At 46.4% G+C, this 288,358-nt stretch overlaps 3 protein-coding genes and 1 pseudogene across 5 annotated transcripts; 2 read left to right on the top strand and 2 right to left on the bottom strand.

Moving 5' to 3' along the window:
- Positions 1-84,953: 84,953 nt before the first annotated feature.
- LOC121149718 lies at positions 84,954-85,169 on the bottom strand (annotated as a pseudogene).
- A 60,684-nt stretch (positions 85,170-145,853) lies between these two features.
- TMC3 (transmembrane channel like 3) lies at positions 145,854-178,481 on the top strand. 2 transcript variants are annotated; one of them, XM_040969284.1, is made up of 24 exons: positions 145,854-145,942; positions 147,133-147,279; positions 151,028-151,103; positions 155,340-155,421; positions 156,353-156,459; positions 157,111-157,209; positions 157,302-157,444; positions 158,868-159,015; positions 159,718-159,761; positions 161,837-161,984; positions 163,949-164,058; positions 166,471-166,549; positions 168,088-168,333; positions 168,941-169,069; positions 169,895-169,962; positions 170,505-170,633; positions 171,540-171,650; positions 172,674-172,799; positions 173,463-173,541; positions 174,137-174,183; positions 174,859-174,871; positions 174,992-175,065; positions 176,645-176,884; positions 177,668-178,481. In XM_040969284.1, exons 1-24 carry the CDS (start codon positions 145,854-145,856, stop codon positions 178,479-178,481), a joined length of 3,348 nt encoding a protein of 1,115 aa, XP_040825218.1. The 2 variants fall into 2 exon arrangements, with proteins under 2 accessions (XP_040825218.1, XP_040825219.1); XM_040969285.1 differs by lacking the exons at positions 174,859-174,871; positions 174,992-175,065 and having other exon boundaries at positions 174,137-174,179; positions 176,647-176,884.
- Positions 178,482-186,272: 7,791 nt separating this feature from the next.
- STARD5 (StAR related lipid transfer domain containing 5) lies at positions 186,273-197,526 on the top strand. The gene is made up of 6 exons (XM_040969991.1): positions 186,273-186,427; positions 187,027-187,076; positions 187,626-187,758; positions 190,787-190,904; positions 191,496-191,589; positions 195,373-197,526. Exons 1-6 carry the CDS (start codon positions 186,329-186,331, stop codon positions 195,518-195,520), a joined length of 642 nt encoding a protein of 213 aa, XP_040825925.1. The 5' UTR covers positions 186,273-186,328; the 3' UTR covers positions 195,521-197,526.
- A 942-nt stretch (positions 197,527-198,468) lies between these two features.
- IL16 (interleukin 16) lies at positions 198,469-276,053 on the bottom strand. 2 transcript variants are annotated; one of them, XM_040969990.1, is made up of 18 exons: positions 275,727-276,053; positions 235,985-236,093; positions 229,209-229,354; positions 226,982-227,092; positions 224,595-224,709; positions 222,808-222,881; positions 221,207-221,426; positions 220,117-220,234; positions 218,715-218,847; positions 218,403-218,490; positions 215,031-215,530; positions 210,516-210,687; positions 206,727-207,831; positions 205,162-205,327; positions 202,986-203,087; positions 200,907-201,150; positions 200,656-200,778; positions 198,469-198,929 (listed from the first exon to the last, which is right to left on the bottom strand). In XM_040969990.1, the coding sequence occupies exons 1-18, from the start codon at positions 276,036-276,038 to the stop codon at positions 198,742-198,744; spliced, it is 4,026 nt and encodes a 1,341-aa protein (XP_040825924.1). In that variant the 5' UTR covers positions 276,039-276,053; the 3' UTR covers positions 198,469-198,741. The 2 variants fall into 2 exon arrangements, with proteins under 2 accessions (XP_040825924.1, XP_040825923.1); XM_040969989.1 differs by having other exon boundaries at positions 200,656-200,781; positions 275,727-276,038.
- Between the last annotated feature and the right edge of the window lie 12,305 nt (positions 276,054-288,358).

The raw sequence follows: 288,358 nt of genomic DNA, 5'->3' as shown, positions 1-288,358 counted from the left end.
CTGGTCTGAATATCCGTGGACTTTGATCCCAGGCTTGCAAGCATCAGAGCTCAGCCTGACTCCATAGAAGCCAAAAACCAAGCAGTTGGTTTCACTCCTCAGTTCCGTTTTTGCTTTCTTGTAGCAGTTACGCTCCTGTATGAATCTCCCACTTTTCCAGAGATTGGTTCATCCTTTCTAAGGGTTGTAAAGCTCTACAGCTAGTCAAGCTCAAATCCTGACTCTACTGCCAGCAATACTGTGTGACTGCAAGTCTTGCTTCCATGAGGTGCAAGAGGTGCATGGCAGGGGAACGGAGTGCCCCTTACTCTGCCTCAGCTTCCTAACTGCTGAAATAAAAACAAAGCAGCACCCACATGGAAACTTTGCATGGGTTTAGTAGTATGACAGGTGTCAAGCATTTAAAACAGCGTTTGATATCTGCTTAGTCTTCACGAACTTCAGTTTCTTCATCTATGAGTTGAGCATTCAGGGAAGGGTGATGGTGTAAGATCGTAGGCTAAGCAGCAAGAACACCCACCAGCGGGCCCTGACTCTGAGTTTTTGCAAAGTTGAGGCATAATTTTAGTACAGTCCTATGAGGTCAAACTTTCTTGCTCTCTATCATTTACATTTGACCGTGTTCTGGGCATACACATGTCATCTACTCAGCCAGTTGAGCAGTTAGTCTCCAAGAAGATAAGCAACTTGAAGAAGAGCAAATAATGTGATCTGAGTCAGGAAGACTATGTGTAATTTGGGAGGGAGACAAAATCAAAAATAGGGAGATAAGAGCCTCCTGCTGCTCCACTTCCTGCCCTGCTTCCTGCTAATGTGCATGGGAAGGCACCAGATGATGGTCCGTGTGGGAGATCCAGATGAGGACATAGAGTCCTGGCCCTAGCAGATAGGGCCACTTGGGGGTTGAACCTGAAGATAGAAGATTCTTGCTCTCACTTTCATTCTGCCTTAAAAAAAAAAAGCAACCTTTTTTAGAAAAAAGAAAACCAGTAAATAATATAAAATATAAAACTCAAATGAACAATGTACTCTTGCAACATAATTCAAAGGACTAACTGTAAACGAACTGTTGAGTAAATAAATATACAAGACAGAAGGGGGCAGAGAGAGAGATTCCAGATAATTCAGTAGGTGCTCTCTGGATATACTCCTCTGCAGGAGTGTGATTTTCTTCCACAGGGATGGTATTGGGAAGGAACAGGGAATGGGGAAGTGGAGAAGCCTGCACACATTCAAGTGGCCTGGTGCTTCAGGTCAGCCACTGCAACAATGGATGCTGATGACAGAGCATCCCACTGACATGGTGTGATGGGAATGACACTTTTGCACCCCAACCTCTCTCAAAAAGTTCCTGATTCCAGTCTAACAATACAAAGGCCCAAGAACATTCCGTAAAATGCTGTCTCGAGACTCCTGAAAGCTGCGAAGGTCAGTAGAAGTAAAGAAACACTGAGAGACGATCTCAGCTGGGAGGAACCCAAAAAGACAGGATGATCAAACACAATGTGGTATCCATCCCAGACGAGCTCCTGGGACAGAAAGAGAACAAAAGTGAAGGGAACCCAAAGAACACAATTTAGACAATGATAACGTCATTAGCTTTGGGTCCTGATTTGTTACAAGGGTACATATTAACCTAAGATGTTGATGATAGATGAAACTCAATGAATTGGGAACAAATATAATACCTTCCAGCATAGCCCTGGGATATAATTGGTATTTCCTTTCAAACAGAACTTTATCTACATTACTTTTGGGAGCCATAGTTAGAATAGGGATATAAATCCAAATGCTCACTAAAAGCTCATGCCAAAGCAGTGGAACGTTCTTCATTAAATCCGAGCTAAGATGGAAAATTTCCTGGTGTGGGACAGTCCTGACTTCTCATTCAACTTGGACATTTTTTAAGCAATAGACAAGTGTTTGGCAGTGGTATGTGAGGTTAAGTTCACCAAACAGAATCAAATTTTAGAATTAAAATGACATAATATACTCAACACTCCTTTATCTCTTCCCACATAACTCCCAATTTTTTTTTATATGGAACACATTCTCCATTTTTTGGCAGCAAGTTTTTCTTTATCATTATGCTTGGCTTTGAGTTAAGCTGCAATTCGTTTACAGCAAAAAATAGTGGGAATGCCAAAATACTCCTTCCCACAAAAATACTATAAGGTCACTGAAAAATGAAGCTTTTTTTTTTTTTTTGTAGCAGCGGCAACAAGAGAAATGATCTTACCTTCTGGAAATCTTGGCAGGACTCCCTCTCATAATCCATATAAAGGAGGAAATATCCATAAGTGGATCATCCAGTGGGAAGCAATCCGTCTTCTCCTGTCCTCTTCCTGTCCATCCTGTGCACCTATCAGAACTCATCCCTTCCATACACACGGTCACAAAAAGCATGGACTGAGTGAACTTGGGGTCTGTTGAGTAAGAAGCCACGTCCCTGAGTTTGATTCCCAGTTCTGCTCCCTGACTCCAGCTTCCTGCCAATGCAGACCTAGGAGGCAACAGAGGTCGCTCAAGTTATTGAGTTCCTAGTACTCATGTGGAAGATCGGGCTGTGACTCCAGTCCCCAGGTATTGGCATCCGGAGCCATTGCAGGCATTTGAGGAGTGAACCAGTACGTGTGTGTGTGTTTGTCCGTGAGAGAAGCAGGTGGGGAGAGCACTCTTGTTCTCCCTTCCTCCCCTCTCAAATAAATAGATAAAACTTAAACAAATGAGTATTCTGGGGAAAAAATCTGGTTGAATTCTGATCTCAATTCTCAACCCAGAAGCTATGTGATATTGACATAAAGTCACTTATCTTTCCTGTACTTCATTCTCCAAGTATGGAAAGTGTAATTTTCCAGGAATTAAAACAATGTCAATAGTACGTTTGCTTCCAGCTGCAGAAGAATTTATATGAGATCAAACCTCTCACTGGGAACACACATAAATTTCAGGTATCATGCAGAAATAAATAAACAGCAAAATGAGTGCTAAAGTGACTTAGAAAATTAATAAAGTATACAGAAAGTGAAGAGGACAAAGAGAGAGACATAGAATGCTATTTGTGGGGCCCTTTCGACATTTTATTTGCATTCCTTAAGATCAATTTCATCAAGTAGAGGTAACATACAAGAGAAATTCAACACATTCACGGATAATTGAAAGATACATTCATTTTGCTGGAAAAATTTTTGAAATCCATAGTTACACATACCCCATGAACTTTTTCAAGATACTTACAGCATGAATTTCACTTATGTTTTGCTCCAGAATGTATATTTAATTCCATTTCCATGAATTTTTGGAGTACCCTTGTGCACTCAAAGGCATAGATATTAAATACATGTGGCTAAGCTTGGACAAATATGCACACCTTGCAACAGCCATCACCATCATGCTGGAGATGAAAAACGCTTTGACCATCCAGAAAAGCTCCCTGCACATCAACAGGCATTGTACCCAGGCAACCACCTTGCCTATGTCTACTATTGTAATTTACAGTACCTGTAACAGAGCTACATACACGTGAGGCCATCAGCACAAAAGAGGTTGTGAGTAGCCTCTTTCACTTGATGAGTTCTTTAAGATTCTTCCATATTTAGGAACTTCACAATATTTCATCCTTTGAAAATCTCTAGGAAGGACTACACCAAAAGGATCACAATGTCTTTACAAACTTCTCCTCCTTACCTGACCATATTGTCTTGAAACCCTTGTATCTTTACTAATGCAGCTACATGTGAAGTCTACACTTGAATTTACATGCTATACCTTCTACTGTCCTTTGACTTTCAACTTTAAGTTAATATAAATCTCTTTGTAAACAAGATGAAGTCAGACTTGGTTATTATATGGCCTAAAAATCACTGTGTTTTAATATGAGAGATTAATTCACTTACATTTAATGAGATTACAAATATAGTTGGACTGGAGTTTGTCTTATTGCTTATCTCCTGCTTACTGTATCTGTTGTTTTGTCCTGACTTCACAAATTCCATAAATCATTGGTGTCTCTACTTTGATAGGTTATTTAGCTATTTCTTCCTATAAACTTTCAAATAGTTGCTCTGAAAAAAATACATATCCTTAACTCTTCAAACTTTTTCTTGAATTAATATTAGTACTTTATTCACACTGTAGGAATCCATAGTAATATTTCACTCATGCCATAACTTGTTCTTCATGATATTATCTCAAGTATTGTTTTTTATTTCTGCTTTTCAACATTTAAATAATTCATTATAATTTTTCTAGTATTCACCATTTGCAATGCTATTTGTTCCTTCCTGAATTTCCATACAGTCATATTTCTTTTATGCTGAATTTATCCATAAGCATTTTGTACATTTAAAAAATATTTTTGCCAAATGTGTCTTTTAGAACTTTCAGCTAAGAGTGAAATAGAAGAGCTGTTACTGATATTATTGTTAATAATAAAATTATTATATTCATTTGTTAATTTTAATTTTTATCTGAATAATTTTGGATTTTCTTCATCAGTCTTACGGCCCATGACTAGTAAATTTTATTTGTTCTTCCAAACAATTATGACCTTTGCTCCTTACCTTATCTTATGGCACTGGTACAAGTTACGAGTTATGAAACATTGAGTAAACGTAGTGCTTGTGGCTTTCTGAGTCCACCCTGAGCTTTTTATAGTTGCCCCTTATCTGAGAAACACTCTCTTTCCATTTTTCATTTGCTAAAAATTTTAATTTCTGAGTTAAAATCGTGACTTTCAAATACTGATATTACTTTTCACACTCATATCCTCATTAAACACACTTACAGGAAGAGGTTTGTGTGTGTGAGTGAAGAAAGTGTATGATAACCACTCAAGCTCCAGCAGGAGCAACCCTTTACATTATTGAAGATTATAAACCAGCCTCTCACCTGAACGTGAGTAAAATCACAGCAGATTGAACACACCATCATATCATCAAGCAAGATTCATTCAAAAATACAAAATTGAGTTACTGTTTGAAAACTACCTAATCAAATTCACAACAGAAGGTCAGTCATCATGTCAAAGAGTGCCATAGAAGCATGTGCTTATTTAAGGTGAGGTAAATAAGAAATGCATGCTAAAATCTGCAACGTCCAATTGTTTATAAATTAAAAGAAAAATATATACCATGTCTATTGATTGGAAGGATCAATATAATAAATATTTCAATTTACCCAAAATGGCCTGTGAATTTAACACGATTCTAATCAAAACGCTCTTGCTTTGTGCAGAAATTGAAAATGGATTTTTTAGGGTGTTTGTGAGATTGCAAATGACTAGTAGTTAAAGTAATGTTACAGAAAGGTAGCAAATGCACTCTGCCAGATGTTAGAACTTAGAAAATACAGCTGTAGAGGTGATATGGTATTGGTACAGATATACACAAGCCCACAATGAAATAGGGCGTCAGGAGGTGATCAAACAAATATGTGATCACTTGAATTACGGCAAACAAGACATAGTATTTCTGAGCTGGTGTTCAGTAAGGTGTGTTTTTCTGATTAGACATTCAGACAGAAAATCAGTGAAACTTGACTCTGCCTTCCTTCACAGTAACCAAATCCAGATGAATTGCAGACAAGCCAACAATCCTTTTAATCAGATAGCTCTAATATTTCTTGAGCACTGCACCAGAGAGCGCTTTCCATAAAAGGAAAAATGCAATACATTAGGCTGCACTAAATTTAAGAATTTTGTCATAAAACATCATTAAGAAAAAGACAACCTTGATGGAAACAAGACATTTCCAATACACACGTTTAAAAAGAACTTGCATCCAGGACACCATGGGCACATAAAAATCAACAAGAAAAGGGAAAATAGTACGAAGACGAAGAAAAGGGGGACAGAATGTTTGAACAGATACTGCCCATGGGATGATGCCAGAATGGCCAACAAACACATAAGTAAAGGCTCATCATTCCACATCAGAGAAGTCCAAGTTGAAAATTGCTATGAGACTGTCGCAAATCTGCCAGAGTGGGTACAATGCCAGAACGCCTGTAATGGGAAAGGAAGAAATGCCTTGCTAGTAGGGCTCTTGTGGAGTGACTGAAGTTCTCAGACAACTGGTGGGAATGGAAGCATGACCATTTGGAAAACTGTCTCACGATAGTCATGCAAACTGAGTAATTACATTCTGCATGACCCAGAAATTCCACTCCCAGGATTAAACCCTACAGAAAATCGTATTATGCATAAGCCTTCAGATATGCATTAAAATATTCGTAGATATTTTGTTTCTAAAATCCTCAATTTGAAAGCTATTTGGTGTTACTAGTAGAAAAACGCATAAATAAGATACAATACATTTATTTGGGGACTAATTTTTTTGGTATTCGCAACACTGATTTTACAAACAGAATGAGTGGCGTTGACATCACGATAAAAGTTTGCAAAAACTGATACGATTCATCCACTGTGATGGAAGTTAAAATATGGGTTATCTTGGGCATGAAATAAAAATGAGAGGTAAAAAGAAGCTTCTGGCAGACTGATAATATGATAATATTTTATTGCTTCATGGCTGTGTTCACTTTATTAAAAATCATCAGACTACACATTTCTGATTTTTTTTGCATTTTGATTTCAATTAAACAATTTTCTGAGAAGAATTACAAAATATGTGGAGTTGATGCTTTGCCAGCATGTCACAATATGATAGTAGTGAGATTCTGATAGCTGTGAAATTCTGGTGATGTTGGCATTTTCACATATTACCAGTAGCTGTATAATTTTCCAGGATTTTTGAAATGTGATTTGTGAATGAAGCAAAATCATATTCTAGTCAGGGAATTTAGTACCTTAGTTCCTGGATAGTGTGTCTCCCTATTCAATCACACTTTATCCTCTCCACAAGAGAGGAAGGCAAGAACTGTTAGCAGCACCACACAGGTGAGAAAGCAGGTTCTAAAATCCAACTCTTTGTTCAGGGTCATTGAGCTGCTAAGGAAGTGGGCTTGATTCCCACCCACCCACCCCCGCCCCCGTATTACAATGAGAAATAATTCTGAGACAGGAAAAAGCAAAAACCAGAAAAATGTAGAAGGATGAGGGCATAGACAACTATCATTTTTAAAAAGGGGGCTCGAAAAGAAGACTGTTATTACTTTATTCATAATACAGGAAATTGGAAGACCCTATCATCCTGTAAAAGTGTATGTTTCTATAAATGGTAATTCCCAGCACAGGAATTGGGCATACTAGAAGCCATACGAGTGAAATTATTAGATAGATGAGTCCTATGGCCCCACAGAAAATGCTTGGAGTAACATATTAAGTGAAAGACAATAATATTTTGTGCTCTAACTCTAACTATGTAAAGGTCATGTGTGTATGGACTTGCACCTGGCCTGGTAGGCTAAGTCTCTGACTTTGGAGCCAGGACCCCATAGAGACACTGGTTCTAATTCCAGTTGCCTTGCTTTCAGTCTAGTTCCCTGCTTTAGGGCATGGGAAAGCAGCAGAGGATGGCCCAACTCCTTGAGATCCTACACCCACGTAGGAGACCCAGAAAAAGCCCCTGGCTTCCAGCTTTGGATTGAATCAGCTCCAGCTGTTGCAGCCATTTGGAAAATAAACCAGTAACTAGAAGATTTGTGTGTGTGTGTGTGTGTGTGTGTGTGTGTGTGTGTGTGTGTGTGTTTGTGTTTCTCCTCTGTGTAACTCTACCTTTCAAACAAAAATAATTTTTAGAGTGATGTATGCAGATGTGAAAACAGATGGAGAAATCCCAAGACATACAAAAAAAAGTGAGATATTATGAATTGGAGACTTGGGGAAGTCTTTCTTATTTTCCCCACTTTATTTTATTGTCCTTAATAGTGGCTTTTATGCAATATACTAAAATGTAGAAGTTAGAGAGTTAAAGATGACTGATAAGCAAGAATGAATACGAGGAGTAAGGCAGATCTTTTCATGACATTTAATTTAATAGGAATATGGTGGGGATATCAGAAATACAAATGCTTTTGAGAATCAAAAAGGAGAAAGTAGTTCTTCCTGGATTGCTTAGTGGATCCCTGGGAGTCGGGACTGAAGCAGATTAGTTATTCAAAGAATTCGTAGTCCATGAATTATAACTAAACAAGTTTCATAATTTGGAAGTTGAAATAATAATGATGCTTAAAAAGGTAAACAAAGCATTGTAAGTAGTTAGTGCAGCAGTTAAGAATGCCCAATCCAGCACTTGATTGAGTTGGAGTCCTGGCTCCACTCCGGATGCCAGCTTCCTGCTAATGTACACCCTAGGAGGCCACAGTGAGAGCTCAGGTGCTTGGATTCCTACCACCCATGAGGGAGACCTGGACTGGCTTCCCAGTTCCTGGTGCTGACCTGGTGCAGCCCTGGCAGGAGAGGGCAGCTGAGGTGTGAATCAGCAGGTGCTGTGTGTGTGTGTGTGTGTGTGTGTGTGCGCGTGTGTATAAGTTGGAGGATGAGTTTCTTTCTTTCCATCACAATCTGTAATTCCCAGTCTATGAATTTCTTCATCTCTCAAAAAAAAATGAGCCAAAAAGCAACAGCTTTCAGTAAAAGCAAAACTAGGGCAAGGATAAGTCATAAAATCATTTTTCTTTAAATAATATAGGTAAGATATAGCATATACACCTGCTTTATGACTAGCTGTATGTTATTTACATTAAAAGTCTTCTAGCATTCCTCACATCCTTAATAATTTTCCATTATTTATACATGTTATTTATAGAGATGCTGAAAAAAATAATACCATAATGTACTCAAATAGAGGATTCAATGTCATTTTCAAGTCCAGAAATTGTGAACTCTGTGTACTCCTTTTCCTCATGCTGGTCTTTATAAGTACTGTGCTTGAAATTCAAACACAAGGCATCATTTTATCAGAGTCAACAAGATTTCTTCCACTTGTTTGGTTTCTGAGATGAAAGAAAGAAAGGAAGGAAGTCACCTCCCCCTTGCCTGCAATTATGGTGAATGAGAGCAGAAGCAGCTGCAAAGAAATACGGATCTATTAAAGGCATCGTTTTAATTTATAGTAGCAGTTGCCTTTAGTGACTTTGGGGCAAGCCCTCATTAGAGAAGCAGCATACACATTGGAAAGAAAATTTGGGGGTGTTTGTAAAACAGTGATTCAAAGCTAGGCTTCCATGTTCTGTGCCAGTGGGCATTGAGGGGGGGAGGTGAGCTCAGGGTGCACGGTGGCTAGACAGACCATTAAATTGGTATTAAACACTTTTCCATATGAAGGAAGTGTTCTCCTGCCAAAAGCCAGGAGCTGCGAGATCAATTTCCATGCGAAGGCGGCCCCGAGAGCTCTGGGTAAACTTGGAAAGATTAAGAGGTCACTAGGGTGAAGACCCAGGACGCTGAGCATGTCTGGCTTCACTTCCTTGCAGACTTGGGGAACTTGGCACTAAGCAGCAAGATGAAGGGGCTATATAAACACACCATCCCACTGACTCCTTTTTTCCATAGAATTAACTCAAGCAGAAATATATTACAAAAATAGAACAGAGCTGGCTTCCATCAGTGCTCACCGCACCGGCCCATAAAGGATTTCTTGTCCCTCGTCCAAAGCAAAGTGGGGGGAATGACAACAGCTCAGGGCTCAGCCTGCTCAGCGGTGGTTTCCTCTGTTGACCACCGCCTGACCTCTTTTCCAGCACTGGGCTGCAACAAAGACCCCATTGAGTGAAAAATGCAGCCCATATGGAGCAGAAAAATCTCTCAGACTGGTTCCCCCCACTGACATCCTCAAAGTGACTCATTTGCCAGTTCTTTCTAATAAGTACCACGTGGATTCCTGGATACCCCAGGGACTTCCTAGCTGGGGGAGGGAGAAGCATGAGGTGTACCCTGGTCTGTCTTAACAAACCCTAGTTATGAAGTAGTATGGTATTGGCTTTAGAAAACAACCTTGGGCTCTCCTGAAATGTGGAACATTATAAGCATTTAGAAGTCTTTGAGAAGCTGGCCTCCCAACTCCCCTTCAACATGTACAGTTCTGGCAAATGCATTATGCTGAGTGTGAAAAGCACACGTTTTGGAATGAGACACACTTGCACAGTTCCAGCAGTTATTGCATGGTGACCTTGGATGAGTTATATGAACTCCTCTGGTCTCAGTTTCTTTATTAGAAAAAAAAAAAAAAACCCTGGGGATTATATCTGTGAGGGAGATAGGTGTAGTGTCTGCCATATGGGAATTTTCTCAATCTGAGAGCTTCCTTCTCTTCTCCCACACAGATTCTGACCTGGATTTAGCAAGAGTGTCTAGTATATCCGGCAAGATTAGAGAGTGGTGAGGGTATCATCTTGGAATTATAAATAATGGTCTGAAACTACAGCCAAAACTTCCTTGCAGAACAGAGTTCTGCAGAGTATCTTTGGCTCAAGGCAAAGTGAGCAACCAAAAACTGCCTTTCTAACAGTTCCTTTAAACATTCAGGCAGAAGTTGAGAGTGCTCATGGAGAGATGAACTCAAAAAGAGCCAAAGCAAAATGATACCAGGCTACAGTGAGGGGAAGCACTTATCGAGAGAGAGATAAAGAAAGAGAGAGATGCAAGCAGTATCATAAATTGAATGACTTTCTCACCAAGCAAAGCTTTGCACATTGAGTTTCTACCCAGGATCAGCTGTCTTTTTCAAAACGGAGTGCATTTACAGCCACATTAAATCACCGTTGCCAGCGGGGCACAATTCAGAGGGAGACCCTGTGAATGAAAGAGTATATGAAGCGGAAAGGACGTGTGGCTGAGTAGGGAAACCTCGCCTATGTTGAATAGATCCCTGGTATTGGTTGGTGAAAGTGGGCATGCTGCAAACCCTAAGGTTATCAGATAACCATCAAGCAACTGGCCAATAAAAAGAAATAAAAATTAACAAGGATAGCTTAGAGAGAAATCCTTTTAGATGTTAACAGGATAAAATCTCCCGTGACCAGCAACAGAGAAAAGGGCTTGTTTTGGTAAATTGAAATGCTTGGAGGTGCTCCTTGGCTAGAAGCACCCAGAGCACTTCCCAAGCCAGAGGACATCCCATAGCTAATGCAACACTGAGACACTAAACAGGACAGAGCAGAAATACTGAGCCCCACCCCATAGGGATGGGGAATTTGCAGTGCCCTGAAGAGGATGGGTTGGGAGTTCATGCCAGGACTCTCGTCCACGTTATTTGTAGTTGGTTTTAGTCTGTATTGAACTCAGCAAACAAACTATCCACAATCAGAGTGCTGCCATCATCTGCTATATCTTATGAGGTTCTAGTGCAAAAAAAAAAAAACACACACACACACACACTTCTTCAGGAATCCTTAAGGTCAGGCAATAGTCAACACAGGAAATCACTTAAAATACACTCCTTGAGTTAGGAGCTGGAGGCGGATCTTCAGATGTTTCAAGCTCCCCAGCATGGAGACGTGGACAATACCATCCACCATATAGTGTCCTCTTGAGTGTATTATTTTAGGAAAGGAAGTATGGGTTTTTCTTTTAAATGCTATTGCAGATATCTTTCTATGTATACACTTATGTTGATAAAAAAAAAAATCAACCATGTAACAAAATGGAAAGGTAAAGATGGAAAAATTGGTGTACTTGTGAGACCCCTGTTACAGAGTCAACCCACACCATCTCAAACTGAAACATGACACCACAAATGAATCCACTTCTCATTCTAGGGATGAGGAAGGAGTTAAGACACTTAGCCATGCAGCTTCCAGATATAAGCAAGAATGTTTTGTTCCTCTATGTGATCACCATTTGGAACTAGCTGTCTTTAAAAAAAAAAAAAATAGAAAATAAGAAAAAAAAGTAATAGCCCAAGAAACCACCCCCAGAACTTACAAAAAAGAAAATTTGAAATGATGATGAAACGAACAAACAAGCAGAAACAATAGGTTTGGGATAAGTTGATATTACTTTTAGGTAGGGAAATTTTGCCATAGCTATAAACATTTAAAACATGTATACCTTTGGCCTAACAGAAATATGCAACATTCCACAAGTGCTATAGTCTCTTGGATGAGTATTACAGCTTTATTTATAACATTTATAACATTGAAAATCTGGAAATTACTCAAATATCCACTAAAAGGAGCTACTTGGATCAACTATGACACAGGCACTTGATGGACATTTAATTGTAAATCCATTAAAAGGAAACATATGTGGAAATGGAGAAAACTGCAAGAAAACATGGTCATGAGACACAACCACATTACTGAAGGTGTAGTTAAAAGGTCCCAATTATGAACAAAATAAAAATTGGAAAAGACAATAGTAAGACTCATGCGCTTAGTCATCACTTAAGTATTTATACAAATGTCTCTCCCAAGGACTGCATGTGATTTGTCTTCTTTAGTCTTTGCCAAGACCCACAAAGGCTGCTATTGTTTTTATTTTGCATATCAGGAAACCGAGATACAGGGATTAAATAATTTGTTCAAGGTCACCAAGTGGAAATGGGGTCCCCAAAGCATCTACTGTACAGGTAAGTAAGAACAATCGGAAAGTGAAAAAAGGATCCCATTCATTGTGTTAGTTGTTGAGGACAGCCAAGAGTCATGTCATATAGCATAATCTTTTAAAAAATGGCTTCAAGGAAATGATATATACAATAATTTGAGGATTTGCAATGTCCTTGGAACCAATAGAAATCATTTCAGCAATCATGGAAGGCAGTGGGTCAAACAGGTGCTTACAACTCCATCATCTCTTAGCTGAGCTCCACCTCTGATCCAGATCCCTGTTAATGTGCTTTGGGAAAGCAGTGGAAGATGGTCCAACTCTCTGGGCCCCTGGACCCAGATGGAGTTCCAGGCTCCTGGCTTTGGCCGGTCTACCCCCTGCAGCTATGACCATTTGGTGATATCTAACTCTCCTATTCATTCTATCTCAATAAATAAATGCATTTTTAAATAAAAATCACTGTTCTCACCTTCCTCTGGCATTCCAGGAGTGCAGGGATTTATTCAGTCCTTTGGCTGCTAACCCTGTGCCAAGAGGCAGAAGCAGAGAAGAAGCCACCAGTGTTGTCACTTCCTGTTGATCTCTGGTCCCAGGGCTTAGGAGAATTTTGTCCTTTCTTACAACCAACAGATACAGAGTCTGTAATCACTGGAGTGGAGCATAATATAGCACTTACTTATAGTGTACTGTGTGGGCTACCCTGAGACCATACTCTGAGATTGTAGAAAACAGATATGGTTCCTAGTATAAAGATTGCACAAGCAAAGTCCGCATGTCCCACTAGGCACAGAACTGACATCATGCACATTGTTTCACAATTGTAATTATATAAATATATATATATATATTTTTTTTTTTAACTATCAACCATTGGCAGAATTGTGTTGAAAAATTTTCCCGGCTCTGCGAATCCAAGTAACAGTCCCACTGTAGTCCTACTAAAGAACATACCCATCTGACACAGCCTATAAAGACTAAACATTTCCAAGATTAGATGAGAGAAGAGGTCATTTACGTTCAGAAGTGCAGAACCTATAGTACCTCAAGTGAAGTACAAATAAAGGGAAGAATGCTAACAAGTGCGTACTTGAGATGTACTTAAAGATTTTCCAGGCCTGGCGCGGTGGCGCAAGTGGTTAAAGGTCCTCGCCTTGCACCCCCGGGATCCCATATGGGCGCCGGTTCTAATCCCAGCAGCCCCGCTTCCCTTCCAGCTCCCTGCCTGTGGCCCGGGAAAGCAGTCGAGGATGGTCCAAAGCTTTGGGACCCTGCACCCGCGTGGGAGACCCGGAAGAGGCTCCTGGCTTCGGACCGGCATAGCATCGGCCATTGCGCTTACTTGGGGAGTGAATCATCGGACGGAAGATCTTCCTCTCTGTCTCTCCTCTCTGTATATCCGCCTTTCCAATAGAAAAATAATAAAAATAAATCTTAAAAAAAAAAAAAAAGATTTCCCATGCCTCTGTTCTCTTGAGCCAAAATGAGCACACCTTCTCCCCTTGAATGCCACCATTAGAATCTCATTCCTGCCTGATTTTTTTAAATAACTAATTTCATTATCCATTTCTTTGTCTTCTCTTTTAAAAAATGGTCATCCTTCCATACTGTCATTGATATTTTCTTTTTCATTCTTTTCAAATTTCATCTTTTCAGAAGTAATTTATGTAGTACACACTTATTAATTCAGTGCTACACCAAAAGTGTTATACCAAAAGCCAGCGAAGAAAATGAAGCCAAGTTAACAATAATGCCAAACACTGCAACATTGAAAAATGTTTCCTGGTTCCAATTGTTAAGCTTTGGTAAGCCTGTAAGCTCTTCTCTTCTTCACTGTATCAGCTCCAACAATAACTAAGTGTGTCAGTCTTTAAAAAATTAGAATGAAGACCAAAAAAAAAATGCAGTCTTCATTATTTCAAATAAGACTTGCAATACAAAATTGTATCAAGAAAGGATAAAAAAGAACAAAGAAACAAGCAAGCACATTCATCAAATAATACTATGTAAGATATTCTTTCAGACTTGTCGTTTGAAATTTAAAAAAAAAATGTAGTTATTCCCCAAATATTCACTGGGCATTCTGTACATATCAGACATTGCCCTAACCCTCAGGGAACAGGGGTGAGCAAGCCAGACAAGTTAAAAGAACGAATCAGTTCGAAGAAAGAACCAAGCAAAACCCAACAAGGTCGAGAGCACAATACCAAAACAAAGCAGAAACTGGAGGAAAAAAAGATGAACAGGGCAAAAAGGTGCATTCTTTGCTGTCAATCAATGCAATTAGATAGTAAATACAGGTTAAAAATCACAATTTTCTGAAAGTGTAAATGCAAAATGGAATGCAAGAAAATTCATAGATGCAAAATTAACAGAATTTGTTCGCAGAAAATGCACCACATGTGTTAGTCTTTTTGTGTCATGCATAGGTAAACATCTTCCCAGGACTTCGTCTTCTAGAAGGGATGGAGAATACAACTAAAACTGATTGAAGATGGGAGAGGGTCTATTAGTTCACACAAGGACATTTAGAATTGGGGCCTGACAGAAGAGACATAAGTGTTTGAGCGTCTCCTGGCCACCTTTCACCCCTCATCTACTCCGTTTTCAGATGGCCTCTTCCTGATCAACCATAAGGTGGTCTTGCACTGTGGCATCATTCTAGAATATATGGGAAAAGGGAGGCTCACGTGATCAACCACAAACTTGAGACATGCTGGTTCTGACTGATCCACTTTGAAGCAAAACTGAGAGATGAAGGCCCCAGGGTCCAGGCAACAAGCTGGGAAAGAGAAGGGGAGAGATGTCACAGAAGCACCGGCATCCTATCCAATAACCACGTCCTCATGGTTGCAGGTAATCTGTATGCCTGCCATTAGAAAGCAAGTAAACCCCAAAGCACCTTCAGCACCCCCAGCCTGCCCCTCAGACAGTAGGCCAAAGCAACTGTAGGGGCAGGTTTCAAGTGAACCTGCAGGGAAGATTGAAAGCTGTGGAACTCTGCTGCAAGGTAGCTCCTGCCTTCCTCATTCTCCTGCCTCCTGTAGGTTGTCTAGCCTCACGGCCCACCTCGAAACCAAGAAGTGAGCTTGCAGGTGAGGACCATGTGCTCACAGAACCCAGAAGAAAGCTAACTGTTGAACTGCTCATCTGCAGGCTGCTTTTGTCGTGCTCTTCTAAGTACTAAGGGTCTCTCTTACTCAAGACACTGGGATTCATTTGTTTCCATTACGCACTTTTGTGCTTCCAGTCAGAGTTGGAATGCTGTCCCTACCAAAGCAAGATCGGGTTTTTGGATGGGTGGTGGTTCTGGAGAGCCAGGGACTTGACTTGGAAGGGGCATGAGAGACCTCTGGGACCGTGGAAGTGTTCTGTAGCTTGATTTCATTGGCCATCTTCTACGGTTGTCAAAAACCATCCAATCAAACACAATCCTGTTGTTTGATTGCATAGTAATAAAACCTCTGTTTGGAGAAAACCAACAAGGTTCTGTCATCTCGGTTAGGCACAGTGAAATCTGATCGGCAGAAACGCGTGAAAAGCAACATATTTACATACAGTTTTTAGAGATTGGGCAAATTTTCATCACATGAAACACATTGGGGTTCCTCACTTGTTCCTTTAGAAGACATTTGCGTGTTTCAAAGCGGGAGTTCTACTTTTATTCAGGAGTAAAGACACACATTTTACTTCCGAGGATGCTGGTCTCTGTTATTCTGCTCATCCATGAGAATCTACATATATATTTGACTACTTATATCTTCTATTTATTTTGTAATTTGCCTAATGGTTATCTTCTATCAGAGAGAACATATGAGATTTGTGCTTTTGGGGCTGGCTTATTTCACTAAGCATGATGGTCTCCAGCTGGGACCATTTTGTTGCAAACAGTAGGATTTCATTCTTTTTTGTGGTCGAGTAGTATTCCTCAGGATAGATGTATCACATTCTCTTCATTCATTCCTCCGCGCATGGGCATTTAGGTTGTTTGCATGGATTAACCACTGCGAGTGGCATTGCTATAAATAGAGGTTGTAGGTCACAGTCTCACATGCAGATTTCATTTTCTTTTTCCAGGTCTATTTTAAGCTTTTGCCTAAACTGAGCATTCATCCAGAAAGGTGCATTAACTTCAATATTATATGATACTATATATTACATATGTTGAGTGTCAGGAATACATCACCAACCTCCTATTCTTACCATGCTGGTTTCCAAGGAAGGATGTTCTGCTTGTCCGTGAGGCACCTTCACCCCCAGGATGGATGGAGGAGGATGTTTTGTTAGTGGTCTCTCTCACCCCAGACTCGGCTGCCCTATATCCTTGCACGGTACCAGCCAGGCAAAGACAGAGGGATGCCTTTTCACCTTTAAATATCAGAGCAAAAAAGACAGAGGTTGCAAACTTTAATAGTCTTGTTCTTCCACTTGGGCCAAGCTGTTTCAAGGCTAACTGTTTTATACAAGAAAGAATGACCTAAACCCAAATGGTCATCTCCCCCAAGACTGTTTTACAAGAAGTGGCTGTTCCTTCTGCCCTATTTCTTCCAGAATCTGTCCAGGGGGAGGTGAGAGGTCTAATTAACCATGACAATAAAAGAGAAGATAAATCCATACTCTTGGCAGTTCTCAGCGGGAAGTACGAAATTACCTCTGATCCATTTCTATCTTAGATGAAAGCATGCTGCACAGTTTCGCTAAGCTTGTCTTTGCTAAGGGTGTGTGGCCACACCAATGCCTGTGGAAGATCATCTGCCTTCATCTTGAAACCTGCTTTCTCTCCTCTCCTTTTATTTAAGACCTACCTGGAGCACAGTCCCAGGCAGGGGCACTGAAACTGGCTTGTATCATAAAGGATATTTTAGTCGACAAACTTTTGTTTTTCCTCTAAGTAGTCCTAATAACTTATTTAAAAAAAAACACTATATTTTGTCTTTATAAGGTCGTTGAAGTTCCTTGTGTTTAATGTTTCTTCATTTTGATCATTTATGCACCAAACAAACCCTGAGCATTTTCTTTCTCTGAAATCTCTCACTGCAGTCTCCCATGCTCAACATCCCACTTGGGGAGTGAACCAACAGAAGATCTCTGTCATCCTTAAAATCTAATGAGCCTTTCCAAAAACATTAACAATAATAATAATCATAAATCTTAAAAAGAAATTTACAGATTGAGAGCTTCACCTCCATGGAGGTTATTTTTGAAGATGGAACCTTAAAAAAAAAAAAAGAGTTCCTAACAGTGGGACTCCAATCTAAAAGGACCTATGTCCCTGTCAGAAGCAACACCAGCAGTGTGAACAAGCCAATGAAACCCTATGTGGTTGGACAGAACATGGCCAAGAAGAGAGATCCTGGGAAAAGGCAGCACAGTCAACACTCTGACGTTGGATTTCCACCCTCCTGAAGTGAGAAAAAAAACCTTTGTTGTGTCAGACATGACGATCCACACCGTTTTATTATTGCAACCCACGCTGAATAATAAACCGAAACAGCCTCTCCCTGCAGAGGGACGATCCGGATCTTCCCAGGAACTTGCTGATATTCTGTTCTGCTACAATTTATCAGTGTCCACCCTGTCAGCCACTTGCTACTGAAAGAATGGGTTGCTTTCCTTTTGCCCCATATCGGATTGTGCCAGCCATAGCATGAGGAAAGAGTTGGGGGCGACCTGTCAGGGGGCTCCTGCACATCTTTTTCTCCTGAATTTCTCTTGCAAAGTCCTGACGAGGAGAGAAGTAGGCTTCCCTGGTGCTCAATATTTCAAGAGACTCACTATTTTTGAGACCAAAGGCATTGTTTGTGCATTGGTATAACTTTGGGAATATTTCAGTTTTGCAACTCAGATGCCTCAGTTCTTACCTGAGGCTCATCCCCTGTTGCATCTTGGGGACCTGTCAAGTCATTTCAGGGTTTCTGATGTCTCTGCTGGTCAGGAAGGTCCCTGTATGTCCTGTTCCCCAGAGGATGACTAGATTCTCTGGGTCCTGAAAGAGACCATTATAAGCAAGGGACATGTGCCACATACTCCCAGAAACCAGAGACTATTACAATCAAGAGATGCGTGCCACGCATTACTAGAAGCCAAAACCAGTGGCATTCACCTTTGAGAGAAAGATTTTATTACAAGATTACCTGGAATGGATACAGGTGGAAAGCTCATATCCATTTCCTTGATCTACGTCTGCAGCAGGTACTTTGGTCTAAGAACACTGGCTGGTGCGTGGATACACTGGAGAGTCGAGAGCTGATGAAGGTGGGCTCCTGTAGCACCAGATCTTCATAGCCAACAAACCTCTAGCACCTCTGCAAGGATTCTGGTGTTTGGTTCTAGCCATGCACTAGTGTCCATGGTTGCGTGAAAGGAAAGCCTTTGTCCTGGGTTGTTAAGGTTTAAGGCTTCCTCCTCTGAGCATTCTCACAATATGTGACTTACAGATCGGATCTTCTTATGTCTGAATCCAAAGTCCCACTGAGGCCTCAGCCCAAGATGCTCTTCTTTGTCTACGAAAGCTCCATTTCCAGCTATTAGTGACAGAGCAGATGGTTTGAGCTGGTTCTACAACTATAAAGAGCACATGTCTGTGTGCCCTGAAAAGAATCTTGGCAAAAATCTGACCTCTCTTTCAAATCACTGGGACTTCGCTATCATGGCTGGAGTCACTAGCCAGTGGTCGCTGCTCTCCCCTCTGTTACACCAGGGAAAACAGCACTTGCTTGTATCACCTTGTATGGAAACAGTGGCACTGGGGCTGGTGCTTTGGCACAGCATGTTAGTCTTCCACCCCATGGTATCAGCTCTCATATGGGCACCAGTCCCCCCTCCTGCTCCACTTCCCATCCAGCCCCTTGCTTATGGCCTGAGAAAACAGCAGGGGATGTTGCAGGGCCTAAAGACCCTGCATCCGTGTGGAAGACCTGGAAGAGCTCCTGGCTCCTGGCTTCAGATCATCTCAGGTTTGTCTGTTGTGCCCACTTGGGGAGTGAAACAGCAAAGGAAAGACCTTTTCTTGGTATTAATTCTTCTCTCTGTAAAATCTGCTTTTCAAATAAAATTGAAATAAATCTTTAAAAAGAATTTTAAAAGAAATGGTGGTACTTTTTATCTCTGATACTTCCACCTCACAATGTTCACAGTCCAGTTGATAGTTGAATTTTGTGACCAACACAAGATTTGGGATATAGCTAGCTTTACTCCAATGGTTGTTGAATAAGTGAATGAAATGATGTTCCCACAAGGTTCAGCTGGAAGAAGACAGCTGGTCAGTATTTGATCTTCAGTCTTACTCCAGCACAAAGAAGTAAGTAACTGGAGATTGGAGCCATCCCTGATTGGTCACTGAGGAAACATTTGTTTTCACACAGCGATGTACTCCACGGAACATATCTTGAAGACAGATTACTACTGAACTACAGAGAGACATTTCCCCCTGTTTTTGTCCTCATTTTTCCAATGGATTGTCTTTAAAATTGCCCTTCTTATGCATGAGGAACTTGGTTTTTTTTAATTACATGATCGCAAATCCTTGTATCTAAATCATTTGTACTTCTCCATGTGGTTTATGAGCTCATTCCAAGTCAAGTTTCTGTGGCTTTCCCTATCACCAGGGTTCATTTTTCTTCCTCATATGTAACTCCTTCTCTTCTCCGTAATTAAAGTCATGTCAGCTTGGCTGAGTTCAGAGTTTCCTCCTTGTCTCCAAGGTTCTGTTATAAATCTGCAAGATGAACAACTGCTGTTTCATGCAGAATGTTTCTCTACCTCTGTTCACGCCAGGCTGTCGCAAATTGCAGAACCTATCTTCTAAAATCCTTGCTTGTTTTTATCGAAACTATTAGACCAGCGTAGTTCACAGTTTGATTAGTTGCATGTGCATACTTCAGGAAAAACTTTCTACTCTTTGTAATGATTTTCTTCCCAAAATATTTCATAATGAGCTTCTCTTTATAAGTAAATTCATATAGCCTGTCAATAGCTTTCACTTTCTGTCAATAACTGCTTTCATTTCTTTTTTGAATTTTTTTTTCTTCTCTTAGCCTAATCTTACCCTGTTTTGATAATTCTCATCCCCCCCCTGCACTGTTTCTTGTTGGCCGTGATCAAACGTTGAAGAGTCAATTGTTCCCAACCCACCTGGTCAGCAGAAAATATTTCCCAGCTCCATTCCTTGAAAGTTGTTCACAAACATGTTGGAGATCAACAACCAGGTCACTCAAATGCATCCCTGTATCTGACTCCATCTATGCAACCTCCCTCCCCGTCAATGCCTAGAGAATCTTCTGTGAGGAACATTCTGACTTAGAGGGCAGGGCAGCCATGCCCCGTGGCCATGAACACCTGCCAGAGTCTGTTGCATGCCTCACAGAGGAGTGAGTTTCAACTTTCATTTCATCTGCTCCCGGAGCCCAGTGTCATCTCTGCCCAAACACTCATTTCAGATCTCCCTTGAATCAACCCTTGAATGCCTTCTCTCGTTGACTTTTCTCCCAAAGTATTAGCTCTTATCCTCCTCAACCCCCTGAGCCTTGGACAGAGCTTGCAGCTGTCTGGATCCTTCTTCCCTCCCGAAACAGTGATTAGGTCTCATCGCTCAGTCCTCTTTGTACAGCCTCGTGCCTTCACAGCTGGAACCCTGCTCTTCTCTACTTTGTGAAGTCAATAGAGTAGCAATGGCTACAGCTGACATCACCCGGATATCTTGAGAGAGAGTTTAGCAGACATGGATGAGATTCTAGTGTGAGTTCCATTAAGAATCTTCCCAGGACATGGAACAATTAACCTGTAGCTAAATCTTAGGTGAGGTGAACAGGTGCTGATACACACACACACACACACACACACACACACACACACAGTTGCTTTATTGTTGTTTCTTTGTTTTGAGGGACTAACCTGAGTGATCTGGAGCACTAACAGGTTTTCCTGATGACTGTGGTCACCTGAGGGTGTGAATCCTGTGGAACAAGAAGCAGGGTCCAAGAGCACAGGAGACGGACGAGAGCTGGTGTTGGGTGATGTGTGCCCGCTTTCCCACATGGTATGACACATGGTATGTTCAGTGGAGCTGTCACAGCAGAATCCCGGCAGGGAGTGTCCATTTGCTCTACATCCCTTCATCTGCTCTCCATTCCTATTTTCTCATGGTTCTGAAAACTGCCCAGTAACTATTGGATAGGTCTTCCAAAAGCTCACAGAAAACACAAAGTGTGAAAAAAAAATTGTGTGGGTTTAAAATTTTTGCACCAAAAATAAATGTATCTTTTAGTTCCGTTCTCCCTGACCTTTCCAGGGTGTCCCCCTGTGAGCACTGTCACCCTCTCCTGCCCGTTTTCTTTGCTGCCTCGTTGTATTTCTGATATGTTGGAAATGGCACATCCCATAGGACACAGCGTTTCACAAAAGAGTGTCAGTGAAGGACAGAAAACTTTTATTTTGTTTTTGGTGCAACTCTTGATTTTAAAGAGGGTAGGTTGAGTCAATGTTTTCATTGTGTTTTTAATATTTGCTTAGTTATTTTTTATCTACTTGAAAAGTGAAATGACTAAGAAACAGACCAAGGTAGAGGTTTTCTGTCTCCTGTGATACGTCCTTAATGCCTGCATCATCAGGGGCCAGCCAGGGCAAAGCAAGGAGCCAAGAAAGCCACTCAGGTCTCCCATACAGGTGTCAGGGGTGCCAAGCACTGGGGGCAACATCCACTGCTTTCCCAGGCACATTATCAGGAAGCTGGATCCAAAGAGGTAGGACTCGGACCTGCAGGCCTGCTTTCCCACAGGGTGTGTATAAGTCCTAAACAGCATCTGAACTCACAGTGCCACAATGCTTGCCCCTCTATCTTCTGTGTGTGTGTGTGTGTACTCAGTTTCAAGAAAACAGGCAATTCAGGCCAAGAAAGAGAAAGTAGAGAAGTCACTGAGTTTCTTGCCCTTTGCTTCCTTGTTGTTACTCAGCCATGCCATGCACGCACAGAGCAGCGGTCAGTGCTGTAGTGGACGACCCACATGGCTTTCCACTCTAGGAGTCTTTGCTGGGTCTTTGTGCCCTGCCTCTTCCTCACACACTCCGCTCCGCCTTCTGGAATCCGCTTCTACAAACACCTGCTCTTCTGCTGTGACAGAGTTCTGTTTGAGGACGATTCAGAGGGTGTTTTAGGATATTATTATTATTATTTAAAGGCATAGAGACCGGAAAGTTTCTGAGGACTATCTTGCTGAGTTCTTTGAACGTGTGTACAAGCGATACTGAAAAATTTCATAGAAAAGCATACTATGAAAAAAACATTAATTTTTAATATCACCATAAGCATGTTTTCATTCAATTTTCTATGAACTTGTGAAAAATCCCTGTGTATTTTTGCATAGTCAGCTACTCTTCTTCCTCTGTAAGATGTGCTATTGTTGCTCTTTGCTCCATTTTTGCCAGGTTAGTTTTGTCCATGATGGTCATAACATTGTAATTTTAATTTTCATTTCCCTGATGACTAACAATGTGGAGAATCTTATTTCAGGGATCATCTTAATATTCCTTATTTTTAAGTGCCTGCCAAAGAAAGAGAGATTGAAGCCAAGTAAAAGAAAAGAAGAGATAAGCAAATTCTCAAAATAGATAAAGTTGATGGCATCGTTTGAGCTCCGGAATCAAGTGATGCCTGTGCTAAATTTATCCTCCAGAAATATTCAGTTATTTGAGCCAAAAAGTTCTTTGGGTGAATCTACTCATTCCATGAAATGAAGAATATTAATTATTATATCCAATTTCCACTATTATCTGTACACCCGTTGATCAAGTGATTCATTTTCCGTTTCCAGCTTTAGCATCATACTGCACTCCTGCTTTTCTTTGATGTTTGACCATGCACTTATAACTGAGATTCTGTAAGTGAAATGAGAGATTTTCAAATGTTATCTTTCAGCTTAAACTTGGTCTTCAAAAAACAAATATATATATATATATGTATATTGAATTCTTTTTCTCTATCAGTGAATCATTCAAAATGACTCGTCCGTGATAACATTTTTGTTGGTGTTAAATAATGCATAAGACGCATTAGTGTTAATATGGCTTTCTCCATATGACTTGCGTATACTCATCCTTCTTTTCATCTTTTAGAGATGGGTGAGCAACGTGATGGAGGCAGTTCCGTTAAACAATCATAGCAAGCGGTTTTCAAAAGTTTGCTTACTCGTTGTTATTTATTTGAAAGCTAGAGAAATAGATCTTCCATCTGCTGGTTCACTTTCCAAATTCTCGCAACAGTCAGTCTGATTCCAGGATCCAGGAACTCCATGTGGGTCACCCATGTGTGGCAGGAACCTGAGAACTTGGGGTATCACTTCTGCCTTCCAGAATCTGCCTTCTCATAAAACTGGATCAGATGTGGAGGCAGAATTCAGTCCCAGAACTTAGCAAATTCTCTGTACAGAATATTAGCTGAAGTTTAATACTATCAATGCATTTGATGCTATGTATTAATTATGGGCTCTCTCCACCCACCTGCTAGAGACTATTGTAACAGCCAGCCTTGGCTGCTACAAGAAAGAGGTCTTAACAGATACCCACTGGGAACTGCCACTCTGTCCAAGTCCACACCTGTGACACTGTAAATTTGACCTGCTCTTTCTCCTCAAGTCCACTCTGAATCACATTGCATTTTGATAGGATTTCTTATTTCTTTTTTTAGGCAATTGACTTATTTTGTCATTTAATATTGCTATAGGTGGTACGTTATTACCGTGCCTGAAGAAAAGAAGCAGAAGAAGAAGTAAAAGCAGGAGTGTAGGGAAGAGGGGAAACACGATATTTCCATTGCAATTTTAGAAAGCAGGATCAGTTGCATGGCTATGCATGAAATTTCTGTCTTAAGCCTCATGGGATATGATCAGATTTCTGACGAGTAGTTTTGCTGAAATTGTTGCTGGATTCTGTGAGTCTCCTCCCATCCCTATAATCCTAGACATTTGAGGGGAAAAAAGAATCTTCTAGCAGTTTTGTTAAAATCATGTTTCTTCTCTACCTTCCCTTTCATTATCTTGCAATGTCCTAAATGCTTCATCACATTGTGTGACATACCTGGCAACTCATGGACAACATGGGAATTTTCTCTTGTCTGTAGAGTAACAGTGTCTTTTAATAAGAAACACATGTGAGGGGTTTTTTTTTCTAAACTCTGTCTAGACTTGGGATCTTTCCCAGGAGAGCTTCCAGGTGTTTATCTAAGCCTAACTGGCTGAATGACTGGATGTAAGTGAGGGGTTGGGGAAACAAGAATGCATAACAAAAGTATCAATGTGGCTGCACAGCCTCATAATTCTAAAATGAATTTGGAAGTTAGAGAACTTTGAATGAAGTTAATATGCTGGAGAGCAGGATGTGAGTGTCTCTTTGTTAAGTATCCACCAACATTATCCTTCTCAGGTCTTCATTCACATTTGGCTATCCCCTGTCACTCGCTAAAATGTGAATTTCTCTAACTTGGACCGAGAGTTCAAATCTCAAACCATTGAGCATAATTGCACTAGTTCAAACTTAAACTCAGCATCACAGTCTTCATCTAAATCCTGATTCAGATAAACCCATGATAATTAGCTATCAAAAGCTCCACCACAGATTTCTCATTTCCTCTTAGGATGATGAGCTCAATTTTTCGAAGACTGCTGAAAACCAGACTTGTTGTGGCACTCATTAAACTATTGTGCATCTCCCAATCGCCTCATCTACATTGTGTCTGTGATTCTTACAGCACACTTCCTGGCCAGATGAATTCAGATTGGATTTTGTCAGTAGGAAGGAGAAGAGAGGCCTTGGAAAACCAAAGTGGGGAGATGGCAGCATTTTCCCTCTTTCTGTCTGCTCCTCTTGCTAGCTTCATCTCAGCAGTAACATAACATGTGAGCAGCAAAACGTATTTCTAAACCTGCTTTTCTCAACAATTCCAGAATTTTCATCATCATCAACTTTCAGAGAGTCATTTCAGCTGCAGTAAAGAAAATCCTCTCCCCAGAGGCCAGAATCCCCTCTCAAGGGGCCATGCCTCCAAAATCTTATATTCTAATAACCTCTAGTGCTTTCCTCTTTCCTCCTAACCCAGCAGGTGGCAACTTCTTTGAGTGTGTACATGCATGAGTCTAAGTATCTTTCTTTCCCTGTTCTTTCAGTATTCCACCCCTTTGTAGCCAAACCCCTATATTAAATTCCCTCTGTTGAGATGCCCATTTTGCTGTGTCCATGTCTAAACTCTGCATAATGCCATCCAGTAGCAGTGCTTACCAACAGACCTTTCAGAATGAGATGGTGATTTGATGTTCTTGGTAGGGAATACATTTTCCCTCCAACAACAAACCTCAGGGACTCTCAGGAGAAGATTGCTTCCCTTCACCAGAAACAACCATCTATATCCACATTCTTGTCTCAGACTGATGGTGATACCCTTGCTCTCTGCCATCAGAGATCTCCACTGGCCACAAACATCCCTCGGACTCACTACTGTGAAATGCAGATGATTCAGAACGCACCTGGTGAACCATGATCAGCAGGTGCTTAACCTGCTTTCGTAGATCCAATGTACATCAGAGGGTGGCAGTGGAAGCCCACTGCAAGGCAGGTGCTTGTCATCTCAAGGAAGTTACTCGAAGATGCTCAAAGCATTTCAGCCAGAATGAATGTTCCGTGCAGAGTTTTGCAGGCTGCGGCAGGAGTCTCTCAGGAAAGGAGGCTGCAATTTGAGTTCAAAGCCATGCCATGTCCTCCTTTGCTGACTCAAGCTGTGATGACCTGGCCATGTGGGTGCCTACACAATGCTGAGAGCCCAGGAGGTGTCTTGCTAAATGTGAATTTCCCTCCACCTTTCCTCAAAAGAGGAATTTCCCTTACGGATTTTTTTTTCCACTATGGATCCCCTATGCTGTGCTAAAGGGCTGGAGTAGAAAAATCTTACAATTGTAGCAAGGCACTAGTCCTGATGAAAAGTGGCAATTTGGCAAATCCCAAAGAGTGCACACTTGCCTTTATTTCTCCAGAGTCTCTCCAACAGGACTTGGCCAAAACTAATTCGGAGTGAAGAGCAATAGGGGCAAGCTGGCATCCTATTGGGATGGTACATCCTACTGGGATGGTGCATCCTGCTGGAACAATGTATACCTTTTTCTTGTCCTGAATTTTCTGGTGGTTTGTGATATTCTCCTTGGTAGTTTTGCGTATAATTTATTGAAACCTTTAACAGGAAATTGGAACTGTTTTCATTCAAACTGTCATCTTTTTCGAAGCTGGTATGCGTAATTTTACTTAATGAGAGTAGAAGCGTATTGAAGAATTGTATTGCAGCAGGTCACGATCTGCCAATGAAAATTTTATTGGATTATGTAAAACCACAAGCAATTAGTATAATAGAAACAAATGGGACAAAAAGTGTTTTGAAGCAGCTACGTGAAGTCTCAAGGTCTAGGCATCAGCTATCTGTCGGAAGAGGGTCATGAGAACTGAAAATATGTCCTCTTCTACTTTTTTTAAAAGATTTATTTTTATTTTTACCACAAAGTCAGATACACAGAGAGAAGGAGAGAGAGAGAGAGAGGAAGATCTTCAGTTCGATGATTCACTCCCCAAGTGACCGCAACGTCTGGTGCTGTGCTGGTCCCAAGCCAGGAGCCAGTAACTTCTTCCAGGTCACCCACATGAGTGCAGTGTCCCAAGGATTTGGGCCGTCCTCGACTGCTTTCCCAGGCCACAAGCAGGGAGCTGGACGGAAAGTGGAGCTACCAGGATTAGAACCAGGGCCCATATGGGAACCTGGTGCATTCAGAGCAAGACTTTAGCCACTAGGCCATCGTGCAGGAGCCCTCTTTTACTTTTAAATAAAATAAATGCTACTAATAATTAACATGCAGCATGCAAACGCAAAACCAAGGCTGCTACAGCTCCTGAGGCCAATAGTTCCATTGCTCAGCAAAGACAAGGGCTGCTTTGAATGCAAGACTACTCCTCAGAGCTCATCCCACGTGAGAATACTTGTAAAAGGCAAGGGATGATTAAATGATTAACTCTACTGCCAACCTGGTGCTGAATGTATCAGTAAATGCTAGCTCACACTAACATCACCTCCCAGCAGTGCCCAGGACACTTCAGGGGATACACAGGGTTTCTTTGGCAGATGTGTTGTAGCACCTAGACCCTAACTTCTCTTTAAACTATCTAATCAGGTTTAGTGTGATGGATCAGTGTCTAAATCCTAGCCTTGCATGTGCCAGGATCCCATATGGGCATTAGTTTGTGTCCCGGCTGCTCCACTTCCCATCCAGCTCCCTGCTTGTGGCCTGGAAAGGCAGCGAAGGACAGCCTAAAGCCTTGGGACCCTGTACTCACGTGGGAGACCAGAAAGAAGTTCCTGGCTCCTGGCTCCTGGCTGTTGGCTTTGGATCAGCTCAGTTCTGACCATTTTGGCCATTTGGAGAGTGAACCAGCAGATGGAAAATCTTTTTCTCAATCTCTCTGTAAATTTTTCTTTCCAATAAAAATACATAAATATTATTTTTAAAAAGAAACTCTATCCAATGGCCCTGTGCTAGAGGAGTAGTTTGTATTCTCTGTGATGGGAAAAGTTAGGTCTTGCATCATCGAACCTCCTTTCACCAGTAATTTGTAAATTGCTTTTCTTCATGGAGGCATTGATACAAAGGCATATGTCAAAATATGCACATTTGTTTATATAAAGGTCTTCAAAATATTGTTGCATATTTTCTGTTAAAAAGAACCTATACATATATTTTAAAATTTTTGCAGCGAATTAAACTTATCTTTTATTTTAAAAAATCTGAAGATGATTTATTTGTGTGCTGGAAAGAAAGAGGGGAGAGAAAAACCAAACTTTTGTTCACTTTCAAAATGGCCACAGAAACCAAGGCTGGCTTAGGCCACACTCCATGCTAAGTCTCCATCTGGTCTCCCACATGGGTAGCAGTAGCCCAAGTACTTGATCCCATCTGCCCCTGTTTGTCCAGATTCAGTAAAAGGATCATAAATTGAACACAGAGCAACCAGTATTCAAAGCATGGATCCTGGCATTATGAGCCTAACAGCTGTGCCACAACGCCAGCCTCCTAAACTCGCCTCTTAAAAAAAGAGAGAGAGGGCCCGGCGCGGTGGCGCAAGTGGTTAAGTCCTCGCCTTGCACGCCCGGGATCCCATATGGGCGCCGGTTCTAATCCCGGCAGCCCCGCTTCCCTTCCAGTTCCCTGCCTGTGGCCTGGGAAAGCAGCAGAGGACAGCCCAAAGCTTTGGGACCCTGCACCCACGTGGGAGACCCGGAAGAGGCTCCTGGCTTCGGACCGGCATATTATCAGCCCGTTGCGCTCACTTGGGGAGTGAATCATCAGACGGAAGATCTTCCTCTCTGTCTTTCCTCTCTGTATATCCGCCTTTCCAATAAAAAAATAATAAAAATAAATCTTTAAAAAAAAAAGAACTAATTAAAAAAAGAGAGAGAGAGAGAGATTTACTTTTATTGGAAAGACAGAATTACAGATAAAGAAGAAAAGACATAAAGATCTTTCTGGTTCTCTCCCCCAAATAGCTGCAAAGACTAGAACTGAGCCAATCCAAAACCAGGACTTGGGAGATTCTTCCTGGTTTCCCATGTGGGTGCAGGGGTCTCAACACTCGCGTCCTCCTCCACTGCTTTCCCACAACATAAGCAGAGTGCTGGATTGTAAAGGTGGAGTCGCTTGGACATGAACTGACACACCTATGGGATGGCTGGCACTGAAGGCAGAGGCTCAGCTTGCCATGCCATGACATCAGCCCCTAAACTTATCTTTTAATTCCATTTCCCATGACTGTTTTATAGTACTGTATCAGTGACTGTTTCAAGGAATTGTACACATCCATGTGAGTTTTATTATTTACGATGGTGGTTGAAATCAGCATTTCCAATGGTTTTAACCATGTCAAGATAGTTTGGCTGATTTTTCTCAGGCTTATTTTTGGTTTTTGGTTTTTAGCCCATGGAGAGGTCAGTAACTCAGACTGGCAGTTGGGGATGTGCTATTTTCTTGTTTCTCTTCCTTATGTGTACATTATACTACTTTTTTTTTTTATATATTCATTTGTCCATTTGGGCGGCAGAGATAGAGGGAGAGACAGAGAGCTCCCGTCCGTTGGTTCACTCTCCAACACCTGCAGTGGCCAGGGAAAGAGCCAGGTCGAAGCTGGAAGTCAGAAACTGCATCAGGGTGTCTCTCTTGGATGTCAGGAATCAACTACCTGAGTCATCACTTCTGTCTCCCGTGGTCTGCATCAGCAGGAAGTTAGCACTGCGAGCAGACAGGACTCAAACCCAGGGATCTGATATGGGGTTTAGTCATCTTAGCTGACTGTGAATCCACTAGGCTAAATTCTTCTCCCCTATAGTACAATATTTTTGAAGATATTTTTAATTGGAAAGTCAGATGTACAGAGAGGAGGAGAGACAGAGAGGAAAATCTTCCGTCCGATGATTCACTCCCCAAGCGGCCACAACAGCTGAGCTGATCCAAAGGCAGGAGCCAGGAGCTTTCTCTGGGCCTCCCACATGGGTGCAGGGTCCCAAGGCTTTGGTCTGTCCTCAGCTGCTTTCCCAGGTCACAAGCAGGGAACTGGGTGGGAAGTGGAGCAGTTGGAACATGAACTGGCACCCATATGGGATCCCGGTTCATGCAAGGTGAGGATTTTAGCTGCCAGGCTACCACGCCAGGCCCTATAGTACAATATTTGAACCAAAATTTCCTTCTAAAAATATTTTAAAGCCAGCTGTCAATACTGAAGATTAGTCCAGCTACATTAAAGGCCATTCACTCATTCAATAAAAAATAGTTGTCTGCTGATGTAGAAATCCCCCAGATTCAGGCCAGTGCTGTGGCATAGCAGGTAAAAAAAAAACTGTTGCCTGAAGAACCGGGATCCCATACTAGAATGGATTCAAGTCCCAACTGCCCCATTTCCAACCCAACTCCCTGCTAATGTGCCTGGGAAGGTAGTTGGAAGATAGCCTAAGTGCTTGAGCCCCTGTACCCATGTGAGAGACCCAGAAAAAGCTCTATGGTCCAGATTTCAAACCAGCCCAGCTCTTGTCATTGCAACCATTTGGGAGTGAATCAGCAGTAGTAGGGAATCTCCTCTCTCTCCCCTAACTCGACCTTTCAAATAAGACACCTGACTGTCTTTCCTTCTGTCTTCAGAAACACTGCTCTCCATTATGAACCCAAAGCCTGCAAGGGCAGCAGCTTACTCTCAGCTTCAGTAAGTGCTCAATCATTGCTCACTGAAAGAATAATGATTACCATCGTCAACCAATATACCATCTTAAAAAAAAAGATATATTAACTTTACTTGAAAGGTAGTTGGAGAGAGAGAGAGAGAGAGAGAGAGAGATCTTCTATCCACTGGCTTACTCCCCAGATGGCTACAACAGCTAGTGTCGGGCTTGTCAGAAGATGGGAGAGCCAGAGGCTTCTTCTGGGTCTCTCCATGGTTGTAGGGTCCAATGCCTTAGGACATCCTCTGTTGATTTCCCAGGCCATAAGCAGGGAACTGGATGGGAAGTGGAATAACTGGGATTAGAACCAGCACCCATATGGGATGCTTGCACTGCAAGTGGAGGATTTGCATACTATGTCACTGCACTGGTCCTGCAGTATAGCATCATAATAGAGAAATGATAAGATAAAATAAGCTTGAAGATGTAATACCTAAGAAAACAAAACATTGTGAAATTTTAGTACTTCCAAATTTTAATATAGTTACATAACCAGCTCTCAGAAGAAATTGAAATCAATTCACTGAATACAAAGAAAATAATAATGATGAAAGAAAGCTACACTAGAATTGACAAATTCATCATCAAAGGAAAATCCATAGTTTTAGGTGCTTTTTATTAAGAAATAAGCAATCATAAACACAATCCTTGGAGAAGTTAGGGAAGGACTAAGAAAATTATCATCAGGAAGTCATAGGAAGGAACATAAAGAAAAATGTAAAGAATCCATTTATAATTCTGTGGAAATACACTGAAGAAACTCCACCACAATTTCCTAATACAATCTGAATGATCAAACTATACCTGGAGGAATAATGAGCAGGTCAACTGCCAATGGACGAGTGCCTGGAGAAATGATGTTGTACAGAACAGCTCTCAATAGACAAATAGAGAAAGTTGGCTAAGAGTCACTCAGACCGGAAGGTACAATGTCAGGGGAGAGTCATGGCCAAGTGTCAGAACGCCTCTTACTGCTCCTGCAGAGTCTGCAGCACCTGCCCCCTGCCAGCATGCTTTGGGAGGATAAGATTGCTATCCTTTTCATGAGTCATGAGGTTCTTCAAACTACGGTACCCTAACTCTCCCCTTCTAAATGTATTCTTGCTTTTCAGAGCTAATTCTTCCCCCCACCCCCCTCAGGCAATCTGAGTTTCCTAGAAATAACTGGATTTTAATAGGTGATAATAACATCCGTCATGTCATTAAGCCCTGAAGTTCATTAATAATAACAACCCACAAGCTGAGAACACGATTACTCAAAGTCACGTGTGCATCTAATGGAGTGCGGACACATTAATTTAACAGCACAAGTCCCTGAGGCTTGGGTTGGCACACTGAGAGGAGACCGTATGACCCAGAGGACAAAAAAGATGTGGGCCCAAGGTGGCATCAAGAAGGAACATTTCCATGCACAGTGTTCCAAGAAAGATTTGCCCTTCTTCCAAGATACTGAAAAGGCTTGAAAACATATCATCATATTTTTAGCTCATGTCAAAATTACTATACGTGATATTTTGGAAAATATTAACTTTTTGAAAGTGTTGCCAAGAGAATCACATTTGTTAAAGCAGACATGACAATTTGTGTTTTTGCTGGTGAGATAAGCAGGACCTGAGGCAGGAGGTATGCCTTTATGGTACTTTCAACCCAGAGAACTCACTGACTGTCATGTGGAGTTCTTCAGTGAATGAATTTCTGGAGATAAGATCATGTAAATGGAGGTTGATTTGCAAAAACTGCAGAGTAATCACACACCACAGTGCAAACCGCAATCAGCTACAGTTGCATCTGTTCAACTCAATATGCAACTATATCAAGTGGATGCGTATTAACAAGCTCTCTAAAAAAAGGGAGAGGATAGGGTGGCTTACAGAATTTATCAATTTGCAGGTTAAAATTCCAAACATGGTGATTCGAAAGCATCCCATTTGGTACGACTGGGAAGATACACACACAATCAGCTATCAAGAGCTGGTGTGAGTCAGTTCCCATATACATCTAATTCAAGGTCAGTTTCCACATTCCTTACAAGTTCATTACTGCAAATGAGACACAGCAGTGTCATAAAATACATTCTCACTCTGTAAGCTCCAATTGCCTCACTTTACGAATCAGATGATATCTCATGCTTAACAATCAAGGAGCAAAACATCTCTAACCACAAAAGTTGGATAGATCCATTTTAAAACTTAACATGAGAGCAGGTGCTTGGCACAGTAATTAATCCACCTCTTACAAATTCAGCATCAGATAACAGAGTGCCTAGGATCTAATCCCTCCTCTATTTCTACTCCAGATTCCTGCCAAGCTGTATCGAGAGAGATGCCAGATGACAGTTGAAGGGCCTAGGTCCCTGCTACCCACATGGGAGGACCATGAATTCTGAGCTTCAGACTTCAGTCTGGCCCATACCATTTGGGAAGAGAATAAGCAAATCGATCTCTGTCTCTCTCTTCTCACTCTTTCTCTGTCTCTCTCTCTCTCTCTCTCTGCCTTTCAACACAATAAAAACAAATTAATAAGCCTTTTTGAAAAGCTACTCAGATGTCAATAATAGTTAATCTCTTAAAATGTGTATGAATGTAAGTTGATGATATTAATTTTATAATTTTAGTAGAGGCAAATATATTTCTTTACTTCAGTATTTTGCTGAAATACAAAGCAAAACCAATTGCCTTGTTCGGATAGGAAACAAATAAATCTAACTCAAAATCTTGAAAGAAGTATTCAAGCTTTATTTTAAAGTGTTTCTTTAAAATGTCTTTTTCTTTTAAAATCTTAAATATGACTCCTAGTTACTCAATTTTGCTACTATTGCTCATATTTTTCTAAAACTGGAAGAGCGTAGCTGGTTAGCACAATGTCTTGGGTGTAGCAATGTTCACGATAAAGACAAAAAAAAAGAAACTTTCACAACTTAGCATTTCCTAATGTAGGAAAAATAGTAGAGAAAAAAAATCACTTCCTGCATTTTGAATTAAATCCATAGGGAAGTGAGAATTAGATTTGAATCTTCCTGCCTTATGCTCCAGATACAAGCTTCCCAAGGAAGAACAGTTGTGTGTGAGAGAGAATCCACCTGCTTCCTGTATGCTTCATACACACGTTTCTAGACCCTTGAGATTGGTAGAGTTGATACTACAAGATTCCTGACTCAGGTTTAATTAAGTCAAAAAGCACTGCTCTGTTCCTTGGAAGGTACATTTCAAAGACTCTTTAACTTCTTAGGGTTCCATTGAAAGCAAGATAAAAGGAATTTTTTAGTGGACACTTCCTCTTTCATTCATTTACCCATTCATCTGGAAAAGCACTCCGTTTCTGTACATTCATTTGATGAAAGGTGTACAGTCACTGCTGAGCGTGAGATGATGGGTCAGGGTGCTGATGGACCAAGTTTCATCCTAGAACCAGGAAAAGAGCAACTCAGTACATGCCATGACTGTGATGATTCACAAAATGAGGCAACATAAAGCAAAAAGGTAGTTACAGCAGAGGCCTGCATCTTAGTGAAGAAGATCCTACCGGGAGCGTTAGAAAAAAGTCTTAAGGTGAGGAATGATGTTTGGACATGGAATGCATGTTGATGAGAACCTCCTAGAGAAACTGAGCAAGGGCAAAGTGGGCTTTGGAGATGGCACAAGAGTCCTTGGCATTTTGCACGGCACTCCTACAGAATAGTCTGCCAAGAAAGGACACATGCAAATTTCCCCTCTTGGGAGTGACTTTGGCAGTTGATTTCTACTAATTAGCAGCTCTCAGCAACCAGAGGAGTCATTGATGACCACTGGAGTGATTCTAGAAAGTCTCTCTCGCAATTCAGCAAAACCACTCAGAGATTCTTAAAAGGGATGTTTGGAGGAATAAAGATCTTTTGAGCAAATGCGTGCTTCCGACGACATCAAGCCATCACAGTCAGAAACAGGTCAAGGGATACACTTGTAAACTTCCTCGTTAATTAAAGTTTGAAGTTCGACAAAACTGCAAATGCAGATGAGCCAAAAGGAGAAAATGAAAATCATCTGCATTCCCCACAATGGCACACAGCCCCTGTCCATGCTCTAGCACACGCCCTCCAGACAGTGCATGTCTGTGTTGGTTAACGACAGACTGAACACAGTATCATCACCACTATCCCTGGTGAGAAAAGGAAAATGAGTAAGAGTTTGGACTGCAACACTTAGCAGTTTCTTGAATTTGCCCAAATAACTGTACCTTTCTGCGAAGCTCTGACCTTTTCTATGCAATGCAGGGAAAAGCAAGGAGTGTGTGACTGGGTTATGGCCAGATATACTACTGAAACTCACGTTATGTTGGCATGGAAAAGCACCAATGCCATCTTCCGTATCAGTGGCTTTCAGATGGCAGGTTCAGAACCACAGAAACACGTCAAGACATTGATGTCAGTTCTGTGACCGATGCTAAAGGAGAGAAAAGAGAGAAAAGGACAGGAATGTGACTGAAGCTTTTGCTGAGCTGAGCATCGCCAGTCTGTTCCTGAGGAAAGAACACGGTTGGCCAAACGTAGGCAGACAGCGCTCTAGGCGATAGCATAGCCGTTGTATCCACCTCATCAACACACCATAGCATTCAATATGCTTCTACACAGTCCAAACGGCCGTGTTTAGTTATTGTCTAGTTACAACCAGGGTTTGGACGAGGCCAAAGTCAGGAACAGGGAACTCTTTCTGGATATCACACATGGATAGCAGGGATCAAAGCCCTTGACCCTACTGCCCCCAGCAGGTGTTAACAGGAAGCTTGGCGTGGTGCCTGGAATTGAATCCAGAAACTCCAATATAGGAGGAGGTGGCCACCCCTAAGGGATCTTTACTACTGTGCCTAACACATGCATACATAGCTTAACTTTTAGAATGAAGTCCCCTGTGACTGGCATGCTGACATAGCAGGCTAATTTTCCACCTACAAGTGCCAGCATACCATGTGAGTTTGTGTCACTGCTGCTGTACTTCCTATCCAGCTCCCTGATCACGTCCTAAGAGAACAGTGGAGGATGGCCCAGCGTCTTAGGCCCCTGCACCCATGTGGGAACCCTAAAAGAAGCTCCTGGCTCCCAGCTTGATAATCAGCTCAGCCCTGGCTGTTGTGGCCATTTGGGGAGAATGCCAACAGATGGAGGATCTTTCTCTCTGTCTCTCCTTCTCTCTCTGTGAAAATATACCTTTAGAATAACAGTAAATGAATCTTTAAAAAAAGAAAGGCTCTTATATATTCGTCCAATCAGAGTACATTTTCAAATATAAATGTGTTTAAACCGATTCCAGATTCTTTAGCCTTTAAAATGACCCTTTTTGATCGTTAAATATTACGGTTAGTGATGCATTAAGCTTGTGATTATAAGGCACATTGAAATTACATTTTTTCAAAAACCGAAGAAGAAAAGGAAAGGAAGAAAGAGGGACTAAGGGTGGAGCTGGGGGAGATGGGAGTGTGGTTATCTTTTTTTTTTTAAAGATTTATTTTATTTTAATTGGAAAGGCGGATATACAGAGAGGAGAGACAGAGAGGAAGATCTTCCATCTGATGATTCACTCCCCAAGTGAGCGCAACGGCCGATGTTATGCCGATCCGAAGCCAGAAGCCTCTTCCGGGTCTCCAACATGGGTGCAGGGTCCCAAAGCTTTGGGCCGTCCTCGACTGCTTTCCCAGGCCACAAGCAGGGAGCTGGATGGGAAGAGGGGCCGCCAGCTTCCCTTCCTTAGCAGAGGACGTACAAGTCCTTGCCCTTCACAGAGTAGTATTCCTAAAGAGTACTTCATATTTAGTAAACGGCCATTACTGTGACTGGCATTTTGGTGCAGGGGGTTAACTTGTCCTGTGCTCTCATAATGCCAATACAGAGCACCAGTTCAAATCCCACCTGCTCCACTTCTGATCCATATCCCTGTTCACACGCCTGAGAAAGCAGCAGAAGATGGCCCAAGTACTTGGGCCCATGACAACCTTAAAGAAGACCCAGATGGAATTCTAAGCTCTTGTTCTCGGCCTGTCCCAGTCTCAACCACTGCAGCCATTTGGGGAGTTAGAAGATATCTCTCCCTGGTTCATTCTCTCTCTCTCTGTCTCTCCCCTCTCCCCTCCCCCCGCCACCTTTCAAATAAAACAAAGAAATCTTGTCTTATTTTTTCTGCCATTATTACCTGTAGCCATAAGAACAGTTCAAAAAATTCATGAAAAAATGGAATTCAAAAATGAATGTATTTGGATGCATACATGTTTCATAATATACCTTTTCTGTGAACATTTTAAAGATTTACTACGTGTCTTTTTTTAAAATCCTTTGTACTAAAATAAACCTACCTTTTTGGGGTTTTTTAAAGATTTATTTTTATTATTTTATTGAAAAATCAGTTATACAGAGAGGAGGAGAGAAAGAAAGAAAGGAAGATCTTCTGTCTGCTGATTCACTCCTCAAGAGGCCACAATGGCTGAAGCTAAGCCAATCTGAAGCCAGGAGTCAGGAGTTTCCTCTGGGTCTCCTACGCGGGTGCAGGGTCCCAAAGCTTTGGGCCATCCTCTACTGCTTTCCCAGGCCACAAGCAGGGAGTTGGGTGGGAAGGTGGGATGCTGGGATTAGAACTAGTGCCCATATGGGATCCCAGTGCATGCAAGGCAAAGACTTAAGCCACTAACTAGGCTCTCATGCTAGATCTAAACATATCTTATAATTCCATTCTTCAAAATCACCGTGTCAAGGTATGGTGGAAAGTATGTTGGACAGATGCTTCATTTTTTAATTTCCTCTCGTGTGTGCAGGTGGGGAAGCAGAGAGGGCCACTCCTTGCTGTGAAACAACATCAACCTCTGGGGATGGGAGATAGTCATTTGAGGATGCCTTAGCAACCCTGTCGCGGGAAAGCATGTTGGTGGTTCTGATAGTTCTGAGGTATCATTGACTTCCTTGCAGCAGGGTTGAGAAAATCTTCCAAGGTCTATTGGTAGACCAAGTCCACCTTAGTGTACCCACAGGCCTAAGAACGTGCCGCAAAGTGTGGTCAGGTGACATATGTACTCCAAAGTCAGACCATATATCGTGATTTTCTCTGTGGCCAGGTCTGAGTCCAGCAGTGTAACTGGGGAGTCCCCCAAGAATCCTCGTTTGACTTTTTTATGCACCAGCCAGTGCAGGGTCAGGTTAGGTTTGTCACCGGCACCAGCCAATATACATACTGGTGGATGCACCTGCCTGGTCAGTTTCGCCCCCAGCCCCGTGGCTCACGTGAACTGATGAGTGTTGTGGCATAGCCCAGCGCAGCTCAGACCCAGTCTTCATGCATACCAGCAGGTGCCACAGCCCAGCAGGGGAAACTCAATGACTCTCACCAGGCCTGCCCCCAGCCTTGGTTTTCACATGTGTCAGCATATGCTGCAACCTAACCCAGTCCATGGAATACCCCAGATGTCATTTTCCCCTGAAAAACACATCCTTAGCTGCTCTAACCCCAGCATGTTCCCAGAAATTCTTCCCCAGAGAAGGAATCTGCAGCACTTCCCTCTGCCTCTGGGCAGGGGTGGCACGTCCCAGCCTAGTATTCCCTACCTTTTGCCAACTCTGCTGGCACACTGGTATAGTTCACACAAGTTTGGCATTAACCAGACCCAGAGCACCCGACAGTTACTGGTGTAACAGCTATGTGATACTTGCCTAGGTACAGGCAACTTGGGCAGCTGCGGGTATTCTTGTGTTTCTTTAGCATTGCTTCACAAACCCTGACTTCCACACATGGATGAAAGCATGTGTTTCAGAAGGGCAAGATAAGCCAAGCAATAAAATAATCTCACTGATTCAGCGTCAACTGACTGAACCTGGCCTCACGTGTCAGGCACTGCTTCTCTAGCCAACGCAGAGATAACACAAAGTAGTCAGCTTCCCCCAGCGAAGACATTTACAGTCACCTGGGATGCCTGCATCCCACATTGGAGTGCCTGGTTGAACTTCCGACTCAGGGAACTGCTATCAGGTGTTCTAGGAGGCAGCAGGTAGCAGTTCAAGTACGGGGGCTCCTGGCTTCCATATGGAGGATCCATCAGGGGGCTCCTGGATTCCGCTTTGCCCAGTCCTGCTTATAGAAATGCTTTGGAGAATAAATTTGAGCATAAAAGAGCACCCCCACACACAAATAAAAGGAGAGTAATCAATTTTTAAAAAATCATTAAAGATTGTTTCGTTTGGGATCTTGATACAGCCAGAGACACTAACGCAGAAGCAAACACATATGTATAAAACGTGCACAAAGTACAGAACCTGCATATCGGACAGACTCAGACTTGCAATTCCTCTCTCCTCCTTCCCCTGAAATCTATCCTAAGAAGCCTAGTTTCTGTCCTCCTCCATGGGGAAAATTTCAGCAGCTCAAAAATGTTCTGTTCCGACCCAGGTAAAATCAAATGAGCAAATAAATCAAGCCTTATGATTGCTTCTGATCACAAATACAATTTCAGCCTAGTCGAGTGCCTATTCCTATGTATGAGAGGACTTCAGAAAGCCTGCGGAAAATGAAATTACAAGGCAAGTTTATTCGGCTGAAGACATTTTGAAATATGTGCACATTTTTTTCATGCACTCTTTCCATGACCTGTTTGAAGATCCTGTGTGTGCAGATTTGAAGCTTTTTGTTTGGTTTCCATTTTCCACCAAGTTTGTGAAGCTCTCTCATATATTTTATAATTATTATTTTGTTTTTATTAGTTTGAAAGGCAGAGTTACAGAGAGAGGAAGAAACGGTAGGAAAGAGATCTTATACCCGTTGATTCGCTCCCTAAATGGCCACAATGGCTAGGGCAGTGCCAGACAGCAGCTAGTACCCAGGAGCTTCTTCTGAGTCTCCCGCATGGGTCCAAGCACTTGGATCATCTTCCACTATTTTCCCAGGTGCATGAGCAGAGAGCGTGATCAGAACTAGAGCAGCCAGGATGCAAACATGTGCTGGGGCACCATGGAGGTACCACCTAGAGAGAGCCTGGCTGCAGGTGTCACTTCTTCAAGCCACTGCTCAACCTGCTGGAAGCTCCAGCAAGGCCAGTCGTGGGCATGCCCCTGAGCCTGGCTCTGGGGAACAAGCAGGACAGGACCCAGGTCAGAGGTGTTCAGTAGAAATGCAGATATTCTTTTTGTTTTGAATAATTTTTGAACCATAACTGGTTGAATCAAACATGAAACCCACGGATGCAGGGAGCTAAATGAATATTCATCCCCAGATGTGTTGAAGAATCAGCCAGGCTTGGACTTCACAATTTTCCAATGCCAATTATGTACCTTTTCTGTGTATGCCTCCTTTTTTTGCTGACTTGTCTCCACCTGGATTGGTTCCATTGTCCTATGAGTTACCATTGGGTTTGCCCAGAGGAATCACCAAGGAGAATAGTAACAGGAGAATGAGGCAAGTCCATGTATCATCTACCTCCTTTTCCCACAAGTTGGCATAATTATATTCTTCTGTCTCTGACCCCAACCTATAGCAAGAAGCTGCCTTGACGTCCAAGAGAACAGTCCAAGCTTTCCCCATGCCTCAGCTGGCCTCCATAATCTACTTATATCCACACAAAAAAGGCCCTTTTAGTGAACTCCGCTCCCTGGCCTCTTTTCTGCTGTGTACCTCTTTCCTGCTGAGACCCTGAGGGTTTCAGCCTTGCTGTTGGATTTTTCTCACAAGCAATCCTATAGTTGCCATAGGGTCATCTTTAGTCTGGAAACAAAATTGCCATGCCAATATGGATGGCTTAAACATTTTCACTTAACAATCAGAGTTCCAGAGAAAGAGGAGAAGCAGGGAAGAGATCTTCCATTCTCTGGTTCACTGTCTGTTGGCAACCCTGAGCGCGAGTGTGCCTGTCTCTGAGTAATGATCTCCCATTCCATTCCCAGAATCATTGGTAAGAGTAGGTGTTGAAGGAGTCCCAGCAAGTGGAATCCATTTCATTTTGACAGAGAAGAAGTGCTTCTGGAACTTGACTCATAGTCTCCCTTCTGCCAGTGACTAAACTGTTTCTGTTTCCTCATTTGAAACTTGAAATAATAGTCAATTAAAAGAGAAATGAGCTGGCTCCTGGAGGATAACAGAAGTCAGCATATTACACAAAAGATAAACTACCTTCCTGGGGTCAGTGGGTCATATGATTGAAAAGTGCTTTTCGTTTTGTATTGGTGGTCAAATCAACTGTCTGCTGTGACTACATTATCCTTGATGAACGCAGATGCAAAGAATCTCAACAAAATACTAGCCAATGGTGTCTAACAGTATATTAGGCAGATCATTCCCCGCACCAGGTGGGATTCATCCCAGGCATGCAAGGATGGTTCAACATTCACAAAACAATAAATGTAGTATACCACATCAACAAGTTGAAAAATAAAACCATATGATCATTGCAGTAGATGCAGAGTAGGCATTCGATAAAATCCAACACCACTTGATGCTAAGAACTTTAAGCAAGATAAGCATAAAAGGAATATTCTGTAACACAATCAAAGCAATATACCAAAAAAAAAAAAAACCAAAAAACGCCAACATCATGCTACATGGGAAAAGGCTAGAAGTTTTTCTGCTAAGATCTGGAACTACACAACAATGCCCACTCTCACCACTGCTATTCAATATAGTATTGGAATTCCTTGCTAGAGCTATTAGGCAAGAAAAACAAATTAAAACAATTCAAATTGGAAATGAGGAATTGAAATTATCCCTGTTTGCAGATCACATGATTCTCTACATAGGAGAACAAAAAGACTCAGTCAAGAGAATACTGGAGCTCATAAGAGACTTTGGCAGGGCAGCAGAATACAAAATGAATGAACACAAATCGATGGTGCTAGTATACTCAAATAATTACATGGCTAAGAAAGAAATTTTAAGTACAGTTTCTTTTAAAATAGTAGAGAGGAATCTTAAGTACCTAGGAATTAATCTAGCCAAATTAGTGAAAGATCTGTAAGATAAAAACTATAAAACATTTAAAAAAAAAAGAAGACATTAAAAGATGGAGAAATTTATCATGTTCCTGGATTGGCAGGACCAACATTATCAAAATGTCCATATTACCAAAAGTAATATACACATTCAATGTGATCCCAAATCAAAATCCCAGCAATATTATTCTCAGAAATAGAAACGAAATAGAAAATTTGTCCAGAAACACAAAAGACCACAAATAGCCAAAGGTATCCTGAAGAATAAAAATCAAGCTGGAGGAATCACAATTCCAGGCCTGAAGGCATATTACAGAGCAGTGGCCATCAAAACAGTCTGGTACAGAAACAGAAAGGACCAATGGACCAGAATAGAAACACCAGAATGGATCCCACACACGTATAGTCAACTAATCTTTGACAAGATAACTGAAAACCATCCAGGGAAGAAGCTTGATCTCTTCAACAAATACTGTTGGGTCAATTGGATAGCAAGACCAAGTAAGTAAGAAGCAAGACCCCCACTTGTCTCCTAATACAAAATTCAGCTCTAAAGGGATCAAGGACATAAATCTCCACCCAGAAATCACCAAACTATTAGAGGAAGACATAGAAAACACTCTCCAAGCTATAGAAATGGGAGAAGACTTCTTGGAAAAGACACCAAGAGCATAGATAGTAAAAGCCAACATAAACAAACAAGACTGCGTCACACTGAAATGTCTCTGTACAGCAAAGGACATGATCAACAAAGTGAAGAAGCAACCAACAGAGTAGGAGAAAATCTTTGTATGCTACACAACCAATAAGGCATGATTTACAAAGAGCTTCAGGAACCCAGTCAATGAAACAAACAACCCTGTAAATAAATGGGCAAGAGAAATAAACAGACATTTTTTAAAAGAACAAATTCAAACAGCTGATAGACATATGAAAAGATGCTCAGGCTCCCTAGCCATCAGGGAGATACAAATGAAAACCACGTTGAGATTCCACCTAACGCCAGTGAGGTTGGTCTACATTCAGATCTCTACTGATTACACCTGCTGGTGTGGATGTGGGGAAAAAGGGTACCCTCCTTCACCGCTGGTGGGAGTGGAAGCTATTATAACCACTATGGAAGTCAGTATGAAGAGTGCTTAGAGAACTGAAAAAGAAATCTGCCATATGATCCAGCTATCCCACTCCTAGGACTACATCCAAAGAAAATGAAATCTGTGTATGAGAAAGGGATCTGTAATTCCATATTTACAGCCGCACAGACTATAATAGCAAAGATATGGAAACAATCCAGATGCCCATCAAAAGAGGAGTGGATAAACGGTAGCATATCTACTCCATGGCACACTACTCAGCCATTAAAAAGAATCAAATTCTGCCACTTGCAACCAAATGGTCCCAACTAAACATCATTATGTGCAGCGAAATAAGTCAAGACTTATGATTGCTTATGAATGACTATTCTATTGTAATAATATGGGGAAAATCAGTTGGGGGAGTAGTTTTGGGAGGAGTAAGGGAGCCCATGGAATTGTATCATAAAATTAAAAAGAAAACAGAAAGAAAAACAAAAAAAAAAAGCACACAACAGAAACAAACAAAAAATCCAAGGTGGCAAGTGTAGAGCGTTGAACCAAGCACATAGGGGCCTGTGCACTTTCACGTGACCTTTGGAGTGACCATGAGGAGTTCAAGGACCTATGCTGGGGTGTAGTTGCCCCCTCTGTGAAATAAGAGAAGAGCAGATGCCTAGAGGGGCTGTGTGAGAACAGCTTGTGAATTCTGTGTGCGAAGCACAGGTCCTGGGCTGTACAAGGACACTTACTTCAGGTTGTGTGTACAAAATGGAATCAAAACCTAGAAAAGAAAGAATAAAAAATGTTCAGGCACACAAGTTTAAAGTCTTCTAAAAAGTCACAGGAAACATGCATGTTAAGAAAACATTCAGAAATGCCTTGCAGCCCTTAGCAGCCTCATCCGATTCATGTGTGATGGGTCATACCATTCCTTCCAGACCTTTACAGATAATGGTGGCTGAGTCTGCGTCATATAATCGGCGGAGCTGCTGCCGTATTTGAAGGAAGCTATTACAAGAGAATGAATGTGGTTTGCAAAGAAATTATCACTGCACCAAGACGAAAGTTGTTGTCTTTAATGTTGACCCGCTGTGGTGTTAGATCTGTTCAAAGACTGCTTGATAGTGGGAAAAAAATTTATGGAATACCCGGGACATAATTAAGTGATCAACCAATTAATACATTATTGGATGCCAATTATGGGCTGGTAACTGTCACCTCAGGGAGGCTGTGTGGCTTGCCAGATAGCTGGGGCACCATTTCAATGTTGCTGGGCGAAAAACCAAAGGAGGAGGAAGATACAAGGGCATGTGTTCCCCAGTGCTGGCGGTAATCTCCCCGCTTCTCTACAGTTAACCATCTCAGCAGCATTGTTCTTGGTAGGATGACGGGGTGCAAGTCCATGCTTTGAGGAAGCTGTGACTCTCTAGCAAAGGAGCCCTTGGCTTTCTGGAAAGGGGCAGGGGAGAGGCTGGGAGCAGGGAATGAAGCCAATAAGAGCCAAGCTGCCCCCCATCAGGAAAAGTTGAATGTCCAAATGGAACTTGCACATGTGTGGTATTGTTCTCGTGTCCTGTGAGATGAGCGTAAATGCACTTCTGTGTTCACACAAAAGCTGGACAGCTTGAGCAGAGAACTGTTCTGCTGCTGCCGGTGCTCCTGGCAGGCTCTGGTCATTGTTGTGGTGGGCAGAATGCCCTGAGGCAACCCACTGCAAGGAAACTGCAGTCAAGAGCTTTTGCCCAAAGCCTATCCAATTCTCTCGCTTGGCCAATCACTGGACCAGTATATCTTTGAGCTACAAAGCCAGTCCCTGGCCAGACCATCCTCCACCATGCCAAAACCACAGCAAAGCCCCCAAGCAGCACCTTCCCCTAAGGAGGGCTTTGTATTTCCTCCCCAGGCATAAAGCCTAGAGTGGAGCTGACTGTCACCCTGCGAGGCAGCTGGGTGGCTGATAGCTGGAGCTGACATCTGGGTCTCCTTCAACGTGTTCCAATACACCGATTTCCTTCAGTGGGAGCAACTGGAACCACAGAATTGGTAAAGCATCTCACCTGCTTGTGTCAATGAAGATTGGCTGTTGTATTGAAAAGACAACCTCTCTCTCGAAGACAGTGGAGGCCTAGCGAGGTTACCTCTCTCCCAATTCTATCCTTGGTTACTGCAACCCATCTCTGCTCTTGGAAAGAGGTTCTGATGTTTGCAGAGCTGCCTCAGGCTCTGTCAAGTTCAGGTCATGAAAACCACTCCCTATTCACACTGGGAGGCTGTCATGGAAATGCACAAGAGGGGTCTCGGAGCAGATTCCAGCAGTGACTCTCAGCCTGTTATCACCTCCCTCCCCTCATCGCTCCTCTCCCCTGACCTCTTTTTCTCTGCCTTCCCCACAGCAATCTCAGCCTTGCCCTACATCTTTCCTAGGGGCATAAAATGGCCATTATAAGCTAAAGATGTACCGAAGTCGCAGTGCAGTAACAGGCAGTCCTCTCTCTACACTGGAAACAAGGAAGCTGTGTTCTTCGAGAGCAGCAAGTGTATGCATTATTAAAACGTTGCATAACCATAAAATAGAGGTCACGCAGCTCCCAGGGGGATGGTCTCTGCCTCTCTGTGATACCACCATATACACGCCAACCCCTTCCAGGTGTGGATTCTTTGCAAAAACACCACTCATTCTTTCCTATTTCTAAGCAAACACTTTCACATTTCTCAGCACCATTTACTGTGGCAGCTTCACCTGCTTTGGGAGGCTCTCCTGCGGTTTCACCATCCCCTCCACGTCTGTCCCCTTCTCCAGGGCAGCACCCTTCCTCTTCTTCCTCCAGCATCCAACCTCTTTTCCTCCTTCCTTCTATTCTGATGCATTTCCTCCAAGGCTGAACCATCTGATTATGTCCTACATGCTAACTAGAACATCACTTATACATTTCATCCTACTTTCTCAGAATGGTTACCTATACCCGAACCCTAACTGGTCCCTTCAGGGTACAGATAGGTATGGGAATGGCAGGCATTGTGCTGTAAGGGGTTGGGCCTCCATCCGCATCGCCAACATCCCATATGGGCACCAGTTTAAATCCTGGCTGTACCACTTCCCTTCTAGATCCCCACTAAAGTACCTCGGAAAGCAGCGGAAGATGGCCCACGTGCTGGTGTCCTTGCAACCTTCTGGCAGGAGAAGCAGATGAAGCTCCTGGCTCCTGGCTTTGCTCTGGTCCAGCCTGGCCACTGCTGTCATCTGGGGAGTAAGCCAACAGAGGGAATATATATATATATATATAGATAGATAGATATATAGATATCTGTGTCTCTGTTCTCTGTCTCTCTCTCTCTCTATATATATATATGTACATGCATATGTGTGTCTGTGTATATAATATATCCCTCACTTTGTAACTCTGCCTTTCAAATAAATGAAAAACAGATCTTAAGAACGGAATATGTGTGAGAGAGGCACATATACTCACACTCTATACCCACTTCTGTTTCAAGATCTTTTCCTTATATAATCTAGGAAAACAAAATGCAAAAATACTGAAATTCCAGGATACAGTTACTTACATTAGACGTTGATAACACTTTTAAGTATGTACTGAGACAATAATGATTGCAATTGTCATGTGACATAGCACCCCATAATTATGCAGAACTTTATATGCCTGTTACATTTTTTTTAAACTCAAAAACAGGGCATCATGCTAGTAAAATAAGCACAACTCCCAATAAGTGGTGTTGAAGAAATAAATGACCTTTCACTAATACATAATTTAAAAAATGAAAGGAACAAACTTCTAATACACAGTCACTAAACCTAAGTAAAATTCACTTAAGTCACAATGTATGAAAAATTGAATCATAAAATTGGATTAAGGAAGTTACAAAAAATCATTTTCTCTAAGAAACCAAATAGACCATCACATTTCTAGAAAAAACAGAAATGTCATAAAGTTAAAACTCAATGAATCATACTCTTCTGAAACCAAAACTGTTACATAAGAAATCATTAAAAATGAAAGTGAATGAAAATAACTACATTAAAACATTTACAACAAAAAAATATAAGAAGCAACAATTGTAAATGGAAACACAATCGTTTAATTTTTTGAAGGAAGTTCTGTGTGGTTTTTTTTTTTTTTTTTGGCGAATTTAGAGTCTCTGCTCTTTGCCAACAGTTTTACATATTCTTCGCCATTCAGAAAGATTTATTTACTTATTTGAAAGGTAGAATTACAGAGTGCTGAGCAGAGAGAGAGATCTTTCATCTGCTGCTTTACACCCCCGAACATCCCCCAAAGCCAGGGATGGGTCAGGCAGAAGCCAGGAGTTTTGGGCCTCCCACCTGGATGGCAGGGACCCGAGGACTTTCAGCCACCTTCCACTGTTTCCTGACCACTTCAGCATGGAGCTGGACCCTGAGGGAGACAGCCAAGAACTTGAACGTGTGCTTTTATGGGATGCCCATGTGTTATGCAGCAGCACTCTGTACCACAGGAGAAGTCCCTTCCACTGTATGAGTTTGCAGAGGTTCTTACTATAGTGTATAAACTGAACCTTTGATGCATATGTGTTACAAACATTTTATCAATTTCATTTAAAAAAAAGGCTTTATGCTTCTTTAAATGTTCATGAAATACAAATTGATTCATAGTTTTGTTTGTGAATTCTTCCTTTAGTCCCATGCTTAGAAAGGCCTTCCCTACCTTGTAATTACATAAAATCATCTGTGTTTTATGATTTTGTCTGAACTTGACTTGTAATTATTTCTGATTTGTTTTGGTTTTCTCTACTTTGCGTTTGAAGAGAGTTCCAGCTCCTACATCCTTCCTCGGACACAACTCTCTGACTTGCCTATTTTTGTTGCCTATCTGCCCACAGATATGAAATCCCTCAGAGAACACTGCCACGGTTTGAACATGGGTGCCCTTGAATCCAGAAGTTCAAACCTCTAAGTCAGAAGTTCATGGCCATAAGAAGGTGGAGAATTAACCCAGTTACAGTGTTATGGCAGAGGATTCAGAAAATGACTCCAGTTGGATTACGTCATTAGGATAAGCACCCCATGATGGAGTCCCGGTTACTTTAAAGGAAACAGGAGAGTGGGGAAACAGACTCCCATCTCCCCATCTTTTGCCTAACAAGCCCTGGGTCACTCTCACTAGGGGTCCAGCCAGTGGGACTGCCTGGTCTCGCACTGTGAACCTGCAGAGCGATGAGCCTAGATAAACCTGTTTTCTTTAGCAAGCAGCCTGCTTGAGGAATTTCTCTATAGTTAGGAAAAGCTGACTTACAAAATCACACAAGAGCACGTATCCACACTTGAATCTGATTGGGGGGATTTACATATGGATCAACTGATCCTGATTCTGGTGCCGAATTGCTCAGGTTGTCTGAAACTTGTTAATACATGTTGGCAACCCTCCAGGTAAGTCCTACCTTATTGTGATGAGATTCCTATCTCTCGCATACTTACTTTTCAGGTTAACTTTAGTTCCAGAGAGTGAAACGCAACCAAAGATTTCATTTTTTAAGGTGATTTTTGAAAGTGATTGCACCGAACTCATGGATTAATTTGGGGAGAAAATGGAAGCGAGCTGGACTTGGTTGTGTAATACCTATGGACACATCCATAGGTCCAGCCTGACGATATAGATCAACATCTCCAAGGGGATAAGTGCTCCTGGTTTTCATCACCAGTTCTGAGTCAGCAATTAAAGAAGTACCCAAATAGCCATCCATAAATAACTTACATTTGATCACATGAAAAGACTAGCAATTCATAAATGTCTAGTGGCAAGAAGTTGGTTGAATAAACCATGCTGAGCTCCAATAATGAAATCCAATAAAGCATATTAAATGGCCCGAGTAACTAGTCTCCTGCAGTGTAGGGTTATTACAGTAATAACAGGGCCAGTGTTGGGACATAGTGGGTTAAGCCACTGGCCTGTTCATGTCCTGGCTGCTTCACTTCTGATCCAGCTCCCTGCTAACAGCCTGGGAAAGGCAGCAACAGATGACCCATTACTTGGGACCTGCCATCCATGTGGAAGATCTGAAAGAAGCTCGGTTCTCCTGACATCAACCTGGCCCAGCCCAGGCCCTTATTGCATCTGGAAAGTGAACAAGTGGATGGAACATTCTCTCTCTCTCTCTCTCTCTCTCTCTCTCTCTCTCCCCCCTAATCTGTAACTCTGCCTTTCAGATTAACAGATCTTTGCAAAAGCAATGTTATCATTTTATCTTGTTGGAAATTCTTATATGTGACCAAACAAATAAATCATAGATACACTGAAAAACACAACAAAATGTCTTTGATGTTTTCTATAGGGCAAATGCACTCACCAGAGCTGGGTTCATGTTATTATTCTTGACTTAGAGGTAGAGAGATGGAAAGAACGCAAACCCCCACGTGCAGGTGTCCCATGTGGGCGGCAAGAACCCATCTATAAGAAACATCACCTGCTGCCTGTCAGGGTGTGCACTTGAAGGAAGTTGGAATTGGGAGAGCAGGCAGGACTGGGATCCAGAAAGGCAAATGCCTGTCCCGCCATGGCAGATTTTTAAAATGTGGAAAAGATGTCACTGAACGCAGAGTTGGGTAGAAAGGAGCACAGTCAGCTCTCCGGAAGCAGGATAGCGAGAACGAGGGAGAGAGGTGCAATTCAACCACTTCCCAGAAAGTAGAAAAACTAAGTGTCATTACAGCCAACATAAGAATTCATCTCGGGTGGATCTGCAGTCCCTGAGGGTAAGGATCTCATTAGATATCCAGAGAGACAGTTAAACCTATCTGTATTCAGACTGAACAGGGATTGTATGGTGAGCCAGGGGTGAGAGTGAATGAGAAAGTAGAAAAGTGATAGCAGGAAAACAAGATGGAGTTATGGTGGACACTACGGTCCCAAGTCCCAGAGTGGCTGAGAGCATTTAGGAGTGGTCACAACTAGCTCTGAATTAAAATCATTTGGCCTTCCACAGTATAGATTCACTTTGTTTGCAACATCCCCTTCCACACGTACTGCAATGCGTGTGTGTAGGTTGAATCAAGGCTAAGTCGGCTGGTGTGGGGAACACAGAACGGTAGGCCAGCTTAATCATCTAAGACAAGATACAGGTGACTAGGAGGGGTGATGTCCAGCTGCCCAGCACAGGGAGGGTGCAGTCGCCTGCATTTTCTGTGATTCCTATGCAGCCAGGCTGGCCTCATTTTGCAAACGAGTGTCCGAGCACCCTGAGTAACATGGCTTTGAGAGAGCTGCTGCTTGTAGGGGTAATTACATTTGATTACCCTGTGGCTTGCAGCACATGCCATCTCTATCATGCACGTACAGGGCCAATTCAGCCCTTTGAAGGGCACAATTTAGACTGTGCCACTCTTCTGCTCCACCGTCCTCTGTTGCTCCCAATGGCTCCCGGTGAAATCCACCCTTCATGAACTGACCACCACTGACCTTCTCAAGGCATTGTAGTGGTCACTTAACTTCCATCTCCTGTTTCCCATGAAATTCACCCGACCATGGCAGACAGTGAAACATTTTCAAATCCATGCATACATAAAGCTTCTGGAAGTTCATGAAAGATGTGCATTATTATTGGCAAGTTAAACTGTTGCCTGTAACACTGGCATCTCATATCACAGTGCTGATTCAGGTCCCGGCTGCCCAATTCCCTGCTATGCACCTGAGACAGTAGCTGAAGATGGCCCAAGGCGTTGAGTCCTTGCCACCCAAACAGGAGATTCTGATGGAGCTCTAGGATCCTGCCTTAGGCTCAACCCAACCTTGGTCAGAGTGGCCATTTGGACAATGAACCAGCTGATGGAAAATCTCTCTCTCTCTCTCTCTCAAAATCTCTCTCATTCTGTCAAATAAACAAAATCAAGTATTATAAACAGAGGAATAAATGGCATTTATTTAGCTCGATTTTAACAGCTAAAAGTCTAGGATTAATTAACCCAATTGATTTTGATTTCAAGCTCCTTGGGGACTGAGAGCGAGAGGGAGTAGACACAGCCAGGAAGCCAGCGAGACAAGGGAGGGCAGCTGACCTCTGTGCAGCCTTCTCCAGAGAACCATCCATCATTCCACAAAGACTACATGAATCCCTTCCAGGTGTGGCTTCTGATGACCTAGCCACTTCTCCCTAGGAGACTTCCCTTCTCCCCAACACTGGCACACTGAGGACCTAGCTCTCGACAAAGAAGGGGACACAGTCAGTCCACATCCAAACCATGGCACTGACCTGGGCCCTTCTGTTCTGCAACCCCACAGCACAGATGAGTGCTTTTAAGCAGAGGGGAAGAGCTATGCCAAGAGTCCTGAACAGAGAGCTTGGATAGGGCCTTGGGACTGAGTTCAAAGGCTCTTGGAAGCTGGAAAGCCAGCCACAAAGCAGAGCCCCTGCTCTCTGCTTCTGCTTCCTGTGCTCGACTCGGCAGCAGGAACCTGCCTCCTGCAGCACAGTGTGCAAGTCAGAACACCTACTGCCCTGCAGTGCCATGCTAGCCACCGGCTGGGGAAGGCAAGTTACATCACAGCAAAATGTGCCTGTCATATAACGTCTCGAGTGACTTGGCTTCCACTATCTCAACTTTGTTTACCCATCTATAAAATGGAGTGGCAACACAGTGTTGTTGAAAGAATTAAATTAGTGACAGCTGTGACACCCGGAGAACAATGACCAAACATTCCTGGTGTTTTCTGAGGATGTATGAATAAATGCTCCCCTTCCTAGAGAGAGAGAGAGAGAGATTTATCATTCTGAAAGGCAGAGTGATGGAGAAGGTAAAAGGACATAGAGTGAGAGAGAGGGATATAGAGTAAGAGAGAGACACACAGAGAGAGAGGATAGGTCAGACAGAAGCCAGGAACTGGGAGCTGCATCCTGGTCTCCCACATGACTGGCAGGACCCAAGTACTTGGGCCATGGTTTGCTGCCTTCCCAGGTGCATTACTAAGGCTGAATTGGGAATGAAGTATCCAGGACTTGATCCACCAGCGCTGATAGGGAATATAGACATTGCAAGTGGCAGCCTAACCTGCTGTGCGATAGAGTGGTGCTAGAGCAAAGCTTCGGATTAGATAGAATTAGATTGAAGAGGTAAGGTAAAAAGGACACACATACACATGTCCACTCATCACCCAGATGGCATCTATTCAGAACTGGTGCTAGAGTTGCTGGGACTCTAATGATGGACCACACCAACTCCCTACCTGGTGAAGATGTGTTTGGGTGTGGGGTGGGGAGTCAATGAGCAACAACCACAACCACACTGTGTTGAAGGAGATACATGTAAGTAAGAAAACTGGGGCAAGAAAATCTTGGTGGGAGATCAGGTTCTGAAGGAGATGGGGCTATGGCTGGCAGATCTCTCAGGCTAAATTCATCCAACCACCTTGGAAAGCAATCATTCTGAAATCAAGTTCACCTCTTTCCCTAAACCTCTCGACCTCAAGTACTGCAAAGCAAATGAGAGTCTCTGTTTGTTGCACACACCCAAGCTAAACATTGAACTTGGACATCCTTCCCAGAACGCGGCTACAGGGCCAGGATAAGCAAACCAAAGAGATCAAACCTATGTGGGCTGAGCCTGGTCTTGAAAAGAAACCCTCCTTAGAAGCTGCAGTGACTGACAAGCCCCAAGGACAGTTGACTAAACAAATTTCTGAGGAAGTAAGAAAAGAGCCTCGAGCAGCGGGTGCAGATTCCTGCTCTCTCTGAATGCTCCATGTGGAAATCCCAGGGTGTTCAGGAAAGAGAATAATTACCCAAGAAGATCCATGCCAAGAAGAACACAAGCTCTTCCATTGTGCTTTTGGTTTTGACTACTAATAGGAATAAATCCCGCTGCTATAATCTGATAGCTTCTGGGTTTATTTATTATTTCTTCTGTAAATCTCTCTCCATCCTGGTTTTAGGACCTCTGTCATTTGTCATTAAGACTAATTGTTCTTGGGACAGGAGCCTTGGCTTCAGGTGAAAGAAGCAAGGAAAGGCTCAGGCAGAGCCTGGCAGGTGGCTCCTGTGACTGTCTTTGCTTCCAACCATACACATGTCTGGGCACTTAGAGATTGTGGGGAGAGGAGGAAAGCACCTCTGGAAGTCTATTTGGGAGCTTGATACCCACTGTGAGTCCTGGTGCCAGGGCAGCCCTGGGGACTCCAAGATGACCTGGTTGGGGTCCATTGCATCAACACTTTCAAGCTGCGTCCTTCTCCAGAGGCAGCTAAGACCCCCTGCCTCCTCCTTTGCACCCCCGGGGAGGATGTGCCTATGGAAGGTGCTGGACAACAGCGGGCATCTCTCCACAGTGAGCAAGAAGAGTCATTGTTTGGGAGTCAGCATTGTGGAGCAGCAGGTTGAGTTGTAGCCAGCAATGCCAGCTGCCTCTATGAGCAGCAGTCAGCTGTTTTACTTTCCATCCAGCTTTCACCTAATGCGTGTGGGAAGGCCGTGGATGGTGGTCAACTGTTTGGGGCTCTGTCACCAACGAGGGACACCTGGATGAAGTTCTTGGTGCCTAGCTACAGGTTGGCCCATCCCCAGCTGTTGAGGCCATTTGGAGAGTGAACCAACAGACAGAAGAAGATTTATATCTATCTAACTATTTAGTTATCTATTTATCTATCTATCCATCAATCTAGATCTCTATTTCTCTCTTTCAAATAAGTAAAAAAAAAAAGTCTTAAACAAAAGAATGACTACTTCTTTGATCATAACATAATAACCCACATCAAATCAGTTTCATCTGAATCAGCAGCGATATTATAATAATCCAGGAAAGGAACATGAGAAATGTAGAAAAACATGAGAAAATCAAAATTAGTTTTCAACATAGGCTACTGTTTCTCAGGCTGCACCTTGAAAACCAAAATGCAGCCACTACTTCCAGCAAGACATCAGAATTCTAGGTAAGGAAATAGAAGACCTTTTCAAGGGGTGTGTAGGCAAAGACACCGTAGGGAGACCTTGAAAGGACGCACAGTCACAATAAGATACTCGAGCACTGTTGATTTGGGTTTTGTGTTTGCGATTAGGAAAGCTCCAATCTTGCTAAATGTGCAGGTGATTTCTGAAAGAAAGAATCAAAAGGTCTCTTTGGGTGTAAAAAAATTCTCAAATCTTCACATACCAAAGGTATACGGTGGAAAGTTTATATTGCGAATAAGCTTTGCATGAGTTTATAATTTTTTGCACCAAAATAGCCTTCCAATTCTATTTTCCAAGAACTATTTAAGGTCCTGCCAGGAAAAGAACGGAAATTCCAGTTTTCTTTATAAATACCTCAAGCCAGGGACTCTTTGGGGCTTTGACTTTCCGGATGCAACCAGGTGAAACAGAACCCCGGTAACACCTCCCCAGAGCTGTCCCCCAACCCGTCTGAGACCCTGCTGAGAAACGCTCTGGGATCCAACCTCCTGCTCTAACTCAGTGCTCCCCGGGCACTGCCTGTGAGGGTGAACAGTACGTTTCACCTTGGTCAAGCATGGCTCTGGGAACCCCTGTGAAGGTGACTTTGACAAGGTCAGCATTGACAGCAGTGGGCTTAAACTGTTCACACTCCTGCTGGGGTTTGGATGCAGTGTCGCCTGTGTCCATCAAAGTTTCATGCGCTGGGAGCTGGATATTCACATGACATCCACAGCTGGTCAGAACTTTACAAAGTGAAGTCTCCAGTAGAAAACAATCAGGTCCTGGAGCCGCCTCCCCTGGAATGGATTTTTTTCTGATTATTTTTTTTTCTTTTTTCAAGATTTATTTATTTTTACTGGAAAGGTGGATATACAAAGAGGAAGATCTTCCATCTGATGGTTCACTCCCCAAGCCACCACAATGGCTGGAGTTGCGCCGATCTGAAGTCAGGAGCCAGGAGCTTCTTCCAGATCTCCCACGTGGATGCAGGGTCCCAAGGCTTTGGACCATCCTCGACTGCTTTCCCAGGCCACAAGCAGGGAGCTGGATGGGAAGCAGGGCCACCAGGATTAGAACCAGCGCCCATTAGGGATCCCAGAGCATTCAAGGCGAGGACTTTAGCTGCTAGGCTATCATGTTGGACCCAGAATGGATTCTTGTTGTTGCTTCAGAAAAGGTTCTTACAACAACACCCAAGAACTTGGTTCCTCCCTCACATAGCCAGTTTACTTTTCTTTTCTTTTTTTTTTTTTTTTCACACCAGAGGCCAGACACAGGGCTCCTGATCTTGGACTCTCAGCCTCCAAATTTGTGAACTGAATAGTCCTCTTAGCTGTTCAGCGTTGGAAATTCCATCGAAGCAATAAGAAACATGCTAGGACATCTCCCTGCCACAGGCAGAACTCACCCCATCTGCTGAGGGCCTGAATAGAACAAGGACAAACCTTGCACAAGCAAGAAGGAGTCCTGCTAGCAGGTGAGCAATTAGACTTTGAACTTGAATTGCAACTCTTTCCTGTGGCAACTCCAGTCTCCTGGCCCACACTGAAGATTTTGAGTTGTACCTTCACACTTGCGACTTCATTCCTTAAAATCAACCAGTCCACGCGGAAACAAATGCACACACACACACACACACTCAAAACTACCTTACAAAGTTCTTCTAAGAATGGCATCTTTAAAAAGAAGCAGACTTTAGCATAAGAAAATTTAAAATTCCATGTGTGGAGATTTACAGAAAACTGATATCGAATGTATAGTATCCAGAAAAAAACAAGACATGCACTTCAAAATGTTTTAGCACCAACACCAATTCAACTCTCCACTGCATTCCTTCACAGACTTTTTGAGATTCCCTCGCAGACTGATACATACTGGCTCTCTCGCTCTAAAAAAAGAACTTCAGACCTGCTCAGCAGTCACTCTAAAAATGTCACATTTGCTGTCAAGAATTAAGGCAAAACAAAAAAAAATGCACATCAAATACATGTCATTGATCATGACATCATACCATTCATCACGAATCATGTGTGTCAGACACATGTCCTCACTGTGACATCATGCGTGTCACACACAGTGCAAGGCTGTTGATACCTGCTGAACATCCTTTCAGACCGGGCTCTGTGGTCATACATTTTCATTCACACATGCTTGCTGATAAGTTTGAGAATGGATCACTGTGTATTTCAGGTCAAAAAGTTCCCTGTTGCTACAAGACAATTGTTACTATTTCATGAACTAATTTCCATAGATCATTATTGATTTGAATTCCACTTGGGAAGACACGTGAATTCTTATTTTTGAAAGGCAGAGGGGCAGGCATGGAGAGCTCTCACCTGCTGGTTCACCCCTCAAATACCAGCAAGCACTGGGGTTAGTCAGGCCAAACCCAGGAACCAAGAGCATCCACCTGAGCCATCACTGCTCTCTCCCAGGATCCGAGTCAGCAGGAAGCTGGAGGAAGGGGCTGCAACCCACACTGAAACCCAGACACTCCAAAATGAAACACAGGCGTGCTCTCCGCTATTTCAGCCCATAGACCAAGCTCCTGACTCTATTGCTACTTTTTTAAAAATTGGAAACAATTATTTGGAGCTAGCATCCAGACTCAGTGGGCTAAACTACTGCTTGTGATGCCAGAATCCCATGTTGGAGTGCTGCTCAGAAACCCAGCTACTCCAACTCTGTTGCAGCTCCCTGCTAATGCACCTGGGAAGGCAACCGAAGTGGCCCAAGCACCTGAGCCCCACCACCTGTGTGGGAAACCAAGATGAAGTTCCTGGCTCCTGGCTTCATCTTGGGCCAGCCCTGGCTGTTGCAGTGATTTGGGGAGTGAACCAGCAGAGAGAAGATCTCCCTCACAGCCTCTCCTCTTTTTCTCTTGCCCTAAACAAATAATCTTAAAAAAGTAATTTCTGCGAGCACCAACTTTTTCCTGTTCCACGCTTATGTGCCTGGAAGACCTTCCTCCTGGTAATGCTGTCAGCGCCTAGCTGAAAGCATTTGCCATCCTGTTCCACGCTTTACAGAACAAGCGAGTGACAGTTCACACATCCACAGACAGAAGAGGCAAGGGTGCAACTGCCCACACATTCTGATACCAGGACCCCAGGGCTCCCAGGTCAGGAGAATCCCCCAAGTGGCTCAGACAACTTTGGCGTGTGCAGGAAGCATCTCACTGCTCCTCCTCCACTTTCCTTGGCTCCCGTCAGCTCTGACTCTGAGCTTGTGTCCACCGGATGCACCCTACCATCCTCTTTGCTTGTCATTGTCCTGCCTTCAGCCCCATCCCCGTCTTCTCCTATGCTGGTCATCCAGATGGAGGAAGGCGCCTGTGACATGTCCTTGGCCACGCCCAATCTCTTCCTGCAGTCATTGCTCTGTTCCTTCCGAGGCTCCCCAACACATCTCTCTGTTGGGTACCATTAACATGTCCGGCTTCTCCTCTGAGCAGTGCTGGTCTCCAGCTCTGTTATGCTGCAGCAGAGCCTCCTGGATACTTCATTCCCAATCCAGCCTTAGTAATGCACCTGGGAAGGCAGCAAACCATGGCCCAAGTACTTGGGTCCTGCCAGTCATGCGGGACACCAGGATGCAGCTCCCAGTTCCTGGCTTCTGTCTGACCTAATCCTATCTTTTGTGGACCACTCAGCACTCAGCGCCTAGCCTTGACTGATGCCTGAGGCACCAGCGGTCCTCCCGGAGAGGCAAAGTGAAGGGCGCATTTGGCAGCTGCCTGGCAGCTTTTGCACCATTTGGAGAGGAACAGGTGGGAGTTTTAGGGTAGGGAGGGTACAGATGAATGCAATCCTGGGTGAGTGCTGCCGCAATGGAAGTCCCGCTCTGATGCTCCCAAATCTTCAGCCGCTAGCTCTACCCTGAGATGAGTTTTGGTTAGGACTGCCTTGTACCCCTGGACAGTATCGGCCTTAGCATGGGTTCTCACTCCCACATGGTGCAGGCATCTGAGATTTTTCCAGATGTCTGAAAAGCACCAGCGCAGACACACCAGGCAAAGTCGACACTGAACATAAGAGATCCTCCCCAGATTCAGACAGCCAGGGAAAGCCCATGGGGTGCCTGATACCCTCAGGAGGGCTGTGTGCCAGCACAGAGGCCCCAACATCTCCTACTGGTTCCATCTTTTACACTGTTTTTACTGTTGCCCTCTGGCTGAGGTAAAGTGAGTACTCACTCAAAGAAAACAGTTTTGAAAACTCAATTCGGCAACCTCGTGGAGGCTTCCATTTGACTTTGTAAATGCCGTCCCCTAGTGGGAATTCGTGATATTGCACTGGGACTCAACCCCTGCTGCCCCCATAGCCTGGCAGTCTTGGAATCCGCTCAGCAATCATTTGAGAGTGGAGACCCAGCTAGAAAAAGGCGAGGGAACCCCGGGTCACTATGCTAAGTGGCAAATTTATGACTAAACCGGAAATTCCAGTTGCCACCCTGTAATGTATAACATCTGTGATCATAATTAATAGAAGATTCTTAGTAAACTTGCTTGGGGGGGGGAGGAAGCACCCTAGATGATGCCACCATCTTTATCTTGCTCCATTCAAGCACTGGGAGCTGAGTTTGGCTGTTTTCATTGGTTTGTTTTTGTTTTTGATGAACATTTCTGGTATAACTTTTGTGAATGAGTCCATTGTGATTTTTGCTTTATTGTGTAGTTAATTTTTTATTTTCACACACACACAAATTTAGAAAGTAAAAAGAAAATAGATTGCGTGCTAAAAGGGAATTACTTAAGCAATAGGATTATTCTTTAGAGTCTAAAATTTGGAGACTCTTCTGTCATCAGTCAAATAATAATAATAATAATAATAGCTTGCATATTTTCTTTGGCCTGATCAATGGGTTCCTGTGACAGTTACAGAAAGACGACTGGCAGAACAACATTTTTTCATTTCCTCCTTTGTGATGGACCTCAGGAGTCTGGAAGAGACATGTTCGCTGGGCGTGGGGCTCGGGTCTGCAGTGGAAGCAGCAGAAATGGCCAGTGGAGGAGGACCGGCTTAGCCTTCTGCTAGCTGCAGCTTCTTTCCCTTGCCCTGATGGTGGTGCAGGTTTGAGGCTTGCCAACACCTGCAAATGCCCACACTTGCCTGCTTCCCTTTCCCAAATCAGCAGGGTTACGTGGTTGTGGAGAAGAAGAAAGGAGAGAGTGAGAGTCAGCAGAACAGAGGGCTTCTCTACAACCACTAAACCCAAACGAGGCTCTCCCTGCAGCATTAACCAATCCCTGGATGAATGAATACGCAAACTCATTTTCGTTCAGCACATCTGTGAGAGCTGCCCCACACATGCTCAGGACATTTTAGGGACAATGTTAGAGGGAATAATAATTACTATTGTTCATTCATTATTATTTCCTTGTGTTTGACTCTTCAAACAGTCATTCTCCCCCTCCCCCGTGGAAGTAAAAATGAGAAAGAGGCTCATGTTGGTGAGGAAAAAAAAAAGTTGCCATTCATACGTACTGTTGCCGGATGTGACTTTTCCATAGACTTTGCATCCCTCGGACAACAGCATGGACTGAACCACATCTGCTTCCCTAAATGTCATGTGGATGTTGGAACCCCAAGTCCGTGGCTAACAATGAATGGATTCAGGCTAGTGGCTGATGACTTGGGGGAGGCTTGGTCCAATCATGGAGGCAGTTGAAGAATGGGCCCTGAGGCATCCATTGGGTTGGATTTCGCTGCTCAGTGGAGCCCAGCAAAGAAAGCAGAGCTTATTCGCTGCGACTTCCGGCCTCCTGCCCCTCCAGCAGCCCACTGCCAGCCTCCATGGGACACCCAAGAACAAGGTGCAGCCCTTCAAACTGACAACACAAAGCTCCACTCCCAAGTCCCTCCTCTTGGTACAGTACAGCCGCTTGACAAGCCAGCTGCCTCCGAGAGTTTACACGGCACTCTCACGACGGTAGGTCCCGGGATCCCTGTGTGTGTGTGCACATACTGTGAGGCAATCATCTCATACAGACTTCCCCACCCACCTTACCACAAACCCACAAGTCAAGAGCGCTGGCCCCATTTGCCAGAGTCCAGAATCAATACTGAGGTGGTAGTGGTGAAGTGCCAAAGCCACAGAATGAATGTTCTGGAGGTTAAGTCCCCCTGACTCCATAGTCGCTGGCCAACCACAAGGTCTGTGCCATCCACGGTCTGCAGGAGATGGGAAGCAGGGCAGGGACTCGACAGGGGAGGTTGCACTGCAATGAGGATTTGAATCCAGGCCCTTTCTTGGGGCCCCTCCTTAGTTTCCGCACTAATAAAGGAGTCAGGCAGGTACTTACAGCAGGAAATAAGAGTCTAAATCCTATGGACTGTTAGGGACGAACCACGAGGCAGGGCCCCTATCTGGAAGTCTTTTGGTCTGAAATCCCTTCTGTCTGATGTTAACAGCATTACATCACTTTGCTTTTTCCTTAGGATTCACCTTTCTCATCCTTGATTTCCAATGTGTCATAATCTGGTGTGATAGAAGTCTGTCTTTTCAAGACTACCCACAAGAGTTGGCCATAGGTTTCTTAACCATCTTATTTGAAAGACACAGAGAAATAAAAACAGACCACACACCCACTAATTCCCTCTCCCTTATTCCTACCAAGTCAGAGCTGGGTCATGCTGAAACCAGGAGCTGGAAATTTAATCTTGGTTCCCCACATATGTGGCAAAGACTCCAGTGTTTCAGCCATCACCCACTGTCTTCCAGGGTGTCTTAGCAGCAAGTTTGGATCACAAGCAGAGCTGCAACTTGAACTTGACACCAACATGTGGGAAGTGGGCCATTCAAACAGCATTCTAATGGTGGCACCCGACACCTGCCCCAATCTTTGCTTGTTCTATTGGTAAATTTAGTTCGTGGACTGGCACATTCCTATTTATTCACACCGAGTTATTTCGTGTCACCCTTCTACTGTCCCACCTCCCCACATTTTTATACTGAGGTTCCTCTCCACCAGCCCCCACTTCTGCCTTCCTCTTCTTCCTGCATTTCTGGAAATTCTACAGGATCACATGTCGCCAGGGCACAGATCAGTTCCAGGAAATGTTTAGCCCAGTGCAGCTCCAGTTCATGTAACTTTTGCATATTCCCTTTGCCGCACATTGCATCATGCCTCAGAAATAAATATCTTGCTTATCTTTTATATGCTTTTAAATCCAGCATTTTGGGTGCACTGCTATGTTATCAGGAATAATACATTTGTTTCTATTCTCTAATTCATTTTTTTTTCATTCATTCATTCACACAACTGCCAACAAATATGAATGGGCATTAGTATTCTAAATAAATCATACGGTAGAATTGCCTTTGTTTGTTTTAACACATAATGAATATAATTTCTGGCGGATATTTAATTTCTTGTTTTTTAAAATGTTTATTTTGGTTTTTTATTTGAAAGGCAGAGTTACAGGCAGAAGGAGAGGCAGAGAAAGAGAGATCTTCCATCTGCTGTTTCGTTCACCAAATGGCCACAATGGCCAGAGTTGAGCTGATAACAAAGCCAGGAGCCAGGAGCTTGTTCTGGGTCTCCCATGCAGGTGCGGGGTCCCAAGGTTTGGGGCCATCCTTGATTGCTTTCCCAGGCCACAAGGAGGGAGCTGGATGGGAAGTAGAGCTGCAAGACATGAACCAGTGCCCCTATGGGATCCTGGCTCTTGCAAGGAAAGGATTTAGCCACTAGGCTATCGTGCCAAGCTGCAAGTGGTGAATTTACCAACTCTGTTACAATGCTGGCCCCAAAAGTATTTATTTACCTAAGAGACATGCAGAAAGAGACTATGGAGAGCTCCTACCCATTAGTTTATGTCCACAGTGAACAGGGCTGGGCCGGGCTGAAACCAGTAGCCTGGAACTCAGTCCAGATCTCCAACGTAAATGATAGAAAATAGAACCATCACTTCTGCCTCCAAGGGTTTGCATTAGTGAGCAGCAGGAGCTGGAATGGGAGAGGGGACCCAGACAGTCCGACGTGAGATGTTAACGTCTTACTCAACTAAGCTTCAGAATCAATTAAGCTTCACCACTCAGCTAATACTTGCCTCCCATTCCTGGTGTAATAGTTTCATGGGAAAACATCTTAGGGGAAATGATTAGATCAAAGTAAATGCACAGGTTTAGGACTCCTGAGCTGCATTAAGACACTGAGCTTGAAATTCCGCACAGATTGCTGCTTCTCCTGTGAGAGCTGGAAGCTGGTTCACATCCCTTAGCTCCATGAAAACCCTCACGTTATTTTCAATACGATGTGGGCAGATGTTAATGTTTCTTCATATCAGATTTTTATATGCTAATGTGTATTTCATCCTTTGAGAAGCTTCTCTTGAAATCTTTCTCCATGTGTTTGTTGTGTTGACATGATTTTGTTTCTTGAGAAAGGCTTTCTTTACCTGCTAGACATAGTTTACTTCTTAGCCAGTTTGTTATTATCCTCTAAATTCTATTCATGATGTGTTATAATAAGGAAAAGTGTTTGTGCAATTAATCTAACTCAATTTTTGTGATTTCTACCTTTACTAGCATTTGTAGAAAAAGTGTCCCCAGCTGCTACCTTTGTAGTTTTAGTTTGAAGATTAAATCTTAGATGTATAGATATTAGAGTATCTAATTTGTTGTAGCAGGTGGCTGGAGTTCTAATTCATTTCCCCTTCAGACAATTAATTCACTGGCATTGACCAATAATTATTCCTCTTCTTTGGGAATTTGAAATCATACATTTATCATTTGTGTATTCACTTGATTATTTCCTGGAATTTTAATCCTGTTTTTAGCCTGTGCTATTCTCATTGTGAATAAATTATTGTAACTAAAATTATTTACTATTTTAATTTTGTAGAATAAGGCCCTCGATCCCATGCCTTTCTGCGCTGTTTTTCCTTTGAGATCAAGTTTTGCTTTTTCTCTATGTGCAATTTTCAAATGACTTTTGCATTCAAAATCTCAAATTGCATTTATAGATTTGTTTGACGTGGATTCAAACCATTATATTGTCTTCCTAGGTAAAGCTTCTGCTTATTATGACTTCTCAGTAAATGTGTATCTTCCATTTATGTAAGCCCTGCATATTTTTGGCCAATGCCACTACAAAACTGTTCATATTCCCACTGTGAATGGAGTTGTTCTTCCATTGTTCTTTTCAATTGCATATTGCTAGCATACAGCAATAGTAATTCCCCTTGTGAATTGCTTTGCATTTGCTTTGTAATATTGCCTTTACTGAAAATGTTCATCGCTTCTAACGAATTTTATATTAGTTTTGGTTTTCCAGGAAAATGACAGCCATGCCTACAATAGCAAAGCTTTCATGGCTGGCATCGTGACAGAGAGGGTTAAACCACTGCTTGTGAGCCAACATCCCTTACCAGAGAACTAACTGGAGTTGCAGCCGCCCTGCTTCCAACTGAGATGCCCACAATTTGCCAGGGAATGTAACAGCTCTGCCACTTGCATGGAGACCCAAATCAGGTTCTGGACTCCTGGTTTTAGCCTGGACCAGCCCCAGCCTGGAAAGCTCACCTGTGTCGCCTATTGCCACCTTTTGTGGCATGAGTCTTCAGATAGAAGATCTCTCTCTCTCTCTCTCTCTCTCTCTGTCTCTGTCTCTCTCTCTCTCTCTCTCTCTGCCTTTCAAGCAAGTAAACAAGTTAGAAAATTAAATTTTTCATCGATATGTATTTCATCTTGCTCATTCTCTTGTTTCATCACAAGAATTAAGGTGTTAAACACAAGTTATAATACAAACAGGAAGTTTTTATAACTTGCTCCTGATTTTCAGAGTGATTCCTTGCATATTTTGCCATTGAGTATGAGGTTAATTTAATTGCTAATAAACAGTATTCATGGTAGCTAGAGAATGTTCTAATTCTAGGTTATCAAGAGCTTTTAACCCAAATGTATATCGGATTGTATCAAATGTTTTGGAAGCAGGTTGGTAGCACCAGTCACACTAACTGAATTACTACTCAGTTATAGCATTTTAAAATTTGTATTATTTTTATTTTTGAGAGACAGAAATAGGCAGAGCTAGCATCTTCTGGTTAATTCACAGAACTTGAACTCAAGCCCTTTGGTATAGGACGTGCCAGACTTGGGACATGGGGGCACTAATGGCTTTTGGTAGTGATAAACAAGGCATGCTTTATGTCCTGTTGGCCTCAGACATGTTAAGACTGCCAACCTCAGGTCCCAGGGCCCATGATGTGTGGCCTGGACTTGGCATACATGTTGTATATCATGCCATCTCTGCTACTGACTCCTGTGTAAAGGAGAGGAGCATACCCAGGTGCACAGGGGAGCTAAATCTGCCTACCCCGTGAACCAACCGAAGACCTCAAATACCTCTTCAAAGGGCAGAAAAATAAGTAAAGCCTTTGATTTGGGCATATTGGACCTGCATCTCTCCATTCTTTGTTTCTCCATCACACACACACACACACACACACACACACACCTGCATATGCATGACACAAAATGATCTCCATTTAAGCCAGGAGCCCCAGCCACCATGTAGATTCAGAGTTACCGTTGTGCATTCAAAAGGCTTCCATCTGAGTAGCAGCCAACACTCTGCCCAATAATTGTGCAGCTTAAAGGATGCCCTTCTGAACACGACTCTGTAAGACTCCTCTACATCCACCAAAAGCTATGACTTTAATTGGGTCCAGCAGGAACGTTACAGAAGGGAGCACCTCAGAGTCTGGTTACAGAAGCTCACAGCAAACCACAAGGTGGGAATGAGTGTAGCACCTCCAGGCCACAGGTAAGCCCTCTTAACCTGCTGGCTCGGCTTCCGTGAAGTTCAGGAGCATCAGTGGTGGCTTGCTGGAGGCTGCTGTTTCCCTCCACCATCTTCACGTTTCTTTGGCTATTTTGGCAAAGAGTGAAAAGAAAGAGTTCTTACCCAGATGGACTAAACACCTTCCCTCAAAATTCACCTGTGGATTATCTTGTCCCAGCATCAGCTTAAGTTCATTACTGTTGGTAGAAAGTCTTTGAGGTTGCTAGGATTTAAATGAGACCAAAAAAGTTTCTCATCTACAACCACTTCAAGGGCAGTATTGAAACAAACAGGTGTAAGGGAGCTTCGAAGAGTTGGTCAAAAACAAAGTGAAAATTTAACTTTATTTGGGGGCACAGAGCTTTGAAATCCAGACACACCAGAAGTCTTCAAACGTTTCACAGAAAAAAACTGTACATGTTTTAGGGTTTTTTGTTTGTTTGCATTAGCATAAATTTATCTTTTTCCCCCCATTTTTCACAAGCCTTAAACAAACCTTGAGTATATTTATTTGAGAGGCAAAGAGAGAAAGAGGGAAAGGAAGAAGAGAGAATGGACTTCCATTTGGTAGTACATTATCCAAATGTGTGTCATGGGTGGGGTGAGGCGAGGCCAAAGCCAGGAGCTGGAAACTCAATCTGGGTTTCCGAGGTAGATGACAGGGACCCAACTTCTTGAGCCATCCTCTGTTGCTTTCCAGGGTCTGTGTCAGCAGGAAAACGGAGTTGGGAGCAGACGTGGCACTCCAGCTCCATCACTGCAACACGGGATGCAGCGTTCCAAGCACTGGCCCGACCAAAAATCCATCCCTCCACATATCTTCTAAATAACACTTCTAGAAATTTGGAGTGTCTTGTTTCCGATAGGTTTATCTTAAACCTCTGGCTCCGAGTTGACAAGCATGCATCAAATTTCTTCTGGAGACATCTTCCCTGTTGTAGGTGTGGCTCGCTAACGCTCCTGAGAAAATTTTGACATTGATCCAAGCAGGACAGAAAGGAATGAGGCATTCTCTTGGATACTGCCTTCTTAAATTTCATCCAGTGACTAGGCAGCAAACCAAAATCTCTCTCCTTTTGCATCTTCTTCAAGTTGTTGATTTTCTTTACTGACACTTTACATAGAATAATTGTAGAGACTTAGGCATGCATTTTAAGACCTTTTACTCTGCCAACTTTGCTTGCAGTTGTTTTCCTACTGGAGGATAAAATGGAACATGCTTGACATTGCCAGTATTCGTGACAGTAGGATCACTTAAGATATCATTTTCCAGCTTAGTAATCCCTGAAAGTTGTTCTTTGATTTGGTACAGACCTCTGCCAATTGACTCTCACTCTCTCTTACATTCTTCATCTGTCTCCGTGCAATATACAAATACCATTGTGCGGATCATCCAGAATTATCCACATCCTTAAAAAAAAAATGCCTTTTCCTCTCCCCAGTGAAATTGTTAAGCTGAAAAATAAAAAGGTCAAAAGAAGGAAAAACTCAGACCTATCAATTTTGTCTAGGAGAGCTTTGTGTTACAAGCAGTGGTTTCTGTAGCATGGCCTGTGGGGACAGCAGTTACCTTATCCCAGTGATGACACCCACCGGCTGGCACAGGCGGAGGGGAACCAGAACCTCAGAGACCTCAGAGTCTGTGCACAGTTGCACAGGATTGCTCCAAGGTACCCTTCCACACCCAAAAGGGCGGTGTGTACTGCACTGGGCACGGGGTGTTAGAGGGGATTGCCTGGGACTCCCATCACAGTTGCCATTGTGGGAGTGGGAAGGACCAGGACGTCAAGGCAGAAGGACAATGCCACTTTCTAGGAGGGTCCCACTCCCCACGTTTTAGTGTCACTAGAGACCCAAACATGCAAAGGGGAAAAAGCAAGAGCCAGAGGTCAGAAGTGAAGACTGTGATGCTGGGGTCAGCTCTTTAGCCTCCACATGCCACCAGCGCTGGCAGGGTCTTTGTGCAAAGTCACTTGGCCTCAGCCTAGAGGGACAGGAGAAGCCCCAGCTGCCTCTTATGGTGGCTGGCCCTGGCATTCCTGAAACTACTCACCATCCAGCTTATTGTAGGGTCTGTTAGTTGATGTAAGAGCTGACCTCCAGCCCATCCTTGTAAACCATGCTTTAAATTCATAGTTGTGGGACCCTCATGAACCCTGAGACTTGTTTTTCAGACTTGCATCAGACATTTACAGGGAAGATACCTTCTTTTGCATAAATTAATGTGTTCATTTACTATATTATGATATTCATACAATAATGTAGTAGACAAACCTTATGTTACAGACTATTTCAGTGTTATTCTGTTCCCTGGTCTTTCCACTTTAATGCCACTGTCATACAATTTTGATGACCATAGCTTGCTAGTATATTTCGAAACCAAAAAATGTATGCCCCCAACTTTGCTTTTCTTTCTTGAGATGCCTTTGATTGCTTATGTCTTTTGTGGTTCCATATGAATTTTAAAGCTTTTTTTTTTCTCTCTTTTAAACATGTCTAACAATCATTGAGATTTCATGGATTTTGATGCTATTGTAAATGAGACTGCTTTACTTCCTTTCAGATAGCCATTGTTAGTATACAGAAATGTAACTGGTATGTGTGCTTTTTTAAAATTCTTGACTTTTTGAAATAAGTTTATTTGTTGTAAGAGTTCTCTGTAGAATCTTGAGAGCTTTTTGCTATAAAATGACACTAAGGCAGAGCGAATTTTACTTGTTCCTTCGCTCTGTGGATGTCTTTTTTTTTATTTTTTATTTTTTCTTATACAGTTGCTCTGTCGTGGCATGAAAAGTGAATAGAGAATAGAAGTGTTTAGTTTTAATGAAGCTTTGCAGGATTTCTGCAAAATTCTTTGTCCTACATGTTGTAAGATTCTTGAAAGTATTCCTTACCAAGTTGAGGGAGCTACCTTGTATTCCTCATTTACTGAAAATATTTTTGAAATCCTGAATAAGTGTTGAATGATGTCAATTTTTTTCTGCACTTGCTGGCATAGTCCTGTTATTTTTATTTCTGCCTGCTGGTGTACTAGATAACACTAATTAAATTTTGCATTCTGGGCCCGGCGCAGTGGCGCAAGTGGTTAAAGGTCCTCGCCTTGCACGCTCGGGATCCCATATGGGCGCCGGTTCTAATCCCGGCAGCCCCGCTTCCCTTCCAGCTCCCTGCCTGTGGCCCAGGAAAGCAGTCGAGGACGGCCCAAAGCTTTGGGAACCTGCACCCGCGTGGGAGACCTGGAAGAGGCTCCTGGCTTTGGATCGGCATAGTATCGGCCCGTTGCGCTCACTTGGGGAGTGAATCATTGGACGGAAGATCTTCCTCTCTGTCTCTCCTCTCTGTATATCCGCCTTGCCAGTAAAAAAATAATAAAAATAAATCTTTAAAAAAAAAAATTTTGCATTCTGAGCCAGCCTTGTTTTACTTGTAATAAATTCTACTTGATAATGCTCTCTGATCAGCATTACACAGTGTTGGATTTGATTCACTAACATTTTGTAGGGGGATTTTTTAATATATGCTTATGAAAGATATTGTTTTTTCCATGAAGTGTCTTTACCTGATTTGTGTAGAGTGGTCATGCTGGCCTCACACAATGGCTTAGGAGTAATCACTCTGATCTATCCCCAAAAGAGATTCTAGATAATCGATATAATTTCTTTCCTAAAAGTTGCATAGAATTCACCGGTGAACCTTCCTGGGCCTGGTGCCTTCTAATTTTGGAAGATTATTATTTATTGCTTCTTTTTGAAATCTTGTGTTTCTATTATATTTTCAAGCTAAGTTTTGTGATTGCTTGTAACATGATTTTCTTTGAAATCTTGCTTATGAGGATGGTTTATGGGGCAATGAATTAAGCCACCACTTTAGACATTCATATCCAACATAAAACAGTTCGAGTCTTGACTACTCCACTATCAGTTCCCTGCTATTGTCCCTAGGAGGCAGCAGATAATAACCCAAGTACTTGAATTCCTAACACCCATGCAGGAAACTGAGAATTTCGGCTTCCTGAGTTTAGCCTGTGCTGACCCTGGCTCTCGTGGTCATTTGGAGAGCAAACCAGTTGAGATAGATATCTCTATCTCCCTCTCTCTCTTTCAAATAAATGAATCTTTTTTAATGTTGTTTGTTTTCTGAACACTTTTAATGACCAACTCCCCTGTGGTTTCAGTAAGCAGTGTGTGACTCTCTCAAAGGGCATCCCAATCTGGACCCTACACACTCTCGGATGTTACAAATCGCTCATTTGAAAACAAAATTTGACTTTCAGATGTCTTTCTTTGGCATGCCTTAATATTTATTTTTTATTGATTCTAAAAGTAAAGTTACAGAGAAAACAGGGGAGAGATAGAGAACTTCCATCCACCTGTTCACCCTCTAGCATCGTAACAGCTAGGGCTGTGGGAGGCTGAAGCCAGGAGCTTCTTCTGGATCATCCATGTGGGTTCAGGAATCCAAACTCCCCAGGTGCATTAGCAGGGAGCTGGATATGAAATAGAGCAACTGCGTCTTGAACTAGCGCCTATATGGAATGCCAGTGTCATTGGCAGTGGCTTAACCCACTGTATCACAATGCCAGCCTCCAAAAAAATGTACTTTCTTTTTTTTTAATTTTTCATTTTTTATTAGATTTTTGACAATCTTTACTTAGTTAATTAGGGTAAAAAGGTTCAAGGGCTACAGGAACGTGGGCAAGACTATTACGTCCATATTGTTTCCTTCATGTATCTGAGGTAAAGGGGGATATTAAGGGAGAAGCCCCACTCAGTCTCCCACCCACCCCAGGTCTCTGATGTGGGGCATGCTCCGAGCGTCTTGCTCAAGTGGTTTTGTGTGCTCACATTTTGTGTGCCTAAACCACATTGAATATAGTTAAAAGGAAAGTGAGCACTATGTAAAACTAAGTGTTGTTTTATTGATATGTAAGTCAAATGTATGTTTTATACCATACAATGTGCTTATTATTGCTTGTTTTTTTAATGTGTTAGACTTACTTTTTTAAAAGAGAGAAAGCAAAAGACAAATCAATACCTGTGTGTATCAGTTTTGCTGCAAATATTGTGTTTTGTCACACTTTATTTTAAATCTGTGTCCAACCATTAAGAACTATAGACTACTGTCATTTCTAAAGTTATGTGATTATTTTAAAATTTACTTTGAGTAAAGTTAACCTTTTCATTTGATTATTTTTATAGTCTTTGCCTATATTCCTGATAATCTGTAATCTTTTTGCTTTTTATTTGTTGGAATCTAATTGCCAAAACATGGAAGCAACCGAAATGCCCATCAGCAGAAGATTGGATAAGAAAACTTTGGTTCATCTATTCCATGGAATACTACTCAGCTATTAAAAAAACAAAATGCAGTTCTTTGTGGCTAAATGGGCCCAACTGGAAACTATAATGCTAAGGGAAATGAGCAAATCCCAAAAGGTTAGATACCACATGTTTGCCTTAATTTAACCAGTAATTTTTGTTTGTTTGTTTGTTTGTTTGTTTTTGAACCTGTCATTGATACTGTCTCAACCCATGTGTTGTGAAAAATTGAACTTGCATTATTTTTAACATATTGTTTACTCAATACTATGTCAATCAATTCCATAACATTGTATATTGTTGCTGATATTTTGTTGGGGCTTTTAACTGACCAGGACTTTACTCTGTTAGCTCTACCTTCAGACCAGAGAAGGTCTCCCCTAGAAGCCACTGAACTTATCTGGACAATAAGATACTGGACTCTATGCTAGGTATATGCTTGCAATGAAGGAATCCCAATTGAACTTCAACTGTGATTATGCAGCAAGGTGGAGGAAACCACCATTGGGGTAGGGTTGTGGGAGGGGTGGGGGGAATCCCAGCGCCTATAAAACTGTATCACATAATACAATGTTATTAACAATAAAAAATAAATTAAATTTTAAAACTTTGATTATAATGCAAATGAAAAATATTTTATCTCAAAAGTAAAAAATGACCTGTCATGTTGCGAAAACAAAGTGTGATAGTTGTAAATATTTCTGGTAATGCCATCCTTCTTTCTTCTTTTTAAGATTTACTTGTTTTTATTGGAAAGGCACATTTACAGAGAGAAGGTGAGACAAAGACTTCCCGTCCTCTGGGTTCACTCCCCAAGTGGCTGCAATGGTTGGAGCTGAGCCGATCTGAAGCCAGGAGCCAGGAGCTTTTTCTGGGTTTCTCATGTGGGCACAGGATGTCAAGACTGGGCCATCTCTGCTGCTTTCCCAGACCACAGGCAGAGAGCTAGATGGGAAGTGGAGCAGCTGGGACACGAACCAGTGCCCACATGGGATCCTGGTACTTGAAGGGAGAGGGTCAGCCAGTTGAGCCATTGCGCTGGGCTCCAACATCCCTGTTTCCACTAATTCACATAGGAGTGGGTGCATCAATTCTGACCAGTGAAATCCCGGGAAGCTCTTCATTCCTGGAGGAACTAGCGTTCTTTGCTCTATCTTTGTTCTGCATATAGAAGCAAGGCACCTTATGTGCTATGGCATCTGTCCTGAGACAAAGAGGAGACCAAGCTCTGGGTGGGGAGGGGGAATGTGGAGATCAGCGGAGACCAACGGAGCTCTGCTGGTGTCATTCCTAAAACCCACCCTCCTGGGGATTTCCACTAAGTAAGCCAGCAACAGTGCCTGCGCATCTGACAATTCCTACAGAACGCAACCCATCTGAGACTACAGGCCATGCACTAAATCAATGAGGTGTGGCATGGGGAAGTGTTCTTATAAACACACCCCCTGTGCATTGGCTAGAGGCAGTGTCATACTCAATCAAAAAGGAATTGAAGAGTGAAAAGAATCACTTTGGCTTAAACCATCTCTTTGCTACCATGACGCAACCAGTGCTGAGGGTGATTTGCCCTCATGCAGTCTTACCTGAATCAGGAAGGAGCATAGGGTACAGGCCGTGGGACCCAGGGTCCCTTTGATAGATGAGACACTCTGTCTTCTAGAGTAGTCCGGTGCTCTGTCTTTCCTGGGCAAACCTAACGCATCCTCTGAACTTTGGAAAATCCATCATCAACAGCGTTAGTCTTTGAGGAGGCATATGAGATGCAACACTTTAGAGAATAAAATCTGTGTGATGCTTTTTCCCCCTCTGTGTGGGTAAGAGACTCAGAATATGTTATAGAGAACACTTTCCTCCCAAGCCTTCCCCATCTGCGTGTCATTCAGCACATTCTAAGAGGAGGAATTGGGGCAAACTGCAAGAGCAATGCCCTGAACAGGCAGCCAGACAATCCATACCAGCACTTCTGAACCTTCTAGCTTTGTCCTGGAGCCAGCCAACTTTCCAGCCAGTTGGCATGTCCTTTCAACTTTCTTAACAAAGCTGCCATAGCAAAAGAGGGCCTTTCAAAAGCGACAAAATCAGTGGTTTGGCTTCCCTGGGATTACTAGGGGTTGACGAAAATGAACCCTGATGACCAAACAAGGCAATGTTTTTACCACGTGTATTTCTTGGAAACTCAGGCAATGGTGTGTCAGATTTATGGGGGCTATTAGAAAGACTGAGCATATCATTTCATCTGCTGCACCAATGACTTACGCTAATGGCATGCATTTTCCCATATGCACATATACAAACAAGCAGGTTGAATGTGTTAGTGGATACTGTCAGGGCGTCATATATGTGGCCTTTCTCTCTTCTGCAGTTTCAGCTTCATGATCTAAAACACAGAACTGCTTCGCAACAAACTACACATGCATGCTGCATTGTGAAGATAATTGCTTTTACATTTCACCTATTATTTACTTGCATAGCCTTCTTTGTGAATTTCTTACCAAATGACTTCCAAGTGAGTATTTTAAAGTCATTATTTTGCTAGCAGTTATGATACTCCTTGGCTGTCCATGTCCCATTTCGGGGGCCTGGGTTCAAGTCTGGCTCCTTGCCTAATTCCACTTCCCTGCTGAAGTGGTTGGGTCCCTGTCTAATGCGGGAAACCCAAATTAAATTCCTGGCTCCTGGTTTCTGTCTGATTGAACTTGGCCATTAACAAATATCTGAGAAGTAAACCAGCAAGTGAGGTCTCTGTCTCTCTCCCCTCCTCCTCCTTTTTCTCCTCCTCCTCTTTCTCCTCTTTCTTTTACTTCTCTTTCTTCTCCTTCTCCTCTCCCTCCTTCTCCTCCCCCTCCTTCTCCTCTTTCTCTTCTGCTCCTCCTCCTCCTTCTTCTTCTCTCTTCCCGCCATTCCCATTCAAATAAGTAAATAAAATGTGCCATACATTGCTTGAGATCATGTCAAAGTGCCTGAGATCGAGCCCTGACTCTCCCTATTCCAGCTCCCTTCTAGTGCACACCCTGGAAGGTAGCAGTGATGGATCAAGTGGTTGGGTTCCTATCATCCACATGGGAGTCCTAAAATGAGACTCCAGCTTCTGGCTTTTGTCTGACCGAGCTTCACTGTTAGCAGGTATCTGGAGAGATCTCTCATTCTCTGTCAAATAAATAAAATTTAAACTAAATAAAATCACCATGTTGGGTGATTTTTTTAAGTTTGGTCTCCCATTTGGATGTCATTAGGAGCTGTTAGGATACTCTCGGCACTACAGGGTCAGTGACGTAGCCGGTTAGTCCTCCCCCTGCAGGCACCACCATCCTCTATAGGTGCTGGTTTGTGTCCCAGTTTCTCCACTTCCAATCCAACTCTCTATTGATGGCCTAGGAGAGCAACAGAAGATGGCTCAAGACCTTGTTGGAGGCCAGGAAGAAACTCCTGGTTCCCAGCCCACAGCACAGGTCTTGGGGACCTGACAAGTGCTCTCCATTCTGGCCCTGTGAGCAGTGATTACCAGCAAGCTACAGGTCTGGATTTTGCTCCCAGATCATGTGTGGGAGTCAGTCTCTGTAAGACCCTGTCAGAGGAGTGGAAGGGAGGAATCAAGGGTTGCTGAGCTCTTCCATCCGTCGCCCCACACTGCCCTGGCTCAACCCATCCCAGCCACTGCAGTAGCCAGCTGCCGTTCCATTCTGGCTCCCTCCCAGCTGGCCTTTGCTTAAAACCACAGTATGCCTTTCTCTTGCCACTCAGGGCTCAAAGGATCTTCCTGGATCCTCCTCTGCTTACCTCCCCAACATGTTCCCAGAAGACAATGCCATGCCGTAAACAAACAAACAAACAAACAAAGCACCTCAGAGGCCAAATTGAAGTGGCTCTTATCAGAAAGAGGTAGTATGCTAAGCATTAGTGGAAATCATAACTGCCACAGATCAAGACATGCCGATGGGAAGCTGGGAGACATGGGAAACAGACTAAAAAATACACTCAGTAAAATCCAGAATGTGGGAGAGTCTATAGGATGAGGGCCCCACTCTCCCCCAACACTTGAATGGCAAAAGAGAAAGAAGATGTAGAGGTGGAAATCTGTAGATTGGAGTATCCTCAAGTGGCGCTCTCACCAGGGGCTGTTTATAGATCACATTCAGATTTTGACTTGAGTAAGCCAAGCAGTGTGTTCGTCTGTCTTCCTACTGACTCTACCATGCAGGAAGAGGTGCATAACCTGAAGAGGAAGTGTGCTCCCGCCTGCCCTTTATCACATCCTATGTACTAGACAAAAGGAGTGCATTTGCTTGGAGGCACAGGGATCAGCCAATCCTCAGTTTCAAGTGGGAGTTACCCAAAGGGAGCTTCAAATGCAGGACAAGTGAGAGAGAGACAGTGCCTCCCTCAGAAGCGGTCTGGGAGCTGTGCAGCAAAGGTCAGGTGCATGTCCAGGATGTAGCAAACAGCAAGTGAGAGAGGTCTTTCAGGTCAAGGGTGGACATGGTCATATATATTCACATTCAAAGCTTTCATTCATGTTCATTGCCTAGAGTTCTGCCTAGTTGTCAAGCCGCTAGTTAGGATGGCTACATCCCACGTAGGAGTGACAGGTTTGGGTCCTGACTCTGCTCCAGCTTCTGGTAATGCGTTTCTTGGGAGGCAGCAGCTGGGTCCCTACCACCCAGATATGAGGCCAGGAGAGACCCTCTAGCTCTCGACTTCCAACTTCCGAGACTTCCGGCTGGCCTAATCCCAGCTGTTGCAAGCTGTATTCCCACAGCTTACCTTATCAGTGGTATTCTGGCCCCATTCTGAGTACAAGGTTGCGAGATAAACATTGTTGGAGCAGTCTCTGAAAAAGCAAGCTCTAGGAGTATGCTGGGTCAGATTTTCTACACCTGGATTGCTGTGCCCACTTCCCACCTAATCTCCACTCTGTGTTACAAAAATTCACAAGCCATGGGGTTAAAAACTCTATTTTATTAAGAGCAAAACAAATGTCTACTATTTTCATAATTCAAATATTTTGTGATCTTCCTGAAGGCTTCTTAGAGGCTTGCATTACACATTTTAGTGCATCAAAATAAACTTAGTTTTAATCCCATTTTTCCATGAATCTTTTGAGGTACCTTAATGTTAGAAATGACAAAGCTACGGCTGCCACCATGGTGTAGTAAGTCAAGCCTCTACCTGCAGCATCAGCATCCCAATCTGGTTCAAGTTTCAGCTGCTCCACTTCTGAGCCAGCTCCCTGCTCATGTGCCTGGAAAAGCTGTGGAAGATGCTTGGGCCCTTGCACCCACTTTGGAGACCCAGAGAAGGCTCCTGCATCCTGGCATTGGATCAATCCAGCTCTGACCAGCAGATGGATGATCTCTCTGACTCTGCTTCTCTCTCTGAAGCTCTGCCTTTCAACTAAAAAGAAATAATCTTTTTAAGAAATGGCAAAGCATAGCAATTCTGAAAATACGTATTTAAATCTGAACACTCTCAGTTAAGTGGAAAAAACTACCCAAGGAGGCAAACAAAACAAAAATCTGACTTACATATGAGGTTTAATTTTTAAGCTTTATTTGATGGGCAAAGAGATCGAGATAAGCAGTAAATTTCCATCAGACATTTACTTCCCAAATACTTGTCCTAGCTCTAGGGCTTCACCAGGCTAAAGCCAGAAGCTGGGGGACCAGGTGAGGGGGAACGGGTCTCCTAGTGAGACAAGGTGCCAATTACTTGAGCCATTATCTGTTGCCTCACAGAGTGAACATGAACAGGAAGAGGGAATTGGAAGTGGGGCAAGACACAAACCGGGCACTCTGCTGGGGGTATGGGAGTACTGAGCAGTGTCTTAAATACTGAGCCAAGCTCCATGCTTTTAAAAAGATACTTTAAAGTAAAACCATAGAATATTGTTGGAAGGATAAACAATAACCATAGCTGAAGCCAACAAGCCACACACATTGAGAGTTGGTAAACTCAATGCTACAAACACAACAAGGAAGTCACAAACATCTGTGGACAAAATCAAATGATATTAACCTATATAGCGTAAGATATTAAATGTACAAGTCATATACAGAGAAATAAAGTAGCAACAGTTGTAAGAGACAGCACAGCTCTATCAGATTGAGATGCCTCAGAAGTCAAAAGAAACAAACAAAAAAAACAAGAAAGAAAAAAAAAGAAAGAAAAGATAGATCTTGTGTGAGTCATCTAATAAGCACATAGGTTATAAGAAAAAGTATTTGAAATATATGAAGTGTTTTCAGTTAATCCAGGTAGCTTTTCCCCTTTTAATTATGATAAAAATTGCAGAAAATCAATACCATCAATGCAAGTCAAGGTGCCTTTTTGATACTGTGCAACCCATCTTCAGAACACTGCTTGTCTTGTAAAACTGAAATTTTGTGTCTGTGTGTGGTACAGTAGCCCCCCCATTCCTCCCTCCTCCCACACCCAGCAGCCATGGTGTTATTTCTTGTTTCTGATTTGACTGCTCTAGATCCTTACCTGCGGAATCCTGCAGAACGCTTTCCTCTATGAGTGGCACATCTCACATGATAAAATGTCCTCAAGGTCCATTTACATTGAAGCACGTGGCAGAACTGCCCTCTTTGTAAGACTGAATCGCATGATTCATTTTTCATCTATCAATAGTCATGAGGGCGGCTTCAGCTTTTGTTCACAGTGAGTAACACTGCTGTTGATGGAATTAGACAGGAACTTAAGTAGGAATAAGTGAGCTGGGCATTGTCCACAATGTCTGCCTTTAGCCCCGCTTTCTAGCTGCATCCCTTACAGAATATCCACTTTGCCATGCTATACCTGTGTCTCTCCCAAAATCAAGAAGGTAGAGATGCCATGATGGTCATAAGGAAGTTAAGTTCCAAGTGAAGGTGCCATGAAACTTCCAGAAAGTGCCACACACTCTAGATTCTGCTCAAACCCTACTTGTTCTGTAGCCCCTGCACCCCATAAAAGGGAATATCACAGGTAAACATTGCTCTTTTGCCTTCTGCCTTCTGGCCCTTCTGTTGATCCTGCTCTGGCCTCCACTCATGTTCTGTCCTGTAGATCACTGTCTGGCCCACTCATACTGGTGTCCCTCCATGGGGAGTGGCCCACACCACATGGAAACATATTCACTCTTTCCTTTAAACAAATCCTACTCTATTTGTACACCATACCTATACTTCTTCCAATTCTTATCTCTGTACAAGCAAGAAGTTGGAGTCAAATTTGAGAAAAAACCTACTCATAACACTATAAAATAAATTCTGCCAAATTTCTAATAAAAATCCAGACTGGGGAATCAGCACCATAGCATAATAGGTTAAGCCTCCAACTATGGCAGTGGGATTCCATATGTTTGAGTCTTGGCTGCTCCACTTCTGATTCAGCTCCTTGCTTATGGCATGGGGAAGCAGCAAAGGATGACCCATGTGCTTGAACCCCTGCACCCATCTGGGTCACCCAGAAGAAGTTCTTGGCTCCCATCCTCAGACTGGCTCAGCCCCAACCATTGTGGCCATTTGGAGTGTGAACCGGTGGATGGAAAACCTCTCTCTCTGTTTCTCCTTCTCTCCCTGTAACTCTTTCAAATAAAAATAAAATATTTTTTAGAAAATAAAATAGAATAAGAATCCAGATTGGAGTGCCCATGATGGGGTTCTGACTGCATGCTCTGCCTCTTGCAAGCGTCATCCTTCACACTACTTGCTACCTGTTGCTCACTCCACCACAGAGAGGGTCCCCTTGGCCATGCTTTGCCCCCTACCCAACCACATCCTAACAGGGCTTCTCTGGGAGAACAGCAAGCACAGGATCAAATCTCCCTCCCCATGCTCACTCGCCAGAATGAGCTAGATTCAGTATGGCTGCCTGAGCAACCTCAGGAAGACCTCAGATTCCATGATAAATGACACCACCACTGGCTACCACAACAGGCAATTGGAGTCCAGAAAGGAATAGAGCAGGGTCATCCTCCAGCTCCCAGACACCTGCTTCTCCATTCTGCATAAAATACAGAATGTGTAAGTCTGATATTTAACAAAGTAAGCATGGTTTTGAACTGACTCCACATTGGAGCCCCCCCACCCACCCACCCCCATATAGTGGGGCAACAGGGTACACTATGCTGGTAGGAGAAGCAGTGATGCCCAGCAGTGATGCCCAGAAGAGAGTGTCCAGTTGCCTAGCTAGGAAATCAAGGTAAAATACGATGTATTCTAGGAAGGGAAAGATGTGAGACCTGCCAGTCACTTAGAGTGAAGCCAGAATGCCCACATGCTACATGGTGCTTGTTAATGGCCGTGATAGTTTTTGATGCCAACACCAACCTCTTACCTACATGTTTTTTTCCTCTTCCATGGAAGAGCTTGGGAAACTGTCAGGGCACAGTCTCTGCAGGTGAGTGCAAGAACCACCCACCAGCATATATTTGGTATAGGTGAGGGATAGACCAGACTGAACCAGTTCACATCACCCGCTGGCGAATCCAAGTACCAGCATAGAGTGTGGGTCAGGCCAGGTTCAGTCACGACACAAACCAGTGCACATTACGGAATGCCAAGGTGAGGCGAGCCATACCAGATGTGGCTGTAAGCACCCAAACAGCACACGTGAGAACCAGAGCGGGGGCGCACAGCCGGCAAGAGAAATGTGGGCTCCCCTGCTGGACAACCACTCCCACTGGAAACCTTGAGTTGGGATGGGGGCAGGCCAGACCAGGCAGGGCTACAACACCTGTGAACCTCATGTGAGCTAAATCAGGGATAAGCCAAGGTGGCCTGACTGTTCCAACTGGTACAAGCAAAAATTAAGAGTGAGTGAGGATTAATTGGGCTTTGCCACAACATCAGCTGGGAGAGTGCATAATCCAGGAATGTGAATGGCCTAGGAGGGAAATAGTGGGCACCTCCCTCTTGGACTACCACTCCCATTGGAGAGCACAAAAACCGGGACAGGGGCAGGGGCGGCTAGACAGAAAGGCACCCACCAGTATGTGTGTGGGCTGGATAGTAGGTTGGTTGGGTTGAGCTAGGCTTCAATGCCCATTGACATGTAAGAGAGCTAAATGGGATGTGGGACAGACTGAACAAGCCTGCGGTACATACTGGCAAGCACGGGAACCAGGGTAGGGGCAGGCCTGGTAGGGGTTTATGGTAAGTCACCCCGAATAGCCTGCAGCTTCCACTGCTTTGTGTGAGGGCCAAGTACGAAGGGGGCAGGATCAGGCTGGACTACAATACCCATTGGTTCACGTGGAAGACAGGGCTGGAAACAGAACTCACACAGTAATTGCAGCAACCAGCATGTGCATAAGCTGATTGGGGCGATGGACTGCGCTGGAACCTGCACTGGCAAGAATTGGGTCTGGGATCACCTCAGATGAAATTTCTTTGGAGATCCCTCCAACTAAACTACTGATCTCAGAACCCCAACCATGAAGAGACTATGTCAACCAGTAGATTCTGAATAGATTTCATTGCAATTGGAACAGTGAAGTTGGCAGCAATTCAGACCCGTTGAACTATCAAAACTGCTTGAGCAGGACCCTCAGAGCATGCCCCACATTGGGGACCTGGGATGGGTGGGATGCTGGGTGGGGCTTCTCCCTTTATTTCTCCCCTGACCCCAGATACAGGGGAAAAAAATGATTATATTAGTGTGCAAACAATGGTCTTACCCACTTTCCTGTAGCCCTTGACCCTTTGTATCCTAATCAACTAAGTAAGATTATAAAAAAAAAAAAAATTTTTTAATATCTGAGCCTCCTCCAAATAAGTTCATTTCTAATTTTATTATTCATGAATGTTTTTAAATACCATTGTCTGTGCACAAATGTCTGGAAGAAACAAGGCAAATGGTGAAGTTGGTATTTCCATTTCTGCTTGGTTTTTGTTTGCTTTATTTGGAGCAACAACTACATGTTAACTTTTAAAACAGAAAAAAGCAAGATATTTTTATTTTGAAAAGAAAATTGTGGCCCCATACAAGAGCAAAAAACAGACCTAATTGTTTGTTAATTCCTTGTTGCATGACTGGTGTTCAATTAGTTGCTTCCTTGATATTTTGTTATTTATCCAAAAGGACTGATTTGCAAATAGCTATCAAACACCAATGTGTGTTAAATTAAACCTCAGACATCTTTAACCGGAATTTGCATCATTATTTCACGGACCACTAAGACATGACAAAAACATCCAAGTAAATTATGAAATGTGGTTGACTGAAATGCACCCTCATTTCCAAGTTCTTTCTCTTCTCCTGTGAAAATATTTGCACTTTAAACTGGATGAAAGAGAATATCCTGTTCAGTTGCTGCCTTTAATTTACCTACTCATTTGTCCAGGAAACAATTCCCTCATTCAAAAATATGTTGCAAGCCCCTCACTTTGCACTGTTCTGAAATGTAAAGACTTAGCATCAAAGGGCTCTCTCTCTGGCTTCAGAAAGGCTGTGGTATAACTCTAGAAGAACAGGTTTCCCAAAATTCTTGGAGAAAATTCTTGGTCTAGTAGTTAACACAGATTGAAACACCTGTGTCCCACATGGAGCTGTCTGGTTTGAAGCTCCACTCTGGCTCCTGACGCAAGCCAACTGCTGACACAGACTCGAAAGTGGCAATGATGGTTCAAATGATTAGGTTTCTGACTCACAAGCTGAAGACTCGGGATGAGCTCAGGCTCCTTGCTCCTGCCCAGCGTTGCCATTTAGCAAGTGATCCAGTGGATGGAAATGAGCTCTCTGTCTCTGCCTCTTTAAAAAAAAAAAAAAAGAAAAGAAAAGAAAAGGAAAGGAAAGAAAAGAAAAAAAGACAAAAGCATGTTTAGGTAGAAGACATGTTGAAATCCTTGCATATTGGGGATTTTCAAAATATTCATGAAAATACGTATTATAAAAAATTATGGGGCCTGGCGGCGTGGCCTAGTGGCTAAAGTCCTTGCCTCGAATGCGCCGGGATCCCATATGGGCACGAGTTCTAATCCCGGCAGCTCCACTTCCCATCCAGCTCCCTGCTTGTGGCCTGGGAAAGCAGTCGAGGACGGCCCAAAGCCTTGGGACCCTGCACCCGTGTGGGATACCCAGAAGAGGTTCCTGGTTCCCGGCTTCGGATTGGCGCAGTACCAGCCGTTGTGGTCACTTGAGGAGTGAATCATCGGACGGAAGATCTTCCTCTCTGTATATCTGACTTTGTAATAAAAATAAATAAATCTTTAAAAATTTATGCATGAATTTCAATTTTGGGCACCCAAATAAGCTTATCATGTAACTGCATTTTCTGTGGATGTTTCGCGGTACCCTTGGATAACAAACCATCACACAGTGCTTTCAGACTAGACCTGGAGCAGACAGATGTCCGTGGAGCAGACTAGCACCATTATACTTTTTCTGAGGATGGTGGGGAGCCTCAGTGAAGACGATGGTTGCACCTGCCCCAAGACGAAGAAGCATCCTTCTCCAGGTAGAGGCCAACCCATAGAGCCTCCGTACAGCCATGCTCTCCAAGCCCAGCCCCAGACCTCCCCCTACGATTCTTAAAAGTTCCTCTTGATAAGATGAAAATTGCTGCATTTCAGCTTTAGCTCCACAGCCAGAGGAACAGGTTTTTAAAGGCTTCAGCGGAATACAGGATGACATTGGACTGAAGGCTTCCAGTGCAGAAAGCGGCAACCACAGCCAGTGCAAACCATGTTCAACTACATCCAGTCAAGTGTACCTCGGGGAAACAAACAAGCCACATCCCCTTGACTTACCACAACGTGGGCTCCCGACCTCGGAAAAGGCATGAGCGTGGCAGTTTCCTTCATTGTTCTATTTCAAATGATGATTTTTGTTGAAATCAGAAAATCCAGGAACATCCTTGGCAAGTCAAGTGGTAGGATTCTCTCTCTCTTTGTCTCTCTCTCTGAGCAGTTTCATCTCCCTAAGTATCCAAATAACACAACTCCAATACCCTTCAGAATTTATAGCAAGTAATCACTGAACACCACAAATGAGTAAAGTAATCACAGAAACCACAAAGTTAGGTAAAATCAGACAAAAGTCTTATATTTCACATGATTGTTTACCCTGAAGAGGTAAACACACTTTATATGTGTAACACGGAATGTAATTAAACATGAGTGATTTTTCATCCACATTTGTGTCTGTTCCACAAAACCAAGCTCTGATAACAAACTGGATTTTCTGCTCATGCATATGGGAATGGACCATTTATCTCCATAATCTAATGTGTTGTGCTTCCTTTTATGTGACTTCTTCCTCTTCTCCTGTTGTGATTTAGGATTGTTTCTGAGAGGAAAAAGAGGAATAAATATCCAGTTGATGGAACAGGAAGCAGAATAAGGTGTTTTGTGCATTTTTGAGAGTCACAGAGACAGAGAACTCTTCTCTCTCAAAGACCCCAAGAGCCAGAGCTGGGACACGACCAAAGCTGCGAGCTAGGAACTCCATCCAGGTCTCCCACATAAGTGGCAGGGACCTGACCACTTGAGCCAGCACCTGCTGCCTCTAAGGAACTGCCTTAGCAGGAAGCTAGAATCAAAACCATGTAAGCCAGGGCTTAACCCCAGGCACTCTAATATGAGACCCAGGATCTTTACCAGTGTATCAACTGCTAGGGCAAATGTCTGGCTCAGAATATGGTGTTTTGTTTTCATCTGTCACACTATAAAGGATTTTAGAAGTTTGAGTTTGTCAGGAGTTATAATTTTCAAACCTTGGATCGTTTAAGAATTTTGAATTTTAAAGTGTCATCGGTGTACTTGGTCTGACTTGTTCATTTTTTAGACAGGCAGCATGTGGAAAAACACACACAGACCCCTTTCTTTCCATCTGTGATAGAGAAAAGCCCAAGGCAAGGAGACTAGATTCCTTTCACATGATCCCTGACTCATCTTTCTGGAAGGGATATTTGAGGTCTGGGCAAACACCACTCGTGTAGAATGAAGCTATCCAGGAAAATCAGAGTTAATGTCTCAGTCCCACGGCTAAGCCATCTACCTCTGCTACTTGGCATCGAGTCAGCAACCACTGCTCCATGGATGTGTTAAGTGGCATTCCACAGTGGAGTCAGTTCACAGGGTGTTCAGTGGAGCAAGTAGCTTCCATGTGACCCAGCCAGGGAGCAAGCCAACTGGTAGGATTCTTGCTCTGTCTGGCTTTCTCTCTCTCTCTCAGCAGTTTCATCTCCTTAAGTTAAACATTCAAAGAACACAACTCCAATACCCTTCAGAGCCATGGTGTTGGGGAATATTGTTAAAGAAAAATACAGTGGCAAGTGTGGTTTAAGTCCCCACATAAGTGTGGTTTAAGTCCCCACATTGAGGTCCAGTGTTACACAATACCTTGACGGCTAGGGGAAAATTGGGTGAGCCTCAAGGAGCTTGGCCACAAGCTTCCCTCCCCACCCTGATCCCTGGGTGAGGCCCACCATCCAGACCAACCTCCTTGTCACTAACATGAGGCCAGCCCCAGTTCCTGTTCTGAGTAGCAGGTGCAGATTCCCTGCCTGCCTGTGGAATGATCAGCCCATCACACCTCTGGTGGGAACCAGAGCACAGCCCTCCACTCCAACACAGCAAAGCCTCTCTTGCATGGCCCCTGCGGTTCCCAAGGTCAAGCTTCATGGGGCCCTGTGTGGCATTCCCATTCTGCTGTGAGCCTGGAAGTACAGGTGATGTCATGCAGAAACTTGTTGTGTGGAAAAGAAAACCTCTGCATGTATTGTACTTGGAGAAGAATATTTAAACCCCCTGTAATAAAATTCAAGTTGAGTTATACAGATGTGTATTTAAGGCAAATGAGAAAGTCAGTGACATTTAGCCTAGTGATCAAGATACCTTGTGTGGGAGTGTGTGGATTAGAGTCCCAGTTCCATTCCTAATTCCAGCTTCCAGGTGCAGGTGATCAGAGCAGCAGGTGACAGCTCAGTCAAGTTCATGCCATCCATGCAGGAGACCAAGACTGAATCCCAGCTCCCAGCTTCAGCTGGCCCAGTTCCTGCCCTTCCAGGCACTTAGAGATGGAACCAGCAGGTGGGAGATTTCTGTTTATCTGTGTCTCGCCCAAGTTAAGTGTGAAAGATATGAAATAATATAAAATGGAGTGGCATACTGAAATTGAGAACAATTTAGATAAACTACCATCCAAAACCTTTGTTTTATGGGTGACACAACCTCAATAGAAAATGAAGCAATTTGAGGAAAATTTATTTTTTTGAAAAAAAATTCATGGCAAAACTGTACATCTTGATTTTACTTTTCTTCTTGGAAAAAAAAAATTACCTGAAGTGCTTGTGCTTCCCCTCCCATCCTTCATATGCAGTGTCCACAGTTTCACTGTGGCATGTGTCCATCATTTGTGTAATTCTGCCCCTCTGCACTCAGCCTCAGGCCCAGATCCTGAGTTTTCTCCATCAATAGCGACGTTCTCCTGGATCCGCACTAGCCAGTTGGGACCTCTCCAGATCCCCAGAGCCCAGGCCACAAGACTGACCTGGGGGACAATTTGGGTCTTGGCATCCCCAGCAGCAGCTTTTTGTCAGCCATTTCCCCCAACCCTGCGCAGCACATGCTCGGGGCAAGGCATGCCTCCTCTTTCTGGAACCTACTGGGTCTTGGCCCTACCTTCCAGCACCCACGTTTGCAACAGAGAAAGTTCTTATTGGCAATCAAAAATCTAGTAATTTAGCGCAATGCCAGTCATATTTCCAGGTGAATCTTGCAAGTCAGCACAATTTCTAGCAATCTTTGAGGGATTAGAGGTACAAGGGTAAGGGAGAATATAGGGAAGCTAGATATAAACATTTTTTTTAAAAAGGACTTAAAAAAATAGCTTAAGGTTGGTGCAGTGATTGGAACAGTGAGAGGACACTGCATCTTCTTTTGGAATACCCAGGTTCAAGTTCCATCTTTACTTCTGATTCCAGCTTCCTGTTCATGTGCACCCTGGGAGCAGCAGATATCAGCTCAAGTGGTTATCGCCCATGGTGTGGTCTGAGTTCCTCGCTTACAGCCTCAGCCCCTACTGTTAAGCAGTTATAAACATTTGAAGAGTGAAGCAGCAAGCGTGCGATTCTTCCTCTCTCTCTCTCTCTCACGCTCTGTTTTTCTTTCAGATAATAAAGGTTTGATAAGGCAGCTTTAAAATGTGTAGAAATTCAAAACTAAAGATGTTAGGAAAGCTATGGCAAGCAAATGCAAGTCAAAAATAAAACTAAGGAAAATAAAGGCTATGGCCAGTGATACTGGTAAGGTACCAGGCAAAGGGGGCTTCAAGGACAAGAGCTGACCAAGACCAAAATATGTCTTTTGTTTGCAATAGACACACCAGAAAACAAAGTTGTGATGTTTACCAAAGTTCAAATTCAATGTGATAACTTTCTCTTTAAACTGGTAAGAACAGATACTACACTTGATCTTAGCCAAAAGGCCGAGAAGCGATAACTTTCTCTTTAAAAAAAAAAAAAAAAAAGATTTTTTAAATTATTTTTTAAAGATTTAATTTTATTGGGAAGGCAGATATACAGAGAGGAGGAGAAACAGAGAGGAAGATTTTTCTTCTGATGGTTCACTCTCCAAGCGGCCGCAACAGCTGATGCTGTACCAATCTGAAGCCAGGAGCCCAGATCCTCTTCCGGGTCTCCCTCATGGATACAGAGTCCCAAGGCTTTGGGCTGTCCTCGACTGCTTTCCCAGGCCACAAACAGGGAGCTGGAGAGGAAGCGGGGCTGCTGGGATTAAAACCGGCGCCAATATGGGATCTCAGTGTGTTCAAGGCGAGGACTTTAGCTGCTAAGCCACAGTGCCACGTGGAGCCCAATGAGATAACTTTGAAATTATGCCTCCTTGAGATGGCTCACCAATTGACTATTGTGCCTGGAGTTGTGCTGGTGCTGGAGATGGCTGGGGCAGGGGCTGAGGCAGAAATGGGCCAGGAAGTGTACCAGCAAAGTTTAATGAAGAGAATGCAACTGATGGGTTAGGCAAGGATCTCAGAAAGCAGCAGAGCACCCAGCCTGCATTGTGACTGGAGGTCTTAGGGGTATAGCCCATTGTTTCTCCTTGTACTTCTCTGTTCTACTGGGATATCAATGGGCAGAGGGTTTCCATGGTATGGAACCCATCGAATTCCTCCTGGGGCTTTATCAGAGCAGTGTTATGGGGCCAAATAGGCTCTATGACATGGGGTTGGAAAGATGGACCAGAGGTGTCCCCAAGACAAAGACTAGGACCCATCTCCAAGGTTATGGGACATGAGCAAAACTTTGAGGCACAAATCCACATTGCTTCCTTCATTCAACTGCCTGAACCTCTAGTTCTTGTTCCTCACATAGGTAGATTAACATCTCCCTTCCTGCCAACAGATGTTTCCCAAATTTCACACTCAAGGTCACAGTAGCTGTTCAGATTCGACCCTCAGGTTGGTAATGTGGAGGAAGTGTATGGCTTTCCCTAGGTCATAGCCAAGTGCTGGAGACAATCCTCATCTCCATTTACTGACAATGGCAGGTATCAAGAAAAGAATATGTAGTTGTTATTTTTTTTTAAGAATATGATTATCTTATGAAGCTGTGCTGTGGGTCAACAACAGGCTAATTCTCCACCTGCTATAGCACTGGCATCTCTCTTCCCTTATGGCTGCCTGCTTGTGGCCCGGGAAACAGAAGACGGCTCAAGTCCTTGAGCTCCTGCACCCACATGGGAGACCCAGAAGAAGTTCCTGGCTCCCGGCTTCGGATTGGCTCAACTCCAGCTGTTGTGGCCACTTGGGGAGTGAACCAGCAGGTGGAGGATCTCACTCTGTCTCCCCTTCTCTCTGTAGAACTGCCTTTCAAATAAATATAAATAAACCTTTTTTAAAAAAGAGTATTATCCTAAGTAGAGTTGATTACCCGTTTTTGAGTCATGTAAATCGTTTCATGGCTCCTGTGTTATTTTTCTGTGTAGAAAGAAAGGAAATGAATGAGAAAGTATTGTTGATATTGCAACTCACTTCATCTATTACAAAATCCCACAGTTAAGTCAGGACACGGGGTGATGAGTCAGAGAGTGTCAACGGGAGAAAGAAACAAGGATCTCAAATTCACTGGAGTGTGGAAGAGGACTGGAAAGACAGATCTTCTACCTGTCAGACAAACACATATTTTCACAATGGCCACAAACACAGTCCACTTTGCGTTATTGAAACAGGTTCCCACATTTGTAATCGCCCAGGTATTTAGCGGCAGTAGGAAGAACGCTATGGGATGTCTCATCCTGGAGAGGAATATAAAAAGCCGTATGTAGGTTAGGTTACAGTTTAGTTTTCAGCAGAGAAAATCCAGAACAGTGGAAGGATCACGCTGGCTTTTTCATCTATTTTCTCCCTTCTGTTGATTCAGGCATCTCTAAGAGTTATTTCAAGAACCATTTTCACACATTCACTGATTTTTGTTTCTTTTTTTAAGCCTCTGGAAGTAAAACCCAAGCTGTCCATTCCAGCCATGGAGATAAACAGAGATCTGAGAGCCATCGTTTTGAAGTCTTCTCCTCTTTCAGCTATTTTGGAACGGGGTGAAGCCACCTTGACTACATGGCAGAATCACCTGGGGAGCTTTTCAGAAACGCTGGCTGCTCCGGACACATCCAAGGCCAATTAAACCTGGATTCTTAGGAACCGATGCACCAGGCAGGCAGGAAGTCAGGGCCTCATGGCTGCTCCATTGTCTTGGGACCCACATTCAAGGCTATTTTTAGGTCATCATTATAAGCCCTTTATGGGAGGAAAGCTTTGGCTTCTTTTACAAATAGTATCTTCTTTAATCTTCACCCCAAGCTGTGAGATGGAGCTGGTTCTCAGAGTTTTAGAAATGAGCTCATGGTGCAGATGATCCTGTAAAGGGCAGATGCCAATGGAGACCTGAGCTCAAGGACAGACTGGCTCTTGCTGCACCCCATCCTCTACCTGGTTCGCCAGTGAGTTAGGCTCTCCTCACAGAATTCCGACAGAAGCAATGCTCCAGTATAGGCCAGTAGAGGCTGAGGAGTGGGCAGTGCTGAAGGCCCCCTGTCTGTCAGCATCCACGTCCTTTCCCTGTGGGAGTCGGAGGTTAGTCTGCAATGCGTCTTGAATGACTCTCATGATGAGATTTCCTCATCTGCTGAGAGATCTTGGAATATAGAAAATTCAGAACACTAGATAGGAAGGCACGTCCATCTGTGGGCGTGAGAGAGAATAAAGAACAAAAACCAGGAGTTTCCTGTGGCTGAATAGAGGCAGGCCTTGGAAGCATCCAGCATTCATGTGCATACCCCAAGTCCTGCCCATGTCTAACGATCTTGCTATAGGTGGATCCCAGGAACTCCCTGTGGGGGAAGCTTAGGGGCCTTTTCCACACACTCACAAGGGGTGCTGCTATATCCAATAACACTCTGCTGAGACAATCAAGGGAGGAATTTCACAAACTCTATACCCAGAAAGCCCTCTGCTTGACAACTATCCCAGAGGAAGATGGAGTGCAAGGAGCATCAGTGGGCGGACACCCATAAAGACTCCTCTGATAATATTTTTTTCCTGAGATGCCCCCTGGGTCCCCTCCAGCCTGTCATGTGTACTCTCTGCCTTAGACTTTACAACCTTGCTTACTCGCTCCCCGAGGTCTCCCATGTGAAATGAGTTTCTTACACTAAGACAAAGACCTCAGAGCTAGTCCTAAACAAAAATTCCTCAAGTCATTCCCTGCCATTCCCTTTTGGGATGAAGCAGCATGAACTTTAGATGGTTTGGGCCATTGTTTCTCAGGAGCCAACACTGTAAGTTGTAGGGGCTGATGTTGTGACACCTGAGAAATCAGAAACCCATATGGGTGCTCTGGCCCAACTGCTCCACTTCTAGTCCAGCTTCCTGCTACCGTACCTGGGAAAGCAACAGAAGATGGTACAAGCATTTGGGCCTCTACCATCCATATGAGAGAGCCTGATGAGGCTCCTGTCTCCTGGCCTTGATCCTCCCTGGTCCTGCGAAGACCATGGAAGACTGTGGCAGCCATTTGGGCACTGAACCAGAAGATGGAATATTTCTGTCTCTGTTTCTCCTGCTCCTTCTGTAACTCTGAATTTCAAGCAAATAAGTAAAAACCATTACTTTTTTTGTTTCAAAAAGGGGGAGGAGGGAGGCTGTGGGGACAGTAACAGGTGTTGACAAGAATGTCTGGATTGGAACCATCACATTTTGTTTGTGGGAGTGTAAAATGGGGCAGTTACTTTGAGAAGTGATTTTGATCATGTTTTCAGTAGTTAAACATAGAATTGCCAAGTGATCCAGCTATATTAGCATATGTCAGAGAAATGTAAATATGTGTTTTCAGAAACTTTTATGTATATGCTCTTGGCAGTATTAATTCTAATAGCCAAAAAGTAGAAAATAAGCATGCTGCCTACTGCCCGACAGATGGTGGCTATACTGAAAGCCACATTTAAAGGAGTAAATTTGAGGGTGTATGAATTATTTCTCAATTTTCTTTTCGTTTTGAAAGATTTCTTTGTTTTTTATTGAGAAGTCAGATTTACAGAGAGAAGGAGATACAGAGAGAAAGATCTTCCATCTACTGGTTCACTCTCCAAATGCCACAATGGCCCAAAGCTGAGCCAATCCGAAGCCAGGAGCCAAGAGCTTCCCCCAGGTCTCCCACACAGGTGCAGAGTCCCAAGGATTTAGGCTGTCCTCGACTGCTTTCCCAGGTCACAAGCAGGGAGCTGGATGGGAAGCAGGGCAGCCGGGACACAAGCCGGTGCCCATATGGGATCTAGGGGCATGCATGGTGAGGACTTTAGCTGCTAGGTTACCACACTGGGCCCACATTTCTCAATTTTCTTTTAAAAATGACCAAGAACTATGTTGAGCCATAAAGATCAAAAAGAAAAACAATCTGCTTACATATGTGAAGCTCAAAAGGCAAAGCTAGAATGTTCAGGGACACATATCCAGGGAGTGATTCTTATGAAACTCATTACAGTAACAACTTCAAGGGTTCAGAAGAGGTTTGGCAGGTCCCACGAGGAGAACTGAAGGGATGCCAGTGACGTTGCATCTTCTTTGGTGTCAGTCACGGTGATCCAGCGACTCATCTCATGGTAACTCAAGGAGTTGCCCGTTTGTGGAGTGTTCACTTTCTATTACATGCTGCATTTCACAGTTGGCATCCATTATAGTTTCCCAGTGAAAAATGCATGAAATGCAGGCATTATTGTTTACTAAATGATTCCCATATTGTTGACATTTCAATAGCGCTTCCCATCTTTCATTATTCTTAATAGTAATTAGTACCTTGTACAAAGAACCCCTCGTTCTGATTACCAACCTAGAGGAGATTTCCATCTGTGGCCATACAGAGTCCAAGGATCCAAGTCTTTGACGGTTCATGCTGTGAACCTTTAATGCAGTTTTTCTTTTCATATAGCACACATGGTTTATTTCAATCCAACGCTGCAGTGTACCAAGCTGGCCTTCCAGGACTTAGCCCTTGGATACGCTAAGTCTCCCTTGTTCTTGAAGTTCTCCCTACCTTCCTCTGGAGCAAACTCACCAGTCCCTCCTGCAAGTGCAGGCAGGGACAGTGTGCTTGCTTCTGCCACCTCACAGCGACCCAAACCAAGGTTCAGGAGCTTGCTGAGAGCGCTTCTGATCAGGGAGAGAGGCTGTGGCTGAGAAACCTGCACTGGCTCCAGACCACCTCTCCTTTGCCATGCCTTCTTAAAACCATGATGAAGTCAAGAACTGCAACCATCATACACATAAATGGTTTCCTTTTGTCCAGTTCTCTACCGAGGACCAGCAATAGGGTAAAACTTATCCAGATAAAAATTCAAGAAGTGAACATGGACAGCATTCATTTAAAAGTGCTAACGTAGGGCCCGGCGCGGTGGCGCAAGTGGTTAAGTCCTCGCCTAGCACGCCCGGGATCCCATATGGGCGCCGGTTCTAATCCCGGCAGCCCCGCTTCCCTTCCAGCTCCCTGCCTGTGGCCCGGGAAAGCAGTCGAGGACGGCCCAAGGCTTTGGGACCCTGCACCTGCGTGGGAGACCCGGAAGAGGCTCCTGGCTTCGGATCGGCATAGTATCGGCCCGTTGCGCTCACTTGGGGAGTGAATCATCTGATGGAAGATCTTCCTCTCTGTCTCTCCTCTCTGTATATCCGCCTTTCCAATGAGAAAATAATAAAAATAAATCTTTAAAAAAAAAAAAAAGTGCTAACGTAGAGCTGGTGCCATGGTATAGCAGGTTAAACCCTTCCCTGTGAGGCTGGCATTCCACATGTGTGCCAGTGTAAGCTCCAGCTGCTCTACTTCCCGTCCAGCTCCCTGCTTGTGGATGGTCCAAAGTCTTGGGACCCGGCACCTGCGTGGGAGGCCTGGAGGAGGCTCCTGACTCCTGGCTTGGGGTAAGCTCAGCTTTGGGTCATTGTGGCATTTGAAGAGTAAATCATAGGGTAGAAGACTTCTCTCTGTCTCACCTTCTCTTTGTAACTCTACCTTTCAAATAAAAAAAGAAGATGCTAAAGTGAATTTGTTAATACATATAGAACAGTATGGAAATACTTCAAAAAGCTTGTGAAAACAGAAATTAAAAGATGAATGCATATCTCTACAAAATATTTTTGATTTCCATGCATGTGAGAGGTGTTTGAAGAGGTCACAGAATTTATTTTTAAAAAGGATGAATTTCAAAAAATGTTTTGCATCAAAATAAGCTTTTTATTTCTGCTTTTGCACAAATTTTGAAATCCTTCATATAGTGTTCCAGGAAGTGATGAAACTATAATTTTGGAATTCTGTTTTTACCAGACAGGAATCTACACATCAATGGGAAGTTGCACAACATTAGTTACAATGGACTCAAACTCACTTATATTCTACTCCATAATGAAATAATCCCTAAACAAAGAGATTGTACAACTACACCGTCGTGTGACATTGAGAGAATTCATAGCCATCCCCTAACTATATTTCCACATGTGGGACCATTTCTCCAACCCCACACTTCTCCAGGGGCCTGGAAAGTCCACTTGGTGTGTTGTTCACTATTTTGAAAGCCTGTTTTTTAAAAAAACTACGTATTTTATTTCTTTGAAAGTCAACCTAAGAGAATTTTCCACTCTCTGGTTCACTATCCTAGACAGATCCCTCCTACCCATCAGCCTGTGAGCAACATCCTCCTTAGGGGACACAGGACATCACAAAGTTCTTTCGTTGCCTGTACTTGCCAGAGGCTGAGGCACCAAAGACTGTCATATCCATGACTAGTGTGTCTTGCAAAAGCCAAACCCGCAAGTCCCCACTGCTCATATGTTAATGGAACGCCTTTTGGTCTACATTTTCCTTACAGCTTGTCTTTATTCAGGATTCCAACACGCCTTTATATAACATTTACAGTGTGTGAATATGTGTTTAGCATAAGGCTGTGCCAAGGTAACAAGAATAATTGATAATACAGCTAGATTTCCTGCATAATCTGTGAAATACTGCCCATTTGAAGGCAGGAACAATGTGCTTGTTGGAAGTGCAATTAGCCATGTTGTCATTTGGTCAATTCAGAACAAATGCTTTCAGCACAGCCATGATAGGTTACTTGCTAAACTTTTTTTAAAGGGATTTTTGAAAATCTTTTATTGGAAAGGCAGATTTTACAGAGAAAAAAAAAATGTTGCATTTACTGGTTCACTCCCCAAGTGGCTACAATAGCCAGAACGGAGTCAATCGGAAGCCAGGAACCAGGAGCTTCTTCCGGGTCTCCCATGTGGGTACAAGGTGCCAATCTTTTTGGTCATCCTCCAGCAAGCCTTAAGCAGGGAGTTGGATGGGAAATGAAGCAGCCAGGACAAAAAACACCTCCTATATGTGATCCTGGTGCTTGCAAGGGGAGGATTGGTCAATTGAGCCATCATGCCCAGCTAAATTCTTTTTGTAATTGTTTGAAAGACAGAACAAGAAGCAGAAAAAAAGGTACTCCCTCTCAGTGGTTTATTCTCCAAAGGCAGCAACTACCAAGGCAATAAGTCTGAATGGGGTTTGGTAGGTTGGAAAGATCCAGAAAGAAGCCAAGAGTCCTGTTGGAGGAAGAAGACGAGAGATGAAGAGGCTGTCTGAAGGTTTAAGGAGGAGACCGTGTGTTTGAAGCATTTCTGACACACTGTGAGGAATGCCAGGGGACAAGACAGGAGTGGAGCGGAAGCCTTGGCCGGAGGCCGTTCAGTTAGTGCAAGGAGCACAGTGCCTGTGCCTGATTTCTTGGGGTGGCTGACGCAAAAGGGCAGGACTCATCGGTATGTCTGAGGAGCAATGATTAGGATTTGATGATGAATTGCACACAGGTCTGAGATCAAGGTGGGAGCCAAGATGAATAGGAGGGCAGAGGCCTTGCTTCCTTTGCCCCCCTTCTTATAATGGAAAACTTGGCTCAAGACACTGAAAATTCGCTGTAACAGTCCAACAAATGTCCCCTGTCAGTGCAAACATGTGCAACTTCTCAAGGCATCAAAGTGAACATTGCTATACAGAAACTTGGCAAGGACTTGAGCAGCCTTGGAGGATGGACAGAAGGGATAGAAGAGGTTACAGTCATAGCACAGCTGGTGAAGCTTCCACCTGTGATGTCAGCATCCCATGTGGGCACTGGTTCTTATCCCGGCTGCTCTGCTTGTGCTCCAGCTCCCTGCTCACATGCCTGGGAAAGCAGCAGAGAATGACCCAAGTGCCTGGGTCCCTGAACCCGCGTGGGAGAGCCAGAAGAAGCACCTGGCTCTTGACTTTAGCCTGTCCCAGCCTGTTCAGCTGTTGCAGCTATGTGCAAAGTGACCAGCGGATGGAAAATCTGTCTCTCCTCTCCACCCAAAACCCCTGTGATTCTTTCAAATGTGTAAATAAATCTTTCTTTCTGTCCATCTGTCTGAATATATAGGGATTCATAGATACGTATGAAGAATAAATGGAAAAGAATCCAAACATTCTCAAGGGAAATTTGAACTCTAGTCACCAATTAATGTACACTTTCTCTACCACCAATTCTCTTTTTTAAAAGATTTATTTTTATTATTTTTATTATTTTTTTTATTGGAAAGGCAGATATACAGAGAGGAGAGACAGAGAAGAAGATCTTCCGTCCGATGATTCACTCCCCAAGTGAGCACAACGGCCGATGCTATGCCGATCCGAAGCCAGGAGACTCTTCTGGGTCTCCCACACTGGTGCAGGGTCCCAAAGCTTTGGGCCGTCCTTGACTGCCTTCCCGGGCCACAGGCAGGGAGCTGGAAGGGAAGTGGGGCTGCCGGGATAGAACCGGCACCCATATGGGATCCCAGGGCGTGCAAGGCGAGGGATTGCCTTAACCACTTGCGCCACCACGCCGGGCCCTTCTACCACCAATTCTATCTCCTGATGAATACCCTAATAACCAAAGGTGGCTTGATTGATGTTCAAAAATATTTCTTACAAAGATGAAAATTACAAACATTATAAATGGCAACAATAGAGAATGGTTAGCTTTACAGGTACTTACGCTGCCATTAAACACTTGGGAATATTTTTGATTATGACATAAATAAAATTGTGTTCAGGGCCCGGCGCGGTGGCACAAGTGGTTAAAGGTCCTCACCTTGCACGCCCGGGATCCCATATGGGCGCCGGTTCTAATCCCGGCAGCCCCGCTTCCCTTCCAGCTCCCTGCCTGTGGCCTGGGAAAGCAGTCGAGGACCACCCAAAGCTTTGGGAACCTGCACCCGCGTGGGAGACCCGGAAGAGGCTCCTGGCTTCGGATCGGCATAGTATCGGCCCGTTGCGCTCACTTGGGGAGTGAATCATCTGATGGAAGATCTTCCTCTCTGTCTCTCCTCTCTGTATATCCGCCTTTCCAATGACAAAATAATAAAAAAAAAAAAAAAAATTGTGTTCAAAGAGCATGATTTTTTAAAACAAAGCCCTAACTGCAAAGGCATGCAAATAATAGCAAATAAAAAGCAAAATGTTAGTAATGTTATGTGACCAGCTACAAAAACACATAAAAGAAGATTAACTGATGCCCATAAAATAGAAACCCACATTTCCCGCCCACATTTTGGTGAATAACCTGATTTAAAGGGTTGTGGGTGTGAATCCTGAAACTTTTTTGAAAGATTGTCACAGTGACTTCTGCTATCACTGTAGTGATCAGATACTTCGAGGAAACTTCTTCTGGACTGAATGTGGCATCTCCGGTGGTTCTTCTGTGGCTTTGGAAGCAAAACAAGACAAGGAAAGATGGGTGCGGGAGCGTAATTTAATTAACCTTCTCTTAAGTTGCACGTGTTTTCTTTCTGATTTGCATGAAGGGGAAAGTCTTAGGGCAGAAAGTGCCTTCCACGTTTTAGTTTAATTTCCAGGCCTAATTACATTTGCTGAAACTCAGCACACTTGCGATTTTACAAGAATGACAATGTTGTGCAACGAAATTTGGCCTTGCAAAACTTCTCAAGTTGTTTTTCTTTCCTGGAAATTAAACTCCAAAAACAGCTTATTTTTTTAATCATATATTAAACAAAAAACATAATGTAAAGTTGACAAGTAGATTATAGCCTCTTTTTAAAATTATAATGGAATATGAAATTATAAAAATTCTCGGGCCCGGCGCGGTGGCGCAAGTGGTTAAGTCCTCGCCTTGCACGCCCTGGGATCACATATGGGCGCCGGTTCTAATCCCGGCAGCCCCACTTCCCTTCCAGCTCCCTGCCTGTGGCCCGGGAAAGCAGTCCAGGACGGCCCAAAGCTTTGGGACCCTGCACCCGCATGGGAGACCCGGAAGAGGCTCCTGGCTTCGGATTGGCATAGCATCGGCCGTTGTGCTCACTTGAGGAGTGAATCATCGGACGGAAGATTTCCTCTCTGTCTCTCCTCTCTGTATATCTGCCTTTCCAATAAAAAAAATAATAAAAATAAATCTTTAAAAAAAAAATTCTCAAACAAGGACAATAAGAATTTTTAAAAGGTTTATTTATTTTTATTGGAAAGGCAGATGTACAGAAAGGAAGGGAGACAGAAAGGAAGATCTTCTGTATTCTGATTCACTCCCCAAGCAGCTGCAATGGCCCAAAGCTGAGCCAATCCAAAGCCAGGAGCCAGGAGCTTCTTCTTGGTCTCCCACGCAGGTACAGGGTCCCAAGGCTTTGGACCATCATTGACTGTTTTCCCAGGCCACAAGAAGGAAGCTGGATGGGAAGCAGGGCTGCTGGAATTAGAAACAGCATCCATATGGGATCCCAGGGCATGCAAGGCAAGGACTTTAGCTGCTAGGCTACCATGCTGGGCCCAATAAGATTTCAAATGACTATCTCAATTCTCTCATGTATAAAAGCTCATATAATATCTTTAAACTCACCAATTGCATCAAAAATAGTTTTTGGGCCCTGTGCGGTAGCCTAGCATGTAAAGTCCTCACTTTGCACACGCCAAGGTTCCTTATGGACACTGGTTCTAACCCAGCTGCTCCATTTTCCATCCAGCTCCCTGCTTGTGGCCTGGAAAGGTAGTCAAGGACGGCCCAAAGCCTTGGGGACCTGTACCCACATGGAAGCCCCAACAGAGGCTCCCAGCTCCTGGCCTCGGAGCAGCTCAGCTCCAGCTGTTGGGGCCACCTGGGGAATAAACCAGCGGACAGAAGATCTTTCTCTCTGTCTCTCCTCCTCTCTGTATCTGACTTTCCAATAAAAATAAAATAAATCTTTTAAAAAAAGTTTTTCAATCCTGTCAGTTTTTCCAACTTTGCATTCCTTTCCAGGCCTTTATTTTATCTATTCTAGATTGGATCATACATCTCTTTTATGGATGGTCCTTCTCTCTTTCTTTCTAGCTTTTTTACGCTTCATTTAATTTTTACTTGAAAGAGTTACAGACAGAGGGAGAGACACAGAGAAAACGAGATCTTCCATCCTCCAGTTCACTCCCCACATGGCCGCAAGGATCAGAGTTGGGCTCGTCCAAAGCCTGGAATTTTTTTTTTTTTCTGGGTTTCCCATGTACGCGCAGGGGCCCATGCACTTGGACCATCCTCCAGGGTTGACTGTGCCATGTCACAGGCAGATGTGGTAGGAATGTCTGTGTTGAGTGGAAGCTGGGAAAGGAAAAAGCAGAGTCACCATCTCCACTAACACACATGGCCCAATGGGGAATTTTAGAGGTTGGTGTAAGGGAGACCAGTGGATGACAACAGAGCAGCCACGGGGAGCATCATGCTGGAGAGTAAGTACAAATTCATGCGTCAAAGAGCCTGGTGTCACAAACCCGACCCAAGTCAAAGTAAAAACAGATCTGATCCATCCCAAGGGGGAAACACCGGACAAGCAGATTCAAATACTCAAGGAGAAAAAAAAAGCAGAAAAACAATGGCGGTTCTTATTCCACAATTATCTGCAACAAACTCTTCAAGGACCACTCAATTCATAAAATCGTCTCTGGGCTCACTGCCTAGACACTATTACTTTCTGATCCTATACTAGATCCATGATCTCATATTGATAGTCTGTGTTATGATTTATATTTTGGTATGCTGTTTATGTGTTTCAAATGTCCCTAGCTATGTAGTTAATGTTCTGATTTAGCTCTTTCCTTGTCCCTCATGCTGCTGGGATTTGGGTATCAGTTCGGGTGCCCCCGAAGGCCCAGGTTTCAAAGGCTTGGCCTCCAGGGTGACGTCATCGGGGGTAGTGGAACTAACAGAAAGTTAGGCCCCACTGGAAGGGGTCCCTGGGACTACCCTCAAAATGTAATTCTCATAAGAGGTTTGGTTATAAAAGCCAAGTTGGACTTAGATGTGCTCTGTCCCTCCTGACCCCCCATTCTGGGCCAAGAGAAGAAGGCCCATCTCCCCGTCGCCGGTTTGGCTCTGTCAGGAATATCATCAGGAGATGGGAGTTGAGGCACAATTTTCTAGTCTCATGAAGGAAAAGAAGGAACCTAAACCATACAGGGGTCTGAGAGCAAGAAAGGACTTAGCACATTTGCCATAGCTAAGCTGAGTTCAGTTAACAGGTCGCTGAGTTAGAGGGACAGCCACAAAGGGGTTGTACTCAAAGATAAGGCCTGGGCATTAACCAGCTTTTTGCAGTGAAATACTGACCTATGCTGCTTATGAAGGAAATAGGTCTATTTTAGCTCACGAGTTTGGAAGTTCAAGTCCAAATATCCAAGATAACTAACTGTATAAGGTCCAGGATCAGGTGGTTCCACAGATTTGACTCTGAGATGACAAGAGCAGGACACAGAGACCAGTGAGCAGAGAGCACAGCTGGGCCAAACTCAGACCAGACCCATCCCACAAATGCCCTAACTGGAATATATCTGCACCCTCTTGTGACATTAGCCCGGTACCTCTGGGTTTAAACATCAGCATGAATTTAGGGGCCCAGCCATAGTTAACCTTTAGTGATGCCATTGTGATATAAGGTATTATTATGACAAAATGCAGGTTTATACAATAATTAGACATATTAGTTGCTTCCAAATTTTAACATTCAATAGCTGTTCCTTCCTTAAATAAAAAAAAATATGTAGAAAATGTATAGGTGTCAACTATTATTCATGGCAACAATGCTAGATTCTCCTGCCAATAAAACTCTAAAAATCACTTCATATTTAGCAACATATTGGGTTGGCACACTATTTCATTGCTTCAAAGTCTAGAATTGTTCCTTATAAAAGTCCGGAGCTCGATGTGTCATTTGCAAATGAGTAAACAAGCAGCACTTTTGCTTTGAGATTACTCCATGGTCTTAATCATCTTAGCACCCCTATTTTAATCCTTCTATAAGAAGTCATTGAATTTAATGAATGTCTGAGCAGAACCGGCCCAGCTGAAAGTCTTGTCTTTTCCTGATGGTTTGATTCAGTTTTTTCCATTTTAGCTTTCTAATACACTGTTGAAGAGGTAAGCCCTTTTCTCCCCACAGAAGCAGTTGGAAGGCTCCAATGACTGCTGAAAAATCCAACTTCCCTTTCCTTCCAGTCATCCTGGTTCCAGCAATGCAAACCTCAGCCCCTGCGGTCCCCCCTCCCCACTTCCAAAGGGTTAGATCCGTTACAGAGGCACCCATGTCACAGAAGGTGATGGGACGCAACAGATGCAGACAGACACGGTCTCAATTTTCTGTGACCAGGGTGAATGTCTGGACCCAGGAACCCATGGCCCCAGGAATCAACACGGCGTTTTCTTGGTCTTGGTTGAATTCTGAAACATGAAAGGAAACACCAGGACCTGCCTTGCTGAGGTTACCCTGAGCGTCAGAAACATAAGGCGAGGTCAAGGACCTTGGCAGTGTCGGAGTTTTCGGTTACAGTGTGAACCCAGATGCTGGGTAGGAAAAGGCAGATTAGCAGAGCCTAGCTTTTCTAACCTTTCCCAGATTCTGCCTTAGCAGGAGGGTGTAGGGTCACTCTGAAATATCATCCAAAGCAGTAAGGATATAAGGATTACATGGAGTCCATTAATGTATTTGTTGGCTGCCTTTCTTATTTAGCATGCGAACATCAAACTTCTGTTCCATCTTTTCTTTACACAAATTATAAGACTTCTATTAACACATGCTGAAAGTGGTTTTTTTTTGAACATCAACTTGGAAAGTTTATTACAAGTTAAAAATAAAGTTCATAAAAACCTCAAACTAACAAGATAAGAAACAATCTTAAAACCTTTCAAAGGTTTATTTAGCAAAATCGGGCATTTTAACAGTGGTATGCCATTACCAAAAAGAGACTTCTTTAGGTAAAAGTTGTAAAAACTCAGGCTCCCTAGAGAATGCAAATAGCACTAATATGCTGGTTGGTAGCAAAAGCAAGCACTTAAGATCTTCAGCAGCAATCTTTTCACGCCTTTCTTCTTGATGGATGAGCAAACCTGACGGCAGTAGGGATGTTCAACCAGCCTTACTCGGCCCCGTCCTGCTCAGCCTAGGGAACAGACCAATTTGCAACAGGGACCGATGAATTGTTTTGTTTCTTTGCCTTCTGTCACTACTTAAAGCTTTCTGGGTGTCAGTAATTATAAGTGAAGTGGCAGTGGCACCGACGTGGAGGTGACTGTTGAACGAGGATCTCATCTCTGATTTACCTCTTCACTGCAGCTCCCTTGGGCTGGGTTTGGCAAAGAGAGCCCTTTCAGAATCACACAGTCTGTAATGCCAATATGTGCTCCATCTAACTGGTCTACCTTTTTCTCCTGTACCTGGTTTGCAGCACTCCCTTTTGCTTCTCCTTGCATTTCATACATTGAGTCAGTCTACACTTCCCCCCCCCCATCATCTCTGTGATGACTTCTTGTCCCTGTCTGCAGGTGCCACAGATGAGAGACCGCCCTGGCCACCACTGCCCATGGTGCTGGCCTTTGCATGGTGTTGGCACAGAAGGCATGAGCGCCTGCTGTGTCTTGGCCTCCCTGCTAGTGACCGTGGTGATGGTGTCTTCCATGGTGCAATGGTAACTATGCCGTCAGCAGTGCCGGAGCTGCTCAGGGCTCCCTGGGGTCCATGTCCACTCCCAATACCAATCAAACTCTATTAAGTAATTTTTTCGATGAGATAATTTTTCAAATTTTCAATTAGAAGACCATCTGGATATCTAGAATGTGTCTTTAGTATGTTGCTTGGCATCTGGCTGTCATCTGGCTGTCATACCACAGAATGGCTGCCCCCAACCACAGAAATATATTGCAATGGTGGCTGGAAATTCCCAATCAAGGCACTTGCCAGCGTGGTTCCTCCATGGGGACTGTTCTTCCTGGTTTGTAGTTGGCCTCCTTCCCCTGTGTTCTCACATGAGACTTCCTCGGCACACATGGAGAAAGATCTCTAATCTCTCATCCCATCGTGCCTCCAGTCCTACTGGATTATAGCTTCATCCCTATGTTTTCACAGAACCTTAAAGATCCCCCCTGCAAAAGGACCTGTCTCCAGATTCCATCACACGGTCAGGAGGAGGAGGGGAGGTAGGACTTTAATATATGGCTTTGGTGGGAGAAGGCACCATTTGTAGAACCACTGCAGTAAGCACATGGGAGATTTTCAGAATGTTTGACTATCACGAACGTTCACCTGCACGACAGCCACGATGAACCGGGTGGCTTCAACAACATGGAATTATGACATGACGGTTCTAGAGGTTCTAGGTGGGGTTGGTGATGCTTGTTTTCTTGGCTTGGAGATGATGGCCTCCTCGCCTGGCCAGTCTGGGTCTGTGTGTTGTATACTCCTAGTTCCCTCTTCTTACAAGAGAAAGCTCCACAGCAGCACCGGCGTGTTTAGTTGAGTGTAATCCACTGGAAACCTTTGCCCCCAGTAGGGCAGCTGTGGCTGGGCCTAGACTTTGGGGACCTCTGGGATCCCTCCCCGTGCTCGCCACTCTCACTATCCTGAGAATCCAGATGGTGATTATCTGCAGTAATGACCTTGACTATTAGGTGACCACAGAAACAAGTCACAGTCTGGGGTACTGTGGGTTAAACTGCGACAGTTTACACTGTGGGACTTATGAGGATTGAGATTCTGAAATGAGATGCGAAAGTGAAGTAAAAGTCGTATCATGATGTGCATCAATTCACAATTAAACATATTGGCAGGCCCGGCACGATAGCCTAGTGACTAGAGTCCTCACTTTGCATGCGCCAGGATCCCATATGGGTGCCAGTTCATGTCCTGGTGGCCTTGCTTCCCACCTGGCTTCATGCTTGTGGCCTGGGAAAGCAGTCGAGGGTGGTCCAAGGTTTTAAGACCTTGCAGCTGAGTGGGAGACCTAGAAAAAGCTCCTAGCTCCTGGTTTCAGATCGGCATAGCTCCACCCATTGTGGTCACTTGGAGAGTGAATCAGTGGATGGAAGATCTTCCTCTCTGTCTCTCCTCCTCTCTGTAAATCTGACTTTCCAATAATAAATAAATATTAAAAAAAAGAAAAATTGGCTGGCTGGCAGTCCTCAAGATCATAAGGAACACTGTCCCAGTTGTCCAAATTATCCACAGGGATGTCTTTTTGCTTCCTTTACAGTCTCATGAGTTCACTAAATTATAAGATTGCACTGTAATATGTAGCATTTGCATTAGCATCCAATATTAGTGGTTTTATACATTTCTGGGTTTTTTGGGGGGAGAGGGATATATGATTCAGGAGTTTTTGATGCCTTAAGCATGTGGTTCAGCTTTTATCAACATGTTGTTGCTTCTGACTTAAAACACTGTGCCATGTGAACATGTCTTATATGAAAACAATGATTTTTTAAATGCTTTGAAGTTTGAAAACTTATCCAAATACTGTAAGTGTTGCATGAGCTTTGATTGGTGCTGGTTTCTTATCTGGCTACTAAATCTAGTTCTGACCTAGTATGTGCTGGGGCAGGGATGGGGGAGTCTGTCTGCTTAGCCTGCACCTACGAAGAAAGTGTTATTGCATGATTCAAAGATGAATTTCTCACCTCTCTCGGGAACTCTGCTGCATGAGTCTTGACACAGCATCCAGTGCTTATGTTTAGAAGTCTCTGCTTCCTAATGGAGCTGTTACCGTTACTCAGTCATTTTCTACACTCACTGACATTTTGGCCTCAAAATCATTTTGCTTTATATTAATGCAGAATAATCAGCTTTTGCTCATTTACTATTTCCCTGCTGTCTCGTTTTTTTTTTTCAGCTTTTTCTTTTGACACTTGCTGTCTGTGTCTCCTAATCAACACACAGCTAGGTCCAATTTCTTCATCATCTTCGAGTACATTTGTGTCTTTTCATAAATGTGACTCTACCCTTTTCCTACTGCCAAGTATTGAATGTATCCTGAATTGGTCTCTGCTACCGTTTTTAATGTATGTGTTTATTTGACAGACAGAAAAAAAAAAAAAAAAGATAGAGCGAAACAGAGAGGAAAGAGAGAACATTTCCACCTGCAGGTTCAGTGCCCCAAATTCCAGTGGCTGGGGTTGGGCTGAGCCTAAGGGTAGGAACTAGCAATGTAATCCGGCTCTCCCATATGGGTGCCAGGAATCCAACCACTTTTGAACCATCACTGCTCCATCCCAAGGTCTGCCCTGGCAGGAAGCTGGAGCTGGGGATTAACCGTCGGCACTCCGACAGGGATACAGGCATCTTACCCCATCGCCAGGCTTGCCTGCTCTCTCCCTGCTTTGTGATGGTTTATTACTTCCTTACTTGGAGATTGCTTATACAAACACACGCTCAATCTTTTATCTTTTGTCTACTATTGGGAGATACAGACACTATTTTTATTCTCTTAGAAGTGTTTGCCATTTTTTTTTCATTCCCAAACATTCTCAAGTTACCTCGCACGGGAGAAAATAAGGACTCAGAGACACAAAGATGAAATGCGTTCGAAAATATGCTGCACTGTCCGTCTAAGGACTGGATCCAACAGAGTCCACACAGACTTTCAAGGATGAAGTATGGGGCAGGTGCCTGGCGTGGCAGTGAAGGGGCCACTCGGGACACCCACACCCCCTTTCAAAGGACCTGGCCTTGTGTTCTGGCTCTGCTATTGATTCCAGTTTCCTGCTAGTTATATCCTGGGCCACAAGGATGATGGTTCGGGTTCCCAGGTTCCCAACACACACATGGGAGAACTGGATTGAATGTCCAGCTTCTGGTTTCAACCTGTCCAAGCCCTGGTTGTTGTTCATGTCCCGTATCCAGCTTCCGTGTTCAGATTCTGGTTCTGTTTGCAATCCATCTTCCTGCTAATGTGTATCCCAGGAGATAGCAGGTGATCGCTCAAGTGGGTGAGTACTTGTCCTCCATGTAGGAGACCCAGACGGAGTTGCAGGCCCCTGGCTTTGGCCTGGCCTGGTCCCCTTAGTCGCTGTGGGCATTTAGGAAGTAGTCCAGTAGATAAAGGATCTTTCTCTGGAGCACTCTGTGCTGTTTAAGCAAATAGATACCTAGACAAACAAGTAGGATGAGTTATATGGGATAGGCCTTTGAAATGTGACCTTCCCGTTTACATATTAACAAGGGGAACAAGGCTGCTGAGCACTATCGGTTGTCTGACAATGTCCGGGTTTGTTATGCAATAAGCACTACTTCAACTGAAAGAGTCTCCTATGGGTACATAGTGCCCATTTGAGGATCATGGCACCAAACTACCTCCACTGTACTCTTGTGGATAGGACACACTGCCCACTGACATGTGCAGTGGGTCAGCAGGCCAAGTGACCCGGCCAGAATTGCTCATCTCAGAATTGCAAACTGATATGTAGTTATGGTAAACTTTCTTATTCTGTCCTCCGACCTTTTTATGTCTTGATGGTTTCTAATTCTTTGTTTTACTGTGCCCTGTATCTCCCATCTCATCATGGAAGATATTTTTCCATCTGGTAACCAGCCCTAGGTTTCTGAAATCAGCTATCTGGGGGAAGATTCAAGTCTGTGTTTTATACATTTTTTATATTGTACCTTTTCACTTTTTGGCCAGTTTAGGGATTTCATGGAAAATACACCTGGCCTAATCTACTCAGGAATTGGTCATTTTGCAGTGGAAAGAATTTCCATAATGCCTAGCCTGCCATATGGATAGAAGTATTAGCAGTTTGCATAAGATTGAATAGTGAACTTGATCAAACACGTTGCATTCTGAGAGGTGTTTTCTCCCTCTTCATTTACTAACATAAATAGCATTTACAGAAAAAGAACGCAATGTCCAATGCATGGTTCTAAGGGGTTCCTGTGCTCTAGCCTATTTCAAAGCCACCCTTGGAGGGCACAACTGGATTCTGAGTAGGATCATTTAGTGCTCCACAATTTCAGCGTTGTCTAAAGCTGGGAACAACAGCTGGGAAAGGGGGGCAATCAGCATCTATCCCCTGCTGACTATCCCCTGGCTGGAGAAGCAGAGAGCAACCAGAATGCCAAGCTGAGCTCTCACCATTTACAGAGCAAAAGTGCCTGAGAACCCCTAGGCTTCAGGGAAAACACAGGCAGGACCAGAAGAATGGCCACCATGGCCACCCTGACACATTCCTGCAGTCCAAGCAGCCTAAGCTAGAAGCCACAGGGAGCTGCCAGCAAGAGCCTTACTCTACTCACTCAACCCTCACAAAAGCCCCACAACCAGGAAGACTTAGAACAGCAAACACTGGTTCCTCCAGTCCTGTAGCTGGGAAATTGCCCACCGAGGTACCCTGCTGTGGGGCACCTGGTGCAAGAATGCCTCTCCCCACCTTCTTGCTGTGTGCTCAGCAGGTGGAAGCAGTCAGGTGGCTCTCCTGGCCTCGTGCTAATCCCATCATGACACAATCACCCCAACTTTCCATTTCATAATATGATTACCTTGTGTGTTAGGATTTCAGCATGTAAAGTTGGGGAGGAGGGATAACCAGGAAGTCACACCATTTGTTACCAGTCAGGGTTTCCATGGTAATGACTTTGGACATCTGTGAAGTGTCTTTGGAGGAGTCTCCATAAGAGGACGTTGGCCTGCTCTACTAAAGAACATTGGCCATTAACGACAGCAACGAATCACATCAATTAAGACAGGCACCTTCCTCTCTGCCTTGCCTCCTTCTCCAGTTCCCATAACCTGAGAAGAGGAAGACACAGCAAAATTATCAGGAAAGAGAGATGAGAACAAGCAGTTATAGAAGAATCAGGCCCAAGAACAGTGAAGACAGACAGCCCGGCACCCACCGCCCCCTCCACACACACACATACACACACTCCAGGCTCTGCTCAGCAGGTGCAGGAGTCAGGGGTCAGCATGAGCTGCAGGGAGACGGAAGGACAGGAGAGGATCAAACACACGCTTTAGTCAGGATAGTGCCTGCAGTTTATTTCCACCCAGGCTCAACATGCACAAAACTTTGTGGTGTGAGGATTTTCAAACACACTCAAAGCGGAAAGAAGAGAGTATAACCGTCTCCCACACATCCATCACCCAGCTTCCACGGTGATCAACGCCGTGCTGGCTGTGTTTTCTTTCTTCTTTTCTTTCTGGATTATTTCAAAGCCAACTTCAAAGGCCATATCACTTTCCTATCCTCCACAAACAGGCATTGAGACGGCTTTTGAATATACTCACAGAGCCATCGATACATGTAACAACATACAGAGTGTGCGGTTGACTTTTTGATGCATCAAAAATGAGGCTGCCCTTTAGGGTTAGGAGTGAGTGGGTGAACTGGGAGTTCTGCCCACGATTCCACGGAAAGATAGACAGGGCACAATGACAGAAGGGTTTGAAGAGGGTGGGGGAGGAAAGAAAGACAAAAACCTCCCAGTTGCCCCAACTTCAGCACAGACAACATACACATTATTTGTGTTTGAGCAAAGTGTCAATTCTGCGTTACTCATCAGCGGTGTCATACCTGCAGAAAGGGAGACTGCCACATTCCCTAGTACGTGCAGTTTGAAGAAGTGTCACCATCAGAGACGAGGCAAAAGGCAGTGCAACCAGCTAGGAAAAGGGCATTGGAGGAGCCCACCAGCATCTGCAGCTTCTCCATATCACAAATTAAACCACCGGGTACAGGAGTAAAGATCTTTGTTTTTTAAAGGCAGAGTTGGAGCAGAGAGAGAGAGAGAGACGAGAGATCTTCCATAGCCTGGCTCATTCCCCAAATGGCTGACTGTGAGAGTCAGACAGGAGCCAAAACTGCCCCACATGGATGGCAGCGACCCAAGCACTTGCGCCACCTTCCATTGCTTTCTCAGGTGCATTAGCAAGAAGCTGAGTTGGTTGCGGAGCAGCCAAGAGGCAAACTGGCTTCCATGTGGGCTGTTGGCACGGCAGGTGGTACCTTCTCCATGGCACCACAATGTTGGCCCCAAGAGTGGAAGTCTTGCTGGTGCTAGGGAGTGCCAGGCAGTGTCCTAGGCTTCTCTAGAGCATGGAGGGAGGCTCGCTGCTCTTCTCCCTCTGGGGCTGGTTTCCTTCTTTTCCCTGCATGTGGCCAGGGAGGAGAAGGAAAGGTGTGTCTGTATGTTAGAGGGACACTGCTAAGAAGCTAAAGAAGACAGGGGATTGGAGATTCCTACAGGAATCTCATTCTGCCAATGGGATCTTCTTGTTCCGGGTCTTTGCACGAATCCCATCGCACACAGATACAGTACCCTGTGTTCGGCTGTTAGCCAATCATGTCTCAAATGTTTTACCATGCATTTAAGCAACTAATGTTTCGTTTTCCGCTGTGGTCTTTGCTGTGGGTTTTATGAGAAGCCACAGGACTTGTAGCGGTAAAAGGAAAACGCACTTCACAGCCTAGGGCTGTGGGATCATTTCCTTTTCCTGTCTTTCCAGCACATAGTGTTGCTTGTCTGACTACATTGGAGGGAGGGTTTTTAGCAAGTTGAGCAGGAATACATTTCCGAGTGTTTTCCCACATTTTTTCCAGAGAACCACCCTCCCCTCCCAGCAAGAATCCCAAGGTCTGTGTGTTTACACCATAGAGCTCTAGAGCCGCGTCTCTGTAGGGCGCACAGACACAGCCCTTCCATGAAGGGTAAGGCAGGCGCCTGTGACTCAGGACAGTGCAGTTTCCCTGAGCCTGCACGGCTCTTGTCAACAACACAAAGGCTCTTTGGGAGTGGACTTTTGCTTTTCTCTGTTCTCTGGTGCCATCTGGCGGCAGCATGTAAGATTCACATCCAGTGAGCTCATAGTGCAAAAGGAGCGAGGCCAGGAAGATGGAGTGCAGAATCCACAAAGGAAGACTCCTGGTTTGCTTTCTTTTTTGTTTTTAAAGATTTATTTTATTTTTTTATTGGAAAGGCGGATATGCAGAGAGGAGAGACAGAGAGGAAGATCTTCCGTCCGATGATTCACTCCCCAAGTGAGCGCAACAGTCGATGCTATGCCAATCCGAAGCCAGGAGCCTCTTCTGGGTCTCCCGCGCGGGTGCAGGGTCCCAAAGCTTTGGGCCGTCCTCGACTGCTTTCCCAGGCCACAAGCAGGGAGCTGGAAGGGAAGCGGGCCGCCAGGATTAGAACCGGTTCCCATATGGGATCCCAGGTGTGCAAGGCGAGGACCTTAACCACTTGCGCCACCGCACCGGGCCCGGGTTGCTTTCTTACAAATAAAATCCTGAGGGCCCCAGCACGATAGCATAGCGGTTAAAGTCCTTGCTTTTCATGCCTGGGAATCCATATGGGTGCTGGTTCTAATCTTGGTGGCCCTGTTTCCTATCCAGCTTCCTGCTTGTGACCTGGGAAAGCAGTCAAGGATGGTCCCAAGCCTTGGGATGCTGCACCGGCATGGGAGATCTGGAAGAGGCTTCAAGCTCCTGGCTTCAAATTGGCTCAGCTTCAGCCGTTGCGCTCACTTGGGGAGTGAATCATCGGACTGAAGATCTTCCTCTCTGTCTCTTCTCCTCTCTGTATATCTGATTTTCCAATAAAAATAAAACAAATCTAAAAAAAGAAAAAAAGAAGATGACATATGAAAGCAAATAGCCCTGCCTTGCCTGTGTGCAAAGGATGTGAAAGAATGAGATGTGCATGAGATTGAAAGACCCAGGAAACAATTGTTCAGAGTTTTGTTTCAACGTCACGGAGGAGATGCAAACTTCACCCGCATTAGATGCAAATTTCACCTGCGCTGAAGCACAAAGGGGACAACAAGAAAATACTGAAAGATTTTTAAAATAAGGATGTGTATTCCAAAGAGAAGCTTGTGTAAGTTCGAATTCCAGCTCCACCATCTTGCACTGCTTTTCCCAGCCGTGTTAGCTGGGAGCTGGATCAGAAAGTGGTATGCTGGAACTTGAACCCACGCTCACTGGGTGTGCAGGTGGTGGCTTTGTTCACTGTACCACCACACCAGTCACCTGAAATTGAATTTTGGTTAGCATTTGTAACATAAAACTGTCAGCTTAAGATATTGGCCATTTTGCTGGATTTATTGATGTGTGTAAGATAGAAACATCAGATAGAACACAAATGCGTTTCAGTGTTTCTCTTTGCTCTCAGACACGATTAATCACATCTTTCTTTTCCATCACTTTTACATGTTTACCGTAAGCCCCATAGAATTTTGGTCAAGTTCAGGAAAGCAGTGGTGAACTCCAGTCTGTCACTCTATGCCATGTCACCTCTCCTGCTCCCTCCACCAGCCGTACCGGGTCCAGGGCAGAGAATGGAGTGTTCGCCCTTTGGCCAGGGTCCAGTGAATTCCAGAAGAGGCAGAGAGGCGGTTGTTTAATTAGAGTTATTTGCAAGGCTCTCACACCAAATGCTCCCAATGTAGAAGGTTGACTATTGTGGTGTCAGGAGAAGGGGGGGACATGTGTGTTCTTTAGGGGGCTCCACGGGCAGCTTCTCTGCTCCATCTTCCTCCTCCAGAAATCTCTCCAGCCCCCTCATCCTTGCATTTCCTCATCAGCCCATGGTTCCTGTGAAGCTCCATCAAGGCAGGTTGAGCCTAGGCCCTCCCAGCCCTGTGCACTTGAGAGACAGTGAATGTTGCCCTGCATGACACCCCTCCACACCAGGGATCTCTCTTCTCTTTCCTGGGCTGCACTGCACACAGAGGGCATAGAGAAGCACCCCTCAAGCTCACTGTCTAACTGGAGTACAGATGCTCACCGCTCCCCACTTGCAAGGGCAGGATTGAATATCCACGCCTCTGCAAGTCATGCCTGAAGAGCTTCCCGTTTTGCCTAGCCACCCACAAAGAGTAAGGAGGCAGAACTCTGCGATTCAGCTCCCCAGAGCCCCTGCTCTTTCGGATTCCCATGCTTGGGCACACTTGCCTGATACTCAGGCAATTCTTTCTGTCACCTAGAAGCTCTGGGACAACCCGCGGGGGGGGAGGGGAAGCATCCTGTGCCTACTCGGCCACACTGCTGCCACTTGTGTCCTAAAAACTTTCTCAGTTCTTCTTTTGTTTCAAAACCCTTTTCCCTTGACAGCCCAGGCTGGGCTGAGGGGAAAGTCACAATCTTAGCCTTGTTGTTGATTTCTTGGGAAAGTTAGAGTGTACTGCAAAAGTTGGTAGGAAAATTGAACCCAAGGGCAGATTTATTTTGTTGCATAGTTTGTTTTCTACTATGCATTTTGCATGATCTCTTGTCACACTTTTTCTTCCATAGGCATCATTTGTGCTAGATTTCTTACGTTTTTGTGAATGCTAACTCAAGATGAGGTCCTCTGTTTTTGGCAAATTGATGCTATTTGAGTCTTGCCCCACACCAACAGAAAAGAGCCAGTAAGCAAGTGCCCGTGTTCTAGAAAATGCAATACTCCCTGGGAGGGCCAGTTAGACAACACACCAGTACAGGACATGGAAAGGATGAGGAGTTCCCGTGTTATTCTATTTTCACATTGCAGAAAATTTTTATAGATTTGTTTATTTGAAAGGCAAAGAGAGAGAGAGATGCAGAGAGAAAGAAAGATCTTCCTTCCACCAGTTTACCCCCTAAATGTCCACATGGCCAGGACTGAGCCTAGCCTAAGGCAGGGACCCACAACTCTATGCAGGTAACGCCCACACAGCTAGAAAGCACCTAAGCACTTAGGCCATCTTCTGTTACTTTCCCAAGGCAATTATCAAGGAGCAGGATCAGCAAGGACTCAAATCAGTGCTTGGCTGTGGGACACTTGTTATTGTTGGCAGCGCCTTAACCTGCTGCACTCCGATGTCGGATGATTCAAAAAGAACAGTATTTGTTGTCTTGCATTTTGAGCCATAAATATTAGGGGCCACCCCACAGGATAGCCTGACTGAGCATAACAAGGATTGACTGTTTTACAGTCTTTACCATTGGCCTTGTGGCTAACCCTACACTCTCCTCGGTAACGGCATAACTTGTAGTTTTGTTTCCTGTGAGCAGTTGCTTCCTAGTGTACCTCCCTGGTTTGTTCTCCTCTTGGTTTTTGAACAAATTTTATTTTGTGTAGGCTAGAATTTACAGAAAAATTGAGCAGATAGTAGAGTTCCTGTATACACCACACACCTTCCCCTCTTCAGAATATCTTAAACTTAGCCTGACATGGTGGCTACATCCTTGCCTTGCATGCACCGAGATCTCATATGAGCACCATCTGTATCCGGGCTGCTCTGCTTCCCATTGAGCTCACTGCTGTGGCCTGGGAAAGCAGTGGGGGAAGGACCTCAATCTCTCTGTAAATCTCCTTTTTCAATCATCTTTTTTTCTTATTGTTATGACTATATTTTTTTTACTGGGTTTAAAAACAAATTTATGTTTATATAGTTGATCAGGGTGGGAAGGACCAAAGGTTAGGGGGTATGATCATTGTTTCCAAAATTTCTTTTTCTTTCTGTTTCTGGGGAAAGCGGGGAGACAAGGGGAGAAGCCATACCCAGCCTCCCAACCACCCCGGTACCCAGGGATGGGAAACGGCCACCCAGTATCAACCCAGGGTCCTGAGGTGGTACCTGCTCTAAGGGTTCTTCCCAGGAGGGTTTGGTAGTTCTGAAATGCTCTTGATCTCACTGATCCAAGGGTGAGGAATCCCTCTCAAGGTCCATTGGCTGACATAGTTGACCTTACAGTCTCCATTCACCCAGATTTTGTACTGTCACCGTTTGGCTAGAGTGGTTGTCCAGCTTGCTGCGTTCTCCTCCCTCTGCTGTTGTACCAGATGTCTTCTGCATGTGCATCAGGACCTGCCATCCACTGCTCCCTATTTTCCAATGAAGGACTGTTCTCACAGGTGGGCCCAAGGCCCCGGGCCAGGTGACCTGAGCCCCACTACACCCCCAACCCCTGGGGCTCATGGATTCAGTACCCATTGCCCCCAGACTGGCATGGCTCAGCAGAGCATTGTACAGCCTGGCTCAGTCCAGCCTACCCCCAACTCCAGATCCTGCTGGTGGGTGCTGCAGCTTAGACTGGCCCAGCCTGCCTCCTGTCCTGGCCCTAATGTGAACTGGTTGGTGTTGTGGCCCAACCTGGTCCCTCCTGCACCCCGTCCCAGTTATCAGATATTCCAGTGGGTGTTTTTAACTGGTCCAGCCTGGTCTGCCCCTAGAACTGACCTACATGTATGCCGGTGAGTAGTATAACTTGGCCTGGTCTGGGCTACTCCTTGCCTTGGTTTTGTGCTCACATGCAGGAACATGGGTCTTGACAAAGGAGTTTCCCAATATCCTCTATCAGACCTCTTCCCAGTGGCAGATTTCATGCACACCTGTGGGTCCTTCGCCCAGGCTGACTTTGTTCACTCCCTGTCCTGGCAAGAGCAATGCCCATACTCAACCAGCCCACACCCATTCTGCTTATTCCTATTTGGGTATTGCAGCCCAGCCACACCTGGTCCACACTCAGACACAGCTCACATGGTTCAGCAAGAGCCAAGACCTAACCCAGCCCACTCTACATCCACCCTGTCTTTCACGAGTACCAGGAGGTGCTGGAGTCTAGCCCAGTCTGGCACTTTTCAGACCCAGTCCACACTCATGCTAAGGGAGGCTGTAGCCAGGTCCAGCTCAGTCTGCTGCCGCCATTCTGGCTCTCGCACTAACCAGTGGGAACTCCAACCCAGCCGGGGCATCCTCTTAGCTCCCCAACTAACCCTGTCCCCAGCCACAGCTCTTGCACATGCCAGTGGAGATTGCAGTTCCGCCCGCCGTGGTGAACCCACAAACCCCTACTGATTTTGTCTCCAGACCTGATTCTCTCACATACCGGTTAGTGTCGTGGCCCAGCCGAATATCACCTATCCCCTCTTTCAACTCTCACTGGTGAGTACTGTGATCTAGCCCTGCCAGGTATGCCCAGCCCTAGTTTTAGTGTGTATCAGTGAGTGGTGTTCAGTGGTCAATGTTCGCTACTCTAGCTCAGATCTCCCACATGTACTGGTACTTCAGTTCGACCCTCATAGGTTCCCCCTGTTTCCCCCTCCAAACCGCAGGGTCTCAGCCCCGTTGCTTACTTGCACATACAGTGGCTTTGTCCCCAGAAGTCCCTCTGTAGTAATTTCTCACCTGGACATGAACCCCTCAGGTCTCCACTTGCTTCCTGCTGTGCCATCCCTCAGGTTTCCTATAAGCCCACACTTCCAAGTCCCCAGGAGGCCCAAAGGCTTCTCCCGGTGAAATTGATGCCTGAACCACCTGCTTGAGGGGTGGGGAGAGGTCCCCGGCTTAGCCCTGTGCAGGGGCCACCCTTGGCAGCCACCTGAGAGACAGGGAGAAGTCCCCAGCCAGTTAAAATAAATAAACCTTATAAAATAACCTGGAATATCTTATACTGATATGGTATGATTTTGATAGCTAACAGTTTTTAAGATTTATTTATTTTTATTGGAAAGGCAGATGAGATTTTACAGAGAGAAGGAGACAGGGAAAGAGCCTATCTGCTGGTCCACTCCCCAAATGGCCACAATGGTCAGAGCTGAGCTGATCTGAAACCAGAAGCCAGGAGTCTCCCACACAGATGCAGAGTCCCATCCTCTGCTGCTTTCCCAGATCACAAGCAGGGAACAGAACGGGAAGTGGAGCAGCCATGCAGAATCCTGACACTTGCAAGGGGAGAATTAGCCAATTCATCCATTACACTGGTCCAATCATTACAACTTTATGATTATCATATAATGAAGACCTAAAGGTTATGTATGGTAGGGACACATTCTGCAGCCATATTAGATATTGTTTACAAGTAGAGCTGGTTCAATTTTTGAAACATTGTGGAACTTGTGGTTCATGGGAAGCAAGATGGATCTTGGCAGTGCAGGCTTGGGCAATGCACATAGAGGCAGGAGAGTTTGAATTTATATGGAAAAGAGGTTTGGATGGTACAGATTGGGTTGCCACATGGCCGTGCCAAGCTGCCACATTGGGACCAGCTATAACTTCTGTTCCAGCTGGCCAGGGCTCCTACATAGATCAGATGGAGCTGTCATATTGCAGGCTAGACCACAAGAGCCATCGCATGTGGGTAACATTGGGTGTGCAGGTTGTCTGGGACTGTCACCTGGCAGGCTAGACCGCAGGAGCCATTACATGCTGGTAGCTTGGTGTGCAGGTTGCCTGGGACTGTTGCATGGCAGGCTGAACCGCAGGAGCCATTGCATGCATGTAGGTTACCTGGAGCTGTTAAATTGTACTGCTCCATGCATTGGCTGAGGTTGTGCAAGACAGAACTCATCCCATGTGATTTGCTTGCTGAGAGATTTTCATCCCTTACCCTTCATGGGAGATTGAGGTCCACCTTCTGTGACTTCTTCCTGCTGTGTCCAGGCATCATCCCTGCAAAGCAGAGAAAGAAAAATCTCCGGCTGCAGATGCTGCTTGAGGAGCCGCAAGTCTACCCCCCGTGGTTGGCGAGGACTGCACTCCCTGATGACCATCATTCTGGCATGGAGACACTGGATTCTGGCAAGACACATTTAACTGGAAGAAGGCAATGGGGGGTAAGAACCATGTCCGAAGAGGAGGAGTACTTCTTTGTGTCTCAGGGTGATGGGAGTTCATGCACTTCCTTATCAAAATCATAGAACCATTTGGTTCACATGAAAATTGATTTGCTATCTTTCTCCCTGACCGTCATGGCGGTTGATGCAATGTAAATGTGCAGGTCTCATTAGTCACTCCACTTACTCCACCTTGTGTTATAAGCAGGTGTTCTAGGGTCAGCAGGTAGTCCAGGATCAAATCAAGGAAGCCTCAGAATTACGTGGTTGCCGTAGAGTCTGGCCAGTGGCTTGGGTTGAGCCGTTGAAGGCAGCAGACCAGTTCCTTAAAGCAGTTTCATACCATGTAATAAGATTTTTTTCCAATTATAGTGAAGAAAACCTGCTAGTAGTCGTTTTCCAAGAAAAAAATTAAGAAAAGTCAGAAAAGCATCTCAACTAGCATTGTGACGGCATCCGTAGCTCCCTCTCCGGGAAGAAGTTTATGGGAAAGCAAAAATTCTGCTCATCTTTTTGCCTTTGGAATATAAAGTTGAGATTCTCAACAGGCTTACCAGCACAGATGGAATTACCATCTGAGCACAGCAGTGAAGACTCGAGGCATGCGTGTACCCACCTGTGGATTCTGAGCCAGTCATCTGACCTGTGGTGAGAGCACCCCATTCTCTTCAGCTTTGTCTCTGTTGTTAAACGCCTGGAGTGTGAAGTCTAGCAGCTGGTTCAGGAGACTTTAGGGCTTCCTGGTCAGTTTCTCCACTAGCTGAGGCTGACCGATCAGGCAGACAAGTAAGATCTGGCCTTCTGGATACTGGGTCCTGTGTTGGTGTATTCTCCGTAGGCCTTTACCAGCCTTCCCGTGAGTAAGACTGTATTCTCTTCCTTATGCTGTGTTTCCTCTCCGGCTTGGTCATATTTTACATACTTTACTATACAACGCTTCATCCCAGCCAGTAGACCATCTGGCCCTGGTGCTTTAATTCATATGACTTTTTTTCATAATTCTACTTGGTTGTATAGATCCCACCAAGTTGGACGGCTTTGCTTCCAGGCAGTCAGCATAAGCTTGGGTCTCAACTCATTCAGGCTATCTTCTTGTCTGGCATGCAGCAACTCACTAAGACAACGTCATTCCAGGTAAGACTAAAGAGTTAAGGCTTAAGATTCTTCTGAAGTTTGGTAAGACCTTCCAAGAACCTCCTTAACTTCTCTTTGCATCGGCCACCGTCAGCTGCGGACAGAGGGACACATGTTGTACTTGTTCCAGCATCTCCATTTGCCTCCTCTATCCGAGGACATAGCTTACATGTATCCAGATGGTGGCGAGGCCTACTGCAAGTGGCTCCCATCATGCTGTCTTCTGGTAGAGGGGGACAGGATGCATTGTAGAGGGTTTATGTTGATGTTGAAGCCGGGATCATGAAGATGGCCAAATCCCAGGGGGTTTTCTGCAGTGACAGCAAGGACATTCAAAAGTTAAAGGTGACAGAATCTGTTTGACATACATACATGGGGACTGATCGTCTCCATCATAAAGTTTACAAAATGTTCAACCGGACACTCATCCTGAACAGAATTTAAAACCTGGAGGTTCAGAAAGCGCAGGCCAAAAAGAGATGAGGTAAGATAGAAAGTTGATGGTCAAACAGCAATAGAAAACGAACCGAGGCCCCTCCAGACAGTGCAGGCTTAGAAGCAATTTCCACATTCATAATTCTTCCCAAAGGACCCAGTGGTCTCTGATCTGCATGGTGGTGACTCTTGGCCTTGGCATCTGCAGCAGTCACAGGAAGGGACAGACGTGGTTAGGACAACATAGGAGATAGTCCACAGTGGAGCAAGGTAGAAAAAGAAAAAGAACAAAAGAATCCAAGACCCTCAAACGCAAGGGAGCCAGACTTGAGCAGAACTGTCAACAACTGATGTTTGAATGGACTTTCTTGTTGTTGTTGTTGATTTGATTGATTGATTGATTGATTGATTGATTGGAAACGCCAATATACAGAGAGAAGCAGATGCAGAGAAAAAAATCTTCTGTCCTCCGTTTTACTCCCCAAGTGGCCACAATGGCCAGAGCTGAGCCAATCTAAAGCCAAGAGCCAGGAACCTCCTCCAGGTCTCCCATGTGGGTGTAGGGTCCCAAGACTTTGGGCCGTCCTCACCTGCTTTCCCAGGCCACAAGCAGGGAACTGCAGGGGAAGTGGAGTAGCCAGATTTAGAACCGGCACCCTTAAGGGATACTGGGTGCACACAAGGCGAGGACCTTAGCCACTAGGATACCATACCAGGCCCTCGAATGGACTTTCAACTTCTACCCCAATCTCCTGGCTGGTGTGCCATCCATGTGGTAGGCAGTGTGGTCCCCACCTAGACTTGAACCTGGCATTTCCCTCTGTATGTAAACTATCTCAGGGGTAGACAAAGTTGTGCAGGATGGAAGGATTTCTGTAAGCCAGACTCATGAGAGAGAGAAAGAGTTAAGAAAACTTCAACAAGGTTTTCCATTTGATAATTGGGAGTTGTGGGAATGCAGTCTTGGGTAGAGCTTAATTTAATATTCAAAGGATGTGGAACTTGGTGAAGGGCTTATATATTGTCCATTTCCATTCCCTTGTGTTGGAATTATCAGAAGTGTCATGGAATTAGGTGTGTGATGAGTGGAAGTTCTGACCATAGCAATTTTGTTATAATGACCAAAAGGTCATTGTGAGGACATGACCTGCTGACATACTGTATATTTATGGCTGTCCCTGGTTCTAAGAATGCACCATTGTCAAACCTGCGATGTACTACATGGAAGATCGGGGTAGGGGAGCTTGACGGTGCAGAAAAAAATAGGTTGGATGGCGCTCGTCAGGGCAAGTTCTCATGGCGCACAGAAAGTAAAGAGAGCTTGAATGGTGCACAGAACAGAGGTGCAGACAGTGCCAACTGAGCTGACCCAGGCTGGGCTGGGTTGCCATGACCAGCACTGTTGTCCCAGCTGGCCAGGGCTTCTGCACATGGTGGGTTAACATGCCAAAACTAGCCCAGAGATCAGCTAGAGCTGTCAAATTGTGGCCAAGCGGCAGGTTGGCTGGGGCTGTTGAACTGCAGCTCCTCCCTCCAGCTATCTTTCTTCCCACATCGATGGCAGGTGATGTGCTAACTGTTCTTGGCTGGAAGTAGGACGCCCCAAGAGAACCTGACTTTGAGCCCCTGAAGCTCCGGCACCTTCCAAAAGCCCAAGCTCGGAAAGGATGGCCCCATTCTTTCAGGAGAAGGCTTCACCAACCAGAAGCTACTCAGGCCTCATTCTGGGCTGAGAAACAGCCAACAAAGAATATTTCACAAATGAAGATAGCAACTCTCCAACAAGAGTGGACGCCTATATTCCCATGTTAAAATTTTGCTCCCAGTTCCAGGTCCTCTGTGTCTGTCCCACCTCCATGCTCATGTGTATCCGAGGCAACAGCAGTGATGGCCCAAGCACTTGGGTCCCTGCCACCCATGTGTGAGACCCAGACTCCATGCCCCTGACTTCAGCCTGGCCCAGCCCTGGCTGTTGCGTACATGTCAACCTATGCGGAATAGATTTCTCTGTGTGTGTCTCTCTGCCTTTAAAATAAGGCTAAAATAAATAGATGTTGAAGAAAAAAAATGAGGGGCCCTGTTAATAGCCTTGTGGCTAAATCCTTGCCTTTCATGAGCTGGGATCCCATATGGGCACCAGTTTGTGTCCCAGCTCCGCTTCCCGTCCAGCTCCCTGCTTGTGGCCTGGGAAAGCAGTAGAGGACGGCCCAAAGCCTTGGAATCCTGCACCTGCATTAGGAGATCCAGAAAAAACTCCTCACTCCTCCTGGTTTCAGATCAACTCAGCTGCAGCCAGTGCGACCACCTGGGGAGTCAACCACTGGATGGAAGATCTTTCTGTGTCTCTCCTTCTCTCTGTAAATCTTTTTAATAAAATAAATAAATAATTTTTAAAGTAAATCAAAATGAGGGAATAGGGATTATTAAATAGTATTATGAAAGATTTGCCATTTGCTTCATAGAAATTCTGAAACTAAGATGAACTCCCTTTTAGAAACATCTACATGAGCACAAAAGATTGGAGATGACCAGCTGCCTCTCCACCACGGTGCCCTAAGATCACTTCAAACATATCCCTGGAGTCCACGTGTCTCTTGGGTGATGCACATTGAATTTAAATTTAAAACATAACAAAACAGAGATATTCTGGAAAATACTCATCAATACCCTGAAATTATATTACTGCTGTTAGTTGTCTCATTTAAATCAAATTATTTCTTTCCAACTTCAGCTTCGAAAAAATATCTCTAATTTATGTGCATAATTTTAAAAGTCAAATCGTGCTCCACACTTAGTGGCTGTAATCCACTGCTTCTGTTTTCATTACCCCCTTCCCTCGAGATGACTGACACGAAGGACACACAGCCATGGGGCGGAGGCTGCTGAGCTGGTCCAAATTAGTGCAAATGAGGAGCAGACCCCCAAAGTCCGGGACTTGGTTCCCTCAGAGTCCTGACCTGAGAGTGGAGGAAGGCGTGATGGCCGTGAAGGAGACCATCATGTGCCTGGAGACATTTTCTCAGTCCGTGGAAGACGGAGCAATGGTCCCCAATGATTGCCAGGTCTTCATCGCCCAACCCTGTCATGTGACTTTGCAAAGGTGCTGATGTTCTGCAGCTGAGACCTCGCCGGATTATCTGGGTGTCTCTATGACAATGATGAAGGTAGACTATCACGAAAGCATCAGGCAATGCTAGCACTGAAGCAAGACCCGATGTTCCAATTTTGGAAATGGAGGAATGGGAAGTCCCTGACCCACCAACTGCTCCTCAAAGCCCACTCTGCTACCGGTAGATCCCAGAATCGAATCAACCCTTGAGTGCCTGCAGAACCACGTTTAGCCACAAGGTGGAGACTTTCTCCTGGAAAAACAGCTAGGCTCCTGGGCGATAAGGATGTAAGAATGAAAAACTTCCTTCATTGACTTTTGGTCCGCTCTGACCCCACGTTTAAGTCAGATCAACTGAATCTCAGAGGCCTCACAGTTCCCTCCCGAAAGGGGTCCCACCTGGAACCCTCTTACCTAATTTCTAGTCCGCTGCTCTTCCAAAAAGCACCATTTTTGCCTCCTCCGCCGTCTTCCCTGGTAAGGTTTGTTTGTTTGTTTGTTTGTTTCCTTGTATTTAAAGAGCGTATTTCTTCAGGTAAAGTTGTTTCCGTTTCCTCCCACAGTTGTTTATGAGTCAGGGAATGCATTTGAATAATTGCACAGGACTACTGGTGTTGTCTACGCTCCAAAAGAAAGTAGAAAATTTATTCAGAAAAACTAACATCTGCGTCTGGTTGCTCCTGGGTGTGGGAGGAATGTGGACCAGCTTAACGTGCGCTGCGGCTTCAAGAAACTCTTGCTTAAGAGGAGGCAGAGAAGCAGGGCCAGTAGGATGGCTCAATGGCTAAACCTTCGCCTTGCAAGCACTGGGATCCCACATGGCATCGAGTCCCGGCAGCCCCACTTCCCATCCAGCTCCCTGCCTGTGGCCTGGGAAGGTAGTGTAGGGCAGTTCAAATCCTTGGGACCCTGCACCCACATGGGAGACCCGGAAGAGGCTTCAGATCGGTGCAGCTCAGGCCGAATGAAGCAGCTGGACAATCTTTCTCTGTTTCCTTTTCTCTCCATAAAATCTGTTGTGCTTTACCAATAAAAAATAAACACATCATTGGAAGGAAAAAGAAGTGGCAAGGCAAGTGGCACTGACCACTCTGACAAGGATAGAGTCTCTTCTGGCCCTCAGGAAGAATAAACCATGGGGGCCAGATGTTATTAGCCAGAAGTAAGGAGGAAGAGGAAACCTTGAGAGAATTAGAGCATCCAGAAAAGCAGGCAGGAGTTGGGGGGACGGCACGTTCGGTGGGGACATGCTCAGCAGCGATGCAGAGGGCGTCGGCTACTCCGGATGCTCAAGGCTTCCAAACGGAGGCAGCATCTCTCTCACTCGTGGCTGCGTGCAGCAGGTGTCGGCGGAGCCTGCCTCCGCACGGTCACTCGGGGCCCCCGGGCCGCGGGAGGCAGCTGCAGCCCCATCAACTGAGTTGCACTGCCTGACATGTCATATAGAGAACAGGTAACCCCGTACCCGCTGTGTCTGGAGGGTTTCCCACTGTGGCTGCCAGAAAGAACCTGCCCACATCAGCTCACACTGGAACTGGTGCCGTGGCCCCAGGCTATCACAGTGTGGTGCAGGGGGCACCTGGATGCCTGAGCGCGCAATATTTTTCCTGATACAAAAGTAATTCCAAAATTGCTTATAATTCAATCACTTACACGGGAGGAATTTTAGTTATTCATAAAGAAAGTCTGGCAAGTTTGGGTAAGAGACAAATTATTTGCTCTGAATTTTTTAATTATTTGTTTGTTTATATATAAGAGTGACAGAGAGAGAGAGACAAGCAGAGGGAGAGACAAATCTTTCATCCGTTGATTTATTCTCCAAATGACTGGGCCAGACTACAGCCAGGAGCCAGGGGATCCATCTGGATCTGCCACATGGATTCAGGGGCCCAGTCACATCTTCTTTTGCCTTCCCAGGAGCTCTAGCAGGGAGCTGCATCAAAAGCGGAGCAGCGGGATTGTTGCTGTTGCAGGTGGCACCGTAACTCACTCCAGCACAGCCCCTGGCTCTGCTTTGCCCTAACTCTGAGAACAACAGAACTCTGTTTTAAGCCTGTTTCCCAGTGAATAGGGAGTAAACATTTTCCCCCACCCTGCATGAAAATTGTACTTAAATCTGCACTTAATTGATTTAGCAAGCATGTCTGCCATGAACCTATCATAGCTCCTGGCCACATCACAGCGCTCAGATCTGGGAGTTGCCAGCATCAGAGTTAAATGAAGGAAATGAATCCCTGGGTGTGACCATACCGAGCCGAAGGAAGACGTGCAGGTAGCAGGCGGTACTTCCTGCCCAGTGCCCTCAAGCGAGCTGTCCTCTGACGCTGGTGTGTAAGTGAAAGAGCAGAGGCTCAGCATCACTCTGAGAGTCGCCCTCGATTCCTGTAATCCACGGGATGCAAAGAGCAGCACAGGCAGTCAGCTTGCTTCAGCCGAAGCCGTGAGCGCCCTGCCTTCACCAACCTGACTCTTTCCCGTCGCATCACAGAAAACAGACAATGGACAGGGACTTCACGAGATGAAAACAAGGACAGAACTCCTGGCTAATTTTTTTTTTAATTTACTTATTTTTATTGAAAGGCAGATATAGAGAGAGGAGGTGAGACAAAGAGGAAGATCTTCTGTCCTATGGTTTACCCCACCCCCAGCACACACACTCCCCCACCCCCCCGCCAAGCAACTGCAATGGCTGGAACTGAGCCAATCCGAAGCCAGGAGCCTGAAGCCTCCTCCAGGTCTCCCATGTGGGTGCAGGGTCCCAAGGCCCTGGGCCATCCTCGACTGCTTTCCCAGGCCACAAGCAGAGAGCTGGATGGGAAGTGGGTCTGTCAGGATTAGAACTGGCACCCATATGGGATCCTGGACACGTTCAAGGTGAAGATCTCAGCCACTAGGCTACTGCACCTGGCCCACTCCTGGCTACATTGTACTGAAGTCAGTAAAATTGCCTGCAGGCCAAATTCTTAGACAGCTTTGAAAAATATCACAGTGTGAGATGGTTCTGGAGAAGTCTTTCTGTTCCTTTGGAGACATTCATCAAATCGTGGCTAAGAAGGTCAGATTGTAAGGGGATCATAAAGCAATGCAGATTCAGATTACATTGAACTAAGGAAATCAAGTAACTGGAATTACTTTGCTGGTGGCAAAATAGAAGTTCAGGGCCCGGCGCGCGGTGGTGCAAGTGGTTAAGGTCCTTGCCTTGCACGCCAGGGATCCCATATGGGCGCTGGTTCTATCCCAGCAGCCCCGCTTCCCTTCCAGCTCCCTGCCTGTGGCCTGGGAAGGCAGTTGAGGACGGCCCAAAGCTTTGGGACCCTGCACACCCTCGTGGGAGACCCAGAAGAGGCTCCTGGCTTCGGATCGGCATAGCATCGGCCGTTGTGCTCACTTGGGGAGTGAATCATCGGGCAGAGGATCTTCCTCTCTGTCTCTCCTCTCTGTATATCTGCCTTTCCAATGAAAAAATAATAAAAATAAATCTTTAAAAAAAATAGAAGTTCAAGTGCATTTTGGGTGTCCAGTTTTTTGCTGAGACAACGAAGAACAACCACGTTCATTGAATAAACAAGACCCCTGATCACCTGGATAGAGCAGAGCCTGTTGAGTAATACAACAATGACAACGTGAAGGTAGAGCCACAATCATCCAGGGATTCGGTTTGGGAGAAACCCAAACCGAACTGGTGGAACACCAGTCACTGTCTTTAACTAGGCAGCCACATCCAACCTGAACACCTCACTGGATGAGATAGGGAAAGGATTGAGAAGCAGTAACAGCATGAGGGCAAGGGTGGCGAGTCATCCCTTCTTTCTGGTTTCTAAAGTAACATCTTTATGAAGGGATCTCCTGAACGCCCTGATCTGCTTCCCACACAGCTGCTGCTACTGCACAGGGCAAGCTCTGGGATCAGGTGATGATCACAGGGGACGGTCATAGACAACTTGTCTCAGTGTCCCAAAACAAACATCTTCAATCCAAGATGACAGGTGTCTGTCTTGCTCAAGTCACGCGTCATCATTGGGTCTCAAATGTCAAATGTCACCGTACTCATTCTTTGATTCTATCCAGCCTCTCTTTCTCACCTCCGTTCCTTCCTAAACTCCCTCTCAATGACCACACAGTGCATAACGCCTTCTCTAGTAACTTTCAGTCTTTGTTGCCTGCCTGCCTGCCTGTACCTGGCTTCTTCCATAAGTTCACACAGTGAGATCCCAGGCATCCACTTAAAGAGCAGAAAACAGGTGTTGCTGTTGTTCGTCCATTGCATCCAATAGCTGAATGGCATCAAGATGGGAGTGTAATCTGTCTAAAATAGAAAGAGCTGAAATTTCCTGCCTTTACACAGTAGGAGAGTGGGGCAAGAAGAGAAGGAAGTGATTATTAAAAAGGGGACATCAAAAACATAGAGATAGAGATGAAAATGGAGACATTATGACTCACATCAAGGGAAAACAAAGCATCATTAAACATTATTATGAACAACTATATGGCAACCAATTAGACAAACTAAAAGAAAGGCACAAATTCGGGGCCAGTGCAATGGCTCAACTGGCTAATCCTCCACCTCCAAGCACCCAGCATCCCATATGGGCACCAGTTCATGCCTAACAGCTCCACTTCCTATCCAGTTCCTTGCTTATGGCCTGGGAAAACAGAGGAGGATGACCCAAAGTGTTGGGCTTTTGTACCCATATGGGAAACCCAGAAGAAGCTCCTGGCTCCTGGCTTCAGATAAGCTCAGCTCTGGCCTCTGTGGCCGCTGGGGCAGTAAACCAGCAGCAGAGAAGATATTTCTTTCTCTATCTCCCCTTCTCTCTATAAATCTCCCTCTCCAACAAAAGAAAATGAATATTTTTAAAAGAAAAGAAAAGAAAGGCACAAATCCATGGACGTGTGGTCTTAACTAAGATTGACTTGCAAGGAAATCGGCTAGCTAAATAGAGCAATAATGAATAGTGACATTGAATAAATATTGGAAAACATCCCATCAAAGAAAATCCCAGGACCGTAAGTCTTCATTGCTGAATTCCACCAATTTTAAAAGAATTAACATAAATCCTTCTTAAATAAATAAATCCTTTTAAAAATATTAAAGGAGGTAATTATTCCAAATTCATTCAATGAGGCCAACATTGCCTTGATTTAAAAAAATGAGGATGCAGCCAAAGAAAGCTGCAGCCCAATGTGCTTGAAAAACATGGCTGCAAAAATCTTCAAGACAATCTAGCAAGCCAAGTCCAACAGTTCATGAAGAGGCCATTCGCTGTGGTCATCCTGTGATGTCAGAACGGCTCCACCCATGCAAATCAGTGGACATGATGTACCACATGAACAGAATAAAGGACAAAATTCATAACAGAAAAGGCATTTCCCCAAATTCAGCATCCCTTCATGTTAGCATCTCTGCGCGGATTAAGAATATAAGGAAAACGCCATGATGTAACTAAGCCGACAGCTCACATCTTATAGAATGGGAAGAAGATCAAGACATTCTGTCAGATTTCCCCCACTTTAATTCACATCATGTTGGAAGGTGCAGTTAGAGCGCTTAAGCAGGAGAAAGAAAGATACAGTATCCAAGTTGGAGCTAGGAAATCAAAATTGTTGCTATTATGACATAATCTAATTTATAGGAAACCCCCAAGATTCCACCAAAAAGCTACTGGAACCAACAAGCAAATTTGGTATCTTTGCAAAGTCAGTGTACAAAAGTCAGTAGTGCTAGATATTTGCACCAGCAGCAACTGATCTGGAAAAGCCAATCTGATTTACAAGAGCTGCAAAAATGAAAATACAAAATAACTGGGGATGAAAGGTGTCTATGAGCACTATAAATCGCTGATGACAGAAATAACAGAATGCAAAGAAATGGAAAGACACGCCATGCTCACGGATTGAAAGAATCAGTGTCCTTAAAATGTGCATCCTACTTACAATGATTTGCACACTCAATACAATCCCTATCAAACTCCCAATGACATTTTTTGTTACAGAGTTTGAAAAAAAAATACTAAAAACTTGCGTAGAACCACAAAACACATCAAATAGCCAAAGCAATCTTGAGTTAAAAAAAAAAAAACTAAAAGACATTTTATTATCTGACTTTAGCACGCATTACAAAATTGGGGCCATTATTATGGCATGATGACCAATGCTGCAGCCAGCAATGTCAACGTCCCATATAGGTGCCAGCTCAATTTGTGTCCTAACTGCTCCACTTCCAATCGAGCTTCCTGCTAATGGCCTGGGAAAAGCAGCAGAAGATGGCCTGAGTGGGCCACTGTACCCACATGGGAGATTCCAAATGAAGCTCCTGGCTCCTGGCTTCTGCTTTGTTCAACACTGGTCCATGTGTCCATTTGGAAAGTGACCCAGTGGATCAAAGGTCTAACTCCGGCTTTCAAATAAGTAAATAAATCTTGAAAAATATATTACAAAGCTGCAAAATTAAAATTACTCTAAGTTGGGGACATACAGGTAGCCTACACGTGCCTGAAAAATGTTCAGCATCATTAAGCACTATCACACAGAATTCCAAGCCACAGCGGTCTGTCGTCTTACTTCAGTAAGACTGACTATTGCCAAAAAGACAGAAGATAACAAGCATTGGCAAGGATGTGATAAATAGGGAAATTTTCTAGTAAAAAATAAAAATATGTATTTTCTGAATTGTGTATTATGAAAATATTATGAATTATGAAAATGTGTGTATTTTCTGTATTTTTCAGCTCTGTTGTCCAATATGTTCTATTTCTCTCTGAGTCTCTTATCTCTCTAATAGCGCACTGACTAAGGTAGTGAGGCTTCACCGGAAATCTTACCAGACAATGTGAGTCCTCTGATTTTTTAAAAATCATTTTCAAAGTTATTTTGTATGGAACCATATCCAACAGGTTAGCAGGGATGGCAAAAGCCTATGGGAGCATGCTGAGTAGTGAGTGACTGCAGGAAAGAAGAGGTGGAGGGCCTGCTATCCCACTGGGAATCTGTTGAGATAGTGGTTCCAGCAAGGAGGAGACAGAGGTGTTCTTGCCCAGAATCCATTTTTTGCCCCCAGTGACTCCTTGGATATGCTTTCATGCCTTCCCAGTAAGCATCGGTGCTTCAGTTGACAGACTAGCCAAGAACAAAGCTACACCCCAGATCAAAATAGCTTTGCTAACTTTTCTGGAACTCTCCGCCCATAAGAGAAACATAAATCACTAACCAATTAAATCTTGTGACAGAATCCTGAGTTTGAACTATTTCGGATAATCCTAGTGGCATAGCCTAAGTCTGAACTAATGTAATTAAACTTGGGGACTGTAATTAATGTTTTGCTGAAGTTCAATCTGTTTGAAATAAGTTTGAATCATTGCTCTGCCAAATATATAGAAACTGAAACCCTGGAAATAAACTTTTGTCAGTTGCCCATGGGAGTGTTGTCCACCCCATTCAGGTTCGATTCCCTTTCCAGGTAGCCACAAGGAAAACTTACAGTTTTAGCCACCGACTTGCCTCTGCTTTTCTGGGTAAATGTTAAGATCAACTTGTCAATTTCTGTAAGAAATCCACACGAATGGGCCCAGCACGGTGGCACAAGTGGTTAAGGTCCTCGCCTTGCACGCCTGGGATCCCATATGGGCGCCGGTTCTATCCCAGCAGCCCCGCTTCCCTTCCAGCTCCCTGCCTGTGGCCCAGGAGAGAGAACGGCCCAAGGCTTTGGGACCCTGCACCCGCGTGGGAGACCCAGAAGAGGCTCCTGGCTTCGGACTGGCATAGCATCGGCCGTTGCGCTCACTTGGGGAGTGAATCATCGGATGGAAAATCTTCCTCTCTGTCTCTAAAAAAAAAAAAGAAAGAAATCCACACGAAATTTTGTTGATGTTGGATTGAATACATAAATTTGAACAAGAATCTCACTTCAACAATGCTTTCTTCGATTCATGAACATTGTATAGGCCTCCCCATTTATTTTACAGCTTTTAAAAAAAGGGGGTGGATTTTCTATCATTTCCATGGGGAAATATCAAATAAAATAAGTGGAATTAAACAATTCTTGAAGCAAATTTCCAGCAAATTCAGGAATAGGGTTAGTTCAACAAATGCTTTAGGATTGATTCTGAGCTATAGTTCCGCAGGATTAGCGTCTACTAAAGGTAGGAATCTCAGTTAATCCCAGTTAATCAGGAATGCCTGATGAGAAAGCACAAGTAGGGCTTTGGGAATGTGTGGTTGAAATGTGGCGGCCACAGATACTAGCAGGTTCCAAGGCTGCCTTGTTCTGGTGACTTTTAACACCAGTCACCCGAGAGTCAGGCCCACCTTCATGGGTTAAGGTTATATCCCTCCAAAGACTGTCCAAGCCACAGAAGTCACTGGCCACTCTCACTTCTGACAAGCTAGCTACAAATTTCAGGGTTCCAGAGAGACTTATAAGGCTCAAAAAAAAAAAAAAAACCCACTGTCCCTATGGTTGTAGTTTTATTAAAAGAAAAGAATATAAATGAGAAAGAATGGACCCATGGTAACATGATCCCAGGAGTCTGTCTTGCACATTGAAGATTCCTCTGTCACATCAGAACTTCTGTAGGTTTGGAACAGAACTAGATCAAAGCCAAATGTCTTATTCATTGCAGATCATTTCAAATTACCAGGATTGTGATGAGAATTTGCTGTGGGAATTACAGAATTTGGGGTTATAAGGGTATGTGTTGATGCAGGTAGAGAATATGACCATCAAGGGCCCAGACATTCACACTTGACTTCCAGAGAGTTACCCAAGAAGAGGGAGATTGGGAGGGGATCATTAAAGGTCCACATGTGCCAGTCCCTTTTAAGAGGTAGGGCGTGGTGCCCTGATTGAATATACAAACAGGATGAAGTTTAGTGTGCATGAGACCTTCTGAGAGTGTCCTCTGCATGGAGCCTAACTTCCACAGGGCCACTCTGCTGTCTCCTCCTTCCTGGTCCCCGATGAGTGCAGGTACATTGCGGGAAAATGGGCGTACCAGATGACAGGTGAGAGCTGGCATTACAAAGCAAGGTCAGAGGCAGAAGTCACTAGGAACATCTTCCTGTTCACCTGTCCCCACCCTGTCTGCATCAGGCCAGAACTCTGTTCTAAACTGTCCAATCTGAAGTCCCTCGTGCAGATAAATTTCAGGTTGACTCGGGTAACCTCCCATCACAATAGTTCTTCTATGAAACCTCTTGATCCAAAAAGACCCAAACCTGGACAGGAGGTTAGGTCTGTGGAACACGGAGATGAGTGTAACTGAAGCAGGTAATTGGTTATGGCCTGAAGAGCAAAAACATTATTTGCTGGGGAATCAGAATACCAATATGAATGCGAGAGAATTCTGATCAGAAACAAGCTTGGGTCATATTGAGCACCTTATGTGCCTTTGAACTTGATTTCTTGCATTGCCTGTACTTCAGGAGCTAATGGGGGCACATCAGTGGTATGACTGAGGGTCTGTTTGTCTCTGCTCTCACAGATGCCAAGGGCTACTTGGCCAGACTCCCATCTATTCATCGGCAGCACAGCTGGCAGACACCGTAATTACATTGGCTTCATTTCCTATACAACGTATAAGAAGATCATTAAGCAGTAGGCAAGAACAGAGATTAGGATACATGGGATTACCTTGGGAGATTTAGGTTGGCCATGGGATTGTACAGAATTGGAAAGGACTACTTCAAGTACATTTTAAAAGTGTGGAGCAAGGCTGCCATCTTCTCAGTGTTGTTGTTGCTCAGGGCCGATGTTCCTCAAGAGATTTTCATTCCAAAACTGAGATAGACCATCATCAAATCAAAGCAGACCTCGTAATTGCATTATCATCATGCAGTATTTATTATGCATTGTGTCTCAGCCTTGTAGGCAACAGCGCTGAATTGGGTTAAGTTCAACATGATTAAGGTTAACACCCGCATCTGGCTCACATCAGCTGCCAGTGGCGTTCCCAGGCAGCTGTCCTTCAGGTGCTGACTCAGAGCTCAATCAATGGACCGGCTTGCTCCTGCCTTTGGCTCTGCCGTAACCAACCCAGAGCCTCCATAGTCACTGCAAAACAGAGCAAGACAAGTGGATGAGTTGTTTGAGTCTGGAAATGACTCATTGCATTTTGGTTTTCCCATTGTTGGAACTCAGCACAGAGCCTGTTGGCAAAGATGCTGAGTTGTGTAGTTGGCCCCCAAATACGCAGAAAAGAGAGAAGATCCAGCTACAGGTGATTTTGGCTCTACCCTTTCTACTGCCTCGAATCTGTTGCTGTGATAAGGGTCATATTAGAGATCTACCACCATGGTTAAGAGATGTAAATAGCAAACAAGAGTTACTCAGTAAAAGCTGACCTTTGCTGTCCCGATTTAGTGTTTCAAGTCAATCAGAGCAGATGTGGAGTGTGCACAAAGGAAATGTCATAAATACGAAGAGGGAAAGATGACATGTGGAAAGGCAAGTTGGAGCATTTTGTTCAGCTTTTCAGTTTTTGTTACACTTCATTGTATTTTAAAAATAATCTCTTCTTGTATAATTGTTTTCTGTTTATGTAAAGTTGTGAAAATGAACTAGAATATAGCCACCATACCCATATTTTTCTGCTGTTAGTATCTTAGCATAGTATGGTGCACCTGCTACAGTTAGTGAGGTATAATACTGTTGCATTACTATTAACTGAATTCTATGCTTTATTTGGATTTCCTTATCTGTTACCCCATCTGGAAGCCCACATGATATCCAGTCATCATTTCTTTGCAAACCCCTACTAGCTATGACGATGTCTCAGGATTTCCCTGTCTCCAATAACCTTGACAGTTTGGGGAAGAATTAGCAAATTGTAGAATCTGTCAGAGCGAAGGATTGTTCATCAGGGGCTTCACTCCCCAAATGACCACAGTAGTCATATCTGAGCCAAGCCCAAGTCCGGAGCCAGGAGCCCCATCTGAGCCTCTCACATGGGTGCAGGGGTCCACACAGTCAGGCTCACCTTCTGTTGCTTTTCCCGATGCACTAGCAGAGAGCTGGATCGGACGGGGGAGGCTATATAACATGCTGGCAGCACGGGCCGATGCTTAACTCACTGCACCACAACCTCAGCCCCTGGTTTATGAGTTTGCATGGGAAGACGGTAAAGGCCGGGTGTTATCAGCAGCACATGGAACCACCATGGCTTATCACTGTGGGTGTTAATTCTTCAATGATTATTATAGATTATTTTATTACGTTTCTTCCTCATTTCTTTTTAAGTCTATATTCTTTGAAAGATATGACTTATACTCCACACACTTAAGGAACGGGGAAGTTTTCTCCCCAGCCTCTATGGGGACAGAGCGATTACATAAATTATTTGGAATGCTTCTGCAATGGAGATCTGCTTCCTCCTAACCTCTTTATTTATCTGTTAGGCCGTTGATTTTGTCACCATGGATTTAAACCTAAATGTTTCATATTTTGGGTTTTATTCCAACATCACTTTGTTTCTTATGTTAGTCTTGCTTTGCCATTGAGAGCTCTTTCAGCTGATTTGTGTATCTGTTTGGCTTACGCTTTTCATAACAGCGTCTCGGGGTCACCTCTTTGCTTTCTCGGCCTCATTTTGTATGTTTCCTGCTCTAGCGCTAGAGTCATCTACTTCTCCAAACCCTTGGTTCCTTTGCTGGAGAATGGTGTTAGACACCAAGATCCGAGAGCTGGGTGTGCTTACTGTCCCGGGGCCCTCTCAAATGACTGAGTGAACGCATGTATGTGAGCTCATAGAGCTAAGCACACAGAAGTACATGTATGCATATCCACATGGAATATTCACAGATGCTGTATGTGCTTATGTGTTGTAGGGTGTATCTTCACTAAACTGTGTGAGTTCATACTGATGTCTCCAACTCCAATCCATTCCTCATGCATCGTTCTAGCCTCTGCCCTTGCTTCGCTGGAACTTCCGCTCCACAGTCCATTTGCTATCCTTTTTTTGATTGTTCGATTCCAGCACGTATGCTGGTTTCAGCATTGCTAGCCCATTCCAAACCCCATCCCAACGCCTTTGCTGCAGACTGTCCCTGAGCTTGCTCTTGCTCTGTCTTCACTGTGGTGTTTGCAAATCAACTCCTCACTAAAGATTAACGGACTCAATTAAGGGAGTGACACAGAGTCAGGCCTCATTGCAGGACTCCAGACTGCCAGGCTCAGAATTCAATTAGCATCTCTGTGGCTAACCTTCTCCCACTAGATTCTGTTCTGAGATGTTTTGCAGCAACTCCAAGCCCTGATCAAAGTGAAAAACCGTGCTCCTGTAATCCTGAGGTGGATCCAAGCTCACTTGCCCATCACCAGCAGAGCATGCCAATGCTTGTAATTGCCCAATCTAAGAACCCCCACAAGCACTGCAGATCCACCAGACGCTGCCCAGAAGTTGATCATGTACTACTCAATCCTGACTTTACCCTGTAACATTAACCCCTAGGGATCACTCCTTGCTCTGCACATTGCAAGTAAACTCTTACCTTCTTCTACCACTTTGGTATCACCAATGATCTTGCTACCTGTTGGGTAAGTAGTTTTAGATTTTTTATAGAAATTTCTCCAAATGAGTTTTAGGGGTATTCTGTAACAGAAACACTATGGGAAACAACCTTGTCAACTAGAAGATATTCCTGAGTTTCCGTTGTCATTCTGCCTCTAGTACGACAGAAGAATCTACCCAACTGCAAAGAGGCCGGCATTGCCCCCATGCTTGCATGAGGTCTCCTTCACACAGTGTAACACATTTTGAGTCTTGTGTCACATTCTGTTTTCTATCCTGGAAAGCCCTGACCTCCCAAAGGAGCTTTTTTTTCCTTTTTGAGTATTCATAATGAAGGCGTCCTCCTTGTATTCTATGGGTTTTGGCAAATGCATATAGTCATGTACCCACCAGGACAACAACCTACCAGATGGTTTCATTATCTCCAAACATATGTCCTGTGCTTCATTTACTCAACCTCAGTTCCCCACTCCCTACCCTACACCCAAGCATTTGGCAATTGCTAACCTGTTTCCCATCACTATGCTGTTTGCCTTTCCCAGAATGTCATATGCGACTCTTTTAAAGTAATATATACAGAGAGGAGGAGAGACAGAGAAGAAAATCTTTCATCCATTGATTCACTCCCTAAGCGGCTGCAATGGCTTGAGCTAAGCCAATATGAAGCCAGGAGCCAGGAGCCTCTTCCAGGTCTCACACACGGATGCAGGGTCCCGAGATCCTGGTGTGTTCAAGGTGAGGACTTAGCTGCTAGGCTACCGTACCAGGCCCAGTATGCAGCTTTTTTAAGGTTAACTTTTGTCGCTTATCAATGGAGAATCAGAATAAAGGGCTCTAAGATTGCCTGTAGCCAAAGGATTCTTTGAACCCATTGGGATGAGCCAAGGAAGCTTAGCGAGAGAGGAAGTATGCCTGTTCCAAATATGAGACCACTTTCAGATGTCTGCATTCAGAGGGACGCCATTGACAATCAAGGAGGAGCTGCTCACATGTTCAACAGCATCAAGGATGCTCAACCTTTTCTAGCCTGGTTATCCCCATGCTACAATAAAGTCAACCTCTGGAAATGCAAAAACCCTGTGCTGTCTCTTCTCTACCATTTATTACAGTGCCCCTGGAGATATCTCATCCAGGAGACCCTGTGGCTGCTGCAATCTCCTTGTGGCTCCAGAAATTTTCCAACAGAAAGGCTAGGAAAGGGGTTGACTGGTGAGCTTGAGTTCTAAGCCTGGGGAAAGGAAGCCAATGGAGCCAATAAAACAGAGAAGTTAGAGGCACAGCAACTTGAAGAGCAACAGGAAGAAGAAAAGCCCATTTTGTAACCAACTGAGATTGATCAATGCAGCCGGGGCTGGTCCAGATGACTGTAGATGACCCAAGAGAGAATGCTCCCACCTAAGTAGGCAAAAACAAGCAGGTTCTGAAAAGGGAGACGGCAGTGAAGAGCTCAGCTTGTTCGGAACAAAGATCCTCACAGGTGGAATGCAAGAGGCGGGTCAGGAGACTTGAAACAGATGTTGGAACTTCTGAATGGCAGACTGGAAAAAAATAGAAGGACCTGCCTTTGATAGCAAATGTGAGGATGTCACTGAGGTATTCTTAAAAATATGCAATAGGCTAAAACCCAGCCACGGTCCCTAAACGTTTAGATAACCCCAATGTCAAATGCCTGGGTTGGCGTTCCCAGAGACCAACACATGAGGATATCACTGAGGTATTCTTAAAAATATGTGAAACTCTGCTATGGTGCTAGATGTCCTTTGCAGGCCCCAATGGACTGCCATATTCCCTATGTCCATCTAGGCATGACGTCCACTGCACCGTCTTTAGCTACTGAGGATGCAATTCTGATACTGCACTCCACAATCAGACAACAGATCCTGCAATTCTCCCTGTGATTAGAGTCCTGAGTCCAGTGGTCCAGTTGGTGGGGGGAGCTCCAAAGAAATCTCACCAGAGATGACTCCTGTGTGTGCCAGCCAGTACAGGGTCTGGCTCAGTCCATCACGCACAGCAGCCTTTACACACATTGGTGAATGCAATTGTTGGGTCAGTTCTGTCCCCCAGCCCGATCTCTTACATAAACCAATGCATGCTGCGGCCCAGCCTAATCCTGCCCACCACACACTCAGCCCTCACATACATCAGCGGGAAATATAGCCCAGTCAGAGCAACTTCCCATAAGTCCCACCAGGCCTATCCCCACACATGGTTCCTGCACATAGACTGGTCTGTTCTGTTCTCCGTCCCATTCAATTTTTGTACACATCATTGAGTGCTGTAGCCTAGGTCAGCCTAATCAAGCCCACTCTTATGCCGGTGGGTGCTACCACATGTCCAGCCATATCCACCACCAGCCTGGTTTTCATGCTCACCAGTGGGAGCTGCAGCCAATCAGAGGGGTGCCCACAGTGTCCCAACTAAGCTCACCCCCAGCCCTGGATCTTGTACTTTCCAGGTGGTTCTGCAGTCTAGCTTGACAGGACTTACCCCCATTCCCAGTACTTGCTGCGGCAAAGCCCAACCAGCCTGCACTTAACTCTGGCTCAAATATGCACCAATGGATATGATCACTTAGCCCACCCTTGCTCTCCCCCAATCCAGCTCACATGCAGACCAACAAGTGCTGTAACCCTGCCTGGCCTGGTCTGCCCCAGTTCCCATTCTCAAGCTCATCAGCAGGAACAATGGCCCAGCAAGGGAACCCTCACCTCCCCCCCTTCCTGGGCTCACACCCTCCAAATATAACATATGCTGGTGGGTACTATGGCCCAGTCTGACATGGTCCATCTCACCTTGGCATTTACAAGTAGATACTATAGCCTAACCTGTCCCAGCCAAGCCTGTTCTTAGTTCCAGCTCATGCTGCAGGGTGCTGCAGCCTAGACCAGCCTGAACTAACCCCAGTCCCTGCCCTAATGTGAACTGGCTGGTGTTGCCGCCCACCCCAGCTTGTCCTGCATTCCTGTCCTGATTTCCAGATCTGCCAGTGGGTGCTATGAACTGGCTCAGCCAGGCCTGCCCCTAGATCTGACCCAAGCATATGCCTGTGGGTATTGTAACCTGGCCTGGTCTAGGCTGCTCACAGCCATGATTCATGCACTCACCTGCAAGAATTGCATCCTGACAGAGGAGTTCCCCAAGCTCCTCTGTCACGCTGCCTCCCAGTTGCAGATCTCACGCACACCAATGGGTCCTTGGCCCAGCCTGATTTGGTCCACTTCCTGTCCTGGCAAGAATAGCGGCCTTGCCTAACCAACCCACACTCATTCTGGATCTACTGTTGGGTACTGCAGACAGCCACACCTGATCCACACCCAGACCCAGCTGTGGTTTAGTGGGTGCTGAGATCTAGCCCAGTTTGTTGTATACCCACTCTGGCTCTTGTGAGCACCAATGGGTGCTGGAGCCTAGCCCAGTCTGGCACATCCCAGACCCAGTCCACACCCATGCCAAGGTATACTGCAGTCATGTTCAGCCCAGTTTGCTGTCCCCATTCTGGCCCTCACATTCACTGTTGGGAACCACAACCCAGCCATGACATCCCCTTAGATCCCCAACCGGCCCTGCTCCCAACCATAAATCTTGAGCATGTCAGAGGTTGCTCTGACCCAGCCTGGCATAGCCCATGCTCTGTCTTGGCCTTTGCCATTGGCTGCTGCAGTCTGGCCTGGCCCAGCCCACCCCCAGTCCCAACTGGGCTGTTTGGTACTACAGCCTAGCCTTACCCAGACTGCCCCATCCCTGGCTTTCATGCAAACTGGTAGGTGTGATAGCCTAACCTAGCATTGCTCACACTCCAGCCTGGCTCCTGCACATACCAGTGTGCTAAGGTTTGACATAGCTCTACCCTCTTGCCACTACCCCCGAACCAACTCATACGCTTGCTGACAAGTGGAGCTATCTTGCCTGACCAACACCCAGACCAGAATCATATACTCACCAGTGGGAGCAATGGCCCACTGGGGGAGTTTCCCAAGTTCTCCCGTCAGACCCTCTCCCAGACCTAGATCTCACATGTGCCCCTGGGTGCTAAGCCTTTACCCTACATAGTCTGCCCCCTCTGTCTCATCTTGGCCTTTTGTGTGTACAAATAGATGTTGTGGTCCAGCCTGCCCCATACCCTATTCTTGGGTTCACCTACAGGTGCTGTAGTCTGGACCAGCCAAGCCTGTTCCCAACCCCAGTACTCATGAGTATCTTGAGTTCCATGATCATACCTAGCTCAGCCAGTCACTAACCCCAGCCTTTGAGTAAACCAATGGATATTCTAGTTCCATAAGGGTGAATCCACATACCTCCTCACAGGATCTGCCCCCAGACCTGGTTCTCTCACATGCTGATTTGTCATGGCCCATTCTAACATTGCTAATCCCGTTATGACATTCACTGTCAGATACTGTGATCTATCCCTATCAGATAGGCCTCAGACCTAGCATTAGTGTGTCCCTGTGGGTAGTGGTTGGCAGTGATCAATACTAACTAGCTCAGCTTAGGTACCCCAAGTGGGTAGTAGGTGCATCAGTCTGACCCAGAAAGGTCTTCCAACTCCCCTCCTCCAAATTGCCCAGTCTCAGCCCACTCGCTTATCAGCAAGTACAGTGACTTTGTTGGTGGAAGTCCCCTACAAGTCATTCCTCACCTGTAACATATTCAATCCATGATCCTTCCTCCCACACACCGCCACACCCCTCTCTCTGAACAATCCATAATCTCTGTGCCCAGGAGTACATGAGTTGCCCAGCTCAGTCTTCCCAAACCCAGTCTTGAAGTAGGATGGGGTGCTGGCCTGGAGATCTGCCTACCCACCAGAGACCTAATTTCATAGATGGGTTCACAGACCCAGTCCTCTGGCACATATGCTGGCCTGGAATCCCACCCCTCTGCCCATGAGGGAACTAAGCACATTCGCTGTTCTCCAAGTCTGGTCCACCAGCACACCAGGCCAGCAAACTAATCTAGTGCTCTCCCCTGCCCCATCACCCGGGAGCAAGTATATGAAGAAATCCCCAGGTTCATTCTTCCCACACACCCCCACACAGGCACCATCCTGCCAATCCCCCACCCTCAGGCCCCCATGAGCTTGTCCACACCAGTGGAAGCCAGGCACTCATACACGCAGCAGTCTTCACTGGATCATTGAGGTAGCGATTCTTCTAGGTCTATGGGACACTCAGGCCACAGCTGTTGTTGCTGTTGATTTCATTCCCTCCGAAAGTATACAGGACCAGGTTCAAACCATGCAGTTCGTAAAAGGATTTGGTGAGAGAATAAATGAAGGAACATGCTGACTTATCCTTCACCAGATATTAACCCCATCTTGGCCACATATGCTTATCCCCAAATAGGCAAAGTGGGAGAATTCTGTTTTGGTTTTTCATGTTGGATTGAACTGGAGGCCAGGAGTTGAGATTTTTGCATGCAAGAATACAAAAATAGTTCTGCGGGAACATGCCAGAAAGGAGCAAGGACAGAAGGAGTCAACACAGCTTTCAAAATAAGGGAATCTTAGATGCTACCAAAGAAACATTGATATTGGAGGTTTTTTTTTTCTCTTCTCTCTCTAGTCATCACCATCTCTCGTTTACAGCCATTTGGAGAACATTTGAAATCTATTCCGTAATTGCTTTCTTGCTAAGCTTCCTTTATGCAGAAAAATGATAATGCAGTTAGGATGCTTTCAAAAGTCCTGAGGGAAATTAATTTGTTTACAGGATTGTGTATCATATGGTTAAACCAGCAAAGAAAAACAGATGGTTCTCTTGCTCCACGGAGGTTTACCCCAGTGGTTAAGGTCACCGGGCAGGTGAGGTTGGCAGATCCCCACCCACTCTGACAAGGCCAAGAAAGCCATTTTGGGGCTCTCAACATGCCTGAAACTGTGGCCAACAAAGCCATTTGGGGGCTCTCAAGTTGCCCCCACTCTTCTTTCCAATAACCCAGATCTCTGCCCAGGGATTTTCTTTGCGGGGTTGCTGGATACAACATACACCGAATATTCTTTGCAGTTCACCTCTGCTGCCTCATCCCTGATCCTTTGCCAGGTAAAACAGCCCTGCTGGACCTTCTCTACCCATGTAGTATCTTTATCCATGGTTTTCTGGGCTGTTTTACTCCTGTACTCTGGATGTGGCTTAGCAGTGAGCCAGGGTAACACACTCAAGGAGGTGGCACTTGGGGGTGAAAAACAGGTACACAGCAAAGAATCAAATCAGTTTAAATTAACAAGAAGGTTGTGTCATCCAGCAGGGCACCATAATATAAAGTCTCCAAGCGGTAACATTTAATTGTAAACTTTCATACAGTAGTACACATACGCTGAGCCCAAATTATCACAGTTTCCAAATTAGGAGGGAAGAAACTTAATAAAAGCCTGTCTTAATCAAAGAGAGTTTGTCTTCCCTTGTCAATCTCGTGAAAGACACCACTTAACAAATTTCATCTGCCTGCCTTGGCGCTGGGAGCATGGGTTCAATTAGAAGGCTCGCTCTCACGCACCAACCAATTGGCTTTTCCAAGAGCTCTGGGAATTCAGCCCTGCATCTCTGGGCCTTGGCAGGCTGCTTCCTCCTTCCATGGCCAACTGCAGAGAATTCAGACACCCTGACTCAGAATTCATGTATTAGGGCCCTCTGAAACATTTACAGGAAATCAAATGGAAAGATAACTGCATCTTGGTGCCCCAGCTTGGGCCAGCCACACCGTTTCCTCACAATGCACATTATCCATGAACTTCTTGAAGACTCTTCCAATGTACTCGACTTTTGTTCAGACCTGACCACTGCATTAGGACATGGAGGCATTTGGGGGATTTCCTTGGTACTTGTAGCTGGACCAAAGAGCACACACAGAAGGGGCAGCATATGGCATAATAGACTAAGCCTCCACCCGCTGTGCCGACAACTCATATGGGTACAAGTTCATGTCTTGGCTGCTCCACTTCTGCTTATGACTTGGATAAGTTCAGGATGGCTCTGTACCCATTTGGGAAACCTGCAAAAAGCTTCCAGCTCCTGGCTTCTGAGCAGCTCAACTGTCACCATTGCAGCCACTTGGGGCGAGAACCAGAAGATGGAAGATCTTTCTCTCTGTCTCTCCTTCTCTCTGTAAATCAACTCTTCCAATAAAAATAAAATAAACTTTAAAAAAAAATAACAGCACACATGGGGACTATATCCATTAATACATTTGCAATATTTTTTTCTCTGAATGAATAAGGCCATTCCACAAAAAGTAACTAATTTCAAATCATCCTAACCAAGCAGCTAAGATAGCATGAGGGGGTTGGTGATATGGCACATAGAGTTAAGCTGCCATCTGCAATGCCAGCATACCATTTCAGAGCTCTGGTTCAAGAGCAAGTTGAGCAAGTTCTTGAGAAAATCAGGGGCATGGTAGGCAAAATCTCAGCAACGACAGAAGAGGAGGTCATGTCGAACACATTTTTATAGAAAAAGCAAAAGAAGGATCCAGCATGGTAGAATAGTGGCTAATGTCCTTTCTTTGCACCCACTGGGATCCCATATGGACACAGGTTCTAATCCTGGCAGCCCTGATTTCTATCCAGCTCCTTGCTTGTGGCCTGGGAAAGCAGACAAGAATGGCCCAGAGCTTTGGGACCCTGCTCTTACGTGGGAGACCCAGAAGAGGCTCCTGGTTCCTGGTCCCGGATTGGAGCAGCTCTTGCCATTGCGGTCACTTGGGGAGTGAATCAACGGACAGAAGATCTTCCTCTCTGTCTCTACTTTGTATATCTGACTTTACAATAAAAATAAATAAATCTTAAAGAGAGAGAAGCAAAAGAAAAGGACAAAGTAGAGCTGACACCTGTTCCTTCTTTGTAGCGTGTGCACAGTCTCACTGCTCTCCCTTTTCCCTCCGCTCTCTCCCAGGAAAGATCCAAGATATGGCAACCCTAGTCCTCCACAGGATCAGCAAGATAAGCCAAACATCACCGCAGGACATTGCTGGCACTAGACACCAGACTGGAACAGACCCCTGTTCATGACAGGAACCTAAATCAAAAAGGAATCAGCCTGGAACCTAATTAAAGAGTCTGCCACCTCAAAGAGAAGATCAATGTAGACAACAAGAGGAAAAGAAAAAGATGGATGACAAAAAGCGAAACTTTAACTGTGCACAACATTCAAAAGGAGTCCCAACGGGGTTTTGTTTGCACCCAGATCAACTGATCAGTTTCATTTTTTTATTCACTCCGGAATGTACCCATTTAGGGCTTAAATAGACCAAAGAGGCTGGTTAATGATGAGCTCATCACACTGGGGACAGAGGAGGATGGTGGGTGGACAGCAAACGGAACAATCCCAGGGAAAAGTGATCAGCTCTCCTAATTCAACAGATACGATCCAGAGATCCAGAGCCACAAGTGGCAATGAGAGCTTTTCAGTCACGGTTCAAGTGGAAAAGTAGAGTCAACATATCTCAGCAGGATTTCTCCAATGATCTAAGTTGGCAGTTGTGGGGACTGGTTGTGAGATTTCTCTGGGGGCAGTGTCTGTACCCCAGGTCGCCTGTGCTTAGGAAAGTGGGTCTCCCAAGGGAGGAAGGGAACAGAAGAGAATCCACTTCTAGCTTCCGGTATAGCCAGAGCTCCAGAGAACGAGCTGTGACCTCTCTCCCTCTCTCATCGCTGACTGCATCAAAAACACAGGCCATCAGCAGGAAAAATTGGCAGCTTAAGTTGCAGAGCTCCGCACACAGCTGACCCGGAGCACTGCTGAAGAATGCAGAGAGGAGAGGAGAGATGCTTTCCTTCATAGCTTATTAAAAATAAAGATCTATTTATTTGAAAGGCAGAGCAATGGAAGGGGAGGAAGAAAAACAGAGAGAGAGAGAGAGAGAGAGAGAGAGAGAGAGAGATTCCATCCACTAATTCACTCTCCAAATGGCTACAATAGTCAGGACTTGGTCAGAACAAAGCCAGGAGCCCAGAACTCCATTCAGGTCTCCCAGATGAGTGCTAGGGGTCCAACTATTTAAACTATTTTCCTCTGTCTCCCAGGTATATTATCAGGAACCTAGATTGAAAGTGGAGCAGCCAGGACTCGAACTGCACACAGATATGGGATGCCAGCTCTGCAAGAAGAAGCTGAAACTATGGTGCCCACCCTATAGTTTCACACCAAAGTAAATTTATCTTTCAATTTCATAAGCTTCTTGAAGCTTTCTCACACATCAAATAAGCACTTATATGCCCTGTTATCAATCTTCATTATACAATCCAATGTTTTAAGGCATAAAAGTATAATATATAAAGATAGTACAGCAAATATTGAAGGAAATGATAAAGATGATTTTCCTTAAAAAAAAAAAAAAAGGATTTTAAGATTTCACACCAAGACCAAGACAAAACCATGGTACATTTCATTTCTTGGTGATAGGTCAATGAGTCACAGAGGAGAAGTGGAGAGAAAGAGATTGTCTGTCATCCGTGTGTTGGTCCATTCCTCAAATGACCATCACGGTCGGGCTTGGTCGGGCTGGGCTGAAGTCAGAAGCCTGAAACTCAACCTGGATTTCCCACGTGGGTAGCAAGGACCCAAGTGCCTGAAGCACCATCTACTACCTCCTGCAGTGGTCGATCAGCAGGCAGGGTGGGGCAGTTGAGGCTAGAACCATATACTCTTAATGGAATGGGGGCGTCCCAAGCAGTATCACGGAGCCAACTTAGCAAGAACTCTGTCCCCATGAGGATGCTTTGCCTGGAGATGGGGGTGGAACGTCTCTGTAAGGACCTGGAAGGATCATAAGATGACATTAGCCTGGGCTTCCTAATATTCCCCCAACACCTAAAGGAAAACACAGCCTTAAAAATTACAGAGGAAAAACAACTGTCAGCTACTACATGGTTGTTCAACAAATAATTGAACCGTTCTCCTTCACTCCAGCTTGTGAAGACATTCAGGTGTTTTGCTTTTTTGGAGGACAGTTTGTATGTTTGGAAAGAATTGTTTAAGAGAAAAAAATTCATTCCTGAGATAGCTCTGCAGCACGCAGGATGAGGCAACTCTATCGGCTGTGCCCCAATTGCAAATGTGTCTTCCTTAAGAGTTCTTTTAAAGGATTCGATAGTAGGAGACTGCATCTGTCTCCAGTAACGACCAGAGACAACCCCACCATCCCCCAGACCAAATGAAGTCCGCCTGGACATCACAAATTCCCAAAGGAAGGTCGCTAGGACCAACCAGGAGCTTCAACATAAACTGACCTTGCACCTCTCAATGCCAATTTCAGTCCGTAAGAACCTTCACCACTAACCCCTTGGGGAATCTGGGCATTAAGTCATAGCTGCCCAGCTCATTTTTCTCGGCTTCTCGTTTAACACCACCTTCCTTCAAAAACCCCAATGTCAGTGATTGACTTTTTGTGCCTTGGGAGAGCAGAACCAAGTGTGGGGATTCTTACAGCAACAACTTCAGATAGTTTGTGGGGGCGTGTAGCTTGGCAACAAGAGGGAGTTTGATATTATGGACAGTAGGAGATACTGGACTCACAGTCATTTAAGATGTGCCCAGGGATATTAATGTCTCAGAACAGAATTCACTTAGCAGGAAAAATAGTCTTTAATTGATGACGTAGGAAATGAATGTTTTTGTTCCTGTAAGCTAAGCCATCTGATGATTTCTGTTAAAGCCTGCTGGGACTTATAACTAAGTTTTACTATTTTATTTTTTTAATCTGAAAGGGATTCATGTTGCACAGCTAGGTGCTCCCTAACATTTATCTCTCTCTCTCTCTCTCCCTGTACGACTTTGCTTCTCCCATCACAGATTCTGGAAGCATTTAGTGTGGGACGGTCACTTCAGCTCATTTTAGCATTATCTGGATCTGGTCTGCTCTGTGTGAGGAGGGGGAAGTGGGGGAGCAAAGAGGGGGTATGTACCACTTACGAGCATTTAAGGAATCCAATTTTTAGTCATTTTATCTATAGTCAAATTCTGCCTAACTTAAAATTATCCAGTACATCTAAGGCCTCTAATCAAATTGTCAGAGGAAGCCAAATGCATGCACAGTAATTAAGCCCCTTGCTTCAGAAAGCAACATCCTCCCAACTTCCGTCTTCTGCCTGGTCCTTCGCAGTCCACAGGAGCAGACAGGAAGGGGATGGGGGAGGGGGAGCATGGGCCCATCAAAGACAGACACTCCGGACCTCCCCTGAACTGACCATAAGGAGGTCAGCCATGGGGGTACTCAAAGAAAACTGTCGAGAGACAAACCACAGGCAAACTTCTCCACATTAGAAGCTCATTGTAATTTATGGTGGGCTTCAGGAACAGCTAGGAAAGGGGATTTTGAATGTTCCCAAGACCCTCCTACAAAAGTGGTAAATATTTGGGCCCAGCACAGTGATAGGCTAGTGACTAAAATCCTCACCTTGCATGTGCCAGGATCCCATATGGGCATCAGTTCATATCCCAGCTGCTCCACTTCTATTCCAGCTCCCTGCTTGTGGCCTGGGAAAGCAACTGAGGACGGCCCAAAGCCTTGGGACCCTGCACCTGCATGGGAGACCCAGAAGAAGCTCCTGGCTTCTGACTTCAGGCTTCACATCAACTTAACTCCAGCTGTTGCAGCCATTTGGGGAAATGAACCAGCGGGTGGAAGATCTGTCTATCTCTCCTTCTCTCTGTAAATATGACTTTCCAATATAAATAAATAAATAAATAAATCTTTTTAAATCGGTAAATATTTGAGATGATGTGTATGCAAATTATGCTAACTACCCTAATTCCATCATCGCAAACCACAGCAGTCTACATGTATCAGCCTGGTGTCTCACAACTCACCATCACTCCATGGCTAGTAAGATCATGCCAAAAGCAATAGTCATTCATTGTACGAAGAATAATAAAAAACATCAAATCAGTGCAAATGTAAAGCTAATAGCATTTCTTTGACAACATAATGAATTTTCCCCCAAACGATGCTCCCTTGACTCTGGTAGTTGCACTTTTGGAAAAGTAATTTTAAAGAAATGATGCTAAAAGCAGCAGGAAATCCCTGGCAGAGCCGGAACGTGGGAGGTCAACGTGAGATAGAGTTGAGCCCTTCAGAGCATTCCCCTTAGTGTTCTATGGGCAAAGCATGTTCACCGAAACAAAAACCTGATTTGGAATGAGCTTTCAGGGTGAAAATTGAAGGAAGAAACTGAAAGTTCAATTGCACGGGGTGAATATAAATACTTTAAACGTGTATTGGTTGATTGATTTGAAAGGGTGAGGGACATGAGTGAGGGGGCAAAGAGTGCTCTTCTATCTGCTAGCTAGCTTCCCAAAGAGCACAACAGCCAGGGCTGAGCCGGGTTGAAGTCAGGAACCGGAAACTCTGTCTGGATCTCCCACGTGGGTAGTAGGGATCCAAGTACTTTCCCAGACATATTAGCAAGCAGCTGGATCTGAAACAGAGCCACTAAGGATTGAGCCAACACACCAATAAGTTCCCTAAGTGCCCGTGTCTTTAGCAGTTGCTTCGCTCAGTAACACAGTGCAGGCCCCAAGATAAAATGTTTTCGGGCCCGGCGCGGTGGCGCAAGTGGTTAAGTCCTCGCCTTGCACGCCCGGGATCCCATATGGGCGCCGGTTCTAATCCCGGCAGCCCCGCTTCCCTTCCAGCTCCCTGCCTGTGGCCTGGGAAAGCAGTCGAGGACGGCCCAAAGCTTTGGGACCCTGCACCCGCGTGGGAGACCCGGAAGAGGCTCCTGGCTTCGGGATAGGCATAGTATCGACCCGTTGCGCTCACTTGGGGAGCGAATCATCGGATGGAAGATCTTCCTCTCTGTCTCTCCTCTCTGTATATCCGCCTTTCCAATGAAAAAATAATAAAAATAAATCTTAAAAAAAAAAAAGATAAAATGTTTTCAAATTTTGAGTCTTATTTCAAAATCAGACAATGGGTTTTCCAAATTGCAGGGTGACAAATACATTGAAATGATCGTAAGTAGACTATGCAAATGTGTGCAGATCTCTGAAACAATATTAAAAAAATCCAGCAAGGCTAAAAATGATGCTATTGAAAATGCCATTTGTCCATTTGATAAGCACACATTTTATCTAATGTACTAGAAAAACCATCAAGCCAAATTGGCCTCAGACAAATTGGCAAACAAACGACCTGGTCTCAGAGGCCCCCGGGTCCGTTTCTGACCCACTGCCAGCTCTGGCACTCATGCAGTTCTGCGCTCCCTTCCCACAGCTGAGCCTGAGCTCTGAACACCTGCCCAGGACTCTGTAAACCCCGGCATCCTAGACTGGGTCTCTGACTTGCCTTTTAGTGGGAACTCCATGTTTGTCAACGGGCTCACTCCACACCAGAAGTTGAGAGTGGATTCTCTTTCTTATTCTGTCATGTAGCACCAATTTCAGTCATTTATTCACCCACCTGCTAAGTCTCTTTGGGAAGGTACTATATAAAGCGTTCAACTGAATGGGTCCTTTCTTGAGTCCCACACCTCCCTGGTCGGTTGCTACAAAGCAGCTACTCACCTCAGTGCTGTGAGCAAGCAGTTGGTCATGGTAAGCCTCAAATAGAGAAGCTGCAGGCCAGTCCTAGATCTGCAAAGGAGGTTTTGGACCAGGAATCTCAGCGCACAGCTGACAACAAGGACTCTTCTGTTGACAAGCAAACTGAGTCCCTGCCTGTGGCCAGGAGCTACTCGTGTTTACTTAAAAGCTGAGGATAGGCTGGGCACTCCATCCCACAGGAAGCAATCAAGTTTCTGAACCTCTTAGAGTCTAGTCTGCATCCAATTCATATCTTCTAACCATGAAACCCCTTAAAACCTCTTCATTTCCGCCGCTGTGCCTCTTAATGCGACCATGCTTTAGGGAAATGTTAAATATAGCAAAATGATCAAAACGTCCATGTGACGATTGGTAATATCATACAAAAATATTGAGTGTGTCATTTTGCATACAACTTACTTTCAAATGCTGTTCGTGGGGAGGAAGATGATAGAAGAAGAAATTAATTGCAGGAACATGCAGCAATAGGCAAATGTGGGGAGAGAGCAGACAGATGTGTGTGGCACTGTCCTGTTGAAATTGCTGTAGCTTGATCGTTTTTTAAAAATAGAAAAAAAAAAATAAGCAGAAACAATTCAGTGTAACCATGCCTCCCCTAACCATGACAGGTGGGCACGGGTAAGACTCTCTTTAAACCTCGTTCTTATGGGGGTTAGGCATGGACCCACCAAACCCTGCCTTTCTTGTTGCCCTGGTGTTTTGCAAACACTGGCCACAGCAACACATACAAAGAGCTCTGCAAACCAAAGGCTGAACAGAAGATGGAATTATCTTTATCCCGGCAGCGCCAGCTCAGTCCTAGCTCACCTGGCCAACCCTGCCCCCCACCTTGGTCTCTGCAGCCTCCAGCCAATCAGTGCCTCCCGGCCCCCCTAGCATTACATATGCATGCTCGGCCTCCTGCTTCTTCCCCCTGCTCCCAGCACCGGGTGCAGGCGTGGTCCTGCTCCTGAGAGCTGGAGTGCAGAGCAGCTCTGCAGAGCCCTCCGCTGGAGCAGAACCCTTGCCTGCCAGCTCCCTGCCCAGCCCCAGGGATCCTCAGCAGCAGGTGGGCACCATGAAACCCTCCAAGGCATCCCAGCGCTACAGAAGCATCCGACGCAATGCCAGCCAATGCTATCTCTACCAGGAGTCCCTGCTACTCAGGTGAGTGGGTCCCAAAGATCAGCTGGGGAGAGGAGGCAGGTGCACCAGGGAGGGATGCGTGGGCCTCCTAAGCAAAGAGCAAGGTCCCTGTCCTGTTCCATTCTGCTTTTGAATAGACTCAGAAACTCAGTCATGTCTCCAGGTTCTTGCACCCCCGAAGTAATGAGCTCAGCAGCACAGGGAGCTGCTTGTTGACCCAGATTCTTCAAACCTGCTTGCCAACCTGGTTGGTTGCTGTCCACACCCACAGTATCATGAGGATCACTCCTCTGCCACCATCAGTAAGACATTCACTGGAAAAGACTTCAGCCCAGTTGCAAGCGGTTGAGAGTACGGAGGCAAAAATTGTGACGTGTCTGTAAAGGTCTAGGAAAACCTAGGGAAAGGTGGAGACGTTTCCCCAGAGATATAAACAACAACCCACACTTAGAGAGCAACAAATTGCCCTAGAAAAAATACTCTCACCACCTCTTGGAAGGTTGTGTCAGAAGCAGCCTGGTAAGGGAGAATGAAGGTTGCTGCGTCTTGAAACGTGTTCCTACAGAGGGTAATGAGTTCCCTGAAACAGTTCACTGGTGGAACTTTGCTTAGCCAGTTTCTTGTTCACAGAACTTGCTGTCTGTTTTTGCCTTCTTCATTTTGGGCTTAAAATGAATTGGAGTGGGAAGTCTGAAAAAGATATGTTTTTTTTAATAATCTATTTTACACTTATTTGCATTTATGGTAAAGTTGTTACATGTATTGCTTTTGTTTATATTTATTATTAAATTATTGTATTTTATTATTATTGATTTTGCATGCGGAGGGGGAGAACAAAGGGGACTGGTGCTAAAATTAGCTGATAATTGGAATCAGCCTGACAAAGCAGTCAATTTGCTCACTGAAGATGCTGCCAGTAGGGGATTGTATGTAAGAACCCTCTTGTCTCCTTCTGATTACCTTGCACCCCAAGAAATCACTGTCTTCTGCTGGCCTGATAAAGTAATAGAAACCAACAAATGCATTCCAACCAGCTGCTCACATGGCCAAATGTTCTCCCTACCTCCATGAACCACCCCCCCCACACACACACACATCTCACACAGCTGACCGTGGGGCAGCAAGCTACTGAACTTGTCCGGAGAAAGACAGTCTTGGCTGGAAGCAATTCTATTAATCAGATTTCCTGCCTCATGCCTTTGCCCACTCAGCAACTTGGAGGACAGCTTCAATGCAGCTGAAACAGGGGACAGCAGTGACCCGGAACAAATCTTCCAGAACATACAGTTCCAGAAGGATCTCGTGGCAAACATTCGCTGTCGACCCTGGACCATGGGACAGAAGCTGAAGGCACTGAGGTAAGGACCTCAGGAGCTCATACTTGCAGATACGTTTTCCAGTAACCCACCATGCCTTATCCATGAGTCTGTGCTGGGTGGGAGGTGTGTGTTGGCAGACACCTTCTGGTCTGCTTCTTTTCCAAAGATGAGGTATATTGATTTGAAACACAGAGAGAGACAGAAAGCTTCCACCTCACCAGTTCACTCCCTATGTGCCTTCAACAGCTGAGGTAGGGCCAGATCAAAACCCAGAGCCAAGAAAACCATCTGGGTCTCCCATGCGGTGGCAGAGAGCCACGTACTTGGGCCATCGTGTGCATGGAATTGGAAGCAGGGCTGGGACTCAAACCCAGGCAATCTGATATGAGATGTAGGTGTGCCCCATGTGGTATATTCATGGTTGTACCAAAAAATAAACCTCCTGAACACTAGATATTGACACCAGTCTTCTACAAATAAGGATAAAAGGTCAAATAAAAAAATAGTTGTTTATTTTAACCATGTGACTGCTCTATCCCTCTGGGGGAGTGCCATCTCCATGGAAAGCCAGATTCTGGTGGTGCTTGGCTTAGAAGAGAATCTGCCTAGAGCAGAGCTTAATGCTGAAAGCTGCTCACGGATCAGCTGAATCGAACACTACATTTCTCACCTTCTAGCCTTGGGGTTTGTGGGTCATGTTCTTCATTTCCCCTAGTACTGGTTCCTTTCTCTATCATGCTAAAGGGATGATGAGGCGCAACCCTTATCTTCCACACTAGGTTGCCAAAACCATCAGCAGATAAGCTCCCCGGGTGTTTGGAAAACTCAGAAACCCTGGAAGCCCTCACAATTATGGAATCAAACTCTGGGAGACAGCCCAGCATCTGTCATTCCCATTCAGACAGATTCTTTCTGCCTGCTGTGCATGTGAGACCCACCGGCAGCCATGGAAGGATTCATCAGGACAAACCATGTGTGTGCTTATCATCATGCCTGGCACAGAGTGTTACTAAGCATGGCAGGTGCTGAGGAAGGTTGATCCTGATGCCTCAGTCACAGGATGTCCCTGGCCTGTGCTACTGACCTCCTGGAGCCTAGGGGAGGAGGGAACTGGTCATCGGGCACTCACAGGTGAACAGAGCAGTGCCCACAGCTTGCTTGCCTGGGCACCCAGCAGAAATCCTTCTCTGTATCTGCTATCTATTGTTCTTGCCCTTTTTTCCCTCCTAGTTCTTCCCTCCTCAGTCTTCCAACCAGACCCTGTTCTTCCCATCCAAGCACCTGGCCCTCAGCCAGCTGCAGCAGGGAGTTGAAGTCAGCTGCCGTCTTTACCTGCAGAAGTTTCCCACTCGGCCTCCTGGCCCCTGCTTCTGTTTGTCATCAGCACTCCTCGTGTGGAGTTGTGTGACTCAGGAGAGCATTGAATCCCTTTGTTAGTTGGAAAGGTTGATACTCAGAGACACAAAGAGAGTAACCCAGGCTGCCCAGAGCTTCTGAGCGCTGGTATTGAAACCAGGTTCTCTGACCTCCACATTCCAGTGTTGTCTTATAGAACAGATTTAGATAGATAGATGATAGATAGATAGATAGATAGATAGATAGATAGATAGATAGATAAACATATAGATATATCTGTATTCCAATAGATACTTAAAACCAAAGTGATCATCAGAGCAATTCATCCAAAAACCCAGAAGGGCATGTGTTCCAGGAGAAAGTTGAGAAGTTCTTCTGAAATGACTCTGGTTAGTTGCTGTCTGAGTCGAAGGAGCTTGGACCCTCCTGAACCTTGAATGCTACTTAATCTGCCAAAGCACTTCAGCCCCAGGAAGCAATTCAAGACTTCTGCCACTTTGCAGGGCCAACACCAATGGCCAGGGCACTCTTCTCACACAGCTCACTTCTCATTTGTCATCCCTGTCACACACATCACCTCCCCGTCACCTTGAGAAGCTACTGGAGCAAGGCTGCACTAACTGGACCTGCTGAGGCTCATCCCAGGAAGAGTGCAGAAAGCACTGGAGCCTGACCACTGAGGGACCCTGACTGCCCGATACAGAGAAATGCCACTTCTCTGGAAAAGTGTGGCACAGGCTTGTTTCCCTGTGGCCAGTCCTGGCAGAACCAATGCAGGTCCAGGTCGGATTCACCCCTCCCTGCCGCCTTGCCTGACCACACTCCTGTCCTAGCACTTGCCACTCCCATTATCTCAGTTATGAAATTTCCTTTCTGGCTTAGGTAATGGGTTCTTGTAAGGTATTTGTTCTGTTCTACTTTCCTTTGAGCTCTGCCATGCTTGACTCAAAGCAGGTGTTCAGGATATATATATATAAGAATAAAAATAAAAGGTTTAGATAAATTAGATGAGATCTTGTTCAACTTTGAGAGACCTTTATTTTCTAGATGCTTGTAGCAGATAGCACTTCTGAAAATGCACCTTAAGGTGGTAGCCATGGCTCAGAGTAAAATGCCAACTCGTACCCTTACCTGCACTTCTGGTTCCGACCCATGTAAAGCCAGTGCGAAGGCTGGACTGCAGAGAGGGGTGTCAATGCCAGGCACTCGGTTGGGTCTAATTATGAAGAACTCACTGTGCCTGTTGCAAAGGGAATCAGCTTGTTCCTCATGTCTTCCAAGGGAGCACACAGACCCAAAAGGGTATACCTAGGAGCTTGCTTGAGATGCACTTGAAAGAGCATCCTAACAAGGAAATGTGCTGAGCCTGCCAATTGGCTGATGCAAAAGTAAGCTCTCCAAACACTGATGACAATTGACAGAGGGCAACCGACCATCACATGAATGATGAGGGTCTCTACACTTGGGCAGAGTATGACTAGTTGAGCCTGAAGGTGACATCTGTCACCAACATTTATTTTCTATTTCTGCTGCTCACTTGAGTGTGGATTTAGCCATCCATTCCAATGGTTCCAGTCCATTTATATCCCCTTGAACACTCAAGGGGGGATATTAGGTGAATTGACACAAGGAAGTGATTGGCTACGGTGTCAGGATTTGAGGGGGGCTTAATCAGGTTTCTCATGGACACACAGATGCATCTTTCTTGTTCATATGAGCCAGATGTCTCCCATTTCTCAAAGTGCATTGTCTAAAACTTGGTCTGATTCTACTGCCAAAGAACTGACAACAATAGGAGGGTTGCTAAGTGAAGCAGTGGCAGCCCCAGCCCCTGATCGCTGGGTTTTCAAGACCAGTGGTTCCCAAGGAAACACCAGAATCAGGGAAGGGCTTTAAGCAGATTGGCTGTGGGGTGGCACAATGAAGCCAGTGGCACAATTAAGCTCCTGTTTTGGCTGCTCAGCTTCCAATCCAGCTCCCTGCTAACAAGCAAGAGAGAACTGCAAATGGTGGCTTGAGTGCTTAAGCCCCTGCCACCCACATAAGAGTGGAGGATGGAGCTGTAGGTTCCTAGCTTAGGCCTGGCCCAGCCCTGTTGTTGCAGCCATTTGGGGAGTGAACCAACACATAGACATCTCTCTATCATTCTGCCTTTCAAACAAATCTTAAAAAAAAAAAAAAAGAAAAATAAAAGAAAAGAAAGAACATCAGTGGTAACTAATTCTAGCATGACTTCATTATTTTTGGACAATTCATCCCTTGAAACATTAAAGAAGAAAATTTAAAGAGTGTTCTGGTTATCAAAAGTTGGAATTGAAAATGTAAGGTCTGCCTACATTGGTGCATCACTTCCTCCCACTGTCTCTTCACATCGTCTACACAACTGTCAGTGTGATGGCATCGTGTTCGCCCCATGCTTTTCCTCTTTCAGACGAGCCAAGCAGATTGTGCTGAAGTTTGAAGGGAGGTTGACCAGAACCCGAGGCTACCAAGCAGCAGGTGCAGAGGTAAAGATCGTGCAGAAGCCCTGCCCACACCCCCTCAGCTGTGGTCGCCAGGAAAGTTGTGCTTTTCACTGCACTTGCCGTGGTACTTGGACTGCCCGCAGCTGCAGAGCAAGATAAAGAGCTAGAGAGCAGGAATTTCCCCAAACTTGGATTCCAGCCTGTGCTTCAAACGGTGTGACCTGGGCAAGCCTCATGCACTAGGAAAAGGATGTCTTCCCTGTAGGAATAGTCTAGCATCTTCTCTTACTCCATCCCACTCATTCCAGGGTGTTTCAGATTGTTCATGGAAAACAGCAGTCAGGGATAAGTGTGTTTGGATGAAAAAAAAAATCCTTGCAGTTTTAAATGAGCTTTTGGAAGGTTTCTCATATGCATAGATTTCAAAAATTTGGCACTAAGATATATGCATCTCTTAATTTCATTTTTTACTAATGCTTTAAAGTGCATTCCCAAGAGTAAGCTGCATTTTGTTTTGCACTGTGTATAGTTGCAGGCATGTTCAGATGTCCACTTCAGAGCACAATGCCAAGATTTATGTTTGCTTGGTTTCCCGTTCAGTTGCTAAGGGCAAAACTTGACACTGACACTATCTATTATAAAAACACTTCATAAGTGTTTAGAAAGCAAAGATTTAAAAAATCACTTTTCTTCCTGTGCCTCCCGTCCTCGATATGGTGTCCTTCCAAAATTCTCACATATTAGTAATCGCATAAATACCTACTTCTCACACCAGATTATAGTGTACCAAAAAAAAAAGTCTTCTTCTTTTTTCACTCATGCATGCTTTGCTTTTAATGACTAGGTAACAGTTCATCAGATAAGTAAATATCAATTTAATTCTTCATCTGTCTGCTGGATTCAGTATTTGCAGGATTTTGTCATCATCAGCAGAAATCCTATTGAGAACATATGTACACATGTGACTTTCCCTATCTTTTCTCATTCCTTGAAGGATAAATGACAGAGCTATGATCACTGCAGAAAAGACTATGACCTATTTCTTTCTTGATTCTTAATATCTTAACAATAATTTCTCAAGAACTTTAATAATTGATATCAGCCACAATTAAAGAACTTATTAGTCTCCTGATAGCTGCCCCAAAGTTGAAAATTATATATATTTTAAGTTTTGAGGTTTTTTTTTAATTATTTGCTTGTCTGAAAGGTAAAATAACCATAGCAGAAAAAGCAGAAAGAAGAAAGAGATCTTTTACTTGCTGGCTCACTCCCTCAGATTCCCACAACCGCCATGGTAAAGTCAGGCTAAAGCCAGAAGCCAGGAACTTCAGCTTGTTCTTCCCCATTGTCACAAAGGTCCTAGCCCTTGGACCATTCTCTGATGCTTTCCCAGGCACATTGGCGGGGAGCTGGACCGTTAGTGCAGCTGCCAGGACTCATTCATGCCCAGACGTGATGCCTGCATCACAGGTGCAGCTTTACCTACTACACCACAACAACAGTCCCAAGAAAACATTCAAAAAATAGCACAACGCTATTCCCTTGGGTTCAGATGAAGCTGGGGCTGGCATTGTGGCATAATGGGTTCAAGTCCCGGCTGCTCCACTTCCAGCTCTTTGCCAATCTTCTGGCTCCTGGTGGCAGCTTGGCCTAGCCCTGGCTTTTGAGGATATCTGGGGAGTGACCTAGCAGATGAACAATCTCTCTCTGTCTCTCTCTCTCTCTCTCTCTCTCTCTCCCCCCTCTGCCCCAACTTTCCCGAACTTTGCCTTCAAACAAATAAAAAGATCTTCATAAAAAAAAAAAAAAAAACATAAAGCAATGCAAGGTACTGGTCTATTAGTACCAGTAAATTGAATGCGAATTACACATCCAACATGGTAGTTGAGCCCCTGTGTCTGACTCTTAAGCTTTTTCCTAGTTCTAACATTCCGTGTCTTTTGTTTCCCTCATGATACCAGTAAGAGACTTCAGGCTTCTGAGAGCAAGCATGGCATGATTGGTCAAGGACACTCTCTCTTCAGGAAACATCTGTCTTTGATGGGATAATCACTGGGGGCTCCCTAAAAGGAGTCCCCTACAGACCCCTCACCTCTGCTCAGGAGCCAGGGCAACCTTTGAAACAGAAAATAGCCCATTTTCCCCTTTCTTATAATAGTAATAATAACGACAACAATAGTAATAATAGCTCAGTACAGGTAGCACTAAATCCAGACCCCTTTCCATGGCCCACATAATCTGGCCATTGTCTACCTATTGGATTTCAATGACTCAGTAATGACCTCCCCAGCTACACGGCCCTTGACCTCAAGGTTTTTCTCCCCCAGAACTAAAAAACAGTGACACATGGTGGCCTTGATTGTGTAGCCCCATCTCCCCTCTACTCAAAAGCAAACCACCCCAGCTGAGCTTACGTATGCCTTCTGCACTGCCTGTATGCCCAAGAAACCACAGCCTAGATAGCCTGACACTCACTGTGAAGAATTACACCTCGCATAAACTCTGGTATGTCTGGTTGACATTAGGAACCTTTCCAAAGAGGAAAGAAGGAGCTGATTCTTCCCAAATGAAGCTTTCAAAATTAAGGTAGTAAAACAACAAGTTCCAGATGAAATAATTTACCAACATTTAGCAGTGCCCCAAACACAAGTTCTTCCCCAAACTTAGGAACCCAAGTCCACAAAAAAAACAAAAAAACGCTGTGTTCCAAGTTTGGTTTCCCTTTTCTCTGCCTCAGCTTTGCTGTTAATATCTTGGATCACTCCGAAGTCTCAAGGCGTTGGCCATGAACATTTGGTGCCAATCTTCCTAGAAACCTGACAGTTTCCACAGGGTTTATCAAACATTGGCTATTGATAAGTCACCTTTTCCAATCATGCTCGCCTCTAGGAAACTCCTCCAGGGACAGCTAGAGTTGACTGTCGTTGCTGGTGTGAGCTTCTGGGCACTCTAGACTGAGTCTGGGGCCTCTGGCTCTCCAAGTACATGGCCGCAGAAGGGACTGCACATTTCCTATCTATAGATGCTGCACTGTTTTCACCTGTATTGTGCATTATGATCATTTGTCAAGGGGCATAGTAAGACAGATGCAGAGCTAAAACCGAACTCCTATCTGCTCCTCCATGCAGTCTTCTTAGACTGTGGAACTTGAAAAACAGGCCCAGAAGCTCCGACATTTTCTAACCCCAAACCCTTGCCAAGGGATATGTGCGCACCCAGCAAAGGTCCCTGAAGCCTTAATCTTCCCCTCGATGGCTAGGGGAGAAGCCAGATGGAACAAAATGATGGTGATGTCAGGTAGGATGTGAGACGCATAACAAGGGAGACCAGAGATGATCCCCAGGGGAGTTAACAGGGAGAAGAAGTTTCTGGTTACTGAGACCCTGTGGGTGATGGGAGAGATTGTGTCAGAAGCTTGATCCACAAGCGTGGAAGAACACTTCCGACTTCTGATAAAATTTTGACTTGCATTTGCAAGCAGCCGTCTGGCCTGAGCAGACACAGCCAGAACGACATTAACATCCGCGACTGTGGCAGGCCCGGGTGCTGCCTTACAGTTCACAATGTGGTAATTGCATTTGTCCCCCTTTTTTCTGCTATGATATCATTTGCCTCCAACACAAACCCAGATTGTTTGTGTGTTAAAATGCATGACCTGCCCATGTTCATTTATTTATGTATGTATTTATTCATTCATTTGCTCATTTATTGGAAAGCAGGGCCACTGTCAGGTTGTATTCTCCTTGGAGGAAAAACAAAAAAATGTTTTTGAGCTTTTGGCAATTACATCTGAAATCCACAAGGCAGGCTGCATTTCCAGGCCTTATTCCTAGCACCTTTGGTCCCGAGTAAGGCTGAGGAACCACCAGCCAGCTGCAGACTGCAAGGTGCATGGGCTTGTGTCAGGGGAGACTCTTGGTCTTTGGTGAGGGATGAGCTGCAATCACCTGGAGGGTTGGGTCATCTCTTAGCTACCTTAAGACTATGGTGAAGCCACATGGGTGTGAATCTTGACTTCATTCCTGAGGTCATTCCCATTGTCCTTGGATGCTGTGTCATGAATGGTACAACATGGTAAACCATCCCCCTATGGAACATGGCCTTCAATGCAGACATCATGGGTTGAAGCCCAAGGCAAATGTCTACTCCCCTGGTCAATAGCATAGAGGACAAAAGGGCACTTGGGCCCTAGCCAGTGCTTCCATCATCAGTGGTACCAGTAGGGTGACTACCAGACCCCTACCCCAGGGAAATCTAATCCAGCTCCTTCCTTCCCAGCTCTGGAAGAAATTTGCTCGCCTCGCCTGCAACTTCATGGTCATATTCATTCCCTGGGAAATGAGGATAAAGAAAATCGAAAGTAAGTCATTGCGCCTGAGTGTATGGCAGGCAGGCATGTGGCACCTGAGGCCAACTCACAGCCCGGATGGGCCTGGTGGGCCCTGGTCCTTGTGCCACATGCCAGGGATTCTGGCATAGCTGGTGTTGCACCAATGCAAAATGTAGGATATGGGACATGGGACAGGAAGCAAGGGCCTGTCACATCTCCTCCCTCAACACACCTTCCCAAAGTAGCTTTGCTGGTCTCTCCTGGTACATTTGCTCTCTAGTTCATTCACCATGAATGCAATGAACAAACATAAACTCCATTTTCTGAGAAACCATTGTAGTCATGGAGGAAAAAAATTGCTAAAAAAATAAATCATATCCACAATTACACATACGACACATGCAGCACACGATATACAAATAAACTGATAAATCCAAAATTAAAAATATCCCAAATTGGACCACAGGCTATAGAGACATGGAAAGATTTGGTAGTTGTCATAATGGAGGTCCTGTCCTCCAGTGGGGAGATCAGACCATGACGTTGGCTTCTGGCTTCGGCCCCAGCCCAGCCCCAGGGGTTCTGGACACGGAGGGAATGAATCAGAAACAGCAGCTCTCTGTTTTGCCTCTCTCTTTGTTCCTCACTCTCCAGGTATCTCTGCCTTTTAATTTTAAAAAAAGTGATTTGATAGAACAAGATCACTAAGCAAAGCCCCATGATCTTTTTATCACATTAAAAAAAAAAAGAAATTTTCACCCAAAGAGAGGTTTAATAATTAAAAGTTCTCTAAATGAAACACTTAAAATTCATCTTAGAGTAGCAACCGAGAAAGCACAAAGAGAGATGTCCATTTTATCCCATTGTTTAGGGAGGCAGAATAAGGGAGAGTAAGCTAAAAACTTCAGAGACGAGGATTTCATATAAGCCGTTCATTCTCATGGTCTCATCTTTTCTTCAGGTCATTTCGGGTCAGGCGTGGCCTCCTATTTCATATTCTTGAGATGGCTGTTTGGGATTAATATCGTGCTCACAATCATGACAGGGGCTTTTATTGTCATCCCCGAGGTAAGGCCTGTGCCGGCAACGAAAAATGCACCCTGTGTTGGGAGGAGAAGTGAGAGAGCCATGCGTTAGAGTGAGCACTCTCGCTATCCCAGTGAAGTGCATACGGTCAAAGGCAAACAGGGGTCACCAGCGTTCCCCATAAAGGGCCAGATGCTAAATATCTGAGGCTCCGTGGGCCCACAGTCTCCACCACAGCTGCCACAATCTGCAAGCAGGCCTGGCTGTGCACCACTTCAATTTTCTATGTGGACCCCTCCCCCCATGTTGTTTTTATGCAATCACAAAATATGATTCTTCTTTGGATTTTTTCTTCCTTTTGGGCCATTTCAAAATGCAGAAACCAATCTCAGTTCCCAGGCCATAAGAAAACAGACAAGGGCCCAGACTAGGTCTAACATCTAGTTTGCCAATTCACTTCTCCACCGAACTTCAGCCTCATAAAAGTAACAGAGCCATTGGCGATGCCTTTACCAATACCCCCATAGACGCAATGTCTCACCCAGACAAGGTCCCCTCAAATAAGAGAAAAATCTAGTTTCCCAGGGATGAGAATTAAGCAGAGATCCAGCTCTCCATCCCCCAGGCGTGGCCTCTCTACCTCCCAGTGCCCTCCTGCAGGACCTCCCAGGAGACCCTTTGTTCTCTTCCCAGCTGATAGCCGGCCAGCCATTCGGAAGCACAGCCAGCAAGAGCATCCCGGGAGAGCTCCTGGCATCGGCCCAAGACCTGGACACCGTCTGGTCCCTGGGGGTGAGGCTGGTGCTTGACCTTGCCCCTGCCAGGTGGGAGGGACTTGATGTGCTCTGAGAATCGGGAAGGACCCGGGTGCGTTCTCTTCTCAGGGCTATCTGCAGTACTCAGTCCTCTTCTACGGCTACTACGGCAGGGAGAGGCGGATCGGGAGAGCAGGCTACCGGCTGCCCTTGGCCTACTTCCTGGTGGGCATGGCGGTGTTCGCCTACAGCTTCATCATCCTCTTGAAAAAGTACGAGCGCTCGGCTTCTCCCAAGGCCATTTGGAGAGCCGTGGGCCGTGTGGGCTAGCTGAATCTTGCCAATAACGCTGCCAAGCGAAGGGATCACTGTGTTCATTTCACAGATGAGGAAGGCTACAGGATTTTGTCTTCCTTTCTAACCAGCAATGATGGAACACTTAGAACTGGGTGCTAGGATCTGTGCTGGGTTCTAGAGGAGACAAGAATCAGGTAGACTTAACAGCGGATCCCATTTTAGGTAATGTTCTAGCTGAGCCAATAGAGAGCTAAACGCCAAGTGTGACCTTGTGGCCTGCCAGATTCTTTTCTAGAAAAGATGTATTAAGTATGTATTTATTCATCTATTCATTTGAAAGGCAGAGAGAGAGAGAGAGAGAGAGAGAGAGAGAGAGAGAGAGAGAGGAGATCTTCCTACATGCCCATAACAGTCAGCATTGGGCGAGGCTGCAGCCTAATGCTGGGAGCTCCATTCAGGTCTCCCACATGGGGTGGCAGAGGCACAGGGACTCAACTCATGCCTCCAGGATACCCATTTGTGGGATGCTGGATCAAAGCAGAGATGTTTGGGTTGGGCTGCTGGCAGCCCAAATGGCAGCTTAGCCCACTGTGCCACAATGTTTGCCCCCTTTGCCTGGGCTGTGATGTACCTGGCACACCTTTTGAATCCCTGAGAGGAAACAAGGTTAAAGAGTTGCTATGTCACCTCTCTGTGGCACCTGCAGGAACTCGCTAGCCCTCAGTGGACCTCATCTGTTACATGGACAGGCACCCTTCCAGCATGGACTGTCTCTAGCAATAGAAGTACAGACCAGCGTTTCCTTCCCATTTCCACCCCTATTGCCCCTTTTTATTCTCTCTCCCCATCCCCTTGGCTCACCTTGCTACACCTCTCTGATCTGAGCCACCTCCCTTTATCACCCTGCCTGTTGTGGTTGCGTCATTTAGCAAAGTGTAGAGCAGAACAGAGTGTTAAACCTGAACACAGGAGGGCCAGCCTAAGGGACAAGCAGAGTTCCAAGAGATGGAGGATCCCAGCCCTTGATTCCCAGTACCTAAAGGTGGGTGAGTGGGTGGGTCCACAGCTTCACCAAGTCCCCAAGGGCTAGAGTGACTGCAGGCAGGCCCTCCGAGAAGGCAGCTTCTGTAGTTTGTACATAGAAGAAGGATGGCCAGTTCCTCAGGGTACACACACCTGCAGTGACCGGCTGCCCCTCCGTGGCCACTCCAGTGCTCACACTATGCAAAAGAGCTAGCCAGAAGTGTGGACTGAAGGCCAGGCAGGGCTCTGCGTCCACCACAGGGGGCAGCTTTGCCACATGGCCACCAAGGCTCGGAGTGAGCCTGCCCAAGCCCCCAGGGATGAACCCACATCTGAAACTCTTCCTATCACCTTGTCCTGAGCCCTCTTTTGCAGGATGGCCAAGAACTCCCGCACCAGCCTTGCCAGCGCCTCCCACGAAAACTACGCTTTCTGCTGGCGAGTGTTTTGTGCCTGGGATTACCTTATTGGGAACCCCGAGGCTGCAGAGAGCAAAACAGCTGCCATTGTGAACAGCATCAGGGTGAGTGAGCGAGCTGGATCAGGTTGCAGAGAGAAGGCCCTGAGCAGGGTGAGCTCAGAGGGTCTGAGTCTGAACCGCCTGGGTCCCCCAAAGTACCTGCTGCCCACATGCTGGCCCAGGGAATACAGCCATGGCCTCGTGGATTGTGGGAAAGAAGTAACAGAGCACCCCCTTTACAGTCCTTTAAAAACATCCTTCTTGTAACACTTCAACCTGTGTATTCTCGATCAATAAGATCACATGTCTAGAAGGATGTTTCAACAACTTCTTGGAAAGATAGAATTTAAAGGGAAATTTTATTTTGTGCATAAATTTTCTGTGATGCGTGTTTTTCATTATTATTTTTTTAAATTCCTAATGTAATCCATAAGCAATAAATACATACAAAAGGTGGGCGTGGGCTTTTAATCAAACCTGAGAAGCTCATGCATTCCAAAGCACTCAGGGACTTGGACAGCTAACTGATGCCCACCTGAGACCAAAGAATTTGGGCCATTTACATGATTCTAGCCATTCCCTTTGTACAGCCTTCAATTGATTATCAGCTCATTGGCACATAAGGGGTTGGTAGCCACAAAATCTTCCAGAATGAAGTTTCAGGCAGAAGAGACAAGGGTCTGAGGGCTGGGGAAGCCATTATTAGGGGGGTTCTAATTCATGGCAGTGCTGAGATGTTCATGCTGGGTCTGTTTCTCCTGCCAGGAGGCGATCCTGGAAGAACAGGAGAAGAAGAAGAACAAAAGTCTGTAAGTGCTGCTGCTCCCCGGCCCGGGCTGCTCGCAGGGGGGATTTTATTTCACTTTGGGACAAATAACACAGGTGTCTGTGTTTTCTTTTTGCAACTGCCAGCTGCTCTTCTTTCTCTGTCAGATCCACTTATCCAGGCATGTGGTCTGAGGGCACAGGGTGCTTTTTTCTCTAACAGGATTTATAAGGGGGTCTTTCTCCCTCCACAAATCCCTCAACAAGTCTCAGGTTGCCCAGTTTTCTGCTTTCTTATTTTAGATAACAAAGCAGGTGTTTGCCTATCTTTTTTTTTTTACAAGTTTTATTTTTTAATAATGATTTCATGGTTATCCGGGTGGGGAAGATCAAGGTTTAGGGAAAATTGGGTGAACTCATTGCTTCCAAATTTGCTATTTCTTCTTGTTCCTGGGAGAAAGGGAAAGACAAAGGCGAAAACCACTCGTGATTTCCCACACGTCCCAGTACCCAGGGATGAGGAACTGCCACCTCATATCAACCCAGAGTCTTGATGTGTACATATCCTGAGGGTTCTATTGAAGTGGTTTGGATAGTTCTGGAAATGCTGCCGATTTCACTGATCCAAGGATGATGTCACCTTCCCAGTGTCCGTTGGCTCCATTGATGAAGGTTTTTTGCTGTCATTATTTGCTTGGGGTAGTTGTCCAGCTAGTTCTATTCTTCTGTTACAGCACCAAATGTGCTGCCATATTCTCCTTTTACAACAGGGCCTGTGTCCTCTGCTCCACCTTTTTCATTAAGTAGGACATGTTCTTGCAGGCAGGTCCAAGTACCTGGGCCAAGCGTCCCAAACATCACCGGATCCCCAACCTGGGGGCACACAAACCTACCCCGGGTCTCGGGGATCACCTACTAGGTGGGTACCGGGTTTGTTTATCTTTTTTAAAGATTCGTTTTTATTTACTTTTTTTATTGGAAAGGCAAATTGACAGAGAGAAGGAGATATACAGAGAAAAATCTTCTGTCCATTGATTCACTCCCCAAGTAGCCACTAAGGCCAGAGCTATGCCGATCTGAAGCCAGGAGCCAGGAGCTTCTTCCAGATCTTCCATGCAGGTGCAGGGTCCCAAGGCTTTGGGGTATCTTCAACTGCTTTCCCATGCCACAAGCAGGGAGCTGGATGGGAAGTGGAGCATCTGGGACCCAAACCAGCACCCTTATAGGATCCCAGTGGATATAAGGCGAGGATTTAGCCACTAGGCTATCACACAGGGCCCCAGGTGTTTGCTTATTTTTATACAAAAGGAAGAGCCACAGAGACATGCAGGCAGACTGGCCAAGCTCTCATCTTGCTGATTCACTCCCCCAATTGCCCAATACAGTTGGGGCTGGGTCAGACTGAAGCCATAAAGTTGGAACAGCTTCATGTATGGCAGAGACCCAGGTACTTGAGCCAGCACCACTGCTTCCTGGAATACACATCAGCAGGAAGCTGGGGTCAAGGACGGCAGTGAGACCTGGATCACTGCTCATTCTGAGAGCCGCCCACACCCCAAGAGGCACGCAGGTGAAGAGCCCACGGCCTGTCTCACAGTTGCTTAGCTGCCCTGCTGAGGTCACGAACACCTCGGTGTGTCACATTACTGTAGCAGCTGAGGACACGGCAGCAAAAGCCACTCGTGTGTGAGAACTGATAGCTGTCAGGGCAGAGATGGCAGAAAAGCTATCAGTGGTGGTGCCTGGGCTGTGCCATGTCAGGTGCTTTCTATAGAAGAACAAGCAAACTCTGGGTCTTCCCTCCTCCCCTTCCTCTCCTTCTATTTCTCCCTGCTCCCTTTTTCCCACTGTTGAATGCATTCCCTTGGAACCTTGCAAGGGCGGCCACCATAATGGGCCAAGCCTGAACTTGAAGCCACTCAGCCACTAATAATCAGGGTTGCTCATGTGTTTACTTAAATCAGCACTGGTGCCTGTTGGTTGAGATTGCCATTCATTGTTCGTCTGTTAGAGACAGGGATTTGGGCTGAAAGAGGATGACTATGCAGAAGTGCCCTGGAGTGTGAGTATGCTGCTGCCCCATGTATCCATCCCTAACGCTTACCTCCTTCCCCACCAGGGCAGTGACCATCTGTCTGCGGATTGTGGCCAACGTCCTGGTGCTTCTCTCACTGGCTGGGAGCATCTACCTCATCTACTTCGTGGTGGACCGCTCTCAGAAACTAGAACAATCCAAGAAGGAGCTGACGCTCTGGGAGAAGAATGAGGTACCCCTCCCAACCCGTCCCCTCACAGCCCGCATGTGCCCGCCAAGAGGGACAAGGATGGGGTGTGCACCTCTGGCTCTCAGGGGGGCTGGATGGGGACATCTCCAAGGGATCACTGAGCCATCTTGTCATTGAATTTGGACTACTGTAAGGGCTCGGAGTGGAGTGGCAATGGCAAGGCTTGACTGAATGAGTTTGTTGGTATCATGGGGAAGGATTTTGTTCTCAACTGATGCCATCTGTGCTTTGCTGTCCACATATCTCTTCCTTCACATCCTAGTTTCTTGAAGTGAATTCCACCTGCATGCTTGCAGTGACACCTACCCTATTCCATGGCTGATTGGAACTGGCTGCTAAGCACTTGGGTGTTGTCATGGTTTTCCCTTTTGCTTTTTAATTTGTGCGACTCAAGGAAAGAGATGGAGAGAGAGAGAGAGAGAGAGAGAGATCTCATCTGCTGGTTCACTCCAAAGATGTCCATAACTCTTAGAGCTGGGCCAAGGCCAAAGCTGGAGCTAAGAACTTAGTCCAGTTCTCCCATATGGGTCAGGAGCCCAACTACTTGAGCCATCACTGCTGCCTCCCAGTGTGTTCAGTGGGGAGTAGCTGAAGCCAGAGCTCAGACACAGGGACTCCAGTGGGACAAGGTGATCATTGAACAAAATGCCCACGACTGGCTTTTCTTTTTTCAAGATTTATTTAAAGATTTATTTATTTATATTGGAAAGTCAGATATTCAGAGACAGAGAGAAAGATCTTTCATCTACTGATTCATTCACCAAGTGGTCTCAACAGGCAAAGCTGAGTCAAGCCAAAGCCAGAAGCTTCTTCCAGGTCTCCCACGCAGGTGTAGGGTCTCAAGGCTTTTGGACATCCTCCACTGCTTTCCCAGGCCACAAGCAAGGAGCTGGATGGGAAGTGGAGCAGCTGGGTAGAACTGGTGGCCATATGGAATCCCAGTGCATTCAAGGAGACGACAGTAGCTACTAGGCTACCATGCTGGAACAATTTTTCTCTATTTCCAAATCACAAGGGAGACCTTCACAAGCAGCTCCACACTCCAAAGAGCTTGTTCTGGAAATAGTCTCCCCTCCTTCCTGGTCTGAATATTCCATTAAGGAGAAGATTGCCAAATGGGAGACTAAGGGAAATTTTAGAATTCCCAATATTTGCTATCAGGCTGCTGTTTTGACCCAACTTATCTGTAAAGATGTAAAGGTGGGAACAGCACAGAAACCACCTGTCATATTTGCACTATACAAATGATAACGATCTTCAGAGACTTGAAAGGCCAAGAGCCTAGGCAGCAGTAAGGTTTTAGTTCACCTGCAAAGAATGATTTATTAAAAACTGACACTGAACTGAGTCAACTTTTCCCATACCTCTACTTCCTGACAGTTAAATAACTTTATATTAGTGCTGGCTTATTTGTTTACAGATAGATGGATCGCTGTTGTTGTTTTAACAGATATGTCCTGAAATCATTTCCTATTTTAGCTGAAACATCTCATTGTATGAGTTAAAACTCCTCTTCACTTTGCCCCAACTACAAGAAACAAGAGCCAGGCATCATACTCTGGGTAATTAATCCTCCATGTATGGAAAGAAGATTAAATTACCTCTCTGCTTTCCTTTTTCTATTCATAATGGTTGCAGTTGTTTTCATCTTCTACCCAAGGTCAGCAAAATATAAATAGAGGGAGGTTGTAATTGGAAAATGTGGTTTCTGTGCGAGCGAGTCCCTGATGGCACACGTGAGGGCCTGCAGAACCTTTTGCAAGAGCTCCTTGGAGGATTCCACCTGTAACCAAATGGGACTGGCTTTGGCCAAGGGAATAACAGCTGCAACTGAGGAAGATTTTTCCATTTGGGGATTGCCTGATCCTAGCCAAATATTACACAAAGAGACCAAAGCTGGGCAAGGGGAATCCTGGAGTACAATGTACCGTGTGTTCTCTTGGCAGGTGAGTGTGGTAGTCTCTTTGGTCACCATGTTAGCACCATCAGCATTTGACCTCATCGCCGCCCTCGAGATGTACCACCCACGGACAACGTTGCGCTTCCAGCTGGCAAGGTAAGGGAGCTGGGGTGGTGAGTGCCATGCCCATTCACCTGCTTAGGCACAGTAGGCATGGAAGTCCTTTCAAGCCAGGGCTTGTTTCTTGTGCCCTGATGCTAAGCAAGGACTCAACCAGTAGATACAACTCAAAAAAAGCAGGCAGCAACAGGAGACAAGTGGGAAAAGGCAAGGCAAGGGGAGGACCAGGATGACAAAGAGAAAAGGAATAGGTTAAGCAGTCCTAGAGAAGAGGAGAAGGCAGAGATGGAAAAGGAGGAGGAGGAGGTGAAAGAAAAGGGGGAAGAAGGGAAGGAAGAAGAGAGAGGTAGGAAGATACAGCAAACACCAGTAGGATCGAGAAGACGATGGGACATGTCTGGTTCTCCCCACCATGTTTTTCCATGGCTTGCCATGACCAAGGAAAGGGAACCAAATCATTGTCCAGACGAGAGCAGAGCAGTTCATGCTTTGACAACAAATTCTTGAAGCACAGACTCAAAGAGCTCTCGTGGATCTACCTGGAAGCTTCTGGAGTCATCCAAGCCAGTCAGGGGCAGACCTGAGCAGCCACAGACCAGTGCACCTGAAGGAGCAACCTGGGACTTTCTGCAGGTGTCAAACACGTGCATCACTTAGTGCTGGCTTCGGCATTGCCTTCCTGAGCACTCCACCACCCACTGCCAAGACCGAGCTGTGATCTGTACCTTAGCCCGTGGGTTTCAGTGAGTTATCCACAGAGTTGGAGCCAAGGAGGAGTGTTAGAGCCTTGGTTCCTTGATCCTACCTTCCCCCTTAGTCCATATTTAGTCTGATTTCTCCATCTTTTCTCAAAGAACACCTGAGAATATTTCTACAGCTCTGCTGGGGAGATTTGCCCTCATTTAGGAGTTGTCAGCCATCTGGTGATAAGGACTCAGTCACAAAGGTTTTAGGTGTGTGGGTGTTGTGCAATATGTGCAAAATACTCGATGCTCACATGAGAAAATACAACCACGAGAGGCTGCAAGCATGCTCGAACACAGCCTTCTTTACAAAGCGGGGAGGTGAACGTTTCCAACCCCCACAATCCAACCATCATTTTAGTGACGAGAAAGAACTAGTAGTCAGACGAAGCTTCACCATCAAGAGAAGATCGGCGTGAGGCTTGCAGCCTCTGGCTCCTAACCCTGCATCCTTGGCTGCACTGCCGCCCTGCACGGGAGAAGTATCTTCCTCAGCTCCTTCCTCACCAGCAAGCACTGGAGAGAATCAATTCCATGATTGCATTTGGCCGAGCAGCAATCCTATTATACAGATTGGCCTCGTTCTTCACGTTCAAAACAGGGAAAACAGAGACGTCCAAAAGCTGGCCTCTGACAAATTAGCCCCGTGTCTGGAAATAAGAGCAACATGCGCTGTTCCAGTCCTGTGAAGCCATCAGCACATCACGGCACCTTTTTTCCAAGGCACAACGGTGATACCAAGAGGAAAGAGGTGAAACAGATTCAGTCTTTCTTTCAGTTCCTCCACACTGCACACCCCTACCTTGTACTGAGGGTTGTGGCCTGTGCCGGCCACTGCAGATGCGCAGCTAGAAGTTCCAGGCACTGTGTCCAAGGAGAGCCTTTCCCGAGTTGCCCACTCATCATCTCCTCAATAGGAAGTTGCCTTCCCGTCAACTGACAATGGCAATTTTACAATTCCCTAAGTGCTGCTCATTGCCCCACTGAACGTTGAGAAACCTGCCATTCTCCATTCTCTTCTCTGTTCTCCAGATGGTTTTCCATAAGACTAGGGCTTCATCTTGAGCAGTGGGTTTTCCAGCACCTTCCAAGTGTAGAGAAATTGGCATCAAGTCATGAGTCATTGGTGCAGGCTGTCTCTAGGAGCTTCCATTCACTGACCACTGTCCACACCTTGGGGCAGGGATGGTGGGGTCCTGTCGTTCAGGGGCAGAGCACTGAGCTTCCACAGTTGCACCCTGACTCTCTCTAGCGCTGTGGCTAGAGAGCATGTCACTTAGCTCCCTGTCCCTGCCCTGTCCTTATGCACATGTCCCATTCAGTGGAGACTATAAGAAGACATACCTCACAGAGCCGCAGTGGGTTACAAAGGAGACAGTGCCTGGAAAGTTCCTCGCTAAGCCAAGGCATCACACAATGACACATGCTTCATCAGGCACACTAGAGTTCTACTTTCTAAAGCCACACTCTTTTTTCTTCTATTCTTGTATTTCTAAAATGCTGAGCCAAGGCAAGAACTCCCAAGGGAAGCCTATGGAAAGATTTCCAGACTTAGGGTAGCTGGGTAGATTCTGGGATTCTGTGTGTGTTTCAAATGCCCTCAAGGTGATCCCCCAAGGGAGCCAAGGTTGGCAGCCACTGTCGTTGTGTGGCCACAATAGGCTAGACCCATGACCTTGCGCGTGGTGCCCCTTGTGACTTTCAGGGTCCTTGTGTTGTATCTGGGGAATCTCTACAGTCTCATCATCGCCCTCCTGGACAAAGTGAACAGCATGAGCATTGAGGTGAGTGAGCTCTGCACCCCCATCCTGGCTACGCCCTCTCAGCCTTCCCATTCCCCACACACCGGCTCATAGTCAGTGCTCTGTGTAAAACTCCACTAGGGTGTGTGCTTACTTTGCAATAAACAGCCATGCTCCACAAAACAAACAAACAAAAACTTCACCAGGCTGTGGTCTTTTTTTTTTAAGATTTATTTATTTTGACTGGAAAGCCAAATATATAGATAGGAGGAGAGACAGAGAGGAAGATCTTGCATCCTATGATTCACTCCTCAAGCGGCCGCAATGGCTGAAGCTGAGCCAATACAAAGCCAGGAGCCAGGAACCTCTTCTGGGTTCCCCACACGGGTACAGGGTCCCAAGACTTTGGCCCATCCTCAACTGCTTTCCCAGGCCACAAGCAGGGAGCTGGCTGGGAAGTGGGGCTGCTGGGATTAGAACTGGCACCCATATGGGTTCCGGTGTGTTCAAGGTGAGGACTTTAGCTGCTAGGTTACTACTCAGAGCCTGGCCGTGGTCTTCTTACAATAATAGCAAAAATAGCCCCATTCCTCAGCTAAAGAAGCAAGACACATAACTTACAACTAGTGAGTGATGGTGCTTGGAGAAGAACTTGAGGCTGCTAGGTCCAAGTGTCATTGTTCTGCACTACTGTGTTTCATTCTCCACCAGGAAAAGTCATCCACAGCTACTGCAAGGGACCCTGGGAAGAGTGACAGGCCATGGCACTCCCTCGTAAAACCAGGAGAGAAGAAACATCTCCTGAGAAATTGATGAGCCTGGTCCCCACCATTCCAGTCCAGCAGGAACCTCCATTCCCAGTCTACGTGTTTGTGTCCAACCTGGTTTACCTGCCATACTATCCTGTATGATGAAAAGGCAAGCTTTCCCAGGCCTGCGTGCCTAGGGAATGTTTATGATCATGCCAAGGCTTGGTCGTAGGAAAAGGGAGCCCTCAGGAGCCAGCCCCCTCTCCCCTCTCCCTTGACCTGGGGGCCTGGAGATTACAGAGGTCTGGCGCCTTTGATATCCGTGACCGGAAGTCTGACCTTGGAGCTTAGAATAGAATTCAAGAGAGTTCCAACCTCCCATCTGCACTTGGGGTGACGATCCGTATCTGAAACCTTTAGGAACATGAGAAAGGATAGCATAGGGCACCCAGAAGAGCGTCTGACACTTTTTGGGGACCAGTAGCCGCTACTGCCGTACTGTGTTCCATTATGGGACTGTGGGGGTCAATGGTAATCGGAAAGGGAGAGAGAGAATACATGCAACAACCTTGGTGTCCACAATAGATTTTTCCACACTTTTATTTTTTTTGTTGATTTGGCGTGTACAGAGAGAGAAAGTTCCTGTCCATTGGCAGGAACCCACATGACTGAGTTATCATCTGCTGCCTCAGTAGGAAGTTGGACACAAGGCACGCCTATATGAGATGTGGGTGTCCCAACCACCATGGCAAACACCCATCCCTATTATTATTTATGAACACATGGTACCTTCTTCATCCTCCTTCTCTTATTCCCATCTTCTCTCCATAGGAAACTGCTACCAAAAACAACACAAGCTATTGGACAGATCCTGCCACCTTCTTTGCCACCAGGACAGGTCCCGAAGAAGAGAACTGGCCCACTCTTCAGCCTGGAATAGCACCCGGGAGAAACAGCACCTGGGCCTCAGAAGACATGAGCGTGCTTACCTCCACCACGCCACTCACCAAGGCCAACAAGACCACTCTGTCTCCCCAGCGCCTGCAAGGCCAGTGCTGGGAAACATATGTGGGTCAGGTACTTCCCTTTGCCCTTACAAAGCCCTCCGCATTCATTCCATCACTTATCCCGAGCAATCGGAGATGCCATGGTCCCTGTTGCAGAGAAAAAGGAAGACTCGGTGAAGATGATGATTTCAAGGCCTCAAAATCCATTCAAGCAACCAGCACACAGATGCATTACCTGTACCATTAAGTTCATCCTAAATGCCACAAGTGAGGGAAGTGACTCACAAGTGGCCAAATAGCGTGCCCAATGACACCAATAGTCAAGAATGAGCACCCAAACCAACCACCTGCTCCCACATTGTTTTTGTTGTTGTTTGTTTTTGCCCTTGAAACATAATCTTGCATAGTTGACCTCAACCGGGAGACATTGTCGGCTGGATATGAGTCATGGGCTTCCAGAAGTTTCTAAGGCTCAGGACCACAGGCTCAGGACCACAGGCTCAGGACCACAGGGTCTTCCCTTGCCTTAGGTACCAAAATGCAACTGCAAATTAACAACTGTTTTTTGAACACCCATTCTGTGCTAGGACCATGGCAGGGCTGGGCTCCTGGGCACGGACGGGAGCAGGAGGGGTCTGACAGGGGCTGGTGGCAGGGGAGGACTCCCTGTGTTGCAGGAGATGCTGAAACTGTCCATCATTGACATGCTCTTCACCGTGGCCAGCATCCTGCTCATAGACTTTTTCCGGGGACTTTTTGTTCGATATCTAAGTGACTATTGGTGCTGGGATCTGGAGAGCAAGTTCGTAAGTAAAACCCTATCTGTGTCTCCCAGGGAAGCCTGACTGAGGGGACATGTGCAGAGAATATGGGTGACGGAGAAGGGAGGAGTGCATGTAGCTGAATGTCCATTGCTTACTTACAGCGGCCACCTGCTAGGCTAGACACACAGGCAATGTTCTCCCATTGTCTGCAAGGGCAAAGAACTCTACTGCAAGTGTGCTTCGTAAGATCCCTGGAAACCAGAATTAAAAGATTGAGTCAATTTTACATTATGTATTTATTGAAAAGATAGAGCAACTGAGAGAGAATGAGAAAGAGAGAAAGAGAGAGAGGGGGAGAGAGAGAGAGAGAGAAGATTCTATCTGCTCTTTCTGCATCCCAGAGCTGGGCTGCAGCCAGGAGCCAAAACCTCCATCCTGGTCTCCCATGTGAGTGGCAGAGGCTCCAGCACCTGAGCCATCAAATACTGTGTTCCCGGTAACAGGGAACTGAATCAGAAGCAGAGAAGCCAGGACTGGAACTAGCACTCCAATATGCAATGCTGACATTGCAATTGGGAGCTTCACCCAATGCAATGCAACACTGGCCCCCAGAAGATTAAGTTGATTTTAGTGAAAAAAGATTTTTCAATCCGTGACCATGAAATGGGTCTTCAAAAAGCCCCTGGAAAGCTGTATTAACAGAAATTGATGCATGGATTTCAAAAACTTGATATGGCACAATAAACATGCCTTTGAATTCCATGAACTGTTTGAGATACTTTTGCATGGGACTGTATTAACTGGTTTATGCAAAGAACTTTAGTGTCTTTTTCCCCCCCTTAATGAGAAGCTCTTGTTCTTTTGTAGCCTGAGTATGGGGAATTCAAGATAGCAGAGAATGTGCTGCACTTAGTCTACAACCAGGGAATGATTTGGTAGGTACCGACACTGCTCTTCATCGAAGCTTCAGCACCACCTGGCCTCACCATGAAGGAGTCCAGATAGGGCAGGGTTGTGATCACCGCAACCATAAGCATTCAGAACAGGGCTTTCTGAATGAACCACATCACATGTGTGGTCATTTTATGAATGCTTTCTGGGGATTGGGGTGGGGGGAGACGGCACGTTTAGACAGAAATGACAACAGGACCAATCCGTTTTTAAGTCATCATTGAAACACCTGCCCAGGAAGCAGTAGAATCACTCCGCCCAATTATGAAGAGAGAGATGAATGTGTACTATTTGTTTTCCAAAGAGGATCTATCAAAACAGGGGCACACCTCCAGCTCTCGTGACTTCTGTGACTCCCAAAGGGTCACAGACCTTTTGCTGAGAGTATCTGTAGCTCTTCAAACACACACTGTGAACCCCCAATGTCTCAGGGTTCCATTCTTCCATGGGGGTTTCTGCTCCCTGGAGCTTCTGGACCACAGCCCTGGGAGGAGACCATGTGCAGAGACCTCCCTTGTGATTCCAGGATGGGTGCCTTTTTCTCGCCTTGTCTCCCGGCCTTCAACGTTCTGAAGCTCATTGGGCTCATGTATCTGCGGAGCTGGGCCGTGCTGACCTGCAATGTGCCCCACCAGCAAGTCTTTCGGGCATCCAGGTGAGTAACACAAGGTCAGCTTCGTGCAGAAAGCATGTGCCTTCTCTAGGAGGGTCCTGCAGCCACGCCATTGCCCCCCTCCCCCACCCCCGCCCAGCTCACTCCCTGGCCAAACTCTCGCTTGGCTTCCCATTATATTTTTTTGCCCAGGAAGCCATTGATATTCATCATTACTCCTCTTCCATTTGTTATTTGTTTTATAAAGCTTTTTGCTGATGTTTAACTATCATATAGAAAGATCAGATGGGAAGCATCGATATTGAGCTTGAGGGATTTGTACAAGCTGAACACAGGTATATAATCAACACCCAGATCAAAAGTAGGGCACAGGTGACACCTGGGCCACTACCTACATTCTGGAGTCCAGGCCTGGCTCCCAGTGGCATCATCTGGCTTACCCAGCATTCAGCTGCATGTCAGTGGTGTAGCAGGCAGCATGGACTCTGCACTCAATTCTGTTCCTTCTGCACAGTGTTGATGAGATTCCATTTGCTGAAACTTCTGTTCCCATGCTGGTGCTCAAGGCTACCAGGAGAGGGATCCACTTGGGAGGGATGCAGATGGATGGGCAACCAGTCTAAGATGTTTCCTTTGGATCGAGTTTATTTAGCAAAGAGCCATGGGTACGGGATGGCATCACAACTCTCCTGATTGGTGATGAAGAAGTGCTTATCAAACATTTGTTAGATGAACAGGCTGGCTGAGAGGCCTGTGACATCCTTGGAGCACCGACTGTTGGGACTTCAAGCTTCCTACAAGGAATGACACAGCGAGTTGAGTTTGTGTGTTTGCAAAGATTTGGGGTGACAGTTTCGTTGGCATTCCTTTGGCCATATGCATCCTCTACAGGAGCCCCAGGGAGGGGTGGCACTCCATGAAGGGCATTTGTTCTTGTTTGTTTTACAGGTCCAACAACTTCTACCTGGCCATGCTCTTATTCATGCTGTTCCTGTGCATGCTGCCCACCATATTTGCGATTGTCCGGTACAAGCCCTCTCTGAACTGTGGGCCCTTCAGGTAAAGTCACTGTGGTGCTGCCAGCTCCACCTGGAGATGCCGTGAGCCACAGGAGAATTGATTTGCATGCAACTGCACTTTCCTCCTGACTCACAGTTACAGAAAAAGCTCTGCTGAACACAAGACCAGGGTTCTTAGCAAGTTGCTCTCCAGGACAATCATTTCTGCTTGTGTTAACAAGATACAACCCGTTCAGCAGGTGTTGGCCCAATGGTTAAGACACCCACTTGAATATGGGAAATATTCAAGTTCCTGGATGCAAGCTCCAGCTCTGGCTCCTGACTCCAGTTTACTGCTAAGGTGGACCTGGAAGGTGTCAGGAGATAACTCATACAGTCAAGTCCCCATGGGGACCTACACTGAGTTCCCAGCTGCCAAGCATTTGGGGAGAGAGCCAGCAAACAGCTCTCACTCTCTCTCTCCCTCTCTCTCTCTCTGTCCTTTTCTCCCTCTTTCCCTCTCTCCCTCTTTCCCTCTATCCCTCTCTCCCTCTCTCATCTCTGCCTCTCAAATATTACAAAAAATAAATAAATAAATAAAAAGACATAGCCCTTCCAAAAATCAAAAAAGCAAGTTCATAGCTTCTGGGCTAGAGAGAAATCCCATCTGATCAAAACCCAGGAAGTTTGTATTAATAGAGCGAGAGTTCACACCATTTCTTCTACACTCTCTAGCTGTGCCCAGAAGCCCTAAAGCCATGTGCTCCTAACATCAGTCTTAAGTCGATTTGAATGAAACACATCTGTACTTTTTACAGTCAAGCTTTGCTTACACTGTCAAAACACACACAATATTATCACGGAAGCCACTCTTCCTCTGAGCTGTTAGGTACTGAAATGCCTATTTTTGAATGAAGTTGCCTTAGGAGTGTCACGTGCCTTGTGTACATGGATAACTGCTTCTGGCTTTGTGAATATGTTGAGAATCAACCTCAAAGCACTCAGCCACTTTTTGAAGTCCTGCAGCATCCTCTGCTAAAAGCAGTGGCATCTGGAGCTGCATTTCTCTGTGTGTCTCTCGCAGCGGACAAGAGAAAATTTATGACATCGTATCGGAAACGATTGAGAATGACTTTCCTGCGTGGTTTGGCTCTGTGTTTGGCTACATCAGCAGCCCTGTGGTCATCCTGCCTGCTGTGCTGCTTCTCTTGTGAGTACCATGGCTCCAAGTCTTAACGGGAACTCCTCTGCTGTGGGCCAACAAGACAACACCACTTTGCCATAAGACCACCTGATTCATTCTTGCCTGTGAAGATCCCTTGCAGAGCCTGCCGCTCTAAGCAGGCACTATGATCTGGCACCACTGTGTCACAGACTCCAGGTCCCAGCCAGGGAGAAAGAGGGAGCACCCTGGGCCTCCACTGGCTCATGATCAATTGACCAACAGATTTAGGTCCATGACTGTGGCCACAGCCAAGCACTCACTGTCACTATGTGATTACCCATGAATTTCAATCATCCTGAGAAGATATGTCACCATTAAGCAAAATCACTGTGGTTTGTCTTGGCTAACAGAGAAAAAAAAAAAAAAAAACGGCCAGGAGCCCAGTCCCCCTGATTTAAAATGCTGGACATTGTCTCTCCCACTGTCACTCTTTCCTTCTGGTGACCACTAGGGCAGAAGTCCAGGTTCATTGGAACTGCCATGAGAAGTAACAGAAGGAAACAGGAAGTGGCTCCTTGTCAGGGTCCCCACATGCAGGTGCCGGGGTAGCCCATATCTGGCTCCAAGGACTCCCCTTTCCTGGCAAGCCCCAGGCGTGGAGAGCCTGGTGGGCACTGTGTCCTCACCACCCCGTGTCCTCTGTCCTAGCATGCTCATCTACTACCTTCAGAGCATCGCACGGTCACTTCGGCTCAGCAACCAGCAGCTCAGAATGCAGATCCAAAACGCAAGTATCCCCGGGCACTTGCCCATGGCCAAGGTGTGTCAACAAGAGGCCTGGGTTCTCACCAGCAGGGGGCAGGAGAACAGATCAAAAGTCCATGGAAAGATGGAATTAACAGATAATGTTTGTTTGGGTGCAAAAGCCTACATACAAGGAGTCTTTAGAAAGTTCCTTGCACCAAATCAGCCTGCTGAGTGAGGTCCCGTCTTGCCGTTCCTGGGATCACCTCCTAATGTACAAGGGCACCACCATGACTGCCCAGTCCCAGCCCAGGGCTGCCAGGAGCAAGCCACCTTGAGATTCTTGTCCTCCACAACGGGCCTTTGCAGATGCAATGGCTCATTCTATGAAAGGCCTGTGAATGAGCTGGCCCTGCCGACAGCTGGTGAGGCATCAAATCAACTCAGAGCTGTCTGCATTTGTTCACTCAAGGAACAGACCTGGGTCCACAGCACCCTGTCCCAAGGTGGCACTAGTCGCTGAGTCTGAACCCAAAGACCGTCCCATGACATAAATCAGGTCTCCCCAAAAGAACATTGCTGCCTCTTGTTTGCCGCCAGCCCAAAACTAAGTATGATGATTGTCATTTGTATTGCAGGCGAGATCTGAAGATAAGAAAAAGGTTGCCCAAATGGTAGAAGGTACGTGGATGGTTTTTGAAGCTGCAGAATCCTCTTTCTGGTAACTAACCTGAGGAGTTTCAGAAGATGAAATGTATATGATGAAACTGACTTCTTGTTTGCAACCCGCAGCTGTGCTCCTGAGCAACACGGTTTTTCTGCTCACTCCTTGTGGAAGTCTTTATTTAGTGGAAGGTTATGCTTGGGATTATGAAGGACATTGAAAGCCTATCGCTGTAAAAATGAAAAGAAAGCTAAGAAAGGAAGGAGGGTGGCAGTGAAAGAGGAGGGGATGGAAGGGAGGAATGTAGCATTATGCACTCAAAACTCCATACGTGAAACACATGAAATGGGTTTGCTCGTAGACATAAAATAGTTAAAAAATGCAGAATCCTCCTCCCTCAGCTGGTGGCCATTGATGAGTGACCAATGGAGAGTAGTTGATGGTTCTGTCTCCTAAATATCCCAAATTTTGAAATTAACAAGGCACAATAAAACACTGCCAATGTTACTTGGGGTGTCCCGTGTTCGCACCATGCCCATGCCTGCGGGTAATCCCCAAACATGTCTTAAAGGTCTGTAAAAACCCTCGGAGCACCCTTTGTCTCTTCCCCATTGTGTCCTGCCTCTCCCTGGCTCTTCCCTTGCTTGCCAGGCCTCTGCCCCAGGGCCCAGCTCCTTCTTTGTCCCGTTCCTGGAGAGCAATGCCAGCTGCACAAGCTCGACCCCCAACACAGATTCCTGGGGAAGGAGTCACAGCGGGGCCTTGCTGGGCACTCTTCCTGCTCTCCACATGTTCCTCAGCACCACCCACTTAGGCAGAGAGCTGCCAGACAGCAAGGATGGCAGGACCACGAACTGGAAGAGAGGCACACGAGAATACAGGGAGGCCTCATGGGACTTGGAGATAGCACCCGCTGAGCCAGAAGACACAGCCTGGGGTGGAGGTTGGGGACGGAAGCTAGGACCTCTGCATCCCATATGTGCCTTGGTTGCAATCCTGGCTCTGTTTCTGATCCCAGATCCTTACGAAAGTCCATCCTAGGAGGCAGCAGGTAATGGACCACATGCTTGGGGCCATGCCATCCCACCGGGGGAGCCAGACTGAAACCTGGGCATCAACCTTGGACCTGGCCCAACTCTGTGCTGTGATATGGACATTTAAGGAGCAAATAATTAGATTTCTGTCGTCTGCCTTTCAAAGAAAATGAAAATACTTTGTTTAATTTAATATGTGACTTTTTTAAAAGATTTTTTTTTATTTAAAAGGTAGAGTTAGCACAAAGAGAAGAAGAGGCAGGGAGACAGAAATTTTCCATCTGCTGGTTCACTCTCCAAATGGCTGCTATGGCCGATTCAAAGCCAGGGTGCAGGAACTTGTTTTGCATCTCCCATGTGGATAACAGGGATCAAAGGATTTGAGTCAACCCCCACTGCTTTCCCAGGCCATAAGCAGGGAGCCAGATTAGAAATGGAGGATGCAGAACTTGCATTGGGATGCCAGGACCACAGACAGAGGCTTAGCTAACTATGTCATAGCATTAGCCGCCTATACAGTAGGCTTTTTGCTGGGTTTTTTTTTTTTCTTTAGTTTTAAAAAGCACAGGCCACACCCTACATCAGAAAATAAGGGAGAATGAGGCTTGCAAAAGCCCTCCAAGTCTGCTGTTTAAAGCTGTTTGGACTGTGAACTCATTGAAAGCAACCTCTCGCCCTCTGGGAATGAAAGTCTGCATAGGAATGAGAAACCCTAAGGAGTCTACAGCCATACCACCCTGAACCCGCCCGGTCTCATCTCATCTCAGAAGCTAAGCAGGGTCGGGCCTGGTTAGAACTTGGATGGGAGACAGCCTAAGGGTTGCACTGACTCCACTCTGCCTGTACTTGCTGAGAGGGAAGTGGTCTGTCTGTGACTGCCAGCTGAGCGTGGTCAAGTTCAGTCTTCCAAAGCTAGCTTCTGTGCAGACTTTCTAGTGACAGCAATGTTGCTGTCTCATTTGCCATTTCAAGGCCACAGGCATCTCTTTGCCCAAAGCCATGTGAACAGGTTACCAAATAATAGTGTTAATTAATAATGATAATAATCATAGTGCAAGCTTTATACTCTGCACTGCACACAAGGAGACTTCCAAAATTTCATGGAAAGTGGAATCCAAAGGTAAGTTCATTTTGGGGTTTTGATATGAATGCATGGTTTCAGTAGTGCTCTGTCTCAGCGACTTTCTGAAGACCTACTCTTCTAGAAAGAAGTGAGTCCCACCCCTGCTGAGGGGCATCAGGTGGCATGCAGCTGAACCTCTCGGCTCTCAAGGGATTCCTCCTAGACTGGCAGCTTCTGGAACGAAACACTCGCCATTACAGAGTGTCCCTGTAATGGCTCTCCCTGGGGTTAGGGACACTCACCTGTCTGCCGGCTAGGCTGCTGAAAGCCACAGCCGCCTTCAGGCTCATATACCTGTTTTCACAGGTCCTCTCCCTCTGCCCACAGCCCGAATCCAGACCCAGGAGGAAAGCACCAAGAGGCTTCCTAAGGAAAACGAGCTTGTCAGCCCTGCAACACCCCAAAATAACGGCACTGTGCTCAATTTTGATTCCCTGAGCAGTAAGAGTAGCCGAATAGAGACGGTCACCCAAGTCCTGCCCCAGAGCCCCAGGCTACGGCAGAGGGGCCCCTGCTCACCTCCTCCTGGAGTTGCCAAGTCCAGGCCAGAGCTGGATACCAACAGGTGAGGCTAATGGTGACACAGAGAAACCTGGCTTCTTAGAGGATGGGCGGGGCAGGTGACAGGGAGGGGGGAGGTGAGGTGGGGGCAACGAGCGTGGAGGGCTTGAGAAGTACAAACAAAAGGGACCTGGTTGTGATGTAACACGTTAAGCCACCACCTGTGATGCTGGCATCCCATAATCGAGCATTGGCTCGAGTCTCAGCTGCTGCGCTTTCAATCCAGCAGCCTGCTAGTGCCGCTGGGAAGCCAACGGAAGACAGTCCCTGCCATCCGTGGCCCCTACCCACTGCTGGCCTGCAGTTGGCATTTGAGGAGTAAACCAGCAGATGGGAGCTTGCTCTCTGTCTGCCTCTCAAATACATTTTAAAAAGGGGAGGGTGAGGTAGGGAAAGGGGATCAGGTGCTGCTGCGGAGGCCAGCAGGGGTACACTCAGCCCCTGGGCAGATTCAAGCCTGTATGGGGAAGAATTTCAAGTGGGTCTACCTCCCCCTAGTGGGCACTCCAAGAAGTTCCCGGGAGGCTGGATTGTTGCCTAGCAAGGAACTGGAGAAATCCAGTTCCTGAAAGTGTTGCACAATCCCTGGTCTCAACAAAATAGAGCTGGGGCGCTCCAACACGGGACACAGATGACCCAGGAGCGTGCTAACAGCTACACCCCCCCCGCCAAAGGCTTCTGTTTGCACAGTGCATATTAACCTCGAGCAGTGAAAAAAAAGCTGAGCCGTTGCCCTAGCTCGCAGACCACGGAGACGCTAGCTACCTGCTCACCTCTGTCTTTACAGGTACGCACACAGCCCAAGCGCAAGCACAGGTGACCTGTACAGGGGCGGGTCCTACACACCCGGGACGCTGACAAAGCATATTGAAGATATTCGCTCAGCACCGCTTTCCCGAAAAGACTTCCAGCCCACCAGCCCTCCCACACGTGGCCCAAGAGTCCCGGTCTGGGGAGCGGGTGACCCCCGGCCCCACACCCCAAGATACTACATCATCCACGAGCGTGACACTCACAGGAAGACTCCTTCCGCTTTCTGGCCAGAAAGGCATTTCAAGATGAGCGCCTCCGGTGACCTAGTGGAGGTGTACCCCAGAAGCGCACGGCAATACGTGTCCCGCCTCCACCAGCCCCACTCCCCACCCCCGAGTGAAGAAGAGGACGAGATACAGAGAGATCTGATCGAACGGTCTTGCCCTCCTCGCTCTCTGACTGACCTCCGCCGGGTTCCCCACTTCTACATCGGAGAAAGGTCACGGAGCCAGACCCTGGCTCCCGGGCTCCACAAGTCTTGGCACAAGGGCTTTGAGATTGAACCGGACAGGCCTCTGTATGTGCTCAAGAAGCCTCACTCCCGAAACCTCCCACATCCTCCGCAGCCTCCGAAACACAGAGGCAAGCCCAGAACGGAGCCATCCATCACGGAGTCTGACTCCATGTCTGCCGCATCCAGTAGTGACCAGCAGAACAGCGGCACTGACCAGTACCTGCAGATCTTCCACAGCCAGGCCAAGTTTCCCCGGTCTCCAGGCCCCCCAGGCAAGAGGAAGGCCAAGTCCAGGCAAGAGCTGGCCACAGACCTGATTTGTTCCAATGTCTGAGGCTTCTGAGTTCCTATTGCTAGAGCTCAGGAGGTCCCTCTTGGAGATCCCGGCCTCTCTCCCTCTCCGGAAAGAGAGAGTTAGGTCAGGTTAGAGACCTGCGGTGCATGCCTAGACACGCCCACCAGCTGCTGCCTGGGGCCCTGAGACTCAGAGTAAACACACAATTGAGTCCTCTCCAGGGACTCCTTGTACCCCAGCATGCCGTGTGGCAGACGAGGCCATCCCCCATCTTTTCCCTCAGTTTGGGGTGACCACAAAATCCCAGACAACCCAGACCAGATAAGTCATCCCAGTCCTGAGATTTCAATGTTTGTCCTGAACAACGAGGGTGAACCCTTTGTTTTTGCAACCTTATCTTCCAACACAAATACTAACCCTCTCTAACTAGCGCCCGGCAGTTAGATGACTGTCCTTCAAAATTCCACAAGGCTTGTATCCCTGCATTGTTTGGTTTCCCTAGAAGCGTGGATTCAGGCTCAGAGCAGGAAAGTGCGTTGAGAATATTTAGGAACACCTGTCTTTCCACCTCTCTGCTCACCCTTTGTTAGCCTTGTTCTGACTTGCTGGTAACCCTGCTTCCTTTTGCATGGCAGTGGATAAGGAACTGCTAGCCTCAGGAGACTGCAGCTTTGCCCCCTCTAGCCAACAAGCTGGGGGAGGAAAGCACAGCTGCCCACCCTACTTCCCACACCCCCACCCTCGTGATGGACGCCCTCTGGAGCCTTTCTGTGGGCGACACAAATCGGTGGTAGTCCAGTCCGGTCTGCCACAGTGACCCAGGTCAGTACTGGGTTCCACAGCAACTCTTTCCTTTCTGATTTGGGTCATTGCAACCTTTCCAGCTCCTTCTCCACTGTGTGAGCATGTCCGGAGCAAGAAAGCTGTTTTCTTCATTCCTGCATCCCCAATATCACACACCTAAGGAAGATGACCTGGAGACATGAGAGATTCTCCCAACATTGACTTGTCCAAACATGGTAATGGGCGTGCACAAAACCCAGTCAGCTGGAGGACATTCAAAGCCTCTGATGCATACGGATGCAAGGATTCCATACATCGTCGTGAACTGATTGTCCTCGGCTAGTAGGATCTCTATAAAGGAGTTAGAGGAGGCCGTTGTTGGGCAAGCATCTTCTGTGTGAGTTGTGGCGGCTTTTGTGCTCACTCAGTTCTGATAAAGCCTTTCACAATGCTTGTTATTAGGCCCCTCTGTCAGAATCTCCCACGGTCTGAACCTGCCAGCTTTCCTTGTCTTTAGCCAGACTTGACCCCAGTGACTCCAGGTGGGGTCTGCTATGCTGGAGCTCAGCAGGCTGGACTCAGGCCATCAGCCACTGCCAGCACGTCTTCTGTCCTAGGCTCCTGTGATGGTGGATCGGAGTTCACTCCCTGAGGGGGTCCCCAGCTCACAGACTCTGCCCTACTTCCTGGCCATGCAGCGTAGCCACCTGCTCCTTCAAGGCCATTTGGAGTGTCTTTTCCAGCTTTGCCTCTCTCTCTTCTGAGACCCTCCTTTAAAAAGGACATGGAAGAGACACCTACAGTGAGGGTGTGGAATCAATCTGGGTGTCCACTGGTGGATGAACACTCAAGGAAAACGTGTTTACACACAATGGACTATTCTTCAGCCAAAAAAAGAGTGCCATTCTGTCCTCGGCAGCAGCTCAGATGGAGCTGGAGGACATGATGTCATTTGAAATCAGCCCTGCTACAGAAAGACAAACTCTTTATGTTCTCCTTGGGTGTGGAAGCCAATACATTGGATGCAAAGAAGTGGAGGGGTTACCAGAGCCTAGAACAGGTGTCGGGGGTGGAGGGCTGCATAGGTTGGTGAGTGGGTCCAGGGGCAGAGTGGGATAAATATGGTTGACCACTGAACATTTCAAAACAGCAATAGGGGGGGTTTTGAACATTCTCAATATAAAGCAGTTCTGATCATTATACACTGCATGCATGGAATGAAATGCCATATGGTAGCTCATAAATATGTGCCATTATTATGCAACAATTAAAAATAAAATGTCCTTAAAATGGGATTAAAAAATCACCCCACATGTACCATACAAGATAACCTAATCATTAGGAGTGAAATCCAATCATGGGCATGGGCACCTGGATTCTACTGGCGTGGGAGGGCTCACGAGGGCCTGGGAGTGTCCACTTGCAGGCCTAGGGGGATGATGCTGATGGTGGGTGCGTGCAGAGACCTGGGGGCACCAGCTCAGATGGGCAGAGTGAACCTGAAGATTTCCTGAGGTCTATCAGGACATGGACACCTCCAGCTCACTGCTTCCTCGCTGGCTGCACAGGTTCTCCTCGTAGGAGTAAACTAGGTGTGTTTCTCCCATTGTCTTCTTGGTGGATGCTAGAGTCATTTACATCTCTTTGCTACCAAGAATGACACATTGCTAAACCTCTATAGATAACTGAGATGCAGATGCTGGCTCTTCCAGAAGGGAAATGCTACAGAAACATGCTCAACCTTTCTGCCAGCTGCTCTCCTTGTCCTCAGGAGGTCTGACCCTCCTGCACCTGTCTCTGTTGTGCCTTGCAAGAAGGGCTTTTATTTTTTTACATGTTCACCAAGAAAACTTCATACTATCATGCTGCATAGTTTTAGTGAGTGACTTTTTTGTTGTTAATGTCTTTTCCTAAGTTGATTGGCCATTTATTTATATTTTCCATTGTGAATTGTTGCCTTTTTTATGACTGTCATTCCCCCCCCCCCCCCCGCTTTTTTATAAGCTTTTAAGATGTATATAAGATCTTCCATGCATTTGTTCACTCCCCACATCAGCAGGCTAAAGCCAGGGTCCATGAACTCCACCCATCCAGGTCTTGTACAAGGGGCGGTTGGCAGAGATTCGAGTGCTTGGACCAGCATCAGCAGTCAGCCAAGCCCATCAGTAGGGAGCTAAGTCAGAGTGGGACAGGGCTGGATCCCAGACACTCTGTTGTGGGCTGTGAGTTTTCAAGAGTGGTTTAACGGTTGTACCACAATGCCCACGCCCTCAGCTCATCTTCCTAAGCTTTATGGGCTCCTGATTAAAGCACCACATGCGGCTCCGTCATCCCTTGTGTCCTCAAATGCTAACATTTTATAAAAGAGGTGGCAGCAGAAAGCTCCAGACGTGCGAGATCAGGAAGTCCTTGCACAAATGGGTGCTGGCCACATTCCTGTGGATGTTAGTCATGGTCCCTGGCAGCCAAGGGTGTGTGGGCAAGCTAGCGTTGCTGACATAATGCACTATGTTAAAACATTCTCCCCAGTAAGTACCTGCATAACAGACTCAAGTGTCAGGGAGCAACAAAATTGCGTCCATTAAAACATAAAGAGTGAGTATCTCTTAGTGAGAGCATCTTGGTAACCCAAGGAGGCATCTTTTAGTCACTGCTTGTGTTTGTGAAAATTTTGTGTACATCTTGGACAGACTAGCTGTTCTTGACTGTGGGAGTGCTTTCTGGGTGCTCCAAGTGTGTGTGTATACTTGTGCATGTGTGTGAGTGTGTGTGCATGTGTGTGGGGCATGCCTGTGCATGTGTTTTGCAAGTGGTTTGTTTTGGTGTATCGCTGTGTATTCCACAGTCAACACCACACGTGTTTATAGGAAGGAGGAGTGAGTGAATTTGGGTGCTGGGCCACAATTCTAGCTACGCGTATGGCCTTGCATACTCTCTGAAATCATCAGGCTATTAACCCACAAAATGGGGAGAATGGTGCAGACTGCACGGGTTAAATGGCACAATATAGGTAAGTGCTTAGGATAACAACTGGTAAGCAGAATAGCAAGTAGCTGTTGCAAAGTGAACCCAAATGCACACGTTCCCTTGCGTAGGTAGCATCTTCCTGAGCTGTCAGTGCGAGAGAGACAGGAAGAGAGAGAGGGAGAGACAGAAGAACAACCCAGAAGAAATTTTCACAGGAAGTATAATTACAGCAACTAAGGAGACCACAGGGAATGAGTTTCACAACGGTATCTGCTTGAGCAAGGGAAACAGATATATTTTAGTTTAGGAGCAAACAGATAGGAACAAGAGTTCTTATCTCATGCAGGGGTGGGTACAACTCGCCCAGGTTCAGTTCAGAAATACGTCTTGACGTGTATGACACACATGGTGATGATGTGTTGCAACCATTCCGTGGGATGACTGTGTGAGCTGAAAGCCACTGCAAGCCCATGAGTGGCATTTGTCCTACTTGTCCGTCAATATGCACCTTTCCCCAGATGCACCTGCTTCATCTAAGTTGGGGGTGGGCACGGCATGCCATGAAAATCTGGTAGTTGAAGTCCATGTGGAACTTGTGGAGGTATCACAGAATTCCCAGGGAGCTTCCTGCCTATAGAGGCACCACACTGCACGCCACGGGAAGGCAGGGCCAACAGCCAGGGAGGCTCACACTGTCTTGCAGAGACCACAGCTAGAGGTAACACCCAAACACCCTTTCTCTCCCCTCCCAACTACACCTGCTCCCTTGGGCAATCTTCCACTCATCATGGCTCGTGCTCACATGCATATGTATGCTCACTTTCTCATCTTTTCAGCACATTTTGTTACCACTTTAGACACCTTTTTTTTTTTATAAGCACTTGATATGTTTGTCCTTGGGTGAGACAAGGATGTGAAAGAAATGAACACACCCACGTATTCACATCAGTAATAAGGATTAAACTCCCCGGGCAGGGCTGGGGAATTCTGGGCATGACAACACACTATGGGGAGACCTTTGGCTGCCTTTTGACCAAATTGCACAGGTGTGGCCCTCACAGCAAGGGTGTGTCAGCCTAGGGTGGCTGGGGATGACACGCGATAAACATTTCTTCATTTCCATGGATTTCTTGCATTTCCAGGTCACAGAAAAACATCACTGCAGAGAATACGGGGGGAGCTTTGGAAGTCATGGGGTCTTACCAGAGAGGAATCACGGTGAAGACTTCTGAGTAGCTGGTCACAGTCTCCTGAATGCTTGAAATTGAAAAGTTCACTCATCATTGTCTTCTTAGGGCTTTGTGCCCAGCGAAAATTCTAGTAAACTCCAGCACGAGTGGGTCTCAAACTAAAGCTTTATAGAAAAAAAAAATCTGAATTAAAAAAAAAAATATATATATATATATATTTGAGAGGGAGCTGGCACTGGAGTATAGAAAACTAAGCCCCCACCTTTGGTGCCAGCATGCCGTGTGGGTGCTTGTTGGAGTTACGGCTGCTCCACTTCCAACCCAGTTCCCTGCTAACGCATCTGGGAAAGCAGCAGAGGATGGCTCAAACCCTTGTGTTCCTGGAAGAAACTCCAGGCTCCTGGCTTTGGATCAGCTCATTGCTGGCCATTGCGGAGCTGGGGAGTAAACCAGCAGATGGAAGAAGTTTGTCCTGCGTAACTCTGCCTGCAGCCATCAGAGCTGGACTGGACCAAAGCTGGACCTTCCAAAGCCAAGCGATGCACATACTTGAGCCATCAGCACTGCTTCTCAAATCTAGGAGTGTGAGTGAACCCGGGGCACATAGGCACCCTGCTTGCGAGGTCCAATGCCCACCTCTGGGTTTGTTTTTTTTTTTTTTCCAATGAGGCGTCTTTGCCCATTTAAGTCTTATATATCACAGCTAAAATAAATAGTATATGTTAATATAAAATGAAAAGAAAATGTCCTTTGGGGTTGCTTTCCATTCTTGACAGTTTATTCTACACTTTACTAAAAATATACATTATATATATATATATATACATATACACACACACACACACGTATATAGACCGAACACACAGAACATACACTATCTTCTAGGCGTATACAGACCATACACCATCATAAACTTATTTTTTCATTTCACTTCCCACGACCTTTAAGTAGCTCCCCCCTCACTCAGTGTTTACCAAATGCCACGTACCAGTCTATTTGTCACTGCTTTATGAAATCACCCAGTCCACATGTCACCTCCAGGGCTTGATATTACTTCATTTCCCACCTTCCAAATCAGGATCTTAGCGGCTTAACTGGCCAATGGCTTGCCAAGGTCACAACTGAGGCCTCTGGGATTAGAAAGCAGGCAAGTCAGAGAAAGTAACAGCTCTCCTGTCCAGTGATGCTGCAGGATGGTCTGCACCCTCTGATCGGCTGGGACAGACACACACACCGCGCGCGCGCACACACACACACACACACACACACACACATCCCAGGGGACTGCTGCACGTTAGTGACAAAATACAATTAAAAGGTAAGTTTATTTCAGCACATTTTTTGCACTAAAACTTATACTTTTAGTTTTTCTTCTTTTAATGAATGTTGTAAAGCGTCTTCTCATAGGAAAACACCTTGGGCTGAAGTAAGAACTCACGTTGACCATTTAGTTAGGTTTCGAACACAGCTCACTTCCTGCACAGTCAATTAGTCACAGTGACAACAGTCTCCTAGCACCTCCCTGGCTCTGTTGAGCAAAGTCCTGTGTGCTCCAGATTCCTTGCCTGTCCTTTGCTGGCTACTTCCTATTCCACCTGCTGGATACTCTGTAACTTCACTGAATGACTGACTGGTGGTTCCACTTGCTTGCAACTGCAGGATCAATCCTACGCACCTTGGTTGGATTAAAGACCAAGTCAGGTCGCATTTTCTTTGTTTCTGTTCTTAGCCTGCTCTCAGAAACACATATTCATACTCAACCCTTATACACTACAAAGAAGCGTTTCTCTATACTCTGACCAACACAGGGTGTTCACAAACCCTTTCGTGCTTCTCGGGTGAAAAGAACCTCTTTGTTTTGATGTGAGGTCCTGCACCTTCCCGTATCTCTATGAACTGTGCCATGCTTTCCCCTACAAAGCACATGATGTTTTCTTCCTGCTTGTAAGAACGTCTGCCAATTTCCTGATGTGTAAGAGCACTGTGTACAATAATAAAACCTAGATTTCTGAGGACTTAGCCAGAAATCTGCCTGGAAAATCAAAGTTAAATTTTAACGGGCTGGTGGAGACTGTACTGGCTGCTTTGTAAGCCTGTGTTTGTGTACAGGTTTTATGCTTCCATGGCGGGTGTGCATATGGACCGAAGCTTACACAGGACAGGTGCGCGTGTACTTGTCAATCACATTAATAACCCAGTAGCACACTCGCTTCCCAGACTTGCTGCTCACACACGGGCAACAGCTTGAGGTCCTTGACCATTTTCCCCACAACGCTAAGACTTAAAGCTGGCAGTTTTTGAAGGGACAGGGGATGGGAGCTGGGTCAGAGAGCTTGTGCGAGTGCCTAGGGTGCTTGGCACTCACCTTTCCCCAGCCCTGGAGTGAGTACACGGAAAAAATGTGTCCCAGTTACGGCTCACATGGAGATCTGGCTTCTAACATCTGATGCTCTGTCCTCTTGTGCTGCCCTTTGCTGTCAGCTACCACTGCAGAGCCTCTTGAGGCGTGGCTTGCATCTACACCGGTGTGGCAGCCCCCACATCTCCCAGGAAGAACTCTCATGCCACTGTGCCGATCCCACCATTAAAAACAAACAAACAAAAAACCTTTCTGGAGACTGAGCTGGCCTAGGAGGACTGCCACCCCCTGTGCACGCAGGACGGAAGCCCACACGCTCTTTCCTAGAGGCCCAGCTGCCCGCAGCGCCCCAAGGCCCGGCTCGGGCGACCAGGCCACCTGCAGCGCCAGGGTCCGCCTTCTCGGGCTTTGCCAATCAACCCTCGGGCGAGGCGTGATCAGTCTGCGGGCCCGGACCAATTCGGGGCAGAGGCGGAGTTAACGGGCGGAGGGGGCCGGACTTCCAGGCTCCTCCCGCGGCCCGTGCTTTCCGGCCTCCCCGACGCCGCGAAGCTGCTGTGGCCTCGGGCTCTGCTGCTCCGCGCGCCATGGACCCGGCGCTGGCCGCCAGGATCGGCCAGGAGGTGGCCGACAAGATGTTCCAATACCGACGAGACGCGTCGGGCTGGAAAATTTGCCGGGAAGCCGTGAGTGAGGAGCTGGGCGGGAAGGGGTCGCTGCCTTTTTGCTGCCTGAGTGGGGGGCGGGTCCCCAGAAGCCCCCAGTCCCACCTGCACTTGTACCTGTTCTCAGCCCCTCATTCTCATCCCCATCCCCCGAGGGGCTGCCTTTCCTCGCGGGCTGTGTGTCCAGGAAGCGCTGGGCCCGCGGGGCTCGCGGCGACCTCCCACCCCGTCCACCGCGTCCTCCGGCACGGGGTCCCCTGACCGAGGACAGGACCCCCACTGCTGCCCCTCACTGGCCCGCTGCGTCTCAGGCCCAGGGGGAGGGCGTGGGAGAAGTCTGGTCTCCTCCCTGCCTGTGTGTTTTCATCCCAACTCCCCCGTGCCCGGTGGCTCCAGGAGTCCGCTCCCCCAGTCCATGTGTGCCTTGTGGGGGCAGCTGTGTCTTTCACGAGCCCCACGCCCGCCAGCTGTGGCTCGGGTAACCTTGGAGAACTGTGTGTGCTCGCGGAGGCCTCTGAGCCCCGGGACCCGCTTGTATAGAACAGGTGGAGGGTGCTGGCACAGGTGAGCCGGGAGCCCTTCAAAGCTCTAAATGTTTGCCGTTCTGTGCCTTTTGACAGAATGGAGTTTCAGTGTCCTGGAGGCCATCTGTGGAGTTTGCAGGGAACCTGTAAGTGCGTGCTTTGTGCAGAGCTCAGGGTTGCCGCCTACACCCTTGCTGCTTTCTGGAGGGCTTGCTTCCTTAAAAGACTTGCTTCTGGGACCGAGTTCAGCTGCCTGTTGGCATCCTGGCTGCTCTGCTTCTAACCGAGCACCATGCAGATGCACCTGGGAAGAAAGCCAAAGATGGCCCAAGTGCTTGGTTCCCTGCCAACTCTAGCTTGAGTCTGACCCAGCCCTAGGCCACTGGGGCATCTGGGGAGTGAAGCAGTGTTTGGAAGCTCTCTCTCTCTTTCTCTGCTTTTCAAATAAATAAACAAATCTTTCAAATAAGTAAATCAACCCTATGGTTGACTCATGATTCATCCACCGGAACACCATTCAACTCCTGTTTTTAGCAAAATCTTTTCCAGCATAAGCCATATTCCCGAGAATGCTTGCCGCCCCGTTTCTGCAGGCTGGCGGGACTACAAGTCAGCCGCTTCCGGAAGCTTGTCTGAAAGATCCATCGTGGGGCTGAACGATACAATGATTTGAGGTCACTTCCTTTGTGCCGCAGGTACCGGGGGGAAGGCGTGGTGTGCGGGACCCTGGAAGACGTGTGGGACTGTGTCAGGCCAGCTGAAGGGGGCCTGCGAGTGAAGTGGGACGAGAATGTGACCGGTTTTGAAGTGATCGAGAAAATTACTGATGTAAGTTTTTCCCAGTGTGGCCTCCGCACCCTTTGGCTAGGAGTGTGCCCTGCACACATGGACTTGGGAGTGGTGCCATGGACCAGGGCCAGGGCCAGCTGTGCCCCATGTGCCTCAGAGAGACCCAGAAACCCTAGGCAGAGCCCGGGAGAAGCTGGGTAATGGTGGCTGATCGAAAGTTCAGAGGATGCCAAGGTGGGGCCAAGACTTGGCTCGTTAACTCAAGTCTAACATCCTTTGATTGGGCTATGATAACAAATTGCAAGAACGCTGGGTATGGCGCCAAGGTTCCCTGCCAGCTGCGGGGCTGTGCCAGGTAGCACCTTCTGCATGGACATTCTCTGCTGGTGAAGCGTGTCGTGCCGGCTAGCCCTGTCCAGCAGAAACTTCCTGGCAGCTTGGAAGTCTGCTGCAGATGCCCATCCCGTGAGGCGGCTACGATTTTGAGTTGCCAGTTGTCTTTGCTGTCATCCAAGCTCGTGTCAATTCAAGTGTCCCCCTGGCATAGACGAACAGGGAAACCGCTCTGGGATTGTTTGTATCTTAAAGACCCTCCCTCATTTTCATTCTAGATTTTCAGGGGGAAGAAATAGATGTCACGGTCAAAGCTAAAGCCACGAGTCTGGGAAGGAGAGGGAGGGCTGTTGACTGCTGCATTTGAATGCAGTCTTGGTTTTGACATCTGTGGCCTGGATCACTGTGGGTGTTTGCCCAGATGGTATGTTGAAACTCCAAACAGTGGGGCCAGCTGTTCTAGTCTCCACTAAGAATTTACATTTCACCTTTGGTTTTTATTGCCAACGGCACTGTGTCAGTGTTTCCTAAAAGATGGGGCACAGATGCTAGGGCACCAAAAATGGCTTTAGGTACTTGACACTCAGAGCCAGGAATGATTCAGTTCTCTAGTAACTTTAGGGTTACAGTTGGGCACCTTTGACACCTGCTTAACACGTGTGAGTCCTCCGTCTCACCCAAAAGTAGATTCAGATAATCTCTTGCATGTATATTTTGCAACCACCTTCTTTTTGTGGCAAGTTACACATCCCCCTCGACCCCCACCCCTGTTTCTGAAAGTGCACAGGTCTACTTTCAGTGTATCTTACGTTTCAAAAACTTGAGCACAATTAGAGAAAACAGAAAGGAATAATAAATCACCGGACGAGGGATACCAGAGATAGCCAAAATCATAAAAATGATATGCAAATGACTCCACACAAATGGCTGGAGTTGAGAATATAAGGATTTGTGCCCTTTAAGGCATAACACAAATGTAGCAGCAAGAGCCACTCTGTGCACGCCTATAATTTTCTTGAAGGTAAAAGTGGCTGCCTCTTTTAGCCACTTACCTCTTCTTATAGAGACTTAGTGGGATGCCAAAGCTGCCATAAAAACAGTTGCATGGGATGTGCTATTATTTGGGGAGTCTTCTTGCCGGGGGTGGGATGTGCTGAGGGACCAGGTTCTCGTCTGCAGGATGAGAGGTAGGTAAGGTTAGCCAAGTAATCAGTGCTTTTAGCAAAATGAAAGTACACACTCAAGGCTCAGAGCAAGCGTGCACTAGAGTGAGCTGCAATCCACAAGACCTGAGATCATCTCTGTGGTCTGGTGGCCTAGGGAATGGTGCTCTGGGCACAGTTGTCCAGGAAGGAGCAAAAACATCCAGGACTTTGGACTTCCAAATACAGGCCCATTTTCTGGTCTGTATTTGGAAGTCTGAAAAGTGTCATGACAACAGGTGCATGCTGGGAGTGGGATTGTCAGCCATGGCAATTCCATTCTAAGGATGTCGTGATGGGTTGGAGGCCAGCACAGATCATGGCTGAGAGCCCCGTGGAGTGTGTTTACCCAGCTTGGGTCCCAGCTGTAGGAATTCTGCCTGTGCTCACCTGTTACCTCCAGCTCGCTCTCTCTGGTCCCTGAGCATCTCCTTCTCCTGGCCTGAATACTCCGCCTGCAACGCTGAGAGTGGACTCAGGTTCCCACAAGTGGCAATCACAGAGCCTACCGAGGATGATGCCACATCTCCAGGTCCTAGCTGCCATGGGTGCCTTCACCCACCCCACATCAGGGAACCACCTCCCGGTGAGATCCAAGAAACACACCCGCAGGGGCTGTCCCTTCCAGTGATTTATCTGCAGCAGATAAAAAGGACTGGGACAGTAATTTCCAAAGCCATGACTCCCCAAGCTGGGGAAATTGGGTGTGTTTTGTTTTCATTGGAAGTGAAATGTGTGGAGGAGCAGAGGCTCTTGTCATCACTGGTAAGGGTGCAGGTACAGGTCAGTACAGACTCCTGTGCAGGTAGCAAGCCCTCCACTGCTCCGGGGACGGAGTTCTTGGTGTTCCCATGAGCATGCGGTGATCCTTGCACACTTCCTGACCTGTGTGTCCAGGAGCTGCTCCTGCCAGTGCTGCCACACGGGGCCACCTGGGGATTGCATTTCTCCTGAAATTCACCCCAAAACCTGGAAACTGGCTTTGGAGAACTCTGGGAGCTTTCAGGGTCTTGAAGCAAGAATGGGTACAGTACAGACTTCTGAGATGCTAGGGGCATTGACCAGTGTGAGTGCCACCTCCCTGAGCCTCCCAAGAGCCTCTTTGTAAGCTCTGGGACACATGTACACACACACATGCACAAATACACCCCCCACCCACCCACACACACACACACCAACAGACCAATTCCTGTTCTGGGTGCCACCAGTATTCCCTTAGGATGTATATTTCTCCTTACGGCCCATGCTCCCCATGTTGCCATAGCCACAAACTCCGGGATGTCCCCTTCTGCTTTCAGGCACCTCCCCTCCTGCCTGCTGGATCAGCTGGCGGAGGAGTTGGTGCCATCGGGAGCTTTCCCCTCATTTCCCCCATCCCCTGGTGAGGCGGTTGTCGCAGGTAGCACCTGCCCTGGGCTCTGGGTTCGTTGCCGCTCTCTTGCCACTGCCTGTCGTGTGTCCCAGACCCTGGGCTGTGGGGTGGGGAGCAGATGCCTGGTCGACAGTGCAACAGGCACCCCTGTGATTGGCAGACTCTGTACGTGAGCAGGACCTCCACCCCCTCGGCTGCCATGAAGCTCATCTCCCCCAGGGACTTTGTGGACGTGGTACTGATCAAAACATACGAGGATGGGACCATCAGTTCCAACGGTGAGTGATGGCTAGCGGGGAGCTGGACTCTAGCCTTCCCAAAATGCTGGGTTCTCTGTAATCCTCAGCTCCTCAGGCTGGACCTTGGGTACCTTGCTCAGAGCCCTGTTGGGTTGGAGAGGGGGGATTCTATACCAGGAGGGGGCATTGAGGTAGGAGACCCAGCAGACCAGCTATGTTTTATAGATATATAAAAGTTGCAGATTGCATCAGCATCTTTGCTGCGGAGGCTCATGGTTGGTGTCCTCCATGTGCAGACGACCATGGAACAGCACCAGGCATCCATACATCCACCTGCTAAGCCCGGCCCTCAGTCCACTCCTTTCTGCCCAATCCCTGCTCCTCTGAGTCTCCCTCCTGGAGCAGATGACGGCACGTCCACACTTGTGTGGGGACACTTTCGTGCCTCCTGTCCTTGCGTTGTGAATTCTGGAAGGTTTTGTTTTGGTTTGGTTTGTTTTTTTGTTGTTGTTGTTGTTGTTTTTGTAATATTCCAGAAGGCTTGGGGAAGCTGGGAGTGGGCGTGTGTGTGGATATCAGCAGTGGTGACTTCCTGAGTGTCTGCTCACAGCCCCTCTGCCCTGTCTCCAGCCACCCACGTGGACCACCCTGCATGTCCCCCGAAGGCAGGCTTCGTGCGAGGATTCAACCATCCATGTGGCTGCTTCTGCGAACCAGTGCCAGGGTAAGGGGGACCTCCTGGCTGGAGCTGCATGGCTCAAACCTAAGGCACTCCACTTTGAACATCTGGCAAATGGGGCACTTGGCCCAATGAGTGTCTGAGTAAGAATGCCCTGAGCTGCTCTAGGGTGTTAGGAAAGGCCACCATCACACACACAGCAAACACAGATTGCTTGGAAGTACTGGGCAGCTGGGAAGGTACTGGGAGGGTGGCAGAGGGGTGACTGTCCTAGCTGCTTCTCATGCAAGAATCTCCCTCCTCCTGAGCTCTGTAGGGCAGGTGAGGCACATGCCGTCGTCCCATTTAGCAGATGGGGACACTGAGGTGAGGTGGCCAGGGTCAAGGTTAGGCAGTGAGCACTGCAAGACCAGAACTCCAAGTCTTCTCTCCATGGGTCACCCAGGACCAGCCTCCAGGCTGGGACAGCTGTGAGGATGGAGGTCCAGGCAGTGATTGCCTCTGCTACCCAAGGGCCGGCCTAGGCCGAAGGCAGATTTGAGACCACACCGAGCCCACCTCAGGACTAAGCTCCTGTAAATTCATGACGCATGCGTGTCCCCATGTCATAGCCAGGTGTCCAAGGTATATATATATATACACACATACATATGACATGAACACTTGTGTTCACTTATATGTGTACACATATGTTCGTTGTATGCATGCATGTACACACACATGAACACACACAGCTTTAGCATTCCCAGTACAGGGGTGCCTCAGACCCGCTGGCTTGTGCCAAGGGCACTGACCTCCAACTTCTTTCTGTGAACTTTCCACAGTGTCAGGGCTGGTGAATGGATGTTGCAGTGACTGTCCTCTGAGCCCTTTGTCCACAGGGGCTCTACTCTCTTAGGCAGGGGACTGGGCACACGAACTCATGAACATCATACAGGTAGCGGTGGAGTGTGTTTGGTTTTACACATGGGACTGATGGGGCCAGGAAGGTCCCTGGGACAGGCTATTTGCAAATGAAAGGTTTCTTTGGGAGCATGGTCCTGGTTGTTCAAGATTGGACGTCTCCATTGGTTGAGCATCTGAGGTGAGGGCCTCAGCGGGCATTGATGACACAGGTGCAGAGGCATGCTGACCTGGCAGCTGGGAAACAGGGCTGGGCCTGACTTGGTTTTGTGGCTAACCGTTTCACAAGTGCTGCCCTGCTAGGGAATGCCCACAGAGAAGCAGGACTTCCCACCAATCAGCATAATTGGATGAAGTTTCCATCCTTAGTTCCAAAGAGTTGTTTAGAGTTTAAAGTCCGGTTTGAGTACAGAGGCCAAATCATGTTCAAACAGTTGAGAAACTTACCCAAGACCACACTGCCAGGAAGAGAGAAAGAGAGAGAGAGATTGAGACAGCACCACGGCTGAAACCCAGCCATTGGACTCCAGAATCCTTGCTGTTGGTCTCCCAGCACACATGATGGGTTTGCCCTCTTGAAGATGAGTCTCTAAAGAGAGCAGAAGGAGGCAGATAAGCCAGGGCCAGTGACTCTGTCAGATGTGGATGCCTGTGATTGTCAGGTGTCGGGTGCTTGGGAACAAAGCAGACAGGCAGAAGGCGGTGCAGGGAAGGGTGGACATGGGTCATCTGCGGTCTGCAGAGCCCCCTTCAGTGAGCCGTTGGACCAATCATGGACACAGGGGACCCTGGGCTTGTGAATGCCAGGGAAAACTCCTGGCAGAGGGGTGAGCAGGTGCAGAGCCTCAGGGTTGGGAACAGCACAGAGCAAGAGGGAGAAGTTAAAGATGGGGCAAGGAGGCAGCAAGGGCCACATCCCAAGCGGACACTTTTCTATGAATAAGTAGGAAAACTTTGGAGGGTTCTGGACAGGCCATGCTGTAGTTTTGGTATTCACAGCTGTGTTGCTTCTGGAGGGGAAGGGGCGACGAGAGGGCAAGCAAACTAATGGGGGCTCACGGGATAGGAGGCCAGAGATGATGAGGACAGCTCCAGGGGGGCTGCAGTGGGAGCAGGCAGAGGTGTACACAGGTGGAGGAGCATGTGTCTGGGCCTGTGAAGCATCCTGATGGCTTTTATAGTGGACCTACTGTGTGCCCCAAAGCACACACCAGCTCATTCAGTCCTGAGACCACATGGGTGCTGTCATCCCAGCGTTTACCACTAGGGGACAGGTGACTGCAGCCCCCCCCCCGCCTCTCCCCCCACCTCCAAGCCCCCATCCTGTTATACCACATGGCACCTTCCTGCAGGAGCCACCTCTTTCCATGGCCTCACCTTAACCGTGTAATGCTGCACATCCATTCCCACCCACCCACCAAGCCCAGGGCTCACCCAGAGGGGAACAGGATCACTGACCTGCCCATGTTTCCAAACCAAAAGAGGATGCTGCTGAGAAGTGACAGGAGCACAAGTTAGCCCAGAGGAGGCTGCTGAGCAAGGGATGGAGGAAGACCCTGCACCCCAGCACCCGGCCTCCTTGGAAAAACGAGGCAGTGCAAGCAGAGGAGAAAAGCCACAGACCAGAGCAACACTCACTATCCTGTGTCACTCCTCGGCCTATCCCTAGTCCTCCCCAGGTCTCTGTCTGTGAAAGGGGGATGCGTTTCCAAGGAGACTCTGGTCCCAAGCCCTTGGTCTTCTGGGTCCAGCGGGCAGGTGTAGTGTCACCTGGGGAGACCCTGAGGCTGTTGACAGCTCCATTCCCAAAGTGCCACGGGATCCCCCCGATGCTGGGTCTCTGTTACCCTGGCCATTGAGATGCGTCTGACAGGAAGGCTCTGCCAAGTCCCCACTGGTTCCTCCTCTCTGTCCCTCATTGAGTCTGATCTGGCGGAGGCTGCTGGCAACAGTGCACCCGAGCTCTGGGTCACCATGTGCAGGCTGTTGACGGGATGCTGACACCTCAACTTCCAGGCCAGGCTGTGTGCCAGGTACCATGCCCCCTCTCTCTTTCCTCGGGAGCTCCTGCCATCCCTTGGCACACATCCCTTCCCAGGAGCACAAGCCGTTTATCAGTCCCTGAGTCTCAGGCCACCATTCCCAGAGTTGTTGGTCCAAGGTTTCCTGGTGTCCTTCAACCTCTGCAGACTTGGAAGAGCTTCTGTTTGCTCAGGCCAGCTCCATCACTAGAACTGGGACAACTGGAAAATTCTTCAAGAGCATATATTCCTGTGCCATAAATTGCCTGTTTTATGAACACAGTAACTTGCTATGAGCAAACATGGTGAAAAGGCTGCCATTGTACATGTTTGCAAATCCCTGCCAGGTCAGGCTGCACTGATGCTTGGGTCTGATTTGAACGACAGAGTTAAGAGAGAGAGAGAGAGCCTTCATTTCCAGTTTATTCCCCAAATGGCTGTAACAGCCAGGGCCGCAGGCCAAACCTAAGAGCCTGGAATCCACATTCAGGTCTCCCATGTGGAGTCAGGCGCCTAAATACTGGACCAGCTTCTAACTTCTGCTGCTTGCCCAGGCTTGTTAGCAGGGAGCTGGACGGGAAGTAGAGCAGTTGGGACTTGAACCGGCACTCTGATCTGGAATGCTGATGTCACAGGTATGCCACACAGGAGCACATTCTTGATCACGTTTGCTGCGTATGTCAGGTGGCAGGGAACCACTTTGTTGCCCGAAGGAGGGACTGCTCGCTGCTTAGAGGGGCTGGGGACTGCAGCCATTGAACACAGCAGGTTCAGAGGAGCCCCTGGGCAGTGACGTCAGGCAGGGGCAGGTGTGGTCATGGCTGCGTCTGTTTCCCCTGGAGCTTGTGGGGCCACGCTGTGCCACAGCCAGCTGCATGATGTGCTTCTGTTGTCATCTTCCCAGGGAGCCTCTGAAGACCAACGTGGTCACGTTCTTCCAGACCGAGCTCAGCGGCCTGCTCCCCCAGAATGTGGTGGACTCTTTCTTTCCCCGCAGCATGGCCGGCTTTTACGCCAACCTCCAGAAGGCCGTGAAGAAATTCCATGCCTGACGCTATCCGTCGCTTAATGGCCAAGAACTCCCACCATTCCTCAAGGCATTCTGGGTGCTGGGTTCCAGGGAGCCTTGAGGCACCCAGGGCCCGAGTCTGTATTTTGGAATCTGCTGATGGATAGTAAGACCAGCAGCTGGGACCAGCAGCCTACCTACCCTCCCTTGCTCTTCCTTCCTCCAGGCAGGTGGAGAAGGAGATATCTGTGGGCAGCAAACACATCTCTCCTCCAGCAGGAGGCCCCAAGGCTTCTGTGAGGGACTGCGCCCTGGGGCCTCCCATGGGATGCATTGGGGTCCTAGGCTTTACAGACTGGTCACCGTCCAGACCACGTCACCGTTTGTCTCAGTCTTCGACACTAAGAAGGAGAGGCCTGTTGCGTTTGTTGCACCTGATGTTATTGACCTGTGCTCCCGACGCCCAGGGATATATTTTTTTAACATTATGCCCTCAAATATGTTTTTAATACCATGAAAGACTCTCTTTCCCAGCTTTGAGAAAAACACCAGCTTGGGGAAAACAATGAGATGAGCGTTAAGGGGAAACACTCGCCCCTTTTCCTCGCATACTTTCCACCAGAGTGTTCCATCCGCTTTTGTGAGTTCACTTGCACTGAACCGGCAGTTTGCTGAGTCAGGCCCAGCCGGCCACCTCAGCGACCTCTTCTTACAGGATTTGAAGTTGAGCAGCACTGCATGCACATGGAGCTCTGGGAGAAAATCTGCTTCCTGGAAGGCATCCCCTGTTCCTCATCCTCTGTTCAGATACCCCCTGGCTGCAAGTCCCGCTCACCCCTCACGGCTGCCCAGCTCCACTCTGATGTGTTCTGGGGACCAGAGGCTGCACGGCTTTGTCAGCTGGAAGAGGTGTCTACAGGAAGTCAGCATGGAGCCACACACGGCTGGGGACCTTGGCCCATGGACTGGGAGCAGTTCAGGAACCCTGCCACACCCTTCCTGGGAAGTGGCCTCCGGTGTCTGACTGCAGGCCCCTCCTGTGCAGCCCGTTTCCCTGGAGTCCACGCCTGAGGTCCTACAGATGCAACACCTCTCCCTTGTGTGGTACTGACCACCCCCAGTGGGGGGGTGAGCAAGCATCCAAAGACGAAAACTTAGACTAGGGGCAAGAGAGGCTCCAGAACACAATCCCACATTCGGCTTCCCCCAGGGATCACCTCCTCACAGGACTGTTGGATTTACTTAGAGCTCATTCAGCCACTCAGTGAGCACTTAACTGGGTGCTGACTCTGCTGAGCACTGTACTGTATCCGCTCCTTGTGAGTGGATTGCCCAGGTCCCGCCAGGGCTGGGTGCACCTGCCAGGTGAAGATTTCATGCCTACCCCTTTGAGACCCAGACACAGGTTCTCCCTTGTGCAGCCCCATCTAGCCAGGTAGATAAGGAACACGTTCCAGCAACAGCCCTGCAGACCCTGACACCCGCCCCCACATGCATCTGGTGGCGGTGTGTTAGAGTAGTTACCAGGGCGTGTGTCTGCTCTGGCTGTGCAGCTCAGACATTGTGCTCTGGGCCAGTCGCCCTTAACATCTTCTTAGACTTAAACAGAAGATATAGAAGCCATGGGTACTGGTCCCAGCACTGCCTGGTTCATGGGGTTCAGCACAGGTGCCGCCAAGCCCGAGAAAGCGAAGCCAGGGGCCGCTAGGAGGGCCTTGTACCTTATCCTGTTCTCCCTTGGCACCCATATCTGTCCCCCGTCAGCACCTTCTCCCTGGACTGGCCCAGATGTCATCATTTGGCTGGTTTAGGTAAAAAACAAACAAACAAAAAAAAAAAACTTCAGAATGGGAAGAATGCAGGCTGCAAACTTCTACACCTGTTCTTTCTCAGGATGAAGCCAGCAGTGAGCAGATGTTCCCTGTCCCAAGATCACTAAGTGAGTCCCTATCTCCCTGCCTGAGGACAGGATCTTTGTTGCCCGCCAGCCCTGCCAGGAACCATCAGATGCCATTAACAGAGGCCCGGGAATAAAGACTTGAGCTCTTCTGCCTGCGTCTTTGATGCCTGTTTACTCCCCAGGAGCAGGGCCTTGAGAGGCTGTGGCCAGGTCAGAGTCACACAGCATTGGTCCCGAGTGTGGTCATCAAGCACACACACAGGACCAAACTGGTGCCCTGTGGATCCGCTTTCCATGCAGCGCACTCCACTCACTTCCACCAAGTCCCAGTAGAAAACTAGCTGGCTGCTTCTTTCCTGCTGGACAGCTGTATGTTGAATCAGTGCCCTGGTCCACCAGCCAGTGCTATGGAAACCACCTTGAATCCTGATAATGGTACCCATTGCAGCACCATGCCTGATCTGTGCCTGCCTCCCTTCTTCTTCCTGGTCTCAGTCCACCTGTCGGCACCTTGACCTACCCCTGTACTCCCCTCCTGCTGGTCCTACCACTTGCTACTACCCTTGCCTAGGAACACATCTCCACTCCAGCCCAACAGTTTTGCAAATATTCTGAGGGAGGCACAGCATTTTCCAAAACGTCACCCCCTTTACCCACAGTGTCCCTTCCCTTAAGCCCAGGCAGGTACATTCACACCAGCTGTGACTGTTGAGTCCAGAGGAAGTGGCTTCCAAAGCAAGAGCACTAAAGAAAAAGGTGTGGCTTCTACCTGCCTGGTTCCTCACGCCCCCGCCCCGGTATGTTCCTGACCCTAGAGCCACTCAGACACCATGACGGAGGGAGCCACAGCCCCAGGGAGAGGCCACGTGTAAGTGCAAGGTGGCCACAACTCCAGCTGTTTGCAGCCAGCAGCCAAGGTCAGGGTGGTGCAAGCTCAGAGTCCTGGGAGTTGTTCCAGCTGGGGGCCAAGTGGATGCGATGTCCTCCAAGCACTGCTCCTGGTGCAGATTCATAAGAAAAATCAATGTGAGGCCATTTGCGCATAGGCGGGGTTTAGAGTCCCTGAGAGACTTTGAAAAGCAGGGCATATATTTAATATCAAATTATAATAGATTTATTTTATTATGACATCAATATTAGCCTTAAGCTCTCTCTGTACACAGTCTGTATCTGCCACCCTTCCGGGGCAGCTCTCTGGCTGGCTGGTATATCCCAGAAGATCTCGGTGCCCCCCCACACCAGGCAGCAGCCAGCGGGAAGCTTCCGACCTTCTGGATGGGGAAAGCAGAAAGACCCTGAGAATCCGTTTGTGGGTTATGGGAGCTGCATGCTGCTGACTTTGCCTTCAGTACTCGTGCTCTCCACTAGGGGTCCCCCGTGGCCGCAGTCCCCTGTGGCCCTCTCCTCCTAAGGACCACGGTGACGGGCCCATCAGGCAATGCCTTGATGATGTTCCAGGCCTCAAAGCGGGTGAGACCCTGCAGGGTGGTACCGGCCACGTGCAAGATTTCATCTCCCGGCTGGACCGTCTCACTCTGTTCTGGTGCCGTCCCTGCAAGGAAGGAGAAAGCAGTGACGCCGGGCTCCACTGCTGCTCACAGAAGGAAAGCAACTGCCATTCCTAGCTCGTAAGAGGGGTGGGGCAGGGAGGCACTCTTGTTTCAGGATTGAAGACTGGTGGTGTGTCTGACACCAGGATCTTCACCTAACTGAGCGGAAGGTACAGCTCGAACACCTTGGGCAGTTCTGATCACAGGCCCTGTGCTGTGTCCTGCCTTGATGGCAAAGACCCCCAGGGCCATGTGACTGCTCACGTGCCCGTATCTATGGGTGAGGACATCAAACATCCTCAGTAGCTCACCCCAGCTGCAAGGGTGCTGAGTGGCAGGGTCTGGGCTTGAACTCAAACTTTCCGACTGCTGAGCTCATTTCTTGGCACCCATCACCTGCACTGGGTGGGTCGATGGACCCGGGTCTTGCCCAAGGTCATGGTGCTAGTAACAGCAGAGGCAGCTAGAATCCGGGTCTTTGCCTTTGAAATTCCAAGCTCATTCCAGAAACTACTTCTAAATTAAAAATAGCTTACTTATAGTTAGGGATGACATGGATGGATGTAGGGAAACTACCACCTCCACCCCAGTCTGCCCTCTGGGCCGCTCTAGCCAAAACAAAGCTTCCTCTAACAAAAATCACCCAGAGGCAGCTGCAAGAGCCTGTGGGGTACAGAGAGCAGAGCTGGGAGACCCTTTGAGACCAGTTTTAAGAGATATCAAATGCACCCTTGTCCCCCTCAGCCTCTTGTATTGCTCACAGACCCTGGTAGGCCAATGTCACCTAAGTCACAGCTGAGGCTTGGCCCCTGACCTCTGAACTCCCCATACAGCGCTCCTCCAACTAAAACCCCTTGCACTGCGGCCTAGGGACTTCCAGCTTGAGAAGAAGCCAGGAGTCGGGGATGGCTTCAAGAAGGGCCAATTCCAGCTGACCCTCATGTCACGGTGGTTGGCATCCCAATGCTGGAGAACAGAATGTCAGCAGTGTGAGTAAAAGCAGGGCCAGGGTTAGGAGTAAGAGGACGAGGTTGAGTTCTGCAGTGGAAGGTCAGAGCCTGTCTTTATTTAAAACTTCAGTATTCTGGTCTCTAAGGATTTTTCAAATTAACTTTGCGATTTTGAAATACCGCCTTGAGGACTGGTATGGCGGCACAGCGCGTTAAGCTGCTGCCTGCCACGCTAGCATCCCGGGGCGAGTGCTACATGCTTTGCTTCCAACCCAGCTCCCTACTAAAGCACTTGTGAAAACAGTGGAAAATGGCCCAAGTCCTTGAGTCCTTGCCACCATGTGGAGTTTCTGGTTCCTGGCTTCAGCCATTGCAGTAGCCATTTTAAGGAATAAACTAATAGGTGAAATTCTCTCTTGGCCTTTCAAATAAAAATATTTTTTAAAAAATGCTGTCTTTGAAATTGCTCTGATCCTGGCTTCTGTACATTTGATGCTCCTTCCATTTTGCTTCTTAGCTCCCTCACTTGAGTCCTGGCCCAGACAAGCTAAACCAAGCCCAGGGCTTGTCCCCTAGGAGGACCCAGCAAAGCAGAGGGGTTAAGGGAGTGTCTGAGTGAAAGAGGAAAGGGTTAAATGGCAGAACTGACCCTCCACAAGCCTACTGGCCTCTCAAGTGGACATGGGGTTGGCAGAGAGCGCTGCCACCTCGAAGTGCCTTCGAGGCCCCTTGGAGACCTGGCCCCATGGCCACAGCTTGAGACGAACACGCAGCATACCTTTGAAGATCCGGTTGACCGTGATAGGCTTGTCTCCGTGCAGCGAGCCCCGGCCTCCCTCCAGGCTGAAGCCCAGCCCTGCGGATGTCTTCTCCAGAGTCACTGTGCAAACTGGGGCCTCGGCTGCTGGGAAACCAAAGGGCTGGTTAGAAACGCACAACTGTGTGCCCCGAGCGGCAGCCACTGTGGTTCTGCAGACGATGATGGAGCAAGCCCAAGGCCACATGGTCTGCCATGCTGGGAGAACTTACCTGCATCTGTGGAGACACTGCTGGCTGCAGAGTCGTTGGAGGAGTTGAGGTCAGGCGTGGCCTCCGGAGCTGGCCTCCTGGTGACAATTACCGCTTGTCTTGGGTCCCGTGCTTGACGGAGGATGGCCAGGGCATCGTTGTGTGTGGTGCCCTTGAGGGACTTGCCATTGATGGAAAGAACCTCATTGCCCTTCTGAATGGTCCCTTCCTGGGAGGCCAGCCCATTGGGAAACACACGATGAACCTACATAGAGCAGGAGTGGTCAGGATACAGCCAGTAGCCCACGCCTTTGCAACAGGATGACCCGAGCCAAGTGTGCAACCCTACAGGAGTCTGAGAAGGGAGCCTAGCGGTGGTCAAGGTCAGTGCTGCAGACACAAGGGCTGCATGCCCTCCTGTCCCGCCACTGTGAGCAGAGATCTCCATGCAGCATCCTGTCCAGCACACCATCCTGGATGAAATCGCCATGGTTCCAGCTGTCACCTCAGTGGGCACCCTTGGCCTTCTGTGCCCTGGATCAGCCATTTCCGAGGCAGTCTTCTTGAAATATGGATTCTGTGACATCCTGGATATTGTGTAAGAGATGGTTTCTAAAATGAGAATTCCGGGGATACTCGGAGAATGTCTAACTGGACCATGCAAATTGCCATGGCAGGTCTCTAAGAACAGGCTGCGCAGTTCAGCCACTCTCAACAAGTGCTTCTAGCATGCATCACTGTTTTATCGGGAGATGCTGGTGTCACTGATTCTGAAGAATGCATTTGGAGAGACCTCGTCCTAGATGGTTCAGACACTGTTAAGGTGGTTCCTCTCCATCCACATGGGAGCTCCAGGCTGGGTTCTGGCTGCTGGCTTCAGCCTGGCCCAGCCCTGGCTGTTACAACCATTTGGAGAGTAAAACAGCAGATGGAAGATCTCTCTCTCTCTCTCTTTCTGCCTTTCAAATAACAAATTAAAATAAACTTTTGCTGCTTTTGCCTCTCTGAGCAAGGTAAGCTGTTAATCAAGAGAACTGAATGACTGAATATGCTCTGGGCCATTTTGCTTCTTTCCAGAAAGGAAACAGAGGAGGCCCTCTGTCCCTCGGAATCGCTTTGTCAGTAAAGCTCTGTGCTGTGGCTGGGATGCTGGGCCGGAAACCCCAAGCCGGCACTACCCATGCCGCCCCCAGCAGGCCTGCGGGCGAGGGCCCAGCGTGATCAAGGTCAGCGTGGCAGCGGCTAGGCATGCACGAGTCTCCTTTAAGGAGTCTGGAAGGAAAGAGGAAGTCCCTATGCACAGGCTTGGCCCACAGGTGTCACTTCCTCCTTGTCCTAGAGCAGCTGAGCAGTGTCTCAGGGGAAGCCGGTCCCACAGAGTGATGGAGACATCACCACCCAACACAAAGGGAGCTATCCCAGAGCGCTGGCCCCATGATCTGTGAGCAGGGACAGTTACTCCCTCCTTGCTACAGCCTGGCTGTGTGCTCTCAACCTACCATCAGGGCCAGCATGGCAGCTCTCTGGCTGAACAGTCTTACCCATCATGCATGAACAAAGCCAGAACAACCAGCCTCCCTAAGGTCCTTTTCTACCCAGGTGTGCTGTGTCACGTAGGATCTTCAATCCTGTTGGCACAGCCTTCCCTCAAAACACCCCAGTGATTACAAGTCATCCTTGTTTAAACCTCAATCACTGGCATGCCGCCAGTTGCCAAGCAAGAAACAGGGTTGGGAATAAAGTCTGGTTTGAAAATTTTAGAATACTACCCCTGGTACTTTCAAAAATATAAGTTCTCCAACTCTGAAAAACTCAGGTTTACGTGTTCTGGTGCAAAGCTGGAATGCCCTGTGGAGGTACGGTCAAGCTGTTTGGGATGTTCAATGATGGTCTTTGTTCAACTGAGGGTCGACTGTGTGTCACATAAGTAACCTGACAGTGCCACCCAGCCAGGGCGGATGGTCAGGGTTGCCCCTGGAGATGTGTCCCAACAGCCTGCCAAGGGGGTAGCGGTGCCATGTGTCTGTGTGTGCCCTCTCGTTAGCCCCGTCTGAAGCTGTCAGCTCTGCCTCCTGCATGCCACGTCACCCTGGCACTTACCGTAATCACCTTGTTTTCCAGATCGGCCCCTCCTGCCAAGCTGAAGCCCAGGCCGGCCCCCTCCTCCTTGTGCAGGATGGTGACATGGATGCTGTCCAGTTGCTGCAGGAGAGAAGGTCCCTGATGAAAAGGCAGCCTTGCAATGGCTCGAGGCAGCTAGACACACATAGGGGCTTTTTCAGACGGCCTCAGTAACTTCCAGCTCTCTCGCTCCCTCCCAGCTGGTTTCAGCTTCTGCCTCTGTCAGCGGGGCGGGGACTGCACCTCCAAGAGTGACTTGGGAGGCTTGGGGGGAAGACAGATATGCAAAACAGGAAGCACAGCTCCTTTACCTGGCTTGCCTGCCCACGCCTACATGCACTCAGCTGGGCGAATGTGCAGTCTGCTGGAAATCCCAGGGCACTGGGTGACAAGGCTCAGACCTGAACACAGTCAAGTTGGAGGGCTTTGGGTCACAGAGCCCAAGGAGTCACTGCTGCTTAGTAGATGTTTGTGGCCCCTCCTTCCTCTCTGGCTCCCCATGGGACACATGGCAGGCAAGGGAGATGTGCTCATGTGTACATGCACACACAGACACACAGACACACAATTATATACAGTCATACACACAGGCACACACACTGTCACACATACAGTCACATAGAGACACATTCAGTTACACACAGAGGCACGTAGGCACGCACAGTTATACACACCGTCACACAGGCACACACAGAGGCACACATGGGCTCACACTCAGCATACAGTCACATATGCAGGCACACACAACCCTCCCGAGCCTGGGCAGAGGCTGGCATGGAGTCAGGATGGCCTCCTTGCATTGGGCCAAGTCAGAGAGTCCCATGCAGAACTAGATCTGGGGTCTCTACAGGTGCCAGGCGGCCCACTACTGTTAGCAGAAGCAACCCGTCTGAGTGACAGGAACCACAGAGAGCCCAAGAGGGGTCAGCTGATACACGTGAGTGCAAACCCAGAGCTACCAGTGCAAACCTCTTTAAAAAGAAGAAAGAGAAAAGCATATCAGACATGCAGATTTTGATTCAGGCCATGTAGGATCTGGAATTCAGCCAATTCAAAAAATCATCAAGCAGAACAATAGACTGCACCTGCAGGGGCAAGCTTGAACTTTGGCACCAAGGAGGAAGGAAACAAGCAAGAGCCCAGGTGCTCTGGCACCCACTAGAGCACCTGACTGGCAGATGGCTCTGTGATACTTCAACTTGGAGTCCCTAGGATCCAAACAGGAAGAAGGATCAGGCATGCCTGACTGGCCTAGACCTCCCAGCTGTCAGCCACAGGGGCCCAGTGGGCCCTTGTCAGGATGGGCATGAACCCAGTCCCGACCCTGCTCTTAGTTGGATGACTCTTTCCCAATTTACTCACTTCTGCCTTGGCTATGGGGCCTGGAGGATCATGGCTCAACTAGAGGCGGTGAGAGCCACAGAGGAGGGGCCACAGCCAGGGCCTCTTTGTTCCATAAGGCTGCCCACAGACTTGACCTCAGAGTTGCAGCAAAGATGCTTCCTTGCATAGATCAGGAAGGTCTCCTTGTCCTCCTGCCCCAGTCCGAATGGTCCCAGGGCAAGAATCCCATGTGTACCCTGAGCATCCCTGGATGGTGCAAGGCCCAGGAGTCTACACGCCTCTGAAACCAGCCCAGCTCTGCCAGGCCACTGTGTCTCGGCACACCTCTGGGCCCTGCTTAGAATGCATATAGGAAGTGGGACTTTCAGAATGACATGGCCAAGCCTGGGGTGAGAGGCCTTTCTGTGGGCAGCGGAAGTAAGGAAAGTTCTGGGGCCAGAGCTGTCACACCCCACACGGTGGTCTAGAGACCACACACCCCTGTGCTGCCACTCCCTGCAGCTCTGACCTTGAACATGGAGGCCTGGGCCCTACAATCTTGAAACTCATGATGTCTAAAATCATCCAAAAGGTGTAAAAGTTGGTACACTGAAAGTTCTTCATACAGGCTGCCTCCAAGTAGAAGGTCCTTCAGGGGTCAGGGACTTACCGTGACCTTTGCCATCGGTAGGGTGGAGCTGGGATCTAGTGCTGTCAGTCCCAAAAGAGCAGAGAGTTGGAGGAGCTGCTTGCTCTCTGGCCCAGCTGAGTGACCGACCACGGAGCCCACCCAATGCCCTTGGCATTGTCATTGCGTGCAAAGAAAACCCACCTTGAGGGTGGCTTCGTCCAGAACTCTCACTTCCTCAATGAGCTTTTTCAGTTCTTCGGAGCTCAGCAGGGAGATAACTGACTGGCCGGGCTGAGAGCAGGGGGGCCCGTCCTCAGCTTCAGGGGTCTCCGCGAGGCCCTCTGTGTATTCTCGCAGCTCTGCAAGACTTCATGGGGAGAAGCCACAGATGGAGTGAAGGACATGTTAATAAGAGGCATGCTGATTGCATTGATGACTCCACAGCAGGCAAAGAAGGCAGCCAGCACTCCAGGCAGCCAGTCTGTGAGTGGAGACCATCACCCCTCCACTACAGCCAGGAGGAGGCCAAGTGGCTTATCCAAAGTTAACACAGCTGCCAGTGTACCAAAATGACCCCAGACCCAGAATCACAGCTTACCGCTGTTTCTGGTTCCAATGCTCATGTTTGCTGCCCAGTGAACTAATGTACTCAGTTACTGGATTCGTTTTAAAGAGAAACAAAGTGCTCCTATATGTTGCTTCACACCCCAAAGGCTGTACAGCAGCCGGAGTTGGCTCAGGCCAAAGCCAGGAGCCCAGAACTCAACCTTCCCAACCCTCTCCAACCGCCAGCACCAATAGATTAAATGTACTGGGCATTTGGCCTAAATGTCGAAATGCCCTTTGGGACACTGGAGTGTCTGGGCTGGGGAGTCCCAGCTCCATGCCTGATTCCTGTTTCTTATTAATTGTGCACTCTAACAGGTGATGGCCGAAGTCCATGGGACACTGCCGCCCATGTGGGAGACCTGCACTGAGTTCTAAGCTCCTGGTCCACCCAATTCCAGTTATTGCAGCTCCAAGAAAATGAACCAAAATGAACTGGTAGATGGAAGATCTCTCTCTGCCTGCCTCATCTCCATCCCTCTGCCTGTCGAAAAAATTAAAATCTCAGTAAATAAAGCAAGTAAATACAGGGCCACTCTGACAAAAGAGGGAAGAATGTGGAGCAGTCGACCTCCTGCGTGAAACAAGGGTGAGTGTGGAAGGAACCGGTGCACAGTTGGAAGGTTAGCTCCTGGGCTGGGCCCCCACACGCCCTAAAACTCTCTGGGCAGGGCTTGACCCTTCTTTTAGGGCCAGCAAGATTCCTAAAGAGTGTTCCCCTGACCTCCTCTGTTCTTCCCAAGTCACAGGGTCCACAAATGCCCACAGCGACTGGGCTGGGCTTTAAGCTGGAAACCAAACCCGATACAGGAGGTGGCAGGGACCTGCCAATTTCTCCCCTGTGGGGAGCACTGAAGCAGGGAGTGGAGGCAGGAACCAGCCTACACTGGGCATGGGCCTGTGGCACTTCAGTTAGCATCCTAAACACAGGGCCAAAGGCCTGTCTCCTTAATAGGAATTTTAAAAAGGTGCAATATGTGTTATCTCTCTCTCTCTTTCTTTCTCTCTCTCTCTCTTTTTCTCTCTCTCTCTCTCTCCACCCTTGAGTAAGTGGGCACAACCCTGTAACCAGCACATCTGAGCAGTTTCTTAAATGATACCCAGGATCAGAATGGAAGAAAGAGGAGTGAGATACAGAGAAATACAGTGTCAGCACTCACTTGAGGGAGAACCCTGTGTCCGAGGCAGGGGCTTCTGCAGGGCTGTCGGGGGCAGCAGGGTCCTCATGGGAGCATGGCCTGGGCGAGGCCCCTTCCCTAGGGCTGCCAGGAGCTTGGCCCCAAGACACAGCCGAAGGGAGGCACAGCAAGGACTTCATGACCGCCGATGACAATTGGCTGCTGATGGAGTAGAGTTTGCTGTTCTTTTCGTCCAGTGGCTTCGTCTCACAGGACTGGGTCCTGGTGAGGGGAAAACTCCGAGCCCGTTGGCCCGGCACCTTCAGAACAGGTCCTGGAGATGCCTCGGGTCGGGATGGGAGCAGTCTCTGCAATGGGTCCGGGTCTGAAGGCAGAGTTCGTGGACCAGGATGCTGTGCTGGGGGAGGAGACTCAGACACCCCGGGGTCGCTGGCCTCTGAGGCAGCAGGGGAGCCCCGAGACTGCTGATGTGGCTCTTGCTTCTGGAGCTCAGCGGATGGCAGAACCCCTCGCCCCAAGAGGCCAGAAAACCGGCCTCCCTCTGGCCTGCCAGGAGACTTCCCCAGCTCCCCAGGGCAGGGCTGCAAGCTCACTCTTTGAACTCTCCTGTCAGGCAGTTGAGAGGAACCGAAGTTTTCAAAAGAGCTGATTCTCTGTTTGATGGAGGAGGAGGAAGAGGGTCCCCGTGCATTCAGCCCAGGAGGCTCCCTGGAGGCAACTGTTGGCAATTCAGATGTGGCATCCGGCACCCTTCTGGACTCTGGAGCACGGCTCCTCAATCCTTTCAAACTTTGGCGGAACCAAGCTGGCTTGGGGGCCACTGGAGGCCCCTTCTTCACACCACTACTGACTTCTGCTGTCTGGCAAACTTTGGGAACACCATGAACAGGATCCAGCTTTGGGGTACAGGTTCCCTCAAGGTGGCCCTGCCGCCCGTCCTCCTCACGCAGGCTAGCGTTGGGCTGCAGTGGCAGGTGGCCATGGTTGTCACTCATGATGGGGCTAAAAAGGCTTTTGATGCAGTCAGAAATTCTCACCCAGGGGTCTTCGGCGGTGGTCTCGAGGCTGCAGTCCATCCGCGCCTGCCGCTTCAGCAGGGGGTGCCTCAGCGGGGACGTTTGGGATACTGAAGAACAGAAAGAAGGGCCCAAGCTCGGCATTGCCTCTGACCAGCATCTTCCTCCCTCAAGTTCAATGTCAAAGCTAAACAGCAAGGAGGACTAGAGGAAGGGTGAGTGAGAGACAGGTGGACACCAGGTGCCACAACCTGACCCAGATACTCAGGAGTGGGAGTTCACCTCATAGCACCCATGGTCTCAGATGGATACAGTCTCGGCCACTTTGTCATTCCAGATGCCAGAATACAGGAACAGAAAAAGACTCTGGCGGAGCCATGGCGTGACACCCAACTACCAACTTATACCAAGTCTTTTCCACTGCAGTAAGCAGTGCCCCCACCCCAGGAGGCTTATCAAAACAAAGGTGAAAGCCAAAGCCATGCTAGGCTGGGACCACCCACATCATCCCAAGCAGCACCAACATGGAGGGGGCAGGAAGAGGGCAACCCTGCTTGAATTAGCCCCATCTGTTTTCTCTCTCCCAGTGGGTCAGCATCTCACACTTCCCTGCACCTACCAGCCAAGGGAAATGAGATGCCCTTGCAGCTTTCCCTATATGTATACCACTAATCAGCAAGCATGGCAAAGGTGTGTCCACCCGCCTGCAAAGCTGATGAGCTCCAGGCAGGAAGAAGTACCCTGGCAATGATTCTCAGCCTTGGTTATACCTTCTGGAAGAATCTGGAAGGCCTTGAAAATATCGATACCTGGCCCCAGTTTCTGGCTGGAATGCAGCCTGGGCCTTGAGAATGCCAGCATCCCTACAGTTGATGCCACGGGCAGCCTGCTCTGCATCTGCCAGACATGCACAGTGAGTTCAGCCCTTTGACACAGGGAGCAGCATATGCTGTTTCCTAGAAGCCAGATGGAACCTGGGATACTCTACCCTACTTCTTTTTCCATGGACAGAGGGAGGCCAGGCCTTGTGCTCTGAGGGAATGCTTGATACTTGGGGAGAATGCAGACTTTTGGACCCCGTCTCAATCGCAGCTTCTAAGGGACCCCATCTGGACACAGCATCAAACCTTGAAGTCAAAATGTGGTTAAGCTACTATCTGCAACACTGCATTTCACATCAGAGCACCAACCGAAGTCTCAGTTGCTCTGCTTCTGACCCAGCTCCCTGCTAAAGCACGTAAGAAGGTGAGAAAAGATGCCCCAGGTGCTTGGGCCACTGCTATCCATGAAGCAGACCTGGGTGGCGTTCCAGGGCTCCTGACTTCAGCCTGGCCCAGCCCCAGTCGCTGAAATGTGAAATCACCTAGGAAGTAAACCAGGGGATGGAAGTTCTCTCTCTCTCTCCATGTCAATATAAGTAAATAAAAGGAGAGGAAGAGAGAGAGGGAGAACCTCTGACCCATCCAGGGGCATGGGTGGGCACCACTGCACTGACACAGAGGCTATGACACATGAGTCCTGCCCTCTCAGCTGGTTTAATATTCACGAAGCCCTTGACTGCCAGGAGCTGCGGTGGTGGGAACAGAGAAGCAGCGACTCTACAGCAAAACCTTGCATGCTGAGCCTGGGAGAGCTTACAAACGAAGCAGCAAGGCCTTCCCCAGGCCAGTTCCTCAATTAGAATGACTAAGGGACAGGCACGGCAGTGGTGGGTTAGCCTCCATCTGCAGAGCACCAGAACTTTCCACTCCTGGCATCTCTACAGCTCCGGAAACTTTTCACATGCTCTCTCCTGCAGCACTTCTCAGGTAAGTACAGGAGCATACTTGAGCAATTTTGTGGACAAAAAAGTTAAAGCCTAATATCCTTTTGGTGTTTAAAAACAATGAAATTCATGCTTGATTTTTTCACAATATGCATTTCCATGAAGACCCCCTCATATGTGCAAATTTCAAAAAAGACTGCGTGTCAAAAGGTACCTAGCATTTGATTTAATTTTCCTCCAGCTCTTTTCAGTATCTTGGTATGATTCATCAACTATATATATATGTGTGTGTATGTGCATGTATATAACCACAGTTGTGAGTTCCTGATAGTAGCAAGGGCTTGTTTGTTTGACTCCTTTCTGCCTTTCTGTCCACATGTCCCCTCAGAGCCAGCATTCAAAGTGCACCTGCTGCTAGGGCTGGATGTTGGAGTTAGATAACAGTTTGTACACTCTGTTGCTCAGCAAGGCAGAGAAGCTGCCCAGAAGCCCAATCCATGTAGGGCTTGTCCAGGATTCCTTATCTGAATCTTACACACATTCTAGAAAACCATTCAATATGCTAATCACCTTTTAACATGGCCAGGGGTGCCACCGGGACATCAGCCCTGCTGTCCACCCCAGGGAGATGGTCCTCACCCCCTGGGAGGCACGGATGGCTCTGGGAAGCTGCGTTCTCACACCCGGGAGAACTGAAGGCTGACATGTTGGTACCCTAGAGCCAGCCACCCAGGAGGGCCCACGGGTGTGTCTTGGGATGGCTTCCCGAGAGCTACTTTCTCCCACTGACTGTCTTACGTTCCCCCACTCCATCTTGTGGCCAACCAGCAGCCTATCCACCCTGGACAGACCCCTCTCCTGCCCAACCACACCAGCTCCCTGGCTTGTACTTTGCCCCTTAGCCTCTGACCAGCCATCAAGTCAATGTGTAACCCTCTGACTCTCAAGCCAAACTCAGGTACATCCCCACCCCCTCAACTCTGTCACCAGGAGGCTCTTCCTCCTGCAAGATCTCCATGCAAAGCTCACCTGGACTGGCTCCTCTCCTGCTCCCTGGCTCAGCTTCTGCAGAAGACGAAGCCTGATTTTCAGCTCCGGGTCCTGGGCAGCCAACAGCCACCGCGTGGAGTGTTCTCCCTGCTGTGTCTTCCTGTGTTGTAGGCGGCGGAGGCGACAGTCGCGGCAGCAACTCTCTGGCTTCCTGTGGTGTAAACAGGAAGCAAGAGCATGTCAAAACGGTAGCCTCCAGCTGTGAGAAGGACGGGGCCCTTGGGTACCAGAGAGCCCACACAGAGCTGCCTGACAGGAGAGAGTTAATCTATTGTCTTGGACAAAGGGATCTGTCTCCATTGCAGAGTCAGCACCTCCTGCAACCCCAGAGTGTGCAGTATAGTCCAGACAATGGGCACATGCCCTGCACACATGGGGGGACCCTGGATCCTTGGGACAAGGGACAGGAGACCTGGGATGTGGATCTGGAGGCTTCTGCTTCATTTACAACTGCATCCTGCCATGATCTCAGCATCAGAAGGATACCCCATGGTGTACAGATAAATGGAACAGAGAAACAGCCATCTGGTAACCTCTAAGTCAGGTTATAACACACTTGGGAAAATGCTTGTCCGTCACATATTTCATTGTTATTTCATCATCACAGATTCAATGGATATGCCACAGAGGATGGCACAGATTTAGAAGCTTCTCAGCACTCAGGGTGACCTGTGCCATTGCCCCCCCCACCTCCTCAGCACCTAGGGTGACATCATCGGTCTACTGAGCATTGGTCTACCATGGAGCTGTTCCCTTCACCCCATGAGCCTGGTTGCTGTCTCAGAGTCCTCCCCAAAGCCACCTGCTACACATTTTTTTTTTTTTAAGATTTACTTTACTTATTGGAAAGAGAGTCATAGAGAAGGAAACAGAGAGAGAGAAAAAGAGATCTTTCCATCTGCTGCTTCACTCCCCACGTGGCTACAGTGGCTGAGGCTACACCAAATCCAGGACCGGAGCTCGCCAGCAGGCAGGACGACCAAGCACTCATGCCACTCAGCTAACCAGTGGCGAGGCTCACCAGACCAATCCAAGAACAGGCTCCAGGCAGGCAGGACAGGACCCAAGCACTCGTGCTATCTTCTCCTGCCTTCCCAGGTGCATTGGCAGGGAGCTAGAGTGGGAGCAGAGCAGACAGGACTTGAAGCAGCTCTCCAGTGGGGGTGACTGACATCACAGGCAGTACTTAGCCTGCTGTGCCATAAGGCCTGCCCCACTAAGTCCTAAACAGAGTTAGAATTATCCCCTAAATATGAGAGAGATGCTCTCATGGCCCAGAGGAGACACGAAACCCCAGTTCCACCCTGCAGGTGGAGAAAGCTAAACTAATGAGATGCTGTTTGTCAACAGGATTGGACCTGGATGACAGAGTAAGAATGTTTAAGACAGAGAAGCAATACAAGGCTTGTTCCAAGAGAGAAGGACTCATCATGAGTGACACACACCCAGCAAGATGGCAAGCATGTCAGCCCCATGATGCCTCCTGGATTTGTTCTTCTGCAAGGGAAATGTTTGGCTGTGCTGCAATGGTCTCCATCCACATGCTGCTCCTCCCAGAGTCAAGCGGCAATGGACTAAGGCACAAAGCTACAGGCTACCCTCCAGGAAGGAAGGAAAGACAGGAGGAAAATGCATCCTTTGGGTCTATAAAAAGAACTGGTGAACATCCACTTTCTAAGATCCACAATGGGGATGCACATTCTCTGTGAAGGAAAGTTTTAGAGGGGATAGAAGTGTGTTCACGGGGCATGGCCTCAGGCCAGGTTCCCCACTGCAAAGCTGAGGTGGAAGGAGTGTTGGGGTAATGCAGAGAGATAAGAACAGAGGAATCACTGGGCTCCTTGCACGCATCCTTCAAGAAGGCACCACTCGATGGTGCATCTGACGCTTCAGGACTGTCACAGCACAAGGAAAATGACAGGTGGCTGGGGTTAGATCTCCCCGGCTGAGAGAGCTCTGACCATGCACGCCAATTTCTGGCACCTTTACAGGTGGACACATCTGGTGCCACAGGTAGCTGTGTAAGTAGCCATGCATCTTGAAACACACACACACACTTTCCTCACACACCTGATGCTGCATCCTTTCCATGGGAGGCTTTTTCAATTAGTCCTGAAAATAAATTTGGCTTTGCACAAATGGACCCGAATCATGCTTCTTGTCTGGTAACTTGGTGGATAAGCCAAAAAGGTGAAGAAAGAGGGGAAGGGAAAACTGAGAAGTGGACTTAGAAGGGAGGGGATAAAGTAGTGAGTTTTGTTTAAGAATGCAAGAAAAGGAGAGGGTCCTGTGTTTTGCAACAAGAATGGACCTGAAAGGTGTTACACTGAGGGAGAATAACTGAGCACAGAAAGGCAAATATTAAATCATCTCATTACATGTGGAATTAAAAGAAAGAAAAAGAAGAATAGGAAAGGAAGAAAGGAAGCAATTAAGGAAGGAAAGAAGGAAGGAAGGCTCTTGTAGATGTTGCAATTAGAACAGTGATGGTCAGAGGCCAGGAAGGGGTAGGAAGAAGAGCGAGGGAGAGCTCTGTCGGAGGGTTTGCATTGCAGTTTAGTAGGAGGAGAAAGTTGTGGTGTTCTGGTGCCCGGTAGACTTTCTGCAGCTAACAACCATTTATCGTGCAACATGAGCAGCAAGAAGAGAGGATTTCCAAGGTTCTCGGGACACAGAAAGGATGGAAGTCTGAGGTGCTGGCTCTCCTAGCTCCTCCCACTTCATTATGGCGCCATGAGTCTATGTGAATCTCACACAATGTAGCCACAGATGGAAACAACACATTGGAACCCACCAAGCTGCACTCACAGGGTTACAGTGACCCAGCAAAGTCAAACGAAGAGAACGGAGGTCATCTTAAATGTGGAGGCTAAGGCCGCTGAGTTACAGGAGGTAGGAAAGATCTGGGGCCAGTTGTTGGCCTAAGAACCCTGGAGAGGGAAGACCGCAGGGAGAAGAGTGGGGTGGGAGAGAGCTTGTTCCTCAGGGATCATGGAGGAACACACACCCCCAGAACCGATCACAACTGCTTCCTGTCATCTGTTGTGCTGTAATTCCTTTGCTGTGACACTTGCCTCTGTACATTGTGTTTTGTGGGGCAAGGGTAATAGGATGAGAGCCTGCTGCCATGGGGGTAGGACAGCACTGCCGGTGGGAGGAGGAGGTGGTGGATTCTGATGGGCAGGACAGGGAGCCAATGACAAGGGAAGCTGCTCTGTGGAAGCTGCTGACCCAGCCATCCATGCCGAAGCCCCGCCTCCTCCTGCTCAGGCAGCTGCCTGCCCTGGCCTTGCTCGCAGAATCTGCTTGCCCTTATATGGTCCTGCACAGGCAAGGGGGCACATGGGCGTTTCCAGAGTGCACCTGCTCTGCACACTTCCTTCTCCACAGAAGACAGCACACATGCTTCCAGCTTGCCTGCTATAGGTCTGTTCTCTCCACTTAAGAGGTCGAGTCCAGAGGAAAATACATCTGCTTCCAGGAGGAGGTGGGGGCGCAGACCCCACTGAGCAACCCTGCGTGCTGCCGCTAGACAGCCACTTCCTTCACTCTCTACTTCCTCTTATGAACTAGCTGGCTTCCTGCTTCCCTTCCTGCCCTCTCACCTCCTCCTCAGGACTCACTTAGCCTCCTGCATTATGTCAGCCATCCTAAGCAAAGGGTTCAAGACATTTGCAGAGCCCATCCTACATGGCCAGCAACGGCAGCCGCCCAGGAGGATGGGAGAGACGGTGAGCATGGGGGCTCACAGGCACCCTCGGCAAACCCTGTGACCTTGAGCAAGCTTCCTGCTTTGTCTACCTCGGGCCCAGCCCACACACCTTTTGTTAGGACCACAAGAAGATTTCAATACACAGAGAGAAATGGATCAAGTCAGAGCCATCTGCTGAAAAGCAGCAGGTGCAGGAGATGTCACTATGCTGAACACAACCGTGCCTGAGCCATCACCAGCCCTTTGTGGGGGTCGCCAGACAGAACCTCAATCCCCACCTTGGAAACCTCCGACATGGAAGCTTCGGACTTCCCCAAAGGGGCTGGGAAGAAACACCAACCGGTTTTACCCAGTCACATCCAGCAGAGGGTGACAAACGTGATTACCCTCGGGTAACAAATGTCCCCCTCCTCCCTCCCCCCACACTAGCTGACCCCAAATGGTCCCTGGGCAGAGACGTCTGGCCCTCCCTCCCTCCGGCCATGGAGTAGGTTTCCAGGAATGCAGTCGCTTCCCCACGGTGTAAGGTATGCAGAGGAGCCTCATGGGGAACTGTGTGTTCCCAATTGTTACAGGGGAACCCAGAAACCAGCGAGAGGCATGGAAGTCCAGTCTGGGATCTGCCATGCTTCAGTCCTGTCGTACCACTGCCAGGTTTACCCTGAGTCCTAAGTTTTAGCTGTTCTCAGCTACAGCAGCAGGGACCCAGGCTCTGCTTCCCCGAGATGCAACTTCACGGCTAAGCAGCCGTGACCATGTGTGACCCAGACACGTCATCTTACCTGGCAGCAGGTGGACAAGGTGTGCCCAGAAGGACTTGAAGAGTTCTCCGTCTCTGCTAGACCCTTTTGGGGGTCACTATCACTTTTGAAGTATTTTCTGGGTGGGGGTTTGGGCTTGCAGGACGTGGGCTTTCTCACAAAAATCTCAAAGGATTTCTTCAGCCGCACTGGTGGGTGGGTGTCCTGGCTCTCCGGCTGCTGGGGTGGGCTGTCCTGGAGTGGTCTGGATGAGAGAGTTGAGGGAGGCACCTCGGGCTGCTGGCCCAGGTGCAGGCTGGGGCTGTGCCTGCTGACTTTCTGATTAGAGGGTCTATTCTCTGTGCCTCCACCTCCGTCAGCACTGCTGGGGCTGCCCCCCGGGGACCCGGACATGTAGCTGCTGTCGCTGCTGGAGCGGATCATGACCTTCTGGGCCCTGCGATGTGGGGGTGCTGAGTTCTTCTCTCGCTCCTTTTCCAGGGTGGGCCGCCCGTGCCAGCTGCTCTCCAGCCTCTTCACACCTACACGGGAAAGCAGAGAGATGTGCATGGCTAAGCCCTGGGAGGCGGTGGGAGCTCCCCTCCCTCCTCCACCTTACCACCGTCCTGACCTTCCTCAAGGCATCTGTAGGTCCCCACACTGCACCCCACTATCAGAGGCCTCTTGAAGTTTGAAGGTCAACAGGCTTGGGTTTGAACCCTGAGGAGCTGGCCAACTTTGGCTGGGAAAATTTGCAACTTTTCATTGCTTGTTTATTTAGCTGAAAGGTACAGCCCAGAGAGTGAAAGAGATCTTCCATCTACTAATTTATTTTCCCCAAATGGCTGCAACATCTGGAACTGGGCCAGGATGACTCCAGGAGCCCAGAAATTCCATCCAGGTCTCCCATGTGGGTGTCAGGAACCCACGCACTTGGGCCACAACCATCTATCGCTCCCTTAAACACATCAGCAGGGAGCTGAAACCTGAAGCAGCACTCTGCTATGGCGTGATGGCATTCCAAATGATGACGCAACCCCCTGCACCACAACACTGAACACAGCCTTTCTGAACTGTGGGTGGTGCACTAGGAGATGGTAGCCATCAGGGAAGGGCCAAGTTTCCAGCGATGGGGAGACAGCTGGCAGATGTCCTGAGCCATCAGCTTCTCCAGAGGCAGCCTCAGCTACAGAGAGTCACGTCATCCAGTGAGTAAGGGAGAGGGGCTACATGGGAAATCAAACAGTTCACAGGAATTGGAATTAAGAGATAAATTATCCTGGTGCAAAAATTTTGAAATTGGATTGCTTTAGAAAGTTCACCAAAAAATGTATATTGTGAAAATACCAAGGCATGGATTTTTTTTTAAATGCACCCAATAAACTTATGTTTAAATTCCATGTGCTCACAGATTATTTGGAGTGTCCCAAAGCCTCGGTCAGTTCTGCCAACAGGGATCAGCTCTGAAGGTGCCTGCTAGATGCAGGCCCTCAGCAGCTGGCCAAGGTGGCCTGGTGACCATCTCATCTCCCACTCCTCCCTCAGCCCAGCCCTGCCACAGGTGGAAACATCTCTCCTGCGAAGCCCCATGTCAGTGAACTGTGCCTAGAAAACCCAGTCCTCCACACTCCATTTCCCTGGCCATGAAATGAAGCTACAAATTCCAGCAGGCTTGAGGGTTGACGGCTAGGAGAGAGAGCAACTGAGCAGGCACATTGAGGCTCATCCATACTAGTTTAGGTTTTCTTTCCAGCTGATGATCAAGCCAGCCCACAAATCTGACTTTTCCCCTCTGCATTCTAGCCCTCCTTCCTTGTCAGGAGCCGTGTACCATAGCCACACTGAAGCCATGTCAGGAGCCGTGTTCTGTAGCCACACTGAAGCCATTTTGAATATAGAACTATGGGCCAGTGGAAAACTCCCAGCTGGCTAGATGTTTGGGAAAGAAGTTATGAAACTAATCACACGCTTAGCTTCAATTGTTTCTAGCAACTGTTTCAGAATGTGATTTATACTATACCTGCTGACATCTTGTTACTGGTTACCTATGCTATTGTTGATATGTTGGTTACTATGGTTGATATGGTAGCTGCTCAAGAACAATCGGTCTTGAGACCATGGCTTGCATCCCAGTTTCTCCTTTCCTCCCTGAGCCTTAGTTACTGAAGAATATAAAAACCCTCAATTAAAATCAATAAACTGACAGCTTGATCAGACATCCTGTCTTGCTGTCCATTCTTCGTGTCTCTTGTCCCTTATTCTCTCCTAGGTTGGTCTCAACCCCCGTTGACTGTCCTGCTGGACGGGACACTTCCTGGTGCCAGGCTCCTACTCCTGCCGTTTCCTGCTTTAGGGCTGTCCTCTTTCTAGTGGTAAACCATCATAGTTCTATAATTACAGGTCAGTAGTTCAGGCCTGTTCTGCTGCTCAAATTCCAGCTTGTTCTGCAGGGCTTGGAGAACCACGAGAACCTCATGTAAGAACACTGTAGGGTACAGGAAACACTCAAGGCTAGCTAACTTCATAATCCAAATCCTCTTTAAAGAAAAACACTGTTCCTTGTGTTGTTCTGTTCTGCTTGTAGAATAAGTGTATCCTCCTTAGAGAAAACTCAGACACACACACACACACACACACACACACACACACACACAGAAGGGAAATGAAAGTGAAAATTCATCTGTGGTCCTATGAGCCAGAGATAACCACTGGCAACCTTTGATGGGTTTCTCTGTAACTTTGCCTGAGTCTATCTACATGTGTGGAAGGTGGACATAGTAAAAACACAATTGAGATAAAATTACATGGTTTGTCCTTTGCACTGAATGCTTTCCCAGGCCATTTGACCTCCTTGTCAATGTCAGGGCTAATGGCCATACGTTGTTTCATCATGTGTATGTCCTGTGATGACTTGGCCAATTCCAACAGGGTCCCCCACTCCGATCCTCTCTCTACTGGGGCAGTGGCTTTGGGTAAAAGAACCTTATGGAGCATTTTTCTCATATCATGTGCCTAAACATTGGCTGTGATGAGTCAAAGGATGTATGAATGAATGTTGGTGGTTCTCAGGATTCTAACACTGTAGATAGGGGTTATAAATTCCACTGTACACTGGGATGATGGTTTGATTGGCCACCTGTGGTAACCTAAGGGGAAATAATGGAATCTACAGGGAGTCAGAGAGTACCTATGACAGTTAAAATAAGTCACAATGAGGTACTGTTATAATCTTGTGCCTTCCCGACCAAGCAAAGATGTGAGCCAAGTTTGGTGAGTGGACTGCTACTAACTCTAGACCCTTGGCCATGCACCAGGTTTGGCCATGATGGCTGTTCTCACTTTGAGTTCACTGGCAATCTCTGAGCTTTTTAGAAGGCTGAGGTCCCACAAGACAATACCCACCATTCCCCTTACCTTCCAGACTCCACTGATGCCTCTCCTTTCCAAACTTGATGTTCTCCGCAGCCTGTGCCACGGCTTCCTTGAGTTGTTGCTCAGAAACCTGGAAGACATCAATCCTCTCCTCAAACAAAGGGTAGAAACTCCCATGCCCTGCCCCAGTCCTCTGCAGCCATAAGAACTTGGAACAAGGTTTTGGGACTTCAGGCCCCAACCCAGGAATGCCCCGAGCCTCCCCCCTCCCACCCCCCCGCTTTCATCCATTTCTGGTTCCGATCTTGGCACTGATAAGGTGATCCTGGAAGAAGAGAAGCCAGCAGGTGTCACCTGTGGGTCTGGATGCCGGCTGACAATGATGGGGACCGGCCCGGGATCACAGTGGCTCAGGACAGCATAGACCTCATTGAGTGTCATGCAGTGCACTGGGGACTCGTTGACCTCCACAATCTCATCACCGCACCTGCCAGATGCCAATAGGAAGCTGTTAGAGAGCCCATTCCCATACAGGCTCTTGGGGTCACTCCAGCAGCAAGGGGAGTCTCTTGTCTTCCTGAACAGGGGGAACCAAAGAAGGGCATCTCCCAGTGCTTAACCACAAAGTGGCAGGTATATCAGACCTACGAAGGATTAAGGTGAACCCAAGTTTGTTTGTGACTCTCCTCTTCCTCCCACTCAGCTACACTCAGTCGACATGGAGGATGTGACCGAGGCAACTTCACTGATCAACCCTGAGTGTACGATTCATGTGAGCCTGGGTGTCCTTACAACCAGAATGGTTAGAACAGATGAGTTAAGATATGCTGGAAAAGAAAGCAAAGACATAACTGGACAGCAGAATGATTGAAATGGTCTTAAAAGGAAATAAGGAGAAAGGAGAGGATTGGTCGCAGCTTACAGAGGCTGTTTGGGACACCCACAAGCCATTTTGGGGTCCTTGGGTTTCAGCCCTGGCTCTGCTTCTAATTCTGGTTTCCTGCTGCTGGATAGCCTGGGAGACTCAAGTACCAGGGTTATGGCACCCACATGGGAGACCTGTGTTGAATTCCAGGTTCCGGGATTTGGCTGGCCCAACTTCAGCTTTTGTGGGCATTCATAGAAATGAGCCAGTGGATAGGAGATTTCTGTCTCTATACCTTTCAAATAAAGGACAGAAAAAAAGACAAGGAAGGACCAACGGGTGATAGAACTCATTTCATTTGCAAGTTGGGAAGCAAGTTACTAGCAACCTGAACAGAAAAAGAAAAAGAAAGAAACAGCCTGGATATTGCAGGAGAAGGATCCCCTCTCTCTCTCATATGAAAAAATAAGTAAATCTTTGTTTTTAGAAAATCTACTTTTTCTCTATTGAGTCCACATGTAAACTTCATCAGATCCCCTATGCATAGGTCACTCTAAACTGTGTGTTAGTCAAACTTGTGCTAAGGCATGGTGATGACATGGTGATTGCTTCCAATGGGATTCCCTGAGGCCACACATCTCCATCTCTCCTGGGCATTCAAACTCTGAGATCCTGTCTGCAAGCAGACGCAGCTGTCAGCCAGCCTGGAGCATAGCATCTGAGAACCTATATTTCCCACCTGCTTCCAGATGGTGCCCTCACGCCATGTCCTGGTTCAGGGCCCACACTGTGAGGATCAAGGCTGTGGGCCAAGCCAGGATCACTCTCAGCCTTTCCTGACATCCTGCACCAAGGACCAGGCTCTTCGTGGAAGCAGCAATGAGGACTTACCGCAGCCGTCCATCCAGATGTGCCACAGAGCCTGGGGAGAGCGTGTGCACGAAGATGCCTGAGATGCACTGGAAGTAGGGCACGCTGCACAAGCCAATGCCCAGGCCAACACCAGCCTCTGCAAGGCAGAAAGGAGAAACTAGTGACCAAGCTATGCCAGGTGCCTGCTAGTGCCTCGGACCCTGGAAGGGGCCAGTGTCCCCAATCCCCTTAGGCCTCTCTATCCACATTCCCAAGAAGCAATGCCATGCAGGCACTACAAGGCTCGAAACAGTGACAGAAGGGATGCAAAGGGCCATGGGTTCAAGGGGCCAAGATTAGGAAAGAGGAAGGGAAGGAGGAGAGAGGCATCATAGAGAACTGATGGAGAATGTACTAGAAAGCAACAGGATTGCGCACTCCTTTGCACAATCAGAGGAGACAACATTTAAAGCATGGATAACAAGAAGGAGCCAGGAAGGAGGAGTTGAGAGCTGGGCAGAGTGTTTCCAAGCCTGGAAACAGCCCATGCTGGGAGAGGAGTGGGGGAGAGAAGACTGCCATGGTGCAGGAGGAAAGCGGCCAGCATGACCAGATCCCAGATGTCAGGGGAGGGAGGAGTGGGAGCACCTATGAGAAGGACTGAGGGCCTGATTCCCAGCACACAGTAGACAGGTGCACAGTGAGGGGGCATCATTATACTCATGGGGGAATGCCCAAGGGGAGCTGTGAACAGTAGGCGATACATCTGAATGCTGTGTGCAGCCTATGTTACTTGTGTGTCCAGTAATGTGTCTATGTGTGTGTGTGTGTGTGTCTGTGTGTCCATGTGTATCTCTGTGTTGCTTGCATGTCTATGAATGTGTCACGTGTGTGTGTGTGTGTGTGTGTGTGTGGTGTATGGGATGAGCATTTGCTTTCTTTTGTTTCATTCTAACCCACTGCACCTGAACCCATGCACTGCATCCGGATGGGGATGTCTTAGGCTCCTATCAACCAACAGATGTGAAGCACCCAGCCCAGCCCCGCAATCACCCAAATCAGCAAAACAGAGAGACCCCGCCCCGCCCCAGGGAGACTCAGCCCACAGTGCAGATCCCTTCGCTCCTACCTTTCTTCAAAGACACCTCCACCATGATCCTGTAGCTGGGCTTGCTGGCACTGCTGCCGGGGCACACTGGGCTGTCCAGGGTGAAGCAGCTGCTGTCCCTGGCCCCACAGGTCCCGGAGCTCAGTGAGCGGCTCAGTGGTGGGGACAGCTGGTTGTACAGACCGGGTGGCGCCGACAGGCGAGTCCTCACCGTGAGGGTGAGCAGCCCCTTTTTGGCTTGCTGGAAGGAAAGGGAGTGGGTGGCAGCCTTGGGTGACCAATGAGGGACAGGTGGACACCAGTGACTCCTCTGGGAAGCAGGAATAGAGTACTTTTGAAAGGAAATGCAGGTGTGTGTGTTTGTGTGTGCAGGGGCTTAGATGTCTGCATATTCCTACAGATAACATACTTTGTATCGATGCTATATACAAGAGTGACAACTTTGTAGAAAATGAAATTCAAAGTTAAGAGTTTTTGTGCAAAACTGAAATCCATGCACGCAGAAGATTTTCTTCACAGAGTTCACGGGTCAGGGTGGAGAGGGTGGATGTGTGGGTTAAGCCACCACTTGCGATGCCGGTATCTGTTATCAGAGTGCTGACTCCAGTCCTGGCTGCTCTGCTTCTCACCCAGGTCCCTGCACATGCACCTGGGGAAGGCAGCAGAACATGGCCCAAGTGCTTGGGTCCTTGCCACCCACACGGGAGACCAGAATGGAGGTCCTGGCTCCTGGCTCCTGGCGTCAGCCTGGCCCAGCTCCAGCTGTTGAGGCCATTTGGGGAGTGGATGGAAGATCTGTCTTTCCCTCTCTCTGTCACCCTGCTTTTCAAAGCAGTAAAGTTTTTTTTTTAATAGAAAGTTCTTGAATGTTCTATACTGACTTTACAATGTTTGTACCAAAATAACATGTTTTAATTTACTTCCCATGATATATACATGTGAATTCATGTATAGGCACACATATGCATGTGTATATGTTACAGTTTTGATTTTAATTAGGTAGACTCAAAAATATCTTTCAGTGATTGTCTTAAAAGCTGAAAACAGATCCGTAAATATGTTGATATAAATGCAGAGCATTTCAAAGCATCTGTACAAACTGTCCCCCTGCAACAAGGCAGATTATAATACTACTTTTTCTTTTTTTCAGATTTATTTATGTGAAAGGTAAAGTTAGACAGGGAGGATGAAGGAAGATGCAGAGAAGGAGAGAGTGCTTCTGTCTGCTGGTTTACTCCCCAAATGATCACAACAGCCAAATCTGGGTCAGGCTGTAGCCAGGAGCCAGGAGTTTCATCTGGGCCTCCCACATGCATCACAGGGGCCCAAGCACTTGGGGCATCTTCTGCTGCCTTCCAGATGCGTGAGCAGGGAGCTGGAGTGGCCAGGACTTAGAGGGGGCCTCCTACTGGAAGCCTTAACCTGTTGCTCCTTGACACTGGCCCCTACACTATTACGTTCTGAGTTTAACACAGTTCCAAGGTGGGCATCAACTAGCTGGCCCATGAAGAGTTTAATGTTGCTGAATTCATGGATTTGGACACAGGAAGGTGATGCGGAGGGCATGGTTTCTAAGCCTGAAGATCCCAGGGACTGTGATGTGTTTAACAAGAACCACCCACCTTGAACTTCTGCAGGGCATCCTGGTGTGTCAGTCCAGCCATCGACTCCCCGTTGAGTTCCAGGATCTCATCACCTGTTAAGAGAGAACATCTCCCATATGGGTGCAGGGACCATCTGCCCTTGTTTTCACAGTTGGTATTAGCAGAGAGTCAGATAAGAAGGGGAAGAACTGAGATACACAACCACACTCATTGGAAATGTTGGCATTGCATGTGGTGATTCAACCTACTGTGCCACAGTACCAACCCTCACTGTGGCTTAATTTCTATGTCACTAATTCTCCTTACAGCTGTATCTAATCTGACAAAAGATCAGCCAAGTTGAACTTTCTCAAATTTCAAAAAATATATATTATTTTTCTTTAAAAATTCATGAGTCATTTTGTTTACACTTACTGTTTCCATCATATTCTGGTCTGTCCTTATCACTTATGTTCTTTCTTTTTCTCTATTTGAAAATAAATTTAAACTGGGAAGTTTTACAGTCTTTCCTACTTGTTCCCTTGCCTTAGGTGTTTTCGAGCTAACGCTCCTTCCTGCTGAACCATGTTAATAGTGGACATGTCCTAATGTTGTATTTGACTTTTACTGTGAACTTATTTTTCCAGAATATTCTATTTTTCTATGGGATTCCCCAAGGCCTTAAATCACCACCAGCTTTTCTTTTTTTTTTTTTTTTTTTCTATTTCCACCCTAAGGCACCCTGAGGGTTTCCTGAGTCAGAACTAGCTTCAGCAGTATTCTCTAAATTTGGGGATCCATGTGTTCTACGGCAACTGTATTCCTAGTTCCTGGAATTCTAGTCCCTGGACTCCTGGTCCCTGCCCCCATGTATACAAACAGTGAATAGCCCCCCGGGTTTTGCCCTTCATCTCCTGAGTTTGCCACACTTCAATTTTGTATGTATGTTTTCTGGCATTTTGGAGTTTCTATTTCTTTAGGGGTTCCAGTGTCCTACTTTATCCAACTATGTATGTGTTGGAAACAGTAGGAGGGAGCAGGGTGGAGAGGGTCCTGATTCTAATTACACAAAGAGATAAACTCGGACTCATTAGAATGTTTGCCCTACAAGGCCAAGCAGCCTGACCTCAAGCTCTTCCAAGTAGATGGCAGACATACTATGCATTTTCCATTTACTTCTTAGAGATTTCTTGTGTCCCTTATGTGGCCGTATCTAGTGGAAGTTGACTGACTTAAGTTTTGCCAAAGGAATCATTCACAATTCTTTTTGGAAGGAGGATAGAAATGAGACATGAATGGCCTCCATCCATACACCAAGCCTCTGCTGCAGGCAATCGATCCCTCAAGAACGGAGAATAGAAAGTGTGACTTTGTAAGTTATAGGATGCAGCTAGGTCGGTGATTGGAGGCTAGAATTCCGAACAAGCTGAGTGTCGGATCACTGGAGTTCTGTGCTTACAATACAACCAAATAAGGGACAAATTCCTAAGGGGGAAAAAAACGAAGCCTGACTTGGGCAATTTGGCATTTGAGGGAATAAAATAAAATACACTGCCCTCCATTCCTGTGGCCCTAACTCCACCCTGTTCACATTCAAATCCTAAAGTTGGGGTGATAACAGAAGGTGCACTCTGGATTCTGACCCCACAGTTCTCCACTTCTCTCTTCAGCAGCCCTGCTTCTCCTGCCTCTGGCTTTCGCAGCTCCACAGCAACATGGCTAGACTCTCCCTGTCTCCTTCCAAGCCCCAGGTCCATGCAAAGCAGCCTGTGGTCCTCAGCGCTGGCCCAACCACACAGTCGTTGGAAACAGGGTGAGAAACCAACCTTCTTGTAACCTTCCGTCAGCAGCAGCTGCTCCTCCAGCGAAGATGGTTTTGACATAAATCCCAATGGGGCCATAAATGCTGTCCTTCCCCCCAACGATGCTGAAGCCCAGGCCCTGGGGAAGGAAGAGGAACAGGTGGGAGTTAGGACTGTCTCCATCCTGCATGAAGGAAGGAGCGTAGGAAAGGAGGGATCCTTGTCCCATGGGCCTTGGGGCATCAGCACCAAGGCCAACCTAGGCTATGCAGTCTGGAGGTTCGGAGCAAGCCCAGAGGAGACAGAGTACCTTGGGTCTATGCCTCCAGCTGGCAATTCTGTCAATGCCTTCTGCCTTTGGGCAGGTTCCACTTTGCATGTGTGCCAGGTAGGAACCAGTAGCAGCAGCTTGGCTCTAGACAGAACCATTCAAATGAGGGCTGCCATTGTACCCACACCACAGCCAGGAGAGCCGTGATCATGACCTGTGTCCCAGGACGTGAGAGAAAAATGATGGCCAGGAGTAGTACCAGTCCAGGAAGAGCATGAGGGAGGAGTAGTCCCAGGGCTCCTCTATGGGCTACCAGTTCTTTCCCGAAATAATCACAAGAGACTCCCATTCTTACCCTCCCTAGTGAGGCAAGATAGCCTGGTGGTTAGCAACAGGGCCTAGCGGCCAGGAAGTCTGGGACTATCACCTTAGGTCAGTTGTTTGCTAACCAAGTGACCAAGAGTAAGTTCTGTAACCTTCCCCCTGAGACTCCAGACTCCATGTCTAGAAAAAAGAGGGAATCACAATTGGGTTTCTGTTCCCCATGCAAATCCCTTTGCATAACGCCTGGGTCTTGGTAGCCGGTTGCACTTTTTGACTGTGGCCTGACTTCAAGCACCTGCTGATCCTTCCAAGTTCTGAGTCCTCCTTCTGAACTCAACCTGAGCCTCCCTCCCACCAGATGCCTCTGTAAGTGACCAGGTCTTGGGTGTGCAGGTAATTCTCGAGACTCATTGCCCCTGCTCCAGACACCAGATTTCCATTCTTCATTTTTTCCCCATCCACGAGTATTTATTGAACGTACCTTCTACACAACCAAGAGAATGTAAACCACACTGGATCATCTTTACACCTCTCCCATGTCTCTTAAGCATTGCCAAAAAAATTTAAAAGCCAGTTTTAAACAAATAAAAGAGAGAGAAGAAAAATTGCTTCTTTCTAAATTCCAGGGCAAAAGCATGGTGATTCACCAATCAGAAAGTCAGTCACTACTCCCTGGTGCTCAGAAACACCTGCATCCCAGCAAGCCAACATCTGCTTCTCTGCTCCTCTCCCTGCTGAGCTCTCAGGAGAGAGAGTGGGACCGGAGACAGGGAGATAGAGGACTCCAGGTACGTGGCGGAAAGAGGCTGTAGGCTGCAACAACAGCCATCCCTCACACACCCAAGGTGACCAGAGATGGGTTCAAGACCCCTCTACCCTTAGTGGTTTCAACCCCCAGACCATTGGGCTAATCAACGTATACCTATCCCAGCTATTTTCATTTGAGTGAGAATCCCACATGTGAGGCAGCATGTTTGGGGAGCCATGCAGAGAAACATTCAGGGGGTGGGATGCAGCACCCCAGTGCAGTGATTAAGATGACACACACAATGCCGACACCCCCATACAGAAGCACTGAATCGAGTCCCGACTACTCCACTTCCAGAACAGCTCCCCATTAACGTACCCGGGAAAGCAAATGAAGATGGCCCGAGTGTTTGGAGCCCTGCCACCGTTGTAAGAGAGCTGGATGGAGAGCTGGCAGCAACCTGGTCCAGAGCCGGCTGTTGTCGGCAATTGGGGCATGAGCCAGCAAGGGGAAACTGTGCCACTCTGAGTCCACCATTCTAAAGGAGTCACCACCGCTGCTTTTGTTGCATCTCTGAATCTTTGTCAAAGCTGGGACGGAAATCAGGATGATGCCTCATCATCTAGAGCGAGCTGGAGTTAGTGTGAATTCTACAGGAAGTCCAGACAATGGCAAAGCGTGTGGTGCACAGATAGACCCTAGCATGGCCCAGAGATAGTGAGGAGCACATATTTTTAAAACTTTAGATTTGGGTTAGCTGAAACTAGTTTCAATGATTTTGAAGTGTGGATCAGCTGAAAGTAAATTCTGGAATGCATCATGCCAAGAAGGCATTAAGGAATGGGCTTTGAAATCACTAAGATAGTCAGTACAGACTGGAATCCTCTCTAAGAAAAGGGTCCCTTGGTCCACACAGGAGAGCAGGTGTCACTTACAACTCACCTGGCCCTAAATTGCAGGATGAGGCTTGCTCATCTTGTCTCCACCCATATACTTTGGTGCTCTGCCCCTCCCCAACACAATCATGTCATTTCCAGGACTTGCTGTAGTCAGAGGGGGCTTTCTTACCTTCGCCTGGCCCTTCATCAGCACGATGTTGGAGATGACCGAAGCCTGGAGGCCTCCTGATGGTTGCACGAGTTGAGCTGTGCTCAGGGACCTTGTTGGCCGCGACGTGCCCTGCAATGAGGAGCCAGGCGTAACGAGGGAGCAGAAGGACATAAGACAGCAGCACATGCCTCCCCCGGGGAGGAGGGAGGCCCAACCATGAAGACAACCAGAGGCCATTCTCTCCAGGACGCCACGTGGTTGAGGAGAGGCCGGAGTCGCTAGATATGAAGCCAGCTCGGCTGAACTCCATACTATGAAGCCCCCAGGATGAGTCGCCCACAGCCAAAGGCAAATGTCAAGGTGAGGAAGTCCTCGGCCAAGCGTGCCCTCAGCAAACTGTGCCCAATTCAAAATGCATTCACCGAAGTGTCTGGCTGGTGCCAGATTACAGGGTGGTGGGCAGCAGACCAGGGATCCAGAGACTGAAAACCTCAAGCGTCAATTCCAGGATGGAGAGGGAGGGAAGACAGCTGGTTAACTACCAGCGTAGGAGATACTAAGTGTGCCCAGTAAAAGCCGTGCCATGGGAAGCCACCCCAGTGAGGGATGGCAGAGCTTGGTGGTTGGAGCTATATGGCTTGCATCCTCCTCCCTAGACCCTGGGGGAAGTGACCTAGCCTCTCCCCCATGCCTCAGTTTCCCCTCAGTAAACCTGTGGTACAGACAGAGCCTACTTCAATAGTGTTGTTCTGAAGACCAAACGCTAAGAACCGTGCTGACGCACGAGGACGGTCTTGCCAGTTGTTTCCCAGTGCTGCTAGAAACTCGCAGGTGTCTGCTGCTTCCAATGTCTTCCGACTCAGAAAGCTTCCACCTGGGGCTTCTGTACCCCACCCAGGACGGCCGGGAATGGACTGAGGCAGCCGCATGCGTGATCCTTGCTGGGCTGACATCCGGAGTCAGGAGGCTGGGCTGCCAGGTCCAGGGCAGGGGAGTGGGAGAGGGAGGGGTTAGAACTGTGGCCACCATGACAGGACACCCACGATGCTTGGCAGAAAGGCCTTTGCAGGCTGGAAGGGTTTGTAACTGGAAGGGAAGTAGGGACAGAGGGGTGCAGACAGAGGGCGCTGTGCGGCCATAAATGACAGCGTGAGCCGTTTCCAAGGAAACAAGGCAGGGACTCTGGGCTTTGCAGGCTTACTTCCCAGCTTGCAGAATGAAGCCCTGTAGGGGACAGAACATGGACCATGGGCAGGAAGCCCCGGAGAGTGTGATTCAACTTCTAGCACCTTAGGCTTCTGCTTTTAAATACTTATTTGTATGTCTGAAAAGCAATGTTACAGACAGAAAGGGAGAGAAGAGAGAGATCTGGTACTCGCTGGTTCACTCCACAAACGGCTGTGACATCCTCGTCTGGACCAGGCTGAAGCCAGAAGCCAGGAGTTTCATCTAGGTTGGCCATGTGGATGCAGGGGCTCAGACACTTGGGTCATCTTCTGCTCCCCTCCTAAGTACATTAGCAGGGAGCTGGGGCGAAAGTGGAGCAACCAGGACATGAACCCCTATGGCATGCCAGCATGGCTGGCAGCAGTTTAACCTACTGGGGCATAATAATGGTCCTGGTCCCTTGTTTTTTAAGTGCACAAGCTCAGACAGCCACTCACCTTGCCAAGCCTCCATCCCCATAGAACGGGGTTAGCAACATTCTGAGCTTAATACAGTCTGAGAGTCATAGGGGTGAGACCACAAGCTCTGGAGTCACAAGCAGCCCAGCTTCCAGCCCCGTTCCCTGGCAGCCATGAGAGCATGCCTGAATCCTTTAACTTGTCCCAGCACCACTGCCCTCATGTACCTCCAAGGTCATTGTGCAATTTGCATGTATGATATTTGTTTGCAGCGTGTTCTCTCCACGCCGGCAGTCTTCAACAAGTTCACGGCAAATGTGTATTAGGCAAAATATATGCATATATATGTACGGATTCCTTGGGTGTGTGTGTGTTCCCAATAAAGTAAACTTCACTTTTGGTTTCAATTTGCCATGAATTTTTCCAAGTTTTCTCTTACTAGTCACCACAGCCTGGAAGTGGCCGTAACTGCGAGTGTCCGGCACCAGGAGGCGTTCAGGAGCTGACCACGCTCCTCCTGGATGCCAGGTCCATGTAGCCAGTTCCCTAGCCCCGCAGTCCGGTGGGTTAGAACCACCCTTTCCTGCCTCTCCCCCGGCCTCCCCTCCCTTTCTGCTTACCGCGGGCTTTGCTGCTGGACAGTCCAGTTGCTGCGAGAGCGACTTTCTGCTACTACACAACGAATAAGGTTGCTGCCGGTCGGCTGACGCGGCGGATTTCTTGGTCATGGGAAAATCAGTGTCCCCTGCGCAGTAGGGGTTAACACCTGCACCGAGAGAGGAAGAGTAGGAAGAAGTCACCGGCTGAAGGAGATGGAAATCAGCCTCGGCGGACTGCTGCTTCCTGAGCCTGCTGCGAGCCCCTCTCGTGCCCACGCCGGGTGCACGGGGAGCAGGAGAGGGACGTGGGCAGACTTTACCCATTCTCCATCCGTGCCCGCTGTACCGCCAACTCAGGAACCAGCGGCCACATCTCCAACAGGCCGAGCAGGCTGCCCTGGTCTCACGCTGCCATGTCCCTTCCCGTGCCTGCTGCTCCCTGGGGGTTTCAAACCCATGAAGGCAAAGCCAGCGCAAAGGACTCTCAGGACAGTTGCCAAGCAGAGGTCATGCAAGAGGAGACATGGCGTTCTCTGCGTCTGCCTCATGTACGCAGCAGGTTCACGCACACACAAAGCAACAATCTTGGAGAAAATGCAAAGAAATTGGCATTTTACTTTTTTAATCTCTGGGTACCCAGTACTCTTTCACCCACCCAACCAGGGTCTCAATTCCACCACAACACAAGCTGCAGGTACCTTCAGAGGCACCGAGGGCAGCCCTCCCTGAATGACACACACATCCCAAGCGTCCTCGACAGTGTTCTAGTGGCTGATGTTTTTAAAGAACAGAGCAAAACAGGTGAGATGATTTTTTTTTCCCCTGCAGTCTGACACAAGAGTGCTTTTAAAACGAAATGGAGAAGCTGAGGTAAAGGTTATTTGGCAGCCAGCACTGTGGCAGAGTGCGTAAAGCTGCCATTTAGACAGTACCATCCCCTACTGGAGTGCTGGATCGAATCCCAGCTGCCCCTCTTCTGAGTAAACTCCTGGGAAAGCAGAACAGGTGGTCCAGAGGCTTGGTCCTTGCCATCCACCCGGGAGATCCCGATAGCGTTACTGGCTTCTGGTTTTGGCCTGGTCCATCTGGGGAGTGAACCAGTGACAGATCTCTCTCTCTCTCTCTCTCTTTTGCTCTCTGTCATTCTGCCTTTCAACTTAAAAAATCTTAACGTTTGAGTGTAAGAATACTTCAGCCCCTTGTATGTCTAAACTATCACCCTTTAGGATATTTTGCCTCCTGTTTCTGGACCGACTTTAGTTCTCTGTGCATCTTCTGCCCACTGACGATGCTGTCCCTTTAGCTGAGCTGCTTTTCAAGTGTCCCAAAGCCACCTGTGGCAGGTGGGCGGAGCCTTGCAGCTCCCCAGGTTAGAAAGCGACTCAGTCCTCCCAGCATCGCTCAGGGAGGGGACAGGTCTCTTCCAGGGGAAAAATGAGATTGATGGGAATTCAGAAGGAACATGAAATGCAGCAAGGTTTTTTGTTTAGTTTTAGTTTGTTTGTAAAAACTTCTCAATTATCTGAAAGGCAAAGAGGAGGAGAAAGAGAGAGACAGAAAGAGAGATAGAGATGGGAGAGAGTCTTCCCATTGCTGGTTCATGTCCAAATGGCTGTAACAGCCGGAGGAGGGCCAGGCCAAAGCCAGCAGCCAGGAACTCCATCCATGTCTTGCATGTAACTGGCAGGGATCCGAGCACTTGGGCCATCTTCCACTGTTTCCCCAGGCACATGAGCAGGAATCTGGATCCGGAGTAGAGCAAGCAGGATTCAAACCAGTGCCCACATGGGATTGCTGGTATCACAGACAGTGCTCTAACACACTATACCACAATGGGGACTGTTTTGGTTATCAGGCTTGAGAAAGATGGGCACACAGGATGAAGAGAGGAGAGGACTGACCAGAATAGGTCGATTCAGCGTGAGTGAGGACGTGAGATCCTGCAGGGGGTGAAGGAGAGGGGCAGGGATGCGAAAGAGAGGGGTGGGCTCTCACATGCATGACTTACAGGGATCACCTGTTCCCAAACAGACAAGCAGGAAGAGGAAGGCGTGCACAGAATCATGGAGTGGGGTCGGGAGAAGTTGCAGAGTGGCCCTAAACCTGCCAGTGCCTCCTTGTGTTTCGCGGTGTCTCAGAATAGGTCAGACGTGGCACACACCCACCAGACAGCCAGCCCCTCCTGGACCGTCCGGGTTGGGAAGTCCTGCTGGGGTTCACACCCCCTCCCGCTGACACACTTTATCAGAGAGGACCCAGAGGCCTGCCGGGGACCGGGAGGTATTGCAAGCAGAAAACAAGAGAGTTGGGGGTTGTAGTACGCTGAGATGGAGGGCATAGGGGTTCACTTTGAGTCCCAAGAAAATAAGAAACTAAGAGGCTACCAGCTAGGAGTGGTTTATTGAGCAAGCTCAGCGTAAAGAGCTCGGGCCCAGGCAGCTCCACCTCTCTGCTCCCCCCACTCCATCACCCATATGCCATTGGCAACTCCTGTTTCCCACAACGGATTCCAGGCTACACAGGCCCAGGACAGGTGCCAGCATCCAAACGGAGCTGGTTTCAGCTGGACCTAGCGCTCCTCGCCTGCTCTGCCTGGAAACCACTCAGGGATCCTCCTCCTACGTCAGCACGCTCGGCCCTGCCTGGGGAAGGAAGGCTGTGGAAGCCGGTGAGTCTGCCAGCATGGAGTGAGTTAACTGAGAATTCAGTTATATGATCCCAGGCGAAGGCCAAACCGAGTTTTAAAAGAAGAACAGAATCATTTGTGATGATTAGGTAATAGCAAGATTAAATTGAATTATGAGCTGGAAGAAACATAAGAAGAGGGACTCAAGTTGAGTAATATCCCCCTAAGCGTCTCATCTTTCCTAAGGTGGGGGGACAATTTGGAAAAAGTAATGTATTCGTTAATTGACTAAACCTGATTAGTTAATTGAATTAAACTTAAAGGAAACCAGAAGTGGAAATAAAAATTGAATAAAACTTTCAAGTCACTGCAAAAATTACACACACGCACACACACACACGCACACACATGCACACATGCACACACGCGCACGCACACACACACACACACGCACGCATGCACTGTTTTTAACAAGAGGCAGAAAAGCAAACAAATGTCAACTATAGATACCAAGAAGCTTCAAAAATTTCTTCCATGAAAAATACGAATTGTCTTTTACTTTTAAAACTGGTTCATTTCTTTATATGGGGGTAGGAAGAGAAGAAAATAAGCATGCCCTATCTGCTCGTACGCTGTCTGGTACTCACAATGATTAGCCTTGGGCCAGTCCAAAGTTAGCAGGAAGGGACTCGATCTGAGTCCCAGGTACTTGGCCCTCCTGGCATGAGCAGACAGCAGAGCCAACAATCAGTATCTTTTTTTTAAAGACTTGTTTTACTTATCTGAAATGGAGAGAGAGAGAGAAAGAGAGAGAGAGAGAGAATATCTTCCATCCACTGACTCATTCCCCAAACGGCTGTCAGGGACTGACCTGGGCCCGAGCCAGGAACTCACCCTGGTCTCCCATGTGGGTGGCAGAGATGCAAACACTTGGGCCATCTTCCACTGCTTTCCTAGGTGTTTTGGCAGGAAGCCAGATTGGAAGCGAAGCATCTCTGACTTTGAATCAATGCTCCTATGGGATGCTGGCATCAGAGGCAATAGTTTAATCTGATGCATCACCATGCCAGCCCTGTAACAGGTATCATAAGTGCTAGACTAAATGACTGCCCTAGCTTTAATTTATAAATTCCATTTTCTCATGGCACATCATGTAAAAATAAAAAGAAATTATAGCTCAAACTTCGTAGTTGCTTAGCAGTAGAGTAAACAGTCTCATTGAAAAGCAGTAACATCGGGGCCGACGCAGTGTCTCAGGCTAATCCTACACCTGCAGTGTCAGCACCCCATATGAGCACTGGTTCATGTCCAGGCTGCTCTACTTCCTGTCTAGCTCCCTGCTTATGAACTAGGAAAACAACAGAAGATAGTTCAAGTCCTTGGTCCCCTGCACCCAGATGGAAGAGTCAGAAGTTCATGGCTCCTGGCTTCAGATGAGATCAGCTCTGGCCACTTTGACCATTTGGGGTGTGAACCAGCAGATGGAAGACCTTTCTCTCTCTCTCTCTCTCTCTCTCTCTCTCTCTCTCTCTCTCTCTCTCTCTCTCTCCCCTCCCCTTCTCTCTGCAAATCTTTCAAACAAAAAATAGATCCCCAGTGCCTATAAAACTGTATCACATAATACAATGTTAATAACAATAAAAAGAAAAGAAAAAGAATAAAAAAAGAAATGGAAAACATCAACCTGCTTGATTAGACAGAAGTCTCCATCAAGTTTCTTAAATCTTAATTTTACAAGGAGTTGTTTTTTGGTTTTGTTTGTTGTTTGTTTGTTTTTGGCAAATTAATGATAAGACAAGGATCATCCCACTGGAGAAAAATAGAAAAACTTGTTCCCAAAAAATCCACAAAATAAATGATGGAATATTTAACTTCAGCTGTATAGAGAAGTGTTCTTTTTTTTTTCCTATCTATTTTATGGACTGAGTGTCACTCATGGTTGGGGCCAGAAAAAAATAGATACCCTCAGCCGGGACTTCAGGAAGGGCTGAATAAAGAAGCTATGTACAGAGTCATTGGCAGGATTAGAAAACTAACAAGGCTCCCGCGGCATTGGAAGCTGTCCCCCGACCCAGGCCTGGAGGGACCCAGCCATGGTCCAAGCTGCAAGACTGGGCCTGGGAACAGAGAAGGAAATCCTTCAGTGTTCTTTCCTCCTGCCAATTTCCTCCTCTGACTCTCCGGGACTGGACTTAGCCAGGGCCTCTGATCAGAAGCAGCCCAACCCAGTTTCATGCCATCCTGTTGCCACGCTTTCTGAAATGCTCGATTTCTGAAAAGCATCCCACCTGGGCATTTTGCACTAAGCCCCAGAAATCATGTCCTTGGAGTGCAAATCAGGGAAAAAAATAAGGACTGGGAGAGCTTGGCACCCAGGAATATCCTAACAAAGATGTTCAGAAATGCTAATCAAAAGTAGGCTCTGATGGAAAAAATAAATCTTCTTCTCCCTCATCGAAGGAAAAACAACTGCCAGAACTTGACAACACAGATGAAAAACCCTAAACCTTAGCCACCTTGTCAGCCCACATCTCATTTCTATGAAATTATACTGCAAGACAGTGAAGTTCATGAGTGAAAACAACAAGTAGCTATCCCAAACTGGAAAATTATGAATATCCTTAAAAAGGATTTAGTCATGTAGTTGAAAGGTTGGAGTTACAGAGAAAGAGGAAGATACGCGAGAACTTCGCTATCTGAATTCACTGAATTCACTCTGCACTGGCCAGGAGTGGACCAGGTTGAAGTCAAGCCATCTGGAGCCAGCAACTCCATCCGGGTCTCCCACGGGAGCAGAAGAGACCTAAGCACTTTGACTGTCTTCCACTTTTTTCTCAGCTGCGTTAGCAGGGGGCTGGATTGGAAGTGGAACAGATGGTCTCTAACAAGAGCCCAGATGGGGTACTGAATGCAGCAGATTAACCCACTGCACCACAATGCCAGCCCCTGAAATTATTCACTGAAGAATGGCACACCCTCCAACAAAGTAATAGGAGACTTCGAGGTGTTTCAAGAATGAGCTCAAAGTCACACAGTTCTGGAATCAGGCTCCAAATCTAAGTGTCTTGGCTCCTGACTGTGAACTCTGTTCCACACAGCAGCCCACGGCCCTTTGCAATCAACCTGAGCGTCCCTGGGTATCCAAGTCTCAGGTGACTAATACACAGTAGCATCTTCATATAGGCGACACAATCCTCTGATACACAATGCCTGGGTTGTCTCTCACACCCAGGACAATATAAATGCTGTGTATGTCACTGTTAGATTGCATTGCTTGGGGAAATGATGACACCATTGATTTTAATATCATAAATGATAATAAAGTGACAATAAAAGGCTTGTGCTCCTTTCATATGCAACGCTGTCTATCTGTGGACGGTGCAGTCTGTGTCTATGCAAGCTGACTACATTTCTCCAAAGGAATCATCTCAGGCACACGCTGAAGTACATGTACAAATCTAGTAGTAACGATTATGTTTGTGAAAAATGGAAAAGATCATAAACATCTAACAAGAGGGACCCGGCTGCCACTGGCGTTGTGGCATAGCAAGCTATTCTTCCACCCTCACCACCAGCATCCCATATGGGCACTAGTTCCAATTCTGGCTGCTCCACTTCCAATCCAGTCCATTGCTCATAACCTGCAAAGCAGCAGAGCATGGCCCAAGTCCTTGGGACCCTGTACCTCCCTGGGAGACCGCAGAGGAACCTCCTGGCTTCTGTCTTTAGACCGACCCAGCTCTGGCCATTGTACTCATTTGCGGAGTGAACCAGCATTTTCCACATTTTCCTGACCTTGTGCTATTGGATTTTCCATAACCAAGTCTCTTAAGTTACAGATGGGAGTGTGAGTAGCAGAGGCCCTGGGAGAGAGAGAGAGAGAGAGAGAGAAACTTACTTACTCAGGGACAAAGCCAGCCGAAGACTCAAGAGGAATAAGCCTCGGCTTTCCTCCTCCCTGCCCAGACCTTCAAGCTTGGAATTCAGGGTTCAGTCAGAGGAGTTGACCAAGAGAGTGCAGAAGGCCAATGCAGAGCCTCAGGCTGACCGGGACATGCAGGCCACCAGTGTGCGTTAGCCCAGCAGGTGCAGAAGACAGGCCCTCCCCCGAGCCTCCTGAAATCGGAAGCAGCCGAGGCCCCTTGCTGCAGCGTTTGGACACGACACTTACTGGTCGAGTTGCTGCGTGTCCTTTGATGGCAGGCCTTAGGAAACAGGAAGTTGCTACTGGACGCTTCTGGTTTTCCAGGCTTGTCACGAGACGAAGTTGCAGAAGATTCCTGTAAAACAATGCGTGTCCTTCACTGAGCGTGTTCGTGAGGACAGACGCACATGCGCAGTCCAGCGGGGCTGTGACACCGTCCATGGAAGCCTCTTGGAATTGTCTGCCTCCCTCTGAACTGCAGGTGCCCTCAGAGACCTGGAGTCCCTGGCACTGTTTCATTCATAGACATACATTCATAATGCAATCCCTATTGATGTTATTTATTTGAAAGAGAGGCAGAGTGAGCTCTCCCAGCTGTTGGTTCATTCCTCAAATGCCCGGGAACTAGCAATTCAGTCTCCTATGTGGGTGGCAGGCACCCAGTTACTGGAATCATCACCCACTGCCTCCTGGGCGCACATGAGCAGGAAGCTGCAGCTGGGAATGGAGTACGCACTTGAACCCAGTCACTCTGAGCAGCAAGGGATGTGTGTCTTTTAAGCGACCTCTGCCACCACAGCAAGCGCCTGACCCGTATTTACTGAGTGAATACCTGGAATGGATAGATGTTACATATATTTTTAACCAATGTAACAAATACTGAATAAGGATGTTGGCTGCTGGATCACTGGTTCTTTGCTAGATGCTGTGGCTACAAGGTGGATGAAGATATTGACCTTGGATGACCAAGCACCAACACGCAAACCAGTCAAGATGCATGGTAATGACAGCAAAGAGACCTGGAGAGGGACATGAGCAGGGAACCAGGAAGGGGTGAGGGATCTGGGTGAGGGAATCGCTCCCATACTTCACACGCCTCTCAAGAGCGTTTGTTGAATGACCGCTGGGTGAGCAGATTTTCAAATCATCCACATATCCTGGAGAATGCCGTGATGTTATCACACCGCTGATTTCTATCTGCCAAGATTTAATTTAGGCCTTCAAAAAATCAATATTGTGAAGGCGTATTAATTTATGTTTCTCAATGCTTCTTCTTTTCTGCCATCTTAACCAACTTTTTTAGACCAGTCATTTGGGAATTGGGTGCAGTTGTGGTGTATTCAAGAACAGGCATGGGTTCATCCCAGAGCAGGAACAACACTTGACTCTTCCTTGTGTAAAATGGAAAACTAAGGGGGGCCCAGCATGATAGTTCAATTAACTAATCCTCCCCTTGTAAGCTCTGGGATCTCATTTGGGCACCAGTTCTAGGCCCAACAGTTCCACTTCCCATCCAGCTCCCTGCTTGTGGCCTGGGAAAGCAGTGGAGGATGGTTCAAAGCCTTGGCACCCTGCATCCGAGTGGGAGACCCAGAGGAAGCTCCTGGCTGCTGGTTTCAGATTAGCTCAGCTCTGGTCATTATGACCACTTGGGGAGTGAACAGATGAATGAAAGATTTTTTTCTGTGTCTCTCCTCTCTAAATCTGCCTTTCTAATAAAAATAAATAAATCTTAAAAACAAACAAACAAACAAAAAAAGATAGGAATTGAGGTCACTTTTGTTCTCTTCTCCCAGCCCTAGGATTTTAGGGATTGCTGGGAGAAAGCAGTAGAGGTTGATAATAAGAATGATGAGATCAATTGTTTGGCTGCTCTTCCTGGTTTTAAAAAATACTGTCATTCTAATTTTAACACAATAACAACATTAGTAGCTGTTGTTATTTTGACTGTGTTTGGAGTTATACTGGTTCCATTGCTCACTCTCTTTTTTCTTTTTAGGGTTTATATATATATATATATATACATATATTATATATATGAAGGGAAGATCAAATTTACAGATACATAGTGAAAGCGCTTCCATCAATTGCTTCAGCTCCCAAGTGGCCACAGCAGCTGAGCTGAGCCAATCTGAAGCCAGGAGCCAGCAACCTCTTCCAGGCTCATGCATGTACAAGGGTCCCAAGGTTTTGGGCCATCCTTCACTGCTTTCTCAGGCCACAAGCAGGGAGCTGGATGGGAGATGAAGCAGCTGGGGCATGAACTGGCACACAAATGAGATCCTGGCTAACGCAATGTGATGATTTAGCCACTGGGGCCACCTCACGGGGCTTTGTTGCTCATTCTTGTAATCGTGTATGTGTTTCTCTCAGGAAAGCTGTGTAGACGGAAGGATCTCTGAATAACCACAAGACTGAGAATGCCTTTCTGCGGTCGTCACCTTTGCATGACTTGTTGGGTACCAAATCTCCAGATATTGGCTACCCATGATTCGCTGGGTACCAAGTCTCTGAATATTGGTTACCTGCATGGAGACCAGAGGTGGCCCGAATGCTTTCTGGGACTTAGAACCCCAAGGTAGAGTTTCGGAGTGGGGATGCACCTGACACTGTTTCTCATCCACAGGATTGCCTTTCCCAGAAGCCAAGTCGGCAGGGCCCAGTTAAGTCCACAAGCCAAGTGTGCGCAGTTTGCAGCTTCCGTGCCCTTCTCAGAACACACAGGCTCTGTCCTCAGCTCACATTCCGTTTCTGTCACCCATCTGCCCTCCAGCTTTGACCAGTGGGAGCTGCAGGGCTGGCTCCTACTGGCACCTGCTGCAGGTACTCCCCTAGTGCTTCTGTTGTGTGGTTGATGATGGGCTAAGGGGCCTGCTCTTAGTCTAGTCTCACCTGCACTGTGTCAGACAGAAAGTTCTCAGGGGTTCTAGAACGTGACTGGCCCTTTTCCATGGTTTCATGTCCTGGCATTTATTTCTCTCTAACTGTGTACTCCTTTTGGTTTTGACAAAGGTTCTAACAGTTGGAGGAGTTAGCCAAGTGCAGCCCTATGGACGCAGAACATAAGCTAGTTCAGACACGGGAAGCCTGCAAGGAACCACACAACAAATCTGGCATTTCTCTTTGTTTGTTTGTTTGTTTGTTTGTTTCCTTTTATTTCCCCCCCTGTTTTGCTGTCCTGTTCCTCTTTTTTTTTTTTATTGATTACATTGCATTATGTTTTATAGGCACTGGGATTCCCCCCACCCCTCCCCAAACCCCCCATGGTGGATTCCTCCACCTTGTTGCATTGCCACAGTTCAAATTCAGTTGAGATTCTTTCATTGCAAGCATCTACAAAGCAGAGTCCAGCATCTTATTGTCCAGATAAATTCAACTGTTTCTTGGGGAGAGCATCTCTGGTCTGAAGGTAGAGCTGGCAGAGTATCATCCAGATCAATTAAAAGCCCCAACATTACATCAGTAACAATTTATATGGAATTAGTTGACATGGTATTGAGTAACCAGCATGTTAAAAGAAAAAAAAAAAAAAAAGAATGCAAGTTCTGAACCACATCCTGTGACTTCTACATTGACATTTCAACTATTAGTTTATATATGACTGGTTCCTATACACGTTAAAATGGCTATAGATTACTATTCAGCTGTCTCATGTCTATTTTAATTTTAGTGTTTAGCATAATCTGGCATTTCTTATCTAAGGTGCTTTCAGAGAACTAGGCACTCATTTTTCTTCTAAGCAGCAGATGGCGCTGTGTAGACCTGAATAAAAATTATCTCCAACAGACTAGCCGGGGATCCCAAAGATGACAAAATCAGGGTTGGTTACTCTAATGTTGAATCCTTGAGACTCCCAGGATTTCACGTCATGACTGGTTCCTTGAAATCACTGCTTTGTGCAACGATATCCAGTAGATACTTCCCCACAGCAATTGTCCGACCAGATCATGTTCGGATGCTAGTTTCGAGACTCCCCTCCTGCACCGTCTCCTCTTGCATACAGGTCAGGGAGGGAAACCCTAAGCTGTGGTCTCAGCAACTCTTCAGAGGCCACAGAACCCAGAGAGGCTTGGTAAAACAGCCAGCTGGTCTACCCACCCAAGGGCAAGTCTTACTTACAGAGTGCCTTTGACACATACATCTCCCCCAAGCAGGTATTAACCTGGGTGTAAGTAGACAAGCGAGGAATGCACAGGCATGGAACGCTCAGCATCTTTATGATATCGGACAAGACTGGTGTGTTTAGAGTGGCATGGCTGTAGGCAATGCTAGCCGTCTTTAAAAGTGGTGATCATTCTGCCTGGCGCAGTAGCCTGCTGGCTGAAGTCCTTACCTTGCATGTACTGGAATCCCATATGGGTGCCAGTTTGTATCCCGGCTACTCCACTTCTCTTCCAGCTCCCAGCTTGTGGTCTGGAAAAAAGTAGAGGATGGCCCAAAGCCTTGGAACCCTGCACCTGCATGGGAGACCCAGAGGAAGCTCCTGGCTCCTGGCTTCAGATTGGCTCAGCTCTGGCTGTTGCAGCCGCTTGGGGAGTGAACCATGGATGGAAGATCTTTCTTTTTGTCTATCCTTCTCTCTGTAAATCTGACTTTCCAATAAAAATAAATAAATCTTTTTTAAAAGTGGTGTTTAGCCAAGGATTTTGTGGCACAGGCACATACGTTGTATGGCAGAATGAAGACCAATATTATGCTATGTGAGGATACTTCCAGAACTTCATGAAAAATGCAAATCATGAAAAAAAACTACATTAAATTTTAATTTGGAGTATTAAGTTTTTTTTTAAAGATGTATCTATTGCCATTGGAAAGTTAGATTTACAGAAAGAAAGAGAAACAGAAAGATCCTCCATCCGCTGGCTCACTCCCCAAGCAGCCGCAATGGCGGGAGCTGAGCCAATCCGAAGCCAGGAGCCAGGAGCCTCTCCAGATCTCCTACATGGGTGCAGGATTCCAAGGTTTTGGGCTGTCCTCCACTGCTTTCCCAGGCCACAAGCAGGGAGCTGGATGGGAAGCAGGGCCTCTGGGATTAGAACCAGCGCCCATATGGGATCCTGGCGCATGCAAGGTGAGGATTTTAGCCACTTGGTATCTGTGCCAGGCCCTTGGGAATTAAGTTCGTAAAGTACCCTCATACGAAGTTATAAATGGAGTGTGACTACAGTCATGTAAAATATATGAAGAAAAAGGACAGGAAATGTATACACCCAAATTCATTCGCTCAACAGAACACGTTCTATGACCCAGTACTATCAGGAGACTGAGGAGGGGGCAGTAGATGCACAATTCCAAATCCTGCTGCAACCCATGAAAAAGGGTGCATTGGGGGAAGGAATTATGGATGTGAGGGGTTTTCTTTTTAGTATGTTTCTGTGTTTTCCAGAGTTTAAACAATGAACATGCAACACTTTTACAATTAAACCAAAAGTAAATAGTTCATTTTCTTAAAAAAAAAAAAAAGCTTTATCTTATTTTTGTTTGAAGGGCAAATTTACATAGAGTAGGAGACACACTCAGAGAGAGAAATAGTGGTCTTTCATTTGCTGGTTCACTTCCCAAATAGTTACAATGGCCAGAGCTGGGCTGATCTGAAACTCGGATCAGGAGCCTCTTCAGGTCTCCCACACGGGTGCAGGCTCCTAAGGCCTTGGACCATTCTCTGCTACTTTCTCAGGCCACAAGTAGGGAGCTGGATTGGAAGTGGAGCAGCCAGAGCACAAACTGGTAGCCATGCGGGATGCCGACACTGCAGGTGTGTGCTTATCCTACTATATCGCCTCGCCAGCCCGCTTTCTCTTTTTCAAGTTCGACATGAATACCACACTCAAAATATGATTTAGAAATTGGCTAGTAAAGCCCATGGGTGCCAGGAGCCTCCCAGGATGGGGAGTTAATTGATGGCCATGCTCAAAGGGAATTTCCTTCTGTTTCTTTTGAGGGTTTTGGTATTGGCTACAGAAAGCCGTGCCCAATGAAGTCCAACCCATGAGACCTATCCCTTGGGCCCTCAACCTTCTTCACTTGAGCCTCTTCTTCCCCTGACACTGAGTGAGGGGAGCAGGTCTGGCTCCCCACACATGTGCACAGGGACCTCCTGGGAATGCACAAGGTATGCAAGTGAGGCTTCTGTCCTCTACAACTCCATGACCTCCAAGCTGAACTGTCCCCAATGCAGCCAGCAAGGTGACAGGCCCCTTCCTGCTGCCACACATCTGATCCCTGAGCTGGCTGGGGCTTGCAGTCAGCTGGACCCCAGTTATTGACCAAGGGCTAACTCTCAGGGGATTGTGTGGGTTGGTGTGCTGCATTCTGGCACAGCTGTAAAGTCCACTGGCCATATGATATCTGAAACCAACCAGATCTAGCTTCTGCACATACTCCAAGACTGTTTCAAGGACTCCTTACCCTTCTCTTGCCCTTAGGCTCTGGTTGCGGTACAGTGCGCGAAGCCGCTGTTGGAGATGGCCACATCTCATACAGCAAGCCTGACTGACACATTGTGATCATGAACCTTAGCAGGTGATGATGGTCCAACTACACAGGAAGTGTACACAGAAGGCTGCCACCTACACAGAAGACCCAGATGGCGTGTCTGCATCCTAACTTTGGTCTAGCTCAGCCCTGGCTATTTCCAACATTTGAAGAGTAAACCAACAAGTGGAAATCTCTCATCAGTGTGTGTATGTGTGTGTGTGAGTCTTTCTCTGTTCTAGTCTGCCTTTCAAATAAATGATATCTCTTCTGAAAAAAAAAATCAAGCTTAAAAAAATCTGCTGGCTTCTTCACTAGCAGTGAGATTAAGCAGAGGGGAAGCCATAAGCCCGGCAACCTGTCACTTGTGTGGTCTGTTTCTTCTTCCAGATCTGCTGTGTGAGTGCAGCAGCCCAAGCACTGCTGCTTTCCCAGGTGCACTAGCAGGGAGTCAGATCAAAAGTGGAGCAACAGGGACTCCAACCAATATCCAAATGGAATGCTGGTGTCACAGGTGTCAGCTTACCCCCTCTATGTCACAGCATGTCTGCCCCTTCCCCCAACCCGGCTGCTTTGTCCATGTGGATAAAACCACCTCTATAACCGCTTTCAGCACTCTATTTTGGAGTGAATGGCTATGGAACACTTCCCTCTCTGAAATGACCACGTGTCCTATTATCCCCCATGTGGGGAGACTAGTGACTCCTGTGAAGAGGGCCTGTTTTCTCTTCAGAGGAGCTTCTAGAGGAGCCCCTGGGGCGTCTGCATAGTGGCATCCCTCCCCTGCACAGGGGGACCGGATCATGAAGAGCTGTCATCAAAGCTGCTGGGGTGACACTGAGGCTATGACATCCCTGCACATGCAGCCTGGGCTGCCTCCTCTGCTCTGTCCTGCCTCAGGATTGACAGAGGCCAGGAGTCGGGTCAGCAGGAGCTCTTTTCATGCACTCCTTCCTAGTGAGGCTCAGTCACATGGTTGCAGGGGCAATACAGCTTGCCCCAAGAAACACAGAACTCCAAAATCCCCAAGTGATCGAACCCAGAATGAGCCTGGGAGTTCTGACAAGCAAGGTGGTTCTGGGGCCTAAACTTCTCCTCCAGAATAGACATCCCTGGCCTGGCGGCGTGGCCTAGCGGCTAAAGTCCTCGCCTCAAACACACCAAGATCCCTTATGGGCGCCAGTTCTAATCCCAGCTGCTCCACTTCCCATCCAGCTCCCTGCTTGTGGCCACCTGGCAAAGCAGTCGAGGACAGCCCAAAACCTTAGGACTCTGCACCCGTGTGAGAGACCTGGAGGAAGTTCCTGGCTCCTGGCTTCGGATCGGCGCAGCACCGGCCATTGTGCTCACTTGGGGAGTGAATCATCGGACAGAAGATTTTTCTCTCTGTCTCTCCTCCTCTCTGTATATTTGACTTTCCAATAAAAATAAAATATATCTTAAAAAAAAAAAAAAGAATAGACATCCCATTGCTCTGTTAGGGCAGTTCACTGTGTATGCAGAACCCTGGCTGGCATGCCTGGAGTTAGCAACAAAAGCCCAAAGATTCTGGAGTTTGTGGATTGCACTCATCTTTGAACTGAGATGTTGCGCTCAAGGGGAACCACAGAACATAATGCAACCAGCCTCCCTGAGGTTTGCTTCCTGTGGTTGAGTTGGTCATGCAATCTACTTTGATCTTCAAGTCATGGGGATAAACCAACTGAAGAGCCCTGGGGTGACCACAGGTCATGTGGAGTGGTGGGGCTGGGTGCCCACTGTTGTGGAGGATGAGGAGGAAGCAGATCCTGTTAAGTTCTCCTAACCCGTGCCTACTCAGGCACCAAGCCCTTCTCCCCCACCTTCTCCAAAATCCCTAACATATCCATTCTCAGGGTCTCTGCTGGACTGTTACAATGGCCTGTGCTGTCTTGTGATTGGATGACTGAATATCTATCAACAAAGGACTGCATTTAGATTCACATCTTTTTTTTTTTTCCACAGGAAAAAAAAATCATCAAAATAAATCTCAAAAATCTACGGAAAACAGCTGAAATGATATAGCTCTTAGAAAATGTGGGAATAATCTTCATGACCCTGGGTTAGAGAAAGCCTTCTTAGGTATGACAATAAAAGTACAGATGGCACATCCATACAATGGAATATTACTTAGAGATTAAAGTTTAGAATTCATAGCGTGCAGTCAGTTCTAATGCATGCTACCCTGGAAGGCATTAAGCTAAGTGAGAGAAGTCAGTTACAAACAACCACATACCATATGAGTCGATAGATATTAAATATCAAGAACAGGAAAAATCTCTACAGCCAGAGAGGATCAGTGGAGAGTCTGGGATGCAGTGCAGGGGAGGGTCGGAGGTTTCCCATAGCATTGATGCAGATGTCCCAACATCAGGTACTAACAGTGGTTGTATGATCTGTAGTCAGTCTACAAACAATGCAATGCCTTCATACTGTGTATGCCTGAATGGTACGTGTGAGTTAAATCTTAATAAAGCTCTTGAAGATGGAATAGCACTCATCTATTCCCAATCTCCCTGCCTCCCCTCTCCACTCCTTTCAACCCCTCTGCACTCTAATGCCAACAGGACTTTGTAAAAATGCAAATGTCACCCAGGAGAGAGACTATGAAAGTCTCAGAAATGGTTTCAATACCTAAACTACACTTCCTGGCATGCCACATCAGGTCCTGCTTCCTCTGACCCTCCCAAGCCTGCTTGGCACCTGCTCGCCTGCAGGCTCTGTCCTGTGCGTGCCATGCATCATGTGCACATTGCATGATTCTCCTCTGTGTTCCCATTTGTCCTTACAGGTCCCTTTACGAGTCAGTAAGCTTGTCCAGAACACCAGGGACATCCTCTGTCCTTCCCATCCAAGGAAGGCTTAAAGTTTCAGTGGCTCAATACAGTTGTTTAAAAATCTCTTAGAGTGGGCCCAGTGTGGTAGCCTAGTGGCCAAAGTCTTCACCTTGCATGCACCAGGATCCTATATGGAGACCGATTTTAATCCTGGCGGTCCTACTTCCCATCCAGCTCCCTGCTTGTGGTTTGGGAAAGCAGTCAAGGACAGCCCAGAACCTTGGGACCCTGCACCCGCGTGGGAGACCTGGAAGAAGCTCTTGGCTCCTGGCTTTGGATCAGCACAGCACTGGCCATTGTAGCTACTTGGGGGAGTGAATCAACAGATGGAAGACCTTCATCTCTGTCTCTCCTCCTCTCTGGATACTTAACTTTGAAAAACAAACCTCTTGGGGTTAATCCTTTGTTGCTTTTGTTCCATACTGTTCTTACGTGCTTATTTTTTTTTTTTTAAAGACAGATACCTCAGTTAGCTGAAAGATAGAATGACAGAGAGGGAAAGTGAAAAAAAGAAACTTCCGTCTACAGGTTCATTGCCCATATGACTAGATTGAAGCAAGGCTAGATTGAAGCCAGGAGCCTAGAACTCCGTCTTAAACTCCCCCAGAGTTGGCAGGGGGCTAATATTTGGGTCATCTTCCCTTGCCTTTGCAGGGCCATTAGCAGGAAGCTGAATTGAATACACAGCATCCAGGAATCAAACCTTGACTCTGATATGTGATACTGACTTCGCAAATGGTGCTTAGCCCTCTACATCACACCATATTTGCTTTTCTGAGCACAGTACAGAATTACATTTCCTAGCTTAAAACTACCTTTCCATGATTTTGAGGCACAGGTATTGTGGCACAATATGCTAAGCTGTTACCTTATATGCCTGCATCCCATAATGGCACCCAAATATGCCACTTTCAATTCAGCTCCCTGCTAACTTACCCAGGAAAACAGCAAAGATGACCTTCACACTTGGGTCCCTGCTGCCACGTGGGAGACTTAGATGAAACTCCTGAATCCTGACTTTGGTTTGGCCCTCACTTGGCCACTGCAACCATCTGGGGAGTGAACCTATAGGTGGAAGTAGTTTCGTGTGTGTGTGTGTGTGTGTGTGTGTGTGAGAGAGAGAGAGAGCATTCCCCCTCTCTCTGTAACTCTGCCTGTCAAGCAAATAAGTATATTATTTTAGCAATAGTAATGTCAAAGGAACTTCCCTAAATTTGAAATCAGCTCCAGAAAATACTATTTAAAAACATATATAAGATCTTTTTTTCCCCTCCAAACAGTGTTTATATTTCTATTCCTTGGATAGAAATGCCTTTTAATTGAATTTATAATCATGTTAGAGCCAGAGGGACTTTGGCAAGAAGTAAATTAGATCTATGCAGTGACCAGCAAGAGCCCAGAAAATGCCATCTGTCTACAAGGAGTGCCAAGTGTCTCCCAAGTGTTGCTCAACTCTGACCCTTCTGTTATTCTAGAACTCTGTCATCCAAAACCATTGGCCAAGATGCACCGAGATGTTCACAAGCATGTGTTCATCATCTCATCTGAAATAGAGGACATGAAAGACAGCTTCCCATCACAGGAATCCATCCATGTAGTTGTGTCAGAATTCCTCTTCTGGTCAAGCAGTGGACTTGGTCCATTGAGCCATCTGCTTAAAACAAGTAAAAGTGGTGGATGGGATGGAAATGAGCCCATGAGACAGCAAGCGAGCAAGGAACAGTAAGAAACAAAAAAGCAAATGGAAGCTATTCCCCAGCTTCCCTGAGAGGAAAGCGAAGCTGGCTTGCTGCTGCTCTCAGATGACATGGTGAACTTGGTGAGTTCCTGAGTTGGGTGTTTGGTCTAGTAGGTGAACTGTCCGTTGGAATGCCTGCATTTCACATCCCACAAGGAGCAGAAGACATGTCCCCACGCCTTGCCAAGATAGGTAGCTTCAGCAGACATGAACCCAATGAGACAAGAACCTTAATCATTTCTAACTAGGATAAATCCAAGCAAAATCTTACCTAGTCATATTGCGATGCAATTGGTGAAAATCAAAGAGAGAGACAAAAATCTTTAAAGTCAATGACTAAAAATCAAACAGTGCCTCAGCAGATTTGGGGGGTAAATGCTATTAAAACATGAGTCCCCAGTGCCTATAAAACTGTATCACATAATACAATGTTAACAACAATAAAAAAAAAAAAACATGAGTTTCATCTGGTGTGTGTTTGACCTAGTAGAAAAACTGGCTATTGGGATGCCCACCTTCCTCAAACTGTAGCATCATGACTAGGAGCAGAGGAGAAAAGCTCTAACTGCTTCCAAGATGGATAGTTTTATAGGACATTGAGGGAGTCCCAATAAGCATATCCTCACTCTCAATGTGAACTGGGTATGGTGTTATTCCATTCCTCAGCATCTGTATGAGCATGGTAGTCTGGAAATGGTCCTGAGTGGAAGGGGGGAATTCCCCCCAAATTAACAATTACCAGGCCCTCACCGCGTTGGCAGCTCTAATTCATACCACATGGATGTCTTGAAAGTCCGCCAGACAAGAATTCTGTTAAAGTGATTCCAGGCTGGTTATGTCCCAACAACCTGGCAAGAAACAAATCTCAATTTTTTTTTTTCTGGGACAATCAGATTCCACACAGGTCACAATAATCCCAAAAAAAGACACAGGACATCAGAACCCTCAAAGAAGAAAGTGAAACAAATGCAGCAAAAAAGAAAAAAGAAAACCATATTGAAACAAGACACTGTAAGCAAGAACCGCAAGGGTAAATAGGCACCAACACTGGTCCTGCACAGTGAGCAGACCCAGAATACAAAATAAATAAATATGACCTTTTAAAGAAATAGAGAAGTCCCTCAGCATCTCTGAAAAAAAGAGCCTCAAAATTAGTGTGAAAAAGTAAAGAACTTGAACAGAGTATTAGACAGCTCTGAAGAGAGGCTAACAGAAGTGGAACCTGCCTACATGGCAACATGAAGAGGTTGAGGAATAGTTTAGGCTGAAATGGCAAAGCCCAACAACTTAAGGGAGCTCCAGAATGAGGAGGAGACATCCTTCATGTGATGTCTTTCTAATAAAAGGCATCAATCTACAAACTCGTTAAATCCAAGAGAAATTCCTAATCAAACAAATGAAAAGAAATACCTAGGCAGCTCCTGATAAAGCCACCACCAAACATCAAAGTACAGATGAGGAGTGTTCACAAAGTTCAGGGAAGTGCCTATTGTGAAAAAGTATACATGTTAAAAACTATGCATGTTAAAAAAAGGAGAAGGAAGAAAGGGAGGGAGGGAGGGAGGGAGGGAGGGAGGGAGCGAGGGAGGGAAGGAGAGAGACAGAGACAGAGAGAAAGAAAGAAAGAAAGAAAGAAAGAAAGAAAGAAAGAAAGAAAGAAAGAAAGAAAGAAAGAAAGAAAGAAAGAAAGAAAGAAAGAAAGAAAGAAAGAAAGAAAGAAAGAAAGAAAGAAAGAAAGAAAGAAAAAGAAAGGGGCCTGGCATAGTGACCTAGCAGCTAAAGTCCTTGCCTTGAACACACCGGGATCCCATATGGGTGTTGGTACTAATCCCGGCAGCCCCACTTCCCATCCAGCTCCCTGCTTGTGGCCTGGGAAAGCAGTCAGGGACAGCCCAAAGCCTTGGGACCCTGCACCCGTGTGAGAGACCTGAAAGAGCTCCTGGCTCCTGGTTCCAGATCGGCTCCACTCCAGCCGTTGTGGTCACTTGGGGAGTGAATCAATGGACAGATCTTTCTCTCTGTCTCTCCTCCTGTCAGTATATTTGACTTTCCAATAAAAATAAAATCAATCTTTTTAAAAAAAAAAACCTCTGCATTGAAATTAATCTACCTTTTATTCCAGTTCCCTGCAAACTTTTGAAGCACCTTGACTTGAGTTCACAAAGAGACTATCCAGAGCGTAGTGATAGTCAAGCTTCATATTGGGAACAGACTTCAATCTCATGACTCAACAGCCACTGTTCAAGCCAAATAACACAGTAATAATCCATAAAAAGCATATGTGTACATGTGTATGTGTAGTTGAGAATCAAGGGATGAAATTAAACAGAAATTAAAGATTAACTGGACACACGCTAACCAAAATAGCATTGGTAGCATTTACAGACAATGTAAATCTAAAAAGAAGGATTACTAGAGACAAAATTACCATATAATGATAAATGTTTTACGTCAAAAAGAAGATAAAACAAATCCTAATTTCTTTCCACTCTATGCCTCATAATATTGACACAACTAAGAAGAGTTGCACGCATGGAATTTTTAACTGATCTGTGAGCTGTTGATGGTTCATGGGGATAAAAACAAGCAAGGACCGTGGTTGATCACAGTACCCCCTCAAACAAAATGCTTACCCAAAGTAACCATATACCACATAAGGCCACCAAATAAAATCCCCAACAATGTCAGAGAAGTGGATAACAGATGTCTTCTGATGACAACGGAACAATTAATGAAAAGTCATTTAGAAAGTTCACTGGAGAGATAAAAATAGATCCATTGTTGACAGAGGGGATGGATGGAGAGATAAGAAGGGCTGGACACTACCACAAGGGGACAGCCCTGGGGAGCTCTGTGTCCAACAGGAGCACATTGGACCCTTAATTATGGTGGCTACACAAGTGATGAGAGAGTAGACTCCATGTTTGTGTGTGATGTCACATATGTGTGGCTTTGTATGATAATTACATAAGATGTGGTCATCACGGGAAACCAGTGAGGAATAGAAAGGAAATCTCTGGGAATCTATGATCATCCCCAAAGAAAAGGTTCTGTTGTTGCTGTTAAGATAAATATAAATTATTCATAAATTTGGAAATTAGGAAACCCAGCCCTAAATAACTGTAGGGTCAAAGAAGAAATCGAACTGGAAGATGAAGAGCATTTGGAACTGAGTGAGACTACATGTCTATATATCGAGCCAGTGGAGTGCAGGTGAAGCCCATACTTACAGGAAAAGGTGTGGTCTCAACACTCATCTTTAACCAGAAGACACTGAGAGACCATGATGACACCCAGACATTAAAGAAAGTGGAATCAAGCAAATAATAAAGAACCAAATGTGTGAAATAAAAGCAAGCATGTAACAGGGGTGTTAAGAAAAATTCTAAGTTGGAGGAAGAAGCAGGTGTTTGACCTAGCAGCTAAGATACCGGTTGGGATACCAACATCCCATAGAAGAGTGCCTGAGTTCAAATACCAGCTCTGTTCCTGATTCCAGCTTCCCAATAATGCACACCCAGGGAAGCAGGAGGGGATGGCTGAAGTCCTCAGATCCCTGCCACTCGCATGGAAGAACTGGATTGAGTCCTTTTCTCCTGGCTTTGGCCCAGCCCCGGCTGATACAGGTTTTGGGGAAGTGAACCAGCAAATGGAGTTCTCTTTGTGTCTCTGTTTCTCTCTGTGCCTCTCAAATTAAAATGATAATAAAAATTAAAAGCTAGTTTTGTGAAAAGGCATTAAAATATTGAGGAGACCTCAGTAAGATTTTTCATGAAAAAAAAAAATAAAATAAGATGAGGGATATAAAAAGGGGCTTAATTACAGATACAGTTAAGATTTAAAAGACCAGAAATGGCAAACAAGTTTGGTGAATAAATTTGAAAAATTAGAAGAAATTCTGAGAAAATTAAACTTTATCAAAATAAACTCAAGAAAAAAACTTGGAAACCTTCAAAACCCCATGAAAACCAAAGAAACTGAGCGATTTCAGATCTTGCACATGGACAATATGATATGAGTTGATTATTTTCAGACTGCAGTTCCACAAATCACTCAATAAACAATTCCAGACACAGACCAAATGTTCCAGAAAGATCACACCTCCCATGTGGTAAGGCTAGAACCTCGAGTCACCTGACTCAGAGAGAGAACCTGGCTACCAGGGGAGGGAAGAGCCGAGACATGGGTCGTCAATGAGAGGTGAGCACAACCTTGGAGTCAGCTCAGGAAAGGAAATCCCAGAGCCATCCCATCCATGAGCCGCAGCCCACGAACAACGCAGGAGTCCTCCCGAGCCAATGAGCCAAAGGATTGCCTAACCTTGGGAAACCAGTGGAACAGTCTGCCCCCTGAGGCTAAACTGAAAGATGTCAGAGAGTATCATGGGACCTTGAAAATGTCACAGAAGGTAGAATTAAAAGTCAAATCTATTTTGTTGCCAAAATCTTGACATTAATACAAAGGTTTTTTTAAATCTGCATTTTCCATGAACTTTAAACAAATTTATTTCAGAGGCAGAAAAAAAATAAAGAAAGCATGTGTGCCTCCATCTATTGGATCACTGGCCACCCCCTCCCCTCCCACCCCCACTCCAGGACCCAGAATAGTCAGGACAGGGCCCAGGCTAAACCTGGGAGCTGGCCACTCGATTAGGATTTTCCATGCATGTGCAGGATCCCAACTTCCTAGGTTATTACCTTGGTCTCCCAGAGTCCTCCTTAACAGGAAATCAGAGTCAGAAGCCAGAGGCATTTGTTTAAACCATGGATTCTGGCCTGGGACCTGGGACTTGAGGGGTCTAACCCCACCCCTTGCATTGTCTTTCTGGTGTCTCTTCCTGTGAATTCACTTTGCACTCCATTTTGGAGATGGCCAGTGATGGCTAGGGATGTGGGGGCGGTCAGCTTAGACTACAAAGCATGATGGGAGACAACAGCTTCCCGAATCCTGATTCTGATTATGGTCTCAGAAGCCTTGCCCATGGACTAAAACGTGCAGAACCTTACCCACAGAAACAAAGATTTTTTTAAATGGAACAAACCCAAAAATAGTAAAGGCAAAAGAAGTAGTAAAGAAGAAACTAAGTCATTATACCTTAGACATTATGGTTTTGTATTGCAGGAAACACAATCTATAGGTTAAAGATAGTTTGAATAAAAGTTTTAGATGTGGCGAGTATAATACCAAAGTTCGGAATGAACTGCAGTTCCATGCCAGTGAGCCAGAATAGGCATGCCTTTCCCAACTCCTCCCCACAAAATCAACCAAAAAGCCTGGACAGAGTACCAACAATGTGCTGTATCAGGTTAAACCCAAATCTGTAGTGCCAGAATCCCATGTGGGAACCAGTTGGAGTCCTGGCTGTTCCACTTCCAATCCAGCTCCCTACTAATGTGCATGGGAAAGCAGTAAGAATAGCCCAAATGTTTGAGCTCTTGCAGTCATGTGAGAGACCTGGAAGAAGCTCTTGGCTGAGAAGGAAGCAGCCATCACTCAGATCAGGCTGTACCAAGGTGGACTCACATGATGGCAGGACCATTAAGGGCGCTGGAGCCTTTGTGCCTGCTCTCCATGAGAGCTACATCACCCTTGGTGGGCAGAGGTCACATGAAGAGCTGCAACTCAAAGAGTCTGCAGGAGCAATAGGAAGCCGCTCACCTTGGGTGTCACAGGAGGCCCGATGGGGAACCTGGCTTGTACCCTTCTCTGGAAGAAGCAAGGTGGGGACCATCTCCCACTTCTGCAGGTGCAGAGTCAGTCAAAGAAAGACAGCTAAAATGAAGGGTTGGAAAAAGTAACAGGATGCCAAAATGCCCAAGAGTCCAGTGAAGGTCACGCAGCCAATCCTAAACCAGAAAGATTCCAGAGTCAAGAAACCCCAGTGGATGTAGACCCTGAAAGGATGGGTAAATAATCAGAGCTTGGAGGGCAATCAACATGATATATTCCGATCACCTATTGTGAACATGCTTTAAAAAATAATAAGGAAAAGAGCCCAGCACAGTGGCCAAGTGGCTCAAGTTCTCACCTTGCACACGCTGGGATTCCATATGGGTACCAGTTTGTGTCCCAGCTGTTCCACTTCCCATCCAGCTGCTCTACTTCCCATCCAGCTCCCTGTTTATGGCCTGGGAAAGCAATCAAGGATGGCCCAAAGCCTTGGGACCCTGCACTCATGTGGGAGACCTGGAAGAAGCTCCTGGGCTCCTGACTTCAAATCAGTTCAGCTCCAGCTTTTGGACCACTTGGAGAGTGAATCAACAGATAGAAGATCTTCCTCTCTGTCTCTCCTCCTCTCTGTATATCTGACTTTCCAATAAAAATATTTTTTTTAAAAAAGGAAAATACAAAATATCAGAAGATAGAAACAATCAAGAGAAGATGGTAAAACTGAAGAATATAATTTGTTTTAAAAGGAGGGGGGAACCTTCAAGGGCTATACACAGAAGACAGGAGATTCAGTGAAGAGAACATGAAGCAACAGCATTCAGAGTTGTACCATAACAAGAAAAGCCGCAGCCTGTGATGCCAGCATCCTATACGGGCACTGTTTCATGTCTTGGCTGTTCCACTTCTGTTCCAGTTTCCAGCTAATGACCTCGGAAAAGCAAAGGGGGACGACAGCTCAGGTGTTTGGGTTCCTGCTGCTTACCCACGTGAGAGACTCCAATGAAGCTCCCATTCCTGACTTTGTCTGGGGAATGAACCAGTAAATGGAACACCTATCTCTTTCTGTCTGCCTCTTCCTCTTTCTAAAACTGTTTCAAATATATAAATCCCAATTTTAAAAAAAGATGAAGCAACAGAAATGACATACTCTGAGCAGAGGAGGGAAGAGTAACTGGGCAAAGAATGAACAGAGTCTCAGGGTCCTGAAGGGATCGTAACGGAAGACTTCATGTTTGTGTCACAGGTGTTGGAAATGGAGAGAAAGAGAGTGGGGATGAAAAATTAAAGAAATGTTTGAATTCACACCAGATTTGGCAAAAACATAAACCCCAGAACCAGAAAGCTAAAAAAAAAAAAAAATGGATAAACTCAAACAAAGCTACCTGAAGATACATTACATTTAAATTTCTAAAATCTAAAGATAAAGAAAATAATCATAAAAACAATCTGGAAGAAATAGACAAGTAAGTATAATGAATATCAGTTCAGATGACAATATACTTCTGATCTGAAAGATGCTAGAAGTTGTTCCCTCTAAAGTGTTGTAAATTACACTTGATGACTAAAGAAAAAAAATCCCGACACTGGGATAATTTTAACCATATAGAATATGCAGAAAATGTTGAAGGTAATTATGTAACCAATGAGCTAGGTCAAATGCTGTAAAAGGAGGTACATTTCCTACACTTTAGTGGAACTGGCGACATCACTGATAGACTGTAGTAGCTTATGCATACGCAATGTAATACCTATAACAGCAACTTAAAAGTTTAATACAGGTACTCAAAAAACACGGTAAACAGATCAAAATGGAATTCTAAAGCATGCCCAGTAACCAACTGGAATGCAAGGAAAAAGAAAAGAACAAATGGAAAACATACATAAAATGGTACATTAATTAGGACAAATGATGTTTCTTTGGGAATCACCCCAGCTGAAACACTGGACTCAGAACTCCAACCGGTTCTGACTTGGAGAGAATTGCAGGTTCCGTGGTCTGACCGTGGAATGCATATGTCAGAGCTGAGCCTCCTCAGTGGTTCAGACAGAGCAGTGGACAGCATATCCCGATGCACATGGAGGATATGACAGTACACTGAAGATTACACATCAGTCATTCAGTACAGTGTCATTTAACTTCATCGCGTTCTACATTTCTATTTTTTTCTTCCTGTTGTTGATTTTGTTTTGTGGCTTTTCATTTAAGGGGATGGATAGTAATTGTGTAATGGAGATAATCATATCCAGTCCCATGTTGTTTAAATTCATAGCGTTGTAAATTTCTCTTTTTCTTCCTGTTGTTGATTTTGGTGTGGCTTTTCATTTAGCAGATGTATCGTGACTGTGTAGTGGAGACTGTCATGTCCAGATGTGAGGATACAGTGCAGTGTGCATCTCTACTTCTGGAGTGAGGATGGATTCCCAGTGGAACTGTTGGATGTGTCTTGACAACAGGATACTGGACAATTTGCCATTGTCAATGCCCACAATGATGGACTTATGTCTGTTTATTGAGGATCTATGCTGTTGTAATGATATGGGAAAACTCAGTGTTGGGGGGATGGAGATTAGGGGACAGGAGGAAATCCCAGGACCTATGGAATTGTATCATAAAACAATAATAATAATTAAAAATAAAAAGCACATAATCCAGCCATATTCTACCAAGAAGGTATTCACTTTGAATGTCATAAAATAAGTGCATGATAACAGGATTTAAAAAGATGTGTGATGGAAATCTTTATCAAAAGGAGGTAGGAGTAATGTGTTAGCATCAGATTTAGTAGACTTCTGGACCAAGAAAATATACAGAAATGAAGGGTCATCAAGAAGCAATCTTACATGTGTAGGCACCCAACAACAGAGCAGCAAAATGCGCAAAGTAGAGCTGATAGAATGGAAAAGAAGAACAAATAAGCCCACTAGTATAAGTGCACGCTTCAAGACTCCTGCCTCAGCTGGAGAGAAAAACCAGCAAGAAAACCAACCCAGGCAGAGAGGAAATCACCAACAAAATCCAATCAGCATTTACAGAACCAGGAGCAACATGCACGTTCTTGCCAAGGACCCACAGACCATGTGCCCAGATAATCCGCATCCTGGACACAATACAAACCTCAACAGATTTACAAGAATTGAAATCATTCCTAATGGGCTCCACCGCCATGGAACAAAGCTAGAAATCAGAGACGGAAAAACTCCAAACACTGGAAAACTAAATGCCATGCTTCCTCCCAAACAATCAAGAAGCAAGTCTTGAGGGAAATTTTTAAAATACACTAAACTTAAAGAAATATCTGAATTTGTGGCACACAGAGGAAGCAGTGGCAAGAGGGCATTTAATCACATTAAGTACAAACATTCTAAAAATCAGTTAAACTCCTACTCCAGTTACGCAGAAAAAGAGGCATGAAATAAACCAAAATGAAAAAGAAATATGTAATAAGCATGAGGGTGGAAATGAATAAGATTAGAAACAGAAAAAAAAATAATCCAGAATCATTCTTTGAATGTTGAGGACGTTAAATTTGTACATTGAATGCTTCCAAGCAAGAATTCATAGGGCCAGATGGCTTTACTGGAAAATTCCACCAAGTATTTAAACAAGAACTGACATTAATTGTATATAATCATTATCAGAAAGTGGGAGAAGATATTCGAATTCACTGCATAAAGCTAGCATTGTCCTATAACCAAACTTATGCAATAGCAGCACAAAGGAAATAACAAGAGATCAATATCTCTTATGAATATATGCACAAAAGTCCTTAAAATATTAACAAATAGAATTCAGCAACATAAAAAAGAATAATACATGATGGTCCAATGTAGTTACTCTGGGAATGCATGGATAGCTAAACATTTTTTTAAAAGCCTCTCTGCTAGGACTACAGAACAAACTCAACGTCCTAAAGAACATCTGTGGGGCCCGGCGCGGTGGCGCAGTGGTTAAGGTCCTCGCCTTGCACGCCCGGGATCCCACATGGGCACCGGTTCTATCCCGGCAGCCCCGCAAGTTTCCTGGCTTCGGATCGGCATAGCATCGGCCGTTGCGCTCACTTGGGGAGTGAATCATCGGACGGAAGCTCTTCCTCTCTGTCTCTCCTCTCTGTATATCCGCCTTTCCAATAAAAAAATAATAAAAATAAATCTTTTTTTTTTTTTAAGAAAAAGAACATCTGTGAAAACATCAGCAGTTAGCAATGTCATTAAGGGTGAAACTTGAGTGTGTTCCCTCTAAGAGTAGGAACAGGGCAAGGTGCTTCAACCTCAGCTAAGTCCTGGGAGTTCCACCCAGAAAACTGGGAGTTAAAAGGCACGTGGATCAGGAAGGAAGAAACTAAGTTATCTTTGTTTATTGCTGAAGTGGTTGTCTACATAGAAAATCCCAGCTTCCCCAAACTGATGAGTTTTAACAAGGATACAAAATAAACAATCATAAGTCACACTTCTATCTTCTGGCAGTGGATAGGTCAACACTCAAGCTAAGATAAATTCCAGGACCCGGCACAGCAGCCTGGTGGCTCAAGTCCTCACCTTGTATGTGCTGGGTATTCATGTGGGCTCTGGTTCTAATCCTGGAGGCCCTTTTTCCCATCCTGCTCCCTGTTTGTGGCCTGGGAAAGCAGTCGAGGAATGGCCCAAACCTTGGGACCTGCAACCATATGAGAGACCCAGAAGAGGCTCCAGGCTCCTAGCTTCAGATTGGCACAGCTCTGGCCATTGTAGTCACTTCAGGAGTGAACCAGCAAATGGAAGATCTTCCTCTCTCCTTTCTGTATATCTGACTTTCCAATATAAATAAATACATACATATAAGATAAATTCCATTTACAGTCACTTCCCCAACCAAAACAAGAAATGCTTAGAGGTAAATCCAGTAAACATATAACACTTGTACACACCAAAGCACAAAACATAATAAAGGTGAATAAAGACGATGCAAGCCAATGGAAAATTTACCATAATAAAAATCAATTCTCCTCAAATTGTAATTCCCATTAAAATTCCAGCAAGGCTTTATAGATATGACTATAGACAACATTATTTTATAATTTATATGGACACAGGAAGGAATTAGAATAGTTTTAAATTGACTTTGAAGAATAATAAAATTGGAAAAATCAATCCATACAACTTTAAGACTTACATAGTTACACTAATCCATATTGTGGGTCAATGGAGGAGTGCTATACACATAGAATAGAGAGCCAAGAAATTGGTCTACATGAAAATGCACAACTGGTTTATGACAAAGATGTAAATGCAATTGAATGGAAGAAAGATAACCCTTTCGGCCATTGGCACTGTAGTAATTGGTCCTACACAAGGGAATAAACAGAAGATTGGCTCAAGTTTCACATCTTGTACAAAAATCAGCTCAAAATGGCCTTCCATACAAAATACAGAATTATGAAACTATTGGAGAAAGTGCGGAAGGCTATAGGGGGGCGGGGAGCCAGTGTGATCACCGAAGGGCAAGGTGAGGAATACTGCTGATGGGAATATTCTGTCTTGGTTACATCAATGCCATGACCTCCTTGTGGCGTCACATTGCAGCTTCTCAAGACATTTCTCATGGCAGAAACTGGACTAAGATCTCTTAGCACTTTACATGACTTCATCACAATCTCAAAATTTGCCATTAAAATGATGAAGGTGAATCGGAAGCTGGGATTCTAGACAGGCATTCTAATATAGGAAATGAGAACCAGAACGGTCACCGAACCACTACACCAAATGCCCACCCCAGAACTGAAGTGAATGAGGGTCGCTCATTAATTGAAAGACTAAAATGACAAGTTAAATGCTGACAGGAGATGGGGGCAGTTGGTAACATGAAAAGATCAGCAATCCAAAAAAACAACCAGTGGGAAAAATGTTACCTATAAAGAAACAACAATTCAAGTATCCTTGAATTTTTTCCATTTAAATCGTATTGTACCATTTCGGTTGATGATAAAACAAAACTACAAATTAACAAGAATCATGAAAAATGTACAAAATCATGAAAATTGAACAACATGCTCTTAAATGACTAGTGGATCACTTAAGAAACTAACAAGGAAATAAAATGATTGAAACCAATGAAAATGAAAGTATAGCATATAAACATCTGTGGAACACGCTAAAAACAGTATTTAAAAGGAAGAGTACAGATGCTTATATAAAAATGAGATATATTTCAAATAGACAATCTAATGCTACATTCACAGGACCTAGAAAAACAAAGACAAACAAAACTCAGAATTAGTAGGAAGCAAGAAATAAAGATCAGAGCAGAAATAAAAGAAATCAAAACTATAATAAGGACCTGGCATGGTACAAGTGGATATAAAATGGCTAAAGTTCTTCCCTACCACATGCAGGAATCCCATATGGGTGTCAGTTCATATCCCGGCTGCTCCATTTCCCATCCAGCTCCCTACCTGTGGCCTGAGAAAGCAGTGAAGGACGGCCCAAAACCTTGGGATCCTGCACCCAAGTGGGAGACCAGGAAGAGGTTCCTGGCTCCTGGCTTCAACTGTTGCAGCCACTTGGGGAGTGAATCAGCAGACAAAGAGCTTTCTCTCTGACTTTCCTTCTCTCTGTAATTCTGGCTTTCCAATTAAAAATAAATAAATAAATTTTTAAAGCAAAAATAAATACAGAAGCTCATTGAAACTTTTCTGTAGCAAAGTAAACAATCAACACAGTGGAGAGACCACAAGCAGAATGGGAGAAAATATTTGCAAGTACTTTTCTGATAAATGATTAAAATACAGAATACATAAGAAAGTAGAAAAAAACAACACCTTACTCAGCCACAAAATCCAACCAAGCCAGTTAAGAAATGGGCAAAGGATCTGAATACACATTTCTCAAAAGGAGAAATACAAACATCCAATAAATACATGAAAAAAAAATGCTCAACGTCACCATCTATCAGAAAAAGGTAAAGCAAGACTACAATGTGAGATCACTACCCCTGTCAAGAGGCTACAATCCCAATGGCAAAAAGTCATGAAAGAGGGTGAGGCTGTAGAAAAACAAGAAGTCAGCTAGCCACTATGGGAAACAGTACAGAGCTTCGCTTTGAAAAAAAAAAAATAGCACTTCCACAAATCCCAGCAATCTTACTCTTGGGTATATATCAAAAATAAACTACACCATTACATCCGAGAAACACCTGCACCCCACAGTTACGTTTCTCCACTGTTTAAAAGAAACAACATATGGAGCCAACTGGGGTGTCCCTCATCAGATGAATGAATTAAAAAGCTCTATGTACACAATGGAATATTATTCAGCCTTTTAAAAGTCATGAAATCATGTTCTTTGCAGCAAAAAAAAAAAAAAAATGGATAGAGCAAGAGGAAATTATGTGAAGTGAAATAAGCAGGGCACAGAAAGACCAGTACCACAATGCTCTCTCTTCTATAATGGAAACCAAAAGTATAAATGTGAACACAGAGCAGCAACAACTGGAGGCTAGTAGGGGTTCATAGGGTGGGAGGTGGAGGGATGCTGGATAACGGGTACCAGATCACAGCTAACAGAAGATGTTCTAGCATCACAAGGCCCACCAATAACAACTTACTCCCGATTACCTGAGGAAATAGAAGAGAATGTCAAGGCTTTCATCACTAAATGATGGCAAAGAGGACATGTTAACTACCCTGATTGGATCAGGATATAATGTGTACGTGTGATGAAATGTCACATTGTACCCGGTAAATAAGTACTATTGCTAATAAATTAAAATATAATGCTTTCAAAACATTTGTTGCTGTTGTTGTTTTTGTGGCTGTTGTTTTAATTCACACCAGTTGTTGACCTTGTTTCATGGCTTCTCATTTATGGAAATGTTTAGTGATGGAGTACTGGAGACTACCATATCCAGATGTGGGGGGTACAATGCAACATGCATCCCTGCTTCCAAACAAAAGATGGACGCCCAATGAAACTGTTGGAAATGTGTACACAATGGGATGCTGGACTGTCAGACACTGTCTGTACCAGCAATGTTGGAGCACATTTAAATAAGAGACTGATGGAATTATGACTCCTTATGAAGGACTAGACTATTGTAGCAACATGGGGAAAATCTGTCAGGGGTTGGGAGTTTGTGGGGGAAGCCCAGTGTATATGAACTTATACCACAAAATTCAAAAATTCAAAATAAAAATAACAACAACAACATTTGAAAATCTTTAAGGGGCAAGGGCCAAGGCATAGCACACTAAACCTCTGCCTGGGGTGCCAGCATTCCATATGGGTGCTAATTCATAGCCAAGCTGCTCCACTTCTGATCCAGCTCCCTGCTTATAACCTGGGAAAGCAACAGAAGATGGACCAAGTCCTGGGATCCTGCCTCTTTGTAGGAGATCTGGAAGAAGCTCCTGGCTCCCAGCTTTGGACTAGCTCATCTCCAATTTGTGCAGCCATTTGGGGAACAAGCCAGCAGATGAAAGATCTCTTTGTCTCTCTTTATATCCCTGTGACTTTGCCTTTCAAATAAAAATATATAAATCCTTAACAAAAAAACAAAATCTTTTTTAAATGGCTTTAAAAATGTTCTCCAAATAAGAAATAAATAGCAGAAATTTCTAGAAAGGAAAGAACAGATGGCCACATAGTGGAGCACCTTGCCCCTTAGGAGGATCTTTAATTCTATTTTAAAATTGTAGTGAAAGCTACACTGCAGCTGGTATGGTGTTCAATGGAGTCAGGGTAAAAACTTAAGAAAATGATACATAATGAAAAAAGACATAGTAAAATGTTAGCACCAATAATACCGTGCGATAAGTTATGTATGTGATATATGCCTGGTAGTATATGAAGTTAGTCAAAAACATTACACAAACATCAAAGCGCAACTCTAAAAACTGTTCAGTGATACACAGGACAGTGAAAGAAAGGAAATGGGAGAGTAAGAAACAAAAAGAACAAACAAAAAAATGATAAAATGACAAACATGCAAAAGCCCTAACATTCATTAACATGCAAATAGTCCAAACGCATTAATTGAAATACATAGACTGTCAGAACAGAAAAAAAATGAACTAACTATATGCTTCTTATAATAAACTCTCCGGAAAGATAACATGAGTAGGTTGAAAATTAAACGATTTTTTTAAAAAAGGGAATTATGCAAATATAATTTGGAAACAAATGGAACTAAATCATTCATCCTGCAGGCATGGGAACAGATGTGGTAAACTATAAAGAGGACCAGAGACATTATACAAAGAATAGACCCCATGAATATTTCAACCACATAACAATTATTTCAGTTACTGCAAGTGGTATGTTTATTTCTCAGTTTGAATTAAATAGGTGGTTTATCTATAGACTGATGGGACACAAGATATGAAGGATAGTGGAGCCCTCTGCTAGGAGCAGAAACACGATAGCAACAGATACAGTTACCTTGAAAGTCAGAGTTACAGAGAGAGGGAAAGAGGGAGAGAGAGAGAAATGGAACGAGCCCTTCATCCATTGGTTCACTCCCAAATGAATGCAATGGCCAGAGCTAGGCTAACCCGAAGCTGGGAGCAGGGAGCTTCTTTCAGGTCTCTCATGTGAGTGCAGGGGTCCAAGGTCTTAGGTCATTCTCCACGGCTTTTCCAAGTAATCAGCAGGCAGCTCAATTGGAAGTGGAGCAGCCGGGACTCAAATTGATCACCAAAAGGGATGCCTGTGCCGCAGTTGAAAGATTAAGTGTGTTATGCTACCACACCAGCAGCTACAAATTAAGTTTTTCTAAACTTATTTATTTGGAAGGCAATTCAACAGAGAGAGGGCATGACCGAAAGAAAGACACTCAGAATGAGAGCAATCTTCTATCTTGTGGTTCACTTTCAAATGGTGTAGTGCCAGGTGTGCACCAAGCTGAGGCCAGCAGCCAGGAACTGCATCCTGGTCTCTCTTGTGGATGGTAGGACCCAAGCAACTGAGTCATCTTCTGCTGCCTTCCTGGGTGCATTAATAAGGAGCTGGATGGGAAGAGAGCACCTAGGGCTTGTGCTGGTACTTCGCTATGGGGTATCAGCACTGCAGGCAGCAGCGAGGCAGCCTCTAAACGCTTACTTTCCTATATTCAATATTTAAAATGAAATTAAAAGATCTTCAAATAGTAAATTATGATACCTGCATGGGTTCACATGTTGAATATTTTTTATTTGTTTGAGATACCTTCCTAATCTGGGGGTAGAAGCAAAAAAAAAAAAAAGTGGATACAGCACATTTTTATCTATAGCTAACACTCAGAATCACTCTTGAATGGAAGCATTTTTCCTATTGTTGTCTGCCGGTTCAAGTAGAAATGGTGGAAATTGGGGAGAGGGAGGGTACTAAAAGGAAATGAAGAAAGACTCACAGGGCAAATGTTCAATCGGAGCAGAACCCCAGAGGATGACTAAGATTTGGGTTCATGAAGATGAGGTGGGTAAGATAATCCAGGCCAGGGAGCAGTGATGTCACAGGTGCGGAGGCAGTGACCCACGAGGCAGAGGTGGGTTGTTGGGCACACATGGAGAGGCCCGTGGACAGAACTGGAAAGCCAGATGACTTCCTAATTCTTCCTAAAGTCCTTCATTGTGCTTCCTTCCAGCACACGCGTCTACACTCACCGAACCATGTCTCGCCAGAACCGGGGAGGTTCAAAGGACAGCTTACAAAACCAGCTTCTAAGAAAACAGCTTCTGGCCAGGGAGACACAGCAACCACACACCACGCAGACCTGGGGACAGTCAGCCAGGCAACAGGGGTCAACCTGCGGGCAGCCCTTCCCCACTTCCTGCACCCGGACCACCCATACCTTCCCCCCACACTCCCCCAGGCTCAGGGCGTGCAGTTGGCTTCGTGGGAGTCCTGGAGTGCCAAGCCTCCCTCCCCCAGGCCGCTCCTTCTGTGGCAGGAAGAGGCAAGCGGCCAAAGGATTGGGTTTCCCACTTGCCAAGGAAGCCTGGACCTCAAAGCCACAGGCTGAGCAGCTTGCCGGCTCCAGGGTGACCTTGACCACCCTCCCTCCACCCCTGCACACATGCCAGGGATGCAGACGGTTGGGCTGACCTCATCACATCCTGAGTCATGCTAATAGGGGTAGTGACTTTTCCTAACCGTGCTTTTGAATTTATAAAAGAAAGTGGCATTTTCCACATGCCAGAAGACATGGCCATGTGTGTGGAAGTGTTTCATAACCTTTTGGGAAGGCAACTCCAGGAGGGAGAATTCTGCCACATGTCTGTTCTTCTCTGCTGCCCAGGGGTTCCAAACCCCAGCCAGAGAGAGTACCCAAAGCAAGGTCCAGTGTAAATCCATGTACCAGCTCAAAAAAAAAAAAAATCAATGCAAATTCAAGCCATGCCAATAGACTTGCTGTCTTAAGGGGAACTCATTATGTTGCTGTATGCAACCATTCTTCCCACAAATATTTACAGTCTTTACGACATGCCAGTTCCCAGTCTCATCGAGTTCTGTGTCCCACAGTGCCATGAACAAAGCACCAGCTTCAGCTCCAGTATGCGTAAACACAGGGCTGCAGGTCTATCATTAGCTCGAGAGAAACTGAGCCTCCATCATGGTGGGAAGCATCAGATTCTATCAGCAGAGTTTACTTCCCAACCTCATCTCTCCCCTGGGTCTACCATATCAAGAGCACATCAAACCACTGGTATTCGCAGTTCTGGTGGAGAGAATGCCAGGGTGGTTGCTTTCAAGGGCTCGGGGGTGACAGAAAATTTCAGGCAGGAGCCTGGCATCATGTGGCTGAGTGTTAAGCCGGCACTTGCAACACCAGCATTCCACATGGGCGTGCTAGTGCGAGAACCAGCTACTCTCTACTGCTGATCCAGCTCCAAGCAAATGTTCCTAGGGAAACAGCGGAACATGGTATCTGCCACCATCTGCGGGAGAACACAGCATTTCTTGGCTCCTAGATGAAGCCTGGCCCAGCTCTGGCTGCTGCACCCCTTTAGGAAGTGAACCAACAGTTGGAAGATATTCTCTCTCTCTCTTTCTCCTCTCTCTCTCTTTTTCTCCTATTTTCCACTAAATGAATACATGTTAAATATAAATCAATAAAATTGCAGGCAGGGCAAGCATTTATTTTAGTAATTAGGAGATCTCGTCTTGGGTTCGATTCTTGGGTCTATCTCCTGACTCGTTTCCTGCTGATACAGACCCTGGGGAACAGTGGCAATGGTTGAAGTAGTTGGACTCTTGTCACCCTGGTGAAAGTCGTAAATTGAGTTCCTGGCTCTCATCTTCAGCCAGGTGCAACCCAACCCAGCTGTGGACCTTTAGAGAGTGAACCAGCCAATAGAAGCATTCTTTCTCTCTTTCTGCCTCTTCAACAAATAATAAATCATTTTAAGAAAAGCACATCACTGATGTTTACATGCTTGCATACAAGCCAAATAGTGCTGAGAGCTGCAAGAGAGAAAGGGGATCGTGGCCAGTGGTCAAGATCATCCTCCAGGGCAGGAGTGGGACAAATCTAAGGGCTTGACTGAACTTGGCCATCCCAGCTCTGGAAAATGCATATTTGTCAAGGTAGTGGGCAGAACTCATCATTTTTTGCCCTATTTGTTTTTTTGATTTATACCTTCTAAGTATTTAGACAGTTGGCCTGTAGATCTATTGCTCTCTTGCCCCTTGCATGCCTGCCTAAGACTGAAGACACTTGATGTCAGCGAGACACACAGATGCAGGAAGGAATAGACAATTATGACCGTGACAGGCACGCAAATTAAGGCAAATGAATTTTGACTGTGCATGGTTAATAATAATGAAAGGCTTTGGAGTTTTAAGTGTATGCACAATTAAAATGCATAACAGTTATCTAAAAAATGTGGGCAGATGCAAATACACTCGTGCACTCCAAGGTCCTAGCATTGGTTCATGATACTATTTTATAGGAGAATAATGTATTAACAGTGTGTGTTTATGTTTTAATGATTAATACATTTAAATTTTAACTAAGGAATGAAAAAGAAAAATGGAGTTAAAATATATTAAATCAAAATAAGGCAAGAAGAGAGAAGACAAAATATAAAGCACTTGGAATAAATAGAAACCAAATAATATGGGCACGGGGCAGTGGCTAAATTAGGTAACCTTCCCCCATCAAAAACTGGGATCCCATACGGACACTAGTTTGTGTCCTAGCTGTTCCACTTCCCATCCAGCTCCCTGCTTATGGCCTGGGAAAGCAGTCAAGGACAGCCTTGGGACCCTGTACCCACATGGGAGACCTGGAAGAGGCTCCTGGCTCCTGGCTTCAAATCAGCTCAACTCCAGCCATTATAGCCACTTAGGTAGTGAACCAGCAGGTGGTAGATCTTTCTGTCTGTATCTCCTCTCTGTGAATTTGCCTTTCCAATAATAATAAATAAATATTAAATTTTTAAAAAGATTCCTAGTTCATATCTAGACATCCTTGTAAAAAAAGAAAGAAAGCAAATAATAATAAAAGTTTATCATTGGATCCCAAATTACATTATAAAATGAAAGCTAATGGAACTAAGAGAAGAAATATACAAATATCAGTAACTATTAGCTGGAATTGATAAAAAAAAATCTGGAAAATATGCTATTCAAACTTGACTTAATATACAAATACAGAATACTGCATCAACAACCACACGTGTATATGAGTGTGTATATGCATGTGTGTTCTATCTCTGCAAATTGCCAGTGACTAGAACGAGTCATAATAGGTTCTGTATGAAATAATCCATCTAGGAACCAATCAGGGAGAAAGAGATGCGCATATTCACAAATGGGAATATACAAACATGTAAGAGAAAGACTAACATTAGTGGGTTATATCAATAACAATATTCTGGTTGTAGTGTTGCACTAGAGAAGCTGAAAAAGAGTACACAGTATTTCTATCCTTCTTTATAGGTTCATGTATATCTAAATGACATGAATAAAATTTCAATTAAAATGCCACAAGCAGGGAACTGGATGGGAAGTGCATCAGCTGGGCAGCTGGGACACAAACCAGTGCCCTTATGGGATCCTGGTTCTGGAGGCAGGGAGGATTAGCCAATTGAGCCACTGCACCAGGCCCATATTATTTGGGTTCTATTTATCCTAAGTGATTAAGCTAATTAATTATTGTGCTAATTATTTTGGACATCCAGAAGAAACAAATTCCCAGAATGAAAAACCATCTCTCCAAAACTGATGCTGGGAGAAATTAAAAATCTGAATAGCCCTGTATCTGCTAAATCATCTCAATGGTAATTTAAGATCTTTCCCCGAGGAAATCTCTGGGCCTGATGGCTAGTTAGTGAACTCTTCCAACCATTTTTTTTAAAGCACCAGTATTTGTCAAGCTATTCCATAGAAAGGAAAAGAGGAAATATTTCTTAACTAATAGTATGAAAACTGGACAAGGATACAATAAGAAGGTAAATTTTAGGCTACACCCTATTGTAAACATAATTAATAGCAACCACTAAAGAAATATTAGCACACCAAATTCATATTCATGCTAAAAGTATAATATAACTAAGTTGAATAAATATATACAAGATTACATAAATATGCTCCAAAATCAATCAATGTAATTAACTCAAAAAAGTAGAAAAATCTCTGTGATCATTTTAATGCATTTAGGGAAAAACTTACTGTATAAAATTCAATAATAATTCATGAAGAGGAGGGTATAAAAATTCTTTGCCACATGGCATTGTGGATTGTTGCTGATGTTATGCTGGGGCTTTTGATTGGTCGGGATGACACTCTGCCGGCTCTACCTTCAAACCAGAGATGTTCTCCACAAGAAGCCGTTGAACTTATCTGGACAATAAGATGCTGGACTCTATGCTTGGTATATGCTTGCAATGAAAGAATCGCAACTGAACTTGAACTGTGGCAATGCAGCAAGGTGGAAGAATCCACCATGGGGGGAGGGGAGGGTGTGAGGAGGGGTGGGGGCATCCCAGTGCGTAAAAAACTGTGTCGCATAATGCAATGTAATAGTAAAAAGAAAGAAGAAAGAAAAAAGAAAAATTCTTTGCCAGATAATAAGCATTTAAGCTTAGTGGCAAAAACACTCTGCTCCCATATCTGCCTGGATTTGAACCCTAGCGTTGGCTCCGATTCCAGATTCCTACTAAAGCAGACGGCAGGCAGCAGTGATGGCTCTAAGCCTTCTGCCCACACCAGGGATCTGCACTGTGTTTCTGCTCCCAGCCCCAATCCAGGCATGCCAGGCCTTCGGGGAGTGAACTAGCAGATGAGAGAGCTCTCGCCCTCCCTCCTGCTGTCCTTCCCTCACTCAAAAACAAACAAAAATGACCAACTGTGAGTAGAAAGAAACAAACTTAAACATGACACCTGTTATCACCACCTGTATTCAATATTGTACAGTAGACCACTCCTTGAAACAGAGGGTGAAAGAATACAAAAAAACTGCAAAAAAGAAAGAGCACGAGATTATTCAAAAAAATAGTATGAAATAAACTGAAATGATCAACAAACTTTGGAGAAATACATCATGTGAATTGAGTTCCAGACTGAATTTTATAAAGATGCTCATTCTCTTTAAGTGGATCTGTAGAGTGAATTCACTATCAGGGAAAGAAAAAAATCCCAGCACTGGAGGACAGAGTTAGCCAGATTTTGGAAAACTTAGTAGAAAATTACAGCAATTAAAACCATGTGATATTAGTGTAAGGATTAAAAAGATATACAGCTAACAGATTCGAAGGGAGAAGCTGGAAACAGGCCTATAGGAATGTGTTGTCCTGGGACTCAGTGCATTAGCTCAACTGGCTAATGCTCCACCTGTAAGTGCCAGTATTCCATATGGGTTCCAGTTCATTTCCCAGCTGCTCCACTTCACTTCCAGCTTCTCTGACTCTCCTCTCTAAATTGACCTCTCCAATAAAAATCAAATCCTTTTAAAAAGAGAGAGGGAGGAAGGAAGGAAGGAAGGAAGGAAGGAAGGAAGGAAGGAAGGAAGGAAGGAAGAAAGAAAGAAAGAAAGAAAGAAAGAAAGAAAGAAAGAAAGAAAGAAAGAAAGAAAGAAAGAAAGAAAGAAAGAAAGGAAAAAAGAAAGAAATGTATTGTCTTTGATGCAAGACACCAGACACTGCCTTGACCATGCTAAGCAATGGGTCAAGTGCACACTTCTCAAATATCAGGGCCATGACCACTGGAAAAAGTTACCCTCACCTCACAGCCTATCTAAAACTTGATTTCCTAACACTGACGTTCCAAACATGAAAGATGAAACAACAAAGCTTCCAGAAAGAACATAAAAGACTTTATGACCTTGGGCTAGACAGTGATTTCTTTAAAAAGGATCCTTAGTGCATCTGGAACCAGGCCTGACTTGCGGGGTGTGGACACAGCAGCCTCTCCCTCCTGCCCTATCCATTTCCACTTCCACCTCCATCCCGCAACCCGCACACCAAGTACGCTGGCTCATCCCAGCCCTCCAGGGAAGCTGGCTGCTGGACTTGAGCCAACCAGCTTCCTGGAAGGAAAGGCAAGAAGGACTCCTTCGCGTACTTCTGAGATGCCTGACGCCTCCCAGAGATTCAGCCAGCCCCTTCCTCTCTGAAGCCTTAGAGCAAGCCCCCGCAAGACCTGAATGTTTCCCAAGAGCTCATGCACGGCCACCTGCATCCCCGAGGCAACAGTGTTGGAGGAGGAGTCCAGTTAAGGGGTGACTGCCACTGTGACAAAGCCAGTTGAGCTTCAAGCTCTGTTCCCTTTGCAGGTGATCAGTGGCCCTTCACCTCCCGCTTTGCTGTGGGGCAGCATGAGGGTCATTCTCAAGTGCAGGTGTGATGCCTTAGGACTCCCAGCCTTCAGAGCCACAAGAGGTTTCCACCAAGGACACCTCTTGGTATAAACTACCCAGCCTGTGGTATCGTGCTTCAGCAACAGCAAAACAGGCTGGAAGACTCTTCACAGGCTATGACTGCTTTGCTGCTTGTCATCCCCTGTTGGGATCTTTCCTTAAGAAGCTGAAAAGGAACCAGCATTGCTGTAGAGCGTGTTAAGCAACTGCCTGTTTGCTCTACAGCTTCTGATCCAGCCACCTGATAATATGCCTGGGAAAGGAGCAGAAGACAGCTCAAGTGCTTGGGTGTCTGCCACCTACACGGGAGATGTGGACGGAGTTCCTGGCTCCTGGCGTCAACCTGGCCCAGTCATGGCCATCACAGCCATTTGGGAGAGTGAATCAGTAGATGGAAGATGATATCTCTCGCCTTTCTCTCTCTGTCTTTGAAAAAAAGCAAGTCTTTTAAAAAGAAGAATCTAAACAAAACAACAGCTTGCAGGGACAAAGGACAAGATTAACTATGCTTACATCTGTACTTTCTTTTTTTTAACTTTTATTTTCATTTATTTAAAAGGCAGAGCAACAGAGAGGTGAAGAAAGAGAGAGATCTCTCACTCTTTGGTTTACTCCCCCCAGGAGCTACAACAGCCGGTGGAAACTGGGAGCAGGACCCAAGCCCCTGAGTCATTATCTATTGCCTTACAGGACACACATTAGCAAGAAACGATTGACAGAAGAGGAGCCGGAACTTGAACCAGGCACTCTGATACATGTCCCAAGCAGCACCACAATGCCCACCTGCCATGTTCCTTTCTCCCATTGGCAAGCTCCCTAGGGGATGGAATCAAGTATGTTTCATCATTTCCAGAGGATAGTTCCTCACAGGCATCTGGCAACAGTTAGAGCAACAGCAAGAAAATCCTGAAGGGGAAAAGAGAAGAAGTTGGACGCAGAGGGGGAAGTTGGAACAAGCAGCCCTGCCTGGCTGAGCTTCCTCCCTTAGCCCTGGCTATCCTGCTTAAAGGGCATTTAAACAGCCTGCTTCAGTGTGGGTGTTAGGGCAGAGGGCCAGATGCCAACCAGGTGCCCGCATCCTACTGGGCACCTGGATTCCAGTTCCAGGCTTGCTCTCTGATTCCAGCTTCCTGCCCGTGTGTACCCTGGGCAGCAGCGTGATGGCCCACACACTTGGACCCCTGCCACCCACCTGGGAGACCTGAGGTCAAGATTCTGGCTTCTGGATTCAGCCTGATACAGCCCTGGATGTTCTGGGCATTGGGGGGATGGTGGGAGATCATTTTCCGCCTTTCAACACACTAGGTCTGATCCATCTGGCCTTCTCTCTGCTGGTTTAGGAGACATGGTCTGCAACCCCCTCCTGCTGAGTGCACTCCAGGGTGAGGCAGACAGAGCCCAGCCAGTGCCTTCCCGCACAGCACAGATGCAAACACTTCCTGGGGACTCCACCCACGGGTGTGTCCATCCAGCTCTGGTGACACCCACGTGTGTGTGTCCATGGGCACATTTACTCAGTCCCAGTTTGTGCCAAACACAATTCCTCATCAGGCTTTAAAAAAAAAGTGTATGCCAGCTGCCTTAAGACTTCCTCTTCTTTACTTTTCATGAGGCACGTCAGAGGAAAGGCTGAGGTCACGGGGACCTCATTCCAGAGTTTGTGTTGAACTCCGAGTAACCATGGCATTGCTGGGGGCTGAGGAGTCCATCCAGGCCAACTGAGTCATGTCCTACAGGGACAGCTCCAGGGCAGAAAGAAATGGCAGGGAAGGAAGCAGTCCAGGGCAGCCACAAGAGTGAGACAGAGGTGGGTGTGCCCCTGAGTGGAAGGAATATTGGCACCAGCTCTCACCTGTGACATTTCCCCACATCCTTGGTGAGCCCTGCTCAGACAACTAAAACCCACGCTTGCTCAAAATTCACTAATGGATTTTTTAAATTAATTTATTTGAAAGGCAGAGCAACAAAGAGTGAAAGAGAGGGACAGAGAAAGCTTCCAACTTCTGATTCAACAATAGCCAGGGCTGTGCCAAGCTGAAGCCAGGAGTCTCCCCCATGAGTGCACAGGCCCTTAGACTTGAACCATCTTCTACTGCTTTCCCAGGTGTATTAGCAGGAAGCTGGATTGGAAGCAGAGCAGCTATAACTTAAAGTAAGAACTCAAATATGGGATCCTGCATCACAAGAGGTGGCTCCACCCAGTGCACTGGAGTCTTTAATAGACTCTCCTGGCCCAGGTCCTTGGACCCACCTGTACCAAGGGGTGGGGGGTTGGGTCCAAGAATCCCACAGAAGGGTGGGGAGCCGGTGGGGAGCCGGTGGGGAGCCGGTGGGGTCCAGGTCACCTAGCCTGGGTCCTTGGACCTACCTGTGCAGTCGGGGCTGAATCTGTGAGCCCCAGGGGTAAGTGGGGTGGTGGGGGGTGTGGCTGAGCCTGGGTCACCTGGCCCAAGTCCTAGGGCAACCCACTTGGGTGATGAGTGTCGGATCTATGAGTCCTAAGGCCTGGGAGTCCAGAGGGGCCTGGGTCATCTGTCCCAGGACTTTCAGCCCACCTGTAAGGTGGGTACTGGATCCATGAGCCCCAGGGGTAGGGGTTTGGAGGGCCTGGGACTCCTGGTCTAAGTCCCTGGGCCCACCTGCATGGTAGATGCTGGGTCTACGAGTCCCAGGAGAGGTGGGTGAGATGAGTTTGGCAGGTTCCAGTTTACGTGATCCAGATCCTGGGGCCTGCCTGCATGGTAGGTGCTGGGTCTGAGAGCCCCAGGAGTAGGGGATCTGGTGGATATGGGTCTCCTAACCAAGGTCTTTGTGCCCACCTGCATGGTAGGTGTTGGGTCCATGAGTCCTCAGGACGGGGGTGGAGGGTAGGCTGTGGGACACTGGCACTGTCCCAACAGTTTGTGTTCCTCAAATCAGGATCATCAAATAGCATCTCCTTATGGACTCTTACCCACCAACTGGCATCCTGAGGACCATACCTAGAAGGCTGCTGGACTTGTTAACTCCTGCGCTCAAAAACAGTGCCCTCATACTACAACAGGAAGATAATGATATTCATCAAGCAATTACCATATGCCTGGTACTGTTGTAACTGGATGTTTTCATACCAATGCTTAGTAACTCGACTTTGCTAAATCCCAGGAGAGTGTACACAGCCTTGTGAACCTTCTCTCTTTAACAGGTGAAACAATGGCGGCATTCAGATTCAAATTAGATTGTCAGGGACCTCACCCGCAAGAAGCCTAAAAGGTAGAGACCATCCAGGAGGAGTCAGGGTGAAAGCCCACCCACCCACCCACCCAGAGGACACTCCGTCTTCTGCTGTGACTACAGTCCTCCCAAGGGTTGGCGGGAAGAGAGTAATGACCAGAAGCACTTTGCAAACTGACCAAAGGACAGAGAAGAAAAAGCTTGTCCTGGGCTCTCCCACTTGCCTCCTGCCATGCCCACATTGACCCCTGGCCCTCTGTCTTCTCCCAAGGACCCAGCTTCTCCTGCACCTGCAGAGACCCCAAGTTGCAGACTCGCTCCTGCAGGATGGGGAGCACATTGCTGATACAAAATCCCTCCTGCAGGAATCCTATCCCACAAACCCATACCTGCCTGCCAAGGAAAAACCTTGCTCTCTCATAAATCAGCCTACATTGTCCGCCTTTCCCATGTCCCTTCTGTGCCCCTGGTTAGGACATGGGCACCCCTTCCTCTCTCCCTCCCTTCCTTCCTTCTGGAGTACTCAGGACACAACTTCCTTCTAGCAATAGGCCATGTCAGCTTTACCCAGAAAATATGCCCCACCCCAGTGCCTCTCTGGTTCTCCAACCTCTCCTGCCCTCATACTTCCTTCCCGGGTCCAAGCTACACCCTTGTTGGCCTGGGTTATGCCAGCACCCCAAGACAGCTTCTCTGCATGCCTGGTTCCTGGTCCACCTGCCAGAGTGCTCCTTCCAGCCATAAATCTGACTTTCCTCTCCTTCCTCAGTCTCCGAGCCTTCTTAAAATAAACCACCAAGTACTTGCCACAGTCCTCTCCCCAGCTCCTGGCTGCCACCTTGGCTTTGTCTCCGGCCTTCCCCCTTGCTATTTCCCATGCATTCTGTCTCCCTGATGCTCCTTGCGCACACACCCTTGTCCTGCCTTTGCCTATGCCGTTCCCTCTGCTGCGGCGGCCTCCTGGCCTCCATGGCTCACTCCTCTGCCTCCTGCAGGCTCTTGTTTGGAGAAGTCTCTGTAATAACCTTGCCAATCTCTTCATGCTTTCTCTCTTCCCTTATCCTGCTTATGACTTCTTCAGAGGTTTCCCTACTCAACGACCTTTCGTGGGCTGAGTTGTCACACTGAGTTGTGACCCGCTACCAGAATACAAGTTAGACAAGGGTAGGGTCCCTGCTTTGCTTCCTTCCTGCAGCAGCACCTGGCACCTGCAGGTGCTCCTTGGCTGTTTCCTGAGAGAAGGAAAGGACACCCCTCCCCCACTAGCCCAGACATGTTTCCATCTTCCTCTGAACACACCCTCCGCAGGCCCCTACAGCCCTCCTAGCCTTCCCTCCTTCTGGGAGTATAGTATTGACTCTAAACACATTTTCTGAGGGCAGGACCTGGACTTGTAAGAGGGGCTCAGAGTCAGAGAGGCTCAGGAGACCACGATGCAATGACCTGGCATCATCATGCTTCATAGGAATCTGCCAGGATCCTGAAGTGATGACTGAGTTCTGTGTGGTTGAGTTCTAGTCTGGCGAACGTTGGGGTGTAGGAAATCAATCTGACTTTTGGATTGGAATGCCATCTGCTTTTCCCTGCACTGCATTCTCCTTCTCCTTTAGCAGCCCAGGTCAGGAGGGGCCATGACCCAGGAGAGCTGCCGGGATGGTGGCAGAGGGGCTGTCGGGCAGGGGATGTGAGGATGCTCTCTGGAGGTCATTGGAGCTGTCTCCATGTGTTGGCAGCACTACAGAAGGAGAGAGGGACAAAGGTTCTGACTCCATTCAAAGGCCCTGGAGTTCCTCCCCTCTTTGCAGGACACAGCCACTTGGGAGATCACTGGGAGAACAGTCATGAGCCAAAGCTCCTTGAGAGATCACTTCTTGGTAGAAGGCACCAGAGGGGCTCAGCTGAGTCAAGCCTTCACATCTGCCTGCATCTCACGGGTACCCAGCCACCTCTGTGCCATCAGGACAACTACAGCGTTAGGAAGTCTAATAGAAAAGAAGCATTCCGCATCTTGGCAGGTCACAACTATTACTTCTGGCTTTATATTGTTAACCTTAGCACCCAAACCTGTGTTGAAACTGGCAGAGGGCATCCAGCCAGGGTCATAGTCAGCACTCAGACAGCAGGCTCACCTAGCCTTAACTTCGGACCCTGCTTGCCACTGGGCTTCCTCCCAACCTGGGTCTTATATACCCATTTCTGATTTCTTTTTTTAAAAGGATTTCTTTAAGAATGTTGACAGAGGGCCCGGCGCGGTGGCGCAAGTGGTTAAGGTCCTCGCCTTGCACGCCCAGGATCCCATATGGGCGCCGGTTCTATCCCGGCAGCCTCGCTTCCCTTCCAGCTCCCTGCCTGTGGCCGGGGAAAGCAGTCGAGGACGGTCCAAAGCTTTGGGACCCTGCACCCGCATGGGAGACCCGGAAGTCTCCTGGCTTCAGATCGGCATAGCATCGGCCGTTGAGCTCACTTGGGGAGTGAATCATCAGACGGAAGATCTACCTCTCTGTCTCTCCTCTCTGTATATCTGCCTTTCCAATAAAAAAAATAATAAAAATAAATCTTTTAAAAAAAAGAATGTTGACAAAATTACAGAGACAGAGGGCAGATCATTCATTTGCTATTTTACTCTCCAAATGGCCAGTGCTGGGGCAGGTAGGCGAGCGTTTTATCCAGGTCTCCCATGTGGGTGTCATGGAACCAAACACCAAGGCCATCTTCCACTGCTATCATTCAGGCCGTTAGCAAGGAGCTTGATTGGAAGTAGAGCATCCAGGACACGAACCAGCATCCACATGGGAAGGATACTAGCATTGCAAGTGGTGGCTCTACCTGTTACCTGATCAGTGCCAGACCCCTATACACCCATTCCGCTAAGTCTCAGGTATGTGTAGTTTGACCAGCCCATGGAGTTCTCAAGATTGCCTATCTCACAATGAGAACTTCTTGGGGTACTGACTTTTACACTCAATATTTCCCCTCAGGGATCTAGACTCAGTATGCCTTTGATAAAGTGCTTGAGTCCCACAAGCAAGAGTATCTGCTGGGCCTGAATCACTCCCTCCCATGCTCACTGCTCCAGTTCCAACTGGATCTGCCTCAACTCTTCCCTTGCCATTTACTGTTGAGAATCATAACTCCTTGGCTCCCTGCATGCTAAAGACCAAATGGATCCAAGACTTCAGTTCATAGAACCAGAAACCGACCCCAGGCCCTCTCCAAGGCTGGGCATACCTTCATGAAGAACATTCTCCTACCCTTCTTGCCTTGATCGCTCCCAGCTGCTGGCAGTGGAGCAGCCTCCGAGGCCAGCGCTAGATCAGGAATGCTGCTGGGCCCAGCCTCCGACGTGTCTGCCAGCTGCACAGATGAGTGGAAAATTCCCTCTTTGCCCTGGCCCAGCGAAATCTCAAAGGGATCAGGGTATCTCTCATCAGGGCTAGAGCCATCGTCACTGGTCTTAGCATTACAGAGGATCAGGGAGCGGGAAATGGACCGGAATTTGGCAGACTTTTTGCTCTTCCCAGCACGGCTGTGTGGCTCCATCCTCAGAGAGGAAGTCAAGCTGCCTTTCTTCCTTTCCTGCTCTCGGGCCTGTGGCTGACGGGTGGTGATTGCACTGGGCTTAGCTGCCACTTCGCGAGTCCCTGGAGAAAAGAGGAAATGTGAAGAAGCAATGTGACTGGTTGCTGACATGGGACACTGGAACTGAGCCGCCAAAGGGCAAGTGGTCCGAGAGTCTTTAGCCCTTCCAGCTAGCCAGTCAGAGGGACTTGGTGGGTCCCAATGGTTCATGCTTCCCCTGCAGCTACTAGCCTTATGGAGACTTAGTCCCAGGATGTGTCAACTAACCTGGTGCCAGCAGAAGAGCCAGCAGTCAGAGTCACGTGAAAAGGAACTCAGCGACCGACCACACAGAGTCTAGTGCTATAGAGGTTCTTCAACTTGGGAGCTAATTAAACAGAAGTTTACATGAAGCTCCACCTTCCCCAAGAGAGAGCGAAGGACTGAGCCCCACCTGCCATGCACCTAGTTACTGTCATTGGGAATTCTCAGAGCAGCTCCCAAGAAACCCCAGAACCCAGGAAGCCCTACCAGAAGCCCCACGATGTCCCATATGCTTCATTCACAGCCCAGGAAGCCTGAGAGAAGGGCTTTGTTGGGGGATTTTTTCCCCAACACCAACCTGTCAGGGTTGATGTGAATGGAAGAGAAGATACCATTGAACTCAGCACCCTCCAGGGTCTTGGCACCCCAGCCAGGTCTAAGAACCTCTGCTCCATTGCAAATCCCCTTGGCCCAAACTTTGCTTCTGATGGCTCAAAGCCTGGCTTCCCATTTCAAGGCACCAGCACCGCTCTCGCTGCCACCTACTCCAGTGTAGCCATGGGTGAGCCAAGAGGTACCTCCTCCTTGGGTTGAGCTTCCCTGAGCCAGGTGGCCTAAGGGGCTCCATGGCTGTATACAATGAAGTTGTGACTCAGGCCTTAGCCACAAGGCACCATCTGTCACCAGAGCAACCATCCGTGGGCTCACTGGTCCCTCTGCTTGTGCAGCAGAGAACTTACAAGGGTTCACTCGAGGAAAAACCTTTCATGCAGCCCCCATGTAAAGAAGGTCTTCTTGAAAGGAGACTGTGTCCTCCACATGTCATACCGAAGATGTTGCTCTCTCTATTAGCTCACCAATGTTTTCAGAATATCTACCAACCATCTCTAGAACCGGAGAGCGACTATGAATGAGTGAACATCAGAACTGCCCGACAAGTTGCTGGACGCTTTAGCATAGATCAAATCAGCACCCTCTCTCTTGCACTCTGAGTCTCTCTATGTCTAACCACAGATGGATCCAACTCACTCCTGACATCCATGCTTGATGGCAGGTTTCCAGGAGCTGCTAGAGACACTCTGGCTCCTAAGCAGATCTGCACCACCAGAAAAAAAAAAAAAAAGAAAAAAAAAAAACAAAACAGATTCCATCTGGGCTTCCACCTGCATCCCACCAAGAGGCATCTTCCCTGAGTAGCTAAAGCCCAAATTCTGAACCACAACTATTTCAACACTTCTCTGTTGGCCACCAGGGGGAACAGCGAGGAGTAGACTTGCAATATGATCCAGCAATCCCCTTACTGGGCATATATCCCAAAGACTCGAGCACATTCCATGGAAGAGATTACCTGTGTCTTCATGTTTCTGGCAGCACTGTTGACAGGAGCCAAAATTTGGAATGAATCAGGGTGTCCACCATCAGATAAATAGGTAGAGAAAACATCGTACATTTATGCACAATGAACTATTATTCGGATATTAAAAAACATGAATGAAATTCCATCATTTGCAGCAAAATGGGCCCAACAGGAGGATGCCATTCTCAGTGAAATAAGTCAAATCCAGACAGAGAAGGAAGAGAGGAAGCAAATATCATTATGTTCTTACAATTGTATCTACAATGGAATCACATTAAATCTGTTATTAAAAAACTAATTGTTTCTTTTTTTACTAACTAAAAATTCAAACAAATCAAGCAAAACCTTCACTATAGAGTGAAAGACCTTGCTCCAGTGGCATTGCCATTGAACTCTCATGCAGTCTGCTGAAGGCTATCAAGGCTGTAAGAAGGCTACCCTGTGTTACAGGAGAGTTGGTGGAGGCATAGACAGGTAGAAACACTGTCTGGCTCACACAAAACCCAGCTGGGATTTAATGAAACTAGGCCTTGAGCCACACGATTGGACACTGGACCCTTCACCCTGGCTCTTCATGGCCAGTAAACATCATCTCACTGCTAGCCCCAGTCTGGCTTTTCTGTGCACTGGCATGTGAGCACACTCAAATGTTTTTGCCTTAAAAAAATAAAAACTACATATTGAAGTCAACACTGTGAAGATCAGGGTTAAGCCACTGCCTGTGAGGGCAGCACGCCACACAAGCTCCAGTTTGAGTCTTAGTTTCTCTGCTTCTAGTCTAGCTCCCTGCGAATGCAGCTGGGAAACCAGCAGAAGATGGCTCACATGCTTGGACCCCTGGGAACTCTGCTGGAGACCCAGACAGAGTTCCAGGCTCCTGGCTTCATGGTCCAACCCCAACCCTTGCAGACATTTAAGGGAGTGATCCAGCAGATGGGAGATCTCTCTCTTGTCTCTCCTTCCTCTCTGCAACCATGCCTTCCAAATAAAAAATAAATAAATCTAAAAATAAATAAGAGCAGCATGTTGGCTCTATGCCATCCCCTTGTGACCAGCCTTCCTTTCATGTCCTTCAGATCTTCTTGAACATTCTGTACTCTCTTCTTTCCCTTCTCTTTCATCTATAGCCCAGTCGGCTTCCTTCCCCTACAGCCAGTTCTAGTTGATCTCTGTTTTGAAACTCAAGTCTAGGGGGAATAATCTGTTTGATTAAAACCTGCTGCATTTTGTTAAGATGTTTTCTTATTTTCACTGGCTTGAAAGAGAGATAGAGAGATCTTCCATTCTCTAGCTTACTCCTCAAATGCCCACAGCATCTGGGCCTGAGCTAGTTTAGAACCAGAAAGCCTACAACTCCATCCTGGTCTCTCATATGGGGCACTTGAGCCATCCTTTGCAGCTCCACAGGTGTATTAGCAGGAAACTGGATCAGAAGTGGATTAGTTGGGACCTAAAACAGTGCTTTGACGGGAGAGGCAAGTGTCCCAAGCAGAAGCTCAATCTGCTGCATTTCGATATTTGTTACCAGTATCTCAGTTGCTTGAGAATGTCTTGACTGAAGAATACATCGCGTTCAAATTTTGGAGCAGTTTGTTGCTCTTGTTACCCACCTTTACCTCCAACATCATTTTGCAAATGAAAATCATGAATGCTCCTCTGCCACCAATTCCCAGTAGGGGAGTTCCATTGCATTCTGCTAAGTTCAATTTCTTAGACCAGCAGTTCAAGGTCAGACATGAATACCCCCAAGCATCTTAACCCACCCCACAGTCCACCTGGAATTCATGGATGAAGACATGTGTATTTAGGGGTGTGTGTGTGTGTGTGTGTGTGTGTGTGTGTGTGTGTGTGTGTGTGTGTTGGTCACAGCTAGCAATAGCCCACTGAGCATTCAGACACTTGGAAAATGATCGGTTTTGTGTTAAGATCCTTCTAGACTTTCATCAGTGCTAAAAAGGGAAGCAAAGAGGCTGAAAGTATTGAGTTCATGGAAGACACAGAATTTGTAAAGGTATGGAGAGAAAGAAGGGAGGAACACCAAAATGAACATGGAAGGGATTGGGGCCAGGTGTCATCCAGTTACATCTTTCTATTCACAAATGGAAACAAAGAAATCCTTCTGTTGACTAAAAAGGAAAGAAGGTGGAAGAAAAGGAGGGAGACAGGGAGGAGGAGACAGACAGAGGATGAGAGGAGAGACCAAGGGAAGGAGGAAGGGAGGGAGACAGGGAGAAGGAAGGGAAGGACAGAGGGAAGGAGGATTGGTTTAGCCCAGCAGTCAAGATGACTACATCCCCACAGCCTAGCTCCTTAGCTTGAGTGCTGGGCCTGACTTCAGTCTCTAACTTCCTGCTAATGCAACAAGTGATGACTCAGCAACTGGATCCCTGCCACCCATGTGAGAGACCTACATTGAGTTCCTGCCTCCTGAAATCTGTCCCAGTCGAGCCCCAGTCTCTGCAGACATTTGGGAAAGAAATCAACAGACAGAAGATCTTACTTTATGTCAACCTGAAGATTGATTAATTAGTTAATTAATTAAAAAATAAGCTCCCCCTTGCCAGGCTCTGCCATTCTTGGTCTACCAAGTACTGCTACAATCGCCATGGATCCCTGTGACATAATTTAATTCTCTTTCTCCTCTGAGCCATTTCCTAGCCAATAAGGAGTTCATTAGACGTCTAAGAAGTTCACAAAAAGATGAAATTACAACACAGCTTTCTTGGAACTGGTTTTGTGGCTCAGCAAGTTAAGTCACCACCACACAGGCATCCAATATGAGTACCTATCGGAGTCTCACTGCTCAGTATCTAATCCTTTTGATGCATCTGGAAAAGCAGTGGAAGATGGCCCAAGCACTAAGGCTCCTGCCATTCGTGTGTGGGATCTGGATGGAGTTACAGGCTCTAGACTTTGACCTGACCAAACCCCAACTGTTGTCAGCAATTGGCAACTGAACCACAGAAAAAAAGATCTCTTTTTGTCTCTGTACCTCTCTCTGTGCGTCCTCTATAGCTATGTCCTTCAGATAAATAGAGAAATCATTTTTTAAAAAGCTTCTTTGGGGTCAAAAATGTTTGAGGCTCAGCCATATATGTAACAGCATTGTCACTTCCCAGGCATTTTGTAGGACAAATCACATTTGGGGACCCCTGGGGCCAGGTGTCATCTGTGAGATCCACTCAGTGGAGAAAGTCTCCTGCATGTGGTGCCTGGGAAACAGGAGGAAGGAATTCCCTAATGGAATCTGTGATGCTGGCAGTCCACCACTTGTAGGAGGCTCTGTTGGGATCCATACAGCTTTGAAAGGTTTGAAAGCAAGCGTTTCCACATAGAACATCCACTCTGCAGCCTGGACTCTCACATGCTGGGAAGAACCTAGGCAGGCACAGGCTCCAAGGAGTTGTTAAGTCTGATTAAGAGCCAAAACAGTTTGCAAAACAAGGCTTGTTGAGGCCAGCATCTGGCCACACCATCTCCTGTGCAGCTCCCTGCTAATGCACCTGGGAAAGCAGCAGAGGATGGCCCTAAGGCTTGGGCCCCTGCACTCACTTGGGAGAACTAGATGGAATTTCAGGTTCCTGGCTTCAGCCTGGCCCAGCCACGACATGTTACAGACATTTGGGAGTGAACCAGTGGATGGAACACCTCTCTCTCCCTGTCATTCTGACTTTCAAATAAATAAATACGTCATTCTTAAGAGCCTTGTCATTGCAGAAAATGTGCAAGCAGAATAAAGCAAAAAAAAAAAAACAAAAGAGCTGTAGCAAAGCCTGCATTGGACTTCTGTGGAAGACATCCATGGTCCGCCAGCTCAGCTGAACCTGGGTGATGTGCTCTGGATCGGAAGTAACTGTGCCTGCCTGAAGGAGCTCAGGGTCAGGTCTGTGGGTCTGCAGGGCTGGAGGGCACGCAGGCACCTTGCCCCTCCCTTACAGCTGTCCACCAGGAGGTGGGGCTGGAAACTTCCCCTGCTCTTTCCCCAGGCCCGGGGAACAGTACCAAATGTCTATTGTGTTTTGGTGGTTGCTGCTCAAAACTTGGGGAACCTACTCCTGGGGCTACCCGGAACAACCAGAAGGTTCCCAGCACCAACTCCCTGTTTCTACTTCCCCACACAAAAACCCAAAGGATCTGTTTTCCTCCCCAGGAACCTGCACTCCTACCCCAACCCCAGATAGCATTTGTATTCTGGTTGCGTCTTCCTTAGGAGGCTGGGACAGGGAGGAACCTCCCCACCTCGTCTTACTGGACTGACTCCAAGGCCAGCGGGAATGAGGACCAGCTCAGGGACAGTCAGTCAGTGCTTTCTGATGGCTGCAGGGCTGTCAGCTTAGATAGGAATGCAGGGCCAAAGGGCTGGAGCTGAACTGCAACGCAATGAGTAGTTCCTTCTGCTTAGTGGAATCTGCAAACCTTCCATGCTATGTGCTGGGGAACACAGGGAACATGTTCCCCTTTCCATCCATTCCCTTCCCTCCCCTCCCCTCTGCCTTCTTACCCCTTCCTTTCCTGCTTAACCACTTCCATTCTTCCCTCCCCAGCAGGTTGGTTGTGACCTGCACAAAGATAGGCACAGGAAGTCAAGTGCCCTCCCTCTTCCCCATCCTTCCTCTGAGCTTTTTCATTCCACCAACACTTGTTGGGAAGCTGCCCTGTGACAGTCCTGCTGGAGGTGAAGGTTGTCTTGCTGGAGGTGAGACTACAGCGCTTCCTTCTGGAGGAAACACAAATAATTTTCCTGGGAGTACTGAGAGGAGAGAGGGATCATGCTGATAGAATGTTCTTTACATTTCTGCCTCCTATAGTAGTATCCTATAGCAAAGACAGGCTTGCAACATTGGTCCCTGAAGCCCAGCAAGCTGATTCAGTGATACACAATGAAAGGGAGAAATGATGGTTCCTTCTCTTTCCTCCCAAAAGAATCTCTTGAAAAGGGACCCCTGGGAACCACAGCTGGAATTGGCTGTGTGCATGTCCACAGCACCTCTGGACCTCATTTTCCCAGCCAGAGCAGACTCTGTGGAAGTTCATTTTTTATGACTGGAGGGGAGAGACTATGTCTCACTCATTTTGTGCCCCAAGAGTTTGCAGGGGGCTCAGCACAAAGCAGGGGCCTGTGTTCAACAAATGAACATTGGAAGAGCCCCCTCAACGTCCCCTTCCACCTGCTGTTTGCCAGAGAAGCCACCCCACCCAGGACCATGGGACAAAGTATTTCAGGTAAACAACTGACATCTAAGTACCCAGGACAGAGTCAGGTAGGCTGACCTCCCAGCTAAGACCAGTCAGGGCCACCAGGAGAAACAGCTCGGAAGCCACTTCTTGGAAGAACCCTTAAGGTCACAAGACCATAGGCGAGCCTGACCACAGTGCTGATCCATCAGTGTGCAGGTGCACGGCAAGGGCAGTCAGGATGGGGACTGGATCCACACTTAACTTCCAAGAAGGGTCCAGGTCCACCCAGGATGGGCCTGGCCACCACTCTTCCATGAACTAAGGCTCACTGCTCAGGCCGTGGCAGGATCCAGAGCAGGGCTTCACACATCCCAGACCCTCAGCAACCACCACAGCTGATGGAAAAGCACACACAGCTGCCCCTCCACCCCGCAGATGTCCACACAGCATTGTATGAATCTGGAAGTTGCTCACATAACACGGTTAAGGACATGACCTTGATCTGTTTGCCAGAACTGCCATTCACCAACTGGGCAGTCTCATGCAAAGCGTGCATCATGCTTACGGCTGAGTTAATCATTTATGAAATGGACAGAACAATGGCCACCACTTGTGAGGACTAGTGAAAAGGATCTTGAGACATGTTTCATGTATTGCCTGGCATACACAGAAATAAGTGTGGGGCGACAGCCTGCTGTGTGTACCTTCGTGGGAGATTTCATTCGCCAGAATACGAGACACTTATGCAATGGCTTACTATGCTGCCATCAGCAGAAGTGAATTACATGACTGTAGATTAGCATGGGATAAGAGCAGCACATATTGTATAGCTGAAGAAAGTTAAATAGTTGACCAGACTAGTCTGATTTCCTAAAAGGAAAAAAAAATTGGCTTGCACAAATAAGCACTAAACCACAAGTCATTTTGTGGAAGTTACAACAAGTAGCTGGGAGAATGATGTTTGCAAGGGGTCTTTCCTGCCTACTTCATAAATTCCCACACCTGATTTCATCACAACAATCATGGGTCATAATCCTAATCAGAGAAAAAAGAAAGATTTTTGCATTTGGCAGAATAAAATAGAAACGTATGAGTAATTTTTGTCAACTGGTAGTTCTGAAGTTTTTTTAGATTCTAACACAGTTGAGCTTTTTATTGAGATCACCTTGGATTGCTAACAGATTTGGAGAGAAAATGTATTTGTTCACATTTGCTTCTAAAGCAAAGGCCATGTTCATTTTTGCACGGGTTATCCATTTCCCCAGTTACATCTATCCCTGAATATTTACATCCGCAATTTGAATCAAGTCGTTTTCCATGTTATTTTCTAATTGCTTGCTGCTTCTATATTTTATGATGTTGGATGCTTATTCCCTAATTGACAACACCAAAGATGCCTCCTATCAGTTCCAAAAACTATTCCACAGCAATCTTGAATTTTCATGCACATGCCTTTGAATATTAATGAACTTGCTTCATTTATAAAAGCAGTTGTACCCCTAACTTCATCATACTTGATATTCCAGAACATTATTAAGTGATGAAAGCAGCAAAGGTTTTCCGTATCTTTTCCCAGACATCGATTGATGAAATTCCTTCAGCATTTCCTAGTGAGTAGGATGTGAGCTGCGATGCCGAGGTAACATTAGTCTTTATTAGGAGACCTTTTCTAAATTGTGACTTGGAAGCATCTTCACCAAGAGCAGACTATCGTTCAGTAAGTGCTTTTCCCGTATGGATTTGAAGCTGGGAGCCAGGAGCTTCTGGGTCTCGTACATGGCGTAGGAGATTTAAGAGAGAGAGAGGTGCAGACGGACACACAGGAGACGTCCTATCTGCTGGTTCATAGAAAGTGTCTGGGAGCCAGGTACTCACGCGAATGGCTTTATAGAAACTGAGCCACCTACATTTCATCATTAAATCCCAAAACAATGGCAACGTGCACTTCGTTGGCTAGAGAACTGGGCTCAGCATGCCAACATGGACTATTTAGTATTTCTGCATTTCTATTCCCTAATATGCGGAGTAAAAAGGTCAGTATTTCAGAATACAAAACATTCTGAAGTCAATGCCTATGAAAGGGTCTTCAAAAAGCTCATGCCGAAAATGCGCGCAGATCTGCAAGGTTTTTGGACCCAAATAAACTGATCTGCTAAGCCCAGTTTACACATAAATTCTTGAGATATTCTTGCATGTCTTTTCTCAGAAGTAATGGAACCATCTTCTAATCTCCTAGCGTGCTTTCCAACATACATATTTCTGCATTAGTTCCTCTCTTTTTTCATATGTTTCTCATATTTGTTTTGCTCATTTTTCTGTCTTCTAAAGTTTAGTATCTGCTTCCCTTGAATTTAGTCTAAAAACAACAGTACACCAAGTGTCAGTCACATATGCTAACATTAAGGGTCCAGGTACGGGTCCGACACAATGGCGCAGTGGCTAAATCCTCACCATTAACGCCCAAGGATCCCATATGGGCACTGATTCATGTCCTGCTGCTTCACTTCCCATGCAGCTCCCTGCTTGTAGCCTAGTAAAGCAGCGGAAGACGGTGCATGGACCTGTGCCCACATTGGAGACCAGGAAGAAGCTCCTGGCTTCAGGTCAGCTTAGCTCTAGCCATTGTAACCACTTGGGGAGTGAACCAGGGACAGAAGATCTTTCTCTGTCTCTCCTTCTCTCTGCAAATTCGCCTTTCCAACAAAAACAAACAAGAGCCCAGGTCTTTGCTGCTGCAATCCTTACTGCACTGACCCTGACTTTTTCATGACTCAGTTCTGTCATCCATCAAATGAGATGACTGTAGACACGGTCTCACAGCAATTTTGTGATCATAAATTGCAAGTATGAACGTCAAGCTCTTAGCACAATTTGTCGCAGGGCATTATGGCCATCATTGTCATTGTGGTTTGAAGGCAACATTCTTCTCTAAACGTCCCTTTGGTCACAGCCCATGGATTCTGAAATATGAGGTCCTGACAGTTGTTATTTTAGTAACGGGCTGTAATTGCAGTTTTGCTTTCAGCTTAAACTCGGTTCTTCGCGACACTGCTATTGCTGTTGATCCTTTCATTTTGGTGACGGTTACAAGACTGTGTCTTGCTGCTCTCGTAACTTTTTATTAGAAAAATTCCAGTTTAATTGCCTTATGGCCACAGGATGTGTCTCGGACACTTTTTGCTTGCTGGAATTTATGGAAGTTTACTTTGTACACCAATGCATGACGTGACTGAATATTTGAGTGCCCTGGGCATTTGTAAAAGAGAGTGACTGTTAGGAAAGAGTTCACTGCAATGTGCGTGAATTCAAACACGTTATCAGAATGCATCTAGGAGCTATACATTCCACTTTATGAGGCACAAAGGTGACATTCTTAAACTATGTCTATTTAAAGTCATCTAAGACACAGCTTGCGCATTGGAATCCAACCCATACTGTAGCAGGGGTTCAGAATGGTCTCGTTTTATATATACCGAAGTGCTTACTGAGTATGTATGGCTTTCTGATGTTTATATCTCACTGTGTTTTTTGTATATTATATTTTATTCACTTTTCATCTGACATCAACATGGTGAGCACTGCCCGCCTTGTATGCACAGAGGGTTATCCCTGGCTTTTCACGCATGATGTAGTTCTGAGCGTGTCTTTTGGGAGTGGGCTATCACTGGATCGGGAGGGAGAATTTACCGGTTTTTTGTTGTGTTTTCTTCCTAGTTGAAGCTAAATGGTGAAGTCTCCTTTCGAATGTGTCACCTGGCGTGTGTCTGTGGACATGTCACTTGCTCTCCCTGCCTGACCCTTGCTCTTTCCTTTGCTGCTCTCCACACTAGCAAGTGGCACTTTTTCTTTTCCATCTTAATGACCCTGATTCTATAGTTTCTATTTTGTAATCCTGGTAGTTACTTACCAAGCATCTTCAAGTGATGTTTGTGTCTATAGAGGAAACTTTCAGAATTCATGACAAATGGAATTAAAATATAAGATTTTGGGGGTGCAAGAAAAAACACCTTCCTGGAGATCCATGAATAAATGACTTTTTCTGATACTCTTATCCAATGAACTTTTTGAAGACCGCTCAATCTTCCCTCTCCACCCACTCCAAGAAAGACTGCACTCACTGCTTTCTGCCCATGCAAGAAATGGTAGGAACTCTCTAGATGAAATTATTCTTTGGGTAGGGAGCACATTAGATATCCTTCCTTTCAAGCTTATTTTCTTTCTTTCTTTCTTTTTTTAAGATTTTATTAATTGTCATTGGAAAGGCAGATAGGCTGAGAGGAGGGGAGACAGAAAGAAAGATCTTCCATCCAATGGTTTACTCCCCAAGCAGCTGCAACAGCTGGAACTGAGCCAATCCATAGCCAGGAGCCAGGAACTTCTTCTAGGTCTCCCATGCAGGTGCAGAGTCCCAAAGCTTTGGGCCATCCTCTATTGCTTTCCCAGGCTACAAGCAGGGAGCTGGATGGGAAGTGGAGCAGCCGGGATTAGAACTGATGCCCATATGGGATCCTGGCTCATTCAAGGTGAGAACTTTAACCACTATGCTATCACGCCGGGCCCCAAGCTCATTTTCACCCATTTGCTTTATTTCAAACCCTAGTGACTGGGGGTCGAAGTGACAGCTCAATTGGCTAATCCTCCACCTACAAGCACCAACATTCCATATGCACATGAGACCATATTCTGGCTGCTTCATTTCCCGTCCAGATCCTTGCTTGTGACCTGGAGAAAAAGTAGAGGATGTACCCATGTGGGAGACCTGGAAGAAGCTCCTGGCTCCTTGCTTTGGATAGAATCAGCTCTGGCCATTGCAACCTTTTGAGGAGTGAACTAGCAGATGGAAGATCTTTTTCTATGTCTCTCCAAATCTGATCCGCCTTTCCAATAAAAATAAATGAATTTTTTAAGATCTATTTATTTGTCATCAGAAAGGTAGACTTACAAAGGGAAGGAACTGAGCTGATCTGAAGCCTGGAGCCAGGAGCCACGTGGGTGCAGGTCCCAAGGCTTTGAGCTGTCCTCTACTGCTTTCCCAGGCCACAAGCAGGGAGATGGATGGGAAGTGGAGCAACTGGAACACAAACTAATGCCCATATAGGATCCCTGTGTGTGCAATGTGAGGATTTAGTTATTGAGCCATCACATCATGTCCAAAATAAATAAATCTCTAGAAATAAATAAATAAAACCTTAGCGACCATGATGAAGACTTTTTAACTTTGATTTAGCCCTGCTTCATGAGCAGAATGTCACTTCTCTCAACCTTATCACCTCCTCAAGTCTCTGCCCTCCCCCTGCTGTGAATTCCACCTGCACCTGACTACTGCGCTGCACTTTGGAAGCCCTCCTGAGTGTCCCATTTATCACTACCTCCATGCGTGGACACAGACAGTCCCACAGCCTCATGCCTCCTCTGTAACTCTCCAGGCCCACTTGCCATCACTCTCTAGATCCCATCTTTACGTAATACTTCTTGACAGCACTGTGCAAACTTTGAGTGCTGC

The sequence above is a fragment of the Ochotona curzoniae genome, unplaced genomic scaffold (assembly GCF_017591425.1).
Source record: "Ochotona curzoniae isolate NIBS_2020 unplaced genomic scaffold, NIBS_Ocur_1.0 scaffold_4701, whole genome shotgun sequence".
NCBI lineage: Eukaryota > Metazoa > Chordata > Mammalia > Lagomorpha > Ochotonidae > Ochotona > Ochotona curzoniae.
Note: the sequence above shows the minus strand (reverse complement) of the source record. Positions and strands in the feature narration are given on the sequence as shown.

What these genes read in the sequence shown, in the direction of transcription:
- IL16 (XM_040969989.1), bottom strand. Translation starts at nt 276,038, where the DNA reads ATGGAGCCACACAGCCGTGCTGGGAAGAGCAAAAAGTCTGCCAAATTC. An exon ending in GTCCAGCAGCAAAGCCCGCG is followed by an intron (nt 227,093 to 229,208) that starts GTAAGCAGAAAG and finishes TCCTCATTGCAG; the next exon opens with GGCACGTCGCGGCCAACAAG. An exon ending in ATGCCCTGCAGAAGTTCAAG is followed by an intron (nt 221,427 to 222,807) that starts GTGGGTGGTTCT and finishes CTTTCCTTCCAG; the next exon opens with CAAGCCAAAAAGGGGCTGCT.
- TMC3 (XM_040969284.1), top strand. Translation starts at nt 145,854, where the DNA reads ATGAAACCCTCCAAGGCATCCCAGCGCTACAGAAGCATCCGACGCAAT. An exon ending in ACACCGTCTGGTCCCTGGGG is followed by an intron (nt 157,210 to 157,301) that starts GTGAGGCTGGTG and finishes TTCTCTTCTCAG; the next exon opens with GGCTATCTGCAGTACTCAGT. An exon ending in CCAGAGCTGGATACCAACAG is followed by an intron (nt 176,885 to 177,667) that starts GTGAGGCTAATG and finishes CTGTCTTTACAG; the next exon opens with GTACGCACACAGCCCAAGCG.
- STARD5 (XM_040969991.1), top strand. Translation starts at nt 186,329, where the DNA reads ATGGACCCGGCGCTGGCCGCCAGGATCGGCCAGGAGGTGGCCGACAAG. An exon ending in TGATCGAGAAAATTACTGAT is followed by an intron (nt 187,759 to 190,786) that starts GTAAGTTTTTCC and finishes TGTGATTGGCAG; the next exon opens with ACTCTGTACGTGAGCAGGAC. An exon ending in TTCTGCGAACCAGTGCCAGG is followed by an intron (nt 191,590 to 195,372) that starts GTAAGGGGGACC and finishes TCATCTTCCCAG; the next exon opens with GGAGCCTCTGAAGACCAACG.